Source organism: Pseudophryne corroboree, chromosome 2 (assembly GCF_028390025.1).
Source record: "Pseudophryne corroboree isolate aPseCor3 chromosome 2, aPseCor3.hap2, whole genome shotgun sequence".
Lineage (NCBI taxonomy): Eukaryota > Metazoa > Chordata > Amphibia > Anura > Myobatrachidae > Pseudophryne > Pseudophryne corroboree.
The window spans coordinates 106,741,009-107,029,366 of NC_086445.1; the positions used below are offsets into that span (position 1 = coordinate 106,741,009).

A 288,358-nucleotide genomic window follows, 5' to 3' on the forward strand; every position below is an offset into this window, starting at 1 on the left:
ACGGAGGTTGCGGGGTCTGGGGAGCCGTCATGTCGTCCACCGGGGTACGTAAAATCGGGGAGTCAGAAACAGCTAGAGCGGTGGCCGGACCCGTTACAGGTGTGGTCAGGAACTGATGTAGATCTGACGAATGACGGGACGCAGATTTTGGGGTCTCGTCTGGCTTGGTCTTGGCCTTCTTTTTCTTCGTGCCTCTCACCATGAGATCGGTTTACAAAGAAAGGCGATGTGGTGTCACTCTTACATATCCCAGGTATTATATAAATGCGCAAACCGTCGCCGTGCAGTAGCCCCCCACGTGGCTTTAAGAATACATCAGGCCAGGAGCAGCATTACCCAAACGACCACCGGGGGTCAGCACATAATGACATATGGAACTGCGGTCTGTGTCTGCAGTAAACTTCAGAGTATAGGTGCAGTATGCAGGGAATCACTGGAGAGTACCTGGAATCTGTAGGTCTGTAGAAGGAGCCCCTCCTGAGGTGAGATGTCCAGAAATCCCAAGGTAAACCCCTATTCACAAGGGGAGTGCAGCTCTGTTTCTCTCAGCCTGTTTCTTTGCAGTGTGGGCGTGCAGCCCTTATCAAAAATGGCGCCCCCGCCCTCACTTGCAGGGCCTTGATTACTGGGAGTCCTGGGGCTAGCCAAGCGGGTCTAATCATTGGTGGGAGCGGTAGAGCAGTGATCCCGCCACAGCCGCGGCTCTCTAATGAGGGGAAGAGGTGGGTGCAGCATGCGGCGCCTCCGGCAGCAGCGCATCGCGGACGCGCCCGTCACTAGCAGCGGGTCCCCGCTCCGAGCAGCGCCGCCGCAAAGGAGCTCACTGAGCAGTCCAGCCAGGCGGGGAGACGAGCGGGTAAGCAACAGCGGAGGCCTACGATCACCGCAGCGCCCGTCGGCGCCGAGCGCCTCACTTCCGGTCCGGGTGGGAAATCGAGACCCTGGCTTCAGGTGTACGGGTGGGCCGCAACCCGCACGGGAGCAGGAGGCCCCCGCCTGCTCCGCAGACCACACCACCCTGCACAGGGACGCTATATGGGCCAACAAAAAGTAAGTTGCCACCAATAATGACCCCAAACTGGCTGGATAAACGGGTGTCAGGCAGGAGCTCCAGGACACCACAGCCTTTCGGTTCAGCTGCCAAGCCACGCCCCCCGTGCTCTTTTTACATTCCGGCAGACAGCGTCCCCTTTTTACACATTACGGCAGGCAGATTCCCCCTTTTTACACATTACGGCTGACAGCGTCCCCCTTTTTACACATTACGGCAGACAGCATCCCCCTTTTAGAAAGAAAGAAAGAAAGAAAGAAAGAAAGAAAGAAAGAAAGAAAGAAAGAAAGAAAGAAAGAAAGAAAGAAAGAAAGAAAGAAAATTATACTTACTGTCTCCGCTGGCTCAGGCTCCTCGGTGCAGCTTCTGGCAGAGATCCCGATTCCCGGGCAGGAGAGAAGGAGGAGGAGGGAGGTGGAGCCGCAGCAGCGCTGTTATTGGTGGAGGCGCTGCTGCTGCTGTCCCAGTCCTTCACCATAGGCTGTTCTCCACCGCTGTGAATGCTGGGATGCGCTTCACAGGGTTAGAAGATAGCCTATGGTGAAGCAGAGGGACAGCAGCAGCAGTGCCTCAACCAATAACACAGCGCTGCTGTGGCTCCCTCCTCCACCTCCCTCCTCCTCCTTCCCCCCGTAGCAGCTGCGCTCCTCTCCTCTCCTGTGTGCTGCGGGCGGCGGTTGCCCGCAGCACACAGCGGCATGTAATGAGTCAGTTTGACTCATTACATGCTTTGGGCCCTGGACAGTGGCGGGCCCCAGTGCAACGCACTGGTTGCACTGGCGGTGGTTCCGCCTCTGCCCGGGATATTGCCGGGTTGAGCCAGCTCGACCCGGGTCAAGGTGCAGTCTAAAAGCACCACTTTTGAATATCCTGGGTTGAGTAACCCTGCATTTGAACCCGGTATAAAAGCAGTGTTATACACGGGTTGGACCCGGGTCAATGTGCACTCTAAAGTGTCCAACCCAGGTTATTCAACCCTGTATTCATGTAAACGTGCTGATTGGCTGTTCTTTGTGTGCTTTGATGATGTCAGCAGCCTGAGCCCTGCTACACAGGAGAGAACAGAGAGCATTAAGAATTAGAGCTACTAAGAATTAGGGGTGAGGCGGAGATTGCTAGGCAGCTTACTGCATACCTCCTAACTTATTAAAAGTACAAAGAGGGACCTAGGGGCGCGCCACGCGCATGAAAAAGGGGTGTGACCTATATGAAAGGGGCATGGCCTAGTGGCAGAGCTGCGATTACGAGTCACGTCCCCTTGTACCGTCACTGAGGGGGCATGCCCAGCACTCTCTGATCTGCTGGCATGCCCCCTCTGCCACCTGTGAATAGATGCCGTGTATTCACCACTGCTCTGCTAAGCAATGCAGCAGTGACAGGAGCCTCCCACCAGCCCCCCCACCCCCCCCCACCGCGGAACACTGCAGCCCGTGGGTGGGACAGCGGGACAGTCCCAAAGAAACGGGACTGTCCCGTGAAAAATGGGACAGTTGGGAGGTATGTTACTGGAACAGTTAAAGATGCAATCGTGTATACAAAACATAGCTCAGTCAGCCATGATTCCTACAATTAGGGAGGCCAATCCCGGCCTGTTTTTTCAATCACGGGATTCGGTATTGAAAAATGCTCAATCCCGGGATTGAACTGTGCTATAATCTACAGCCCCATATCAAATTCAGAAAAAAAAAAACCATACTCACTACAGTAAGTAAATGGGTCCCCAAGGTTGAGAGGCAGGCAGCAGCAGCGGCACAGTGACAGCACTGCAGCAGAACCGTTCACCACACACCATTCACTGTTCACCAGCTTTGTATTGATGGTGAGTGGACTCAATGGCGGGCAGGCGCGCTGAAGTGCAGACGCGGCGGGCATGGCTGGGGCTGCACAGCGTGACCTTGCTGACGTCACACAGCAAGGCAGCCGGGTCGGGCAGCATCTGAGGCTGAGCCAAGCGCTAGAGCTCAGCGGCGCTGCCCGGCCAAAAAACAATAATGCGCATGCGCACCTTAATCCCGTGAATCCCGGGATTGGAGCCTCCAATCCTGGGATTCAAATCCCGGCATTTTTGGCCTCCCTACCTACAATGCTGTGAGCTGTACCAACCCTCTCCTTTTGTCTCCTTCTGACACCTCATCTTTCTGAGCCAAGAAAAAATAAGAATTTACTTACCGATAATTCTATTTCTCGGAGTCCGTAGTGGATGCTGGGGTTCCTGAAAGGACCATGGGGAATAGCGGCTCCGCAGGAGACAGGGCACAAAAGTAAAGCTTTTACAGGTCAGGTGGTGTGTACTGGCTCCTCCCCCTATGACCCTCCTCCAGACTCCAGTTAGGTACTGTGCCCGGACGAGCGTACACAATAAGGGAGGATTTTGAATCCCGGGTAAGACTCATACCAGCCACACCAATCACACCGTACAACTTGTGATCTAAACCCAGTTAACAGTATGATAACAGAGGAGCCTCTGAAAGATGGCTTCCTAAACAATAACCCGAATTAGTTAACAATAACTATGTACAAGTATTGCAGATAATCCGCACTTGGGATGGGCGCCCAGCATCCACTACGGACTCCGAGAAATAGAATTATCGGTAAGTAAATTCTTATTTTCTCTATCGTCCTAAGTGGATGCTGGGGTTCCTGAAAGGACCATGGGGATTATACCAAAGCTCCCAAACGGGCGGGAGAGTGCGGATGACTCTGCAGCACCGAATGAGAGAACTCCAGGTCCTCCTTTGCCAGGGTATCAAATTTGTAAAAATTTACAAACGTGTTCTCCCCTGACCACGTAGCTGCTCGGCAGAGTTGTAATGCCGAGACCCCTCGGGCAGCCGCCCAAGATGAGCCCACCTTCCTTGCGGAATGGGCCTTAACAGATTTAGGCTGTGGCAGGCCTGCCACAGAATGTACAAGTTGAATTTTGTTACAAATCCAACGAGCAATCGACTGCTTAGAAGCAGGTGCACCCAACTTGTTGGGTGCATACAGTATAAACAGCGAGTCAGATTTTCTGACTCCAGCCGTCCTTTAAATGTATATTTTTAAGGCTCTGACAACGTCCAACAACTTGGAGTCCTTCAAGTCGTCTGTAGCCGCAGGCACTACAATAGGCTGGTTCAGGTGAAACGCTGATACCACCTTAGGGAGAAAATGCGGACGCGTCCGCAGCTCTGCCCTATGTCGAATGGAAAATTAAATAAGGGCTTTTATAAGACAAAGCCGCCAGTTCAGATACTCTCCCGGCCGAAGCCAGGGCCAGTAACATAGTCACTTTCCATGTGAGATATTTCAAATCCACATTCTTTAGTGGATCAAACCAATTGGATTTGAGGAAATCTAAAACTACATTTAGATCCCACGGTGCCACCTTAGGCACCACAGGAGGCTGTATATGCAGTACTCCTTTGATAAAAATCTGGACCTCAGGGACTGAGGCCAATTCTTTTTGGAAGAATATTGATAGGGCCGAAATTTGAACCTTAATAGATCCCAATTTGAGACCCATAGACAATCCTGATTGCAGGAAATGTAGGAAAACGACGCAGTTGAAATTCCTCCATCGGAGCACTCCGCTGCTCGCACCACGCAACATATTTTCGCCAAATACGGCGATAATGCTTCGCGGTGACTTCCTTCCTTGCCTTTATCAAGGTAGGAATGACTTCTTCTGGAATGCCTTTTCCTTTTAGGATCTGGCATTCAAACGCCATGCCGTCAAACGCAGCCGCGGTAAGTCTTGAAAAAGACAAGGACCCTGCTGAAGCAGGTCCCTTCTCAGAAGTAGAGGCCACGGATCGTCCGTGACCATCTCTTGAAGTTCCGGGTACCAAGTCCTTCTTGGCCAATCCGGAGCCACTAGTCTTACTCCTCTTTGCCGTATAATCCTCAATACCTTTGGTATGAGAGGCAGAGGAGGAAACACATATACCGACTGGTACACCCAAGGTGTTACCAGCGCGTCCACAGCTATTGCCTGCGGATCTCTTGACCTGGCGCAATACCTGTCCAGTGTTTTGTTGAGGCGAGACGCCATCATGTCCACCATTGGTTTTACCCAACGGTTTAATAGCATGTGGAAAACTTCTGGATGAAGTCCCCACTCTCCCGGGTGAAGGTCGTGTCTGCTGAGGAAGTCTGCTTCCCAGTTGTCCACGCCCGGGATGAATACTGCTGACAGTGCTATCACGTGATTCTCCGCCCAGCGAAGGATCCTGGCAGCTTCTGCCATTGCCCTCCTGCTTCTTGTGCCGCCCTGTCTGTTTACATGGGCGACTGCCGTGATGTTGTCCGACTGGATCAACACCGGTCTTCCTTGAAGCAGAGGTTCCGCCTGGCTTAGAGCATTGTAGATTGCTCTTAGTTCCAGAATGCTTATGTGAAGAGACTTTTTCAGGCTCGACCACACTCCCTGGAAATTTCTTCCCTGTGTGACTGCTCCCCAGCCTCTCAGGCTGGCATCCGTGGTCACCAGGATCCAATCCTGCATGCCGAATCTGCGGCCCTCCAATAGATGAGCCTCCTGCAACCACCACAGAAGGGATACCCTTGTCCTCGGCGACAGGGTTATCCGCAGGTGCATCTGAAGATGCGACCCTGACCATTTGTCCAACAGATCCCTTTGCATGGAATCTGCCGAAAGGGATTGCTTCGTAAGAAGCTACCATTTTTTCCCAGGACTCTTGTGCATTGATGTACAGACACCTTTCCTGGTTTTAGGAGGTTCCTGACCAGGTCAGATAACTCCTTGGCTTTTTCTTCGGGAAGAAAAACCTTTTTCTGAACTGTGTCCCGAATCATCCCCAGGAACAGCAGACGAGTTGTCGGCATTAATTGGGATTTTGGAATATTCAGAATCCATCCGTGCTGCTTTAGCACCTCTTGAGATAGTGCTAAACCCATCTCTAGCTGTTCTCTGGACCTTGCCCTTATTAGGAGATCGTCCAAGTATGGGATAATTAATACGCCTTTTCTTCGAAGAAGAAATATTATCTCGGCCATTACCTTTGTAAAGACCCGAGGTGCCGTGGACAAACCAAACGGCAGCGTCTGAAACTGATAGTGACAGTTTTGTACAACGAACCTGAGGTACCCCTGGTGTGAGGGGTAATTGGAACGTGGAGATACGCATCCTTGATGTCCAAGGATACCATAAAGTCCCCTTCTTCCAGGTTCGCTATCACTGCTCTGAGTGACTCCATCTTGAACTTGAACTTCTTTATGTACAGGTTCAAGGACTTCAGATTTAGAATAGGCCTTACCGAGCCATCCGGCTTCGGTACCACAAATAGAGTGGAATAATACCCCTTCCCTTGTTGTAGAAGAGGTACCTTGACTATCACCTGCTGAGAATACAGCTTGTGAATGGCTTCCAAAACCGTCTCCCTTTCTGAGGGGGACGTTGGTAAAGCAGACTTCAGGAAACGGCGAGGTGGCTCTGTCTCTAATTTCAACCTGTACCCCTGAGATATTATCTGCAGGATCCAGGGATTTACCTGCGAGTGAGCCCACTGCGCGCTGTAATTCTTGAGACGACCGCCTACCGCCCCCGAGTCCGCTTGCGAAGCCCCAGCGTCATGCTGAGGCTTTTGTAGAAGCCGGGGAGGGCTTCTGTTCCTGGGAAGGAGCTGCCTGTTGCTGTCTCTTCCCTCGTCCTCTGCCTCGTGGCAGATATGAATAGCCCTTTGCTCTCTTATTTTTAAAGGAACGAAAGGGCTGCGGTTGAAAGGTCGGTGCCTTTTTCTGTTGGGGAGTGACTTGAGGTAGAAAGGTGGATTTCCCGGCCGTAGCCGTGGCCACCAAATCCGATAGACCGACCTCAAATAACTCCTCTACGCATCGCCTGTCCACTGTCGTGTCCATAAAGCTCTTCTGGCCGAAATGGACATAGCACTTACCCGTGATGCCAGTGTGCAGATATCTCTCTGTGCATCACGCATATAAAGAAATGCATCCTTTATTTGTTCTAACGACAGTAAAATATTGTCCCTGTCCAGGGTATCAATATTTTCGATCAGGGACTCTGACCAAACTACCCCAGCACTGCACATCCAGGCAGTCGCAATAGCTGGTCGTAGTATAACACCTGCATGTGTGTATATACCTTTTTGGATATTTTCCATCCTCCTATCTGATGGATCTTTAAGTGCGTCCGTCTCAGGAGAGGGTAACGCCACTTGTTTTGATAAGCGTGTTAGCGCTTTGTCCACCCTAGGAGGTGTTTCCCAGCGCTCCCTAACCTCTGGCGGGAAAGGGTATAAAGCCAATAACTTCTTTGAAATTAGCAGTTTTTTATCGGGGCACCCCACGCTTCATCACACACGTCATTTAATTCTTCTGATTCGGTAAAAACTACTGGTAGTTTTTTCACACCCCACATAATACCCTGTTTAGTGGTACCTGTAGTATCAGCTAAATGTAACATCTCCTTTATTGCCAAAATCATATAACGTGTGGCCCTACTGGAAAATACGGTTGATTCGTCACCTTCACCACCGGAATCAGTGCCTGTGTCTGGGTCTGTGTCGACCGACTGAGGCAAGGGGCGTTTTACAGCCCCTGACGGTGTTTGAGGCGCCTGGACAGGCACTAATTGAGTGTCCGGCCGCCTCATGTCGGCAAACGACTGCTTAAGCGAGTTGACGCTATCCCGTAATTCCACAAATAAAGGCATCCATTCTGGTGTCGACCCCCTAGGAGGTGACATCCTCATATTTGGCAATTGCTCCGCCTCCACACCAATAACGTCCTCATACATGTCGACACACACGTACCGACACACAGCAGACACACAGGGAATGCTCTATACGAAGACAGGACCCACTAGCCCTTTGGGGAGACAGAGGGAGAGTCTGCCAGCACACACCAAAAAGCGCTATATATGACAGGGATAGCCTTATGATTAAGTGCTCCCTTATAGCTGCTTTTATATTAATATATTGCCATTTATTCTGCCCCCCCTCTCTGTTATACCCTGTTTCTGTAGTGCAGTGCAGGGGAGAGACCTGGGAGCCTTCCTGACCAGCGGAGCTGTGACAGAAAATGGCGCCGTGTGCTGAGGAGAGAGGCCCCGCCCCTTTTTCGGCGGGCTCGTCTCCCGCTATTTAGTACATTTAGGCAGGGGTAAATATCTCCATATAGCCTCTGGGGCTATATGTGAGGTATTTTTAGCCCTTTTAAAGGTTTTCATTTGCCTCCCAGGGCGCCCCCCCCCAGCGCCCTGCACCCTCAGTGACTGCCGTGTGAAGTGTGCTGAGAGGAAAATGGCGCACAGCTGCAGTGCTGTGCGCTACCTTAAGAAGACTGCAGGAGTCTTCAGCCGCCGATTCTGGACCTCTTCTTGCTTCAGCATCTGTGAGGGGGCCGGCGGCGTGGCTCCGGTGACCATCCAGGCTGTACCTGTGATCGTCCCTCTGGAGCTTCATGTCCAGTAGCCAAGAAGCCAATCCATCCTGCACGCAGGTGAGTTCACTTCTTCTCCCCTCTGTCCCTCGTTGCAGTGATCCTGTTGCCAGCAGGAATCACTGTAAAATAAAAAACCTAAGCTAAACTCTCTAAGCAGCTCTTTATGAGAGCCACCTAGAATTGCACCCTTCTCGGCCGGGCACAAAAATCTAACTGGAGTCTGGAGGAGGGTCATAGGGGGAGGAGCCAGTACACACCACCTGACCTGTAAAAGCTTTACTTTTGTGCCCTGTCTCCTGCGGAGCCGCTATTCCCCATGGTCCTTTCAGGAACCCCAGCATCCACTTAGGACGATAGAGAAATAAGATTTTACTCACCGGTAAATCTATTTCTCGTAGTCCGTAGTGGATGCTGGGAACTCCGTAAGGACCATGGGGAATAGACGGGCTCCGCAGGAGACTGGGCACTCTAAAAGAAAGATTAGGTACTATCTGGTGTGCACTGGCTCCTCCCACTATGACCCTCCTCCAGACCTCAGTTAGGATACTGTGCCCGAAAGAGCTGACACAATAAGGAAGGATTTTGAATCCCGGGTAAGACTCATACCAGCCACACCAATCACACCGTATAACTCGTGATACTACACCCAGTTAACAGTATGAAATATAACTGAGCCTCTCAACAGATGGCTCAACAATAACCCTTAGTTAGGCAATAACTACATACAAGTATTGCAGACAATCCGCACTTGGGATGGGCGCCCAGCATCCACTACGGACTACGAGAAATAGATTTACCGGTGAGTAAAATCTTATTTTCTCTGACGTCCTAGTGGATGCTGGGAACTCCGTAAGGACCATGGGGATTATACCAAAGCTCCCAAACGGGCGGGAGAGTGCGGATGACTCTGCAGCACCGAATGAGAGAACTCAAGGTCCTCCTCAGCCAGGGTATCAATTTTGTAGAATTTAGCAAACGTGTTTGCCCCTGACCAAGTTGCAGCTCGGCAAAATTGTAAAGCCGAGACCCCTCGGGCAGCCGCCCAAGATGAGCCCACTTTCCTCGTGGAATGGGCTTTTACTGATTTAGGATGCGGCAATCCAGCCGCAGAATGCTTCAGCTGAATTGTGCTACAAATTCAGCGAGCAATAGTCTGCTTAGAAGCAGGAGCACCTATTTTGTTGGGTGCCTACAGGATAAAAAGCGAGTCAGTTTTCCTGACTCCAGCCGTCCTGGAAATATAAATTTTTAAGGCCCTGACTACGTCCAGTAACTTGGAATCTTCCAAGTCCCTAGTAGCCGCAGGCACTACAATAGGTTGGTTCAAGTGAAAAGCTGATACCACCTTAGGGAGAAACTGGGGACGAGTCCTCAATTCTGCCCTATCCATATGGAAAATCAGATAAGGGATTTTACATGACAAAGCCGCCATTTCTGACACACGCCTGGCCGAAGCCAAGGCCAATAACATGACCACTTTCCACGTGAGATATTTCAAATCCACAGTTTTAAGTGGCTCAAACCAATGTGATTTTAAGAAACTCAACACCACGTTGAGATCCCAAGGTGCCACAGGAGGCACAAAAGGGGGCTGAATATGTAGCACTCCCTTTACAAATGTCTGAACTCCAGGCAGTGAAGCCAGTTCTTTCTGGAAGAAAATCGACAGAGCCGAAATCTGGACCTTAATGGAACCCAATTTTAGGCCCATAGTCACCCCTGACTGTAGGAAGTGCAGAAAACGACCCAGCTGAAATTCCTCTGTTGGGGCCTTCTTGGCCTCACACCACGCAACATATTTTCGCCAAATACGGTGATAATGGTTTGTGGTTACTTCTTTCCTGGCTTTTATCAGCGTAGGAATGACTTCTTCCGGAATGCCCTTTTCCTTTAGGATCCGGAATTCAACCGCCATGCCGTCAAACGCAGCCACGGTAAGTCTTGGAACAGACAGGGCCCCTGCTGCAGCAGATCCTGTCTGAGCGGTAGAGGCCATGGGTCCTCTGATATCATTTCTTGAAGTTCTGGGTACCAAGCTCTTCTTGGCCCATCCGGAACCACGAGTATCGTTCTTACTCCTCGTTTTATTATTCTCAGTACCTTTGGTATGAGAGGCAGAGGAGGGAATACATAAACCGACTGGTACACCCACGGTGTCACTAGAGCGTCCACAGCTATTGCCTGAGGGTCCCTTGACCTGGCGCAATATCTAGTTTTTTGTTTAGGCGGGACGCCATCATGTCCACCTGTGGCCTTTCCCAACGGTTTACCAACAGTTGGAAGACTTCTGGATGAAGTCCCCACTCTCCCGGGTGTAGGTCGTGTCTGCTGAGGAAGTCTGCTTCCCAGTTGTCCACTCCCGGAATGAACACTGCTGACAGTGCTAAGACATGATTTTCCGCCCATCGGAGAATCCTTGTGGCTTCTGCCATCGCCATCCTGCTTCTTGTGCCGCCCTGTCGGTTTACATGGGCGACTGCCGTGATGTTGTCTGATTGGATCAGTACCGGCTGGTTTTGAAGCAGAGGCCTTGCCAGACTTAGGGCATTGTAAATGGCCCTCAGTTCCAGAATATTTATGTGTAGGGACGACTCCTGACTTGACCAAAGTCCTTGGAAATTTCTTCCCTGTGTGACTGCCCCCCAGCCTCGAAGGCTGGCATCCGTGGTTACCAGGATCCAGTCCTGTATGCCGAATCTGCGGCCCTCTTGAAGATGAGCACTCTGCAGCCACCACAGTAGAGATACCCTGGTCCTTGGAGACAGGGTTATCAGCCGATGCATCTGAAGATGCGATCCCGACCACTTGTCCAAGAGGTCCCACTGAAAGGTTCTTGCATGGAACCTGCCGAATGGAATTTTGCTTCGTAAGAAGCTACCATTTTTCCCAGGACTCGTGTGCAGTGATGCACTGATACCTGATTTGGTTTCAGGAGGTCTCTGACTAGAGATGACAGCTCCTTGGCTTTCTCCTGCGGGAGAAACACTTTTTTCTGTTCTGTGTCCAGAACCATCCCCAGGAACAGTAGGCGTGTGGTAGGAACCAGCTGTGACTTTGGAATGTATAGAATCCATCCGTGCTGTTGTAGCACTTCCCGAGATAGTGCTACTCCGACCAACAACTGCTCCTTGGACCTCGCCTTTATAAGGAGATCGTCCAAGTACGGGATAATTCAAACTCCCTTTTTTCGAAGGAGTATCATAATTTCTGCCATTACCTTGGTAAAGACCCTCTGTGCCGTGGACAGTCCAAACGGCAGTGTTTGGAATTGGTAATGGCAATCCTGTACCACAAATCTGAGGTACTCCTGGTGAGGATGGTAAATGGGGACATGTAGGTAAGCATCCTTGATGTCCAGGCTTGCAATAACCGCCCTGAGCGATTCCATCTTGAACTTGAATTTTTTTATGTATGTGTTCAAGGATTTCAAATTTAAAATGGGTCTCACCGAACTGTCCGGTTTCGGTACCACAAACAGTGTGGAATAGTAACCCCGTCCTTGTTGAAGTAGGGGCACCTTGACTATCACCTGCTGGGAATACAGCTTGTGAATTGCCTCTAGCACAGCCTTCCTGCCTGAGGGAGTTGTCGGCAAGGCAGATTTGAGGAAACGGCGGCGGGGAGACGCCTCGAATTCCAGCTTGTACCCCTGAGATACTACTTGAAGGATCCAGGGATCCACCTGTGAGCGAGCCCACTGATCGCTGAAATTTTTGAGGCGGCCCCCCACCGTACCTGGCTACGCCTGTGGAGCCCCCGCGTCATGCGGTGGACTCAGAGGAAGCGGGGGAAGAATTTTGATTCTGGGAACTGGCTGACTGGTGCAGCTTTTTCCCTCTTCCCTCATCTCTGTGCAAAAAGGAAGTGCCTTTGACCCGCTTGCTTTTCTGAAGCCGAAAGGACTGTACCTGATAATACAGTGCTTTCTTAGGCTGTGAGGAAACCTGAGGTAAAATTTTTTCTTCCCAGCTGTTGCTGTGGATACGAGGTCCCAGAGACCATCCCCAAACAATTCCTCACACTTATAAGGCTCTATGTGCCTTTTAAAGTCAGCATCATCTGTCCAGTGTCGGGTCTCTAATACCCTCCTGACAGAATGGACATTGCATTAATTCTGGATGCCAGCCGGCAAAATATCCCTCTGTGCATCCCTCATATATAAGACGACGTCTTATGTTCGCAAAATAGTATCCCTGTTTGACAGGGTTACAGACCACGCTGCAGCAGCACTATCTGCAGGTCACAGTCTAGTACCTGAGTGTGTAAATACAGACTTCAGGATAGCCTCCTGCTTTTTATCAGCAGGTACCTTCAAAGTGGCCGTATCCTAAGACGGCAGTGCCACCTTTTTTGACAAACGTGTGAGCGCCTTATCCACCCTAGGGGGATATCTCCCAGCGTAACTTATCCTCTGGCGGGAAAGGGTACGCCATCAGTAACTTTTTAGAAATTACCAGTTTCTTATCGGGGGAACCCACGCTTTTTCACACTTCATTCACTCATTTGATGGGGGAACAAAACACTGCCTGCTTTTTCTCCCCAAACATAAAACCCTTTTTTAGTGGTACTTGGGTTAATGTCAGAAATGTGTAACACATTTTTTATTGCCGGGATCATGTAACGGATGTTCCTAGTGGATTGTGTATATGTCTCAACCTCGTCGACACTGGAGTCAGACTCCGTGTCGACATCTGTGTCTGCCATCTGAGGGAGCGGGCGTTTTTGAGCCCCTGATGGCCTTTGAGACGCCTGGGCAGGCGCGGGCTGAGAAGCCGGCTGTCCCATAGCTGTTACGTCATCCACCCTTTTATGTAAGGAGTTGACACTGTCGGTTAATACCTTTCACCTAACCATCCACTCTGGTGTCGGCCCCACAGGGGGCGACATCACATTTATCGGCATCTGCTCCGTCACCATATAAGCCTCCTCATTAAACATGTCGACACAGCCGTACCGACACACCGCACACACACACACAGGGAATGCTCTGACTGAGGACAGGACCCCACACAGCCCTTTGGGGAGACAGAGAGAGAGTATGCCAGCACACACCATAGCGCTATATAATTTTGGGATTAACACTATATTGAGTGAATTTTTCCCAATAGCTGCTTGTATATACAATATTGCGCCTAAATTTTGTGCCCCCCCTCTCTTTTTAACCCTTTGAGCCTGAAAACTACAGGGGAGAGCCTGGGGAGCTGTCTTCCAGCTGCACTGTGAAGAGAAAATGGTGCTGAGGGAGAAGCCCCGCCCCTTGTTCAACTGACCTTCTCCCGCTTTTTCTGGAATACTGGCAGGGGTAATTTTACATCTATATAGCCTCTAGGACTATATATGATGTAGATTTGCCAGCCAAGGTGTCATATATTGCCCTCAGGGCGCCCCCCCCCCCCCAGCGCCCTGCACCCTCAGTGACCGGAGTGTGAAGTGTGCATGAGGAGCAATGGCGCACAGCTGCAGTGCTGTGCGCTACCTTGGTGAAGACTGATGTCTTCTGCCGCCGATTTTCCGGACCTCTTCTTGCTTCTGGCTCTGTAAGGGGGACGGCGGCGCGGCTCCGGGAACGAACACCAAGGCCAGTTCCATGCGGTCGATCCCTCTGGAGCTAATGGTGTCCAGTAGCCTAAGAAGCCCAAGCTAGCTGCAAGCAGGTAGGTTCGCTTCTTCTCCCCTTAGTCCCTCGATGCAGTGAGCCTGTTGCCAGCAGGTCTCACTGTAAAATAAAAAACCTAAAGTAAACTTTCTTTCTAGGAGCTCAGGAGAGCCCCTAGTGTGCATCCAGCTCGGCCGGGCACAGAAATCTAACTGAGGTCTGGAGGAGGGTCATAGTGGGAGGAGCCAGTGCACACCAGATAGTACCTAATCTTTCTTTTAGAGTGCCCAGTCTCCTGCGGAGCCCGTCTATTCCCCATGGTCCTTACGGAGTTCCCAGCATCCACTAGGACGTCAGAGAAAGTCAATTTAAAATAACATCCATGGTGTTTTAATTGCTGGCCCGGATTGAGTTAAAAGGAGCCAACCCTGCAATAACCCGGGTTGAAAGTGTAGTGTGAAAGGGTCTGACCCGTGTCCGACCTGGGTCGGACCCGGATTCAAAATACCGGGTTGGACCCGGGTTTGCGGTGTGAAAGGGGTATAACATTGTATGCCTAGGTATGTGCTGATATGAAACATTCCCTTTAACTCTTGTTTGGGGTATTCAGAGTTTAATGAATTATTCCTGTAGTTTAGCTGGTCAATCAAAACTTGGGATCAGTGCTATCATATGGTCCCTACTGGTCTGCACATGTGCACTGATGTTGCTTGCTAACTGGTAAATGCATTAGAAGTTGTTGCATTCCACAGGAGGAGCTAGCTGCATATATACAGTTTTGCGTTCCACATGAGATGCACAGTTTGGGAGCACCAGTGCCACGTTTTACACATGGTACCCTGAGGATACCGGCAGAGAGGTACATCTCTGCCTGACCGATTACAGTACGTGACTTAAGTATTGAACAGTGTAATGTTTTTTGTTTTTTTGTTGCGCTTTGACCTTTGGAACCTTGTGTTAATATTGTTGCTATAGGAAGTGATACCACTACCAGGCAGGCCTCGTGATCCAAATTAAACTACTGTACATGTAGTTTGCCGCCTTTTAGCACATTATTCTGTTGGTAAACATACTTGCCTACGCTCCCTCATTCTAGAGACTCCCTGAAATAGAAGCAATCTCCCTGACTCCCTGAATAGTCCAGCAATCTCCCTGATTGCACCTTACTCCCATTATTCAGCTGTTACATCCTTGGGGGGGAATAAATCACAGATACATACATTCAAATGGGAACATCAGCGCCATTTCCCTGCATTGGTTATAAGACACAATGGGCCTAATTCAGACCTGATCGCTGCTGTGCGCTTTTGCACAGCAGCCAATCAGGTCTGAACTGCGCATGCGCGGGCGTCACAGGCAGAGGCGGTCGCTGGGTGGGAGGGGGCAGTCCGGCGATGTTTGGCCGCCATTTTAGGGGCGCAGTTCGGGCATCACAGGCATGCCCGGACCGTGGGGGGGCAGCCGTGGCGGCTGTGTAATGTCACACGCAGCCGCTGCAACCCGGACAGCGACGAGTATCTCCCTGCCAGTGTGCAGGAGCTGCGCTGGCTGGGAGCTACTCTTCAAGTACAAAAGCATCACCGCTGTGCGATATTTTTGTATTTGTGCGATGGGGTAGGACCAGACATGTGGGGCAGACTAGCCCTGTGCTGGGCGTCCCCCCGCATGTCAGGGAAGCTGATCATAGATGTGCTAAATTTGATCCCTATGGCTACAAGCATTTTAAATATAGTTTCTCGTGGCCATTTACAGTATATGGAACCTCTTGTAAAGCACAATACACCAACAAATTCTGCAAAATATAAGAGTCTTTTCTTCAACAATAGATCTCACTAACTTTGGGGCTCATTTACATTTGGGTGTAAGTCATTTTTATGACCCGCCTCTCAGATGTAGCTGTACACGTCCGCACTGATAGGTGTTACTGTCACATCTCCCTGAAATGCTTTTTCAAACGTAGGCAAGTATGAATTATAATTTCCAGTTTATAGAACCCAGACCCCCCAACATGACCCGCCCCACTAGGTACAAAATGCTGTTTCTGGACTTCCCTCTTAATTTATTATTGCCATTACCTATGAAGAAACAGCTTTCTTATCATTTAACTAGTTCAACACAGGTGATGGAAATCATAAATTAAGAGGGAAGTCCAGAAAGAGAGCATTTTGTGCCTAGTGGGGCGGGTCATGTTGGAGGGTCTGTAGAACCTGGGTGCTGGGTGATAGGGTCACATTATTATAATGTAAAAGTTATTTACAGTATGTCGCCACCATATATAACACACTGAGCCCTCAACCAGCAGCCGCCTCCTGTCACTCTGTAAGGGTAGCTGCTAATACATGAGTATCACCATAACAATATAATACTACTGATAATAATAGTAATATATTTTTTAATACTAATAATAATAATACTACTAGTGATAGTAATGATAATAATAACAGCAGCAGCAGCAGCAGCAATATCATGGGTTTACACTGGTGGCATGAGGGGAGATCCCCCATAATAAGAGTATAACAGCTGCCCCCCTCAGAGAGGGCACGATGATGAAGATGATGATAATGATGGGGTGCCGGCCGGGCGGCGGCCATGTTGTGGCGACCTCCGTCCACACCCTCCTCCCACCGTGGCGACCCTGAGGGCCGCCTCTCCCCCTCCTCCTCCTCCTCTTCCATCATCTCCCCCCGGTCCCTCCCCCTTCTCCTCCCCAGAGAGACTGCGCGGCCTCAGCCCACACAGCGCCGCCGCCGACATACTCCAGAGCCGCCGCCGCCGCTGCTGCTGCTGGAGTAACGGAGCCTGCGGGAGGGAGGAGGAGAAGGCGTAAGAGGTGCAGCGCCCGTGCCGAGGCCTCCTGCAGGTACCGGGGCAGCCGGCTGCGGGATAGGGGGGGAGAGTGGGCCGCGCTGTGGAAAGAGAGTGGAAGTGGAAAAGTCCCGAGTGGGAAGTTTGACTTGTTGTTGCCTTGTGTATAAGATGTCTCCGGGGCTGCATACACCGATCCCGGGGGCCCCCTCTGCCCACTCCTGGGCTGTGTGTGGGGTGGGGGTGAAACGGGTGTGCAGCAGGGTGTGTGTGTGTCAGCATAGAGGCCTGTCTGTGCCAGGGGAGGAGGTGACCCTTATGGGGTGTCCCTGGGGCGCTGCTACCTGTCACCCTCCTGCACTGTGGCCTGGAGTTCTAGTCTGGATGTTAGTGAAAGTTGCAGGAAGGTTCCATCTGGGCCACACAGCAGGTGATGGGGCCGGGGCACATGCACTGTGAGGGACCTGTTGCATATGGTGCCTGCCTGCTGGATGAGAGTGTACAGACTATAGCCAGTGATACAGGGGTTACCTGACACTGTATGTCACCTCCTTAATGGCATGTCAACATGTTTACTGTGTCGATGTGCCATTTGCTGACAGTGTCATAATGTCGGCATGTCGACAGCTAACCCTAATGCCAACATGTCATGTTGACGTTTTTCAGCTGTCATCGTGTTAGATGCTGACTTATTGACCACGCTGACATCCTAACATTTTGACATTCCGGTGTCGACGTTATAAGTGTTGACTTTGTGAAGGCATATTGTTTGTTGCTTACAATGTGGTTGGCCGAAAACCTTTAAGACAGTTTATGCTGTTAGCTACCTGAAATAGTTGTCTGCTGCGCCAGGAGCGTTTTATCACCTCTACACGGGTGCAGTGTCGGTATGTTTGTGTAAGCTTAGTCTGGCCACAGACGTAGGTTTGTTTATGGCTCTATGGAGCACACTTCAGCATCTGTTTGCTTTCCATCCGTAATGTTATGATAAGACCTATGCATGTGTTACTGTAATACTCCGCCACGGGGGAATACCTACATAGTTACTCTATACTATTCATACATGGTCCGGTCATTATTTCCAGATAATGTACAAAAGATACGTCTGTCCAGTTGCCCAGTCTGCAATCTGTTAGCCAAAAAAACAAACAGGTAAACCTGGTAATTCTGTCTTGTGTCCTGTCATAGTATTGAAGAAAGTATTAGTGTACTGATACTTTGAGGTGTATAATAAGTAACAGTAACTAGACACAAGAAGGGTTGAGATGAAAGTGTATTAAAGATGTATGTTAAAGAATAACTTATTTTTGTTAACCGATCGGCCCCTGGAGCACCAGCTTTTTCTTACTCTTGAAGAGATATATTAACTGTTCCGATTATATATATATATACAGCTATATTGTTTTGTCCCATCTAACCATCAATAAAATACATTTTTCGAAGTATCTGACATTTGTAGATGGTAATAGCTGGAAAGGAAACTAGGCAATTCTTCAATGAGGTGTGAGAGTACACCGGGTAATGCTTTATATTGGTCTAGATTTTATTTTCCCTTACTGCACATTTATTTCTTCCTGAAAAAGAGAAAAGAGCAAATGTTTAGGTCATTTCAACCATATAAATAGCCCAAAACTTGGATTTGTTTTGACCTTTGCCTAAAAAAGCTACATATGCACTTTCATTAAAATTCAATATTGAAGATGCAAGCTTAATGCATGTTAAGATAAATATCCTAGTGCCGAATAGGACAGTACATATTTGCATTTTTATTTGAATTTATTTTTTTTATAATGCTTTGTTTCTTGGTGCAGCTGATGTTTGTCCGCTCAGCTTATAACGTGCGTCTATCCCAGTGGGGGGAGTGTAAACTTCCTGTTAAACAGATGTATATTTTAAACAACTTCTGATTAAACTAATATGTTAACACATCTAGAGTCTTGTATAAAAGTAATGTGGATAACAAATGTATTGACTTTTTTTGTTTAACTTGAGATAAACACCAGTTTATACTTTGCTTTATAGACTGCAGTTTAATGTCTGAGTGGCAATGTTTCATAGCTCTGTGGTATCCCCAACCACTCTTAGTGTTTTTTCTCTATCGTCCTAAGTGGATGCTGGGGTTCCTGAAAGGACCATGGGGAATAGCGGCTCCGCAGGAGACAGGGCACAAAAAAGTAAAGCTTTACTAGGTCAGGTGGTGTGCACTGGCTCCTCCCCCCATGACCCTCCTCCAGACTCCAGTTAGATTTTGTGCCCGAACGAGAAGGGTGCAATCTAGGTGGCTCTCCTAAAGAGCTGCTTAGAGAAAGTTTAGTTTAGGTTTTTTTCTTTACAGTGAGTCCTGCTGGCAACAGGATCACTGCAACGTGGGACTTAGGGGGAAAGTAGTAAACTCACCTGCATGCAGAGTGGATTTGCTGCTTGGCTACTGGACACCATTAGCTCCAGAGGGATCGAACACAGGCCCAGCCGTGGAGTCCGGTCCCGGAGCCGCGCCGCCGACCCCCTTGCAGATGCTGAAGCGTGAAGAGGTCCGGAAACCGGCGGCTGAAGACTCCTCAGTCTTCATAAGGTAGCGCACAGCACTGCAGCTGTGCGCCATTTTCCTCTCAGCACACTTCACTGGGCAGTCACTGAGGGTGCAGAGCGCTGGGGGGGGGCGCTCTGAGAGGCAAATATAAACCTTATACAAGGCTAAAAATACCTCACATATAGCCCATAGGGGCTATATGGAGATATTTAACCCCTGCCTGACTGGAAAAATAGCGGGAGAAGAACCCGCCGAAAAAGGGGCGGGGCCTATCTCCTCAGCACACGGCGCCATTTTCTGTCACAGCTCCGCTGGTCAGAACGGCTCCCAGGTCTCTCCCCTGCACTGCACTACAGAAACAGGGTAAAACAGAGAGGGGGGGCACATTAATGGCTATATATATATATATATTAAAGCAGCTATAAGGGAGCACTTAATATAAGGATATCCCTTGTATATATAGCGCTTTGTGGTGTGTGCTGGCAGACTCTCCCTCTGTCTCCCCAAAAGGGCTAGTGGGTCCTGTCTTCATTAGAGCATTCCCTGTGAGTTTGCGGTGTGTGTCGGTACGTGGTGTCGACATGTATGAGGACGATATTGGTGTGGAGGCGGAGCAATTGCCAAATATGCAGATGTCACCCCCCAGGGGGTCGACACCAGAATGGATGCCTTTATTTGTGGAATTACGTGATGGTTTATCTTCCCTTAAACAGTCAGTTGAGGACATGAGGCGGCCGGACAATCAATTAATGCCTGTCCAGGCGCCTCAAACACCGTCAGGGGCTGTAAAACGCCCTTTGCCTCAGTCGGTCGACACAGACCCAGACACGGGCACTGATTCCAGTGACGACGGTAGAAATTCAAACGTATTTTCCAGTAGGGCCACACGTTATATGATTTTGGCAATGAAGGAGACGTTACATTTAGCTGATACTACAGATACCGTAAAACAGGGTATTATGTATGGTGTGAAAAAACTACAAACAGTTTTTCCTGAATCAGAAGAATTAAATGACGTGTGTGATGAAGCGTGGGTTGCTCCTGATAAAAAGTTGATAATTTCAAAAAAGTTATTGGCATTATACCCTTTCCCGCCAGAGGTTAGGGCGCGCTGGGAAACACCCCCTAAGGTGGACAAGGCGCTCACACGCTTATCCAAACAAGTGGCGTTACCCTCTCCTGAGACGGCCGCACTTAAGGATCCATCAGATAGAAAGATGGAAGTTATTCAAAAGAATATATACACACATGCAGGTGTTATACTACGACCAGCTATAGCAACTGCCTGGATGTGCAGTGCTGGAGTAGTTTGGTCAGAATCCCTGATTGAAAATATTGATACCCTAGATAGGGACAATGTTTTACTGTCGTTAGAACAAATAAAGGATGCATTTATCTATATGCGTGATGCACAGAGGGATATTTGCACACTGGCATCTCGGGTGAGTGCTATGTCCATTTCAGCCAGAAGAGCCTTATGGACACGACAGTGGACAGGCGATGCGGATTCAAAACGTCACATGGAGGTTTTGCCGTATAAAGGGGAGGAGTTATTTGGAGTTGGTCTATCAGACTTGGTGGCCACGGCTACTGCCGGGAAATCCACGTTTTTACCTCAAGTCACTCCCCAACAGAGAAAGGCACCGACCTTTCAACCGCAGCCTTTTCGCTCCTACAAAAATAAGAGAGCGAAGGGCTTGTCGTACCTGCCACGAGGCAGAGGAAGAGGGAAGAGACACCAACAGGCAGCTCCTTCCCAGGAACAGAAGCCCTCCCCGGCTCCTGCAAAAACCTCAGCATGACGCTGGGGCCTCTCAAGCGGACTCGGGGACAGTGGGGGGCCGTCTCAAAAATTACAGCGCGCAGTGGGCTCACTCGCAGGTAGACCCCTGGATCCTGCAGATAATATCTCAGGGGTACAGGTTGGAATTAGAGACGGATCCTCCTCATCGTTTCCTGAAGTCTGCCTTACCAACCGTCTCTTCCGAAAGGGAGAGGGTGTTGGAAGCCATTCACAAGCTGTACGCTCAGCAGGTGATAGTCAAAGTACCCCTATTACAACAAGGAAAGGGGTATTATTCCACTCTATTTGTGGTACCGAAGCCGGATGGCTCGGTAAGGCCTATTCTAAATCTGAAGTCCTTGAACCTCTACATAAAAAAGTTCAAGTTCAAGATGGAGTCACTCAGAGCAGTGATAGCGAACCTGGAAGAAGGGGACTTTATGGTATCCTTGGACATCAAGGATGCGTATCTACACGTTCCGATTTACCCCGCACACCAGGGGTACCTCAAGTTCATTGTTCAAAACTGTCACTATCAGTTTCAGACGCTGCCGTTCGGATTGTCCACGGCGCCTCGGGTCTTTACCAAGGTAATGGCCGAGATGATGATTCTTCTTCGAAGAAAAGGCGTATTAGTTATCCCATACTTGGACGATCTCCTAATAAGGGCAAGGTCCAGAGAACAGCTGGAGACAGCTTTAGCACTATCTCAAGAGGTGCTAAGACAACACGGGTGGATTCTGAATATTCCAAAATCCCATTTAATCCCGACAACTCGTCTGCTGTTCCTAGGAATGATTCTGGACACGGTTCAGAAAAAGGTTTTCCTTCCAGAGGAAAAAGCCAAGGAGTTATCCGATCTGGTCAGGAACCTCCTAAAACCAGGAAAAGTGTCAGTACATCAATGCACAAGAGTCCTGGGAAAAATGGTGGCTTCTTACGAAGCAATTCCATTCGGCAGATTCCATGCAAGAATATTCCAAAGGGATCTGTTGGACAAATGGTCAGGGTCGCATCTGCAGATGCACCTGCGAATAACCCTGTCACCAAAGACAAGGGTGTCACTTCTGTGGTGGTTGCAGAAGGCTCACCTATTAGAAGGCCGCAGATTCGGCATTCAGGATTGGATCCTGGTGACCACGGACGCCAGCCTGAGAGGCTGGGGAGCAGTCACACAAGGAAGAAACTTCCAGGGAGTATGGACGAGTCTGGAAAAGTCTCTTCACATAAACATTCTGGAACTAAGAGCAATCTACAATGCTCTAAGCCAGGCGGAACTTCTCCTGCAAGGAAAGCCGGTGTTGATTCAGTCGGACAACATCACGGCGGTCGCCCATGTAAACAGGCAGGGCGGCACAAGAAGCAGGAGTGCAATGGCAGAAGCTGCCAAGATTCTTCGCTGGGCGGAGAATCACGTGATAGCACTGTCAGCAGTGTTCATCCCGGGCGTGGACAACTGGGAAGCAGACTTCCTCAGCAGACACGATCTTCATCCGGGAGAGTGGGGTCTACATCCAGAAGTCTTCAACATGTTAATAGACCGTTGGGAAAGACCAATTGTAGACATGATGGCGTCTCGCCTCAACAAGAAACTGGACAAATATTGCGCCAGGTCAAGAGATCCACAGGCAATAGCTGTGGACGCACTGGTAACTCCTTGGGTGTACCAGTCAGTGTATGTGTTTCCTCCTCTGCCGCTCATACCAAAGGTATTGAAGATCATACGGCAAAGAAGAGTAAGAACAATACTAGTGGTTCCGGATTGGCCGAGAAGGACTTGGTATCCGGAACTTCAAGAGATGCTCACGGACGAACCGTGGCCTCTACCTCTGAGAAGGGACCTGCTACAGCAGGGTCCCTGTCTTTTTCAAGACTTACCGCGGCTGCGTTTGACGGCATGGCGGTTGAACGCCAGATCCTAAAAGGGAAAGGCATTCCAGAAGAAGTCATTCCTACCTTGATTAAGGCACGGAAGGAAGTCACCGTGAAACATTATCACCGCATTTGGCGAAAATATGTAGCGTGGTGCGAGGATCGGAGGGTTCCGACGGAGGAATTCCAACTGGGTCGTTTCCTACATTTCCTGCAATCAGGATTATCTATGGGTCTCAAATTGGGATCCATTAAGGTTCAAATTTCGGCCCTGTCAATATTCTTCCAAAAAGAATTGGCCTCTGTCCCTGAGGTCCAGACTTTTGTCAAGGGAGTACTGCATATACAGCCTCCTGTGGTGCCTCCGGTGGCACCGTGGGATCTAAATGTAGTTTTAGATTTCCTCAAATCCCATTGGTTTGAACCATTGAAAAAGGTGGATTTGAAATATCTCACATTGAAAGTGACTATGTTACTAGCCCTGGCCTCTGCCAGGAGAGTATCTGAATTGGCGGCTTTATCTTATAAAAGTCCTTATCTAATCTTCCATTCGGATAGGGCAGAACTGCGGACTCGTCCGCATTTTCTCCCTAAAGTGGTATCAGCATTTCATCTGAACCAACCTATTGTGGTGCCTGCGGCCACTAGCGACTTGGAGGACTCCAAGTTGTTGGACGTTGTCAGAGCCTTAAAAAATATACATTGCAAGGACGGCTGGAGTCAGAAAATCTGACTCGCTGTTTATATTGTATGCACCCAACAAGTTGGGCGCACCTGCTTCTAAGCAGTCGATTGCTCGTTGGATTTGTAACACAATTCAACTTGCACATTCTGTGGCAGGCCTGCCACAGCCTAAAACTGTAAAAGCCCACTCCACAAGGAAGGTGGGCTCATCTTGGGCGGCTGCCCGAGGGGTCTCGGCATTACAACTCTGCCGAGCAGCTACGTGGTCGGGGGAGAACACGTTTGTAAAATTTTACAAATTTGATACCCTGGCAAAGGAGGACCTGGAGTTCTCTCATTCGGTGCTGCAGAGTCATCCGCACTCTCCCGCCCGTTTGGGAGCTTTGGTATAATCCCCATGGTCCTTTCAGGAACCCCAGCATCCACTTAGGACGATAGAGAAAATAAGAATTTACTTACCGATAATTCTATTTCTCGGAGTCCGTAGTGGATGCTGGGCGCCCATCCCAAGTGCGGATTATCTGCAATACTTGTACATAGTTATTGTTAACTAATTCGGGTTATTGTTAAGGAGCCATCTTTAAGAGGCCCTTTCTGTTGTCATACTGTTAACTGGGTTTAGATCACAAGTTGTACGGTGTGATTGGTGTGGCTGGTATGAGTCTTACCCGGGATTCAAAATGCCTCCCTTATTGTGTATGCTCGTCCGGGCACAGTACCTGGCTGGAGTCTGGAGGAGGGTCATGGGGGGAGGAGCCAGTGCACACCACCTGACCTAGTAAAGCTTTACTTTTTTGTGCCCTGTCTCCTGCGGAGCCGCTATTCCCCATGGTCCTTTCAGGAACCCCAGCATCCACTACGGACTCCGAGAAATAGAATTATCGGTAAGTAAATTCTTATTTTTTTTTTTTTTTGTGTGTCTGCTTTTTCACTGAGGACATTGGGGGGTTGATTCAGTTCAGTGGGGAGTGCTGCTTTGCATCATCCCCATACCGGGCCTCTATGGGGTGCAATGTGCCATACCAGAAGGACACATTGGTGTCATTTCAATTTGCCAACAGTTGAATAGCGCCGAGAATTAGCTCCCGTCGCTATTCAATTCTGCTCATGTTAAGTTGGAGAATGCCCGTTCTCCCAGACTTAACAGGTTGATTTGTCGGGAGAACTGGCATTCTCCAACTTAACTGCCCGGCGCGATGCTGATTCCCGACAGAACCAGCCTCTCTCCGGCCGTGCGCCAGCAGACTTGTCTAATTTCTGCTCGCAACCCCCGGGGGTGAGAGAAGAATTCCTGACAATTAACTGTCACCTGGCGCTATATTGAATAGCTATTCAACTGTCTGCAAATTGAATTGACCCCTATGTGTGCGTAAATATTATTTATATAGCAATGACTCCCTGCCACGATGGAGCTTAATCTAAATGGCCTACTACATGGTCTGAGGTCCAGTGTTGTCAGCATCCAGTTAACCTGACAGAGATCCAAACAGGGGTCCTCATTCAGTAGTGATCGCTTATGCGATCACCTGCGCAGTTTCCCGATGATTATTGGGATAGCAAATGCAGCAAGCAGTTGTTTAACACCTTCTACTGCATTTGCATTTTTTAGTGATCACATTTGCAAGTCTGACTGCTGAACGAGGGCCAGGCTCTCCAAACCAGGACTGGGCTCCCGTACTTCCATATATGAGCCATGACTCCACAGACGCATAGAAGATGGGGTCTTCATTTGCCCTTCCCTCAGTAATACACAATCGCATCACCAGAGTTTGCTGGTGTGTGACCGGTCTACACGCGATACCGTGGTTCAATTCACTATTAAAAATGACACTGCAGGTTCAAAGGGAGTAAAACACATGCAGGCCATAGTATACGGTGGGTTGCTTTATCTGAATTTGTGCAGCTGTCAGTGTTGCTCACGTGTGTGCTCCTACGGCCTGTAAAGACAGATAGGAGCGCTTTTTTTTTTCTCTCATCTGCTGTGTCCTTGATTTCTCAGCAGAACATTAAAGGGAAAATATGCCAAATTACAGAGGATTTATTTTTTTGCAGCTATTCATAGAAATGTTAAACAATATCTTTCTACACAGAGGACTTCGTATCTGTATGTTTCCATTATGATGAGTGGTGGCTGCTTTGTCACTTGTTTGGTTGCGATTAAACAACTCATCACATATTATTAGCACAAGCAATCTTCCCTCAAAGTTCGGTCTTCTCGCCAGTAGCAGAGTAATCTAGAGGTTGCGGATGAAAAACTTATTAACCATTTCCTGACCACCCAACTACGCTCGACTTCCTTTAGACTGCATTGTTGTACAGCCGGACATAGAGGAACATCCTGCAAAGATGGGAGGGGTGATTCTGCTCTCCGCCAGCCATAATACCTGACAAAAATAAATAAGCGATTACATTCTTGTTTAATATGATCTGATCGTTTTGAACAACGAGCAAAAAAAACCAAAAAAAACAAAACCTTGATCTTTCAAACAGCTTGTCTGACACTTCTAAAAGGAAATTAATTGAAGTATATAAAGTACGTGCTTAGCGCTTTCACTAAATGTCGTTCACGGGACCGTAAAAGCAAAGATCTTCACGTGTTTTCTCGCTGGAAGATTGTAAATAGTTCTACTGTTCATCCAACACAAGTCGTGTTAGCAATAAATCAAGCTGACTGCTCCTGTACTGACTTTATCCACCTGCTAAGGGGGTCTCTGTGAGGGTCTGTTACCAGTAGATTTCAGCTGCCTATCATTAAATCAACTTCAGGTATCCACGTGAAACTTCAGCAAAATAGTGAAAAGCATGAGGTAAAAATGTATTCCGGGATCCTGATAGGACTGTATGTTAAAAGCATCTCAGGGTTTGTGTAAAGTTAATGCAGCGACTTGAAAAGCCATTAAGCTCCAAGGGGAATGCAGCAAGACGGAGTATTGATAAAACATGCATCCTGTTCACTGTAATTATCGACCCATTCTCCCCTGATACCACGTGGAGAACAATCGGACCAAAATATTGCAAACACGTCTGCGGTGTAAGGATATACCCTCGCTACTTGTCAACTGTCAAAGACCCTTAGTTTATGCTGCTCTGCCACTGAATACTCTGGCAATAAAAATTGCAAAAAGAGTGGTGGGGGGGGGGGGGGGGGGAGCATCACAGAATTTTTTTATTTTTTTTTGTCTGCTTGTGAAACTTTTTTTTTTTTTTTTTGCACACACATAGTAAGTATGGAAAATCCATCCGGATGCCCAGAAATTCCAATCTTTTTCATTCAGGAATGTCCATCTCTTATGATCTCCAGTCCTCAGTTTCCGGTTGAATTATCCTGATTCGGATGACTAAATATAAAATGTTTATTTCCTACGTAAGCATATAGATCTGTAACTACAGTCTTGACTTTACAGCGTCCTGTTCATTTTGTGGATTTGAATTGAATCACGCTGTCACCGACTTTATTAAAGATATGTCAATATTTTATGTGACAACACTTGAGCGATGCGGCGGTTTATGGCTGGTTGATGCCAGGCCACGCATTACAGCAGATACTGCTACATGGCAGTCTCTGGGGAAGCGTCTCTGTAACTCAGTCTGTTCTTAAAAACTGTTTATTACTTCTTCTGAATGTCTAAATTTAGATCTTTCCTTTATAAAGCGCCCACTGCAAGCTTCTTTCCACTTATTCTGTAGGGTTTGTACTACAAGCGTTGAATTCGTTTGGGTGATGGCCAGTGTATACACAGTATTTCCTTTCCTCACTGTTATGTCTCCTCTCCAATAACTTTCATGCCTCAATGTTTCATTGACATTTATATTGCTTATAGTGCTTTCATATAAATACATTTTTACTGTCTTGGGTTTAATGCAAGGGTGTCATCATTGTCATTTATAAGGCGCCACAAAACTGCAGCGCCAGAGGGTTGGTAAAACGGCTAACACGGGCGTGATACACTCTCGTATCTCTCCCTTTTTACTTGGTAAGAATTTGACCAATTTGGAAGATTTAAAAAAGGAAACTCTGCGAATGTGTCCACATTAGTCTCATGTTTAAGTATAATCCCTATTCTGGCATGTGGTCAAGGTATGCGGTAGGACTCTGCGGTATGGTAGTAAGGGACCTGTGTATAACTAGAGAGGAAGTGGGGCTACGGTATATTAGGGCTATTTACAGTTGCAGCTATATTGAACTGGCTGTGAAACTGGAGGTCACGGCCTCTCCCATGTACAGGAAAAGTTTTGAGAACAGCCATGAAGGCTTTAATGTGCAGCTTTCGTTTCCCAGACGTGTGACTTCATTCTTATCAAATACAAGAAGTCACTGAAGTTACTGTAGCAGCACTTGGCCTGTGGAGATTACACATTTTATTTTTGTAGCCAGTTGAAGTTTTTTTTTTATTATTTTCTCTAGATTTGTACCCTCTCCCTCCCTCTTCCTCCCATTCTGGCAGAACTCGTCCAGCTGAGAGAGATTCTGACTGAGGTCTTCTTGCAGCCACATGTTTCAGATCTCCCAAAAGAGTTGCTGTAATATTGAAGTCTGGTGATGGTGAACCCCAAATCAAAACCTTACGATATTTATCCTGTACGTACTTAATGGCTGATTTTAAGGCATGTTTTGGAACATTGTCTTGCTGAAGCATCCAACCTCACGAGTATCAAATTTTTCACTGACTCAGGGGGTCAATTCAGTTGTTACGCTTGCCCAAATTCCCGTCTAAAGTGATGGAAGATTGTGGGGCACAATTAATTTATTTTTTGGAAGCTGATCGCGCCCAGACAGACCGGGTTTGGCCGCATAAAATGGCTAAACCCGACCAAAGTGCTGATCAGGATGCGGAAAAGGGCTGTTTGGGCGCCCAAACAGGTCACTATTCACATATTTCACCTCGCCACCTCCAGGGGTTGCAAGCTGAACCATGCTGGAGTGCAGCAACCTTGGGGGGACAACAATTGAATTCCCACAGGACGTGCTAGTGATTGTTGATACCTAATTGAATCCAATGCTCCTGCCATCTACCCAGTATTTCCCATGTCTAACTGTGTCACATCAACCCCTGTGCTTAATGGTTGGCAAGGTGTTTATCCTTTCATATGCTTCACTGGTTTATATTTTGTTTATATCCAGACCTTTACTCCAGTGTTGGCAAAACATTTCTGCAGATCCATTCCCAACCTTTTGCATTACTTCAACAGTTCCCCTTAATTCCCGTTTCCTATTGATGCTTTTTTGCAGTAAACATTACAGGGTGTGGTGCTTGTATTACTCTCTCCTCCTTTGCAATGTCAATTACATTTCTTTTCAAGTCTGCAGTCAGCTGTTTGAGCAGCCACAGCATCCCCGGAAGTTGTTTGACGGATCATGGCATTCATTTAACACTGGAATTGCCTTAAGCTTTTATGCATTCAGGCAGTGGTTGCAAACTGTGTGCCAGGGTGCCGCGGGACACTTGCAGGGGTGCCTCAGGTTGGTGATCCAGGACCAATTCAAACTATTTTTCTCATACGTCCTAGAGTATGCTGGGGTCACCATTAGAACCATGGGGTATAGACGGGATCCGCAGGAGACATGGGCACTTTAAGACTTTCAAAGGGTGTGAACTGGCTCCTCCCTCTATGCCCCTCCTCCAGACTCCAGTTTTAGAATTGTGCCCAGTGAGACTGGACGCACTACAGGGGAGCTCTACTGAGTTTCTCTGAAAAATACTTTTGTTAGGTTTTTTATTTTCAGGGAGGCTGCTGGCAACAGTCTCCCTGCTTCGTGGGACTTAGGGGAGAGAAGTATGACCAACTTCCAGTGAGTTCAATGGCTCTGCTTCTGGCTGACAGGACACCATTAGCTCCTGAGGGTGCCGGGTACGCCTAGATGCTCACTCCCACAGCCTGCCGTCACCCCCTTACAGAGCCAGAAGTCAGAAGACAGGTCAGTAGCAGAAGAAAAGAAGACTTCTTCAGTGATGGTATTCTGAGGTACCGCGCAGCGAACGGAATGCTGCGCGCCATGCTCCCACACACACAGCACTGCGGGGGGAAGGGGGGGTGCGCGCCCTGGGCAGCAAAAATCCTCAATTTCCACTGGCAAGAGGGGACATTAGTGCCAAGGCACTGTCCTAACCCCCGCCAGTATAATTATTTAGTAAAATAAGCGGGACAGAAGCGCGCCATTAAGGGGGCGGAGCTTCTTCCTCACAGCTCACTCCCAGCTCGGCGCCATTTCCTCTCCACAGGGCTGCAGAGACGCTGGTCCTTCCTCACACTGCTGACAAGTATCAGGGTGCAAAACGGGGGGGGGGCACAGTATAACTTGGTGCAATATACTTGATATTTAAAGCACTACATTTTTTAGTGTTTTCAGACCCGTTAATTGGCGCTGGGTTGTGAGCTGGCAAATCCCCTCTGTGTCTCTCTGACAGACTTTACTGTGGGTCTGTCCCCAATGCCCGGTGTGTCTGTGGGTGGTTGGTACACGTGTGTTGACATGTCTGAGGCTGAGTGCTCTTCCCAGGAGGAGGCTGTATTAGGGACACAAACGGCTGTGGGGGTGACCCTGTCTGCACCGCCGACTCCTGATTGGGGGAATGTGTTGAACGCTTTGAATGCTAATGTGGCTCTTATTAGTAAGAGATTAGATAAGTCTGAGTCTCAGACCCAGGCATAGAAGAAATCTGTGGAGGATGTGTTATTACAAGTCCAGGACCCCTCGGGGTCACAAAAACGTACTTTTGCCCAGTTGGCAGACACTGGTACCGACACGGACACTGATTCCAGTGTCGACTATAGTGATTCCAAATTGGATCCAAAATTGGCAAAGAGCATTCAGTACATGATTGTGGCGGTTAAAGATGTATTACATATCACTGAGGACCCTGCTGTTCCTGATAAAAGGGTCTGTATGTATAAGGAAAAGAAACCTGAGATAACGTTTACTCCCTCTCATGAACTGAACACTATGGGGTCGATTCAATTCGGCAACTTAAGAATAGAGCCGGGAATTATTTCCCGACGCTATTCAATTCAGCTGCTAGTGACCCGCAATTGTCGGGAATTCTTCTCTCATCCCCGGGGGATGAGAGAAGAAACCCGACAAAAGTGCTGCCTCACGGCCGGCGCGAGGCTGATTCTGTCGGGAATCAGCCTCGCGCCGGGGAGTTAAGTCGGAGAATGCCCGTTCTCCCGTCAATTCAACCTGTTTAGTCGGCGAGAACGGGACATCGCCGACTTAACTGGAGCTGAATTGAATAGCGTCGGGAGCTAATTCCCGGCGCTATTCTTAAATTGCCGAATTGAATCGACCACTCTGTTTGAAAAAGTCTCGGAAAGCCCTGACAGAAAGTTTCAGATTCCCAAAAGGATTCCGGTGACTTATCCGTTTCCCTCTGAGGATAGGGAAAAGTGGGAGTCACCCCCCATTGTAGACAAGGCCCTATCACGTTTGTCTAAAAAGGTGGCTCTCCCGTCACCTGGCACGGCAGCCCTTAAGGACCCTGTGGATCGTAAGCAAGAAACTACGTTGAAATCCATTTATGTGACCACAGGTACGCTACTCAGACCTGTCATTGCATCTGCGAGGGTGAGTAGTGCTATCGAAAAGTGGGCAGATAACTTGTCATCTGATATAGATACCCTAGATAGGGATAGCATCCTCTTGACGCTGGGTTATATCAAGGACACTGCAGCGTACCTAAAGGAAACTGCGAGAGATATTGGCATTTTGGGATCAAAAGTCAATGCCATGGCAGTCTCAGCTAGGCGAGCATTGTGGATTCACCAATGGAATGCTGATGCTGACTACAAGAAAAATATGGAATCTCTACCATCTAAAGGTGGTGCCTTTTTGGTGACTGCCTCGCTGATTTGGTATCTACGGCTACTGCGGGTAAGTCATCCTTTTTGCCTTATGTGCCTCCACAACAAAAGCACACACACCACTATCAAATGCAGTCCTTTCGACCCCATAAATACAGGAAAGGGCGAGGTTCTTCCTCCCTTGCTACTAGAGGTAGGGGAAGAGGTAAAAGATCACCAGCCTTGTCGGCTTCCCAGGAGCAGAAGTCCTCCCCGGCTTCTGCCAAATCCACTGCATGACGCTGGGGCTCCTCTGCGGGAGTCCGCACTGGTGGGGGCACGTCTCAAACTCTTCAGTCAGTTCTGGTTTTATTCGGACCTGGACCCATGGGTTTTACAAATAGTATCCCAAGGGTACAAACTGGAGTTTCAAGACGTTCCCCCTCGCCAATTTTTCACATCGGCCTTACCAGCTTCTCTTCCGGACAGGGAGTTAGTATGCGACGCAATACAAAAGTTGTGTCAAAATCAGGTCATTGTCATGGTTACCCCGTCACAACAGGGAGACGGCTTTTATTCAAGCCTGTTCGTGGTCCCGAAGCCGGACGGGTCGGTCACACCGATCCTAAACCTGAAATCCCTCAATTTCTACCTAAAAATGTTTTACATTCAAGATGGAGTCTCTCCGAGCAGTGATCTCCAGTCTAGAGGAAGGGGATTTTATGGTGTCAGTGGACATAAAGGATGCCTATTTACATGTTCCCATTTATCCTCTGCATCAGGCTTACCTGAGGTTTGCAGTTCAGGATTGTCATTACCAATTTCAGACATTGCCATTTGGTCTATCCACGGCTCCGAGGGTTTTCACCAAAGTGATGGCGGAAATGATGGTTCTCCTTAGCAAGCAGGGAGTCACGATTATCCCGTATTTGGACGATCTCCTGATAAAGGCGAGATCCAGGGACCAGTTGGGCAAAACATTGCACTCTCCCTGACAGTTCTTCAACAACATGGTTGGCTCCTAAACTTGCCAAAATCACAGTTGATTCCGACGACGCGGTTGTCGTTTTTGGGAATGATACTGGACACAGATCTACAGAGTTTTTCTTCCAGTGGAAAAGTCTCTGGAACTTCAGCGTCTGATCAAACAAATTCTGAAACCAGCAAGAGTGTCAATCCATCAATGCACTCGGTTGCTGGGGAAGATGGTTGCGGCCTACGAGGCCATTGAGTTTGTCAGATTCCATGCCAGAGTGTTTCAGTGGGACCTATTGCACAAGTGGTCCGGATCCCACCTGCACATGCACCGAAGGATAATCCTGTCTTCCAAGACCAGAATCTTACTCCTGTGGTGGCTGCACAGCTCTCACCTCCTAGAGGGGCGCAGGTTCGGGATCCAGGACTGGATCCTAGTAACCACGGATGCAAGTCTCCGAGGCTGGGGAGCAGTCACACGGGGAAAACTTCCAAGGAAGATGGTCGAGCCAGGAAACTTGTCTCCACATAAACGTTCTGGAGTTAAGGGCCATTTACAACGGCCTTCTACAATCTGAACATCTTCTTCGCAATCTGCCCGTACTGATCCAGTCAGACAATGTAACAGCAGTAGTGTACATAAACCGCCAGGGCGGAACAAAAAGCAGAGCGGCAATGGCAGAAGCCACAAAGGTTCTCCGCTGGGCGGAAAAGCATGCAAGCACTCTGTCAGTGATCTTCATTCCAGGAGTGGACAGCTGGGAAGCAGACTTCCTCAGCTGACACCATCTCCATCCAGGAGAGTGGGGCCTCCATCAAGAGGTCTTCACAGAAGTGACAAGTCATTGGGAAATTCCTCAAATAGACATGATTGCATCTCGTCTCAACAAGAAGCTTCAGAGATATTGTTCCAGGTAAAGGGACCCTCAAGCAATAGCAGTGGATGCACTGGTGACACCATGGGTGTTTCAGTCGGTGTATGTATTCCCTCCACTTCCTCTCATTCCAAAAGTTCTAAAGATTATAAGAAGAACAAAGATTCAAGCGATCCTCATTGTCCCAGACTGGCCAAGGAGGGCTTGGTATTCAGATCTTCAGGAATTACTCATAGGAGATCCCTGACCTCTTCCTCTACGCGAGGACCTGTTACAGCAGGGGCCGTGCGTGTATCAAGACTTACCGCGGCTACGTTTGACGGCATGGCGGTTGAACACCGGATCCTAGCCCGAAAGGGTATTCCCAGTGAAGTCATTCACACACTTCTTCAGGCTAGAAAAGGAGTAACGTCTAAACATTGCCACCGTATTTGGAGAAAATATGTTTCTTGGTGTGAATCCAAGAAGGCTCCTACGGAAGAATTTCAGCTAGGACGTTTTCTCCATTTTCTACAAACAGGTGTTGATGCGGGCCTAAAGTTAGGCTCAATTAAGGTACAGATTTCAGCTTTATCGGTTTTCTTTCAAAAACAATTGGCCTCCCTTCCAGAAGTTCAGACTTTCGTGAAAGGTGTGTTCCACATCCAACCTCCATTTGTGTCCCCAGTGGCACCATGGGATCTTAACGTGGTGTTGCAGTTCCTTCAATCACATTGGTTTGAACCTTTACAGAAGGTGGGGTTGAAATTTCTCACTTGGAAAGTGGTCATTCTGTTGGCCTTGGCATCCGCAAGGCGGGTGTCTGAGTTAGCGGCCTTGTCTCACAAGAGTCCTTATTTGATCTTCCATGAAGATAGAGCAGAGTTGAGGACTCGTCAGCAATTTCTGCCGAAGTTGGTTTCATCTTTCCACATGAACCAACCTATTGTGGTGGCAGTGGCTACTGACGCCTTAATTGAGTCAAAGTCTCTGGATGTGGTCAGAGTTTTGAAAATTTATGTCGCCAGAACGGCTCAGGTTAGGAAAACGGAGGCTTTGTTTGTCCTGTATGCTCCCAACAAGATTGGGTGTCCGGCTTCCAAGGAGACCATTGCACGCTGGATTTGTAATACGATTCAGCATGCTCATTCCATGGCTGGATTGCCGTTACCGAAATTGGTGAAGGCCCATTCTACTAGAAAGGTGGGCTCGTCCTGGGCGGCTGCCTGGGGGTCTCGGCATTGCAACTTTGCCGAGCAGCTTCTTGGTCGGGTTCAAACACTTTTGCAAAGTTTTACAAGTCTGATACCCTGGCTGATGTTGACCTCAAGTTTGGTCAATCGGTGCTGCAGAGTCATCCGCATTCTCCCGCCTGTTTTAGAGCTTTGGTATAACCCCATGGTTCTAATGGTGACCCCAGCATCCTCTAGGACGTATGAGAAAATATGATTTTAATACCTACCGGTAAATCCTTTTCTCTTAGTCCGTAGAGGATGCTGGGCACCCGTCCCAGTGCGTACTGTATCTGCAGTTATTAGTTGTGGTTACACACATGTTGTGTTACGTTTATAGTCAGCCTGTTGCTGAAATTGTTCATGCCGTTGGCTTGTGTTCTGTTGAATGCCACGTTGTGCGGCATGCTTGAGGTGTGAGCTGGTATGAATCTCACCTTAGTTTAACAATAAATCCTTTCCTCGAAATGTCCGTCTCCCTGGGCACAGTTCCTATAACGGGAGTCTGGAGGAGGGGCATAGAGGGAGGAGCCAGTTCACACCCTTTGAAAGTCTTAAAGTGCCCATGTCTACTACGGATCCCGTCTATACCCCATGGTTCTAATGGTGACCCCAGCATCCTCTACGGACTAAGAGAAAAGGATTTACCGGTAGGTATTAAAATCCCATTATTGTCAATTTAATAGTCAAAATTAGAGCTTGTGGCTGCCAATCATAAAATATGTGGACAAACAGATGCAAATTTTGTCCCTCACCATATAATTGAACTTAAGGATGACATATAAAAACTATTTTACTTAATTTAATATTTTTTCTGCAGCAGGGTATACTGGTATTCCACAGGGAATAACATCGGGGTGTAGAGTTGGATCTTGATCGGAGGCACCAACAGGCTAAAGTTTTGACTGTTCCCAGGATGCACTGCACCGCTTCCTCTATAGCCCCGCCTCCAGGCACTGGAGCTCAGTTTGTATGTTGGTGCCTGCAGAGCAGGTCACTAACAGGGGGGCTGCGATAAGCAGCCCTGACAAAAGCTTTTTAAGAAGACTTCAAGGGCCGCAGTACTTTCTATGTCATTCTGACATGCTGTGCTGCGGCTCCATCACCTCCCCCAGCAGCGCTGCATACTGCCGCGGCCTGGTTCCCGGGTACTTGTAGCGGAGGTGCACATAACTTCAGGCACACACTGCTGACGCTCTCCTGGATTGCGTGGCTGCACATCAGGGAGGAGGCAAGAGGGTCCCCCATGTGGGACCCGCCGGTAAATCGTGGTCCAGTCGCAGTCCCAGGAGACGGACCACGCCGCTGGCGTGTACACTGTACTGCACAGGTACTCCACTATATCCACCAGGGCAGGGAGCACAGGTCGGATTTACTAAAATCCGTTTAATATAGGCTCCATAGTACCCGATGGTGATGCCCAGTATAGGGGATAAGGCGCTGACCTGTAGCCCCTCCCCCAGCTCCGGGCGCCATGTACTGCTGGTGTTCCCGTCCTGGAGCTGCATTTCTCTCTCCCTCACTCCCTGACAGAGATTTTGGCGCCATCTTCACTACTAGCGGGGCTGATCTCTGGGACTGCAGGGCTCTGTCTCCTCTGTAAAGCCGCCTGTCTCATCAGCGCTCTGCATTTATAGGCACTTAAGTATTCTACATGTCATTTTAGACAGTGTTAGTTAAGAACAAGTGTACTGCTATCTGAATATTTAGTACGAGTATTCTGTGATATACATCCAGTATCTACTGTGCAATGTTATATCTATACTCGTACATATTTATATGTAGTTTTACTAGTCCAGCGCAGTTGTATTGTTTATATGTAATAACTTCTGCATTGTACATGTGACTGTGTGCCTGTAGCTGTTGTGTGGGATTCCATTCTCCTATATCGCATATTGCTATCACTATTTTCTGTACCCTGAGGGGCTAAGTGCGTCAGGGTCCCATGTGTGTTTGTCACCTCATACCGCTAAATTCTCTGTTTTATGTCCTGTGGTTACTGTCACATAACATAGGGGGTTAATTGCAGGTATTGTGTTTGTTTGGCTATATTGTACTGTTACGCCCTGTGGCTACGTTCCTTATGTCTGCCACACAGGGCGGGAAATCCGTGGACGCTTCTGCATCCTGCAGTACTGGCACCACCGATTTACCTGAGGGGGAAGTTTTAGCTGCTGGTTCAGGCGCGGAGTGCCATACACCCAGTCAACCTGCAGCACCTGTGTCCAATCGGGACCCACCTTGGGCAGCGTTCTCAAGTCTGTTGACTACACTTGTGAAACGTCTTACGCTCCCTGTGGGAGCTACTGTGCCATTGCAGCCACATATTGTCCCTGTAGTTAATCCGCCATGGGCGGATACTCTGTCTACCCAATTATGACAATTAAATCAATCTTTGGTTGACAAAAGTCTACCCCTCGCTCCTCTGGGACCAAGAGATCATCTAAACGGGCCATTTCTTCCTCACAATCCACTAATATTTCGGATAATTCTTCCGATGTGGATTGGGAATATACTGATCCGTCAGACACTGATACAGATGCTTCTGAGGAAGAATCTATAACCCAGGATGATGTTCCTGACCTAGTGGAGGCTATTAAGCTAATTCTTCAAATAGATGATGACATTGAGCCTAAGAAACCTGATAAGTTCAAACGTCAGAAGGTTGCTAAAGTAGTCTTACCACATTCTGACCATTTAATTGATATACGTCAGGAATCCTGGTCGTCTCCAGGAAATAAATTTCCCCTGTCTATAAAGATGCTAGCTCGTTATCCTATCCCTGCGGAGTTGAGTAACAAGTAGGAAACTCCACCTCCGGTGGACTCTCATGTCGCCCGTCTTGTGGTGTCATCTACTCTGCCTGTCACCACTGTCACCTCACTGAAGGAAACGACGGATAAGCGTGTGGAGGGATGCCTAAAGTCTATTTACTCCCTTACTGGCGCTGTACATAGACCCACTATGGCATCCTCCTGGGCTGCAAAAGGTATTGAAGCATAGGTTCAGGCAATTGAGGATGAGCTGCCTCAGGTTTTTTCTGACACTGCGAGACAATATCTTGTCTTATATTACCACAGCCTCCCACTATATTCAGGAGGCGGCCTCTGATGCAGGTGTAATGGCAGCCAAGGCATCTACTACGTCTACCCTGGCTCATCGAATTATGTGGTTGAGGTCCTGGAAGGTGGACCTGGACTCCAAAAAGACCTTGGAGGTGCTCCCTTTTAAGCTAGACATCCTATTTGTGGAGGATCTGAACAAGATTGTAACTGACTTGGCTACTGCCATGACTGCGTGTCTCCCAAATACTAATCCTTCTGTTTCGACGGTCTTTCTTTCCTTTCGACCTCCAGGAAAAGCAAAGGGTCAGTCGTATCCGCGACAGGCTCGTGCTTCCAAAACCACCAAGCCTAAATCTAAACAATCCTGGGCCGCCCGTCAGCCTGCGTCCAAGCAAGACAAGCCTGCTGCATGATAGGGCGGGCCTCCCCCTGAGGGACCCCAGGGTGGGAGGCCGACTTCTGCAGTTCGGCCAGGCCTGGTTAAAAACCACTTCGGACGCCTGGGTGCGGGAAGTAGTCTCTCACGGGTACGTAATCTCTTTCAAGAGACGTCCACCTCACCAGTTTTGCACAACGGTTATCCTTGCGGATCCGTTAAAGGCGCAAGCTCTACACTTGATTGTACAATCTCTCCTTGATACAGGAGTGGTAGTGCCGGTACCTCTGTCTCAGAGAGGAAGGGGATACTATTAGACCCTTTTTCCAGTTCCGAAGCCAAATGGGTCCTTCCGGCCTATACTCGCCCTCAAATCATTGAACAAGTTTGTGAGAGTATCTAAATTCCGTATGGAAACTCTGCGCTCTATAGTGCTGGCCATGGAACCCGAAGACTATATGGTGCTTACCTGCACATACCTATTGCCATGTCGCATCCGCAATATCTGCAGTTTGCTATTGGCAACCTACATTATCAATTTAAGGCCCTGCCTTTTGGATTGGCCACGGCCCCTCGGATCTTCACCAAGGTCATGGCCGTGATGACGGCTCTTCGCCGCCATCAGGGAACCAGGATCCTGGGGTATCTGGATGACTTACTGGTCCTGGCGAACTCCCAAGAGGTTTTCCTCAGTCATCTGGAACTGACGGTCCAATTCCTACAAGCCCACGGGTGGCTCATCAACTGGAAAAAGTCCTCGCTGTTCCTTGCTCGAAGCATGGTGCACCTGGGGGCACTACAGGACACACACAACCAACGATTGTCTTGGTCTCCAGAGAAAGTCCTGAAACTTCAGGACAGGATCAGATATTTTCCTCTCTCACCCAATAGTGTCGATACACTCAGCGATACAAGTACTAGGCCTCATGGTGTCTGCTTTCGACATGGTAGAGTACGCTCAATTTCATTCCCGCCCTCTGCAGAGGTTAATCCTTTCCAAGTGGGACAGCCTCATCGGATCAGGTCTCAAATGATCTCCTTGACTCCGGAGGTTCGTCTGTCACTGAGCTGGTGGCTACAGGACCAACATTTGAGCAGGGGCTGTTCCTTCTGGATCTCCAACTGTGTCCTACTGACAAAGGATGCTAGTCTGCGGGGTTGGGGCGCGGGATTGCTGCAACACTCTCTCCAGGGTCGGTGGACCAGGGAGAAATCTCTCCTCCCGCTAAACATTCTGGAATTGCGGGCAGTGTTCAATGTGTTGACACTGGCCCTGCCTCTAGTACAGAACAGGCCTGTTCAAGTACAATCAGACAATGCCACCACGGTGGCATACATAAATCATCAAGGTCGGCTCTCAAAGCCGCATGGCAATGCTGGAAGTATCAAAGATCCTCCGTTGGGCGGAACGCCATCTGCCAGCAATATCTGCAGTGTTCATTCCCGAAGTCCTCAACTCGAAAGCGGATTTCCTCAGTCGTCAGGACGTTCATGCCGGAGAGTGGAGTCTTCATCTGGAAGTCTTTCAACTCCTAGTGGACAATTGGGGCCTACCAGATGTAGACCAGATGGCATCTCGACACAGCCACAAGGTTCCGGTCTTCGGATCAAGGACAAGGGATCCTCAAGCAGCGTTCGTGGACGCTCTAGCAATTCTATGGAACTTTCGTACTGCGGAAGTTCAAGCAAGAAAGAGGAATACTACTTCTAATCACTCCAGCATGGCCCAGACGTTATTGGTTCTCAGACCTGCAGGGTCTCTTGATAGAGCGTCCTCTTCTACTTCCTCAACGCCCAGACCACCTCGTTTAGGGCCCTTGTGTCTACCCGGACCTGGCCAGACTGGCTTTGACTGCGTGGCTCTTGAAGCTTCACTCCTGAGGGCCAAGGGATTCTCTGAGGCGGTTGTTCAAACTATGTTGAAGGCCCATAAACCGGCTTCTGCACGGATTTATCTTAGGGTCTGGAATTCTTACTTCACCTGGTGTGCTGGTAAGAATTATGATGCATATACTTTTAAAACTTCCAGACTTTTGGCTTTTCTGCAACAGGGCCTGGACTTAGGCCTTCGTCTGGCCTCCCTCAAGGTTCATATTTCTGCCTTGTCGGTGTGGTTTCAGAGGAAAATTGCGTCTCTCCCTGACGTTCATACTTTCACTCAGGGTGTTTTACGGATTAAGCCTCCCCATGTCCGTCCTGTGGCTCCATGGGATGCTCTACAAGAGTCTCCATTTGAACCACCTTAAATGCCTTATGCTTAAGGTCATTTCTCTGTTGGCTATTGCCTCTGCTAGGAGGGTGTCGGACTTGGGCGCTTTGTCCTGTCCGCCCTTCCTGACTTTTCATCGTGACCGGGCAGTTCTTAGAACTCGTCCCGGTTATCTTCCTAAGGTGGTGTCATCTTTCCATCTTAACCAAGAGATTGTGGTTCTGGCTTTTATCTCTTCTGGTTTGTCCTCCAAAGAGTGGTCTTTGGTTGTGGTATGGGCTCTATCGGGAGGTCAGATACCCTTTTCATACTTTTTGGTTTTCACAAACGTGGCTGGCCTGCGAATAAGCAGACCTTGGCCAGATGGATTAGAAAGGTGATTGCACAAGCATATGCACAGGCTGGTCTTCTAGCTCCTGCTGTTATCAAAGCCCATTCTACTCTGTCTGTTGGACCTTCTTGGGCTGCCCGCCAAGGCGCATCCGCTGAACAATTGTGCAAGGCGGCAACGTGGTCCTCAGTGAACACGTTCATTAGGTTCTATTCCTTTGATTCTTCCGCCTCCCAGGATGCTTCCTTTGGATGTCGGGTTCTTGTACCCGCTACAGTGCGTCCCCTCCCATGAGGAACTGCTTTAGGACATCCCCGATGTTATTCCCAGAAAAAGAGATTTATGGTAGACTTATCATGGTTAAATCTCTTTCTGCGAGGTACACTGGATTCCACAGGGCGCCCACCCTGATGCACTTAGCTTTTGTGTTTGTATGGCATTAGCCTCTAGTACCTTCTCCTGTCGTGAGAATGTGGTTCTATGTGACGAACATCTGCCGTCTCTTTTACCTGCTACTGCATTGGACTGGTTAACGAAACAGAGTTCCAGTGCCTGGAGGCGTTGCAATGCATCCTGGGAACTGTGAAAGCTTTAGCCTGTTGGTGCCTTGGATCAAGATCCAACTCTACACCCCGATGTTATTCCCTGTGGAATCCAGTGTACCGGTCAGAAAGATTTAACCATGGCAAGTCTACCATAAATCTCTTATTCTAAATATGGCAATAAGAAACTTTTGGCCTTGGGGTGCCATGATAAAAGGGCGCCATGATTCAAAAACGTTTGGGAAACACTGGCTTAAGGCCTAATGGGTCACTCAAGTTATGAGTACTTGCAGAAATAAAACAAATTGTGCCACAACTTTGTCCCTTTTTTTTATTTTTGTCAATCTGTTTATATTCAGCAAAATTTTTATTTTTTTCTGCATTTGTGAATATTTTTACTTTTAATCAGCAGAAGTTGTTTTTTAGTTACTATTTTTAAGCTGGTGTTTCAGTGAAACATGCAATTTGAACAGGGAAGTCCAACTATTTTACATGCTTATTCACATATGATTGATGTATGAATGTACAGGAACGGGGTCCGTTGTGCTTGAGACTTGGGCTATTGCCATCGTTTGGAACACTATTTCTACCGATACAAAAAAAAAAAAAAAGGAGGAACTTTTGCACCTGGACAAACCTAGTTGCAGGAGTTCAAATACAATTATTTGTTTTACATGCAGGGTAACTACTGGCAACGTTTGCATGTATCCTTCAAATGCTGGACAGCTTTATTTTTACACTGCAGTGTAGTGTTCATCATTCTAGGACATGAACCCACACATTTTATACCTGCCCACCTGCAGTGCAACATGGTTTTGCAAGCTGTACTTTTTTTCTTTCATTTCTTTTCTCCCTACTCCTAAACCACCCCTTACATTATCTCATCTTCCCCACGGGTGTGGATCATCAAATCGACAGTGTCTAGGTCGACAGGGTTGGAAGGTCGACATGTGCTAGGTCGACAGGTCAGAAGGTCGACATGAGTTTTTTTTTTTTTTTTTTTGTGTGTCGTTTTCTTCGTAGAGTGACCGGGAACCCCAATTAGTGCACAGTGTCCCCTCGCATGGCTCGCTTCGCTCGCCATGCATCAGGCAAGGTGCCTCGCTCCGCTACTGCTTCACTCGGCACAGATTACCGTTCCTATCGTAGTCCACGTGGATCGTTAAGTATGAAAAAGTTAAAAAAAGAGGGGGGGAGGTGAAAAACTACTGTTGACCTTTTGACCTGTCGACCTAGCACATGTCGACCTTCCATCCCTGTCGATCTTCCAACCCTGTCGACCTAGTGACTGTCGACCTACAGTGGTCGACCTAAACATTGTCGACCTAGACAGTGTCGATCTTCAGACCGGATCCCCTTACCCACCTATCCTCTCACATTCCTCATTAAGTTGCTCAGCAGAGACTCCAAAGTAACTGTAGCAGAAACGTGTGGTTATCATGTTTGTTATGACAAGCTTGTCAAAAGTCATCAGTGGATTTCTAATTTCCATGTTTTCTGAATGGCTTTGCAGGTAGTGGAATCCTGCCAGGTAGACTGTGTTTACACTATGATGTGCACAGCTATTACTGGGTATGGAAATGACTTTCCTTTCCAGTGTTGTAATAGTCAAACTTACAATCTCTGCAAGGTATTATTGTAGTGTCTGTGACCCACACAACAGCCTGACTTGAAATAGCGCTATAATGTCCACATATATAATACCAGCTGTGACTTGAAAACCCCATGGCATCAGGCAGTGAGGGCTGGCCTTTTTTTGTGAGGGCTTTTCAATGGATATCTCCCAAAATATTTACACTACAAAGTGTATACAGGTTGAGTATCCCTTATCCAAAATGCTTGGGACCAGAGGTATTTTGGATATGGGATTTTTCCGTATTTTGGAATAATTGCATACCATAATGAGATATCATGGTGATGGGACCTAAATCTAAGCACAGAATGCATTTATGTTACATATACACCTTATACACACAGCCTGAAGGTAATTTTAGCCAATATTTTTTATAACTTTGTGCATTAAACAAAGTGTGTCTACATTCACACAATTCATTTATGTTTCATATACACCTTATACACACAGCCTGAAGGTCATTTAATACAATATTTTTAATAACTTTGTGTATTAAACAAAGTTTGTGTACATTGAGCCATCAAAAAACAAAGGTGTCACTATCTCACTCTCAGTCAAAAAAGTCCGTATTTCGGAATATTCCGTATTTCGGAATATTTGGATATGGGATACTCAACCTGTATAACCAAAATAAAATACTCAGGGGCTATAATCACAAAAAAAGACTCTCTGGTTTGAATAAAGTGGAAGTTAGGCTTAATTCAAGGGTGATTGCAAAACATTCACCTCTAATGTGCACTGCAGGGAATACAGATGTAACATGTGCAGAGAGTTGATCACTTGATCCTTCCATAGCTTCTCCGATGGAAGTCTTCTAACGACTCTTACTTCCTAATGCTAGTCAGATTTGGGTGTATTCTCTGGCCTCCAGCAGTGTCAAACTACATCAAGGCCATCCGTGGACCTTACTAAACCATCCAAACAGTAATAGTGACGGGCCGTGTAGATGATAAAATCACTGCACCGTCTCCTGTAAACTCGTATACATAAAAAAAAAAAAAAAAAACCTGTCCCAGTTTGCAGAACGCTGTATGTCATGTGTCGACCATGTCAGTGTCGACCTAATGACTGTTGACCATAACATGGTCGACCATCCAAACGGATACCATTAGTCTGTCCCCTCCTGTTCTTTTAAATATCTTAGTTAGACTCTATAACAGTAAGCATAGTAAAGCTAATGCAACTTACAAAATGTGCCTTCACTCGGGAAGGAAGTGTGGCTAACATCTGAGGTAATATAGGACAATTTCCTGCCAAATATGTTCCAGGGTTCCCAAACTATTGTTATAGGATGGCTTTTTATAGCGCTTCCCAATGTATGAACTTACTGTACTCTTTTTCCAGAAATGTAGGTAAGGAAATGGTTTGTTTAGACGGCTAATGTATCGCTCACCCACTGTTATGTTTGGTTACTTTAATATGTCACAGAGGCAAAGAGAATTCATAAACTTGTTCCATAAAAAAGGGCAAACCCATCAGATGTTGTATGTGGACTGCACAGTCCATGCAGAAGAGAAAAGGGAATACTTTGGGCACTGAGGGGAATTACTGTATACTGCCAGTACACCGTAACTACTGACAAGCTACCATATGTGCAGAGAGTGCAGCTGCTAATGGGACCCAGAGCTGAGAGGGGCCACCTTCCCTACAGGGTTAAATGTGTTACAGATGTTAGCCAGGGCCATTGTGGCTGCGCCTAGTCGCACCCGCATGCGTATATTCACATTCGCTAACCATGGGCATTGCATTGACGGGTTGCGGGTACGAATAGGCGCAGCTAGTCGTTGCCACGTACATACGCATCACAGCAGCAACAGGACTGGCTACATCTGTTACATAATGTGAACTGGGGTACTGTGATGTGGCATATTAACTGGGGACACTATGTCATAATGTGTTGCATAAGGCGTACTGGCAGACCTACAGTGTGACATATGGGCGGTATCCAATTAGCCCTGATGCAATCTCGGCCATTAAAAAATGGCCACATATTGGGCCTAATTCTGAGTTGATCGCAGCAGCAAATTTGTTAGCAGTTGAGCAAAACCATGTGCACTGCAGGGGGGGCAGATATAACATGTGCAGAGAGAGTTAGATTTGGGTGGGGTGTGTTCAAACTGAAATCTAAATTGCAGTGTAAAAATAAAGCAGCCAGTATTTACCCTGCACAGAAACAAAGTAACCCACCCAAATCTAACTCTCTCTGCACATGTTATATCTGCCCCTCCTGCAGTGCACATGATTTTGCCCACTTGCTAACAAACTTGCTGCTGCGATCAACTCCAAATTACCCCCATTGCAATTTATGACTGCTGTATCAAATTAAGAGGCCATCTTTAACGGACGCAATTGGACCCGCGATCACATAATAAAACATGGGGTTAGGGATAAGTCCTGGATGCCATATGTTATTGTAGCGCTGACGGCTGCTTATCGGGGATTATGCTTTGCGTGCCTAAGGAAAAAGGATTTTGGCATCAGGGCTAATAGGACAGCCCCTGGCGATGCTATTAGCAGCGGTAAAGTGCCGCTACTAATAGGATATCCCCCATAATGTGAACTAGGGCACTACTACGGTTCAGAAAACGCTAGGGCACTACTGTGTTAATAACCGCTGCAGAGAGGTCTCTCTAGAAGCATTGGGATAGGGCCCCTTCAGAATGTGGCTATGAGGCCCACAAAGTACTGACTGCCCCTGACTTCTGATTTGTTCTTTAACCAACACAGATATAGAGCAAAATTTGGCACTTAAATATTTCTCCAAAGGGCCCTACACACTGGCCGAATTTTTGAAAGATATGAACGATCTCGTTCATAAATGAAAGAGAACTCGTTCATATCTTTCAGTGTGGAGACTCCAGCGATGAACGATGCGCGGCCCCGCGCTCGTTCATCGCTGGTCTCCCGTCGGCTGTGCATGCAGGCCAATATGGATGATCTCGTCCATATTTGCCTGCACTTCAATGCAGCCGCGTGACGGGGGAGTGAAGAAACTTCACTCCCCCCGTCACTGCCCCCCCGCCGACGGGTCGCTCGTCTGCCGTATCCGCCGTCGGGCAGCTCGGCGGCGGGTCGGCCAGTGAGTAGGGCCCTCAAGTTTGCTAAGGGCCCTTAATCAGACTTGCAGGAGATTAAATCTTACAGGTGTGATGGTAATATACAATTGGTAATATCCCTCTTTCAAAAGCGTTGGCAGTGTGCAATCAGAAAATCTTAATTACGCTTCTGTTTAAACTGGCCCCTTTTCTATATAGTGGCAACATGTCCATCCTGAAATTAGGGCACTAAAAATAGATTTTCTCTGACGTCCTAGTGGATGCTGGGACTCCGTAAGGACCATGGGGAATAGCGGCTCCGCAGGAGACAGGGCACAAGAATAAAAGCTTTAGGATCAGGTGGTGTGCACTGGCTCCTCCCCCTATGACCCTCCTCCAAGCCTCAGTTAGATTTTTGTGCCCGAACGAGAAGGGTGCAGGCTAGGTGGCTCTCCTGAGCTGCTTAGAATAAAAGTTTAATTTAGGTTTTTTTTATTTTCGGTGAGTCCTGCTGGCAACAGGCTCACTGCATCGTGGGACTAAGGGGAGAAGAAGCGAACTCACCTGCGTGCAGAGTGGATTGGGCTTCTTAGGCTACTGGACATTAGCTCCAGAGGGACGATCACAGGTACAGCCTGGATGGGACACCGGAGCCGCGCCGCCGTCCCCCTTACAGAGCCAGAAGAGACGAAGAGGTCCGGTGAAATCGGCGGCAGAAGACAATCCTGTCTTCAGACTAAGGTAGCGCACAGCACCGCAGCTGTGCGCCATTGCTCTCAGCACACTTCACACTCCGGTCACTGAGGGTGCAGGGCGCTTGGGGGGGAGCGCCCTGAGACGCAATATAAATGATAATACCTTAGGTGGCAAAAGAATACATCACATATAGCTCCTGGGCTATATGGATGTATTTTAACCCCTGCCATTTTTACACAAAAAAGCGGGAGATAAGGACGTCGTGAAGGGGCGGAGCCTATCTCCTCAGCACACAAGCGCCATTTTTTCCTCACCGTTCCGCTGGAAGGACGGCTCCCTGACTCTCCCCTGCAATCCTGCTTCAGAATCAGGGTAAAAAAGAGAAGGGGGGGCACTATTGGCAGCAAATGACAATATAAACAGCAGCTATAAGGGAATAACACTTATATAAGGTTATCCCTGTATATATATATATATATATATATATATATGTATGTATGTATGTATGTATGTATGTATGTATGTATATATATATATATATATATATAGCGCTGGGTGTGTGCTGGCAGACTCTCCCTCTGTCTCTCCAAAGGGCTCGTGGGGTCCTGTCCTCTATCAGAGCATTCCCGGTGTGTGTGCTGTGTCGGTACGTGTGTGTCGACATGTATGAGGAGGAAAATGATGTGGAGGCGGAGCAATTGCCTGCGTTAGTGATGTCACCCCCTAGGGAGTCGACACCTGACTGGATGATCAATTAGTGCCTGTCCAGGCGTCTCAGACACCGTCAGGGGCCCTAAAACGCCCGTTACCTCAGTGGGTCGACACAGACCCAGACACAGATACGGAGTCTAGTGTCGACGGTGATGAGTCGAACGTAATGTCCAGTAGGGCCACACGTTACATGATCACGGCAATGAAGGAAGCATTGCACATTTCTGACACTACAAATACCACTAAGAAGGGTATTATGTGGGGGGTGAAAAAACTACCAATAGTTTTTCCTGAGTCAGATGAATTGAATGAGGTATGTGATAAAGCGTGGGTTTCTCCCGACAAAAAACTGCTAATTTCTAATAAATTATTGGCACTATATCCTTTCCCATCAGAGGTTAGGACACGTTGGGAAACACCCCCTAGGGTAGATAAGGCGCTCACACGTTTATCTAAACAAGTAGCGTTACCGTCTCCTGATACGGCCACCCTCAAAGAACCAGCTGATAGAAGGCTGGAAAATATCCTAAAAAGTATATACACACATACTGGTGTTATACTGCGACCAGCAATCGCTTCAGCCTGGATGTGCAGTGCTGGAGTCGCGTGGTCGGATTCCCTGACTGAAAATATTGATACCCTGATAGGGACAATATATTGTTAACTATAGAGCATTTGAAGGATGCATTACTATATATGCGTGATGCACAGAGGGATATTTGCACCCTGGCATCAAGAGTAAGTGCTATGTCCATCTCTGCCAGAAGAACGTTATGGACGCGTCAGTGGTCAGGGGATGCGGATTCCAAACGACATATGGAAGTATTGCCGTATAAAGGGGAGGAGTTATTTGGGGCTGGTCTTTCGGACCTGGTGGCCACGGCAACGGCTGGAAAGTCCACCTTCTTACCCCAGGTCACTTCACATCAACAGAAAAAGACACCGTCTTTTCAAACTCAGTCCTTTCGTTCCCATAAATACAAGCGAGCAAAAGGCCATTCCTTTCTGCCCCGGGGCAGAGGAAGGGGAAAAAGACTGCACCATGCAGCCGCTTCCCAGGATCAGAAGCCTTCCCCTGCTTCTGCCAAGTCTTCAGCATGACGCTGGGGCTTTACAAGCAGACTCAGGCTTGGTGGGGGCCCGTCTCAAGAATTTCAACGCGCAGTGGGCTCACTCGCAAGTGGATCCCTGGATTCTACAGGTAGTATCGCAGGGGTACAAACTGGAATTCGAGGCGTTTCCCCCTCGCCGGTTCCTGAAGTCTGCTCTGCCAAAGTCTCCCTCCGACAGGGAGGCAGTTCTGGAAGCCATTCACAAGCTGTATTCCCAGCAGGTGATAATCAAGGTACCCCTCCTACAACAAGGAAAGGGGTATTATTCCACGCTGTTTGTGGTACCGAAGCCGGACGGCTCGGTGAGACCAATTTTAAATCTGAAATCCTTGAACACTTACATAAAAAGGTTCAAATTCAAGATGGAATCACTCAGAGCGGTGATAGCGAACCTGGAAGAAGGGGACTATATGGTGTCTCTGGACATCAAAGATGCTTATCTCCACGTCCCAATCTACCCTTCTCACCAAGGGTATCTCAGGTTTGTAGTACAAGACTGTCATTATCAGTTTCAGACGCTGCCATTTGGGTTGTCCACGGCACCTCGGGTCTTTACCAAGGTAATGGCCGAAATGATGATTCTTCTTCGAAGAAAAGGCGTATTAATTATCCCTTACTTGGACGATCTCCTGATAAGGGCAAGGTCCAGGGAACAGTTAGAAGTCGGAGTAGCACTATCTCAGATAGTGTTACGTCAGCACGGGTGGATCCTAAATATTCCAAAATCGCAGCTGATTCCAACGACACGTCTTCTGTTCCTAGGAATGATTCTGGACACAGTCCAGAAGAAGGTTTTTCTCCCGGAGGAGAAGGCCAAGGAGTTATCCGAGCTAGTCAGGAACCTCCTAAAACCAGCCCAGGTGTCAGTGCATCAGTGCACGAGGGTCCTGGGAAAAAGGGTGGCTTCTTACGAAGCAATTCCATTCGGAAGATTCCATGCAAGAACGTTTCAGTGGGATCTACTGGACAAATGGTCCGGTTCGCATCTTCAGATGCAGCAGCGGATAACCCTGTCACCAAAGACAAGGGTGTCTCTCCTGTGGTGGTTGCAGAGTGCTCATCTTCTAGAGGGCCGCAGATTCGGCATTCAGGATTGGATCCTGGTGACCACGGATGCAAGCCTGAGAGGCTGGGGTGCAGTCACACAGGGAAAAAACTTCCAGGGCTTGTGGTCAAGCATGGAAACATCTCTTCATATAAACATTCTGGAACTACGGGCCATTTACAATGCCCTAAGTCAAGCGAAACCCCTGCTTCAGGGTCAGGCGGTATTGATCCAATCGGACAACATCACGTCAGTCGCCCACGTAAACAGACAGGGCGGCACGAGAAGCAGGAGGGCAATGGCAGAGGCTGCAAGGATTCTTCGCTGGGCGGAAAATCATGTGATAGCTCGGTCAGCAGTGTTCATTCCGGGAGTGGACAACTGGGAAGCAGACTTCCTCAGCAGACACGACCTTCACCCGGGAGAGTGGGGACTTCACCCAGAAGTCTTCCACCTGATTGTAAACCGTTGGGAAAAACCAAAGGTGGACATGATGGCGTCACGTCTAAACAAAAAATTAGACAGATATTGCGCCAGGTCAAGGGACCCTCAGGCAATAGCGGTGGACGCTCTGGTGACACCGTGGGTGTACCAGTCAGTGTATGTGTTCCCTCCTCTGCCTCTCATACCAAAAGTACTGAGAATCATAAGAAGGAGAGGAGTAAGAACGATACTCGTGGTTCCGGATTGGCCAAGAAGGACTTGGTACCCGGAACTTCAGGAGATGCTCACGGAAGACCCGTGGCCTCTACCTCTAAGAAAGGACCTGCTCCAGCAGGGGCCTTGTCTGTTCCAAGACTTACCGCGGCTGCGTTTGACGGCATGGCGGTTGAACGCCGGATCCTGAAGGAAAAAGGCATTCCAGATGAAGTCATCCCTACCCTGGTCAAAGCCAGGAAGGATGTAACCGCAAAACATTATCACCGCATTTGGCGAAAATATGTTGCGTGGTGTGAGGCCAAGAAGGCCCCTACAGAGGAATTTCAACTGGGTCGTTTCCTCCATTTCCTGCAAACAGGACTGTCTATGGGCCTAAAATTAGGGTCCATTAAGGTTCAAATTTCGGCCCTGTCGATTTTCTTCCAGAAAGAACTGGCTTCAGTACCTGAAGTTCAGACATTTGTAAAAGGGGTACTGCATATACAACCTCCTTTTGTGCCTCCAGTGGCACCTTGGGATCTCAATGTTGTTTTGAGGTTCCTTAAGTCACATTGGTTTGAACCACTCACCACTGTGGACTTAAAATATCTCACATGGAAGGTGACGATGCTGTTAGCCCTGGCTTCAGCCAGGCGTGTGTCAGAATTGGCGGCTTTATCATATAAAAGCCCTTACTTAATTTTTCATTCTGACAGGGCAGAATTGAGGACTCGTCCTCAATTTCTCCCTAAGGTGGTTTCTGCTTTTCACATGAACCAACCTATTGTGGTGCCTGCGGCTACTAGGGACTTGGAGGACTCCAAGTTACTTGACGTTGTCAGGGCCCTGAAAATATGTTTCCAGGACGGCTGGAGTCAGAAAGTCTGACTCGCTGTTTATCCTGTATGCACCCAACAAGCTGGGTGCTCCTGCTTCTAAGCAGACTATTGCTCGTTGGATTTGTAGTACAATTCAGCTTGCACATTCTGTGGCAGGCCTGCCACAGCCTAAATCTGTAAAAGCCCATTCCACAAGGAAAGTGGGCTCATCTTGGGCGGCTGCCCGAGGGGTCTCGGCTTTACAACTTTGCCGAGCAGCTACTTGGTCAGGGGCAAACACGTTTGCTAAATTCTACAAATTTGATACCCTGGCTGAGGAGGACCTGGAGTTCTCTCATTCGGTGCTGCAGAGTCATCCGCACTTTCCCGCCCGTTTGGGAGCTTTGGTATAATCCCCATGGTCCTTACGGAGTCCCAGCATCCACTAGGACGTCGGAGAAAATAAGATTTTACTTACCGATAAATCTATTTCTCATAGTCCGTAGTGGATGCTGGGCGCCCATCCCAAGTGCGGATTGTCTGCAATACTTGTACATAGTTCTTGTTAACAAAATCGGGTTATTGTTGTTGTGAGCCATCTTTTCAGAGGCTCCTTCGTTGTTATCATACTGTTAACTGGGTTCAGATCACGAGTTGTACGGTGTGATTGGTGTGGCTGGTATGAGTCTTACCCGGGATTCAATATCCTTCCTTATTATGTACGCTCGTCCGGGCACAGTATCCTAACTGAGGCTTGGAGGAGGGTCATAGGGGGAGGAGCCAGTGCACACCACCTGATCCTAAAGCTTTTATTCTTGTGCCCTGTCTCCTGCGGAGCCGCTATTCCCCATGGTCCTTACGGAGTCCCAGCATCCACTACGGACTATGAGAAATAGATTTATCGGTAAGTAAAATCTTATTTAAAGTAATAAAAACAGTAGAGGCCTTCTGTGCAGCATAAATAAATCAATGAAAGGTCTATCGTTATTTTTTTTACTAAGTTGCAAAACCATGTTTTGTCTTTGGGCAAATGGAGGTCACAGGAATGAGTGGGGGTGCTGCTAGGTAAGTAGTACGGGGGCAGCTTCAATTATTGGTCTCCTCGCCTGCCACTAGATTACATCCAACGGAGCAATTTAATTGTTGTTCCGTTCAGGCGTGCATGCAGTCGGGGAGACACATTTCAGCTTGCAGCCTCTTGAGCTGTGAGCTGAAATGTGCGTATACTCTGTGGTTAGAGCACCCTAACCCGTATGTTAAACCCGGTACTAATGGGTGTGCATACAGGGGCAACAATTGAATAGCTCCTGTGGGTGCCCAATACGTTTTCGCGCCCACAAAACAATTGAATCGGCCCCAATGTGTCTAGTTCCGGTGCATTTGGACGTGACATGCACCATAAGCAATGGCTACCCACTTACAGTCGCCCGCCGACACAAACCATTGAATATTGATACATCAATTTAGATGTGAGATCGGGCATGAAAAAAACTATTGAATTCCCCCCTAAGAATATTAAGTGAAAAAGCATGGCAAACGTTCCAGCACTTGTCACAACAGTGTTAATAATGTACGTCAAGTGGAGAGATCGCCAATTGGTTAACCTGAAGCCAGTGGATGTGTCAGCAGTCCACTATATCATACACAATATACAGATGTGTGAGGGAAATATGCAAAAACAAGACTTATAAAATTCTGTTGTACGGGTCTGGAATTTTAGATTTTATTTATTAGGCTGCAATCCTGCACCTTGTAGAGAAATCCCTTCCCCGATCCATTCAGAAAAAGTGCTAGTCGCCGTATGCATAAAACATGGAGATTTGCGTAATGATTTGGCAGGCATAGGCAGCTGTACATGTTTGGCACCAATTAGTAAAATGTGGCATTGCTAATTGTCATCTATGTAATTAAGTACACAACACTGTGACGGTTTCCTTGGAAGGAATGACATCTTAGCAATTATAATTAGTCAGTTAAAGTGGTTTAAACAAGGTAAGCCAGCCTTCAGAATGGCTGGATGTCTGTTCAGTAACAGTGTCTGTATAACTCATTGGTTTGATACTTTCATATACAAATGACAGGAAACAATGGGGCAGATTTATTAAGCCTGGTAAAGTGGAAGGTGATAATGCACAGCTCCTAACTGTCATTTTTCAAACCCAGCCTGTAACATGAATGTTAGGAGCTGATTGGCTGGTGCGTTATTACCTTCCACTATATCACTTCACCAGGCTTAATAAATCTGCCCCGCAGTCCCTTATTACAACCAAATTACCACCCCAGAAGTGACAAGTATGAACCTGCAGGGCACAAACACACTGACCTTGTTATACCCCTCTTCCACCTACTGAGCACGGGTCGCAGCCGGGAGCCTGACACGGGTGCTACCCGGCTGCGGCCCGTGCTCAGCCCCCTTTCCCACTGCTCTCACCAACCCGGCATATCGCCGGGTTGGTGACGCTGCTAGTGAGGCGGCAGGGGTGGCGCTAGGTGGCACTGGAAGATCACATGATCTCCCAGCGCCGCCCTTCCATACAGTGTAAACGGGAGTGGCTTCAGTTTACACTACAACCCTACCCGGATCATTCCCTTGTCCTACCCAGTAAGTTACCCAGGTAGGATTCACGGGTCACTTGATCCGGGTTTTTGCGGGGGTACCCTTTTCCATTAGCAAAAAACACGGGTAAATGCACGCCCTTGTGCATTTACCTGTGTTGATTGAGCGGGATCAGTACTAAATGCCGCCGGCCAGAATCCCGGCGGCCGGAATCCCGACCACACAAACCCGACGGGTGGCGAGCGGACCGCAGCCCCTTGCGGGCTCGCTTCGCTCGCCACGCTTCGGGCACGGTGCCTCGCTACGCTCGTCACACTATTATATTCTCCCTCTATGGGTGCCGTGGACACCCACAGAGGGAGAATATGTGGGGATTCCGGCGTCGGTATTTCGACCGCCGGGATTCCGTCCGGCGGCATCTTGACCGCATCCCGTTTGAGCTAGTGGAAAAGAGGTATTAGTCTTCTCCACCGTTAAAGGGTTGCAGTAATGATTCCGCCCAGCGGGATCCCGGCGGTCACCATGCCGAACTTCCGCTCACTCTAAATGCCGCCAGCCGCGATGCCGACCTACAGGTGCTATTCCCACTCATTCTGCAGGCGGGATCCCGGTGTCTGTATTCTGAACGTTGAGATCCCGCCCGCCGGTCTCCCCTACCCAACCCCCTTTAATAACATAAGCACAGAGTGCTGTTTTACTGATCCATGGTGCAGCGCTAGTCTCAGGTGACGAGGACTGCTGGTGGATGCACAGATCCCTGTGGTGGGAGTGACCACAGTACACATGCACAGCAGGTATAATACCTCGCAGAGATGGGGTTCCTGCAAGTGCAAGCCCATGTCATGCGCTGCTCCTTCTTACGTCTTTGCATGAGTTCCATGGGTTTCATTCCATGTATTTATTAAATGGTTCTTTGCACGTTTTACTAGGTTACATTCGGTAGAATTGTTGTTCACCACCAAAGCAGCTATTGGCAACAAGCATTTCAGAGAGGCTAATCTTTAGAAAGCCTGCTCTTCACCATTCATCTCAGTTGAAGCTACCTATTCCTCTGACTATAAAGAAGACTTTTCCATTGCATCTGGGTATTACTGTGGCTTTTGGTTAGCACACAGTAGCTATGTACCCAGTGTTTCTGCTGCAGGGTACACTGGGCTCCACAAGTCTGGACAATGGGGTGTAGAGTAGGATCTTGATCCGAGGCACCAACAGACTCAAAGCTTTGACTGTTCCCAGAATGCACAGCGCTGCCTCCTATATCACCCCGCCTCCCAGCACAGGAGCTCAGTTTTGTCAGTTGGTGCTGCAGTAAGCAGGCACTTAACAGAGGGGCTGCTCCAAGCAGCCCTGAGAAAAGCTTTTTTTTTATGAGGTAAAAAGTGAAGACTTCAGGGCAGCAGCGGTGGTAAATGTCTTGTGACATTCTCTGCTGCTGCTGCAGCTCTTCCCAGCGGCGCTGTACACTCCCGAGCCCTGGTTGCCGGGTACCTACAGCGGAGGTTCCGGTTTATTTCACGTTAGGCACACACGGCTGGGGCTCTCCAGGATCGCGTGGCCGCGCTTCGGGAGGTGGCAAGTGGGTCCCGTTCGCGGGACCCGGTCTTTATCGCGATCCGGCACGGTCAGTGGAAGGCGGGCTGCGCGCGCTTGTGGTGGACACTGTGGATACAGGCGATGCCACTAGATCACCAGGGCATGGGCGCAGGTCAGGTTTTCTCTCAAAACCGATTTTAATTTCGCCCACAGTACCCGGTGGTTTTGCCAGCAAGGGGGATAAGGCTTAGACCTGAAGCCCCTCCCCCAGCCCCTGGGCGCCATTTCCAGCAAGTGTTCCCGCCCTGGAGCTGCATCTCTGTCTTTTTTTCTCACTCCCTGTCAGTGTCTGCGGCGCCATTACTCCTCAGTTAACTGTTCCTGGGACTGCTTGGGCAAATCCTCCTATGTAAAGCCGCCTGGTTGTCAGCGCTGTGCCTTTACATGACACTTAAGTATTCTACCTGCCTTTTTAGTCAGTGCTAGTTAAGAAAGAGTGCATTTAGTCAGGGGTTTATAGTACAATTACCCTGTGATATACATCCAGTTATTACTGTGTACTGTTATATTTATTGACTATATAGCTGTGTAAGCTAGTCCAGTGCAGTATTATTGTTAGTAATAACCTCTGCATTGTACAAACTGTGACTATTTGTGTGTGCATTTGATAGCTGAGTGGTGTCCATCTCGTGTCTCGGAAACCGGCTTCTGCTTGTATTTACCATAGAGTCTGGCATTCATAGTTTGTTTAGTGCGCATCTAACAATTATGACGCTTCCAAGTTTAGTACAGCCAAACTGGTGGCTTTTCTGCAGCAGGGCCTAGATTTAGTCCTGCGTCTGGCTTCCCTCAAGGTTCATATTTCTGCCTTATCGGTGTGGTTTCAGAGAAAAATTGCGACTTTACCTGATGATCATACTTTCACTCAGGGTGTGTTGCGTATCCAACCTCCCTATGTCCCGCCTGTGGCTCCTCGGGACTTGTCGGTGGTTTTGGAGGCGTTGCAGGAGCCTCCATTCAAGCCTCTTGGTTCAACTGACCTTAAGTGGCTTTCCCTTAAGGTGGTGGTCTTGCTGGCTATTGCCTCTGCTAGAAGGGTGTCGGATCTGGGTGCCTTGTCTTGTAGTACCCCATATCTGAATTTTCACCGTGACCGGGCAGTTCTTAGGACTCGTCCCGGATATTTACCTAAGGTGGTTTCTTCGTTCCACCTTAATCAGGAGATTGTGGTTCCAGCCTTTGTCTCTCCTGATTTGTCTCCCAAAGAGCGGTCTTTGGATGTGGTACGGGCTCTCCGTATCTATGTGAAGAGAACTGCTTCTATTCGAAAATCTGATTCTCTCTTTGTTTTGTTTGGATTTCACAAGCGTGGCTGGCCTGCTCACAAGCAGACCCTGGCCAGATGGATTAGAATGGTGATTGCACATGCTTATGTGCAGGCTGGTCTGTCAGCTCCTGCTCACATTACGGCCCATTCTACTCGGTCTGTTGGACCTTCTTGGGCGGCCCAACGTGGTGCGACTCTTGAACAATTGTGCAAGGCGGCTACGTGGGCCTCTGGGAACACGTTCATAAGGTTCTATGCCTTTGATACTGCCGCTTCCCAGGATGCTTCCTTTGGACGCCGGGTTCTTGTGCCAGCTACAGTGCGTCCCCTCCCATAAGGAACTGCTTTAGGACATCCCCATTGTCCAGACTTATGGAGCCCAGTGTACCCCACAGCAGAAAACGAGTTTTATGGTAAGAACTTACCTTTGTTAAAACTCTTTCTGTGAGGTATACTGGGCTCCACAAGGCGCCCACCCTGACGCACTTATCTTCTTTGGGTTCATTTGGCATTAGTCGCTGACACTTCTCTTGTCGTGAGAGTGTGGTGTATGTGGCTACTAACCATTGTCGTCTCTTTTCCTGCTACTGCATTGGGCTGGTTAACTAAAACTGAGCTCCTGTGCTGGGAGGCGGGGTGATAGAGGAGGCGGCGCTATGCATTCTGGGAACAGTCAAAGCTTTGAGTCTGTTGGTGCCTCGGATCAAGATCCTACTCTACACCCCATTGTCCAGACTTGTGGAGCCCAGTGTACCTCGCAGAAAGAGTTTTAACAAAGGTAAGTTCTTACCATAAAACTCGTTTTTTTGGTTGGCACTGTGCTTACTGCTGGGCACAGATCCTGGACAGTTGTTACCCACATTTGGTAGAAGTTTTGGCCGCAGAGCCTGCAGGACTGTATCCTACAGCTGGTTATCCAGTAGATGTTGGGGTGATTCTTTGAACTACTGTCATTTCTCACTATCTTCACACTTGCTATATTTGTGATAAGAGGCTACATGGGAGCCCTGCCACCCATGTGGCTTCATCCCTAACATTTATGAACGTTTATGTACATTCTGTTAAAATAAATGCAAGTTGCTCAAAATCCTTATAGCTGTAAAAAAAAAAAAAGTGCATATGAAAGGGGCAGCTCAGTCGTGCAGAGCGGACTCCCGCGGTACTCTCATATCCCCTGTCCCCTCCCCTTAATATTTAGAGATTTGAAATCTGAACAAAATAAGCCTTGGTCCAGGCCCTACCAGCGCCACTTTTGGATGAAACCTTGCCCACTTTAATGAAAACCCCAGTGTGCAGTTGTGTTTATGTAGCCATATGTGGGACAAATGAGATGTACTCATCTGCCGTTGTGTATTTACATATTAACGAGCGGTCAACCACTTGCAAGGTTTATCTGCCAACAGGATGTTTCTGATTCTAATCAGTGGCGGGAACATTAGATCACAGATAAAAATGTCCAATGGAAATCGCACAATGCAGGACGAGAAAGTCTAAAGCTGCGTACACACTAGACGACATTTAAAATTTTACGATAACACATTGTTATGACAAATTGGTTTTATTGTCCATTGTGTCCGCACTATATCGCTAGTGATGCGAGCTAGCGACGTCCTCTATCGTCTGTACATGAAGCTCAATGTAGAAAATGTCGCTAACGACTAGGTGAAAATCGTCCAGTGTGTTCGCTACCAACGACAAATGATATCTTCAATTTGGCTGATACCCGACAATTTTGTAGTGTCGGACGATTCGCGTATATTGTTTAGTCGTTTGTAAAATCGCTCAGTGTGTACGCACTATATCATTTGTCCTGGAGTTCCAGGGTGTTTAAGGGAAATCGTGAGCGACATTGTATCGTTTGTATGTTGTCTTGTGTACCCAGCTTAAGTTGTTGTCCATAGAACTCTATTCTGCAGGAGAAAACTAGATAAAGCTATTCCTTGTCCCGTGCCCCACCTCCTAAACTGTGTGTATATAGATAGATAGAGATATATATAAGTGGGGGTCTCAAGGGGAGGAAGATGGCATTTTCTATTAGGTGACAACATATTGAATTCCCTTTTACCTCTGTTTGTGTGGTTGGTCCTGAATCCATAAGCTGCTTTCACAAAGAACTCTCATGATACTTGCCGATTCCTGTACATAAATACATGAATAGATTAACGATTGTCCATTGCATTCATTTGTGAAATATATTTCTGCTGCGGGGTACACTGGGCTCCACAAGGATAGACATTGGGGTAGACTAGGATCTTGATCCGAGGCACCAACAGGCTCAAAGCTTTGACTGTTCCCAGAATGCACAGCGCCGCCTCCTCTATAACCCCGCCACCCTGCACAGGAGCTCAGTTTTGTAGTTGGTGCTGCAGTAAGCAGGCACATAACAGATGGGCTGCTCCAGGCAACCCTAAGAAGAGCTTTTTTTGAAGAAAAAAGTGAAGACTTCAAGGGCAGCAGCGGTGGTAAATGTCAGAAGACATTCACTGCTGCAGCTCCAGCTCTCCCCAGCGGCGCTGTACACTCCCGAGCCCTGGTTGCCGGGTAACTACAGCAAGAGGCTCCGGTTTTCTTCACGTCAGGCACACACGACGGGGGCTCTCAGGGATCGCATGGTCGCGCTTCGGGAGGTGGTAAGTGGGTCCCACTTGCGGGACCCGGTCTTTATCGCGATCCGGCGCGGTCAGTGGGAGGCGGGCCGCGCGCGCTGGTGGTGGACACTGTGGCAGTACAGGCGATCCCACTTGATCACCAGGGTATTGGGTGCAGGTCAGGTTTTCTCTCTAAACCATTTTCAGTAGCCCACAGTACCCGGTGGTTTTGCCAGCAGGGGGACAAGGCTTGGACCTGAATCCCCAGCCCCAGGGCGCCATTTCCCGCAAATGTTCCCTCCCTGGAGCTGCATATCTGTCTCTCCCTCACTCCCTGTCAGTGTCTGCGGCGCCATTATACCTCAGCTTCACTGTTCCTGGGACTGCTTGGGCAAATCCTCCTATGTAAAGCCGCCTGGTTGTCAGCGCTGTGACTTTACATGACACTTAAGTATGCTACCTGCCTTTTTAGACAGTGATAAGAAAGAGTGCATTTAGTCAGGGTTTTCTAGTACAATTACCCTGTGATATACATCCAGTTCTTACTGTGCAGTGTTATATCTATTGACTATATAGCTATATATATAAGCTAGTCCAGTGCAGTATTATTGTTAGTAATAACCTCTGCATTGTACAAACTGTGACTATCTGTGTGTGCGTTAGATAGCTGAGTGGTGTCCATTTCGTGTCTTTCACTCAACCTGCTATCCCTATATTCTATAACCTGAGGGGGCTTGGTGCATCAGGTTTCTATATTGATAACGGATTTTCACAAATACGTATTTTTCTCTGTGATTTTAGTCACCATATCTCCTTTATCTCTGCTAGTGCTGACTACACTGCGCAGGGGTTGGGTAAGAGGTATTGTGCTGCTGACAATTATACTGTGTTACCTGATACTGCAAGTTATATCATGTCTGCTTCTGAGGGTAACGGTTCTGGGGCTGAACACACTGCCGGTGTTGCTGAAGCCACAGATCCCTATGAGGAGAATATAGCAGCTGTGGGCTCTTTTTCTGGGGGCTCCTTGCCCCCCAGTGGGACTGTGGCAACGGAGGTACATAATAACCCACCGTGGGTCGCTTTTTCCACGCTTCTATATACGCTAGTTAATAAGCTAACACCCCCTATGGGACCCCCTATGCCGGTACAACCGTATGTGGTCCCTGCAGCTAACCTGCCGTGGGCAGACGATTTATCTGCCCAATTGAAGAAGTTGAACCAGTCCCTGACTACTAAAAAGTCTGACCATCGCTCGCCTAAGTCCAAGGGGTCCTCTAAGCGAGCGCTTGTCTCCTCACAATCCACTGCTGTCACTGACACCTCGTCTGATGAAGACGGCACTTACACTGACCCCACAGGTTCTGACTCAGATACGGCTGATGGGGAGGGTAGTTCACATGTGGATGTTCCTGATCTTTTGGAGGCTATTAAGTTAATTCTACAGATTACGGATGATCCCGAGTCATCCGTCCCTCCTAAGAAACCAGATAGGTTCAAGCGTCAGAAGGTGGTTAAACAAGTTTTACCTCACTCTGGCCACCTAGTGGATATACGTCAGGAACCCTGGGAAAACCCGGGTGCGAAGTTTGTGCCTCAAAAGAAGATGCTGGCTCGCTATCTCCTCGCACCAGAGCTGTCTAAGAATTGGGAAACGCCTCCTCCAGTAGACTCACATGTGGCTAGGATGGTGGTTTCCTCAGCTCTACCTGTCACTACCGTCACGTCTCTAAAGGAGCCTACGGATAAACGTGTGGAGGGTTGTCTGAAAGTGATTTACACCCTCACGGGTGCTGCACAAAGGCCCACTATTGCAGCTACATGGGCGGCAGAGGCTATTGAAGCATGGGCCTTGGAGTTAGAAGCTGAAATCTCTTCTGACCATGCTAGACAATGCTTGTCATATATTGTCACAGCTTCTCACTATATTAAAGAGGCGGCTTCTGATGCCGGTATCCTAGCAGCCAAGGCCTCTACTACGTCAGTCCTGGCTCGCCGGATATTGTGGCTGAGATCCTGGTCTGTGGATCTGGACTCTAGAAAAACCCTGGAGGTACTCCCTTTCAAGGGAGATATTCTGTTTGGGGAGGACTTAAATAAGATAGTGGCTGACTTGGCTACTGCCAAAACTGCCTGTCTGCCAAGTACCGCTCCTTCTGTGTCGAAGGCTTTAGGTACTTCCTTTCGCCCCTTTCGTCCTTCAGGTAAAGCAAAAGTTCAGGCGTACAACAAGCAGGCCCGCACTTCCAAACCTGGTAAGCCAAAGCCCAAAAGAGCCTGGGCGGCCCGTCAGCCAGCTTCCAAGGCCGATAAGCCTGCCGCACGACGGGGCAGGCCTCCCCCTGGGGGATCCCAGGGTGGGGGGCCGGCTTCTAGGGTATACCCAGGAATGGTTGAAGACCACTTCAGATGCCTGGGTACGGGAAGTCGTCACTCGAGGTTACGCCATAGCCTTCAAAAACCGACCCCCTCATCGATTTTGCCAGACAGACGTCCCGTTGGACCAGACAAAGGCAAACACTCTGCATTCGGTGGTACAGACCCTCCTGGATACAGGAGTCGTAGTACAGGTGCCTCTTGCGCATAGGGGCCGGGGGTACTATTCTCCGCTGTTTCTAGTCCCGAAACCGAATGGGTCCTCCCGGCCCATTATCAACCTCAAGGCATTGAACAGGTTTGTGAAGGTTTCCAAGTTCCGTATGGAAACCCTTCGCTCTATATAGTTCTGGGCTTGGAACCTGGGGACTACATGGTCTCCCTGGACATACAGGATGCTTACCTGCATATTCCTATAGCAGCGTCACATCAGCAATACCTGAGGTTTGGTATTGGCAACCTCCATTACCAGTTTCGGGCGTTACCTTTTGGTTTAACAACGGCTCCGCGAGTCTTCACCAAAGTTATGGTGGTGATGACGGTGGTACTTCGCCGTCAAGGGGTCAGGATACTGCCGTATCTGGACGACTTGTTAATCCTGGCAAATTCCCCAGAACTTCTCCTACGTCATCTAGATATGACGGTCCGGTTTCTACAAGCCCACGGGTGGCTCATCAACTGGAAGAAATCCTCCCTGATCCCTGCTCAGAGCATGGTGCATCTGGGAGCGCTATTGGACACTCACAACCAGAGGTTGTTCTTGTATCAGGAGAAAGTCCTGAAGCTCCAGGACAGAATTCGTTGCTTCCTTTCTCGTCCGCAAGTGTCAATACATTCGGCAATGCAGGTACTGGGCCTCATGGTATCAGCATTCGACATGGTGGAGTATTCTCAATTCCATTCTCGCCCCCTCCAGAGGCTGATTCTAGCCAAGTGGGACGGCCTACCTCACCGGATCAGGTCTCAAATGATCTCATTGACTCCGCAGGTCCGTCTGTTGCTGCTCTGGTTGCTCCAGGACCAACAATTGTGCAGAGACCGTCCCTTCTGGATATCCAACTGTGTCCTGTTGACAACAGATGCCAGTCTAAGAGGTTGGGGCGCGGTGCTGGAGCAACACTCCCTTCAGGGTCGGAGGACCAAGGAGGAGTCCCTCCTCTCGATCAACATTCTGGAATTGCGGGCGGTCTTCAATGCATTGAACCTAGCCCAGCATTTAATTCAGAACCATCCTGTCCAAGTACAGTCAGACAACGCCACCACAGTGGCTTACATAAATCATCAAGGCGGCACTCGAAGCCGTTTGGCAATGAACGAAGTCTCACGGAGTCTACATTGGGCGGAACGCCATCTACCGGCCATATCGGCAATCTTCATTCCGGGAGTCCTGAATTGGGAAGCGGACTTTCTCAGTCGTCAGGACGTACATGCCGGCGATTGGGGCCTCCATCCAGAAGTGTTTCAACTCCTAGTGGAAAAGTGTGGTCTTCCAGACGTAGATCTGATGGTGTCTCGACACAATCACAAGGTTCCAGTCTTCGGAGCAAGGACAAGGGATCCTCCAGCAGCATTTGTGGATGCGCTGGCGGTGCCGTGGAGGTTTCGGCTGCCGTACGTGTTCCCTCCGGTGTCACTCCTGCCCAGATTAATTCAGAAGTTCAAGCAAGAGAAAGGAATTCTGCTTCTCATAGCTCCAGAGTGGCCCAGACGGCACTGGTTCTCAGACCTGCAAGGCCTATCGTCAGAGCGTCCAATTCTACTTCCACAACGCCCAGTCTTCCTCGTTCAGGGCCCCTGTGTCTACCAGGACCTAGCCCGGCTGTCTTTGACGGCGTGGCTCTTGAAGCTTCCGTCTTAAGGGCTAAAGGGTTTTCTGAGGCGGTCATTCAAACTATGTTGCGGGCCCGGAAACCGGCTTCTGCTCGGATTTACTCTAGGGTCTGGCATTCTTACTTTGTTTGGTGCGCATCTAACGATTATGACGCTTCCAAGTTTAGTACAATCAAGTTGTTGGCTTTTCTTCAGCATTGCCTGGATTTAGGCCTGCGTCTGGCCTCCCTCAAGGTTCATATTTCTGCCTTGTCGGTGTGGTTTCAGAGAAAAATTGCGACCTTACCTGATGTGCATACCTTTACTCAGGGTGTGTTGCGCATCCAACCTCCGTATGTCCCGCCTGTGGCTCCTTGGGACTTGTCGGTGGTTTTGGAGGCGTTACAAGAGTCTCTGTTTGAACCTCTTGGTTCAGCTGATCTCAAGTGGCTTTCCCTTAAGGTGGTGTTTCTGCTGGCTATTGCTTCAGCTAGAAGAGTGTCTGATTTGGGAGCCTTGTCCTGTAGTTCCCCATATCTGATATTTCACTGTGACCAGGCGGTTCTGAGGACTCGTCCCGGATATTTACCTAAGGTGGTTTCCTCATTCCACCTTAACCAGGAGATTGTAGTTCCGACATTCGTTTCTCCTGAACTGTCTCCCAAAGAGCGGTCTTTGGATGTGGTACGGGCTCTCCGTATCTATGTGAAGAGAACTGCTTCCATTAGGAAATCTGATTCTCTCTTTGTACTGTTTGGATTTCACAAACGGGGCTAGCCTGCTCACAAGCAGACTTTGGCCAGATGGATTAGAATGGTGATTGCACATGCTTATGTGAGGGCTGGTCGGTCGGCTCCTGCTCACATTACAGCCCATTCTACTTGGTCTGTTGGACCTTCTTGGGTGGCCCGCCGTGGTGCGACCCTTGAACAATTGTGCAAGGCGGCTACGTGGTCATCAGTGAACACGTTAATAAGGTTCTTTGCCTTCGATACTGCCGCTTCCCAGGATGCTTCCTTTGGACGCCGGGTTCTTGTGCCCGCTACAGTGCGTCCCCTCCCATAAGGAACTGCTTTAGGACATCCCCAATGTCTATCCTTGTGGAGCCCAGTGTACCCCGCAGCAGAAAACGAGATTTATGGTAAGAACTTGCCTTTGTTAAAACTCCTTCTGCGAGGTACACTGGGCTCCACAAGGCGCCCACCCTGACGCACTTAGCTTCTTTGGGTTGGTATGGCATTAGCCGCTGACACTTCTCCTGTCGTGAGAGTGTGGTGTATGTGGCTACTAACCATTGTCGTCTCTTTTCCTGCTACTGCATTGGGCTGGTTAACTAAAAACTGAGCTCCTGTGCAGGGAGGCGGGGTTTTAGAGGAGGCGGCGCTGTGCATTCTAGGAACAGTCAAAGCTTTGAGCCTGTTGGTGCCTCGGATCAAGATCCTACTCTACCCCAATGTCTATCCTTGTGGAGCCCAGTGTGCCTCGCAGAAAAAGATTTAACAAAGGTAAGTTCTGACCATAAATCTCGTTTTTTCACTTGGCTTGGAATCTGCTATTCACCAGCTCACCCACCATCTTTGGCATGTTGTACATAACATGTGTAACACACATGTACATAAGCCCAAGTTTAAGGCGTTCACAGTGAAAATAAACACAAGCTAGACTTTCTCACAGTGAATTCCAGCGCTTCATTGTCTGTCTGCCCGGTGTGGTTTGGTTCTGATTAAATGTACATTAAAATAAGCATATGCTTGCAATTTAAGAGGCATTTTGTATAATCCTGTACTTTTAATTACTAGCCTATTAACGGGTGTTTTATGACATTTTTAAGTTTCTTTATATGTATACGCTGGATACTGTTCTATATAGCATGACGTGACTGGCGCTTTTGAAGTCTGTTTCTAGACCAAGGGAAGGCAATGGGTGGCACGCCAACTGCTGTGGAACTATACTTCCCAGCATGCCCTGCCACAGTTTTAGCATGCCTTAACAGCAAAACTGTGGCAGAGCATGCTGGTATGTTTAGTCCCACCGCAAATTGTAGAGGTTTAGTCATGACCATTTAAATCAATAGGGCAAAATCAGAATTTAAGAGCTAGTTCCATGCCAATGGTTTTTGGTTTGCCTACGGGATCCATCCACATGTTCTGGGGCACTTCTAGCGAGACGCTGCCAGCAGAGTATGGGAGCTGTGTGATGTCCGGGTTAGTGTTCTCTTCCCGGGTGCAGAAATGACCTGATCCGTCATGTATTACTTTGCGCACTGCTGCTTATATTCATTTTAATGACCTGGGAAAGTATGCAAATATGACATGTATTAGCTGTTTGGGGTTTGTGGTCTTTATTAGAATGCTTGTTTTGCATTCCATTGATTTAAAAGTATATGTATTTTTTTTCTGCAGGAGAGGACAATCAGTTGCTGGCTTAGTAAAGAGAAAACACAGACAAGATGCCGAAGCCGGTGAGTTCAATTAAAATATTTTATTTGTGTATTCTAAACACTTTTAGCAAAATGCAATATTTTATTAGGTTTTTGGATGACCATGTCCCTCACCTAAGTACAGTCTGCTACTATGATATGATCTTAGGTGGATTAATATTGTTATCTCCTTCTTGGGAGTATTGCTTGTTATCTACATTTTAACACTTAATTGCTAAGGATGAATAGAAATTGTCTTCCTCAAAACCCTATGATTGCTGAAGTTATGCATGTGGGTGGTGTCCTGACGGAGAAATAATCCCTTGTGCTTTGGTGTCAGGGTTAAAGGATTAACTTAACTATATAGGGCTCCAAAGCTTTGGAGAAGTAACATTTGGACGCTGAGACAACTTTAATAAAAAATAACTGAAATCTGATTTAAACTTCTAAATTATCTCTTTAATGACATACAGATGTGTCCTCCTTCTTTTTTTTTTTTTTTTTAAATGTGACTTACTCGCAACACAATGCGACTAGGATGTACGAGGAGGCTGCTAATTAATTTGATATGACACCTGTATATATCTGTGTCACGGAGTCTCTAAATCTGTATACGTAGTTCTACAATGTAGCTGGTACAGCTTTTTTCCAATTCAAGTTCTGTTGTGCTCCGTATACAGTCTCAGTCACACACAAGTGTCGTACAGTCGCTTTGTGCGTCCAAGTGCGTTGCGAATAAGATGCGTTTTCTTGGGGGGGGGGGGGGAAGACTCCTGATGCTCACTTATGCCAAGCATCTCTTAATATACGACGTGTGAGGCTAAATGTATGAGGACACTTCTGGATTGTGAACATTTTAGGAATTGTGGAATTTCTAACATGCCATATTCCCCTGTAGTCTTCCTCTTCAAATGCTCTTTGAAAATATATCTCTGTTTAGAGTTTACCCAACCTGTACTGCTCACACCATCAGTACTCCACTAATGCACCCTCTGACCTACCCCTACTCCCACCTATACTACCCACATTAATACATCCTCACACCTACCCTGCTCACCAGTGACGTGCTGTTGGGTGCTGCAGCTGTGCCAGAACAAGGTATTTAGGAGAAATCAGACTTGCTCTGGGGGTGCGAGGAAAAAAGACTATAGTTTCTTAAACCTAAATAAAAACTATTATTTAAAAAAAACAAAAAAAAAACTATAGGAATCACCGTGGCTCGTTTTCTCACCTTTAATTGTAGAGTAAAATCCCTTCACGACTGCAGGAGAAACCTGCACAACTGAATATACCCCACAGGCCCCATAGAGAGATCCATCCTTGCTGCAGTTTTTTGTTTCTTTTAATTTTCCAATAGAAGATTAGAAGCTGTGTGTATTAGATGAATATTCCATGGATCCTTATATAACTTTATATACTTCTGCAAAAGGCATTGATTCTTTATAATGATGGATTGGCAATAAAGTTATTTAATAACCAGTTCTGTAGTAGTTTGAGAAGGTATATTTTAGATTAATATAATTATAACTGATTTGTGTCTCTTATGTAGCCTATATAGCAGGGCTGGCCAAACCAGTCCTCGAGATCTACCAACAGTTCACATTTTCCAGACCACCTAGCTGGTGCACAGGTGTAGTCCTTACTAATTAAGATGTGCTGCATTCATTCCTAACTGACAATTCTACAGATCTCCAGGAGGCCTGGAAAACATGAACTCTTGGTAGATCTCGAGGACCGGTTTGGCCAGCCCTGCTATATAGTTTCCATAGACCTAAACCTCACAGTGTAACATGTCCGATTGTGATTTCTTTACACAGGATGTAAAATCAAACTATTGAAACTCTCTATCACACAAACTCGAAGAAGCAACAAACTTTTTTTGTTTTTTATACGTTTTTATTGTAGCATGATGTAGTGACAAATAAATGTGTTGTACATGATACGCAAGCCAATGTACTATGATCATCATCATATAGCCCAGGCAGGTCCATGTATTTGCTCAGTGGTGGAAAGCTGAAAACATGGTCACAAGGTCAGAGGCAGACAGCTTAGACTTTACTTGTCGTTAGCACCGGTTGGGTAAACTTACCAGGACTATGACAGCCTAAGGCAGGGAACCTCTAATAATCACATGCCACCGGGATTGGTTAAGGGGACTTGCTTGGCATCATCAATGGGGAAATGCAATGGTTGCAGGTCTTGGGAAACCTACTTTCTGTAGCATCCATAAGGGATGTTGGGGGACATGATTAGTACGATGGGGTATAGATGGTTCTAAAGAAGCCAGTGCACTTTAAATTTCTTCAACTGGGTGTGCTGGCTCCTCCCCTCTATGCCCCCTCCCACAGGCAGTTTAGAGAATCAGGAGAGGATGCACATCTCTGAGCTCCAGAGTTTTTCTTCAATTTCTTTTAAACTTTTACTTATTCCGGCATGCTGTTTGGGCAACAGCATACCTGCACCGTGGGAGTATAGGGGGGAGACGGTCACCGGCCTCATGAGGTGCAGAGCCGCTTTCCCCGCTGCAGGACCACCGTCCTGAGGGGCTGTTTGTTCAGTGGTGCACTGCGCCTTGGCTGTCGCAGCCGCAGCTTGCCGCACACCCCTAACAGAGCATGAAGGTGAGCGTCGCGGTGAGTACATACCGGGGGCCCCCCGGTTCATTGTGCGGCAGATGCGTGGGTGAGGCGTACGGGTCCCTCCTGGGGGGGGACCCGCGGGTGCCCCTGCGTGAGACTGGTGGGAGGTGTGTTGTATCAAACATTTATGTGAGGCTACACAGCCTGTGCAGACATAGCCAGTATAAAAATCTTGTTACTAGCTCCGGCGCCATAGCGGGGGGGTGGAGCTACATCAGAGCAGGCTCAGCTGCATTTTGGCGCCTGCCTCTGCCTAAGCAGCAGCCACATACAGCTCCTCAAAAGTCACAGGAACTCTGGTACCGGGTGTAGAGGGGGAGAGCCGCTATTAGTGCACAGTTTACATTCCTGGGGAATTATCTGTACTGCAGTATCACTGTTTTATAGTACTACATAAAACGCTGACAGTCTCACAGGGGCTGTACAGCGTTGGGTGCGCTGGTGTCCTCTCTTCTGTGTCTACTCTCACATGCATTAGGACAGGCTTGTTTTGTATTCAGTCTGTGTTGTATGTGTATTGTTCTGTATTTCATTATGGTGAAACAGAAGTCATGCATTGTATGTAATGCCAGATTCTCCCCTAGTTCATTGGGCTCCATTTCATGTGAGCAGTGTAGTCAGTCATCACAAAATGCTGATAACAACATGGGGGAGAGTCCAGAGCCATCCTGGCTGGGGGATATAAAAACTATGATGTAGGATAGGTCATCTCAGCTCACTGCCAATGCCAATAAAACACAAGAACTGCAACAACCAGTAGCTAAGCCTAACTGCCAAGGCTGATGCTTCCCATCACACGCTGCCTACTACAGGTGCATGAAAACGTGCTTTACCTGCAATCCTATCCGATTCTGATGATGTACAGGTAGATGGGGATGATGGGGACCCCATTAGTGGGGATTCCACCCCTACACAGGGTATAGAACCCCTCATATTGGCTATATAACGGATGTGTTAAAGCTCCCCCTGGAGGATGCTACTAATCAGTAGTCATTTTTCTCTATCGTCCTAGTGGATGCTGGGGTTCCTGAAAGGACCATGGGGAATAGCGGCTCCGCAGGAGACAGGGCACAAAAAGTAAAGCTTTTCCAGATCAGGTGGTGTGCACTGGCTCCTCCCCCTATGACCCTCCTCCAGACTCCAGTTAGATTTTTGTGCCCGGCCGAGAAGGGTGCAATTCTAGGTGGCTCTCATAAAGAGCTGCTTAGAGAAAGTTTAGCTTAGGTTTTTTATTTTACAGTGATTCCTGCTGGCAACAGGATCACTGCAACGAGGGACAGAGGGGAGAAGAAGTGAACTCACCTGCGTGCAGGATGGATTGGCTTCTTGGCTACTGGACATCAGCTCCAGAGGGACGATCACAGGTACAGCCTGGATGGTCACCGGAGCCGCGCCGCCGGCCCCCTTGCAGATGCTGAAGTAAGAAGAGGTCCAGAATCGGCGGCTGAAGACTCCTGCAGTCTTCTAAAGGTAGCGCACAGCACTGCAGCTGTGCGCCATTTTCCTCTCAGCACACTTCACACGCAGTCACTGAGGGTGTAGGGCGCTGGGGGGGGGCGCCCTGGGAGGCAAATGTAAACCTATATAAAGGCTAAAAATACCTCACATATAGCCCCCAGAGGCTATATGGAGATATTTAACCCCTGCCTGTATTCACAAAATAGCGGGAGACGAGCCCGCCGAAAAAGGGGCGGGGCCTATCTCCTCAGCACACGGCGCCATTTCCTCTCACAGCTCCGCTGGTCAGGACGGCTCCCAGGTCTCTCCCCTGCACTGCACTACAGAAACAGGGTAAAACAGAGAGGGGGGGCAAATTTAATGGCAATATCTTGATATATATAAAGCAGCTATAAGGGAGCACTTATTATAAGGCTATCCCTGTCATATATAGCGCTTTTTGGTGTGTGCTGGCAGACTCTCCCTCTGTCTCCCCAAAGGGCTAGTGGGTCCTGTCTTCGTTTAGAGCATTCCCTGTGTGTCTGCTGTGTGTCGGTACGTGTGTGTCGACATGTATGAGGACGATATTGGTGTGGAGGCGGAGCAATTGCCAAATATGGGGATGTCACCTCCTAGGGGGTCGACACCAGAATGGATGCCTTTATTTATGGAATTACGGGATAGTGTCAACACGCTAAAGCAGTCGTTTGACGACATGAGGCGGCCGGACAATCAATTAGTGCCTGTCCAGGCGCCTCAAACACCGTCAGGGGCTGTAAAACGCCCTTTGCCTCAGTCGGTCGACACAGACCCAGACACAGGCACTGATTCCAGTGGTGACGAATCAACCGTATTTTCCAGTAGGGCCACACGTTATATGATTTTGGCAATGAAGGAGGCGTTACATTTAGCTGATACTACAGGTACCACTAAACAGGGTATTATGTGGGGTGTGAAAAAACTACCTATAGTTTTTCCTGAATCAGAAGAATTAAATGACGTGTGTGATGAAGCGTGGGTTGCCCCTGATAAAAAGCTGATAATTTCAAAGAAATTATTGGCATTATACCCTTTCCCGCCAGAGGTTAGGGAGCGCTGGGAAACACCTCCTAGGGTGGACAAGGCGCTAACACGCTTATCAAAACAAGTGGCGTTACCTTCTCCTGAGACGGCCGCACTTAAAGATCCATCAGATAGGAGGATGGAAAATATCCAAAAAAGTATATACACACATGCAGGTGTTATACTACGACCAGCTATAGCGACTGCCTGGATGTGCAGTGCTGGGGTAGTTTGGTCAGAGTCCCTGATTGAAAATATTGATACCCTGGACAGGGACAATATTTTACTGTCGTTAGAACAAATAAAGGATGCATTTCTTTATATGCGTGATGCACAGAGGGATATCTGCACACTGGCATCACGGGTAAGTGCTATGTCCATTTCGGCCAGAAGAGCTTTATGGACGCGACAGTGGACAGGCGATGCGGATTCAAAACGGCATATGGAAGTTTTGCCGTATAAAGGGGAGGAGTTATTTGGAGTCGGTCTATCAGATTTGGTGGCCACGGCTACAGCCGGGAAATCCACCTTTCTACCTCAAGTCACTCCCCAACAGAAAAAGGCACCGACTTTTCAACCGCAGCCCTTTCGTTCCTTTAAAAATAAGAGAGCAAAGGGCTATTCATATCTGCCACGAGGCAGAGGTCGAGGGAAGAAACAGCAACAGGCAGCTCCTTCCCAGGAACAGAAGCCCTCCCCGGCTTCTACAAAAGCCTCAGCATGACGCTGGGGGTTCTCAAGCGGACTCGGGGACGGTGGGAGGTCGTCTCAAAAATTACAGCGCGCAGTGGGCTCACTCGCAGGTAGATCCCTGGATCCTGCAGATAATATCTCAGGGGTACAGGTTGGAATTAGAGACAGATCCACCTCGCCGTTTCCTGAAGTCTGCTTTACCAACGTCCCCTTCCGAAAGGGAGACGGTTTTGGAAGCCATTCACAAGCTGTACTCTCAGCAGGTGATAGTCAAGGTACCTCTTCTACAACAAGGGAAGGGGTATTATTCCACTCTATTTGTGGTACCGAAGCCGGATGGCTCGGTATGGCCTATTCTAAATCTGAAGTCCTTGAACCTGTACATAAAGAAGTTCAAGTTCAAGATGGAGTCACTCAGAGCAGTGATAGCGAACCTGGAAGAAGGGGACTTTATGGTATCCTTGGACATCAGGGATGCGTATCTCCACGTTCCAATTTACCCCTCACACCAGGGGTACCTCAGGTTCGTTGTACAAAACTGTCACTATCAGTTTCAGACGCTGCCGTTTGGTTTGTCCACGGCACCTCGGGTCTTTACAAAGGTAATGGCCGAGATGATGATTCTTCTTCGAAGAAAAGGCGTATTAATTATCCCATACTTGGACGATCTCCTAATAAGGGCAAGGTCCAGAGAACAGCTAGAGATGGGATTAGCAATATCTCAAGAGGTGCTAAAGCAGCACGGATGGATTCTGAATATTCCAAAATCCAAATTAATGCCGACAACTCGTCTGCTGTTCCTAGGGATGATTCTGGACACGGTTCAGAAAAAGGTTTTTCTTCCCGAGGAAAAAGCCAAGGAGTTATCCGACCTGGTCAGGAATCTCCTAAAACCAGGAAAGGTGTCTGTACATCAATGCACGCATCTTCAGATGCACCTGCGGATAACCCTGTCTCCAAGGACAAGGGTATCTCTTCTGTGGTGGTTGCAGAGGGCTCATCTATTGGAGGGCCGCAGATTCGGCATACAGGATTGGATCCTGGTGACCACGGACGCCAGCCTGAGAGGCTGGGGAGCAGTCACACAAGGAAGAAACTTCCAGGGAGTGTGGTCGAGCCTGGAAAAGTCTCTTCACATAAACATTCTGGAACTAAGAGCAATCTACAATGCTCTAAGCCAGGCGGAACCTCTGCTTCAAGGAAGACCGGTGTTGATCCAGTCGGACAACATCACGGCAGTCGCCCATGTAAACAGACAGGGCGGCACAAGAAGCAGGAGTGCAATGGCAGAAGCTGCCAGGATCCTTCGCTGGGCGGAGAATCACGTGATAGCACTGTCAGCAGTGTTCATCCCGGGAGTGGACAACTGGGAAGCAGACTTCCTCAGCAGACACGATCTTCACCCGGGAGAGTGGGGACTTCATCCAGAAGTTTTCCACATGCTAATAAACCGTTGGGAAAGACCAATGGTGGACATGATGGCGTCTCGCCTCAACAAAAAACTGGACAGGTATTGCGCCAGGTCAAGAGATCCGCAGGCAATAGCTGTGGACGCGCTGGTAACACCTTGGGTGTACCAGTCGGTGTATGTGTTTCCTCCTCTGCCTCTCATACCAAAGGTATTGAGAATCATACGGCAAAGCGGAGTAAGAACGATACTAGTGGCTCCGGATTGGCCAAGAAGGTCTTGGTACCCGGAACTTCAAGAGATGGTCACGGACGATCCGTGGCCTCTACCTCTAAGACAGGACCTGCTTCAGCAGGGACCGTGTCTATTCCAAGACTTACCGCGGCTGCGTTTGACGGCATGGCGGTTGAACGCCAGATCCTAAAAGGAAAAGGCATTCCAGAAGAAGTCATTCCTACCTTGATTAAGGCAAGAAAGGAAGTCACCGCGAAGCATTATCACCGCATTTGGCGGAAATATGTTGCGTGGTGCGAGGATCGGAGTGCTCCGACGGAGGAATTTCAACTGGGTCGTTTCCTACATTTCCTGCAATCAGGATTGTCTATGGGTCTCAAATTGGGATCTATTAAGGTTCAAATTTCGGCCCTGTCAATATTCTTCCAAAAAGAATTGGCCTCAGTTCCTGAGGTCCAGACTTTTGTCAAAGGAGTACTGCATATACAGCCTCCTGTGGTGCCTCCGGTGGCACCGTGGGATCTAAATGTAGTTTTAGATTTCCTCAAATCCCATTGGTTTGAACCACTAAAAAATGTGGATTTGAAATATCTCACATGGAAAGTGACTATGTTACTGGCCCTGGCGTCCGCCAGGAGAGTATCTGAACTGGCGGCTTTATCTTATAAAAGCCCTTATTTAATTTTCCATTCGGATAGGGCAGAGCTGCGGACGCGTCCGCATTTTCTCCCTAAGGTGGTATCAGCGTTTCACCTGAACCAGCCTATTGTAGTGCCTGCGGCTACAAGCGACTTGGAGGACTCCAAGTTGTTGGACGTTGTCAGAGCTTTAAAAAAATACATTTCAAGGACGGCTGGAATCAGAAAATCTGACTCGCTGTTTATACTGTATGCACCCAACAAGTTGGGTGCGCCTGCTTCTAAGCAGTCGATTGCTCGTTGGATTTGTAACACAATTCAACTTGCACATTCTGTGGCAGGCCTGCCACAGCCTAAATCTGTTAAGGCCCATTCCACAAGGAAGGTGGGCTCATCTTGGGCGGCTGCCCGAGGGGTCTCGGCATTACAACTCTGCCGAGCAGCTACGTGGTCAGGGGAGAACACGTTTGTAAAATTCTACAAATTTGATACCCTGGCAAAGGAGGACCTGGAGTTCTCTCATTCGGTGCTGCAGAGTCATCCGCACTCTCCCGCCCGTTTGGGAGCTTTGGTATAATCCCCATGGTCCTTTCAGGAACCCCAGCATCCACTAGGACGATAGAGAAAATAAGAATTTACTTACCGATAATTCTATTTCTCGGAGTCCGTAGTGGATGCTGGGCGCCCATCCCAAGTGCGGATTATCTGCAATACTTGTACATAGTTATTATTAACTAATTCGGGTTATTGTTTAGGGAGCCATCTTTCAGAGGCTCTTCTGTTATCATACTGTTAACTGGGTTTAGATCACAAGTTGTACGGTGTGATTGGTGTGGCTGGTATGAGTCTTACCCGGGATTCAAAATCCTCCCTTATTGTGTACGCTCGTCCGGGCACAGTACCTAACTGGAGTCTGGAGGAGGGTCATAGGGGGAGGAGCCAGTGCACACCACCTGATCTGGAAAAGCTTTACTTTTTGTGCCCTGTCTCCTGCGGAGCCGCTATTCCCCATGGTCCTTTCAGGAACCCCAGCATCCACTACGGACTCCGAGAAATAGAATTATCGGTAAGTAAATTCTTATTTTCCTCCCACAAGACAAACTGACAGTCACTTTTCCTGATTCCAAAGAATTGGATGATCTATTTAAATTAGCCTGGAAAAATCTAGATAAAAAATATCAGGCATCCAAACTATTTTTAAATACCTTCCCATTTGCCCCTGAAGGCAGGAAATTCTGGGAAGAATCTCCAGCTGCAGACGTCTCAGTCTCTCGCCTTTCTAAAAAGGCGGTGCTCCAGGTTCTTTTACTGTAAAGGACCCAGGGGATAGGAAAATAGAGACCACACTAAAATCTATCTACACTGCTGCAGGTGTAGCTCAAAGGCCGGTCATTGCTGGTTGCTGGATTACACATGCCATTCATACATGGGCTACTTAGATTCAGGAGGGTCTTTCAGGTGATATGACCTTACTTACTACTGTAACTTTCCTAAAACACATTCAGGACACGGCAAGAGTCCTCTGTGACTCCCTTAAGGAGATTTGCAATATAAATACTAGAACCACTGCTATGGCTGTGTCTGCACGCAGAGTCATATGGTTGCGTCAATGGATTGCAGATGCTGATTCCAAACGTAATGTGGAATCTCTTCCCTTCACAGGTGAATGGCTCTTCGGAAGGGAATTGGACCCATGGATCTCAAAGGCTACTGCTGGGAAATCCACGTTTCTCCCTTCAGGGTCTCTGCCTGCTAGGCGTACCTCTCCGGGACCGTCTACTCAGTCCTTTCGGCCCTCCAGATTTCGATCTAGGGCCAGGGGTGCTTCCAATGCAGCTAGAGGCTCCAGAGGTAAGCCTAAGAAACCAGCTGTTGCCGGCTCTCAGGAACAGAGCACCAGTTCAGCTTCCACAAAACTTCGGCATGACGGTGCCCACCCACCTCGAGGGGATCTCATTGTGGAATCTCTGTTACGTCATTACAGCCACATCTGGGACGGTTCCTGTCAAGATGCCTGGGTAAGGGACCTTTCTCTAACGTCCTAGTGGATGCTGGGAACTCCGTAAGGACCATGGGGAATAGCGGGCTCCGAAGGAGGCTGGGCACTCTAGAAAGATCTTAGACTACCTGGTGTGCACTGGCTCCTCCCACTATGACCCTCCTCCAAGCCTCAGTTAGATTTCGTGCCCGGCCGAGGTTGGATGCACACTAGGGGCTCTCCTGAGCTCTTAGAAAGTTATAGTCTTAGAATTTGTTCTTTTCAGTGAGACCTGCTGGCAACAGGCTCACTGCAGCGAGGGACTAAGGGGAGAAGAAGCGAACTCGCCTGCTTGCAGCCGGATTGGGCTTCTTAGGCTACTGGACACCATTAGCTCCAGAGGGATCGACCGCAGGCCCAGCCTTGATGTTCGGTCCCGGAGCCGCGCCGCCGTCCCCCTTACAGAGCCAGAAGCAAGAAGATGGTCCGGAAAATCGGCGGCATGAAGACTCAGTCTTCACCAAGGTAGCGCACAGCACTGCAGCTGTGCGCCATTGCTCCTCTCACACACTTCATACTCCGGTCACTGAGGGTGCAGGGCGCTGGGGGGGGGCGCCCTGAGGCAGCAATAAAAACACCTTGGCTGGCAAAAATACCTCAATATATAGCCCCAGGGGCTATATATGAGGTAAATACCCCTGCCAGAAGTCCATAAAAAACGGGAGAATAGGCCGCGAAAAAGGGGCGGAGCCTATCTCCTCAGCACACTGGCGCCATTTTCCCTCACAGCTCCGTTGGAGGGAAGCTCCCTGGCTCTCCCCTGCAGTCTACAAGGGTTAAAAAAAGAGAGAGGGGGCACTAAATTTAGGCGCAGTATACTTTATATATATATATATATATATATATAGATATATATATATATAGATATATAGATATATATAGATATAAAGCTATAGGGGACATAACTCAGTTAGTCCCTGCAGTATATAGCGCTCTGGTGTGTGCTGGCATACTCTCACTCTGTCCCCCCAAAGGGCTTTTGTGGGTCCTGTCCTCGTTTAGAGCATTCCCTGTGTGTCTGCGGTGTGTCGGTACGGCTGTGTCGACATGTTGAATGAGGAGGCTTATATGGTGACGGAACAGAGGCCGATATATGTGATGTCGCCCCCTGTGGGGCCGACACCAGAGTGGATAGAGAGGTAAAAGGTATTAACCGACAGTGTCAACTCCTTACATAAAAGGGTGGATGACGTAACAGCTGTGGGACAGCCGGCTTCGCAGCCCGCGCCTGCCCAGGCGTCTCAAAGGCCATCAGGGGCTCAAAAACGCCCGCTCTCTCAGATGGCAGACACAGATGTCGACACGGAGTCTGACTCCAGTGTCGACAAGGTGGAGACATATACACAATCCAATCCGTGACTTGATCCCGGCAATAAAAAATGTGTTATACATTTCTGACTTTAACCTCTATAAATGGGTTTTAGGTTTGGGGAGAAAAAACAGGCAGTGTTTTGTTCCCCCATCAGATGAATAAATGAAGTGTGTGAAAAGCGTGGGTTCCCCCGTTAAGAAACTGGTAATTTATAAAAAGTTACTGATGGCGTACCCTTTCCCGCCAGGAGGATAAGTTACGCTGGGAGATATCCCCTAGGGTGGATAAGGCGCTCACACGTTTGTCAAAAAAGGTGGCGCTGCCGTCTTAGGATACGGCCACTTTAATAGGTACCTGTTGATAAAAAAAAAACAGGAGGCTATCCTGAAGTCTGTATTTACACACTCAGGTACTAGACTGAGACCTGCAGATAGTGCTGCTGCAGCGTGGTTGATGACCCTGTCAAACAGGGATAATAGTTGGCAAACATAAAAACATATTAAAGACGTTGTCTTATATATGGGGGATGCACAGAGGGATATTTTGCCGGCTGGCATCCAAAATAAATGTAATGTCCATTCTGTCAGGAGGGTATTAGAGACCTGTCACTGGACAGGTGATGCTGACTTAAAAAGCGCATAGAGAGCCTTATAAGAGTGAGGAATTATTTGGGGATGGTCTCTGGGACCTCGTATCCACAGCAACTGCTGGGAAGAAATAATTTTACCTCAGGTTTCCTCACAGAAAAAGGTACAGTCCTTTCGGCTTCAGAAAAGCAAGCGGGTCAAATGGCGCTTCCTTTCTGTACAGAGACAAGGGTAGAGGGAAAAAGCTGCACCAGTCAGCCTGTTCCCAGAATCAAGATTCTTCCCCCGCCTCCTGTGAGTACACACCATGACGCGGGTGCTCCACAGGTGTAGCCAGGTACGGTGGGGGGCCGCCTCAAAAATTTCAGCAATTAGTGGGCTCGCTCACAGGTGGATCCCTGTTTCTTCCAAGTAGTATTTCAGGGGTACAAGCTGGAATTAGAGATGTCTCCCCCCAGCCGTTTCCTAAAATATGCCTTGCTGACAACTCCCTCAAGCAGGGAGGCTGTGCTAGAGGCAATTAATAAGCGGTATTCCCAGCAGGTAATACTCAAGGTGCCCCTACTTCAACAAGGACGGGGTTACTATTCCACACGGGTTGGGGTACCGAAACCGCATGGTTCGGTGTGACCCATTTTATATTTAAAATCCTTGAACATAAAAAAATTCAAGTTCAAGATGGAATCGCTCAGGGCGGTTATTGCAAGCCTGGACGAGGGGGATTACATGGTATCCCGGGACATCAAGGATGCTTACCTGCATGTCCCCATTTACCATCCTCGCCAGGAGTACCTCAGGTTTGTGGTACAGGATTACCATTACCAAGTCCAGACACTGCCGTTTGGACTGTACATGGCACCGAGGGTGTTTTATCAAGGTAATGGCCGAAATGATGATACTCCTTCAAAAAAAGGGAGTTGTAATTATCCCGTAATTGGACAATCTCGTTATAAGGGCGAGGTCCAAGGAGCAGTTGGTAGTCGGGGTAGCACTATTTTGGAAAGTGCTACAACAGCATAGGTGGATTCTAAACAGTCCAAAGTCACAGCTGGTTCCTATGACACGTCTACTGTTCCTGGGGATGGTTCTGGACATAAACCAGAAATAGTGTTTCTCCCGGAGGAGAAAGCCAAGGAGTTGTCATCTCTAGTCAGAGACCTCCTGAAACCAAAATAGGTAGCGGTGCATCATTGCACGCGAGTCCTGGGAAAAATGGTAGCTTCTTACGAAGCAATCCCATTAGGCAGGTTCCATACAAGAACTTTTCAGAGGGACCTGTTGGACAAGTGGTCCGGATCGCATCTTCCGATGCATAGGCTGATAACCCTGTCTCCAAGGACCAGGGTATCTCTACTGTGGTGGCTGCAGAGTGCCCATCTTCAAGAGGGCCGCAGGTTCGGCATACAGGACTAGGTCCTAGTGACCATGGATTCCAGCCTTTGAGGCTGGGGGGCAGTCACATAGGGAAGAAACTTCCAGGGACTTTGGTCAAGTCAGGTTATTTCCCTACACATAAATATTCTGGATCTGAGGGCCATTTACAATGCCCTGAGGCCAGCAAGGGCTCTGCTTCAAAACCAGCCGGTACTGATCCAATCAGACAACATCACGGCAGTCGCCCATGTAATCAACAGGGCGGCACAAAAAGCAGGATGGCGATGGCAGAAGCCACAAGGATTCTCCGATAGGCGGAAAATCATGTGTTAGCACTGTCAGCAGTGTTCATTTCCGGAGTGGACAACTGGGAAGCAGATCTTCTCAACAGACACGACCTCCACCCGGGAGAATGGGGACTTCCTCCAGAAGTCTTCCAATAGGATTGTACACCATTGGGAAAGGCCACAGGTGGACATGATGGCGTCCCGCCTTAACAAAAAGCTATAAAAGATATTGCTCCAGGTCAAGGGACCCTCAGGCGATAGCTATGGACGCTCTGGTAACACCGTGGGTGTACCAGTCGGTTTAGGTGTTCTCCCCTCTGCCTCTCATACCAAAGGTACTGAGAATAATAAGAAGGCGAGGAGTAAGAACGATACTCGTGGATGGCCAAGAAGAGCTTGGTACCCAGAACTTCAAGAATTTATATCAGAGGACCAATGGCCTCTGCCACTCAGTCAGGACCTGCGGCAGCAGGGGCCCTGTCTGTTCCAAGACTTACCGCGGCTGCGTTTGACGGCATGGCGGTTGAACGCCGGATCCTGAAGGAAAAGGGTATTCCGGAGGAAGTAATTCCTACGCTTACTAAAGCCAGGAAAGAGGTTACAGCAACTCATTATCACCGCATATGGCGAAAATATGTTGCATGGTGTGAGGCCGAAAGGGCCCCAACAGAGGAATTTCAACTAGGTCGATTTCTGCATTTCCTGCAAGCAGGAGTGACTATGGGCCTTAAATTGGGTTCCATTAAGGTACAGATCTCGGCTCTGTCGATTTTCTTTCAAAAAAGAACTAGCTTCAGTACCTGAAGTTCAGACATTTATAAAAGGAGTGCTGCATAGTCAGCCCCCGTTTGTGCCTCCTGTGGCACCTTGGGATCTCAACGTGGTGTTGAGTTTTCTTAAAATCACTTTGGTTTGAACCACTAAAAACCGTGGATCTGAAATATCTCACATGGAAGGTGGTTATGTTATTTGCCTTGGCTTCTGCCAGGCGAGTATCAGAATTGGCGGCTTTGTCTTGTAAAAGCCCTTATTTGATTTTCCATATGGATAGGGCAGAATTGAGGACTCGTCCCCAGTTTCTCCCTAAGGTGGTGTCAGCGTTTCACCTGAACCAGCCTATTGTGGTGCCTGCGGCTACTAAGGATTTGGAGGACTCCAAGTTGCTAGACGTTGTCAGGGCCCTGAAAATATGTTTCCAGGACGGCTGGAGTCAGAAAATCTGACTCGCTGTTTATCCTATATGCACCCAACAAGCTGGGTGCTCCTGCTTCTAAGCAGACTATTGCTCGTTGGATTTGTAGTACAATTCAGCTTGCACATACTGTGGCAGGCCTGCCACAGCCAAAATCTGTCAATGCCCATTCCACAAGGAAGGTGGGCTCATCTTGGGCGGCTGCCCGAGGGGTCTCGGCTTTACAACTTTGCCGAGCAGCTACTTGGTCAGGGGCAAACACGTTTGCAAAATTCTACAAATTTGATACCCTGGCTGAGGAGGACCTGGAGTTCTCTCATTCGGTGCTGCAGAGTCATCCGCACTCTCCCGCCCGTTTGGGAGCTTTGGTATAATCCCCATGGTCCTTACGGAGTTCCCAGCATCCACTAGGACGTTAGAGAAAATAAGAATTTACTCACCGGTAATTCTATTTCTCGTAGTCCGTAGTGGATGCTGGGCGCCCATCCCAAGTGCGGTTTATCTGCATTACTTGTACATAGTTATTGTTAACTAAATCGGGTTATTGTTGAGCCATCTGTTGAGAGGCTCTATTGTTTCATACTGTTAACTGTGTTTCATATCACGAGTTGTACGGTGTGATTGGTGTGGCTGGTATGAGTCTTACCCGGGATTTAATATCCTTCCTTATTGTGTACGCTCGTCCGGGCACAGTACCTAACTGAGGCTTGGAGGAGGGTCATAGTGGGAGGAGCCAGTGCACACCAGGTAGTTTAAGATCTTTCTAGAGTGCCCAGCCTCCTTCGGAGCCCGCTATTCCCCATGGTCCTTACGGAGTTCCCAGCATCCACTACGGACTACGAGAAATAGAATTACCGGTGAGTAAATTCTTATTTTATCTCTCAGGGTTACAAGCTGGAGTTCGACGGTGCTCCTCCCCAATGATTTTTCAAATCAGGCTTGCCAGTTTTGGAAAATATGCGTGTTACGCTACTACTGGCCATTGACAAGTTGGTCCAGTCCCATGTCATTGTTCCAGTGCCCCTGCTACAGCAAGGACAAGGTTACTACTAGAGTCTGTGGTGCCAAAACCAGACGGGTCTGTGAGACCCATTTTGAATCTGAAGTCCTTGACTCCTTACCTGAAGGTTTTCAAATTCAAGATGGAATCTTTGAGAGCGGTGATCGCGGGCCTGGAACAACAGGAATTCCTCGTGTCCCTGGATATCAAGGACGTCTACCTACATATCCTGATTTGGCCTCCTCATCATGCCTATCTACGGTTCGCCTTACTGAACGATCACTACCAGTTTCAGGTGTTGCCCTTCGGCCTGTCTACCGATCCGAGGGTGTTCACAAAGGTAATGGCGGAAATTATGTTGCAGCTCATAGTCCATGTGGTCAACATTGTCCCTTACCTAGACCATCTCCTGATAAAAGCAAGTTCCAGGGAGCTTCTACTGCTCCATATAGATCGCACTATCCAACTTCTGTTTCACCACGGGTGGATACTCAATTTACAGAAGTCTCAACTGGAACCGTCTCAAAGGCTCCTGTTTCTGGGTATGATACTGTAGCTCAGAGAGTGTTCCATCCGGAGGACAAGGTGAGAACACTTCAAGAGATGGTTCGCATGTTTCTCTGACCTGCTCGAGTTTCCATTCATATTTGCATAAAATTGTTGGAAAAAATGGTGGCCTCGTACGAGGCGATTATAGATAGGCAGATTCCATGCCAGACCTTTCCAATTGGACATCCTGAACAAGTGGTCCGGTTCACATCTTCAGATGCACCGAATGATTCGGCTGTCACCCCAGGCCAGGATTTCACTCCCGTGGTGGTTAGTCTTCCAACATGCTGGAAGGTCGACGTTTCGGGATACAGGATTGGATCCTCCTCATGACGGATGTGAGCCTGAGAGGATGGGGAGCTGTCACCAAGGGGGCGCAGTTCCATGGCAGGTGGTCTGCCCAAGAAGCCCTTCTTCTGATCAACATTCTGGAACTTCGGGATATCTACAATGCTCTGTTTCAGGCCTCCCCTCTACTCAGGGATCAGGTGATCCAGGTTTAGTCGGACAACGCCACGGTTGTGGCATACATCAACCGACAAGGAGGGACAAAAAGCAGGGCCTGCATGCGAGAAGTGTCAAAAATACTTCTTTGGGTATAAAGAAATGCAAGAGCACTGTCCGAAATTTTCATCCCAGGAGTGGACAACTGGGAAGCGGACTTCCTGAGTCGCCACGACCTCCTCCCGGGGGAGTGGGGATTGCATCCTCAGGTGTTTAAACAGATTGTCGACAGGTGGGGATACCCGCAGATCGACATGATGGCATCTCGCCTCCACAAGAAGCTTCGCTGCTACTGTTCGTGAACCAGAGACACTCAGGCGAGTGCGGTGGACGCACTGACGTTGCCTTGGCCTTATCGGCTGGTCTACCTATTTCCTTCGATTACGTTGATCCCAGGGGTGTTCCAGCGGATCAGACATCACAGAGTACAAGCAATCCTGATTGCGCCGGATTGGCCCCGAAGGGCGTGGTACACCACTCTTCTGGACATGTCCGTAGAAGACCCTTGGCCTCTGCCACTAAGAAAGGATCTATGGTGCAAGCCAGAAAACCTGTGACGTCAAAACACTATCATCATATCTGGAGGAGATATGTCTCTTGGTGCGAGGAGCGCACATATCCGCCTGCGGAGATTAACTTTGGACTTTTCCTACAAGCTGATGTGGATAAATGCTTACATCTGGGTTCCGTTAAGGTCCAGATTTCAGCTCTCTCAATTTTCTTTCAGAAGAAATTGGCTGTGTTGCCAGAAGTTCAGACCTTCTTACAAGGGGTACTCCACATGCAACCTCCCTTTGTGCCACCTAGGGCACTCTGGGCTTTGGATGTAGTTTTGCAATTTCTACAGTCCTCCTGGTTTGAGCGTCTGATGACGTTAGTAGACAAGTACCTCACATGAAAGACAGTGATGTAAATTGGCCCTGGCTTCTGCTAGACTCGTCTCAGAATTGGGGGCCCTATCGTGTAAAAGTCCATACTTGGTCTTTTACGAGTACAGAGCGGAGCTCCGGACTAGACAGCAGTTCCTGCCGAAGGTTGTCTCCGCATTTCACCTGAATTCACCTATTGTGGTTCCGTCCTGTTCTGACGCTTCAGCTCCTCCGGAGTCTTTGGATGTTGTGCGTGCTTTGAAGATCTATGTCAGGCACACTGCTCGGGTCAGGAAGACGGATTCCTTGTTTGTGCTTTATGATGCTCAGAAAAAAGGTTGTCCTGCTTCAAAGCAGACCATTGCTCGTTGGATTAGGCTTACTATCCAACAGGCCTATGTGTCGGCAGCCTTACCTTTTCCTCAATCTCTGAAGGCTCACTCTACAAGGTCAGTAGGCTTCTCCTGGTCGGCTGCCCGTGGAGTCTCGGCCTTGCAACTATGCCGAGCGGCTACCTGGTCTGGGAAGAACACTTTTGTGAAATTCTACAAATTTGGTACACTGACCAAAGAGGATACCCAGTTTGGGCAGGCGGTGCTACAGCAGTCTCCGCACGTTCTGGAAGCTTTGGGACATCCCCATCGTACAAATTCTGTCACCAATATTCCTTATGGATGCTAGAGAAAATAGGTTTTTAAATACCTACCGGTAAATCCTTTTCTCGTTGTCCATAAGGGATATTGGGCGTCCATCTCTGTGCGGTGACTTTCTGCAGGTTCTCTGTTATGGGTTTCCTGTTCAGCTGTTGCTGTGTTTTCTGTTGCCAGCCGTTGCTGGCCAGGTTATGTTATGGTGTGCTGGTGTGTAAATCTTACCACACTTCTTGCTATCATGTTTCCTTCTCTCAAGTATGTTCTTTCTATTTCGGGCACTGTTTTACCTATAACTGCCTGTGGGAGGGGGCATTGAGGGGAGGAGCCAGCACACCCAGATGAAGAAATTAAAGTGCACTTGCTCGTTTGGACCCGTCTATACCCCATCGTTCTAATTCTGTCCCCAATATTCCTTATGGACCACGACAAATGGATTTACCGGTAGGTATTTAAAATTCATATTTTAGCCATATCTACTTTGGCGTATCACGTGCTGTTTTCCATCCATCCTTGCGTGGTATGGTGTTCTATTAGGCTTCATTCTGTAGACATGTCCAAACCACTTTAAACGCTGTCTTTTAATATAGGATTATTTGTGGGTTGGTCTTGACAGTTTAAGGATGTTTTAATTTCTCTAATGGCGTGTTAGTTTTCTTTTTCTTGGATATTCAGAAGCACCTTAGTTGGAAACATTCCAGCCTTGTTAGGTTACTTTTAAGAACTGTCCTTGATTCTGATCCATCCTACATAATAAAAGGGTGGCTCTGCTCCTCACCTCTATGGGGGTAATTCAAGTGTATTGCCCGCCAGCAGCCACTAGATTGTGTCCGACAGAGCAATACAAGTGTTGCTCTGTAATTTTGACGGGCTGGTAATTAGTAAAGTAATATTATTATAACCGATGTGTTGAATACCTACATTTTTGTGCCAATGGTCATGTCCTGGTGGTTCTGGAGGCCTTTTTTCAGAGATGCAAGGCAGCTGTAGCATAACCTATACAACTTTAGATGACGCTTGTAGCAGCTATTTGTTGGCCATTGATGGTTGAACCCAGGTATTTAAAGACATCCACTTGTTCAGTGACATTTCCATCTAGGTTTAGCAGCACAGGCGTGGTTTCAGTAAAAATTTACTTGTGTTTTTTCCACATTTATTTGTAAGCCAAGCTTTGCTGTAATTGTGCGGAGCACTCTGCATGGTTTTGACTAGGGAGACAATATCCATATAAACTATAAGTGTGCCTTTGACAGTGTGGAGCGAGAATCTATTTGGTGTGCCTGCAAGGAGGAGCATATCCCACATAACACCCTCAATGCTTCACGCCCTATACAACAGTGGATCAACGTTCAATGTGTAGGCAAATGTCCCAAACATTCACAATATCAACTGGCATTAAGCAAGCTCTTTAGCATAGCTTTTGACTGGATTGTCAGAAAAACATTACTTAATGAAGTGGCCGCCGTTACTTGCAAACATACAGCCCTCACAGATAAAGTCAACAAAAGCAGCTGTTTCTTTGATTTGTAGGTGTGATTCAAGTAATAGCGAAAATGTGGTCGCCGTATCCTCGACTGGGTCTAAATCTAGCTTGCTCTCTGCAGTTGCTATCTTGAGTGTATAATTTATAATATTTTGCTGAATGTTGCTAGCTAACCTTATGCCTCTGTAGTCGTTACAGTTTGTAGGGTCACCTTCTTTGTAAATGGGAATTAATATGGCATCTTTGAAATTTGGCACATAGGAGTCTTTCCATGCAAAAATTATTGGCAGGTGTGGAAACAATGCTGCAAAGTAAAGGGCCGATACACTACAACGATATGTGTGAGGCTGAAGTCGGATGTAATTTCCCTTGAACTCCCCCGGGACCTTCCCGGCAGTGATTCCATACGATTTGGTACTTTTGTGCTATTTTTGCATAAGATATATTGCATGCGATTGATGAAGCCGCTATACATCGCATGCAATATATCGTACGGCATACAATTGTACCATGAGATTTATCTGATGGGCTGGATAGAGGGCTACGGGGGCTGGGAGTGTCCTGAGAATGCCAGTTAAACTTCCCTGTGATACATCGCATGCGATATATCACATGCACAAAAAACACACTTTTTTCATCCAATTCCATCCAGTTCTGATATATCATTAGTGCAGCACCAACGACCTAGGGGATCCTAACCGACAGCCACGGGGCAGCGTATCAGATTGGATACGATTGAGATCGATGGTTATTTGAGATCGATGGTAGAACACCGATGGTGACTGGAGATCGAAGGCGGAGCACCGATGGGGACTGGAGACAGGACACTGCTGGATGCTGGAAGCCGGTGTTAGACACTGCCAGTCGCAGGGAGCAATGTTAGAACACTGCAGAGTCAGGCTGCACCGCTGGATGTTAAATTGGTGCGGGTCTCTAGTGGAGTTGAAGACAGGAGCTGGAATACCTGAAGAGAGCAAACAACCACAAAGCAGGGAGACCTGTATCACTGGGATTGACAACTGAAGCACTGACATCTTTTCAGCCCAGGAACAGGATCTTTATACCTGCTGGGAAGCAGGGATTGGCTGGCTGATTAAGCAGAGTCTAGAGTCAGCTGCTGGATAATTAGGCAGAGACCTGAGTGCAGCTGATAGGCTGAAAAATAACATGTGATGAAAACAAACATGGCTGCGCCCATGTTTGAATTTGGAGGGAAAGACTGTAAATGGCATGTGAGTTTTAACCATGAAGCTGCCAGAATCACAATGAAGAGACTTGAGACAATGGGATGCAGCGTGCTGCACACAGACAGTGCAGATGGAATCCATGCTTGGAACGCTGGGACAGTCTCAGGAGGCATTTGGAAGGTAAATACTGATAAGGAATTACCCGGATCGTGACAGGCAGTCTTCATTCCGGGAGTAAACAACTGGGAAGCAGACTTTCTCAGGCACGACCTGCACCCGGGGGAGTGGGGCCTTCACCCGGAGGTGTTCTGGTGGTTGACACGTCGATGGGGATATCCACAGATCGACATGATGGCCTCTCGACTCAACAAGAAGCTCAAGCGGTATTGTTCCAGGTCAAGAGATCCACAAGCAGTGGTGGTTGACACTCTGACAACTCCGTGGGTCTACCAGCTGGTGTACGTGTCCTCCACTTCCTCTGATCCCAAGAATTCTAAAGAGAATAAAAAGGGAAAAGGTTCAAGCAATACTCATTGCTCCGGACTGTCCACGAAGGGCCTGGTACGCGGATCTTCTCAAGATGCTGATCGAAGATCCGTGGCCTCTACCTCTTCACGAGTATCTTCTGCAACAGGGCCCGTTCGTCTATCAAGACTTACCGCGGCTACGTTTAACTGCATGGAAGTTGAACGGCTGATTCTAGCCAGGAGAGGGATTCCTGACAAGGTCATCCCGACTATGATCCAAGCAAGGAAGGGGGTAACGTCTAAACATTACCTCCATATATGGAAGAAGTATGTCTCTTGGTGTGAAAGCAGACAATATTCTGTGGTGGAATTTCATCTGGGACGTTTCCTGCTTTTTCTGCAGATGGGAGTGGATGTGGGCCTGTCTCTAGGCTCCGTTAAAGTCCAGATTTCGGCCTTGTCTATTTACTTTCAGAAACAATTGGCTTCTCTCCCTGAGGTCCAGACGTTCTAAAAGGGTGTTTTGTACATCCAACCTCCCTTTGTGCCTCCCACGGCACCTTGGGATCTCAGTTTGGTTCTGCACTTCCTCCAATCGGACTGGTTTGAACCGTTACAGGAGGTGGATGTAAAGTACCTTACGTGGAAGACAGTCACACTGCTGGCCTTGGCTTCAGCCAGACGTGTGTTAGAGCTGGGGGCATTGTCTTAGAAGAGCCCCTACTTAATTTTCCATGAGGACAGAGCTGAACTCGTCAGCAATGTCTTCCTAAGGTGGTGTCCGCATTTCACATCAACCAACCTATTGTGGTTCCGGTTGTTACGTACACCTCTGCTACTTCAAAGTCTTTGGATGTTGTGTGGGCTTTGAAGGTGTATGTAAAGAGGACAGCTCGTCACAGGAAATTGTACTCGCTGTTCGTTCTTTATGATCCCAATAAAGTTGGGTGTCCTGCTTCAAAGCAGTCAATTACACGCTGGATCAGGCTTACTATCCAGCATGCTTATTCCATGGCAGGATTGCCGGTTTTGAAATCTGTACAGGCCCACTCTACTAGGTCAGTGGGTTCTTCCTGGGCGGCTACCCGGGGTGTCTCGGCTTTGCAGCTTTGCCGAGCAGCTACTTGGTCAGGTTCGAACACGTTTGCAGAGTTTTTTACAAGTTCGATACTTTGGCCTCTGAGGACCTTCAGTTTGGTCAACCAGTTCTGCAGGAACCTCAGCACTCTCCCACCCAGTTTGGGAGCTTTGGTACTTCCCCTTGGTACTAAATGGATTCCCAGTATCCTCTAGGACGTAAGAGAAAATAGGATTTTAATTACCTACCGGTAAATCCTTTTCTCATCCTTTTACCTACCGGTAAATCCTTTTCTAAATAAGACCTGTGAGTAGATGATGCTCTGTACCGTGGGGCTTGACAATTTTTTTTTTTTTGTGTGCAAATTTAGGAGCCTGCTTAAAAGTTTCGGAGCCACCAAATAGAGCATCACTCGTGCCCCATGTGTCATAAGAGCCTGATCACATACATGATATTGAGAATATCAACATGACATTTCTCTGACGTCCTAGTGGATGCTGGGAACTCCGTAAGGACCATGGGGAATAGCGGCTCCGCAGGAGACTGGGCACAAAAGTAAAGCTTTAGGACAGGCCTGGCCAACCTGTGGCTCTCCAGCTGTTGTAAAACTACAAGTCCCATCATGCTTTGCTACAGTTTTGCTATTAGGGAAGGCTAAAACTGTGGCAGGGCATGCTGGGATGTGTAGTTTCACAACATCTGGAGAGCCACAGGTTGGCCAGGCCTGCTTTAGGACTACCTGGTGTGCACTGGCTCCTCCCCCCATGACCCTCCTCCAAGCCTCAGTTAGATTTTTGTGCCCGGCCGAGAAGGGTGCATTCTAGGAGGCTCTCCTGAGTTTCTTAGAAAAAGTTTAGTTTTAGGTTTTTTATTTTCAGTGAGACCTGCTGGCAACAGGCTCACTGCATCGAGGGACTAAGGGGAGAAGAAGCGAACCTGCCTGCTTGCAGCCAGCTTGGGCTTCTTGGCTACTGGACACCATTAGCTCCAGAGGGACCGAACACAGGCCCAGCCTCGGAGTCCGGTCCCAGAGCCGCGCCGCCGGCCCCCTTACAGAGCCAGAAGCAAGAAGAGGTCCGGAAAATCGGCGGCAGAAGACATCAGTCTTCACCAAGGTAGCGCACAGCACTGCAGCTGTGCGCCATTGCTCCTCAGGCACACTTCACACTCCGGTCACTGAGGGTGCAGGGCGCTGGGGGGGGGGGGCGCCCTGAGCAGCAATAAAAACACCTTGGCTGGCGAAAATACATCACATATAACCCCCAGGGCTATATGGATGTATTTTAACCCCTGCCAGAATCCATAAAAATGCGGGAGAAAAGTCCGCAAAAAGGGGGCGGAGCCTATCTCCTCAGCACACTGGCGCCATTTTTCCTCACAGCTCCGTTGGAGGGAAGCTCCCTGGCTCTCCCCTGCAGTTACTACACTACAGAAAGGGTTAAAAAAGAGAGGGGGGCACTAATTAGGCGCAGTATTAATAAAACAGCAGCTATAAGGGGAAAAACACTTCTATAAGGTTATCCCTGTATATATATAGCGCTCTGGTGTGTGCTGGCATACTCTCCCTCTGTCTCCCCAAAGGGCTAGTGGGGTCCTGTCCTCTATCAGAGCATTCCCTGTGTGTGTGCTGTGTGTCGGTACGATTGTGTCGACATGTATGAGGAGGAAAATGATGTGGAGGCGGAGCAATTGCCTGTAATGGAGTTGTCACCCCCTAGGGAGTCGACACCTGAGTGGCTGAGCTTATGGAAGGAATTACGTGACAAAAATGTTGACATGAGACAGCCGGCTACTCAGCTTGTGCCTGTCCAGGCGTCTCAAAAGCCATCAGGGGCTCAAAAACGCCCGTTACCTCAGATGGCAGATACAGACGCCGACACGGATACTGACTCCAGTGTCGACGATGAAGAGACGAATGTGACTTCCAGTAGGGCCACACGTTACATGTTTGAGGCTATGAAAAAATGTTTTACATATTTCTGATAATACAAGTACCACTAAAAAGGGTATTATGTTTGGTGAGAAAAAACTGCCTGTAGTTTTTCCTGCATCTGAGGAATTAAATGAAGTGTGTGATGAAGCGTGGGTTTTCCCCGATAAAAAACTGATAATTCCTAAAAGGTTATTGGCATCATACCCCTTCCCGCCAGAGGATAGGGCACGTTGGGAAACACCCCCTAGGGTGGATAAAGCGCTCACACGTTTGTCTAAACAGGTGGCACTACCGTCTCCTGATACGGCCGCCCTTAAGGAACCTGCTGACAGAAAGCAGGAGAATATCCTAAAATGTATATACACTCACACGGGTGTTATACTGCGACCAGCAGTCGCCTCAGCCTGAATGTGCAGTGCTGGGGTGGCGGGGTCGGATTCCCTGACTGAAAATATTGATACCCTAGATAGGGACAGTATATTACTGACTATAGAGCATTTAAAAGATGCATTTCTATATATGCGTAATGCACAGAGGGATATTTGCCGACTGGCATCAAGAGTAAGTGCGTTGTCCCTTTCTGCCAGAAGAGGGTTATGGACGAGGCAGTGGTCAGGTGATGCTGACTCCAAAAGGCATAGGAAGTATTGCCTTATAAAGGGGAGGAGTTATTTGGGGTAGGTATATCGGACCTGGTGGCCACGGCAACTGCTGGGAAATCCACATTTTTATCCCAGGTAGCCTCTCAACATAAGAAGACGCCGTATTATCAGGCGCAGTCCTTTCGGCCCCATAAGGGCAAGCGGGCAAAAGGCTCCTCATTTCTGCCCCGTGGCAGAGGGAGAGGAAAAAGGCTGCAGCAAACAGCCAGTTCCCAGGAACAGAAGCCCTCTCCCGTTTCTGCCAAGTCCTCAGCATGACGCTGGGGCTTCACTAGCGGACCCAGGCACGGTGGGGGCCCGTCTCAGGAATTTCAGCGTGCAGTGGGCTCACTCACAGGTGGACCCCTGGATCCTTCAGGTGGTATCTCAGGGGTACAAATTGGAATTCGAGACGTCTCCCCCTCGCTGTTTCCTAAAGTCTGCTTTACCGACGTCTCCCTCCGACAGGGAGGCGGTATTGGAAGCCATTCACAAGCTGTATTCCCAGCAGGTGATAATCAAGGTACCCCTCCTGCAACAGGGAAAGGGGTATTATTCCACGCTGTTTGTGGTACCGAAGCCGGACGGCTCGGTGAGACCTATTTTAAATCTGAAATCCTTGAACACTTACATACAAAGGTTCAAATTCAAGATGGAGTCACTCAGAGCGGTGATTGCGAACCTGGAAGAAGGGGATTATATGGTGTCTTTGGACATCAAGGATGCTTACCTCCATGTCCCAATTTACCCTTCTCACCAAGGGTACCTCAGGTTTGTGGTACAGAACTGTCACTATCAGTTTCAGACGCTGCCGTTTGGTTTGTCCACGGCACCCCGGGTCTTTACCAAGGTAATGGCCGAAATGATGATACTCCTTCGAAGGAAGGGAGTTTTATTTATCCCTTACTTGGACGATCTCCTGATAAGGGCAAGATCCAGGGAACAGTTGGTAGTCGGGGTAGCACTATCTCAAGTAGTGTTGCGGCAGCACGGTTGGATTCTCAATATTCCAAAGTCGCAGCTGATCCCGACGACACGTCTTCTATTCCTAGGAATGATCCTGGACACAGTCCAGAAAAAGGTGTTTCTCCCGGAGGAGAAAGCCAGGGAGTTATCCGAACTAGTCAGAAACCTCCTAAAACCAGGCCAAGTGTCAGTGCATCTATGCACAAGGGGTCCTGGGAAAAATGGTGGCTTCCTACGAAGCAATTCCATTCGGCAGATTCCACGCAAGAACTTTCCAGTGGGACCTGCTAGACAAATGGTCCGGATCGCATCTTCAGATGCATCAGCGGATAACCCTGTCACCAAGGACAAGGGTGTCTCTCCTGTGGTGGTTGCAGAGTGCTCATCTTCTAGAGGGCCGCAGATTCGGCATTCAGGACTGGGTCCTGGTGACCACGGATGCCAGCCTGCGAGGCTGGGGAGCAGTCACACAGGGAAGGAATTTCCAGGGCTTGTGTCAAGCCTGGAGACATCACTTCACATAAGTATCCTGGAGCTAAGGGCCATTTACAATGCTCTAAGCCTAGCAAGACCTCTGCTTCAAGGTCAGCCGGTGCTGATCCAGTCAGACAACATCACGGCAGTCGCCCATGTAAACAGACAGGGCGGCACAAGAAGCAGGAGGGCAATGGCAGAAGCTGCAAGGATTCTTCGCTGGGCGGAAAATCATGTGATAGCACTGTCAGCAGTGTTGATTCCGGGAGTGGACAACTGGGAAGCAGACTTCCTCAGCAGGAACGACCTCCACCCGGGAGAGTGGGGACTTCACCCAGAAGTCTTCCACATGATTGTGAACCGTTGGGAAAAACCAAAGGTGGACATGATGGCGTCCCGCCTCAACAAAAAACTGGACAGGTATTGCGCCAGGTCAAGGGACCCTCAGGCAATAGCTGTGGACGCTCTGGTAACACCGTGGGTGTACCAGTCAGTGTATGTGTTCCCTCCTCTGCCTCTCATACCCAAGGTACTGAGAATTATAAGACGGAGAGGAGTAAGAACTATACTCGTGGCTCCGGATTGGCCAAGAAGGACTTGGTACCCGGAACTTCAAGAGATGCTCACAGAGGACCCGTGGCCTCTACCTCTAAAAAGGGACCTGCTCCAGCAAGGACCCTGTCTGTTCCAAGACTTACCGCGGCTGCGTTGACGGCATGGCGGTTGAACGCCGGATCCTGAAGGAAAAAGGCATTCCGGATGAAGTCATCCCTACCCTGATCAAAGCCAGGAAGGATGTAACCGCAAAACATTATCACCGCATTTGGCGTAAATATGTTGCGTGGTGCGAGGCCAGGAAGGCCCCTACAGAGGAATTTCAACTGGGTCGATTCCTGCATTTCCTGCAAACAGGAGTGTCTATGGGCCTAAAATTAGGATCCATTAAGGTTCAGATTTCGACCCTGTCGATTTTCTTCCAGAAAGAACTGGCTTCAGTTCCTGAAGTTCAGACGTTTGTCAAGGGGGTGCTGCATATACAGCCTCCTTTTGTGCCTCCAGTGGCACCTTGGGATCTCAATGTAGTTTTGGGGTTCCTAAAATCACATTGGTTTGAACCGCTTAAATCTGTGGATTTGAAATATCTCACATGGAGAGTGGTCATGCTGTTGGCCTTGGCTTCGGCCAGGCGCGTGTCAGAATTGGCGATTTTATCTTATAAAAGCCTTACCTGATTTTTCATACGGACAGGGTAGAATTGAGGACTCGTCCTCACTTTCTCCCTAAGGTGGTTTCAGCGTTTCACCTGAACCAGCCTATTGTGGTACCTGCGGCTACTAGGGACTTGGAGGACTCCAAGTTGCTGGACGTTGTCAGGGCCCTGAAAATATGTTTCCAGGACGGCTGGAGTCAGAAAATCTGACTCGCTGTTTATCCTGTATGCACCCAACAAGCTGGGTGCTCCTGCTTCTAAGCAGACTATTGCTCGTTGGATTTGTAGTACAATTGAGCTTGCACATTCTGTGGCAGGCCTGCCCACAGCCAAAATCTGTAAATGCCCACTCCACAAGGAAGGTGGGCTCATCTTGGGCGGCTGCCCGAGAGGTCTCGGCTTTACAACTTGCCGAGCAGCTACTTGGTCAGGGGCAAACACGTTTGCTAAATTCTACAAATTTGATACCCTGGCTGAGGAGGACCTGGAGTTCTCTCATTCGGTGCTGCAGAGTCATCCGCACTCTCCCGCCCGTTTGGGAGCTTTGGTATAATCCCCATGGTCCTTACAGAGTTCCCAGCATCCACTAGGACGTCAGAGAAAATAAGAATTTACTTACCGATAATTCTATTTCTCGTAGTCCGTAGTGGATGCTGGGCGCCAATCCCAAGTGCGGATTGTCTGCAATACTTGTACATAGTTATTGTTAACTAAATCGGGTTATTGTTGTTGTGAGCCATCTTTCCAGAGGCTCCTCTGTTATCATGCTGTTAACTGGGTTCAGATCACAGGTTGTACGGTGTGATTGGTGTGGCTGGTATGAGTCTTACCCGGGATTCATAAATCCTTCCTTATTGTGTACGCTCGTCCGGGCACAGTATCCTAACTGAGGCTTGGAGGAGGGTCATGGGGGGAGGAGCCAGTGCACACCAGGTAGTCCTAAAGCTTTACTTTTGTGCCCAGTCTCCTGCGGAGCCGCTATTCCCCATGGTCCTTACGGAGTTCCCAGCATCCACTGCGGACTACGAGAAATAGAATTATCGGTAAGTAAATTCTTATTTTTACGTTATCGATGTCGACATTCTGAATGTCGACTGTTTCAATGAACAGGTAAATACATACAGTATAATACTGTGGACACCAGATAATGGGATCTGCACTTTTATATGAAATATAAATATGAAATGAATAAATTATATTATAAAATTATATGAAATTAAAAGTTTTATACGTATTTTGCTTGTCATTGACGCCCCCAAAAAATATATACCGTATATACTCGAGTATGTCGACCCGAATATAAGCCGAGGCACCTAATTTTACCACAAAAAACTGGGAAAAATTACTGACTCTAGTATAAGCCTAGGGTGGGAAATGCACGGTGCCAGGGGTTTTCATGCTCACGGTGTCATGCTCGTTGCCAGGGATTTCATGCTGTAGGTGTTATGCTTGTTGCCAGGGGGTAATGTTTGTTTCTAGGGTTGTGCCCCCAGTGCCACATATACCCCCAGTGACAGATATCTCCCCACAGTGCCAGATAAAAACATGCCCCCGTTGCTTTGCCCCCAGTAGTTATGCCCCTTCTTTGCCCCCAGTAGTTGTGCCCCCTCTTTCATTGCCCCCAGTAGTTATGCCCTCTCTTTCATTGCCCCCAGTAGTTATGCCCTCTCTTTCATTGCCCATAGTAGTTATGACCCCTCTTTCTTTGCCCCAGTAGTTGTGGTGCCCCCTTTCTTTGCCCCCAGTAGTTGTTGTGCCCCCTTTCTTTGCCCCCTGTTACTGTGCCCCCGTTGCAGCTTACAAACACACACTAAAACAATACTTACCACTGCCCCGCTCCTGCTTCCCGACCGCTTCTTCTGCTGCTCCGCTCCGTCTGTCCACCCGCTCCGTCTGGCCGCCGCTCCATCTGGCCGCCGCTCCATCTGTCCACCTGCTCCGTCTGGTCGCCGCTCCGTCTGGCCGCCCGCGCCGGCGCCCGCTTCCCGGCACCCGATCATCTCTATGGGAGAGACGTCATGACGTCTCTCCCATAGCAACGCCGCACAGACACTAGAGGTCAATAATGACCTCTAGTGTCTGTCCCTGGAGCCGGCTGCAGCGGACGCCCACACAGCCCACGGCGTCTGCTGCAGCCGTTGACTCGAGTATAAGCCGAGGGGGGCTTTTTCAGCATAGAAAAATGTGCTGAAAAAGTCGGCTTATACTCTAGTATATACGGTAATAATTGAAAAAAAAAAAACCTTATCCTCTAGTGCTTTAAGTCTCTTGGATTCACTAATTTTTAATGTTTCTTTTTTGTTTTTTTGTGTCCTCTGAGCTGCTATTGTGCATTGTAGGGCTGTTGTAAGTTGGCTGAATATACACACACATAAGCGCAAAGCAATTACTAATGTACTCACTATACCCTGTGTGGATCATAGTGTGCACCCCGCACACCCCGTGTTATTCCTATTTGAAGCTATGCAAGTCTAGCCTGTGGTATTAGGGGTGTCCTTTAATCTTCAGCTTCATCGGTGGCCAACCTGACTATAGTCCCCTGTGCCGTTGGGTCTAAATAAAGATAAGGATCTTTTTCTTTTACATCCTCTGATATTGCAGTTCATGTTCTGATTCTCCCAGGAGACTTTATATTTAATGTAACTTTTATAAACATGCTGAGGCTATTGCTCTAAATTCCCAATATTCTGCTGACATGAACGCCTGCTGGGGACTCGCACATTTACAGCCTGTGCATGTCAATAGTAACAACAAACAAATGACAACTACCTCAGAATGAGGTAACCATATTTGCAAGTTTCAAGCACCTATTCAAAGCACAGACTGCTTTTACTGTACTGGGAAACGCAATGTGTGAGTGGGAGAGGTTTTAACTTGTGCAGTGATGCCTTCAGAACCTCATTTTAGGATCTAGATTTACTAGGAAAAAAGTGTGTGTGTGTATATGTATATGTATATGTATATATATATATATATATATATATATATATATAGTCTTTTTGAAAAAGAGGGCACTCACCAATAGTTTCTTAAAAGAAGGTCAGAAGGTCATTTATTGATACATTCGTTCGTATGTGTGTGTGTGTATGTATATATTTTATATGTATATATTTTATATATATATATTTTATATATATATATATATATATATATATATATATATATATATATATATATATATATATAATATAGAATTCAGAGGCACTCCGGTACTTGTGATATAAAACGTGTATTTAAAACATCACAATACACAAATAGATCCGACGTTTCGGGGCCCGTAGCCCCTTTGTTCACCTTGAAAAAGGGGCTACGGGCCCCGAAACGTCGGATCTATTTGTGTATTGTGATGTTTTAAATACACGTTTTATATCACAAGTCCCGGAGTGCCGCTGAATTCTTCTTGCATACCTATCTTCCACCACGGAGGGCACCCGGGCCATATAGTATTCATTCCATATATATCGTGTATATACTCAAGTATAAGTCGACCCGAATATAAGCCGAGGCACCTAATTCTACCACAAAACCCTGGGAAAACGTATCGACTCGAGTATAAGCCTAGGGTGGGAAATGCAGCTCTAGCCGTACACAGCCCTCATACTGCCAGATATGGCCCCCACGGTGCCAGGTATGGCCCCCACGGTGCCACATATGCCCCCCAAGTGCGAAATATGCTCCCCCAGTGCCAGGTACAACTTACCCTCCCCGCTTCCCCGCTGTCTTGTGAAGGAGGGACATGGAGGGCACAGCGTGCGCCTCTCCTGTGTCTCTCCGGCGGCAGCGGCGGGTCTGTTAAATGAAGTGCTGGTTGGTGAGCCAATCAGAGCTCACGAACGGGTACTTCATTTAATAGACCCGCCGCTGCTGCCAGAGACGCAGGAGGGACACAGGAGAGGCGCACGCTGTGCCCTCCGTGTCCCTTCTTCCCAGGCACTGACTCGAGTATAAGCCGAGGGGGCTTTTTCAGCATAAAAAAAAGTGCTGAAAAGTCGGCTTATACTCGAGTATATGCGGTATATATTATACTGTGTATGTATGTGTGTGTGTAGATATGTGTGTGTATATATGTGTATATATGTGTGTGTATATATATATATATATATATATATATATATATATATATATGTATATATATATATATATATATGTATGTGTATATATATATATATGTATGTGTATATATATATATATATATATATATATATATATATATATATATAATATAATTTCGCGTTGCCCTTCTATTCTGTCCCTTCCCTCAGAAACGGTCGCCCATTGTATTGTAACATGTTGGATTTAGGGCCCGATTCAGAGCTGTGCGAAAATCCAGCTACTGCGTATGCACCGCAATGCGCAGGTGCGTGCCAGACAGCATCAAGAGTGTCTGAGAAAAACGCAGGCGTTCCCAAGCGTTTTCAGGGCGGGTGTGTGACGTCAACTCCGGCCCCGATCAGCCTGATTTCTTCGCACTGGAGGAGTAAGTATTGAGCTACGCACACACTGCACAGAATGGGAAAAACATTCGATGGTGAGTGTGGGGGGAATTTTCGCACAGCGTACACATGCAGTCGCACACTTGCACGGGGTGAATTTTCACTCCCCCCTGGGTGGCGACTGTCTGATTGCAGTGTAATTTGCAGCACTGCGATCAGGTCTGAATTAGGCCCTTAGTTTCCAGTCTCTAGCTATCTGCATCATTGCAAATGTGGTGTTGCAATCTTTCATTGGGGTTGCTCAATGCCTTAATAGGGGAACATAACAAGTGGGTCTCTACGGAGATCACAGTGCCCTGAAGCAATCCTATGAAATCGGCAACTTTGTACCAGAAGTTCGAGATTTGGCTGCAGTCTCACCAAACACCCTTGAATATACCAATGCCTCCACATTGTCTGCAACACAGATTAGATGCCAGAGGGAATATGTTTTGTAGGGACTAAATATTGTCTCGTATAGACCGTGAAACTAATTTCTAGTAGAGCTACATTGATAGAAGACTCCTGATCCAAAGTGGTAACAAAATCCAGTTCCCAGGCCTTTCCAAAGGTTTCCAGCGGCATGTCTACAGGGTGTGGATAGCATGATAAAGAATGGGAAATGGGTCCCTGACTAGCCACTGAATATACACAGTATCTTTTTCAAAGGTGGAGATGGGGCAAAGAGATCAATTCTTTTTTTCTGAAACCTGTGCCCCATCCTTTCACAGTAAACCTAAGGTTGTATTAAGCATGCATATAGACTAGAACTTGAAAACATAACCCATTGGTTTTTTTTTGTTTGTTTTTTAGTAATTTAGATATAATGTGCCAGTTTCATTGCTGAAATTTTAATGCCACTACGTCATTTAAATTCTTACACCGATCAGGGCACGTGTCCAAATGTTCACATAACTTTGATGTTTTATTAGCTCCAATTCTGGCTGCCTTATGGAGGCTTTTGTCTGTTACAATTATGATGAGAATTTAAAAATGTCATCACTATAATTACATTAATTTTAGTGGCTGATAAAAAGGCCAGAGTCCAAAAAAAAACACAAAAAAACAACCACCGATAAAATTGTGTGTTTTTTAAGTAATGTAAAACCACTGAATGCGCACATTGACCTAATTACAGTGTTCACATCCAGATGTGCCTTTATCTCCACTGCAGATCTTCTTTCCTTTCCTTTTTCTGAGAGATATAAGAATGTGACTTTGTGGCATTCCTGACTATTTCAGAACAATGAAGTGTTTTGGTAAAAGAGGGTTTTCAGCAGTACTGTGTTCCACATACAAGTCAATTACTGCACTGTGAAGCCTTTTAGTAGAGTCTTTATTAGCAATCACATAGGACAGAGCTTGACAAACTTTCTAAAATCTAGTTGCCAGGATGAAAGTGTAGGGGTAAGTCCTCAGCCCCCCCCCCCCCCCCCCCCCCCGAAAACGCAAATAAAAAAGATAGACAAAAACAAAAGTAAAATACGCACTGTAAACCAGCTCCCCCCCCCCCCCCACACATTACTGAGCACTAACCCCCAGAGATGCCCCAGATCCACAAGAATACAATGAAAAAATCCCAGATTCACATAAACTACATTAAAAAACCCAGACCCATATCAAATACGTTGAAAAGATATGTTGCACTGTACTCTGCACGTTGGGGCAATTGGAATAAATGTTACACTGGATGATGCACGTTTGGGCAATTAGATTAAATGTTGCACTGTACTATGCACCTTTGGGCAATTGGAATATGTTGCACTGTACTATGCACCTTTGGGCAATTGGAATAAATGTTACACTGGACAATGCACGTTTGGGCAATTAGAATAAATGTTGCACTGTACTGTGCACGTTTGGGCAATTGGAATAAATGTTGCACTGGATGATGCACGTTTGGGCAATTAGAATAAATGTTGCACTGTACTGTGCACGTTTGGGCAATTGGAATAAATGTTGCACTGTACTGTGCACGTTTGGGCAATTGGAATGTTGCACGTTACTGTGCACGTTTGGGCAATTGGAATAAATGTTACACTGGATGATGCACGTTTGGGCAATGAGAATAAATGTTGCACTGTACTGTGCACGTTTGGGCATGTTTGGGCAATTAGAATAAATGTTGCACTGTACTGTGCACGTTTGGGCAATTGGAATAAATGTTGCACGTTTGGGCAATTGGAATAAATGTTGCACTGGATGATGCACGTTTGGGCAATTAGAATAAATGTTGCACTGTACTGTGCACGTTTGGGCAATTGGAATAAATGTTGCACTGTACTGTGCACGTTTGGGCAATTGGAATAAATGTTGCACTGTACTGTGCACGTTTGGGCAATTGGAATGTTGCACGTTTGGGCAATTGGAATAAATGTTACACTGGATGATGAACGTTTGGGCAATTAGAATAAATGTTGCACTGTACTGTGCACGTTTGGGCAATTGGAATAAATGTTGCACTGGATGATGCACGTTTGGGCAATTGGAATAAATGTTGCACTGGATGATGCACGTTTGGGCAATTAGAATAAATGTTGCACTGTACTGTGCACATTTGGGCAATTGGAATAAATGTTGCACTGGATGATGCACGTTTGGGCAATTAGAATAAATGTTGCACTGGATGATGCACGTTTGGGCAATTAGAATAAATGTTGCACTGTACTGTGCACGTTTGGGCAATTGGAATAAATGTTGCACTGTACTGTGCGCGTTTGGGCAATTAGAATGAATGTTGCATGGTACTGTGCACGTTTGGGCAATTAGAATAAATGTTACACGGTACTGTGCACGTTTGGGCAATTTGAATAAATGTTGCACTGTACTGTGCACGTTTGGGCAATTGGAATAAATGTTGCACTGTACTGTGCACGTTTGGGCAATTGGAATAAATGTTGCACTGTACTGTGCACGTTTCGGCAATTAGAATAAATGTTGCACTGTACTGTGCACGTTTGGGCAATTGGATTAAATGTTGCACTGTACTGTGCACGTTTCGGCAATTAGAATAAATGTTACACTGGACGTTGCACGTTTGGGCAATTGGAATAAATGTTGCACTGTACTCTGCACGTTTGGGCAATTGGAATAAATGTTGCACTGTACTCTGCACGTTTGGGCAATTGGAATAAATGTTGCACTGGACGTTGCACGTTTGGGCAATTAGAATAAATGTTGCACTGTACTCTGCACGTTTGGGCAATTGGAATAAATGTTGCACTGTACTCTGCACGTTTGGGCAATTGGAATAAATGTTGCACTGTACTCTGCACGTTTGGGCAATTGGAATAAATGTTGCACTGTACTCTGCACGTTTGGGCAATTGGAATAAATGTTGCACTGGACGTTGCACGTTTGGGCAATTAGAATAAATGTTGCACTGTACTGTGCACGTTTCGGCAATTAGAATAAATGTTGCACTGTACTGTGCACGTTTGGGCAATTGGATTAAATGTTGCACTGTACTGTGCACGTTTCGGCAATTAGAATAAATGTTACACTGGACGTTGCACGTTTGGGCAATTGGAATAAATGTTGCACTGTACTCTGCACGTTTGGGCAATTGGAATAAATGTTGCACTGTACTCTGCACGTTTGGGCAATTGGAATAAATGTTGCACTGGACGTTGCACGTTTGGGCAATTAGAATAAATGTTGCACTGTACTCTGCACGTTTGGGCAATTGGAATAAATGTTGCACTGTACTCTGCACGTTTGGGCAATTGGAATAAATGTTGCACTGTACTCTGCACGTTTGGGCAATTGGAATAAATGTTGCACTGTACTCTGCACGTTTGGGCAATTGGAATAAATGTTGCACTGGACGTTGCACGTTTGGGCAATTAGAATAAATGTTGCACTGTACTGTGCACGTTTGGGCAATTGGAATAAATGTTGCACTGTACTGTGCACGTTTGGGCAATTGGAATAAATGTTACACTGGACGTTGCACGTTTGGGCAATTAGAATAAATGTTGCACTGTACTGTGCACGTTTCGGCAATTAGAATAAATGTTGCACTGTACTGTGCACGTTTGGGCAATTGGATTAAATGTTGCACTGTACTGTGCACGTTTGGGCAATTAGAATAAATGTTACACTGGACGTTGCACGTTTGGGCAATTGGAATAAATGTTGCACTGTACTCTGCACGTTTGGGCAATTGGAATAAATGTTGCACTGTACTCTGCACGTTTGGGCAATTGGAATAAATGTTGCACTGGACGTTGCACGTTTGGGCAATTAGAATAAATGTTGCACTGTACTGTGCACGTTTGGGCATGTTTGGGCAATTAGAATAAATGTTGCACTGTACTGTGCACGTTTGGGCAATTAGAATAAATGTTACACTGGACGTTGCACGTTTGGGCAATTGGAATAAATGTTGCACTGTACTCTGCACGTTTGGGCAATTAGAATAAATGTTGCACTGTACTCTGCACGTTTGGGCAATTGGAATAAATGTTGCACTGGACGTTGCACGTTTGGGCAATTAGAATAAATGTTGCACTGTACTGTGCACGTTTGGGCATGTTTGGGCAATTAGAATAAATGTTGCACTGTACTGTGCACATTTGGGCAATTGGAATAAATGTTGCACTGTACTCTGCACGTTTGGGCAATTGGAATAAATGTTGCACTGTACTCTGCACGTTTGGGCAATTGGAATAAATGTTGCACTGGACGTTGCACGTTTGGGCAATTAGAATAAATGTTGCACTGTACTGTGCACGTTTGGGCATGTTTGGGCAATTAGAATAAATGTTGCACTGTACTGTGCACATTTGGGCAATTGGAATAAATGTTGCACTGTACTCTGCACGTTTGGGCAATTGGAATAAATGTTACACTGGACGTTGCACGTTTGGGCAATTAGAATAAATGTTGCACTGTACTGTGCACGTTTCGGCAATTAGAATAAATGTTGCACTGTACTGTGCACGTTTGGGCAATTGGATTAAATGTTGCACTGTACTGTGCACGTTTGGGCAATTAGAATAAATGTTACACTGGACGTTGCACGTTTGGGCAATTGGAATAAATGTTGCACTGTACTCTGCACGTTTGGGCAATTGGAATAAATGTTGCACTGTACTCTGCACGTTTGGGCAATTGGAATAAATGTTGCACTGTACTCTGCACGTTTGGGCAATTGGAATAAATGTTGCACTGTACTCTGCACGTTTGGGCAATTGGAATAAATGTTGCACTGGACGTTGCACGTTTGGGCAATTAGAATAAATGTTGCACTGTACTGTGCACGTTTGGGCATGTTTGGGCAATTAGAATAAATGTTGCACTGTACTGTGCACGTTTGGGCATGTTTGGGCAATTAGAATAAATGTTGCACTGTACTGTGCACATTTGGGCAATTGGAATAAATGTTGCACTGTACTGTGCACGTTTGGGCAATTGGAATAAATGTTACACTGGACGTTGCACGTTTGGGCAATTAGAATAAATGTTGCACTGTACTGTGCACGTTTGGGCAGTTAGAATAAATGTTACACTGGACGTTGCACGTTTGGGCAATTAGAATAAATGTTACACTGGACGTTGCTGGTTTGGGCAAATAGAATAAATGTTCTACTGTACTGTGCACGTTTGGGCAATCAGAGTATATGTGTGAGTGCTATTGTAGCCAGTAGGATCATCTCCGTGCTCACAGCAGTGGGTGTGCTTACGTTGTGAGAGTGACCTGTCCGCTCATGTAAGGATTATAATAACAATGTGCGGAGAGATTTGTTTGGGTGGGGAGTGTCCAAACTTACATCTAGATTGCAGTGCAAAAGTAAAGCTGTCCAATATTTGGGGGCTACATGTAAAAGCAGCCTGTATTAACCCTGCAGGCTAAAAATAAATAAAAGTATTTGCACCCCTTGCATTGCAACATAGTTTGTTCCACATTTTTGCTTTGCTCCAAATAACCCCTCTGGGGGTAAGCGTGAAGGAGCAGGTACTGGCATATGAGTAGCGATGTTATACTCGTCTGTGAATCAAATTTACTATTCGATTGAGGTATCCTCATATTTTGGTAAATACAATTTAATAATTTCGTATTCAAATTAAATCAAAATCGGCAAATGCTTCTGTGGGTTAATATTTGTGCCGGCAGTTGTAGAACAGTTGGCATCTTGTGTGGCAATGAGTCAATTCCTTTCTCTGGCCCGTTACCCGTGTTTATTATTTATAAGAGAATCCTGCCAGGGTAATTAGTTCACTACGTCGGGTTACCTGTAACGTTCCTTTCACAGGCAAACTATGATGTGGTTTTATTCACGTTTATTTTATTTTTTTCCAATCTTCTTCCAATGAATCTTGAAGGTATTATGGCCCTCATTCCGAGTTGTTCGCTCGCAAGCTGCTTTTAGCAGCATTGCACACGCTAAGCCGCCGCCTACTGGGAGTGAATCTTAGCTTATCAAAATTGCGAACGAAAGATTGACAGAATTGCGAATAGACACTTCTTAGCAGTTTCTGAGTAGCTCGACACTTACTCAGCAACTGCGATCAGTTCAGTCAGTTTCGTTCCTGGTTTGACGTCACAAACACACCCAGCGTTCGGCCAGACACTCCTCCGTTTCTCCAGCCACTCCCGCGTTTTTCCCAGAAACGGTAGCGTTTTTTCGCACACACCCATAAAACGCCCAGTTTCCGCCCAGAAATACCCACTTCCTGTCAATCACATTACGATCACCAGAACGAAGAAAAAACCTTGTAATGCCGTGAGTAAAATACCTAACTGCATAGCAAATTTACTTGGCGCAGTCGCACTGCGGACATTGCGCATGCGCATTAGCGACTAATCGCTCCGTTGCGAGAAAAATATAACGAACGAACAACTCGGAATGCCCCCTATGTGTTTTAAAGGTACAAACAAAATTGAAAACATTCTCGTATGAAGCCTACATCAAAATATATTTTTGTATTATGAATATATTACTTGAATTAGGGGTAACGATGCTATAGAACATTTTAAGTGCAAATACTGAGCTTTACAACAGTGCTAACATGCACACTGTAAGGTTCTTGAGTCGCACATCCCTCTGTACAGGTTACATAACCTTAGTGTGTGGTTATTTGTGATATAGGTAATCCCAGCGTTCTCCTGAGGATTAATTTCACAGGTGCTCCACCTGGCTCTTTTTACATGCCACTGGGCAGAGCTCTGTGTCTGTCACATCACTGCAATGCTGGTTACTTTCTGCAGATCGGTCTCTCTGGGGGAGTTGCCCCTCGCTGATATTAATGTGAGAGACAGGCAGCCCCCCCCCCCCCCCCCCCCCCGAATCATTAATATCTCTCCCGCCTGTAAGAGGCAGGAAGCAGTTTGGATGGCGGGAGCATTGGCTAGATGGTAGACATTGTGTTTCCCATGTGCATTGCTGCACACAATTCTAGCATTGTCTGCAACAGTCTTTACAAATGATATTAACATTTCTCATTTATTGCAAAGTATTACACTGCCCCATCCAGCTACTGCTTAATGCCACCCAGCTGGCAACATTTTCTGAGGAGAAAGCTGAATCCTTGTAGTGGCTTCTAGATCAACAAGTGGCTGTTACTACAGTTTAACACACTAGTTATATAACAATGTATATGTAATGTATTACCGTACAAATAAAATATCAGTGGTAAATTCTGATATCCTCTGTTCACTATGAGAGCTTGTGTATTGTGAGGAATACTATATCCCTACTGTAAGTTATTGCAGATGTTAGAAGTCAGGGAGTGTATCCAGGTCGCTAAGCTCAAAATACTGATAGACACTGTATAATACAAAAGAGGTGCATACAGTATGTGGCATTTTGACGGCGGTACTGTATATACATTGTTGCATTAGAGTGTCTCTTGTGCTAAGTCTCATACCGGCCTACTATTATTATTTTTCTTGGAGAATGGGGGTGATGTGACCATGTCAGGTTGTGTCATTATTCCCCCAAGCACTTTAGCCCCATTCTTCCCAACTAGCGAAACGCATCAGCAAGGTCCAAGTCCTGCACACTTCTTCACAAGGGGAGTCAGCTGGACCAGGGAAGGTGGTCTACTCTCCTGGGAGTCTAGGAGACCTCCCTGAGAATCAGCAGGAAAGCAGGTCTACTATGCACATATTTGATCTGTGATCGCCTTTCACGCATTCTATTTAGGAGAGCTTAAGGTTGTAGAAATGATTAAAGATGCTTCTCAGCACTTCTTAATAGTTTGTACCATGTTCAAAATGCACTCAAGATAAATATGCTTTCGTTATAAAATGAAAGAAAAAAATAACTTTATTCTGCTATAATACTTGATCCAACTTCCATGGTGTTTTCCTCCCTTTCATGTTGGATGTATTTATATGGCAGAGTGCAGATGGTTTCGCTTTTATCTTCTCTATGGATTGTTGAACCTGTTGCTCATCCTTGTCCTCTTCCTCCATGGAGTCACTGACATTTGAGGGCCCATAGATAATCTGGTTAGATGATGGCTGGCAGATGGCTTCTAGTGATAAGGAATGTTAAACAATTCCATAATGTTTAGCTGCTGACACTAATCCCGCGGCTGAAAGCAACTTTAACAAGCACAGAGTCTGTGGCGTCAAAAGGTTATTCTTCCCTGGACTCGCAGCAGCTATAAATAGTCATTTGTTTAATGGCAGTGATTAGCACCTTTTAAAATAAGCAGATTACCGTGCAGTAGTGCAGGTATTTTTATGGGTTCTAATCTCTTTGTTTTGTATCAACTTTGTCGGAAATTGGCACTTGGATGTTGCTCTTCAGCGCGGCTGTAATATAAATACATGTATAATAAATATATAAACATCTAGGTGGTTAAGGGTTTCCTCCTCTCTAAAACCTTGTGGGATTCTCTACACCAGCAGCTAGGCTGTCGGATACTTACACCAGCTCTGCCCTGTCTTCTTTCAGAGTGTTGAACATGGGATTGGGGTTTTGTCGACAGCATAATGTATAGCGCAGAATGCCGACATGGTAGTAATGTTAATAACTTTACTGCTTCGTCAGCCATCTGCTGTGGATATTATGCTGCCGACCACTAACCTGTTGTCCATCTTTCTACCTCACTTGAAAATAAGTGTCAGGAGTTCCAATTGTATGAACCAGTGGTTCTCAAACTCTGTCCCCAGGTCACGGTCACCTGTGGATCTTTAAAGTGACAGTTGGTGATACACCTGTGCTGGTGGTCTGGAACACGTGAGCTGTTTGTGGTCCTGAGGACTGAGTATGAGAACCACTGGTATGAATCGGTACGGAGTTGCTGTCACACATGTCTGTGTCACTTCCCTTGCTGGTGTATTATGACACAAGCTCCGTTTTCATACCACCTGCTGTGCACAAGTAGTCTGTGCGATTGTACGTGGGCAACCAAAGTTTTGCATTTCTCCCACTTAAATTTCTGACTGGTTACAGACTGGTCAAGCCCAGTAAGTGTTTTAATACTGATTGGCTGGTTCTGGCATGAATGGTTGACCATGTTAAGGTTGACATTCATTAGGTCGACCACTATTGGTCGACATAAACATGGACTAATAGTGGACACATGAAAATTATTGACACAGGACATGTCGACACATGAAAAGGTCTACTTGGGTTTTGTTACTGTTTTTGGTGTAATTTTTTCCGTAACATGACCAGGAACCCTAATTAGTGTACCGCGTCCCCTTGCGTGGCGAGCGAACGGTGGGCAAGGTTACCGCTCCCAATTGTAGTCCACGTCGACATTTTCATGTGTTGACAATATGACCATGTCAGTGTCGACCAATAGTGGTCGACCTAATGACTGTTGACCTCAACATTGTCGACCATCCAAACAGATACCGGGTCTGTTATAGATCCTGCCCCCTCCTGAACCCGTTTTGGTGCACATACCGGACTGTGCTGAACATTAGAGACCCAGGGATCTATGAACTAAGCCTTGGAGAGAGATAAAGTACCAGCCAATCAGCTTCTAACTGCCTTGTTACAGGCTTTGTTTGAAAAATGACAGGTGCTGGTTGGATGTTGCTTTCTCCTCACTTTATCTCTCTCCGAGGCTTTGTACATAGACCCCCGAATGTACAATTGGTGTATTGTTGCATTATATTTAGATGTGTATCTATTGGCAGATGCTGTATTGTGCAACCCTAGTAAAAGCTTAGAAGTACTTTTCCCTGAATGATAACTGTAATCTGAATTCTAAGTGCCCATTTTGTTTCATGTTATTCTCCCCAGTCCTCAGTGGCAGCAGTCTTGTTGCCGGAGCTGTGAGAGAAGTGGCTGCAGGGTGAAGGTTGAATTGTTCTGTAGGACAATTGTCTCTGTTTACTCTGGCAGAAGATACGAGGGCACAGACACAGGTCACCCACTTCCAGCAGTAATGCCCGTTGTCTGTTCCTCAGCATGGCACATACTGAGAAATAGGTCTACCTGCTTCTGGTGTAATTAGCATCTTTCATTAGACACTTCTCAGAAGCCAGCTTTCTTAGTCCAGAAGGCAGCTATAGGAGTTCATGGTATCACATATTCACATTTATTTTTATTTTAGCCCTTTGTTTTGCATTGTTCATCTCTCCCAGTATTGCGTGCTGCTGCTGTATAACCCCAGAGCAGAGAAATCGTCGCCTTGTTTCCTAATGCCATGTGACAGGTGATACTATCACATCAGTCACATCCTGTTAGCGGCAAAGTCCTAGCTGGAACGTGAGGGACGCCAGTTCATGGTGAACCTGAGGGCATTAATGTCTGGTTCCTGTCTGTGCCTATGGCTAATCATTAGACCAGCGAATACAGTTACATCTGAGTAAATGATACATGTGTAATGTCTTCAAACAGGGAGATATTTTATGGCTAACTCCCAAATGTATTTATTTTTTCATATGAAGATAAATGTACGGGTGACTACCATGGACGCAGAGCTGGAGTTCGCCATCCAGCCGAATACGACCGGTAAACAGCTCTTTGACCAGGTAAGTTGGATAGTTTGTGTTATTTTCTGTGTACTGGAGAAAGATCAGCGCAGTCGGAGCAAGTCACCCAGGACCATTGTACTCCTTAATCAAGCAAGAGATCTGATCTCAAACCTTTATCATTTCAACTAGTCCAAAAGCTCTTTATCCCCTGACTGTATTCTCCTACAGTAAGTTAAAAGGTATTACTACCCAAAGAGCATTGTGACTACTATTAATGTGTAGTATGGTAAAAAAAATATACTTTCCTCCTGTGCTTGTCTTGGCTACAGGGAGCCTGCCATATTAATGATGGGTCACTCTTCATGACCACCCCCTATGTCACCCTAGGGCCCTATTGAGAGTGCGGGTGAGGTGGGGGGTTAGATATTCAGCTACAAAATAATTATGGAGGCTTAAGTTCCCATATTCATGAAATTGAATTGTTTTGAACAAGACATTAACATAATTAAGAGCATAATGTTGGATAAGTTTCCTATCTTGTTACTGATGCTACATACATTAGTGGTTTTTCTATATTGTGTTAATGCTGGCTTTTATTTTTATTTTATGTTATTTTTTTCCCTTTTTTCTGCTGTTTAGGTGGTAAAAACAGTTGGCCTACGCGAGGTATGGTTTTTTGGGCTGCAGTACGTGGACAGTAAGGGTTACTCTACGTGGCTGAAGCTGAATAAAAAGGTTGGTCACTTATTTGTCTAAGCTTTGATCAGTAATGCCCCTTGAAATAAAAAATAAATATATAATGAAGTGTATCACATTTTTCTGCTGCCGTACAACAGGAACCCACAACCATGCAACAGGATAATCCAGAGTAGGGGAATTCAGAATGCCAGTTATAACCCATTAATTCCAGCGTGTCAGTCTGTCACAACAGAGAACATACCTGGACTGGTTGTCAGTCACCATATGACCTCCGATAGATAGTTTAGGGCACAGGTTCTCAAACTCGGTCCTCAGGACCCCACATGGTGCATGTTTTGCAGGTCTCCTCACAGAATCACAAGTGAAATACTTAGCTTCACCTGTGGTCCTTTTAAAATGTGTCAGTGAGTAATTAATACACCTGTGCACTTGCTGGGTAACCTGCAAAACACGTACTGTGTGGGGTCCTGAGGACCGAGTTTGAGAACCCCTGGTTTAGGGCATGGGCGTATCTATGGAGACTGGACATCCAAACCTCTAACGATGGAAAAGGTACTGAAGGTTGTGAAGAAGACCAGGGCCGGCAACAGAAATCCTGGGGCCTGATAGTTATATATCTGAGGCCCACTGAGAGATAAATAGATAGATAAGTAAGAGAACTAGGAGATTCATCGCGCCCTACGGGCGCTCTTCACACCGTTGTGAGGGGCTATGCCACCTTAACCCTTGCATGCTCTTGTGACGTGCAATAGTTGTATTATATGGAATATTACCTCGGGCGTGCGATGGTTAAGGGGTTGTAGCCCCTTGCAACGGTATGAACATCGCACGCATGGCCTGATGAATCACCCTAGTAGGTGCTGTGGTTGGGGGAGTGGCGGGTGTGGGGGAGACACGTATGGGGGAGGGAGGCCACGAGTGGGGGTGGTGTGGGTGGGGGAGTGGCTGGTGCGGTGGTGGGGAAGGGGCAGGTGCCGCGGGGAAGAGGGTGCCGCGGGTGGGGGAGGGGCAGGTGCAGGGGTGCTGCGGGTGGGGGAGTCCGGAGCCACCGTGGGTGGTGGAGGGGGTGTATACGGGTGCCGCGGATGGGACCCGGAGGTACCTAGAATGGGGTAGGGGCGGGTAATACTTCTCCTGCTGGAAGCAGCTAGGCTGCTGTCCTCCCTTTGGCAGTGGCTCTCCCGGAGACTAGCACAGCAGCCAATCACTATTGTTAGCGCCGGTGTCCCAACGCACCACATTACAGGGAAGAAGATGCTCTCAATAAACTATAGCTCCCAGCAGCCCATAGCGATACCTATATTAGAGAGTAGGTGTGGTACTCAGCGCTACACCATGTATGCGTAGTCGGGCAGAGTCTTAGTCCAAAGAAGTCGGTAACCTCAAACTCTGGACAGTCAATCAACACTCCCTTTTTAAAGGGTGGCAGCCGTAATCCAGATGACCGAAGTTCAATAGGTCTTGTTTGTTAGATCTAGGGAAAAGGTGAAAACAGCGCCTACTAGTGTAGTATATAAGGATCTCAAAAACGTGAACTTTCACCCGTTTGTAACACCCTTGAAATAAGCAAGTACCGTCTCAAGTGGACATATCCACTTTACATGACGCACACAATTCAGGTGATGTTCCCAGTCTGGATGGATTTCACAATCAGTATTGGAACCTCATGAACTTTCCAGTTCTCGGTCTCTCTAGCCGCGATCCCTTCTGCAGATGACAGGGATATTACACCTGGTACCTGTCAGCTGCAGAAGGGATCGTGGCTAGAGAGACCGAGAACTGGAAAGTTCATGAGGTTCCAATACTGATTGTGAAATCCATCCAGACTGGGAACATCACCTGAATGGGTGGTCTTCTGTTTGCCGGCGGCCGAGCTCCCGACAACCAGTATACCGGCGCTGGAATCCCGACCGCAGGCATACCGACATCTTTTCTCCCTCTTGGGGGTTCACGAACCCCCTGGAGGGAGAATAGATAGCGTGGCGCGCCACCGTGCCTGCAGAGCAGCGAGCCCGCAAGGGGCTCATTTGCGCCCGCCCAGCTGTCGGTATGCCGGCGGTTGGGATTCCGGCGCCGGTATGCTGGTCGCCGGGAGCTTGGCTGCTGGCATACCCTACCACACCCATATAAATATGTATCTCTCTCCTTCCTCCACCACACACACCACAGTCTGTGGCTCCCTCTCTCCTTCCTCCTGCACACCCCACAGGCGATACGGTCGTTAGGTCGACATGCTGTAGGTCGACGTGGTCTATATGTCAACATGAAAAAAGGTCGACTAGTTTTTCACAATTTTTTTTGTAATTTTTCCTATTTTTCCATACTTTATGATCCACGTGGACTACAATTGGGGAACCTATCACATGTCGACCTATAGACCATGTCAACCTAGCAACCCTGTCAACCTACTGCATGTCGACCAATAGTGGTCAACCTAATGACTGTCGACCTAAGTGTGGTCGACCCAACGACCCATACTCCCCCACAGTCTGTGTCTCAGCAATGACTCCATGCTGCATTCCCAGCTCTCCCACCCCATCCCAAAGCCCTGTTTCCCCTCCCCAATCCACTATTGCCCCGTAGAGAGACTCGCCTATGCTGCACTCCCCAGTATCCAGACCCAAACACTGCACAGCAGGTACCATGCAGCCCTCACACCCCACCAGAAGAGGCCAGCGCAGGGCATGGGAATCCTGGCCAGCGAAGTTGCTGCCATGTCCTGTAACTGCCTGCAACTGAACTGGACCTGGAAAAGAGGGCGCACACTCTCGCCGCACAGTCACTGTGTGTGAGAGGCTCCAGTCACTCTGAGCCTGCGCCCAACCCGCCTACAGCTCGCTGCACTATTTGGACAAGACAGCTTCCATCCCTGCCGGGCACTAAGCAGGGTCTCCTTGGGGCCCCTATGATCCTTGGGGCCCGGTACATGTGTCCCCTTTGACACACCCATCCCCCATGCCCCCCCCCCCCTTCCTGTCACTGGCCCTGAAGAAGACGCACAACCCTGCAAACGTTGTTGGCACCCAAACATCTGAGCAGTAGAATTGCAGAGATCACAGATGTTAGGATGTATCCTATGGGAAAAACTTAGTGTCGTCAAGTTTCTTGGGTCAGTTGTAGAATTTTCCCCTTCCTTCCCTGCTCTGGTCATCCAGTGAAGTCTTTCTGGGTAGCTCTCTGCTCATCATAAGGAAAGTAAATGCAGTGCAGGTAGGTCGGACTGTTTAGAATTGAATTTGTATTAATTCAACAAATTCCTGTACGGTGTGTTTTCAGGGGTCGTATGTGGCTCTTATGTGTTATCATTTGAGTCCTGTATACAGCTGTAACTGTATATTGGGAAATGGCAGAGCAGCATAGGACTGGAAGCCAAGCGTAGCACAGGGTCGGCGGCCTGGGGGCCAAGAGTAGCACAGTGTCGGCGGCCTGGGGGCCAAGCGTAGCACAGGGTCGGCGGCCTGGGGGCCGATTGTAGCACAGGGTCGGCGGCCTGGGGGCCGATTGTAGCACAGGGTCGGCGGCCTGGGGGCCGATTGTAGCACAGGGTCGGCGGCCTGGGGGCCGATTGTAGCACAGGGTCGGCGGCCTGGGGGCCGATTGTAGCACAGGGTCGGCGGCCTGGGGGCCAAGTGTAGCACATGGTCGGCGGCCTGGGAGCCAAGTGTAGCACAGGGTCGGCGGCCTGGGGGCCTAGTGTAACACAGGGTCGGCGGCCTGGGGGCCAAGTGTAGCACAGGGTCGGCGGCCTGGGGGCCAAGTGTAGCACAGGGTCGGCGGCCTGGGGGCCAAGTGTAGCACAGGGTCGGCGGCCTGGGGGCCAAGTGTAGCACAGGGTCGGCGGCCTGGGGGCCAAGTGTAGCACAGGGTCGGCGGCCTGGGGGCCAAGTGTAGCACAGGGTCGGCGGCTTGGGGGCCAAGTGTAGCACAGGGCTGTTGGCCTGGGTGCTAAGCGCAGCATGGGGTCGGCGACCTGGGGGCCAAGCATAGCACGGGGTCAGAGGCCCGGGAGCCAAGAGTAGTAGAGGTCCGGGACCAAGCGTAGTGCTGTCCTTGTTACCTCAAAACTATGATCATCTTCTTGCAAATGTTTCCTTAAATTTCAGGACTTAAAATACAATAGGCAGTGCTATACTTCGAGGGGAAGTGTCTAAAAATGAAAAGTGGTGATGTTGCCCATAGAAACCAAATTCTGTCTAGTATTTTCTAGGATGCAATAGAGAAATAGCTAGAACCTGATTGGTTGCTTTGGGCAACACCATTTTCTCTGACGTCCTTGTGGATGCTGGGACTCCGTCAGGACCATGGGGAATAGCGGCTCCGCAGGAGACTGGGCACAAAAGTAAAAGCTTTAGGACTACCTGGTGTGCACTGGCTCCTCCCCCTATGACCCTCCTCCAAGCCTCAGTTAGATTTTTGTGCCCGAATGAGAAGGGTGCATACTAGGTGGCTCTCCTGAGCTGCTTAGAGTAAAAGTTTAAATTAGGTTTTTTATTTTCAGTGAGTCCTGCTGGCAACAGGCTCACTGCACCGAGGGACTAAGGGGAGAAGAAGCGAACTCACCTGCGTGCAGAGTGGATTGGGCTTCTTAGGCTACTGAACATTAGCTCCAGAGGGACCGATCACAGGCCCAGCCATGGATGGGTCCCAGAGCCGCGCCGCCGGCCCCCTTACAGTGCCAGAAGACAGAAGAGTCCGGGAAATCGGCGGCAGAAGACGTCCTGTCTTCAATAAGGTAGCGCACAGCACCGCAGCTGTGCGCCATTGCTCTCAGCACACTTCACACTCCGGTCACTGAGGGTGCAGGGCGCTGGGGGGGGGGCGCCCTGAGACGCAATAAAAACACCTTAGATGGCAAAAAATACATCACATATAGCTCCTGGGCTATATGGATGCATTTAACCCCTGCCAGTTTTCCTTAAAAAAGCGGGAGAAAGGCCGCCGAGAAGGGGGCGGAGCCTATCTCCTCAGCACACAAGCTCCATTTTCCCTCACAGCTCCGCTGGAAGGACGTCTCCCTGACTCTCCCCTGCAGTCCTGCACTACAGAAACAGGGTAAAACAAGAGAGGGGGGGCACTAATTTGGCAGATTAATCAATACAGCAGCTATATAAGGGAAATACACTTATATAAGGTTATCCCTGTATATATATATATATAGCGCTCTGGTGTGTGCTGGCAAACTCTCCCTCTGTCTCCCCAAAGGGCTAGTGGGGTCCTGTCCTCTATCAGAGCATTCCCTGTGTGTGTGCTGTGTGTCGGTACGTTTGTGTCGACATGTATGAGGAGGAAAATGGTATGGAGGCGGAGCAATTGCCTGTAATAGTGATGTCACCCCCTAGGGAGTCGACACCTGACTGGATGGTCTTATGGAAGGAATTACGTGATAGCGTCAGCACTTTACAAAAGACTGTTGACGACATGAGACAGCCGGCAAATCAGTTAGTACCTGTCCAGGCGTCTCAAACACCGTCAGGGGCTCTAAAGCGCCCGTTACCTCAGATGGTCGACACAGACCCAGACACTGACTCCAGTGTCGACGGTGAGGAAACAAACGTGATTTCCAGTAGGGCCACACGTTACATGATCACGGCAATGAAGGAGGTTTTGAACATTTCTGATACTACAAGTACCACAAAAAAGGATATTATGTGGGGTGTGAAAAAACTACCCGTAGTTTTCTCTAACGTCCTAAGTGGATGCTGGGGACTCCGTAAGGACCATGGGAATAGCGGCTCCGCAGGAGACTGGGCACATCTAAAGAAAGCTTTAGGACTATCTGGTGTGCACTGGCTCCTCCCCCTATGACCCTCCTCCAAGCCTCAGTTAGATTTCTGTGCCCGACGAGAAGGGTGCACACTAGGGGCTCTCCTGAGCTTCTTAGTGAAAGTTTTAGTTTAGGTTTGTTATTTTCAGTGAGACCTGCTGGCAACAGGCTCACTGCATCGAGGGACTAAGGGGAGAAGAAGCGAACTCACCTGCGTGCAGAGTGGATTGGGCTTCTTGGCTACTGGACATTAGCTCCAGAGGGACGATCACAGGCCCAGCCTGGATGGGTCCCGGAGCCGCGCCGCCGGCCCCCTTACAGAGCCAGAAGAGCGAAGAGGTCCGGAAAAATCGGCGGCAGAAGACGTTCCTGTCTTCAATAAGGTAGCGCAAAGCACTGCAGCTGTGCGCCATTGCTCTCAGCACACTTCATACTCCGGTCACTGAGGGTGCAGGGCGCTGGGGGGGGCGCCCTGAGACGCAATAAAACATGATAAAAATACCTTACATGGCAAAAAATACATCACATATAGCTCCTGGGCTATATGGATGCATTTAACCCCTGCCAGAATATACAAAAAAACGGGAGATAAGGCCGCCGAAAAGGGGGCGGAGCCTATCTCCTCAGCACACTGGCGCCATTTTCCCTCACAGCTCAGTTGGAGGGAAGCTCCCTGGCTCTTCCCTGCAGTCACTACACTACAGAAAGGGTTAAAAAAAGAGAGGGGGGCACTAATTAGGCGCAGTATTAAAACATACAGCAGCTATAAGGGGAAAAACACTTATATAAGGTTATCCCTGTGTATATATATATAGCGCTCTGGTGTGTGCTGGCATACTCTCCCTCTGTCTCCCCAAAGGGCTAGTGGGGTCCTGTCCTCTATCAGAGCATTCCCTGTGTGTGTGTGCTGTGTGTCGGTACGTTTGTGTCGACATGTATGAGGAGAAAAATGATGTGGAGACGGAGCAGAGTGTCTGTAACAGTGATGTCACCACCTAGGGGGTCGACACCTGAGTGGATGTACTGTTGAAAATTACGTGACAGTGTCAGCTCTGTATAAAAAAACAGTGGTTGACATGAGACAGCCGGCTACTCAGCTTGTGCCTGTCCAGACGTCTCATAGGCCGTCAGGGGCTCTAAAGCGCCCGTTACCTCAGATGGCAGATACAGACGCCGACACGAATACTGACTCCTGTGTCGACGGTGAAGAGACAACCGTGATTTCCAGTAGGGCCACACGTTACATGATTGAGACAAAGGAAAATGTTTTATACATTTCTGATAATACGAGTACCACCAAAAAGGGGTATTATGTTCGGTGAGGGAAACACTACCTGTAGTTTTCCTGAATCTGAGAAATAAAATGAGGTGTGTGATGATGCGTGGGTTTCCCCCCGATAACAATTGATAATTTCTTAAAAAGTATTGGCTGTATACCCTTTCCCGCCAGAGGTTAGGGTGCGTTGGGAAACACCCCCTAGGGGGGATAAGGTGCTCACACGCTTGTAAGAACAAGGGCTCTACCCTCTCATGAGATGGCCGCCCTTAAGGATCCTGCTGATAGAAAGCAGGAGGGTATCCAAAAATGTATTCACACACATACTGGTGTTATACTGCGACCAGCAATCGCCTCAGCCTGGAGGTGCAGTGCTGGGTTGGCGTGGTCGGATTCCCTGACTGGAAATATTGATATCCTAGATAAGGATAGTATATTATTGCCTATAGAGCATTTAAAAGATGCATTTCTATATATGCATGATGCACAGCGGAATATTTGCCGACTGGCATCAAGTATAAGTGCGTTGTCCAATTCTACCAGTAAAATGGTCAGGTGATGCGGATTCCAAACGGCATTTGGAAGTATTGCCTTTGAAAAGGGACATTTGGGGTCGGTCTTTTAGACCTGGTGGCCACGGCAACAACTGGGAAATCCACGTTTGTACCCCAGGTCGCCTCTCAAAATAAGACGCCATATTATCAGGCGCAGTCCTTTGTTGGCAAGCGGACAAAAGGTTCCTCTTTTCTGCTCGTGACAGAGGGAGAGGAAAAAGGCTGAAGAGATTACCCAGTTCCCAGGAACAGAAATCCTTTCCCGCCTCTGCAAAGCCCTCAGTATGACGCTAGGGCCTTACAAGCTCAGGCACGGTGGGGGCCCGTTCTCAATGAATTTCAGTGCGCAGTGGGCTCACTCGCAAGTAGACCCCTGGATCCTTCAGGTAATATCTCAAGGGTACATATTGAAATTCGAGACGTCTCCCCCTCGCCGTTTCCAAAAGTCGGCTTTACCGACGTCTCCCTCTGACAGGGAGGCAGTTTTGGAAGCCATTCACAAGCTGTATTCCCAGCAGGTGATAATCAAGGTACCCCTCCTGCAACAGGGAACGGGGTATTATTCCACACTATTGTGGTACCGAAGCCAGACGGCTCGGTGAGACCGATTCTAAATCTAAAATCTTTGAACACTTACATACAGAGGTTCAAATTCAAGATTGAGTCACTCAGAGCAGTGATTGCGAACCTGGAAGAAGGGGACTACATGATGTCTCGGGACATCAAGGATGCTTACCTTCATGTCAAAATTTACCCTTCTCACCAAGAGTACCTCAGGTTATGGTACAGAACTGTCACTATCAGTTCAGACGCTGCCGTAGGGATGGTCCACGGCACCCCGGGTCTTTACCAAGGTAATGGCCGAAATGATATCCCTTCGAAGGAAGGGAATTTTAGTTATCCCTTACTTGGACGATTCCCTGATAAGGGTAAGATCCAGGGAACAGTTGGAAGTCGGTGTAGCACTATCTCAGGTAGTGTTGCGGCAGCACGATTGGATTCTCAATATTCCAAAATCGCAGCTGGTTCCGACGACTTGTCTTCTGTTTCCTAGGGATGTTCCTGGACACAGTCCAGAAAAAAGGTGTTTCTCCCGGAAGAGAAAGCCAGGGAGTTATCCGAGCTAGTCAGGAACCTCCTAAAACCGAACCAAGTCTCAGTGCATCAATGCACAAGGGTTCTGGGTAAAAATGGTGGCTTCCTACGAAGCAATCCCATTCGTTAGATTCCACGCAAGAACTTTCCAGTGGAACCTACTGGACAAATGGTCCGGGTCGCATTTTCAGATGCATCAGCGGATAACCCTGTCACCAAGGACAAGGGTATCCATCATGTGGTGGTTGCAGAGTGCTCATCTTCTAGAGGGCCGCAGATTCGGCATTCAGGACTGGGTCCTGGTGACCACGGATGCCAGCCTGCGAGGCTGGGGAGCAGTCACACAGGGAAGGAATATCCAGGGCTTAGGGTCAAGCCTGGATACATCACTTCACATAAATATCCTGAAGCTAAGGGCCAATTACAATGCTCTAAGCTTAGCAAGACCTCTGCTTCAAGGTCAGCCGGTGTTGATCCAGTCGGACAACATCACGGCAGTCACCCACGTAAACAGACAGGGTGGCACAAGAAGCAGGAGGGCAATGGCAGAAGCTGCAAGGATTCTTCGCTGGGCGGAAAATCATGTGATAGCACTGTCAGCAGTATTCATTCCGGGAGTGGACAACTGGGAAGCAGACTTCCTCAGCACGACCTCCACCCGGGAGAGTGGGGACTTCACCCAGAAGTCTTCCACATGATTAAAAACTCGACAGGTATTGCGCCAGGGACACTCAGGCAATAAGCTGTAGACGCTCTGGTAACACCGTGGGTGTACCAGTCAGGGTATGTGTTCCCTCCTCTGCCTCTCATACCCAAGGTACTGAGATTGATAAGATGGAGAGGAGTAAGCACTATATTCGTGGTTCCGGATTGGCCAAGAAGGACTTGGTAACCGGAACTTCAAGAGATGCTCACGGAGGATCCGTGGCCAATACCTCTAAGAAGGGACCTGCTCCAGCAAGGACCCTGTCTGTTCCAAGACTTACCGCGGCTGCGTTTGACGGCATGGCGGTTGAACGCCGGATCCTGAAGGAAAAAAGGCATTCCGGATGAAGTCATCCCTATCCTGATCAAAGCCAGGAAGGATGTAACCGCAAAAACATTATCACCGCAATTGGCGAAAATATGTTGCGTGGTGCGAGGCCAATAAGGCCCGACGGAGGAAATTCAACTGGGTCGATTCCTACATTTCCTGCAAACAGGAGTGTCTATGGGCCTGAAATTGGGGTCCATTAAGGTTCAAATTTCGGCCCTGTCAATTTTCTTCCAAAAAGAACTAGCTTCAGTCCCTGAAGTTCAGACGTTTGTAAAAGGGGTACTGCATATACAGCCTCCTTTTGTGCCTCCAGTGGCACTTTGGGATCTCAATGTAGTTTTGGGTTCCAAAAGTCACATTGGTTTGAACCACTTAAATCTGTGGAGTTAAAATATCTCACATGAAAAGTGGTCATGCTGTTGGCCCTGGCCTGGGCCAGGCGCGTGTCAGAATTGGCGGCTTTATCCTGAAAAAGCCCTTATCTGATTTTCCATTCGGACAGGGCGGAATTGAGGACTCGTCCTCAGTTTCTCCCCAAGGTGGTTTCAGCGTTTCACCTGAACCAACCTATTGGTGGTGCCTGCGGCTACTAGGGACTTGGAGGCCTCCAAGTTGCTAGACGTTGTCAGTGCCCTGAAAATATGTTTCCAGGACGACTGGAGTCAGGAAATCTGACTCGCTGTTTATCCTGTATGCACCCAACAAGCTGGGTGCTCCTGCTTCTAAGCAGACTATTGCTCGTTGGATTTGTAGTACAATTCAGCTTGCACATTCTGTGGCAGGCCTGCCACAGCCAAAAATCTGTAAATGCCCACTCCACAAGGAAGGTGGGCTCATCTTGGGCGGCTGCCCGAGGGGTCTCGGCTTTACAACTTTGCCGAGCAGCTACTTGGTCAGGAGCAAATACGTTTGTAAAATTCTACAAAATTGATATCCTGGCTGAGGAGGACCTGGAGTTCTCTCATTTGGTGCTGCAGAGTCATCCGCACTCTCCCGCCCGTTTGGGAGCTTTGGTATAATCCCCATGGTCCTTACGGAGTCCCCAGCATCCACTTAGGACGTTAGAGAAAATAAGAATTTACTTACCGATAATTCTATTTCTCATAGTCCGTAGTGGATGCTGGGCGCCCATCCCAAGTGCGGATTGTCTGCAATACTTGTACATAGTTATTGTTACAAAAATCGGGTTATTATTGTTGTGAGCCATCTTTCAGAGGCTCCTCTGTTATCATGCTGTTAACTGGGTTCAGATCACAGGTTATACGGTGTGATTGGTGTGGCTGGTATGAGTCTTACCCGGGATTCAAAATCCTTCCTTATTGTGTACGCTCGTCTGGGCACAGTATCCTAACTGAGGCTTGGAGGAGGGTCATAGGGGGAGGAGCCAGTGCACAGCAGATAGCCCTAAAGCTTTCTTTAGATGTGCCCAGTCTCCTGCGGAGCCGCTATTCCCATGGTCCTTACGGAGTCCCCAGCATCCACTACGGACTATGAGAAATAGAATTATCGGTAAGTAAATTCTTATTTTTCCTGAATCAGATGAATTAAATGAGGTGTGTGATGAAGCGTGGGTTTCCCCCGATAAAAAACTGCTAATTTCGAAAAAATTATTGGCATTATACCCTTTCCCGCCAGAGGTTAGGGCGCGTTGGGAAACACCCCCTAGGGTAGATAAGGCGCTCACACGCTTATCAAAACAAGTGGCGTTACCGTCTCCTGATACGGCCGCCCTCAAGGATCCAGCTGATAGGAAGCTGGAAAATATCCTAAAAAGTATATACACACATACTGGTGTTATACTGCGACCAGCAAACGCCTCAGCCTGGATGTGCAGTGCTGGGGTGGCTTGGTCGGATTCCCTGACTGAAAATATTGATACCCTGGACAGGGACAGTATATTATTGACTATAGAGCATTTAAAGGATGCATTTCTATATATGCGAGATGCACAGAGGGATATTTGCACTCTGGCATCAAGAGTAAGTGCGCTGTCCATTTCTGCCAGAAGAGGGTTATGGACGCGACAGTGGTCAGGTGATGCGGATTCCAAACGGCATATGGAAGTATTGCCGTATAAAGGGGAGGAGTTATTTGGGGTCGGTCTATCGGACCTGGTGGCCACGGCAACGGCTGGGAAATCCACCTTTTTACCCCAGGTCACCTCTCAGCAGAAAAAGACACCGTCTTTTCAGGCTCAGTCCTTTCGTCCCCATAAGGGCAAGCGGGCAAAAGGCCACTCATTTCTGCCCCGGGGCAGAGGAAGGGGAAAAAGACTGCAGCAGGCAGCCTCTTCCCAGGAACAGAAGCCCTCCCCCGCTTCTGCCAAGTCCTCAGCATGACGCTGGGGCCTTACAAGCGGACTCAGGTACGGTGGGGGGCCATCTCAAGAATTTCAGCGCGCAGTGGGCTCACTCGCAAGTGGACCCCTGGATCCTGCAGGTAGTATCTCAGGGGTACAAATTGGAATTCGAGACGTCTCCCCCTCGCCGGTTCCTGAAGTCTGCTTTACCAACGTCTCCCTCTGACAGGGAGGCGGTATTGGAAGCCATTCACAAGCTGTATTCCCAGCAGGTGATAATCAAGGTACCCCTCCTACAACAGGGAAAGGGGTATTATTCCACGCTGTTTGTGGTACCGAAGCCGGACGGCTCGGTGAGACCTATTTTAAATCTGAAATCCTTGAACACTTACATACAAAGGTTCAAATTCAAGATGGAGTCACTCAGAGCAGTGATAGCGAACCTGGAAGAAGGGGACTATATGGTGTCTCTGGACATCAAGGATGCTTACCTCCATGTCCCAATTTACCCTTCTCACCAAGGGTACCTCAGGTTTGTGGTACAGGACTGTCATTATCAGTTTCAGACGCTGCCGTTTGGATTGTCCACGGCACCCCGGGTCTTTACCAAGGTAATGGCCGAAATGATGATTCTTCTTCGAAGAAAAGGCGTCTTAATTATCCCTTACTTGGACGATCTCCTGATAATGGCAAGGTCCAGGGAACAGTTAGAGGTCGGAGTAGCACTATCTCAAGTAGTGCTACGACAGCACGGGTGGATTCTAAATATTCCAAAATCGCAGCTGATTCCAGCGACACGTCTGCTGTTCCTAGGGATGATTCTGGACACAGTCCAGAAAAAGGTGTTTCTCCCGGAGGAGAAAGCCAGGGAGTTATCCGAGCTAGTCAGGAACCTCCTAAAACCAGGCCAAGTGTCAGTGCATCAATGCACAAGGGTCCTGGGAAAAATGGTGGCTTCTTACGAAGCGATTCCATTCGGCAGATTCCACGCAAGAACTTTTCAGTGGGATCTGCTGGACAAATGGTCCGGATCGCATCTTCAGATGCATCAGCGGATAACCCTGTCTCCGAGGACAAGGGTGTCTCTCCTGTGGTGGTTGCAGAGTGCTCATCTTCTAGAGGGCCGCAGATTCGGCATTCAGGACAGGCATTCAGCCTGAGAGGCTGGGGAGCAGTCACACAGGGAAGAAATTTCCAGGGCTTGTGGTCAAGCATGGAAACGTCATTTCACATAAATATCCTGGAACTAAGGGCCATTTACAATGCCCTAAGTCAAGCAAGGCCTCTGCTTCAGGGTCAGCCGGTGTTGATCCAGTCGGACAACATCACGGCAGTCGCCCACGTAAACAGACAGGGCGGCACAAGAAGCAGGAGAGCGATGGCAGAAGCTGCAAGGATTCTTCGCTGGGCGGAAAATCATGTGATAGCACTGTCAGCAGTGTTCATTCCCGGAGTGGACAACTGGGAAGCAGATTTTCTCAGCAGACACGATCTCCACCCGGGAGAGTGGGGACTTCATCCAGAAGTCTTCCAAGTGATTGTAAACCGTTGGGGAAAACCAAAGGTGGACATGATGGCGTCCCGCCTCAACAAAAAACTATACAGGTATTGCGCCAGGTCAAGGGACCCTCAGGCAATAGCGGTGGACGCTCTGGTAACACCGTGGGTGTACCAGTCAGTGTATGTGTTCCCTCCTCTGCCTCTCATACCAAAGGTACTGGGGATTATAAGACGGAGAGGAGTAAGAGCTATACTCGTGGCTCCGGATTGGCCAAGAAGGACTTGGTACCCGGAACTTCAAGAGATGCTCACGGAGGATCCGTGGCCTCTACCTCTAAGAAGGGACCTGCTTCAGCAAGGACCCTGTCTGTTCCAAGACTTACCGCGGCTGCGTTTGACGGCATGGCGGTTGAACGCCGGATCCTGAAGGAAAAAGGCATTCCAGATGAAGTCATCCCTACCTTGATCAAAGCCAGGAAGGATGTAACTGCACAACATTATCACCGTATTTGGAGGAAATATGTTGCGTGGTGCGAGGCCAGGAAGGCCCCGACAGAGGAATTTCAACTAGGTCGTTTCCTGCATTTCCTGCAAACTGGACTGTCCATGGGCCTAAAATTAGGATCCATTAAGGTTCAAATTTCGGCCTTGTCGATTTTCTTCCAGAAAGAATTGGCTTCAGTTCCTGAAGTCCAGACTTTTGTAAAGGGGGTACTGCATATACAGCCTCCCTTTGTGCCTCCAGTGGCACCCTGGGATCTCAATGTGGTTTTGGGATTCCTAAAATCACATTGGTTCGAACCACTTGCCACAGTGGATTTAAAATATCTCACATGGAAAGTAGTAATGCTGTTGGCCCTGGCTTCAGCCAGGCGCGTATTAGAATTGGCGGCTTTATCCTATAAAAGCCCTTACCTGATATTTCATTCGGATAGGGCGGAATTGAGGACTCGCCCTCAATTTCTCCCTAAGGTGGCTTCAGCGTTTCACCTAAACCAACCTATTGTGGTGCCTGCGGCTACTGGGGACTTGGAGGATTCCAAGTTACTGGATGTAGTCAGGGCCCTGAAAATATGTTTCCAGGACGGCTGGAGTCAGGAAATCTGACTCGCTGTTTATATTGTATGCACCCAACAAGCTGGGTGCTCCTGCTTCTAAGCAGACTATTGCTCGTTGGATTTGTAGTACAATTCAGCTTGCACATTCTGTGGCAGGCCTGCCACAGCCAAAATCTGTCAATGCCCATTCCACAAGGAAGGTGGGCTCATCTTGGGCGGCTGCCCGAGGGGTCTCGGCTTTACAACTTTGCCGAGCAGCTACGTGGTCAGGGGAAAACACGTTTGTAAAATTCTACAAATTTGATACCCTGGCTGAGGAGGACCTGGAGTTCTCTCATTCGGTGCTGCAGAGTCATCCGCACTCTCCCGCCCGTTTGGGAGCTTTGGTATAATCCCCATGGTCCTGACGGAGTCCCAACATCCACAAGGACGTCAGAGAAAATAAGAATTTACTTACCGATAATTCTATTTCTCGTAGTCCGTAGTGGATGCTGGGCGCCCATCCCAAGTGCGGATTGTCTGCAATACTTGTACATAGTTATTGTTGCCAAAAATCCGGGTTTTGTTGTAGTGAGCCATCTGTTCTGGAGGCTCCTCATGTTATCATACTGTTAACTGGGTTTAGATCACAAGTTATATGGTGTGATTGGTGTGGCTGGTATGAGTCTTACCCGGGATTCAAAATCCTTCCTTATTGTGTACGCTCGTCCGGGCACAGTATCCTAACTGAGGCTTGGAGGAGGGTCATAGGGGGAGGAGCCAGTGCACACCAGGTAGTCCTAAAGCTTTTACTTTTGTGCCCAGTCACCTGCGGAGCCGCTATTCCCCATGGTCCTGACGGAGTCCCAGCATCCACTACGGACTACGAGAAATAGAATTATCGGTAAGTAAATTCTTATTTTTTTTCATTTTTAGAAGCTTTAGTAAATCTACCCCTCAGACTGCATTAAATCTTTGCTGCATGATCCTGCACTTTGTATCTTGTCCTGCAAAGTTAGTACCGAACCCTGTAAGTATTTCAGAATCGCTACATTATAATGCTATAATTAATGTATCTAGGTTTGGCACAATCATGTTAATAGGAGTTAATGTTTATAATTCTTTTCAGGTGACTCAGCAAGATGTCCGGAAGGAAAATCCTTTACAGTTCAAATTTAGAGCAAAGTTTTTCCCAGAGGATGTATCAGAAGAATTAATTCAGGACATAACCCAGAGACTGTTCTTTTTGCAAGTTAAAGAAGCGATATTAAATGATGAAATCTACTGTCCTCCCGAGACTGCGGTCCTACTGGCTTCCTATGCTGTACAAGCCAAATATGGGGATTACAGCAAGGACGTCCACAAACCAGGTTACCTGGCCAATGACCGCCTGCTCCCTCAGCGGTAAGTGAGTCGGGATAACAGATATCCTAGACCATTCTTCTAATGAATGGAGTGGCCTGGAATGTGTTCTTGTTATGGAGTATTGATTCTCATGTTCTCAGAGAATGGAAATGAAATGGAATCTGTAAATACATGTCCTCCTTTAGAGAAATAAACGGTTTGGACTTATTTTTCTCCGAGGCTGCACACAATAGCTTGAGGTAACTAGCACAGATTTGACAGCGCAATTTGTGAACCAGTTTACCGTCCATAAATGTGTCAGACGCTGTCCTTTTTGTCCTGTATCTGTTGGGTATTTAATTCTGCTGTGGAAGCTGTAATGTGCTGAGTGATGGCACTGGGGTAGTCGCTATTAAATACACTCTGTTATTAGGGATTGTTCAGGTTTTGTTTTCAGTATGTTTACTAATATGCTGGCAAGGAACCTAATTTGTCTGCGTTTGGTAATGCACCTGGGACTTGGCTCCATGGGGCTAATTCAGACCTGATCGCTGCTGTGCGTTTTTCGATGGCTGTCTTAGCCCTGCGATCGCCTCTGCCTGATTGACAGGCAGAGGCGGGAGGGGGCGGGCCGTCAGCGTTTGGCCGCCGTTTAGGGGGGCGCGGTCCGGGCAACGCAGGCGGGCCCGGACCATTGGGGGGGCAGGCCGCGGCGGCTGTGTGACATCACACGCAGCCGCGGTGACCCGAGCAGCGCCTAGTAGCTCCCAGGATGCAGGAGCTGCGCCGGTAGGGAGCTACTCTTCCAGTACAAAAGCATTGCCACTGTGCGATACTTTAGTACTTGTGTGTGTCTGGGGGAGGCTCGGGCCTGACATGCGGGGCGGACTAGCCCTGTGCTGGGCGACCCCCCGCATGTCTGAAGACTGATCGTAGATGTGCTAAATTTAGCACATCTACGATCAGGTCTGAATTAGGCCCCATGATCAATCACAGTACTGGAAAATAGGCTTCGTTTAGATAGAAGGGTGACTAATAAGGCTACAGTATGCAGCGCTGATCATGCTTCTTGTATAGCTATGCTATAAACCAGTGGTTCTCAAACTGTGTGCCATGGCACCCTGGGGGTGCCTCGGGACACTTGCAGGGGTGCCCTGGGTTGGTGGTCCAGGACCAATTCAAATTATTTATGGTCAATGTAATAGGCAAAACCAGTGCTGGTGGCTGTCAACCTAAAATATGTGGACAAACAGAAGCAAATCCTGTCCCTCACCACACAAGTGACCCTAAGGATGACCTACAGTATAAACACAATTTACTTAATGTAATATTTCTTTCTAAATTTCTCAACAAGAAACTTTTGGTCTAGGGGGTGCCCTTAAAAAAAAAAAAACTCTGATTCTCTAGGGCGCCATGTTTCAAAAAAGTTTGGGAACCACTGCTGTAATCATTGATGGCCTGGAACTCAGGGGCAGATGTATTAACCTGGAGAAGGCATAAGGAAGTGATAAACCAGTGATATGTGCAAGGTGATAAAGGCACCAGCCAATCAGCTCCATTATGTAAATTAACAGTTAGGATCTGATTGGCTGGTACCTTTATCACCTTGCACATATCACTGGTTTATCACTTCCTTATGCCTTCTCCATGTTAATACATCTGCCCCTCAGGGACTGGAATGTATACCAAGTGCTGCCATGGTTATTGTGCCCAGTGTTCAGAACACGTGCTTTATGCTAAATGCTTCTTCTGTTCAGCAGGGAGGGCTCCATGAACATGTTTAATATTTGTCTACTTATATGGATTCCTATTGTTTCTTTCTCCTGTCTCTGTAAACTTTTACTTACTTTAAAATGCTGCAATTCCAGTGTGACGCTACGAGCAAATGATCCCCAGGGGCTCCACTGGATGCATGTTTTCTTTGTAGTAGTACACTATATAAATTGGTTTCGAGTGACACTGATGGTTTTCCCTCTTGGACTATTGGAATCTGGAAACCAGTAGTGTGCAACTGTGTGATGTGACTGGTGAATAGGTATAGCATATTCTATACATTCTCCATTCCCCAGTATGTAATTCTGTTGGATACAAAGGTGGGAATTCAATTGTGTGCAAACCACCACTGCCACAGCGTTTAAACGGCAGCATCGGTAGCCCAACTTAAAATCTTTACCCGGCGAATTCGCACCCCTCTTCGTTTAAAGCTGCTCGCCACCCTATGGGGTAACAAACACTTTTGAGTGAGATCCCACTACCATAAAGTGTGGCAGGAGCAACTCTAATTCAGTCAAAAAAAAAATTCTAACTCCCCCCCCCCCCCCCCCAAAGTAAGATTGGGAGACCATACAGCGAATATTTCTTATTTACATCCGTCCCTGCTCCATTGGAGAATACAGATTTCCTAACACCCACATGGCTCCAATTTTAGTTGACTCTGTGTTTTTGGAGTGTGGAAGCAAACCCAAGCACCGAAAGGAACCCCGTACGATCAGGGGAAACACCATACAAACTCATAGAAACCTAGAATTTAACGGCAGATAAGAACCACTTGGCCCATCTAGTATGCCAGTTTTTTATTCTTTTGGAATTTTTTATAAATTTGCAAAAATAACTTTTTCACGTTGTCGTTATGGGGTATTGTGTATAGAATTTTGAGGGGAAAAAATTAATTTATTCCTTTTTGGAATAAGGCTGTAACATAACAAAATGTGGAAAAAGTGAAGCGCTGTGAATACTTTCCAGATGCACTGTTAATTTTGGGGGGAAATCACAGGAGACATGACCTAAAAAATATACTAGGGCCCGGATGTAATTACGCCTGAGTTCACTTTCAAGCTTGGTTTTGCCTTAAAAGTGATTGCCTCTTTAAAAAAAAAAAAAAAAGTTCTGCCGCCACCCACGCGACCATCGAACTTAGGGCATCATTACATCCAGCCCCATATTTATGTTTTCAGGTGAAAAAGCAAGGCCAAAATTTTGCATAAATTTTTTTTTCTTGGGGCGGATCCAGTGTTTGATGCTACGAAATATTTTATTTTTGTAAGTTTGCCTTTTTCTTTCTCTCTTGTGTTTAAAAAAAAAACAACTAATCACAGATGATACCAATCAGACACCTCTTGGCAAAGGTAAACTGCAGTATCAATACATTTGTGGCCTTTTGTTGACTTGCACTGAGGCAAAGCAATCACTGTATTAATCTATGCAAAGATCATATTGTTTTACACACAATGTCAGCTTAGCCCTGTACTTGAACTTTGCTAACATTTGGCCTCCAGTTATATTTTGGTTTATAGATTGGTTACTCATTGTTACTTATATTTTTTTTTTTCAGTGTTCTGGAACAACATAAACTGACAAAAGAACAATGGGAAGAAAGGATACAAACCTGGCACGAAGAGCATAGGAGCATGTTGCGGTACGGACGTCTACACTACACCTAGAAGACTGATTAATGAATAGTTTTATATTTTTGTATACATTAAACCTTTCCCTAACCACTTACCATTATGCTAAATAGCTGTAGAAGGCTAACCCATACCTAACCTAACTCTGAGGGGTCAGTTTGATGGCGTGAGAGATGGACATGTGCAGTGCGCAACTGCGCGCATCTTCTGTACATACGGTAGCCTATCATTGCGTGGTATCCTGCGCACGTCTGTGGAGGTGCAAGGTAAAAGGCACAATATATGTGGTGCATTTCTCTATAGAGTATGTGTGCGCAGTCAGAAAACCTACTTTGGTCTGCAGGGCTGTAACCTTCAGTAAAGATGACGGCAGATCAGCCCCATCTAGTCTGCCACTTTTTTTTAACCATATTGTCACCTAAAACCCTTTTTGATCCTTATTTCTTTGTAATGATATTCTTATGTTTATCTCATGCATGCTTAAATTGCTCTACTGTATTAGTCTCTACCTCCTCTGCTGGGAGGTTATTCCACTTCTCCACTACCCTTTCTGTGAAGTAATTGTTCCTCAGATTTCCCCTGAAATTGTCTCCCTCCAGTGTCTGTGCATGTCTTCGTGTTCTGTTACTTCTCTTCCTTTGAAGTATATCCCCCTCCTGTACCATGTTAAAAATCTTGATCTATATCTTTCCAGGTAAATCTGTGTAGGCACTGGAGCAATGTGTACACAGTCTGAATGTCTGTCGCTCCAGTGTGTTCCCAGCTTAAGTTTTGTGATGTAGGCCATGCACCAATAAAATTGCCCTTCTTTGTACGCTCTGTAATATATTCATATCCTTCTGGAGATATGGCCTCCAGTAGTGAACACCGTTCTCTAGACATAGTGACTCCTAGATCCCTCTTCTCCTGAGTAGTACCCATTATAGTGCCGTTAATACTATATTTATACTTTGGATTTTTGAGACCCAAGTGCACGATTTAACATTTGTTAGCATTAAACTGTAGTTGCCATGCTCTTGACCATTCCTCTAGTCTACCTAGATCTTCAATCATTTCTTTTAATCCCTCCTGGTGTGTAGACAATAATTATAAAAAGGGAGCGCAATATTCAAACATTTATTATAAAAAATAATAAAAATCACAATAGATTCTCAACATGTATCAAAAAATAAAAACAGTAACACACTTATTAATGGCTTAGACCGTCTAAAAGTTATTAATGTCCAGTTCCCAGTGCTAAAGTCACTGGATCAATGATTTTTATATGTGGTTACACTGTATATATTAGCTTTGTTCCCACTCTTTATAATGTACACATCAGTAGAATGTTACACCTCCAATAAGGTTGCTGTTATTAGGGGGATATTTACTAAGCAGTGATAAGTGCGGAGAAGTGAGCCAGTGGAGAAGTTGCCCATGGCAACCAATCAGCACTGGAGTAACATCTATAGTTTGCATACTATAAAATTATACAGAGCTGCTGATTGGTTGATGGGGCAACTTCTCCACTGTCCACTGTGAAAACACAGTTCAGTTTTTGAGCACCGTGGAGGGAAAAGACAGTCTATTTAGAACAGTTCTGACAGCAAGATTCAGGTGGGTATTAGACTGTGTGTCTCATATTTGCCATATAATTAGTGCTCGATTCTCACCCTTTTGTAGTATATGGATTAGCGCTATGCTCCACCTCCAATGTAGCTGACGCAATTGATCATATATAACACAGTTCAATTTTCAAGTGCTGTATACATTGTAGCCGTCTGCTTTGTCAAGCAGTCTCAGTAGCGAGACCGAGGTAATGGTAATCAGTGTATCTCTTTGTTACCTTGGTTATAACCAAACAAAACAAGTGATGTGTAGGACGGGAGGAACTGGCCCATAGCATCTCAGGAGCCCTGGCTAGACAAGTAGGCTGTGCGGACTGGTGTAAGGTGTCCTACAATACAGTCAGTATCTTGGTCAGCTAAGATATTAAGAGACAAAGATGTGTGGCTTCAGTGTCCAGTAAGCCGGTAGGTGATTGTGCGAGAACCTGTGTAGGGTTTCTGAACGCCACGTCAGTACAAATGTCTTATCCTTATTGTGACGTGTGTCTGTCTGCAGGGAAGACTCCATGATGGAATACCTGAAGATTGCCCAAGATCTTGAGATGTATGGTGTCAATTATTTTGAGATAAAGAATAAAAAAGGAACAGAGCTTTGGCTGGGAGTTGATGCATTAGGTCTTAATATTTATGAACATGATGACAAGTAAGTGACAACTTCTTGCTTTCCATATTAAATTTCTCCTCATCCTTGATTTTTGCATTGAAGCGCAGTGCTGATTATGCTATTACTGTCTTTTATTGTAGGAGATAATTACGTGAGCATGGTAATGGGATGTCCGCCGGTCACATTACCTCCCCCTACATCCCGCCCGCTGAGAATGCTGACCAGCAGGGACTATTCCCATTTGTGGGTGTCCACGACACCCATAGAGTGGGAATAGAACCCGTTGCGCAGCGAGCCCGCAAGGGGCTTTCTCTAACGTCCTAAGTGGATGCTGGGGACTCCGTAGGGACCATGGGGATTAGCGGCTCCGCAGGAGACTGGGCACAACTAAAGAAAGCTTTAGGACTACCTGGTGTGCACTGGCTACTCCTACCAAGACCCACCTCCAGACCTCAGTTAGATTTCTGTGCCCGGCTGAGCTGGATGCACACTAGGGGCTCTCCTGAGCTCCTAGAAGAAAGTATAGTTTAGGTTTTTTATTTTCAGTGAGACCTGCTGGCAACAGGCTCACTGCAACGAGGGACTAAGGGGAGAAGAAGCGAACCTACCTAACAGGTGGTAGTTTGGGCTTCTTAGGCTACTGGACACCATTAGCTCCAGAGGGATCGACCGCAGGACCCGACCTTGGTGTTCGTTCCCGGAGCCGCGCCGCCGCCCCCCCCCCCCCCTACAGAGCCAGAAGCAAGAAAAGGTCCGGAAAATCGGCGGCAGAAGACTTCGGTCTTCACCAAGGTAGCGCACAGCACTGCAGCTGTGCGCCATTGCTCCTCATGTACACCTCACACTCCGGTCACTGAGGGGTGCAGGGCGCTGAGGGGGGGGGCGCCCTGAGGGCAATATATGACACCTTGGCTGGCAAATCTACATCATATATAGTCCTAGAGGCTATATAGATGTAAAATTACCCCTGCCTGTATTCCAGAAAAAGCGGGAGAAAGTCTGCCGAAAAAGGGGCGGGGCCATCTCCCTCGGCACACTGGCGCCATTTTTTCTTCACAGTGCAGCTGGAAGACAGCTCCCCAGGCTCTCCCCTGTAGTTTTCAGGCTCAAAGGGTTAAAAAGAGAGGGGGGGCACTAAATTTAGGCGCAATATATGTATACAAGCAGCTATTGGGGGAAAAATCACTCAGTTATAGTGTTAATCCCTGCATTATATAGCGCTCTGGTGTGTGCTGGCATACTCTCTCTCTGTCCCCCCAAAGGACTTTGTGGGGTCCTGTCCTCAGTCAGAGCATTCCCTGTGTGTGTGTGTGCGGTGTGTCGGTACGGCTGTGTCGACATGTTGGATGAGGAAGGTTACGTGGAGGCGGAGCAGAGGCCGATAAATGGGATGTCGCCCCCTGTGGGGCCGACACCAGAGTGGATGGATAGGTGGAAGGTATTAACCGACAATGTCAACTCCTTACATAAAAGGCTGGATGACGTAGCAGCTGTGGGACAGCCGGCTTCTCAGCCCGCGCCTGCCCAGGCGTCTCAAAGGCCATCAGGGGCTCAAAAAAACGCCTGTTACCTCAGATGGCAGACACAGATGTAGACACGGAGTCTGACTCCAGTGTCGACGAGGTTGCGACATATACACAATCCACTAGGAACATCCGTTACATGATCTCGGCAATGAAAAATGTGTTACGCATTTCTGACATGAACCCAAGTACCACATAAAAGGGGTTTTATTTTTGGGGAGAAAAAGCAGCCAGTGTTTTGTTCCCCCATCAGATGAATGAATGAAGTGTGTAAAGAAGCGTGGGTTCCCCCGATAAGAAACTGGTAATTTCTAAAAAGTTACTGCTGGCGTACCCTTTCCCGCCAGAGGATAGGTCACGTTGGGAGATATCCCCTAGGGTGGATAAGGCGCTCACACGTTTGTCAAAAAAGGTGGCACTGCCGTCTTAGGATACGGCCACCTTGAAGGAGCCTGCTGATAAAAAGCAGGAGGCTATCCTGAAGTCTGTATATACACACACTCAGGTTCTATACTGAGACCTGCAATTGCCTCAGCAAAATAGTGCTGCTGCAGCGTGGTCTGATACCCTGTCAGATGATATTAATACCCTAGACAGGGATAATATTTTGCTAACATAGAGCATTTTAAAGACGTCATCTTATATAGGAAGGATGCACAGAGGGATATTTACCGGCTGGCATCCAGAATTAATGCAATGTCCATTCTGCCCGGAGGGTATTAGAAACCCGGCAGTGGACAGGTGATGCTGCCTTTAAAAGGCACATGGAGATTCTGCCTTATAAGGGTGAGGAATTGGTTGGGGATGGTCTCTGGGACCTCGTATCCACAGCAACAGCTGGGAAGAAAAATGTTTACCTCAGGTTTCCTCACAAAAGCCTAAGAAAGCACCGTATTTTCAGGTACAGTCCTTTCGGCTTCAGAAAAGCAAGCGGGTCAAAGGCGCTTCCTTTCTGCACAGAGACAAGGGAAGAAGGAAAAAGCTGCTCCAGGCAGCCAGTTCCCAGGATCAAAAATCTTCCCTCGCTTCCTCTTGAGTCCACCGCATGACGCTGGGGCTCCACAGGTGGAGACAGGTGCGGTGGGGGCGCGTCTCGGGAACTTCAGGGACCAGTGGGCTTGCCCACAGGTGGATCCCTAGGTTCTGCAAGTAGTATCACAGGGATACAGGCTGGAGTTCGAGGCGACTCACCCTCGCCGTTACCTCACATCAGCCTTGCCTGCTGCCCTCGGAGAAAGGTAGTACTGGCGGCAATTCACAAGCTGTACTTCCAGCAGGTGAAATCAAGGTACCCCTCCTTCAACAAGGCCGGGTTTACTATTCCAAAATGTTGTGGTACCGAAACCAGACGGTTCGGTGAGACCCAGTCAAAAATTGAAATCCTTGAACACTTATATACGAAGGTTCAAGTTCAAAATGGAATCGCTCAGGGCGATTATTGCAAGCCTGGAGAATTTCAGGGTATCACTGGACATCAAGGATGCTTACCTGCATGTCCCTATTTACCCTCTTCACCAGGTGTACCTCAAAATTGTGGTACAGGATTGTCATTACCAATTCCAGACGTTGCCGTTGGTCTGTCCCCGGCACCGAGGGTATTTGCCAAGGTAATGGCCGAAGTACTTATCCCGTACTTGGACGATCTCCTTATAAAGGCGAGGTCCAGGGAGCAGTTGTTCGTCGGAGTAGCACTATCTCGGAAAGTGCTACAACAGCACGGCTGGATTCTGAATATTCCAAAGTCGCAGCTGGTTCCTATGACGCGTCTACTGTTCCTGGGTATGGTTCTGGACACAGAACAGGATAAAAAGACTTTCTCCCGGAGGAGAAGTCCAAGGAGTTGGCGTCTCTAGACGGAGACCTCCTAATACAAATACAGGTGTCGGTGCATCAATGCACGCGAGCCTTGGGAAAGATGGTAGCTTCTTACGAAGAAATTCCATTCGCCAGGTCCCATGCAAGGATCTTCCAGTGGGATCTGTTGGACAAGAGGTCCGGGTCACATCTTCAGATGCATCGGCGGATAACCCTGTCTCCAAGGGTCAGGGTGTCGCTGTGGTGGTGACTGCAGAGTGCTCATCTTCTAGGGGGCCGCAGATTCGGCATACAGGACTGGGTCCTGGTGACCACGGATGCCAGCCTTCAAGGCTGGGGGGCAGTCACACAGGGAAGAAACTTCCAAGGCCTATGGAAAAGTCAGGAGACTTCCCTACACATAAATGTCTGGAACTATGGGCCATTTACAATGCCCTAGACCCCTGCTTCAACACCGGCCGGTGCTGATCCAGTCAGACAACATCACGGCGGTCGCTCAGGGAAACCGACAGGGCGGCACAAGAAGCAGGATGGCGATGGCAGAAGCCACAAGGATTCTCCGATGGGCGTAAAATCATGTGTTAGCACTGTCAGCAGTGTTCATTCCCGGAGTGGACAATTGAGAAGCAGACTTTCTCAGCAGACACGACCTCCACCCGGGAGAGTGGGCACTTCAGCCAGAAGTCTTCCAAATGATTGTACACCGTTGGGAAAGGCCACAGGTGGACATGATGGCGTCCCGCCTCAACAAAAAGCTACAAAGATATTGCGCCAGGTCAAGGGACCCTTAGGCGATAGCTGTGGACGCTCTGGTAACACCGTGGGTGTACCAGTCGGTGTATGTGTTCCCTTCTCTGCCTCTCATACCCAGGGTAATGAGAATAATAAGAAGGAGAGGAGTAAGAACTATACTCATTGTTCCGGGTTGGCCAAGAAGAGCTTGGTACCCAGAACTCCAAGAAATGATCTCAGAGGACCCATGGCCTCTGCCGCTCAAACAGGACCTGCTGCAGCAGGGGGCCTGTCTGTTCCAAGACGTACCGCGGCTGCGTTTGACGGCATGGCGGTTGAACGCCGGATCCTGAAGGAAAAGGGCATTCCGGAGGAAGTTATCCCTACGCTATTTAAAGCTAGGAAAGAAGTGAACGCAAACCATTACCACCGCATATGGCGGAAATATGTTGCGTGCTGTGAGGCCAGTAAGGCCCCAAAAGGAGGAATTTCAGCTAGGTCGATTTCTGCACTTCCTACAAGTCAGAGGTGACTATAAGCCTAAAATTGGGTTCCATTAAGGTCCAGATTTCGGCTCTATCGATTTTCTTCCAAAATAGAACTGGCTTCACTGCCTGAAGTTCAGACTTTTGTTAAGGGAGTGCTGCATAGTCAACCCCCGTTTGTGCCTCCAGTGGCACCGTGGGATCTCAACGTAGTGTTGGATTTCCTGAAGTCGCATTGAGTTGAGCCACTTAAATCCGTGGAGCTACAATACCTCACGTGGAAAGTGGTCATGCTGTGGGCCTTGGCGTCGGCCAGGCGTGTATCAGAATTGGCGGCTTTGTCATGCAAAAGCCCTTATCTGTATTTTATATGGATAAGGCGGAATTGAGGACTCATTCCCAATTCCTTCCTAAGGTGGTATCAGTTTTTCATGTGAACCAACCGATTGTGGTGCCTGCGGCTACTTGGGACTTGGAGGATTCCAAGTTTCTGGACGTAGTCAGGGCCCTGAAAAATATATGTTTCCAGGACGGCTGGAGTCAGAAAGACTGACTCGCTATTTATCCTGTATGCACCCAACAAGCTGGGTGCTCCTGCTTCTAAGCAGACTATTGCTCGCTGGATCTGTAGCACCATTCAACTTGCACATTCTGCGGCTGGACTGCCGCACCCTAAATCTGTAAAAGCCCATTCCACGAGGAAAGTGGGCTCTCCTTGGGCGGCTGCCCGAGGGGTCTCGGCTTTACAAATTTGCCGAGCTGTTACTTGGTCGGGGTCAAACACTCTTGCAAGAGTCTACAAGTTTGATACCCTGGCTGAGGAGGACCTAGAGTTTGCTCATTCGGTGCTGCAGAGTCATCCGCACTCTCCCGCCCGTTTGGGAGCTTTGGTATAATCCCCATGGTCCTTACGGAGTCCCCAGCATCCACTTAGGACGTTAGAGAAAATAAGATTTTACTCACCGGTAAATCTATTTCTCGTAGTCCGTAGTGGATGCTGGGCGCCCATCCCAAGTGCGGATTGTCTGCAATACTTGTATATAGTTATTGCCTAACTAAAGGGTTATTGTTGAGCCATCTGTTGAGAGGCTCAGTTGTTATCATACTGTTAACTGGGTATAGTATCACGAGTTATACGGTGTGATTGGTGTGGCTGGTATGAGTCTTACCCGGGATTCAAAATCCTTCCTTATTGTGTCAGCTCTTCCGGGCACAGTATCCTAACTGAGGTCTGGAGGAGGGTCTTGGTGGGAGGAGCCAGTGCACATCAGGTAGTCCTAAAGCTTTCTTTAGTTGTGTCCAGTCTCCTGCGGAGCCGCTAATCCCCATGGTCCTTACGGAGTCCCCAGCATCCACTACGGACTACGAGAAATAGATTTACCGGTGAGTAAAATCTTATTTTCTACGCTCGCCCCCGTCTTTCTGTAGCCGGGACCCCCGAACACCGGCATCCCGATACACACCCCATAGGAATGTGTCTGTTCATTATACTGCCACCAATCCTTGCAGTCCTATGTCTCCTTTTCTATGCTGCCACTTAGTCAGTCCAAGACTATGCCACCCTCTTTATACCACCGCCAACTCAGTTCTGTACTATACCACCTTTTCTGTGCTGCCACCACGTCGCATCATTTCTATGCCACCCTCCCTACACCGCCACCCAGTCAGTCCAGTGCTATGCCATCTCCTTATACCACAACCCCCTGTCAGTACTATGCCACACATTTGAAATCATGTTCGCTCAGCCTACTGGGTAATAGTGTGTGATATACCGACCAGAGTGGATTTAGCCGCATAGTAAGAGGACAGTATAAACTCTGCAAAAGCAGCCATGTTCCAAACATGCTCCAACCTGTCAAATATGCAAGGAGATAGCATCTGATAAATGTATTTCATGACTATATCAAGCTATTCTGACAAGGAAAGGTAAACCTGCTCAACAGACCCTTATGTTATTGTGCTGCGTGTATTACAGATTTATATTTGCTTCTTACATCTGGGGAGTCACCGGCCTCTTGAAGTGCAGAACCGCTTTCCCGCTGCAGGACCACCGTCCTGAGGCACTGTTTGTTCAGCGGGGCATGGCGCCTTGGCTGTCGCAGCATGACGCACACCCCTAACGCTGCCTGAAGGTGATCATTGTTGGTGAGCACATACCGGGGACCCCGCTAGGGGGTTCCCACGGTTCACTGTGCGGTAAAAGCGCGGGTGAGGCGTACCGGTCCCTCCTTGGGGGACCCGCTTTGACCCCTGCGTGAGACTGGCTTTTTACATGGTACCAAGCATTTATGTGAGGTTACTAACATTTAGAAGACCTGGCCAGTATAAAAAATACACAGTACATCTGGCACCATAGCGGTAGGCGGAGCTACATCAGAGCAGGCTCAGCTGCATTTTGGCGCCTTCCTCTGCGTAAGCATCAGCCTCACACAGCTCCTCCATAACGGTCACACGCTGGATCACTGGTACAGGGTGTAGAGGGGGAGAGGCGCTATTTATCCCTCTGAGGGATTTTTCATTAGACAGACTCACTGTTTACATGTTTGTATAAAACGCTGACAGCCTCACTGAGGCTGTACAGCGTTGGGTGCGCTGGTGTCCTCTTTCCTGTGTCTCCTCTCACATGCAATAGGGCAGGCTTGTATTGTGTTTCTGGCTGTGTTGTATGTGTATTGTACCTGTTTTTCTTTTCACAATGGTAAAACAGAAGTTATGCAGTGTGTGTAATGCTGGATTTTCCCCTAGCACATCTGATTCAATATCATGTGAGCAATGTAGTCAGTCATCACAAAATTCTGATAACAATGTGGGGGAGAGTCCAGAGCCCTCCTGGCTGGGGGCTATCAAAACTATGATGTCTGATATGTCATCTCAACTCACTGCAAATGCCAATAAAACTCAGGAACTGCAACAAGCAGTGGCAAGTCTAGCTGCAAAACATCCCCCCTGTCAACTACAGGTGCACAAAAACGTGCTTTACCTGCAATCCTATCAGATACTGATGATATAGAGGATGATGTGGACCCAATAAGCGGGGACTCCACCCCTTCACAGGGTATTGAACCCCTTATATTGGCTATACAGGATGTGTTAAATCTCCCCCTGGAGGATGCTACTAATCAGCAGTCATTTTTCCTCCCACAAGACAAGCTAACTGTCACCTTCCCTGATTCTAAAGAATTGGATGATTTATTTAAATTAGCCTGGAAAAATCCAGATAAATATCAGGTGTCCAAAAGGTTTTTAAATACCTTTTCTCTGACGTCCTAGTGGATGCTGGGAACTCCGTAAGGACCATGGGGAATAGCGGCTCCGCAGGAGACTGGGCACAACTAAAGAAAGCTTTAGGACTACCTGGTGTGCACTGGCTCCTCCCACTATGACCCTCCTCCAGACCTTAGTTAGAATCTTGTGCCCGGCTGAGCTGGATGCACACTAGGGGCTCTCCTGAGCTCCTAGAAAGAAAGTATATTTTAGGTTTTTTATTTTACAGTGAGATCTGCTGGCAACAGACTCACTGCAGCGAGGGACTAAGGGGAGAAGAAGCGAACCTACCTGACTGGAGATAGTTTGGGCTTCTTAGGCTACTGGACACCATTAGCTCCAGAGGGATCGAACACAGGACCCGACCTCGATCGCTCGGTCCCGGAGCCGCGCCGCCGTCCCCCTTACAGAGCCAGAAGCAAGAAGTGGTCCGGAAAATCGGCGGCAGAAGACCTCGGTCTTCAACAAGGTAGCGCACAGCACTGCAGCTGTGCGCCATTGCTCCTCATGCACACCTCACACTCTGGTCACTGATGGGTGCAGGGCGCTGGGGGGGGGGGCGCCCTGAGCAGCAATAAAAACACCTTGGCTGGCAAATCATCACAATATATAGTCCCAGGGCTATATATGTGATAAATTACCCCTGCCAGAATTCCTAAAAAAAGCGGGAGAAAAGTCAGCCGAAAAAGGGGCGGGGCTAACTCCCTCAGCACACTGGCGCCATTTTTTCTTCACAGTGCAGCTGGAAGACAGCTCCCCAGGCTCTCCCCTGTAGTTTTCAGGCTCAAAGGGTTAAAAAGAGAGGGGGGCACCAAATTTAGGCGCAATAATTGTGTATACAAGCAGCTATTGGAAAAATCACTCAGTTATAGTGTTAATCCCTGCATTATATAGCGCTCTGGTGTGTGCTGGCATACTCTCTCTCTGTCTCCCCAAAGGACTTTGTGGGGTCCTGTCCTCAGTCAGAGCATTCCCTGTGTGTGTGCGGTGTGTCGGTACGGCTGTGTCGACATGTTTGAGGATACGTGGAGGCGGAGCAGAGGCCGATAAATGTGATGTCGCCCCCTGTGGGGCCGACACCAGTGTGGATGGATAAGTGGAAGGTTAACCGACAGTGTCAACTCCTTATGTAAAGGGCTGGATGACGTAACAGCTATGGGACAGCCGGCTTCTCAGCCCGCGCCTGCCCAGGCGTCTCAAAGGCCATCAGGGGCTCAAAAACGCCCGCTACCTCAGATGGCAGATACAGATGTCGACACGGAGTCTGACTCCAGTGTCCACGAGGTTGAGACATATACACAATCCACTAGGAACATCCGTTGCACTCGGAAATGAAAGATGTGTTACACATTTCTGACATTAACCCAAATACCACAAAAAAAAAAAAGGGGTTTTATGTTTGGGGAGAAAAAGCAGCCAGTGTTTCTCTATCGTCCTAAGTGGATGCTGGGGTTCCTGAAAGGACCATGGGGAATAGCGGCTCCGCAGGAGACAGGGCACAAAAGTAAAGCTTTTACAGGTCAGGTGGTGTGTACTGGCTCCTCCCCCTATGACCCTCCTCCAGACTCCAGTTAGATTTTTGTGCCCGGCCGAGAAGGGTGCAATTCTAGGTGGCTCTCATAAAGAGCTGCTTAGAGAGTTTAGCTTAGGTTTTTTATTTTACAGTGATTCCTGCTGGCAACAGGATCACTGCAACGAGGGACAGAGGGGAGAAGAAGTGAACTCACCTGCGTGCAGGATGGATTGGCTTCTTGGCTACTGGACATGAAGCTCCAGAGGGACGATCACAGGTACAGCCTGGATGGTCACCGGAGCCACGCCGCCGGCCCCCTCACAGATGCTGAAGCAAGAAGAGGTCCAGAATCGGCGGCTGAAGACTCCTGCAGTCTTCTTAAGGTAGCGCACAGCACTGCAGCTGTGCGCCATTTTCCTCTCAGCACACTTCACACGGCAGTCACTGAGGGTGCAGGGCGCTGGGGGGGGGCGCCCTGGGAGGCAAATGAAAACCTTTAAAAAGGCTAAAAATACCTCACATATAGCCCCAGAGGCTATATGGAGATATTTACCCCTGCCTAAATGTACTAAATAGCGGGAGACGAGCCCGCCGAAAAAGGGGCGGGGCCTATCTCCTCAGCACACGGCGCCATTTTCTGTCACAGCTCCGCTGGTCAGGACGGCTCCCAGGTCTCTCCCCTGCACTGCACTACAGAAACAGGGTATAACAGAGAGGGGGGGCAAAATAAATGGCAATATATTAATATAAAAGCAGCTATAAGGGAGCACTTAATCATAAGGCTATCCCTGTCATATATAGCGCTTTTTGGTGTGTGCTGGCAGACTCTCCCTCTGTCTCCCCAAAGGGCTAGTGGGTCCTGTCTTCGTATAGAGCATTCCCTGTGTGTCTGCTGTGTGTCGGTACGTGTGTGTCGACATGTATGAGGACGTTATTGGTGTGGAGGCGGAGCAATTGCCAAATATGAGGATGTCACCTCCTAGGGGGTCGACACCAGAATGGATGCCTTTATTTGTGGAATTACGGGATAGCGTCAACTCGCTTAAGCAGTCGTTTGCCGACATGAGGCGGCCGGACACTCAATTAGTGCCTGTCCAGGCGCCTCAAACACCGTCAGGGGCTGTAAAACGCCCCTTGCCTCAGTCGGTCGACACAGACCCAGACACAGGCACTGATTCCGGTGGTGAAGGTGACGAATCAACCGTATTTTCCAGTAGGGCCACACGTTATATGATTTTGGCAATAAAGGAGATGTTACATTTAGCTGATACTACAGGTACCACTAAACAGGGTATTATGTGGGGTGTGAAAAAACTACCAGTAGTTTTTACCGAATCAGAAGAATTAAATGACGTGTGTGATGAAGCGTGGGGTGCCCCGATAAAAAACTGCTAATTTCAAAGAAGTTATTGGCTTTATACCCTTTCCCGCCAGAGGTTAGGGAGCGCTGGGAAACACCTCCTAGGGTGGACAAAGCGCTAACACGCTTATCAAAACAAGTGGCGTTACCCTCTCCTGAGACGGCCGCACTTAAAGATCCATCAGATAGGAGGATGGAAAATATCCAAAAAGGTATATACACACATGCAGGTGTTATACTACGACCAGCTATTGCGACTGCCTGGATGTGCAGTGCTGGGGTAGTTTGGTCAGAGTCCCTGATCGAAAATATTGATACCCTGGACAGGGACAATATTTTACTGTCGTTAGAACAAATAAAGGATGCATTTCTTTATATGCGTGATGCACAGAGAGATATCTGCACACTGGCATCACGGGTAAGTGCTATGTCCATTTCGGCCAGAAGAGCTTTATGGACACGACAGTGGACAGGCGATGCGTAGAGGAGTTATTTGGGGTCGGTCTATCGGATTTGGTGGCCACGGCTACGGCCGGGAAATCCACCTTTCTACCTCAAGTCACTCCCCAACAGAAAAAGGCACCGACCTTTCAACCGCAGCCCTTTCGTTCCTTTAAAAATAAGAGAGCAAAGGGCTATTCATATCTGCCACGAGGCAGAGGACGAGGGAAGAGACAGCAACAGGCAGCTCCTTCCCAGGAACAGAAGCCCTCCCCGGCTTCTACAAAAGCCTCAGCATGACGCTGGGGCTTCGCAAGCGGACTCGGGGGCGATAGGCGGTCGTCTCAAGAATTACAGCGCGCAGTGGGCTCACTCGCAGGTAAATCCCTGGATCCTGCAGATAATATCTCAGGGGTACAGGTTGAAATTAGAGACAGAGCCACCTCGCCGTTTCCTGAAGTCTGCTTTACCAACGTCCCCCTCAGAAAGGGAGACGGTTTTGGAAGACATTCACAAGCTGTATTCTCAGCAGGTGATAGTCAAGGTACCTCTTCTACAACAAGGGAAGGGGTATTATTCCACTCTTTTTGTGGTACCGAAGCCGGATGGCTCGGTAAGGCCTATTCTAAATCTGAAGTCCTTGAACCTGTACATAAAGAAGTTCAAGTTCAAGATGGAGTCACTCAGAGCAGTGATAGCGAACCTGGAAGAAGGGGACTTTATGGTATCCTTGGACATCAAGGATGCGTATCTCCACGTTCCAATTACCCCTCACACCAGGGGTACCTCAGGTTCGTTGTACAAAACTGTCACTATCAGTTTCAGACGCTGCCGTTTGGTTTGTCCACGGCACCTCGGGTCTTTACAAAGGTAATGGCCGAGATAATATTTCTTCTTCGAAGAAAAGGCGTATTAATTATCCCATACTTGGACGATCTCCTAATAAGGGCAAGGGTCCAGAGAACAGCTAGAGATGGGTTTAGCACTATCTCAAGAGGTGCTAAAGCAGCACGGATGGATTCTGAATATTCCAAAATCCCAATTAATGCCGACAACTCGTCTGCTGTTCCTGGGGATGATTCTGGACACAGTTCAGAAAAAGGTTTTTCTTCCCGAAGAAAAAGCCAAGGAGTTATCTGACCTGGTCAGGAACCTCCTAAAACCAGGAAAGGTGTCTGTACATCAATGCACAAGAGTCCTGGGAAAAAATGGTAGCTTCTTACGAAGCAATCCCTTTCGGCAGATTCCATGCAAAGGGATCTGTTGGACAAATGGTCAGGGTCGCATCTTCAGATGCACCTGCGGATAACCCTGTCGCCGAGGACAAGGGTATCCCGTCTGTGGTGGTTGCAGGAGGCTCATCTATTGGAGGGCCGCAGATTCGGCATGCAGGATTGGATCCTGGTGACCACGGATGCCAGCCTGAGAGGCTGGGGAGCAGTCACACAGGGAAGAAAATTCCAGGGAGTGTGGTCGAGCCTGAAAAAGTCTCTTCACATAAGCATTCTGGAACTAAGAGCAATCTACAATGCTCTAAGCCAGGCGGAACCTCTGCTTCAAGGAAGACCGGTGTTGATCCAGTCGGACAACATCACGGCAATCGCCCATGTAAACAGACAGGGCGGCACAAGAAGCAGGAGGGCAATGGCAGAAGCTGCCAGGATCCTTCGCTGGGCGGAGAATCACGTGATAGCACTGTCAGCAGTATTCATCCCGGGCGTGGACAACTGGGAAGCAGAATTCCTCAGCAGACACGACCTTCACCCGGGAGAGTGGGGACTTCATCCAGAAGTTTTCCACATGCTATTAAACCGTTGGGTAAAACCAATGGTGGACATGATGGCGTCTCGCCTCAACAAAACACTGGACAGGTATTGCGCCAGGTCAAGAGATCCGCAGGCAATAGCTGTGGACGCGCTGGTAACACCTTGGGTGTACCAGTCGGTATATGTTTTTCCTCCTCTGCCTCTCATACCAAAGGTATTGAGGATTATACGGCAAAGAGGAGTAAGACTAGTGGCTCCGGATTGGCCAAGAAGGACTTGGTACCCGGAACTTCAAGAGATGGTCACGGACGATCCGTGGCCTCTACTTCTGAGAAGGGACCTGCTTCAGCAGGGTCCTTGTCTTTTTCAAGACTTACCGCGGCTGCGTTTGACGGCATGGCGTTTGAATGCCAGATCCTAAAAGGAAAAGGCATTCCAGAAGAAGTCATTCCTACCTTGATAAAGGCAAGGAAGGAAGTCACCGCGAAGCATTATCGCCGTATTTGGCGAAAATATGTTGCGTGGTGCGAGCAGCGGAGTGCTCCGATGGAGGAATTTCAACTGGGTCGTTTTCCTACATTTCCTGCAATCAGGATTGTCTGTGGGTCTCAAATTGGGATCTATTAAGGTTCAAATTTCGGCCCTATCAATATTCTTCCAAAAAGAATTGGCCTCAGTCCCTGAGGTCCAGATTTTTATCAAAGGAGTACTGCATATACAGCCTCCTGTGGTGCCTAAGGTGGCACCGTGGGATCTAAATGTAGTTTTAGATTTCCTCAAATCCAATTGGTTTGAACCACTAAAGAATGTGGATTTGAAATATCTCACATGGAAAGTGACTATGTTACTGGCCCTGGCTTCGGCCGGGAGAGTATCTGAACTGGCGGCTTTGTTTTATAAAAGCCCTTATTTAATTTTCCATTCGACATAGGGCAGAGCTGCGGACGCGTCCGCATTTTCTCCCTAAGGTGGTATCAGCGTTTCACCTGAACCAGCCTATTGTAGTGCCTGCGGCTACAGACGACTTGAAGGACTCCAAGTTGTTGGACGTTGTCAGAGCCTTAAAAATATACATTTAAAGGACGGCTGGAGTCAGAAAATCTGACTCGCTGTTTATACTGTATGCACCCAACAAGTTGGGTGCACCTGCTTCTAAGCAGTCGATTGCTCGTTGGATTTGTAACAAAATTCAACTTGTACATTCTGTGGCAGGCCTGCCACAGCCTAAATCTGTTAAGGCCCATTCCGCAAGGAAGGTGGGCTCATCTTGGGCGGCTGCCCGAGGGGTCTCGGCATTACAACTCTGCCGAGCAGCTACGTGGTCAGGGGAGAACACGTTTGTAAATTTTTACAAATTTGATACCCTGGCAAAGGAGGACCTGGAGTTCTCTCATTCGGTGCTGCAGAGTCATCCGCACTCTCCCGCCCGTTTGGGAGCTTTGGTATAATCCCCATGGTCCTTTCAGGAACCCCAGCATCCACTTAGGACGATAGAGAAAATAAGAATTTACTTACCGATAATTCTATTTCTCGGAGTCCGTAGTGGATGCTGGGCGCCCATCCCAAGTGCGGATTATCTGCAATACTTGTACATAGTTATTGTTAACTAATTCGGGTTATTGTTTAGGAAGCCATCTTTCAGAGGCTCCTCTGTTATCATACTGTTAACTGGGTTTAGATCACAAGTTGTACGGTGTGATTGGTGTGGCTGGTATGAGTCTTACCCGGGATTCAAAATCCTCCCTTATTGTGTACGCTCGTCCGGGCACAGTACCTAACTGGAGTCTGGAGGAGGGTCATAGGGGGAGGAGCCAGTACACACCACCTGACCTGTAAAAGCTTTACTTTTGTGCCCTGTCTCCTGCGGAGCCGCTATTCCCCATGGTCCTTTCAGGAACCCCAGCATCCACTACGGACTCCGAGAAATAGAATTATCGGTAAGTAAATTCTTATTTTTGTTCCTCCATCAGACGAGTGAATGAAGCGTGGGTTCCCCCGATAAGAAACTGGTAATTTCTAAAAAAGTTACTGATGGCGTACCCTTTCCCGCCAGAGGATAGGTCACGTTGGGAGATATCCCCTAGGGTGGATAAGGCGCTCACACGTTTGTCAAAAAAGGTGGCACTGCCGTCTTAGGATACGGCCACTTTGAAGGAGCCTGCTGTTAAAAAGCAGAAGGCTATCCTGAAGTCTGTATATACACACTCCGGTACTATACTGAGACCTGCAATGCCTCAGCATGGATAGTGCTGCTGCAGCGTGGTCTGATACCCTGTCAGATAATATTGATACCCTATACAGGGATACTATTTTGCTAACCATAGAGCATATTAAAGACGTCGTCTTATATATGAGGGATGCACAGAGGGATATTTGCCGGCTGGCATCCAAAAGTTAATGCAATGTCCATTCTGCCAGGAGGGTATTAGGGACCCGGCAGTGGACAGGTGATGCTGACTTTAAAAGGCACATGGAGATTCTGCCTTATGAGGGTGAGGAATTGTTTGGGGATGGTCTCTGGCACCTCGTATCCACAGCAACAGCTGGGAAGAATTTTTTTTACCTCAGGTTCCTCACAGCCTAAGAAAGCACCGTATTATCAGGTACAGTCCTTTCGGCTTCAGAAAAGCGAGCGGGTCAAAGGCGCTTCCTTTCTGCACAGAGACAAGGGAAGAGGGAAAAAGATGCACCAGACAGCCAGTTCCCAGGATCAAAAATCTTCCCCCGCTTCATCTGAGTCCACCGCATGACGCTGGGGCTCCACAGGTGGAGCCAGGTGCGGTGGGGGCGCGGCGGTGGGGGCGCGTCTCGGGAACTTCAGCGACCAGTGGGCTCGCTCACAAGTGGATCCCTGGGTTCTGCAAGTAGTATCACAGGGATACAAGCTGGAGTTCGAGGCGACTCCCCCTCGCCGTTACCTCAAATCAGCCTTGCCTGCTGCCCTCGAGGAGAGGTAGTACTGGCGGCAATTCACAAGCTGTACTTCCAGCAGGTGATAATCAAGGTACCCCTCCTTCAACAAGGCCGGGGTTACTATTCCACAATGTTTGTGGTACCGAAACCAGGCGGTTCGGTGACACCCATTCTAAAATTGAAATCCTTGAACACTTATATACGAAGGTTTAAGTTCAAAATGGAATCGCTCAGGGCGGTTATTACAAGCCTGGACGAAGGGGATTACATGGTATCACTGGACATCAAGGATACTTACCTGCATGTCCCCATTTACCCTCCTCCCCAGGAGTACCTCAAAATTGTGGTACAGGATTGTCATTACCAATTCCAGACGTTGCCGTTGGTCTGTCCCCGGCACCGAGGGTATTTGCCAAGGTAATGGCCGAAGTACTTATCCCGTACTTGGACGATCTCCTTATAAAGGCGAGGTCCAGGGAGCAGTTGTTCGTTGGAGTAGCACTATCTCGGGAAGTGCTACAACAGCACGGCTGGATTCTGAATATTCCAAAGTCGCAGCTGGTTCCTACGACGCGTCTACTGTTCCTGGGTATGGTTCTGGACACAGAACAAGAAAAAAGGTTTTCTCCCGGTGGAGAAGGCCAAGGAGTTGTCATCTCTTGTCGGAGACCTCCTAATACAAATACAGGTGTCGGTGCATCAATGCACGCGAGTCCTGGGAAAGATGGTAGCTTCTTATGAAGAAATTCCATTCGGCAGGTTCCAGGCAAGGATCTTCCAGTGGGATCTGTTGGACAAGAGGTCCGGGTTGCATCTTCAGATGCATCGGCTGATAACCCTGTCTCCAAGGGCCTGGGTGTCGCTGTTGTGGTGGCTGCAGAGTGCTCATCTTCTAGAGGGCCGCAGATTCGGCATACAGGACTGGGTCCTGGTGACCACGGATGCCAGCCTTCGAGGCTGGGGGGCAGTCAGACAGGGAAGAAACTTCCAAGGACTATGGTCAAGTCAGGAGACTTCCCTACACATAAATATTCTGGGACTAAGGGCCATTCACAATGCCCTGAGTCAGGCTAGACCCCTGCTTCAACACCAGCCGGTGCTAATCCAGTCAGACAACATCACGGCGGTCGCCCATGTAAACCAGCAGGGCGGCACAAGAAGCAGGATGGTGATGGCAGAAGCCACAAGGATTTTCCGATGGGCGAAAAATCATGTGTTAGCACTGTTAGCAGTGTTCATTCCCGGAGTGGACAACTGGGAAGCAGACTTTCTCAGCAGGCACGACCTCCACTCGGGAAAGTGGGGACTTCATCCAGAAGTCTTCAAAATGATTGTACACCGTTGAGAAAGGCCACAGGTGATGTGATGGCGTCACGCCTCAACAAAAAGCTAAAAAGATATTGCGCCAGGTCAAAGGACCCTCAGGCGATAGCTGTGGACACTCTGGTAACACCGTGGGTGTACCAGTCGGTGTATGTGTTCCTTCCTTTGCCTCTCATACCCAAGGTATTGAGAATACTAAGAAGGAGAAGAGTAAGAACTATACTCGTGGTTCCGGATTGGCCAAGAAGAGCCTGGTACCCAGAACTTCAAGAAATGATCTCAGAGGGCACATGGCCTCTGCCGCTCAGACAGGACCTGCTGCAGCAGGGGCCCTGCCTGTTCCAAGACTTACCACGGCTGTGTTTGACGGCATGGCGGTTGAACACCGGATCCTAAAGGAAAAAGGCATTCCGGAGGAAGTAATTCCTACGCTGATTAAGGCTAGGAAAGATGTGATCGCAAAATATTATCACCGCATATGGCAAAAATATGTTTTATGTTGCTTGGTGTGAGGCCAGGAAGGCCCCAACGGAGGAATTTCATCTGGGTCGATTTCTGCACTTCCTACAGTCAGGAGTGACTACGGGCCTAAAATTGGGTTACGTTAAGGTCCAGATTTCGGCTCTGTACATTTTCTTCCAAAAAGAACTGGCTTCACTGCCTGAAGTTCAGACTTTTGTTAAGGGAGTGCTGCATATTCAGCCCCCGTTTGTGCCTCTAGTGGCACCGTGGGATCTCAACGTGGTGTTGGATTTCCTGAAGTCGCATTGGGTTGAGCCACTTAAATCCGTAGAGCTAAAATACCTCACGTGGAAAGTGGTCATGCGGTTGGCCTTGGCGTCGGCCAGGCGTGTATCAGAATTGGCGGTTTTGTCATGCAAAAGCCCTTATCTGATTTTCATATGGATAGGGCGGAATTGAGGACTCGTTCCCAATTCCTTCCTACGGTGGTATCAGCTTTTCATGTGAACCAACCTATTGTGGTGCCTGCGGCTACGTGGGACTTGGAGGACTCCAAGTTACTGGACGTAGTCAGGGCCCTGAAAATATGTTTCCAGGACGGCTGGAGTCCGGAAAACTGACTCGCTACTTATCCTGTATGCACCCAACAAGCTGGGTGCTCCTGCTTCTAAGCAGACTATTGCTCGCTGGATCTGTAGCACGATTCAACTTGCACATTCTGCGGCTGGACTGCCGCACCCTAAATCTGTGAAAGCCCATTCCACGAGGAAAGTGGGCTCTTCTTGGGCGGCTGCCCGAGGGGTCTCGGCTTTACAACTTTGCCGAGCTGTTACTTGTTCGGGTTCAAACAATTTTGAAAAAGTCTGTAAGTTTGATACCCTGGCTGAGGAGGACCTTGAGTTTGCTCATTCGGTGCTGCAGAGTCATCCGCACTCTCCCGCCCGTTTGGGAGCTTTGGTATAATCCCCATGGTCCTTACGGAGTTCCCAGCATCCACTAGGACGTCAGAGAAAATAAGATTTTACTCACCGTTAAATCTATTTCTCGTAGTCCGTAGTGGATGCTGGGCGCCCATCCCAAGTGCGGATTGTCTGCAATACTTATAGTTATTGCCTAACTAAAGGGTTATTGTTATGAGCCATCTGTTAGTGAGGCTTGGTTATATTTCATACTGTTAACTGGGTATAATATCACGAGTTATACGGTGTGATTGGTGTGGCTGGTATGAGTCTTACCCGGGATTCAAAATCCTTCCTTATTGTGTCAGCTCTTCCGGGCACAGTATCCTAACTGAGGTCTGGAGGAGGGTCATAGTGGGAGGAGCCAGTGCACACCAGGTAGTCCTAAAGCTTTCTTTAGTTGTGCCCAGTCTCCTGCGGAGCCGCTATTCCCCATGGTCCTTACGGAGTTCCCAGCATCCACTACGGACTACGAGAAATAGATTTACCGGTGAGTAAAATCTTATTTTAATTTACCACTGAAGGCGGGAAATCCTGGGAAGAATCTCCAGCAGTAGACGTCTCAGTCTCTCGCCTTTCTAAAAAGGCGGTGCTCCCTGCTTCGGGCTCTTTCACAGTAAAGGACCCAGGGGATAGAAAAATAGAGACCACTGTAAAATCTTATCTACACTACTGCAGGTGTAGCTCAAAGGCCGGCCATTGCTGGTTGCTGGATGACGCATGCCATTCATACATGGGCTACTCCAATTCAGGAGGGCCTTTCAGGGGATATGACCTTGGTTACTACTGTAATTTATCGTAAAACACATTCAGGACATGGCAAGAGTCCTCTGTGACTCCCTTAAAGAGATTGGCAATATTAATGCTAGAACCACTGCTATGGCTGTGTCTGCACGCAGATTGCAGACGCCGACTCCAAACGTAATGTGGAATCTCTTCCCTTCACAGGTGGATGGTTTTTTTCGGAGATGAATTGGACGCATGGATCTCCAAAGCTACTGCTGGGAAATCCACGTTTCTCCCTTCAGGGGCTCCGCCTGCTTAGACGTACCTACCCAGGACAGTCTACTCAGTCCTTTCGGTCCTCCAGATTTCGATCTGGAGCCCCAGGGTGCCTCCAATGCAGCTAGAGGCTCCAGAGGTAAGCCTAAGAAACCAGCCGTTGCCGGCTCTCGGGACCAGAGCACCAGTTCAGCTTCCGCTAAGACTTCAGCATGACGGTGCCCACCCATACCGAGGGGATCTCGCGGTGTGAGCTTGATTACATTACTATAGCCACATCTGGGACGGTTCCTGCCAAGATGCCTGGTTAAGGGACCTTACCTCTCAGGGTTACAAGCTAGAGTTCGACGGTGCTCCTCTCCAACGATTTTTCAAATCAGGCTTGCCAGTTTTGGAAAATATGCGTGTTACGCTACTACTGGCCATCGACAAGTTGGTCCAGTCCCAGGTCATTGTTCCAGTGCCCCTGCTACAGCAAGGACAAGGTTACTTCTCCAGTCTGTTTGTGGTGCCAAAACCAGACTGGTCTGTGAGATCCATTTTGAATCTGAAGTCCTTGAACCTGAAGGTTTTCAAATTCAAGATGGAATCTTTGAGAGTGGTGATCGCGGACCTGAAGCAACAGGAATTCCTCGTGTCCCTGGATATCAAGAACGCCTACCTGCATATCCTGATTTGGCCTCCTCATCAGGCTTATCTACGATTCGCCCTACTGAACAATCACTACCAGTTTCAGGCGTTGCCCTTCGGCCTGTCTACAGCTCCAACGGTGTTAACAAAGGTGATCACGGAAATTATGTTGCAGCTCAGAGTCCAGGGGGTCAACATTGTCCCTTACCTGGACGATCTCCTCCTAAAAGGAAGTTCCAGTGAGCTTCTATTGCTTCATTAAGATCGCACTATCCAACTTCTTTCTCACCACAGGTGGATCCTCAATCTACAGAAGTCTCAACTGGAACCGTCTCAACGGCTCCTGTTTCTGGGTATGATACTGGTTACTGTAGCTCAAAGAGTGTTTCTCACAGAAGACAAGGTGAGATCACTTAAAGAGATGGTTCGCATGGTTCTCCGTCGTGCTCGAATTTCCATTCATCTTTGCATGAAGTTGTTCGTAAAAATGGTGGCCTTGTACGAGGCGATTACAGTTCGGCAGGTTCCATGCCAGACCTTTCCAATTGGACATCCTGAACAAGTGGTCCGGTTCGCATGTCCAGATGCACCGAATGATTCAGCTGTCACCCTAGGTCAGGATTCACTCCTGTAGTGGTTGCAGTCTTCCAACCTGCTGGAAGGCCGAAGTTTCGGGATTCAGGATTTGACCCTCCTCATGACTGATGCGAGTCTACGAGGATGGTTGAGCAGTCACCAAGGGGGCGCAGTTCCAGGGCAGGTGGTCTGCCCAAGAGGCCCTACTCCCGATCAACATTCCGGAACTACGGGCTATCTACAATGCTCTTCTTCAGGCCTCCTCTCTACTCAGGGATCGGGCGATCCAGGTTCAGTCGGACAACGCCACGGCAGTGGCGTACATCAATCGACAAGGAGGGACAAAAGCAAGGCCTGCATGCGAGAAGTGTCAAAAATACTTCTCTGGGTGGAAAGAAATGCAAGAGCACTGTCCGTAATTTTCATTCCGGGAGTGGACAACTGGGAAGCGGACTTCTTGAGTCGCCACGACCTCCACCCGGGGGAGTGGGGATTACATTACCTGCAGATCGACATGATGGTGTCTCGCCTCAACAAGAAGCTTCGTTGCTACTGCTTGCAAAACAGGGACCCTCAGGCAAGTGCAGTGGATGCACTGACGTCACCTTGGCCTTACCGGCTTGGTACCTACAGTATTCCCTCCGATCCCGTTGATCCCAAGGATGCTCCAATGGATCAGACATCACAGAGTCCAAGCAATCCTGATTGCGCCAGATTGGCCCCGAAGGGCGTGGTACGCAACGCTTCTGGATATGTCCATAGAAGACCCTTGGTCTCTGCCACTAAGCGAGGATCTTCTTCAGCAAGGACCGTTCGTCTACCCGGACTTATGGCGGCTTCGTTTGACGGCATGGAAGTTGAGCAGAATATCCTAGCTCTCAAAGGGTTTTCCAAAAAGGTCATTGCCACTTTGGTGCAAGCCAGAAAACCTGTCACGTCACAATGTTATCCTCATATCTGGAGGAGATAGGTCTCTTGGTGCAAGGAACGCACGTATCCACCTGTGGAGTTTCACTTGGGACAATACCTGCAGGCTGGTGTGGATGAATGGCTTACGTCTGGGTTCCGTTAAGGTCCAGATTTCAGCTCTTTCAATTTTCTTTCAGAAGAAATTGGCTATGTTGCCGGAAGTTCAGACCACCTTACAAGGGGTGCTCCACATACAACTTCCCTTTGTGCCGCCTACGGCACCCTGGGCTTTGGATGTAGTGTTGCAATTTCAATTTCCTCCTGGTTTGAGCCTCTGATGACAGTAGAAGACATGTACCTCACGTGGAAGACAGTGATGTTTTTGGTCCTGGCTTCTGCTAGACGCGTTTCAGAATTGGGGGCCTGATCATGTAAAAATCCCTACTTGGTCTTTTACGAGGACAAAGCGGAGCTCCGGACTAGACAGCAGCTCCTGCCGAAGGTTGTCTCTGCATTCCATCTGAATCAACCTATTGTGGTTCCGTCCTGTTCTGACGCTTCAGCTCCTCCGGAGTCCATGGATGTGGTGCGCGCTTTGAAGATATATGTCAAACGCACTGCTCGGGTCAGGAAGACAGATTCCTTTTTCGTGCTCTATGATGCGCAGAAAAGGGTTGTCCTGCTTCAAAGCAGTCCATTGCTCGTTGGATTAGGCTTACTATCCAACAGGCCTATGTGTCGGCAGCCTTACCTGTTCCTAAGTCTCTGAAGGCACACTCTACAAGATCAGTGGGCTCTTCCTGGGCGGCTGCCCGTGGAGTCTCGGCCTTACAACTATGCCGAGCTGCTACCTGGTCTGGGAAAAACACTTTTTTGTGAAATTCTACAAATTAGATACCCTGGCCAAAGAGGATACCCAGTTTAGGCAGGCGGTGCTGCAGCAGTCTCCTCACGTTGCTGCCTGTTCTGGAAGCTTTGGGACATCCCCATCGTACTAATTCTGTCCCCAATATAGGATTTTAAATAGCTACCGTTAAATCCTTTTCTCGTAGTCCATAAGGGATATTGGGCGCCCGCCTCTGTGCGGTTACAGGTTCTCTGTTCTGTGTTACCTGTTCAGCTGTTACTGTTGACAGATGTTGCTGGCCTGGTTATGTCTTGCTGTGCTGGTGTATAATTCTCACCACCTTTATTGTTGTGTTCCTTCTCTGAAGTATGTCCTTCTCCTTCGGGCACTGTTTTACCTATAACTGACCTGTAGGAGGAGGCATAGAGGGGAGGAGCCAGAACACCCAGTTGAAGAAATTTAAAGTGCACCGCCTCCTTTGACCCCGTCTAGACCCCATCGTACTAATTCTGTCCCCAATATTCCTTTTGGACTACGAGATAAGGATTTACCGGTAGGTATTTAAAATCCAAATTATTATTATTATTATTATTATTATTTTACTATTTTTTGGGGGGCTATTGCTTTGATTCCTCACTGTTCTCTGTATTGGGTACATAGACCAGTTTTATCCTATTGAGAGGCAAAACCGCCCCTTTCCCACCAACCAAAACAAAAATAGCACAACACAACTGCCTGATGGCATAAAGTGATGACCGCATAGTGTAGAAGTGAGCCAGGAAGACCGCGCGGTGTACTTGGTAAAAGTTGCAGGCGGGACCGTGTGCAAGTCTGTGGCCCCTTTCAGCTGGTTTATGACTAGTAACATCGTGACCTGATGCTAATGTAATCACCGGGTGATTACACATTAAGCTATGGGAAGTTTTCTCCCCATACAAATAGGTTTTCTGCTGAAATTAAAATATTTAAATGATATGTTTTGCTGAATTTGGTCTTTAATTTGAGGCAATTGTGGGTTTCTAAATGAAATGCCTCTTGTGTATATGCTGTGGCATATTTATAATTCTCTGTAAGGCTTATTGTGAGAACATGTTCCTCTGTGCAATTTTCCTGGCTTTCAGCACCCTGCTATTTTACCCACAGCCACAGAAATGTAATGTCATCGGGCTGTAAACATCTCCTTTTCTTTCTTCCCCTCAGGTTGACACCTAAAATTGGATTTCCTTGGAGTGAAATCAGAAACATCTCATTTAACGACAAAAAGTTTGTTATAAAACCAATCGACAAAAAAGCCCCGGTAAGAGCTTTTTCTAGGGAACTTTGTTATTGCTAAAATTTACTTAACACACTCCTGTGTTGAGGTGATTAAACGCGCCGTGTCATTCTGTCAGGACGTTCTGTCCCTAATGTTCCCACTTATAGCTGCTGAGGTGCTCCGTGCCTAAACAATTTCGGCAAATTTAATGTTTCACCTCGTGTTTGGAATATAGAATGAATGTAGAGCAGAGGCAGGAAAAAAATAAAATCTTGGGGTAAAGCTACTAAGGGGGGTATTCAATTCGCTCCAGTAGTCTCTGAGCTATTGAATCGCCCCACTGCCTATTACATTGCGGCCAATTTTTAAGGCATTTTCATCAATGCCTTTTCACTTTTTTTTGGGAGGGGGGGGATGAAAAGGCATTGGCAAAAAATGCCTCAAAATCGGCAAAAAAACAACCCTTGTTTTCAACGGTGCAGGTGAGAAAACGTTGATTCGCCAATCTGCATGTTTTTTGCTCCTGCTGAATTTTAGCAAAAATTCCAGTTATTCCACCTAGGCAAAAAAAAATGGACCTAATTGAATACCCCCTATGACTTCTAAAGAAGAAAAAAGTGGAGATGTAGCCACCAATCAAATTCTAGTTATTTTCTAGAATCAACATAAAAGATATCTGATTGGTTGGTGGGAACTGCACTTTTTAGAAGTTTTAGAAAATCTGCCCCGTTATGTCCTGTTTTAAACTGATCATTTCAATCGTTTTTACCTACGCCCTTCTCTCTTTGGAGGAGATTTATCAAGGACAAGGGGAGGTGTTGCCCATAGCAACCTATCAGATTATAGCTATCATTTTCTAGAATGCTCTAAATGGGAATTAGAAGCTGGTTGCTATAGGCATCACCACTTGACCTCTTTAGAAGTTTTGGAAATCTCTTCATTTTTCTCAGTGGGCATAATGAAAGGAAAACGCCTAACAAGGTATAGGTCCCTTATATTTCACCGATGACACGCAGACCTCGAAGTCATTGTTTTTGATAGCTTGACCTGCAGTGGGCAAACTACAGCCAGTCCTCTTACTAGGAAGTAGTGCACTATATCTTTGTGTTGTCACTGGGAATATACAGCCTGCTTACTATGAAGTGGTGCACTATATCTTTGTGTTGTCACTGGGAATATACAGCCAGTCCCTTTACTAGGAAGTGGTGCACTATATCTTTGTGTTGTCACTGGGAATATACAGCCAGCTTACTAGGAAGTGGTGCACTATAGGGGTAATTCCAAGTTGATCGCAGCAGGAAATTTTTTAGCAGGTGGGCAAAACCATGTGCACTGCAGAGGGGCAGATATAACATTTGCAGAGAGAGTTAGATTTGGGTGGGTTATTTTGTTCCTGTGCAGGGTAAATACTGGCTGCTTTATTTTTACACTGCAATTTAGATTGCAGATTTAACTCACCACACCCAAATCTATCTCTCTGCACATGTTATATCTGCCCCCCTGCAGTGCACATGGTTTTGCCCATCTGCTAAAAAATTTCCTGCTGCGATCAACTTGGAATTACCCCCTATATCTTTGTGTTGTCACTGGGAATATACAGCTAGCTTACTAGGAAGTGGTGCACTATATCTTTGTGTTGTCACTTGGAATATACAGCTAGCTTACTAGGAAGTGGTGCACTATATCTTTGTGTTGTCACTGGGAATATACAGCCAGTCCCTTTACTAGGAAGTGGTGCACTATATCTTTGTGTTGTCACTGGGAATATACAGCCAGCTTACTAGGAAATGGTGCACTATATCTTTGTGGTGTCACTGAGAATATACAGCTAGCTTACTAGGAAGTGGTGCACTATATCTTTGTGTTGTCACTGGGAATATACAGCCAGTCCCTTTACTAGGAAGTGGTGCACTATATCTTTGTGTTGTCACTGGGAATATACAGCCAGTCCCTTTACTAGGAAGTGGTGCACTATATCTTTGTGTTGTCACTGGGAATATACAGCCAGCTTACTAGGAAGTGGTGCACTATATCTTTGTGTTGTCACTGGGAATATACAGCCAGCTTACTAGGAAGTGGTGCACTATATCTTTGTGTTGTCACTGGGAATATACAGCCAGTCCCTTTACTAGGAAGTGGTGCACTATATCTTTGTGTTGTCACTGGGAATATACAGCCAGCTTACTAGGAAATGGTGCACTATATCTTTGTGGTGTCACTGGGAATATACAGCTAGCTTACTAGGAAGTGGTGCACTATATCTTTGTGTTGTCACTGGGAATATACAGCCAGCTTACTAGGAAATGGTGCACTATATCTTTGTGTTGTCACTGGGAATATACAGCTAGCTTACTAGGAAGTGGTGCACTATATCTTTGTGTTGTCACTGGGAATATACAGCCAGCTTACTAGGAAATGGTGCACTATATCTTTGTGTTGTCACTGGGAATATACAGCTAGCTTACTAGGAAGTGGTGCACTATATCTTTGTGTTGTCACTTGGAATATACAGCTAGCTTACTATGAAGTGGTGCACTATATCTTTGTGTTGTCACTGGGAATGTACAGCCAGTCCCTTTGCTAGGAAGTGGTGCACTATATCTTTGTGTTGTCACTGGGAATATACAGCTAGCTTACTAGGAAGTGGTGCACTATAGCTTTGTGTTGTCACTGGGAACATACAGCTAGCTTACTAGGAAGTGGTGCACTATATCTTTGTGTTGTCACTGGGAATATACAGCCAGCTTACTATAAAGTGGTGCACTATATCTTTGTGTTGTCACTGGGAATATACAGCCAGCTTACTAGGAAGTGGTGCACTGTATCTTTGTGTTGTCACTGGGAATATACAGCCAGCTTACTAGGAAGTGGTGCACTGTATCTTTGTGTTGTCACTGGGAATATACAGCCAGCTTACTAGGAAGTGGTGCACTATATCTTTGTGTTGTCACTGGGAATATACAGCCAGCTTACTAGGAAGTGGTGCACTATATCTTTGTGTTGTCACTGGGAATATACAGCCAGCTTACTAGGAAGTGGTGCACTATATCTTTGTGTTGTCACTGGGAATATACAGCCAGCTTACTAGGAAGTGGTGCACTATATCTTTGTGTTGTCACTTGGAATATACAGCTAGCTTACTAGGAAGTGGTGCAATGTATCTTTGTGTTGTCACTGGGAATATACAGCTAGCTTACTAGGAAGTGGTGCACTATATCTTTGTGTTGTCACTGGGAATATACAGCCAGCTTACTAGGAAGTGGTGCACTATATCTTTGTGTTGTCACTGGGAATATACAGCCAGCTTACTAGGAAGTGGTGCACTATATCTTTGTGTTGTCACTGGGAATATACAGCCAGCTTACTAGGAAGTGGTGCACTATATCTTTGTGTTGTCACTGGGAATATACAGCCAGCTTACTAGGAAGTGGTGCACTATATCTTTGTGTTGTCACTGGGAATATACAGCCAGCTTACTAGGAAGTGGTGCACTATATCTTTGTGTTGTCACTGGGAATATACAGCCAGCTAACTAGGAAGTGGTGCACTATATCTTTGTGTTGTCACTGGGAATATACAGCCAGCTTACTATGAAGTGGTGCACTATATCTTTGTGTTGTCACTGGGAATATACAGCCAGCTTACTATGAAGTGGTGCACTATAACTTTGTCACTGGTTCCTAATGTGTTGCTAGACATTCAGTGCCTTTCTTATATACTAAGCCCACACAATGGCTTGGATACAATATACATGCCGACGAGATGCCGCCTATCAGGATCCCAACAGCGGCATCCCTCCAGCCATAATACCGTCAGCGAGTCTCCTCGCCACTGGTTCTATTCTCCCACTGGTGGTGGCGTGGACTCACCACCCGACTGGAAATACCTGGGGGGGGAGAGGGGTGGTAGGTTTTCTATCCACCGGCATTGTACCAGCTGGAAGGATTTTGGCATCTGGATCCTGAATCCACACAGAATGGCTGACTACTTTTTGTGCAGTTGGGAGCACTCTGAATTTGTTTGCTTTTCAGTCAAAGGGTGTCAGGTTTCCATGTGTCTATTGGCTTTATTTTTAAGTGTGTGTGTGTGTATATATGTGTGTGTGTGTGTGTGTGTGTGTGTGTGTGTGTGTGTGTGTGTATATGTATGTATGTATATATATATATATCTATATCTATTATTAAATTGTATAATCCGTGGTGTTTGGGTGAAATTGTGCATCACACAAAATACTCTGCCAAATAAAAAAAAAATATGGACTTTTAATTGCAACTAAAAGTATGGTATAATTGATTACATTAGTGTTGCCCCTTTATACAATACAGCCAATTAAACCCTAGATCTATCTATGTTCTGTATTGATTTCAAATAAATGCACCTGTCCCAGACATCGGGTAGTAGGACAGCACATTTATAACCACCCATCATTTTAGTACCATTAAGCCTTAATTGATCGTTTAAGGCTCATTGGTATTGTTTGCTATCTGTAACTGAATAAATAATCTGGACCTTACATAGATGGACCTAGCTGATGAATCTACAGAAACGTAGGCGTGCAGCTTAGAACTGTTCCACATCTGGGGTTGCTGTCCCCTGGCATAGAGCAATGCAAGGGAATTGCAGTGTCTATATCTGCATAGCTGGTTGAGACGTGACTAATCTGACTCTCCTCTATCATTTCCGCTGTTTTTTTTTGTTTTACCTTATTCTCTTCTTAGAAAAAAACAAAGTGTTTCCTTTATTTCTCTGACGTCCTAGTGGATGCTGGGGACTCCGTAAGGACCATGGGGAATAGACGGCTCCGCAGGAGACTGGGCACATCTAAAGAAAGATTTAGGACTATCTGGTGTGCACTGGCTCCTCCCCCTATGACCCTCCTCCAAGCCTCAGTTAGATTTCTGTGCCCGGCTGAGCTGGATGCACACTAGGGGCTCTCCTGAGCTCCTAGAAGAAAGTATAGTTTAGGTTTTTTATTTTCAATGAGACCTGCTGGCAACAGGCTCACTGCAACGAGGGACTAAGGGGAGAAGAAGCAAACCTACCTAAGTGGTGGTAGCTTGGGCTTCTTAGGCTACTGGACACCATTAGCTCCAGAGGGATCGAACACAGGACCCGACCTCGTCGTCCGTTCCCGGAGCCGCGCCGCCGTCCCCCTTACAGAGCCAGAAACAAGAAGGTGGTCCGGAAAATCGGCGGCTGAAGACTTCTGTCTTCTCCAAGGTAGCGCACAGCACTGCAGCTGTGCGCCATTGCTCCTCATGCACACCACACACTGCGGTCACTGATGGGTGCAGGGCGCTGGGGGGGGGCGCCCTGAGCAGCAATATTTACACCTTGGCTGGCAAACTAACACCATATATAGCCCCAGAGGCTATATAGGTGTATATTAACCCCTGCCAGAAACGATAAAATAGCGGGAGAAAGCCCGCCGATAAAGGGGCGGAGCCAACTCCCTCAGCACACTGGCGCCATTATTCCCTCACAGCTTCGCTGGAAGGAAGCTCCCTGGCTCTCCCCTGCAGTCCTGCACTACAGAAAGGGTAAAAAAGAGAGGGGGGGGCACAATTTAGGCGCAGTATATATAATATTATAGGCAGCTATAGGGGAAAACACTCTGTATAGTGATATCCCTGTGTTATATAGCGCCCTGGTGTGTGCTGGCATACTCTCCCTCTGTCTCCCCAAAGGGCTTTGTGGGGTCCTGTCCTCTGTAAGAGCATTCCCTGTGTGTCTGCTGTGTGTCGGTACTGCTGTGTCGACATGTATGATGAGGATAATGATGTGGAGGCGGAGCAAATGCCTGTGAATGTGATGTCACCCCCTGCGGGGTCGACACCAGTGTGGATGGACTTATGGAAGGAATTACGTGACAGTGTCAGCTCCTTACATAAAAGGTTTGACGACATAGGACAGCCGGCTACTCAGCTTGTGCCTGTCCAAGCGTCTCAAATGTCATCAGGGGCTATAAAACGCCCGCTACCTCAGATGACAGATACAGATGTCGACACGGATACCGACTCCAGTGTCGACGATGATGAGACGAGTGTACCCTCCAATAGATCCACCCGTTATATGATTGAGGCTATGAAAAATGTATTACACATTTCTGATGATACCCCAGGTACCACAAAAAAGGGTATTATGTTTGGTGAGAAAAAACTACCAGTAGTTTCTCTATCGTCCTAGTGGATGCTGGGGTTCCTGAAAGGACCATGGGGAATAGCGGCTCCGCAGGAGACAGGGCACAAAAGTAAAGCTTTCCGATCAGGTGGTGTGCACTGGCTCCTCCCCCTATGACCCTCCTCCAAGCCAGTTAGATTTTTGTGCCCGGCCGAGAAGGGTGCAATCTAGGTGGCTCTCCTAAAGAGCTGCTTAGAAAAGTTTAGCTTAGGTTTTTTATTTTACAGTGAGTCCTGCTGGCAACAGGATCACTGCAACGAGGGACTTAGGGGAGAAGAAGTGAACTCACCTGCGTGCAGGATGGATTGGCTTCTTGGCTACTGGACATCAGCTCCAGAGGGACGATCACAGGTACAGCCTGGATGGTCACCGGAGCCTTGCCGCCGGCCCCCTTGCAGATGCTGAAATAAGAAGAGGTCCAGAATCGGCGGCAGAAGACTCCTCAGTCTTCTAAAGGTAGCGCACAGCACTGCAGCTGTGCGCCATTTTCCTCTCAGCACACTTCACACGGCAGTCACTGAGGGTGCAGGGCGCTGGGAGGGGGGCGCCCTGGGAGGCAAATGAAAACCTATTTTGGCTAAAAATACCTCACATATAGCCTCCGGAGGCTATATGGAGATATTTAACCCCTGCCAGAATCCGTTAAGAGCGGGAGACGAGGCCGCCGAAAAAGGGGCGGGGCCTATCTCCTCAGCACACAGCGCCATTTTCCCTCACAGAAAGGCTGGAGGGAAGGCTCCCAGGCTCTCCCCTGCACTGCACTACAGAAACAGGGTTAAAACAGAGAGGGGGGGCACAAATTTGGCGTTAGAAATATATAAAAAAGATGCTATAAGGGAAAACACTTATATAAGGTTGTCCCTATATAATTATAGCGTTTTTGGTGTGTGCTGGCAAACTCTCCCTCTGTCTCTCCAAAGGGCTAGTGGGTCCTGTCCTCTATCAGAGCATTCCCTGTGTGTGTGCTGTGTGTCGGTACGTGTGTGTCGACATGTAGGAGGACGATGTTGGTGAGGAGGCGGAGCAATTGCCTGTAATGGTGATGTCACTCTCTAGGGAGTCGACACCGGAATGGATGGCTTATTTAGGGAATTACGTGATAATGTCAACACGCTGCAAGGTCGGTTGACGACATGAGACGGCCGACAAACAATTAGTACCGGTCCAGACGTCTCAAAAACACCGTCAGGGGTTTTAAAACGCCCGTTTACTTTAGTCGGTCGACACAGACACAGACAGGGACACTGAATCCAGTGTCGACGGTGAATAAACAAACGTATTCCTTATTAGGGCCACACGTTAAAGGCAATGAAGGAGGTGTTACATATTTCTGATACTACAAGTACCACAAAAGAGGGTATTATGTGGGATGTGAAAAAACTACCATAGTTTTTCCTGAATCAGATAAATAAAGTGTGTGATGATGCGTGGGTTCCCCCCGATAGAAAATTATGGGCGGTATACCCTTTCCCGCCAGAAGTTAGGGCGCGTTGGGAAACACCCCTTAGGGTGGATAAGGCGCTCACACGCTTATCAAAACAAGTGGCGGTACCGTCTATAGATAGGGCCGTCCTCAAGGACCAGCTGACAGGAGGCTGGAAAATATCATAAAAAGTATATACACACATACTGGTGTTATACTGCGACCAGCGATCGCCTCAGCCTGGATGTGCAGAGCTGGGGTGGCTTGGTCGGATTCCCTGACTAAAAATATTGATACCCTTGACAGGGACAGTATTTTATTGACTATAGAGCATTTAAAGGATGCATTTCTATATATGCGAGATGCACAGAGGGATATTTGCACTCTGGCATCAAGAGTAAATGCGATGTCCATAACTGCCAGAAGATGTTATGGACACGACAGTGGTCAGGTGATGCAGATTCCAAACGGCACAAAGGTGTATTGCCGTATAAAGGAAGAGGAGTTATTTGGGGTCGGTCCATCGGACCTGGTGGCCACGGCAACTGCTGGAAAATCCACCGTTTTTACCCTAAGTCACATCTCTGCAGAAAAAGACACCGTCTTTTCAGCCTCAGTCCTTTCGTCCCTATAAGATCATATCTGCCCAGGGATAGAGGAAAGGGAAGAAGACTGCAGCAGGCAGCCCATTCCCAGGAACAGAAGCGTTCCACCGCTTCTGACAAGTTCTCAGCATGGCGCTGAGACCGTACAGGACCCCTGGATCCTACAAGTAGTATCCCAGGGGTACAGATTGGAATGTCGAGACGTTTCCCCTTCGCAGGCTCCTGAAGTCTGCTTTACCAAGGTCTCCCTCCGACAAGGAGGCAGTATGGGAAAAAATTCACAAGCTGTATTCCCAGCAGGTGATAATTAAATTACCCCTCCTACTACAAGAAAAGGGGTATTATTCCACACTATATTGTGGTACTGAAGCCAGAAGGCTAGGTGAGACTTATTCTAAATCTAAAAAATTTTTGAACACTTACAAAGGTTCAAATCAAGATGGAGTCACTCAGAGCAGTGATAACGAACAGGAAGAAGGGGACTATATAGTGTCCCGGGACATCAGGGATGCTTACCTCTATGTCCCAAATTTGCCCTTCTCACTAAGGGTACCTCAGGTTCGTGGTGCAGAACTGTCACTATCAGTTTCAGACGCTGCCGTTTGGATTGTCCACGGCACCCCGGGTCTTTACTAAGGTAATGGCCGAAATGATGATTCTTCTTCGAAGAAAAGGCGTCTTAATTATCCCTTACTTGGACGATCTCCTGATAAGGGCATAGTCCAGGGAACAGTTGGAGGTAGGAGTAGCACTATCTCGGATACTGCTACAACAGCACGGGTGGATTCTAAATATTCCAAAATCGCAGCTGATCCCGACGACACGTCTGCTGTGCCTAGGGATGATTCTGGACACAGTCCAGAAAAAGGTGTTTCTCCCGAAAGAGAAAGCCAGGGAGTTATCCGAGCTAGTCAGGAACCTCCTAAAAACAGTGCATCATTGCACAAGGGTCCTGGTAGAAAATGGTGGCTTCCTACGAAGCAATTCCATTCGGCAGATTTCACGCAAGAACTTTTCAGTGGGATCTGCTGGACAAATGGTCCGGATCGCATCTTCAGATGCATCAGCGGATAACCCTATATCCAAGGACAAGGGTGTCTCTCCTGTGGTGGTTATAGAGTGCTCATCTTCTAGAGGGCCGCAGATTCGGCATTCAGGATTGGATGCTGGTGACCACGGAGCCCAGCCCGAGAGGCTGGGGAGCAGTCACACAAGGAAAAAATTTCCAGGGAGTGTGATCAAGTCTGGAGACTTTTCTCCACATAAATATACTGGAGCTAAGGGTAAATTTATAATGCTCTAAGCTTAGCAAGACCTCTGCTTCAAGGTCAGCCGGTATTGATCCAGTGGGAAAAACATCACGGCAGTCGCCCACGTAAACAGACAGGGCGACACAAGAAGCAGGAGGGCAATGGCAAAAACTGCAAGGACTTTTCGCTGGGCGGAAAATCATGTGATAGCACTGTCAGCAGTGTTTCATCCCGGGAATGGAAACTGGGAAGCAGACTTCCTCAGCAGGCACGACCTCCACCTGGGAGAGTGGAAACTTCATCGGGAAGTTTTTTCCACATGATTGTAAACCGTTGGGAAATACCAAAGGTGGACATGATGGCGTCCCGTCTGAACAAAAAACGGGACAGGTATTGCGCCAGGTCAAGAGACCCTCAGGCAATAGCTGTGGACGTTCTGGTAACACCGTGGGTGTACCAGTCGGTGTATGTGTTCCCTCCTCTGCTTCTCATACCTATGGTGCTGAGAATTATAAGACGTAGAGGAGTAAGAACTATACTCATGGCTCCGGATTGGCCAAGAAGGACTTGGTACCCGGAACTTCAAGAGATGTTTACAGAGGTCTTATGGCCTCTGCCGCTAAGAAGGGACTTGCTTCAGCAAGTACCATGTCTGTTCCAAGACTTACCGCAGCTGCGTTGGTTGGCATGGCGGTGGAACGCCGGATCCTAAGGGAAAAAGGCATTCCGGAAGAGGTCATTCCTACCCTGGTCAAAGCCAGAAAGGAGGTGACCGCACAACATTATCACCACATGTGGCGAAAATATGTTGCGTGGTGTGAGGCCAGGAAGGCCCCACAAAGAAATTTCAACTCGGTCGATTCCTGCATTTCCTGCAAACAGGAGTGTCTATGGGCCTCAAATTGGGGTCCATTAAGGTTCAAATTTCGGCCCTGTCAATTTTCTTCCAGAAAGAATTGGCTTCAGTTCCTGAAGTCCAGAACTTTGTCAAGGGAGTATTGCATATACAACCCTCTTTTGTGCCTCCAGTGGCACTGTGGGATCTCAACGTAGTTCTGGGATTCTTCAAATCACATTGGTTTAAAACCAGTCAAATCTGTGGATTTGAAGCATCTCACATGAAAAGTGACCATGTTCTTGGCCCTGGCCTGGACCAGGCGAGTGTCAAATTGGTGGTTTTTTTCTCAAAAAAGCCCATATTTGTTTGTCCATTCGGACAGGGCAGAGCTGCGGACTCGTCCCCAGTTCTCTCCCTAAGGTGGTGTCAGTGTTTCACCTGAACCAGCTTATTGTGGTGCCTTGCACCTACTAGGGACTTGGAGGACTCCAAGTTGCTAGATGTTGTCAGGGCCCTGAAAATATAGGTTCCAGGACGGCTGGAGTCAGGAAAACTGACTTGCTGTTATCCTGTATGCACCCAACAAACTGGGTGCTCTTGCTTTTAAGCAGACTATTGCTAGTTGGATGTGTAATACAATTCAGCTTGCACATTCTGTGGCAGGCCTGCCACAGCCAAAATATGTAAATGCCCATTCCACAAGGAAGGTGGGCTCATCTTGGGCGGCTGCCCGAGGGGTCTCGGCTTTACAACTTTGCCGAGCGGTTATTTAGTCAGGGGCAAACACGTTTGTAAAATCCTACAAATTTGATACCCTGGCTAAGGAGGACCTGGAGTTCTCTCATTCGGTGCTGCAGAGTCATCCGCACTCTCCCGCCCGTTTGGGAGCTTTGGTATAATCCCCATGGTCCTTTCAGGAACCCCAGCATCCACTAGGACGATAGAGAAAATAAGAATTTACTTACCGATAATTCTATTTCTCGGAGTCCGTAGTGGATGCTGGGCGCCCATCCCAAGTGCGGATTATCTGCAATACTTGTACATAGTTACAAAAATCGGGTTATTATTGTTGTGAGCCATCTTTTCAGAGGCTCCGCTGTTATCATACTGTTAACTGGGTTTAGATCACAAGTTGTACGGTGTGATTGGTGTGGCTGGTATGAGTCTTACCCGGGATTCAAAATTCCTCCCTTATTGTGTACGCTCGTCCGGGCACAGTACCTAACTGGCTTGGAGGAGGGTCATAGGGGGAGGAGCCAGTGCACACCACCTGATCGGAAAGCTTTACTTTTGTGCCCTGTCTCCTGCGGAGCCGCTATTCCCCATGGTCCTTTCAGGAACCCCAGCATCCACTACGGACTCCGAGAAATAGAATTATCGGTAAGTAAATTCTTATTTTTTCCTGCATCTGACGAATTAAATGAGGTGTGTGAGGAAGCGTGGACTTCCCCAGATAAGAAATTGATCATTTCTAAACGGTTAATGGCTGCGTACCCTTTCCCGCCAGAGGATAGGTCACGCTGGGAAACACCCCCTAGGGTAGATAAAGCGCTGACACGCTTATCAAAGAAGGTGGCACTACCGTCTCCGGATACGGCCGCCCTAAAAGAACCTGCTGATAGAAAGCTGGAAAGTACCCTAAAAGCTATATACACACACACTGGCATTATATTGAGACCCGCTATTGCATCAGCTTGGATGTGCAGTGCTGCTGCTGCGTGGTCCGACTCCCTGTCGGAAAAATAAGAATTTACTTACCGATAATTCTATTTCTCGGAGTCCGTAGTGGATGCTGGGGTTCCTGAAAGGACCATGGGGAATAGCGGCTCCGCAGGAGACAGGGCACAAAAAAGTAAAGCTTTTACCAGATCAGGTGGTGTGCACTGGCTCCTCCCCCTATGACCCTCCTCCAGACTCCAGTTAGGTACTGTGCCCGGACGAGCGTACACAATAAGGGAGGCAATTTGAATCCCGGGTAAGACTCATACCAGCCACACCAATCACACCGTACAACTTGTGATCTAAACCCAGTTAACAGTATGATAACAGAAAGAGCCTCTTAAAGATGGCTCCTTAACAATATAACCCGAATTTGTTAACAATAACTATGTACAGTATTGCAGATAATCCGCACTTGGGATGGGCGCCCAGCATCCACTACGGACTCCGAGAAATAGAATTATCGGTAAGTAAATTCTTATTTTCTCTATCGTCCTAAGTGGATGCTGGGGTTCCTGAAAGGACCATGGGGATTATACCAAAGCTCCCAAACGGGCGGGAGAGTGCGGATGACTCTGCAGCACCGAATGAGAGAATTCCAAGTCCTCTTTTGCCAGGGTATCAAATTTGTAGAATTTTACAAACGTGTTTTCCCCCGACCACGTAGCTGCTCGGCAGAATTGTAATGCCGAGACCCCTCGGGCAGCCGCCCAAGATGAGCCCACCTTCCTTGTGGAATGGGCCTTAACAGATTTAGGCTGTGGCAGGCCTGCCACAGAATGAGCAAGTTGAATTGTGTTACAAATCCAACGAGCAATCGTCTGCTTATAAGCAGGGGCACCCAACTTGTTGGGTGCATATAGTATCAACAGCGAGTCAGATTTTCGGACTTCAGCCGTCCTTGAAATGTATATTTTTAAGGCTCTGACAACGTCCAACAACTTGGAGTCCTCCAAGTCGCCAGTGGCCGCAGGCACCACAATAGGTTGGTTCAGGTGAAACGCTGATACCACCTTAGGGAGAAAATGCGGACGAGTCCTCAGTTCTGCCCTATCCGAATGGAAGATTAGATAAGGGCTTTTATAAGATAAAGCCGCCAATTCAGATACTCTCCTGGCGGAAGCCAGGGCCAGTAACATAGTCACTTTCCATGTGAGATATTTAAAATCCACCTTTTTCAATGGTTCAAACCAATGGGATTTGAGGAAATCTAAAACTACATTTAGATCCCACGGTGCCACCGGAGGCAACACAGGAGGCTGTATATGCAGTACTCCTTTAACAAAAGTCTGTACCTCAGGAACTGAGGCCAATTCTTTTTGGAAGAATATTGACAGGGCCGAAATTTGAACCTTAATAGATCTCAATTTGAGACCCATAGACAATCCTGATTGTAGGAAATGTAGGAAACGACCCAGTTGAAATTCCTCCGTCGGAACACTCCGATCCTCGCACCACGCGACATATTTTCGCCAAATGCGGTGATAATGTTTCGCGGTGACTTCCTTCCTTGCCTTAATCAAGGTAGGAATGACTTCTTCTGGAATGCCTTTCCCTTTTAGGATCTGGCGTTCAACCGCCATGCCGTCAAACGCAGCCGCGGTAAGTCTTGAAAAAGACAGGGACCCTGTTGTAGCAGGTCCCTTCTCAGAAGTAGAGGGCACGGGTCGTCCGTGACCAACTCTTGAAGTTCCGGGTACCAAGTCCTTCTTGGCCAATCCGGAGCCACTAGTATTGTTCTTACTCCTCTTCACCGTATAATCTTCAATACCTTTGGTATGAGAGGCAGAGGAGGAAACACATATACTGATTTGTACACCCAAGGTGTTACCAATGCGTCCACAGCTATTGCCTGTGGATCTCTTGACCTGGCGCAATACTTGTCCAGTTTCTTGTTGAGGCGAGACGCCATCATGTCTACCATTGGTCTTTCCCAACAGTTTATTAGCATGTGGAAGACTTCTGGATGAAGACCCCACTCTCCCGGGTGAATATCGTGTCTGCTGAGGAAGTCTGCTTCCCAGTTGTCCACGCCCGGGAAGAACACTGCTGACAGTGCTATTACGTGATTCTCCGCCCAGCGAAGAATCTTGGCAGCTTCTGCCATTGCACTCCTGCTTCTTGTGCCGCCCTGTCTGTTTACATGGGCGACCGCCGTGATGTTGTCCGACTGAATCAACACCGGTTTTCCTTGCAGGAGTGGTTCCGCCTGGCTTAGAGCATTTTAGATTGCTCTTAGTACCAGAATGTTTATGTGAAGAGACTTTTCCAGGTTCGTCCATACCCCCTGGAAGTTTCTTCCTTGTGTGACTGCTCCCCAGCCTCTCAGGCTGGCGTCCGTGGTCACCAGGATCAAATCCTGTATGCCGAATCTGCGGCCCTCCAATAGATGAGCCTTTTGCAACCACCACAGAAGATATACCCTTGTCCTTGGCGACAGGGTTATTCGCAGGTGCATCTGAGGATGCGACCCTGACCATTTGTCCAACAGATCCCTTTGGAAAATTCTTGCATGGAATCTGTCGAATGGAATTGCTTCGTAAAAAGCCACCATTTTTCCCAGGACTCTTGTGCATTGATGTACAGACACCTTTCCTGGTTTTAGGAGGTTCCTGACAGGTCGGATAACTCCTTGGCTTTTTCCTCGGGAAGAAAAACCTTTTTCTGAACCGTGTCCAGAATCATCCCTAGGAACAGCAGACGTATCGTCGGAAAACAGCTGCGATTCTTGGAATATTTAGAATCCAGTCGTGCCGTCGAAGAACTACTTTAGATAGTGCTCTTCCGACCTCCAACTGTTCTCTGGAACTTGCCCTTTTTAGGTCGTGCAAGTAAGGGATAATTTAGATGCCTTTTTTCTTTGAAGAAACATCTTTTCGGCCATTACCTTGGTAAAAAGGCCCGGGGTGCCGTGGATAATTCAAACGGCATCGTCTGAAACTGATATTGACAGTTCTGTACCACGAACCAGAGGTACCCTTGATGAGAAGGACAAAATTTGGACATGGAGGTAATCCTTGATGTCCAGGGACACCATATAGTCCCCTTTTTTCCGGTTCGCTATCACTGCTCTGAGTGACTTTATCTCGATTTGAACCTTTTATGTAAGTGTTCAAAACATTTTAGATTTAGACTATGTGTCACCAAGCCGTCTGGCTTCAGTACCACCATATAGTGTGGAAAAATAATACCCTTTTCCTTGTCGTAGGAGGGGTACTTTGATTATCACCTGCTGGATATACAGCTTGTGAATTGTTTCCAATGCTGCCTCCCTGTCGGAGGGAGCCGTTGGTAAAGCAGACTTCAGGAACCTGCGAGGAGAAGATGTCTCGACTCTCCAATCTTTACCCCTGGGATAATACTCGTACGATCTAGGGGTCAACTTGCGAGTGATCCCACTGCGCCCTGAGACTCTTGAGACTACCCCCCCACCTTGAGTCCGCTTGCACGGCCCCAGCGTCATGCTGAGGACTTGGCAGACGCGGTGGAGGGCTTCTTTTCCTGGGAAAGGGCTGCCTGCTGCAGTCTACTTCCCTTACCTCTATGTCTGGGCAGATATGACTGGCCTTTTGCCTGCATGCCCTCATGGGAAAGGAAAGATTGAGGCTGAAAAGACGGTGTCTTTTTTAGCTGAGATGTAACTTGGGGTAAAAAAGGTTGGATTTCCCAGCTGTTGCTGTGGTCCCCAGGTCCGATGGACCGACCCCCAAATAACTCCTTCCCTTTATACAGCAATACTTCCATCTGCCGTATGGGATCTGTATCACCTGACCACTGTCGTGTCCCTGACATCTTCTGGGAGATATGGACAACGCACTTATCTTGATGCCAGAGAGCAAATATCCCTCTGTGCATCTCACATACATATATATAGAATGCATCCTATTAAATGCTCTACATGAATAAAATATTTTCAGTCAGGGAATCCGACCAAGCCAACCCAGCACTGCATCTCCAGGCTGATGGCGATCGCTGGTCGCAGTATAACCACCGTATGTGTGTATATACTTTTTAGGATATTTTTCCAGCTTCCTATCAGCTGGCTCCTTGAGGGCGGCCGTATCTGGAGACGGTAACGCCACTTGATAAGCGTGTGAGCGCCTTATCACCCTAAGGGGTGTTTCCCAACGTACCCTAATTTCTGGCGGGAAAGGGTATAACGCCAATATTTGCTATCGGGGTAACCCTACGCATCCTCACACACTTCATTTTATTTTATCTGATTCAGGAAAAACTACAGGTAGTTTTTTCACTCCCACATAATACCCTTTCTTGTGGTACTTGTAGTATCAGAAACACGTAACACCTCCTTCATTGCCCTTAACGTGTGGCCCTAATGAGAAATACGTTTGTTTATTCACCGTCGACACTGTATTCAGTGTCCGTGTCTGTGTCTGTGTCGACCGACTGAGGTAAATGGGCGTTTTTTAAAAAACCCCTGACGGTGTTTCTGAGACGCCTGGACCGGTCCTAATAGATTGTCGGCCGTCTCATGTCGTCAACCGACCTTGCAGCGTGTTGACATTCTCACGTAATTCTCTAAATAAGCCATCCATTCCGGTGTCGACTCCCTAGAGAGTGACATCACCATTACAGGCAATTTCTCCGCCTCCTCACCAACATCGTCCTCATACATGTCGACACACACGTACCGACACACAGCACACACACCGGGAATGCTCTGACAGAGGACAGGACCCACTAGCCCTTTGGGGAGACAGAGGGAGAGTCTGCCAGCACACACCAAAAACGCTATAATTATATAGGGACAACCTTATATAAGTGTTTCTCCCTTATAGCATCTTTTATATATATACAATATCGCCAAAATCAGTGCCCCCCCTCTCTGTTTTAACCCTGTTTCTGTAGTGCAGTGCAGGGGAGAGCCTGGGAGCCTTCTCTCCAGCTTTTCTGTGAGAGAAAATGGCGCTGTGTGCTGAGGAGATAGGCCCCGCCCCTTTTTCGGCGGGCTCGTCTCCCGCTATTTTTGAAGTTAGGCAGGGGTTAAATATCTCCATATAGCCTCTGTGGGCTATATGTGAGGTATTTTTTGCCTCTAATAAGGTTTTTATTTGCCTCTCAGAGCGCCCCCCCCAGCGCTCTGCACCCTCAGTGACTGTTGTGTGAAGTGTGCTGAGAGGAAAATGGCGCACAGCTGCAGTGCTGTGCGCTACCTTTATGAAGACTCAGGAGTCTTCAGCCGCCGATTTTGGACCTCTTCTCTCTTCAGCGTCTGCAAGGGGGCCGGCGGCGCGGCTCCGGTGACCATCCAGGCTGTACCTGTGATCGTCCCTCTGGAGCTAGTGTCCAGTAGCCAAGCAGCAAATCCACTCTGCACGCAGGTGAGTTCACTACTTCTCCCCTAAGTCCCTCGTTGCAGTGATCCTGTTGCCAGCAGGACTCACTGTAAAGTAAAAAACCTAAGCTAAACTTTCTCTAAGCAGCTCTTTAGGAGAGCCACCTAGATTGCACCCTTCTCGTTCGGGCACAAAATCTAACTGGAGTCTGGAGGAGGGTCATAGGGGGAGGAGCCAGTGCACACCACCTGATCTGGTAAAAGCTTTACTTTTTTGTGCCCTGTCTCCTGCGGAGCCGCTATTCCCCATGGTCCTTTCAGGAACCCCAGCATCCACTTAGGACGATAGAGAAACATTGATACCATGGATAGGGACAATATTTTGCTAACGATTGACCATATAAAAGACGCGGTCTTATACATGCGTGATGCACAGAGGGATATTTGCCGGCTGGCATCAAAAATAAGCGCTATGTCCATTGCCGCCAGACGGGGGTTATGGACTAGGCAATGGTCAGGTGATGCCGACTCCAAGCGGCACATGGAAGTTTTACCCTATAAAGGGGTGGAACTTTTTGGGGAAGGTCTTTCAGACCTCGTTTCCACAGCTACTGCTGGGAAATCGACTTTTTTGCCACAGGCTACCCCACAGCAAAAGAAAGCACCGTATTATCAGGTACAGTCCTTTCGGCCCCAGAAAAATAAGCGGGCTAGAGGCTCATCCTTTCTGCCGAGGGGCAGAGGAAGGGGGAAAAAGCTGCAGCACACAGCTAGTTCCCAGGAGCAGAAGTCCTCCCCTGCGTCCGGTAAGTCCACAGCATGACGCTGGGGCTGCTCAGGCGGAATCTGGAACGGTGGGGGCACGTCTCAGGTTTTTCAGCACACAGTGGGCTCTCTCACAAGTGGATCCCTGGGTCCTTCAAGTAGTATCTCAGGGGTACAGGCTGGAATTCGAGACGTCTCCCCCCCGCCGTTTCCTAAAATCTGCCTTGCCGGCAACTCCCTCTGCCAGGGAGGCAGTGTTGGTGGCTATTCAAAAACTGTATTCACAGAAAGTGATCGTCAAGGTACCCCTCCTTCAGCAAGGAAAGGGTTACTACTCCACAATGTTTGTGGTACCGAAACCGGACGGTTCGGTGAGACCCATCTTAAATTTAAAAGCCTTGAACACTTATATCAAAAGGTTCAAGTTCAAGATGGAATCGCTCAGGGCGGTTATTGCGAGCCTGGAGGAGGGGGATTACATGGTATCCCTGGACATCAAGGATGCGTACCTGCATGTCCCCATTTACCCTCCGCACCAGGAGTACCTCAGATTTGTGGTACAGGACTGTCACTATCAGTTCCAGACGCTGCCGTTTGGGTTATCCACGGCACCGAGGGTCTTTACCAAGGTAATGGCCGAAATGATGATACTCCTTCGCAAGAAGGGAGTTTTAATTATCCCGTACTTGGACGATCTCCTGATAAAGGCGAGGTCCAAAGAACAGTTGATAGTGGGGGTGGCACTTTCTCAGGAAGTGCTACAACAGCACGGCTGGATTCTAAACATTCCAAAGTCACAGCTGGTCCCGACGACACGTCTTCTGTTCCTGGGAATGATTCTGGACACAGACCAGTAAAGAGTGTTTCTTCCACTGGAAAAAGCCGAGGAATTGTATTCTCTGGTCAGAGACATCCTAAAACCAGGAAAAGTGTCGGTACATCAATGCACACGAGTCCTGGGAAAAATGGTAGCTTCGTACGAAGCAATTCCATTCGGAAGGTTCCACGCAAGGACGTTCCAGTGGGACCTGTTGGACAAATGGTCCGGGTCCCATCTCCAGATGCAACAGCGGATAACCCTATCGGCCAGAACCAAGGTGTCGCTGCTGTGGTGGCTGCAGAGGGCTCATCTACTAGAGGGCCGCAGATTCGGAATACAGGACTGGGTCCTGGTGACCACGGATGCCAGCCTTCGGGGCTGGGGGGCAGTCACAAAGGGAAGAAATTTCCAAGGACTGTGGTCAAATCAAGAGATTTCTCTTCACATAAATATCCTGGAGCTAAGGGCCATTTACAATGCCCTAAGCCAGGCAAGACCCCTGCTTCAAAACCAGCCGGTACTGATCCAGTCAGACAACATCACGGCGGTCGCCCATGTAAACAGACAGGGCGGCACGAGAAGCAGGATGGCGATGGCAGAAGCCACAAGGATTCTCAGATGGGCAGAGAATCATGTGTTAGCACTGACGGCAGTGTTCATTCCGGGAGTGGACAACTGGGAAGCAGACTTCCTCAGCAGGCACGACCTCCACCCGGGAGAATGGGGACTTCATCCAGAAGTCTTCCAAATACTGGTCAACCGGTGGGAAAAACCACAGGTAGACATGATGGCGTCCCGCCTCAACAAGAAGTTGAAAAGATATTGCGCCCGGTCAAGAGACCCTCAGGCGATAGCGGTGGACGCTCTAGTGACACCATGGGTGTACCAGTCGGTTTATGTGTTTCCTCCTCTACCTCTCATACCCAAGGTACTGAGAATAATAAGAAGGCGAGGAGTGAAAACCATACTTGTGGTTCCGGATTGGCCAAGAAGAGCTTGGTACCCGGAACTTCAAGAGATGCTTACAGAGGACCCTTGGCCTCTGCCGCTCAGACAAGACCTGCTGCAGCAGGGACCCTGTCTGTTCCAAGACTTACCGCGGCTGCGTTTGACGGCATGGCGGTTGAACACCGGATCCTGAAGGAAAAGGGTATTCCGGAGGAAGTCATCCCTACCCTGATCAAAGCCAGGAAGGATGTCACCGCAAGACATTATCACCGCATTTGGCGAAAATATGTTGCTTGGTGTGAGGCCATGAAGGCCCCGACGGAGGAATTTCAACTGGGTCGATTCCTACACTTCCTGCAAGCAGGGGTGACGTTGGTCCTCAAATTGGGGTCCATAAAGGTCCAGATTTCGGCTCTGTCGATTTTCTTCCAAAAAGAACTGGCTTCACTGCCCGAAGTTCAGACTTTTGTCAAAGGAGTTCTGCATATTCAGCCTCCTTTTGTGCCCCCAGTGGCACCTTGGGATCTCAATGTGGTTTTGGCATTCCTGAAATCACATTGGTTCGAACCACTTAAGACTGTGGATTTAAAATATCTCACGTGGAAAGTGGTCATGCTGTTGGCCTTGGCGTCGGCCAGGCGGGTTTCAGAATTGGCGGCTTTGTCTTGTAAAAGCCCTTATCTGATTTTCCATATGGATAGGGCAGAATTGAGGACTCGTCCTCAGTTTCTCCCAAAGTTGGTCTCAGCTTTTCACTTGAACCAACCTATTGTGGTGCCTGCGGCTACTAGGGACTTGGAGGATTCCAAGTTGCTGGACGTAGTCAGGGCCCTAAAAATGTATATTTCCAGGACGGCTGGAGTCAGAAAGACTGACTCGCTGTTTATCCTGTATGCACCCACCAAGCTGGGTGCTCCTGCTTCTAAGCAGTCTATTGCGCGCTGGATTTGTAGCACTATTCAGCTGGCGCATTCTGCGGTAGGCTTACCGCAGCCTAAATCTGTAAAAGCCCATTCCACTCGGAAGGTGGGCTCATCTTGGGCGGCTGCCCGAGGGGTCTCGGCTTTACAACTTTGCCGAGCAGCTACTTGGTCGGGGGCAAACACGTTTGCAAAATTCTACAAATTTGATACCCTGGCTGAGGAGGACCTGGAATTCTCTCATTCGGTGCTGCAGAGTCATCCGCACTCTCCCGCCCGTTTGGGAGCTTTGGTATAATCCCCATGGTCCTTACGGAGTCCCCAGCATCCACTAGGACGTCGGAGAAAATAAGAATTTACTCACCGGTAATTCTATTTCTCGTAGACCATAGTGGATGCTGGGCGCCCATCCCTAGTGCGGATTGTCTGCAATACCTGTACATAGTTATTGTTACAAAAATCGGGTTTTGTTGTGAGCCATCTCTTCAGAGGCTCCAGTTGTTATCATACTGTTAACCGGGGTTCCTATCACGTGTTATATGGTGTGATTGGTGTGGCTGGTATGAGTCTTACCCGGGATTCAAAAATCCTTCCTTATTGTGTCGGCTCTTCCGGGCACAGTTCCTAACTGAGGCTTGGAGGAGGGTCATAGGGGGAGGAGCCAGTGCACACCAGATAGTCCTAAATCTTTCTTTAGATGTGCCCAGTCTCCTGCGGAGCCGTCTATTCCCCATGGTCCTTACGGAGTCCCCAGCATCCACTACGGACTACGAGAAATAGAATTACCGGTGAGTAAATTCTTATTTTTATTTGGCCTTTAGTTGCTTATCAGTCGTAAGAATGCTTCCCGTAAACCATTTCGGTTCCATGATCTAAAAAACAGACAGCCAAATACTTGCCCCCAAACCTCTTAGTTTGCTTCACCAGTGTCTGCTAGACATGGAGGGGCACCGATCTAATTATGCAATCCAGGATCTATTTTTTGTAAACAAATGATTCCATTTAATGTCTCTGTGATTGAATAATGGAAAGGACATTAAAAAAAAAAATTGAAATTGTTTGTTTGCATTATTTTTCTCCTTAGGACTTTGTATTTTATGCGCCCCGTTTAAGAATTAATAAACGTATCTTGGCCCTGTGCATGGGCAACCATGAGCTGTACATGAGGAGAAGGAAACCAGACACAATTGAGGTGCAACAAATGAAAGCTCAGGCCAGGGAAGAGAAGCACCAGAAGCAGCTGGAGAGGTATAGTCTTGGTCCTATGTCTATTTCTATGACACTACTCCTGAAAGCTTGGGCTGTTCTAAACTACCTTCTTTTGTCAACTCATGTCAGCAGTCTAAGCATCATGGAGACATTTTGCGTTGGCAAACTGATATTATTGTTACTAGCATAACGATCCACTAGTGACATCACACAGGGGCGGCTAAGTATTAATTACCCTGGTTCGCTCTTATTGGAGGGGCTGGCCCGAGTCAGTTGCTAAGGGGAACAGCTAAAATGGCTGCCTTCTTTTGTGTGTAGGTGATGAGAACTGGGTGGTATGAAGACATGACTGATACAGACACATGGGGCTGAAATTCAATTGGCGTGATAAAAACAGCAAAAAGGGCCTATTCAATTGTCCGCAAAAACCTATTCACGTAATTTAACCGTTAATTTCTCTCACGTCCTAGTGGATGCTGGGGACTCCGTAAGGACCATGGGGAATAGACGGGCTCCGCAGGAGACATGGGCACTTTAAGAAAGAATTTAGATTCTGGTGTGCTCTGGCTCCTCCCTCTATGTCCCTCCTCCAGACCTCAGTTTGAATCTGTGCCCGGACAAGCTGGGTGCTTTTCAGTGAGCTCTCCTGAGCTTGCTGTAAGAAAGTATTTTGTTAGGTTTTTTATTTTCAGGGAGCTCTGCTGGCAACAGACTCCCTGCATCGTGGGACTGAGGGGAGAGAAGCAGCCCTACTCTCTGCAGATAGGTCCTGCTTCTTAGGCTACTGGACACCATTAGCTCCAGAGGGATCGTACACAGGATCTCACCCTCGTCGTCCGATCCCAGAGCCGCGCCGCCGTCCCCCTCGCAGAGCCAGAAGACAGAAGCCGGGTGAGCATAAGAAGCAAGAAGACTTCGAAATCGGCGGCAGAAGACTCCAGTCTTCACTGAGGTAATGCACAGCACTGCAGCTGTGCGCCATTGCTCCCACCCACATACTCCGGTCACTGTAAGGGTGCAGGGCGCAGGGGGGGGCGCCCTGGGCAGCAATTAGGACCTCTTTGGCAAAAGTTTTGCATATATACAGTTGGGCACTGTATATATGTATGAGCCCCCGCCAAAAATTGTACATTGAAGCGGGACAGAAGCCCGCCGCTGAGGGGGCGGGGCTTCTTCCTCAGCACTCACCAGCGCCATTTTTTTTCCACAGCTCCGCTGAGAGGAAGCTCCCCAGGCTCTCCCCTGCAGACACACGGTAGAAGAGGGTAAAAAGAGAGGGGGGGCACATAATTAGGCGCAAAAATCAATATAACAGCGGCTACTGGGTTAACATTAAGTTACTGTGTTATTCCTGGGTTATATAGCGCTGGGGTGTGTGCTGGCATACTCTCTCTCTGTCTCTCCAAAGGGCCTTGTGGGGGAACTGTATTCAAAAAGAGCATTCTCTGTGTGTGTGGTGTGTCGGTACGCTTGTGTCGACATGTTTGACGAGGAAGGCTATGTGGAAACAGAGCGGGAGCAAATGGATGTGGTGTCTCCGCCGACGGCGCCGACACCTGATTGGATGGATATGTGGAAGGTTTTAAATGATAATGTTAATTCCTTGCATAAAAGGTTGGATAAACTGAAGCCTTAGGACAGTCAGGGTCTCAGCCCGTGCCTGATCCTATGTCGCAGAGGCCGGCAGGGTCTCGGAAGCGCCCACTATCCCAAATTGTTAACACAGATACCGACATGGATTCTGACTCCAGTGTCGATTACGATGATGCAAAGTTACAGCCTAAATTGGCTAAATCCATCCATTATATGATTATAGCAATTAAGGATGTGTTGCACATCACAGAGGAAATCCCAGTCCCTGACAAGAGGGTTCATATGTATGGGGAAAAAAGGCAGGTGGTGACTTTTCCCCCTTCACACGAGCTAAATGAGTTATGTGAAAAGGCTTGGGAATCTCCAGATAAAAAAACTGCAGATTTCCAAAAGGATGCTTATGGCGTATCCTTTCCCACCAACGGACAGGTTACACTGGGAATCCTCCCCTAGGGTGGACAAAGCTTTAACACGCTTATCCAAGAGGGTAGCCCTGCCGTCACAGGATACGGCTACCCTAAAAGATGCTGCGGATAGAAAGCAAGAGGGTACCCTGAACTCCATTTATACACATTCAGGTACCTTACTGAGGCCAGCGATCGCGTCGGCCTGGGTGTGTAGTGCTGTAGCAGCATGGACGGACACCCTGTCTGAGGAACTTGATACCTTAGACAAGGATACTATATTAATGACCCTGGGGCATATAAAAGACGCTGTCCTATATATGAGAGACGCTCAAAGAGACATTAGTCTACTGGGCTCTAGAATAAATGCTATGTCGATTTCTGCCAGAAGGGTGCTGTGGACTCGGCAATGGACAGGTGATGCCGACTCAAAAAGGCACATGGAGGTTTTACCTTACAAGGGTGAGGAATTGTTTGGGGAGGGTCTCTCGGACCTGGTCTCCACAGCTACTGCTGGAAAGTCAATTTCTCTATCGTCCTAGTGGATGCTGGGGTTCCTGAAAGGACCATGGGGAATAGCGGCTCCGCAGGAGACAGGGCACAAAAAGTAAAGCTTTAGGATCAGGTGGTGTGCACTGGCTCCTCCCCCTATGACCCTCCTCCAAGCCTCAGTTAGATTTTTGTGCCCGGCCGAGAAGGGTGCAATCTAGGTGGCTCTCTTAAAGAGCTGCTTAGAAAAGTTTAGCTTAGGTTTTTTATTTTACAGTGAGTCCTGCTGGCAACAGGATCACTGCAACGAGGGACTTAGGGGAGAAGAAGTGAACTCACCTGCGTGCAGGATGGATTGGCTTCTTTGGCTACTGGACATTAGCTCCAGAGGGACGATCACAGGTACAGCCTGGATGGTCACCGGAGCCTCGCCGCCGGCCCCCTTGCAGATGCTGAAAAGAGAAGAAGGTCCAGAATCGGCGGCAGAAGACTCCTCAGTCTTCTTAAGGTAGCGCACAGCACTGCAGCTGTGCGCCATTGCTCTCAGCACACTTCACACGGCAGTCACTGAGGGTGCAGGGCGCTGGGAGGGGGGCGCCCTGGGAGGCAATGTAAACCTATTTTTTGGCAAAAAAATACCTCACATATAGCCTCCGGGGGCTATATGGAGATATTTAACCCCTGCCAGAATCCGTTGAAGAGCGGGAGACGAGCCCGCCGAAAAAGGGGCGGGGCCTATCTCCTCAGCACACAGCGCCATTTTCCCTCACAGAAAGGCTGGAGGGAAGGCTCCCAGGCTCTCCCCTGCACTGCACTACAGAAACAGGGTTAAAACAGAGAGGGGGGGCACTAATTTGGCGTTAGAAATATATAAAAAGATGCTATAAGGGAAAACACTTATATAAGGTTGTCCCTATATAATTATAGCGTTTTTTGGTGTGTGCTGGCAAACTCTCCCTCTGTCTCTCCAAAGGGCTAGTGGGTCCTGTCCTCTATCAGAGCATTCCCTGTGTGTGTGCTGTGTGTGTCGACATGTATGAGGACGATGTTGGTGAGGAGGCGGAGCAATTGCCTGTAATGGTGATGTCACTCTCTAGGGAGTCGACACCGGAATGGATGGCTTATTTAGGGAATTACGTGATAATGTCAACACGCTGCAAGGTCGGTTGACGACATGAGACGGCCGACAAACAATTAGTACCGGTCCAGACGTCTCAAAAACACCGTCAGGGGTTTTAAAACGCCCGTTTACCTTAGTCGGTCGACACAGACACGGACACTGAATCCAGTGTCGACGGTAAATAAACAAACGTATTCCTTATTAGGGCCACACGTTAAGGGCAATGAAGGAGGTGTTACATATTTCTGATACTACAAGTACCACAAAAGAGGGTATTATGTGGGATGTGAAAAAACTACCTGTAGTTTTTCCTGAATCAGATAAATTAAATGAAGTGTGTGATGATGCGTGGGTTCCCCCCGATAGAAAATTATTGGCGGTATACCCTTTCCCGCCAGAAGTTAGGGCGCGTTGGGAAACACCCCTTAGGGTGGATAAGGCGCTCACACGCTTATCAAAACAAGTGGCGGTACCGTCTATAGATAGGGCCGTCCTCAAGGAGCCAGCTGACAGGAGGCTGGAAAATATCATATAAAAGTATATACACACATACTGGTGTTATACTGCGACCAGCGATCGCCTCAGCCTGGATGTGCAGAGCTGGGGTGGCTTGGTCGGATTCCCTGACTAAAAATATTGATACCCTTGACAGGGACAGTATTTTATTGACTATAGAGCATTTAAAGGATGCATTTCTATATATGCGAGATGCACAGAGGGATATTTGCACTCTGGCATCAAGAGTAAGTGCGATGTCCATATCTGCCAGAAGATGTTTATGGACACGACAGTGGTCAGGTGATGCAGATTCCAAACGGCACAAAGGTGTATTGCCGTATAAAGGAAGAGGAGTTATTTGGGGTCGGTCCATCGGACCTGGTGGCCACGGCAACTGCTGGAAAATCCACCGTTTTTACCCTAAGTCACATCTCTGCAGAAAAAGACACCGTCTTTTCAGCCTCAGTCCTTTCGTCCCTATAAGAGTCATATTTGCCCAGGGATAGAGGAAAGGGAAGAAGACTGCAGCAGGCAGCCCATTCCCAGGAACAGAAGCCTTCCACCGCTTCTGCCAAGCTCTCAGCATGACGCTGGGGCCGTACAGGACCCCTGGATCCTACAAGTAGTATCCCAGGGGTACAGATTGGAATGTCGAAACGTTTCCCCCTCGCAGGCTCCTGAAGTCTGCTTTACCAAGGTATCCCTCCGACAAGGAGGCAGTATGGGAAAAAATTCACAAGCTGTATTCCCAGCAGGTGATAATCAAATTACCCCTCCTACAACAAGGAAAGGGGTATTATTCCACACTATATTGTGGTACTGAAGCCAGATGGCTAGGTGAGACCTATTCTAAATCTAAAAAAATTTGAACACTTACAAAGGTTCAAATCAAGATGGAGTCACTCAGAGCAGTGATAACGAACCAGGAAGAAGGGGACTATATAGTGTCCCGGGACATCAGGGATGCTTACCTCCATGTCCCAAATTTGCCCTTCTCACTAAGGGTACCTCAGGTTCGTGGTATAGAACTGTCACTGTCAGTTTCAGACGCTGCCGTTTGGATTGTCCACGGCACCCCGGGTCTTTACCAAGGTAATGGCCGAAATGATGATTCTTCTTCGAAGAAAAGGCGTCTTAATTACCCCTTACTTGGACGATCTCCTGATAAGGGCAAAGTCCAGGGAACAGTTGGAGGTCGGAGTAGCACTATCTCGGATACTGCTACAACAGCACGGATGGATTCTAAATATTCCAAAATCGCAGCTGATCCTGACGACACGTCTGCTGTGCCTAGGGATGATTCTGGACACAGTCCAGAAAAAGGTGTTTCTCCCGGAAGAGAAAGCCAGGGAGTTATCCGAGCTAGTCAAGAACCTCCTAAAACCAGGAAAAGTGTCAGTGCATCATTGCACAAGGGTCCTGGTAAAAATGGTGGCTTCCTACGAAGCAATTCCATTCGGCAGATTTCTTGCAAGAACTTTTCAGTGGGATCTGCTGGACAAATGGTCCGGATCGCATCTTCAGATGCATCAGCGGATAACCCTATATCCAAGGACAAGGGTGTCTCTCCTGTGGTGGTTACAGAGTGCTCATCTTCTAGAGGGCCGCAGATTCGGCATTCAGGATTGGATGCTGGTGACCACGGAGGCCAGCCCGAGAGGCTGGGGAGCAGTCACACAAGGAAAAAATTTCCAGGGAGTGTGATCAAGTCTGGAGACTTTTCTCCACATAAATATACTGGAGCTAAGGGTAAATTTATAATGCTCTAAGCTTAGCAAGACCTCTGCTTCAAGGTCAGCCGGTATTGATCCAGTGGGAAAAACATCACGGCAGTCGCCCACGTAAACAGACAGGGCGGCACAAGAAGCAGGAGGGCAATGGCAAAAACCGCAAGGACTTTTCGCTGGGCGGAAAATCATGTGATAGCACTGTCAGCAGTGTTTCATTCCGGGAGTGGAAACTGGGAAGCAGACTTCCTCAGCAGGCACGACCTCCACCCGGGAGAGTGGAAACTTCATCGGGAAGTTTTTCCACATGATTGTGAACCGTTGGGAAATACCAAAGGTAGACATGATGGCGTCCCGTCTGAACAAAAAACGGGACAGGTATTGCGCCAGGTCAAGAGACCCTCAGGCAATAGCTGTGGACGTTCTGGTAACACCGTGGGTGTACCAGTCGGTGTATGTGTTCCCTCCTCTGCTTCTCATACCTAAGGTACTGAGAATTATAAGACGTAGAGGAGTAAGAACTATACTCATGGCTCCGGATTGGCCAAGAAGGACTTGGTACCCGGAACTTCAAGAGATGCTCACAGAGGACTTATGGCCTCTGCCGCTAAGAAGGGACTTGCTTCAGCAAGTACCATGTCTGTTCCAAGACTTACCGCAGCTGCGTTTGACGGCATGGCGGTGGAACGCCGGATCCTAAGGGAAAAAGGCATTCCGGAAGAGGTCATTCCTACCCTGGTCAAAGCCAGGAAGGAGGTGACCGCACAACATTATCACCACATGTGGCGAAAATATGTTGCGTGGTGTGAGGCCAGGAAGGCCCCACGAAGAAATTTCAACTCGGTCGATTCCTGCATTTCCTGCAAACAGGAGTGTCTATGGGCCTCAAATTGGGGCCCATTAAGGTTCCAATTTCGGCCCTGTCGATTTTCTTCCAGAAAGAATTGGCTTCAGTTCCTGAAGTCCAGAAGTTTGTCAAGGGAGTATTGCATATACAACCCCCTTTTGTGCCTCCAGTGGCACTGTGGGATCTCAACGTAGTTCTGGGATTCCTCAAATCACATTGGTTTAAAACCAGTCAAATCTGTGGATTTGAAGCATATCACATGAAAAGTGACCATGCTCTTGGCCCTGGCCTGGGCCAGGCGAGTGTCAAATTGGTGGGTTTTTTCTCAAAAAAGCCCATATCTGTTTGTCCATTCGGACAGGGCAGAGCTGCGGACTCGTCCCCAGTTCTCTCCCTAAGGTGGTGTCAGTGTTTCACCTGAACCAGCTTATTGTGGTGCCTTGCGCCTACTAGGGACTTGGAGGACTCCAAGTTGCTAGATGTTGTCAGGGCCCTGAAAGTATAGGTTCCAGGACAGCTGGAGTCGGGAAAACTGACTTGCTGTTATCCTGTATGCACCCAACAAACTGGGTGCTCTTGCTTCTAAGCAGACTATTGCTAGTTGGATGTGTAATACAATTCAGCTTGCACATTCTGTGGCAGGCCTGCCACAGCCAAAATATGTAAATGCCCATTCCACAAGGAAGGTGGGCTCATCTTGGGCGGCTGCCCGAGGGGTCTCGGCTTTACAACTTTGCCGAGCGGCTATTTAGTCAGGGGCAAACACGTTTGTAAAATCCTACAAATTTGATACCCTGGCTAAGGAGGACCTGGAGTTCTCTCATTCGGTGCTGCAGAGTCATCCGCACTCTCCCGCCCGTTTGGGAGCTTTGGTATAATCCCCATGGTCCTTTCAGGAACCCCAGCATCCACTAGGACGATAGAGAAAATAAGAATTTACTTACCGATAATTCTATTTCTCGGAGTCCGTAGTGGATGCTGGGCGCCCATCCCAAGTGCGGATTATCTGCATTACTTGTACATAGTTACAAAAATCGGGTTATTATTGTTGTGAGCCATCTTTTCAGAGGCTCCGCTGTTATCATACTGTTAACTGGGTTCAGATCACAGGTTGTACAGTGTGATTGGTGTGGCTGGTATGAGTCTTACCCGGGATTCAAAATCCTTCCTTATTGTGTACGCTCGTCCGGGCACAGTATCCTAACTGAGGCTTGGAGGAGGGTCATAGGGGGAGGAGCCAGTGCACACCACCTGATCCTAAAGCTTTACTTTTTGTGCCCTGTCTCCTGCGGAGCCGCTATTCCCCATGGTCCTTTCAGGAACCCCTCATCCACTACGGACTCCGAGAAATAGAATTATCGGTAAGTAAATTCTTATTTTTTTTGCCATATGTTTCCTCACAACCTAAGAAAGCACCGTATTACCAAATGCAGTCCTTTCGATCACAAAAAGGCAAGAAAGTCCGAGGTGCGTCCTTTCTTGCCAGAGGCAGGGGCAGAGGAAGGAAGCTGCACAACGCAGCTAGTTCCCAGGAACAGAAGTCCTCCCCGGCTTCCACTAAATCCACCGCATGACGCTGGGGCTCCACAGGCGGAGCTAGGCCCGGTGGGGGCGCGTCTCCGAAATTTCAGCCACGAGTGGGTTCACTCCCAGTTGGATCCCTGGGCAATAGAGATTGTGTCTCAGGGATACAAGCTGGAATTCGAAGAGATGCCCCCTCACCGATACCTCAAATCGGCCCTGCCAGCTTCCCCCTTAGAGAGGGAAATAGTGTTAACTGCAATTCACAAATTGTATCTTCAACAGGTGGTGGTCAAGGTTCCCCTCCTTCAACAAGGAAAGGGTTATTATTCGACCATGTTTGTGGTACCGAAACCGGACGGTTCGGTCAGACCCATATTAAATTTAAAATCCCTGAACATATACCTGAAAAGGTTCAAGTTCAAGATGGAATCGCTCAGAGCGGTCATCGCAAGCCTGGAAGGGGGGATTTTATGGTGTCTCTGGACATAAAGGATGCATACCTTCATGCAGACCCGCCCACAATTTCTGCCGAAAGTGGTTTCATCCTTTCATGTAAACCAACCTATTGTGGTGCCTGTGGCTACTACTGACTTGGAGGATTCCGAGTTACTTGATGTGGTCAGGGCTTTGAAGCATGCTTGCCTACCTGACCCTCTCCATGAGGGAGAAAATGCTCTGTTCCTGGACTTTCCTGGTAATGTATGATTGCCATCACCTGTGGTGAGCTAGTTAATTGATAAGAAAGGTGTTTCACCACAGGTGATGGCAATCATACATTACCAGGAAAGTCCAGGAACAGAACATTTTCTCCCTCATGGAGAGGGTCAGGTAGGCAAGTATGCTTTGAAGGTTTATGTAGCCAGACTGGCTAGGGTCAGGAAAACAGAATCTTTGTTTATCCTGTATGCTTCCAACAAGCTTGGGGCGCCTGCTTCAAAGCAAACTATTGCTCGCTGGATCTGTAACACGATTCAGCAGGCTCATTCTGCGGCTGGAGTGCCGCTGCCTAAATCGGTTAAGGCCCATTCCACAAGGAAGGTGGGCTCTTCTTGGGCGGCTGCCCGAGGGGTCTCGGCATTACAGCTTTGCCGAGCGGCTACTTGGTCAGGTTCAAACACTTTTGCAAAGTTCTACAAGTTAGATACCCTGGCTGAGGAGGACCTTGTATTTGCTCAATCGGTGCTGCAGTCATCCGCACTCTCCCGCCCGTTTGGGAGCTTTGGTATAATCCCCATGGTCCTTACGGAGTCCCCAGCATCCACTAGGACGTGAGAGAAAATAAGATTTTACTTACCGGTAAATCTATTTCTCGTAGTCCGTAGTGGATGCTGGGCGCCCGTCCCAAGTGCGGACTTCTTCTGCAATGCTTGTATATAGTTATTGCTTAAATAAGGGTTATGTTATAGTTGCATCAGGGTTGATCTGATGCTCTGTTGTTGTTCATACTGTTAACTGGGTAAGTTTATCACAAGTTATACGGTGTGATTGGTGTGGCTGGTATGTATCTTGCCCTGGATTACCAAAATCCTTTCCTTGTACTGTCAGCTCTTCCGGGCACAGTTTCTCTAACTGAGGTCTGGAGGAGGGACATAGAGGGAGGAGCCATAGCACACCAGAATCCAAATTCTTTCTTAAAGTGCCCATGTCTCCTGCGGAGCCCGTCTATTCCCCATGGTCCTTACGGAGTCCCTAGCATCCACTACGGACTACGAGAAATAGATTTACCGGTAAGTAAAATCTTATTTTCAATTCACCACCTCTGAGCAGGTGTTAAACTTGGGGAAAATCCTTATTTTAAGTTAAAATGTCGGGATTTGGTTCAGAACCCCTGGGACTCCCCCTCCCTGAATTACTAATTGGGCACTTAGAAGTTTTCCATTATTTTTAATTAGCCAATAAAGACATGTCATTTTTGGGGCAAAAAAGTACAAATTTATGGAAATTAGGGTACAAGGTATGTGACAGGTATATTGGGGTGCTTTATGAGTGGGACAAGTGTTTTTAGATTTGCAGGAGGGAGTAGTTGGTCTGTTAACGTTTGTTTTATTTATTTAGTCCCCTAAAATGACCCAAACATATTTATACCCATTTCTGTGCACCCCAAATTTAATTTTAGCACTTATTTTGCTGCAAAAACATTGCTTTCTATAATTTTTTCACATTTAAAAAAAAGAATGCATATAACAGTAATTTGACCCAATATAAGTGCACCAAATACTTTTATCATGACCAACAATAAACATTTATACTGTTATCCTATGTTAGTTTAGCTTTTTTGGGGGTACAGACAGATTTCCCCATTTTTTTCTCTTCACTGCTGGCATGAATTTTCGTGGTAAACCCACTTTTGCAATTGAATAAGCGAATCGCAGGAGCGCGCATACCCGCATAAAAGCCTCAAACGGCTATCGCAGTAAATGACAGCATTTCCGCCGCTAATTGAATTAGTCTATGGGGTCTATTTACTAAGCCTTGGATGGAGATAAAGTGGACAGAGATAAAGTACCAACCAATCAACTCCTAACTGTCATGTTAAATGTTGTTTTAAAAATGATAATAGCAAAATGTGTGTAGTTCGCATCGCTGTGCGAATGAGACGCACAAGCAAACTGCTGATTATAATTATATGTGGCATGCCTGTGTTCTGTATGCGGCTGTATCTGCATAAGAATTGCTATGTTTCAGTGTTTTCCTGGAAAATGCTGAAAGCCACAGTTGCACAGAAATATAGGCATGCCGCATATCATTTAACTCAGCGGAGTCTGCTTGTGCGTCTCATTCCCATGCGATGCAGAATAAGATGCGTTTTTGTAAAAAAAAAAAAACACCCAACAATTAGCTGAGCTGCCCGGGAGTTGCCGGCTCACTCATGCCAGGCATATCGCAGTGCATGGCATATTGAGGCTAGATGTATGGGGACACATCTGTAATTTGTTTTTCTAGGGTCTTGTTTTTATTTCCTTTTTTTTGTGTGTGTAATTACATTTCTTGTTTTGCGTTTACCGATTTAGAATACAGGTTGAGTATCCCATATCCATATATTCCGAAATACGGAATATTCCGAAATACGGACTTTTTTGAGTGAGAGTGAGATAGTGAAACCTTTGTTTTTTGATGGCTCAATGTACACAAACTTTGTTTAATACACAAAGTTATTAATAATATTGTATTAAATGACCTTCAGGCTGTGTATATAAGGTGTATATGAAACATAAATTAATTGTGTGAATGTAGACACACTTTGTTTAATGCACAAAGTTATAAAAAATATTGGCTAAAATTACCTTCAGGCTGTTTGTATAAGGTGTATATGATACATAAATGCATTCTGTGCTTAGATTTAGGTCCCATCACCATGATATCTCACTATGGTATGCAATTATTCCAAAATACGGAAAAATCCCATATCCAAAATACCTCTGGTCCCAAGCATTTTGGATAAGGGAGACTCGACCTGTATAATGGTTGTGCCTCCTTAATCTGTTTGGTGAATAGCTGAAATTGGAATTTCTGTAAACCATCTCATTATTCTAACATTTGCCCCCCATCAAAGTTGATCCACTGAAACGCCTTTGAATAGACATTGGCTAAACCAATCCTGCTACAGCCTATGGCTTAATCTGTGCATATATCCAGCAGTAGAACTTGGCACTGTCACTTTTAGAATCCACACTCATTCTTCAAATATAATGTCCGGCCAGGGCCACCTCTCTGTAGGAGGGGGGTGGATTTGTGACCAGAGGATTTTCTGAATTAGGGCAGGGGTGGAGTTACAGGTCAGGTTAGCAGCTGATAATATGAAAAGACCTTTAAGATCTTCCTCTTCTAAAGAATGAAGAGCGTAGTATAAATTGTCTTAATTATTTCCCAGCTTCTTTCTTACATGTGCTGGTTGAAACTCTTAAATCCGGTGCCGCTAAATGCCATTATAACAGCAATTACTAGCACTGCGTAGACAGTGTCAATAGGTGAGCAGATTAGACTAGATTATATTATACAGATTTGCAGCGGCTGCTTCCAGATATCTGCACATGGTATGTATTCAGGAATTCAGCTCTTTCTCTGCAGCATATATGTTGTTCCCATGTCAGCGTCTACATTTATCTGAGTAGCTGCTCTGCATACACATGTATAACGTAACTAGCATTATATCCATGCTGTCCGGGTAGTGTAGTATATAGTGTTGTGTTTTATAAAGGGAATGAGCAAGAGATAGCAGTGTAACTGCAGTTGTAAAGAATTGCCTTGTATTTAAGAATAATGATGTGTATTTACTAGTATGCGATTATTACCTCTAGGATTACAGAAGTAGTAGATTTGCTATATTCTGCCACGTATTGTATATATTTCACCAAATCCTGACTATTATACTAAGCAGCTTAAAGACTGTATTTGCGGTATGCCTCTCCTGTGCTGTCACTATTACTTCTGTGATGTGGCTTTTCTTATGTATGAGCCACTCTCATTGTGTGCGGCTGTTACTGCTGTGTGTGTGATCTGCTGCAGCAGCGTCTACACAGTGGGTGGGTGTGTTGGGTTTGATAGGGTCAGTTTCAGCATGTTCCATTTGGGCTCTATATAAAGAGTTGTTTCTGTAGGTAATGGTACTTTTCATATGGCTATGTGGTGATAAAAACATAGTTTTTTTAAGTAATTAAAAAATAGTGCGCTTTTCTGATGTGCGAAGGTATCCTGGTTCGCACATCTCGTTAGCACTTCACTTTATATATAGCTATATTGCGCATGTGTGCAGTGAAAATAAGGCATGTGCAGTGTGACGTCACATGAGGCCGCTGCGACGGGAGAGATAGCCACACTGCACAGGCAGGGGGCTTCCCTTGTTCTGCGGATTCTGCGATGCAATTGAATTGCAATCACATCGCTGGGTGGCTTTGCCCTGTGCTGCGAGTGCTAGCAGTTGCAGTTTTGCTAAATTAGCAAAATTGCAACTGAAGCTGAATAAGGTCCCTGGATCACGGGCGGGTAAGTACAGCAAACACCATCCTGAGATGGTGTTATGTTTCCATCTAAAACTGCTCTGCTTGCCGCAGTGTATTAAATTGCTTTCCGGTCACTTTCCCCATACTTATTCACGGGGAAGGCTACTTAGACGAAAACTGGGAGACAGCAGAGGGAATCTTAGATTTCCCTTTAATATCCCACTACATGAATAGCTTGAAGTCATGAGAAAGCCTTCCATCACTGGTACATGGGCTTTTACAGCTTTCTACATACAGTGGAATATGTCTGTAGAGCCGTGGTTTTCCACTCCTTCCAACAGGCCATGTTTTCAAGTGGAACCAGATGGAATAATTAATGAGCCAGCAAAATATTTGTCACCTTTGCATAATAAAATAAATCCAGAAAACATGACCTGTTGGGGTTACTTTAGAACTGTAGTTGACAACCCCTGCTGTATAGTATAGCCTCCAGAATCACTGCTGCTAATTGTGCATATAGGATTTTTCTCTAACATCCATAAGGGATATTGTGGGAAACTAGTACGATGTGGTATAGACGGGGTCCAAAAGAGCCGGTACACTTTAAATTTGTTCAACTGGGTGTGCTGGCTCCTCCCCTCTATGCCCCTCCTACAGGCAGTTTAGAAAAAAAAAAAGTGCCCTCAGGAGAGGATGCACATCTCTGCAGCTCCAGAGTTTTCTTTCAATTTTTTTTAAAACTTTTATTATTTTCGGTATGCTGTCTGGGCAACAGCATACCTGCCACATGGGAGTTATGGGGGGTGTGGGGGGGGGGGGGGCAGTCACCTTCTTTACGAGGTGCAGGACCACTGTCCTGAGAGGTTGTTGTTCAGCAGGGCACTGCGCCTTGGCTGTCGCAGCCGCAGCACGCCGTACACCCCTAACACTGCCTGAAGGTGACATCGGTGGTGAGTACAAACCGGGGGGCCCCACTAGAGCGGTCACCTGGTTCAAAGTGCCGCAGACCATGGGCGCGGCGTACGGGACCCTCCTGGGGGGGTCCCGCTAAGATCCCCAGTGTAGAACTGGCACAAAAGGGCTTGACTAGCACTTCTGTGATGATTTAAGCTATAAAGGAGACTTTGCCAGTATAAATATTCATTATAGCTCCGACGCCATTAGAGGGTGCGGAGCTAACTCAGAGCGGGACCTGAGGCGTTTTTGGCGCCTTCCTTTGCTTACAGCAGCCATCTACAGCACACACAGCGCTCATAAGACACGCTGGATAACTGGTACAGGGTGTAGCAAAGGGGGAGAGCCGCCTGTGTACACTATCCTGATCCTCTGTAGGACTTCAATTGCCAAAGATGCAGGGTTAATGACATGTCCTTCATTGTGTCTTTATTCCTCACTATGTGCTGGACGCTGACATTGAGGGGCAGCACCTGGTGGCAGCTTATCTGACCAGCAGCAGCTACTGCTCCTTTTACGTTTAGGTGTTTTGGGTGTTTTCTAAATGCGCAATGACTGCGTATGCACAGACAATACGATGCCCCTGCATTGCGTTGTCCCGTGATGGGTCACTCTAATAGCCGCCCTGAATGTTTCCAGTAGCACATTCCTCAGGTACTGCGGAGCTTGCTCAGGCCAGTGAGCACACAGCAGTTTCATCTGTGAGCGTTTGCTCCTACTCACCTGTCTGCTGTCCTTCTGCCTCCCTCTCGCTCACTCCACTTCTTTTCTTGTCTTAGAGCACAGCTAGAAAATGAAAAGAAGAAAAGAGAAATAGCAGAAAAGGAAAAAGAAAAAATAGAACGTGAAAAGGACGTGCTGATTGAACGCCTCCGACAGATCGAAGAACAGACACTAAAAGCACAAAAAGGTATTTTACAGTCCTTAGTCTCTCTTATTAGCAATATATCTTTTTTTGTTACATCCCACTTTTGGGGCAATATTGTGCCTTGGGGTGTAGAAGACACTGTGCCTGGGAGTAGGCACTCCTCATGTAAACTGGCATCTACTGTGTGTGGGTGCAGTATATTACGGTCTATTAAGGGTCATCGAGTTTTAATGTACAGCTTAGGATACAGAAAGACTGATTATCCAGCAAAACACTGAGGGGTCTGTTCATGAAGCAGTGAAAAGTGTGGAGCAGTGAGCCAGTGGAAAAGTTGCCCATGGCAACCAATCAGTGTTGAGGTAACATTTATAAAGTGCATTCTATAAAATTATACATAGCAGCTTATTGGTTGCCATGGGCAACTTCTCTAGTGGCTCACTTCTCCTCACTTTTCACTGCTTCCTTTATAGACCCGAGTCTTATGGCAAGTAGTATTTGCATTAAAACCTCAGTAAAGTGCACTTTTCTTCATCACTTTAGAATCCCCCGTATTTCTCCTCGGGGTACCCAGCAGATATTGTTATCTAATATCCAGGATTCTTTCTTACTACATGTCTCAAGCTATTTAGATGGCATTAGCCAATGTAGTCTATTGGCTACAAAATTGCAAATTGGTGCAGAGAGGGTTCCTTCCTGTACCTCTCTGACAGTGACCTCTAGTGTGATGCACGTTGCCACATCCGGAACCCAGAAGTGAGGCCTGTGCCAGGACAGCCCTGTATTACAGAGCTATCTCAGCAAGATTTAGATGCAGCAATTCAACTGTACAGCTGGCAGGTACGCAATGATATATCTTAATGTCCACATAGTAAATGCGATCATTGCCTTGCACCCAGCATGTGGACGAGCAAACAGTGTCTGTTGCTGAAGAGGTCTAGAAGAGAAGTGGGGGATCATTGGTGACTTGGATATTACTAAGGGCAGGAGAAGAGGGCCCTGTCTGTGAGATCTGATGTACTGTACTAAGGAGACTTATACACTCTCACTGAGCTCAGAGAGATTCTCACATGTTAAGTAAAACTCGATGCAAGATCCTTTTGTTACACAAGTGTCCATCGTAACTTCTTTTAGCTGGGTTTATAGGTACTGATTTCTGATTGTTAGAAGCGCTAGCACTTTATTCTCCATTCTATAGTAAACATTTTCTATCCCTGTTATTTCATATTGGTATTACAGTTCTTTAAAAAGGGTTGGGTTCGTGTGACCAGGGGTTGGGAGACCGCCGGTCACCATACCGATGGCGGGATCCCAGCTTTTAGATGGCCTGTGGGGGGAGGGGGGGGGTCAGCGCAACCTGCGCTCGCCACGGGTTCTAGTCCCACTCTATGGGTGTTGTGGCTACCCACGAGTGGGAATAGTCCCTGTTGGTCAGCATGCCAACCGTTTGGCTATTCACCGTTCGGGATCCTGGCATTGGTATAGTGACCAGCCGGAACTGCATTCCCACGTGTTTTTAAGGTGTGAATGGGCAGTTATGTAAAGGCAGGGTTACACAAGTAACCAAGCTGCGTCAACACACACCACACACGCACCCGGATTCAGTTGTATTTGCGGTTAACAAAGTGCAGATAGGCAGTAACCTACACCAGCCCACCACATTTGTTTAATAGTGTAACAGAGCAATCCAAGCTGAAAACTGATTTTACCAGTGATACCTTTGTTTATATTCATTGTGTATATTATATATACCAGAGGTATCATATACCTCAGGTTAACATCTGTTAGTATATGTTTTGGTCTATATTACTATTTATATTGTTTGTATTTTCTTGTGTGAAATAAACAGTGTTTTTAATTATTACATGGTTGCATCATTGGGATAGAGCGCCTACCTGGTATTTCTCACAACCCAAGCTGTTCCTTTAATACTACTTTCTCTATCGTCCTAGTGGATGCTGGGGTTCCTGAAAGGACCATGGGGAATAGCGGCTCCGCAGGAGACAGGGCACAAAAAGTAAAGCTTTAGGATCAGGTGGTGTGCACTGGCTCCTCACCCCATGACCCTCCTCCAAGCCTCAGTTAGATTTTTGTGCCCGGCCGAGAAGGGTGCAATCTAGGTGGCTCTCCTAAAGAGCTGCTTAGAAAAGTTTAGCTTAGGTTTTTTATTTTACAGTGAGTCCTGCTGGCAACAGGATCACTGCAACGAGGGACTTAGGGGAGAAGAAGTGAACTCACCTGCGTGCAGGATGGATTGGCTTCTTTGGCTACTGGACATTAGCTCCAGAGGGACGATCACAGGTACAGCCTGGATGGTCACCGGAGCCTCGCCGCCGGCCCCCTTGCAGATGCTGAAACAAGAAGAAGGTCCAGAATCGGCGGCATGAAGACTCCTCAGTCTTCTTAAGGTAGCGCACAGCACTGCAGCTGTGCGCCATTTCCTCTCAGCACACTTCACACGGCAGTCACTGAGGGTGCAGGGCGCTGGGAGGGGGGCGCCCTGGGAGGCAATGAAAACCTATTTTTGGCTAAAAATACCTCACATATAGCCTCCGGGGGCTATATGGAGATATTTAACCCCTGCCAGAATCCGTTAAGAGCGGGAGACGAGGCCGCCGAAAAAGGGGCGGGGCCTATCTCCTCAGCACACAGCGCCATTTTCCCTCACAGAAAGGCTGGAGGGAAGGCTCCCAGGCTCTCCCCTGCACTGCACTACAGAAACAGGGTTAAAACAGAGAGGGGGGGCACTAATTTGGCGTTAGAAATATATAAAAAAGATGCTATAAGGGAAAACACTTATATAAGGTTGTCCCTATATAATTATAGCGTTTTTGGTGTGTGCTGGCAAACTCTCCCTCTGTCTCTCCAAAGGGCTAGTAGGTCCTGTCCTCTATCAGAGCATTCCCTGTGTGTGTGCTGTGTGTCGGTACGTGTGTGTCGACATGTATGAGGACGATGTTGGTGAGGAGGCGGAGCAATTGCCTGTAATGGTGATGTCACTCTCTAGGGAGTCGACACCGGAATGGATGGCTTATTTAGGGAATTACGTGATAATGTCAACACGCGCCAAGGTCGGTTGACGACATGAGACGGCCGACAAACAATTAGTACCGGTCCAGACGTCTCAAAAACACCGTCAGGGGTTGTAAAACGCCCGTTTACTTTAGTCGGTCGACACAGACACAGACACTGAATCCAGTGTCGACGGTGAATAAACAAACGTATTCCTTATTAGGGCCACACGTTAAGGGCAATGAAGGAGGTGTTACATATTTCTGATACTACAAGTACCACGAAAGAGGGTATTATGTGGGATGTGAAAAAACTACCGTAGTTTTTCCTGAATCAGATAAATTAAATGAAGTGTGTGATGATGCGTGGGTTCCCCCCGATAGAAAATATGGGCGGTATACCCTTTCCCGCCAGAAGTTAGGGCGCGTTGGGAAACACCCCTTAGGGTGGATAAGGCGCTCACACGCTTATCAGAACAAGTGGCGGTACCGTCTATAGATAGGGCCGTCCTCAAGGAGCCAGCTGACAGGAGGCTGGAAAAATATCATAAAAAGTATATACACACATACTGGTGTTATACTGCGACCAGCGATTGCCTCAGCCTGGATGTGCAGAGCTGGGGTGGCTTGGTCGGATTCCCTGACTAAAAATATTGATACCCTTGACAGGGACAGTATTTTATTGACTATAGAGCATTTAAAGGATGCATTTCTATATATGCGAGATGCACAGAGGGATATTTGCACTCTGGCATCAAGAGTAAGTGCGATGTCCATATCTGCCAGAAGATGTTTATGGACACGACAGTGGTCAGGTGATGCAGATTCCAAACGGCACAAAGGTGTATTGCCGTATAAAGGAAGAGGAGTTATTTGGGGTCGGTCCATCGGACCTGGTGGCCACGGCAACTGCTGGAAAATCCACCGTTTTTACCCTAAGTCACATCTCTGCAGAAAAAGACACCGTCTTTTCAGCCTCAGTCCTTTCGTCCCTATAAGAGTCATATCTGCCCAGGGATAGAGGAAAGGGAAGAAGACTGCAGCAGGCAGCCCATTCCCAGGAACAGAAGCGTTCCACCGCTTCTGACAAGCTCTCAGCATGACGCTGAGACCGTACAGGACCCCTGGATCCTACAAGTAGTATCCCAGGGGTACAGATTGGAATGTCGAGACGTTTCCCCTGCGCAGGCTCCTGAAGTCTGCTTTACCAAGGTCTCCCTCCGACAAGGAGGCAGTATGGGAAACAATTCACGAGCTGTATTCCCAGCAGGTGATAATTAAATTACCCCTCCTACAACAAGAAAAGGGGTATTATTCCACACTATATTGTGGTACTGAAGCCAGAAGGCTAGGTGAGACCTATTCTAAATCTAAAAAAATGTGAACACTTACAAAGGTTCAAATCAAGATGGAGTCACTCAGAGCAGTGATAACGAACCGGGAAGAAGGGGACTATCTGGTGTCCCGAGACATCAGGGATGCTTACCTCCATGTCCCAAATTTGCCCTTCTCACTAAGGGTACCTCAGGTTCGTGGTACAGAACTGTCACTATCAGTTTCAGACGCTGCCGTTTGGATTGTCCACGGCACCCCGGGTCTTTACCAAGGTAATGGCCGAAATGATGGTTCTTCTTCGAAGAAAAGGCGTCTTAATTATCCCTTACTTGGACGATCTCCTGATAAGGGCAAAGTCCAGGGAACAGTTGGAGGTCGGAGTAGCACTATCTCGGATACTGTTACAACAGCAGGGGTGGATTCTAAATATTCCAAAATCGCAGCTGATCCCGACAACAAGTCTCCTGTGCTTAGGGATGATTCTGGACACAGTCCAGAAAAAGGTGTTTCTCCCGGAAGAGAAAGCCAGGGAGTTATCCGAGCTAGTCAGGAACCTCCTAAAATCAGTGCATCATTGCACAAGGGCCATGGTAAAAAAATGGTGACTTCCTTCGAAGCAATTCCAGTCGGCAGATTTCATGCAAGAACTTTTCAGTGGGATCTGCTGGACAAATGGTCCGGATCGCATCTTCAGATGCATCAGCGGATAACCCTATATCCAAGGACAAGGGTGTCTCTCCTGTGGTGATTACAGAGTGCTCATCTTCTAGAGGGCCGCAGATTCGGCATTCAGTTTTGGATGTTGGTGACCACGGAGGCCAGCCCGAGAGGCTGGGGAGCAGTCACACAAGGAAAAAATTTCCAGGGAGTGTGATCAAGTCTGGAGACTTTTCTCCACATAAATATAGCTAAGGGTAAATTTATAATGCTCTAAGCTTAGCAAGACCTCTGCTTCAAGGTCAGCCGGTATTGATCCAGTGGGATAAAACATCACGGCAGTCGCCCACGTAAATAGACAGGGCGGCACAAGAAGCAGGAGGGCAGTGGCAAAAACTGCAAGGACTTTTCGCTGGGCGGAAAATCATGTGATAGCACTGTCAGCAGTGTTTCATTCCGGGAATGGAAACTGGGAAGCAGACTTCCTCAGTAGGCACGACCTCCACCCGGCAGAGTGGGAACTTCATGGGGAAGTTTTCCACATAATTGTAAACCGTTGGGAATTACCAAAGGTGGACATGATGGCGTCCCGTCTGAACAAAAAACGGGACAGGTATTGCGCCAGGTTAAGAGACCCTCAGGCAATAGCTGTGGACGTTCTGGTAACACCGTGGGTGTACCAGTCGGTGTATGTGTTCCATCCTCTGCTTTTCATACCTAAGGTACTGAGAATTATAAGACGTAGAGGAGTAAGAACTATACTCATGGCTCCGGATTGGCCAAGAAGGACTTGGTACCCGGAACTTCAAGAGATGCTCACAGAGGACTTATGGCCTCTGCCGCTAAGAAGGGACTTGTTTCAGCAAGTACCATGTCTGTTCCAAGACTTACCGCAGCTGCGTTTGACGGCATGGCGGTGGAACGCCGGATCCTAAGGGAAAAGGCATTCAGGAAGAGGTCATTCCTACCCTGGTCAAAGCCAGAAAGGAGGTGACCGCACAACATTATCACCACATGTGGCGAAAATATGTTGCGTGGTGTGAGGCCAGGAAGGCCCCACGAAGAAATTTCAACTCGGTCGATTCCTGCATTTCCTGCAAACAGGAGTGTCTATGGGCCTCAAATTGGGGTCCATTAAGGTTCAAATTTCGGCCCTGTCGATTTTTCTTCCAGAAAGAATTGGCTTCAGTTCCTGAAGTCCAGAAGTTTGTCAAGGGAGTATTGCATATACAACCCCCTTTTGTGCCTCCAGTGGCACTGTGGGATCTCAACGTAGTTCTGGGATTCCTCAAAACACATTGGTTTAAAACCAGTCAAATCTGTGGATTTGAAGCATCTCACATGAAAAGTGAACATGCTCTTGGACCTGGCCTGGACCAGGCGAGTGTCAAATTGGTGGTTTTTTTTTTTTTTCTCAAAAAAGCCCATATCTGTTTGTCCATTCGGACAGGGCAGAGCTGCGGACTCGTCCCCAGTTCTCTCCCTAAGGTGGTGTCAGTGTTTCACCTGAACCAGCTTATTGTGGTGCCTTGCACCTACTAGGGACTTGGAGGACTCCAAGTTGCTAGATGTGGTCAGGGCCCTGAAAATATAGGTTCCAGGACGGCTGGAGTCAGGAAAACTGACTTGCTGTTATCCTGTATGCACCCAACAAACTGGGTGCTCTTGCTTTTAAGCAGACTTTTGCTAGTTGGATGTGTAATACAATTCAGCTTGCACATTCTGTGGCAGGCCTGCCACAGCCAAAATATGTAAATGCCCATTCCACAAGGAAGGTGGGCTCATCTTGGGCGGCTGCCCGAGGGGTCTCGGCTTTACAACTTTGCCGAGCGGCTATTTAGTCAGGGGCAAACACGTTTGTAAAATCCTACAAATTTGATACCCTGGCTAAGGAGGACCTGGAGTTCTCTCATTCGGTGCTGCAGAGTCATCCGCACTCTCCCGCCCGTTTGGGAGCTTTGGTATAATCCCCATGGTCCTTTCAGGAACCCCAGCATCCACTAGGACGATAGAGAAAATAAGAATTTACTTACCGATAATTCTATTTCTCGGAGTCCGTAGTGGATGCTGGGCGCCCATCCCAAGTGCGGATTATCTGCATTACTTGTACATAGTTACAAAAATCGGGTTATTATTGTTGTGAGCCATCTTTTCAGAGGCTCCGCTGTTATCATACTGTTAACTGGGTTCAGATCACAGGTTGTACAGTGTGATTGGTGTGGCTGGTATGAGTCTTACCCGGGATTCATAAATCCTTCCTTATTGTGTACGCTCGTCCGGGCACAGTATCCTAACTGAGGCTTGGAGGAGGGTCATGGGGGGAGGAGCCAGTGCACACCACCTGATCCTAAAGCTTTACTTTTTGTGCCCTGTCTCCTGCGGAGCCGCTATTCCCCATGGTCCTTTCAGGAACCCCAGCATCCACTACGGACTCCGAGAAATAGAATTATCGGTAAGTAAATTCTTATTTTTTGGTGCTGATTTAGTAAATATTGCCGTTTTTTTCCCATCAAAATAAGCTTCCTTGACCGTAGTTAGTCATGTTCAGTGGTGAGATTTAATTAACCACAAGATCCTATTGTAACCCTGTGCAGCTGGACGCACTACCTGTTACTGTAGATCACAGGTTCTCAAACTCGGTCCTCAGGACCCCACACAGTGCATGTTTTGCAGGTCTCCTCACAGAATCACAAGTGAAATAATTAGCTCCACCTGTGAACCTTTTAAAATGTGTCAGTGAGTAATTAATACACCTGTGCACCTGCCGGGTTACCTGCAAAACATGCACTGTGTGGAGTCCTGAGGACCGAGTTTGAGAACCACTGCTGTAGATAAATGATTGCTTATTTTTATTCCTGTGTTGTGTCATCACACCACTAATTGTATTGGGCCTTAAAAGTTCCATTTAGGTGCTGCACAAGTCGTGGGGATGGTGTCTTGGAGTTTTGTATTTGGAACAAAGTTTATTTTCAACTACTGTAGATAAATATGGATGTTGATATCCCGCAGACAATATTTACATCTCCGGTGACGTTCTTACCTAAAACTGGCCACACACGTGCACAGATCTTGTGCTTTCCGAGCGGACACTTGGACAGTGTCTACATTGAATGAAAGTGTCTATGTATACTGTATCTGACATTCCATTCTATACTGATGTCAGAGGTGTACTGAGATGTGAAAATCGTCCGGTGAAGTCCATGTCTCATTTCTGGTTTTTGTTTGTTTTGTTTTTTTAATGATGAATAGAACTAGAAGAACAAACTCGAAAAGCTTTAGAGTTGGATCAAGAAAGAAAAAGAGCAAAAGAAGAGGCAGAACGCCTGGAGAAGGAGCGTCGGTCTGCGGAAGAAGCCAAGGCCGCGCTGGCCAAGCAAGCTGCAGACCAGATGAAAAACCAAGAACAGCTGGTAAGGGAAGACACTGGGGATTTAGTGAGCAATGATTAAAGGGCAATTCCTTCCCCTTGAGCTTCCCATACTTTAGCGGCTTTGTTGGGTACTCTGTGTGTTGGGGAAGCAGATAATTCTATGCAAAACTAGTCTTCAGTGGTGGCATTTTCTCCCAAGCAGATCTTTCCTTGTTAGTCAGCATTTGCCCCTCGAGTTGTTCTCTGTCTGTTAGTCAGAGCAAGTTCCTGAGAATCAAGTTTTGAGCACAGCTAGATACCGTTCATGGCGGCTTCCTTGATACCCCGTAGACCGCTCCCAGCGCACTAAATTGGTCACGAGCACTAGCCATATGATTTAGCAGAAAATAATAAGATGAGTTATCAACTAGGGATGGCCATTGGTAGTTATCATCGATGATCACCCGTGACTGTGGCAACTTAGGAACCATTTAAGGTTTGCACCAATCAATGACCGTCCTTTCTGTGGGGAATGTCGGCAACAGGCCATTCAGGGAAGGGGGTGCGGCTGAGCTCTATGCCCCTGATACCAAGGAAGAAATAGAGATTCTGCCTGACAGCCATCAATGGTGGAGAACCATCCTATTGTAGACCTTTGTTTGGAGACCTCTTCTTACTACACTAATGGGCCGCGATGAAGCTGGAAGAAATATAAATGCTCCAGTAGGTCTCTGCTGAATTCCTGGGTATGGTCTATTTGGCCATCCACATGTTTGGCCGCATTGAATGATGGTCCTACCGCTGGTCTGTGTTTGTGGCTGTCGTTTACTAACAAATATCAATAAATCAAGGTTATTGTTTCAGGCTGCAGTAACAGCAGCAATTTAGAACTTGGGGCTTTAATACATCTTACTCAATTACATTACAGACATGTCTAGAATTCCAGTTTTGTTTTTAAAGTTTAATAACTTCAAAGCATCTGTCAGTAAATCTGTACAATCAGACTTTCCTATGAGTTTGTGATTGAGCCATTCCTGAATTACGGAGTAAAACCCTGGTTTATTAGACGCAGTATAACCTATTTTAAGGACCGCAGACCGAATACATGTGACCGCTGCTATTGCATGATACCTGGGATTGTATAGACATGGATCTAGGACTTGCCTTTTTCTTACATTGTATTATTCATATTTTATGGAATATTGGGATGTAAGCGGTGCTTTGAAAGCCTGTTTTCATCAACATATGGAATGGTAAGCTAACGTGTAGTAGTTGTACACATCCAGGGTAGCCTATTGTACTAGTACGTTGTCTCAAAAAGTGTCTTCTTTATGTAGTGCAGCAAAGGACTATGGGTACTCCCCCCACCACCCTGTTACTGATCTGTAATGTTCCACTCTAGGCAGCTGAACTCGCAGAATTTACTGCCAAGATCGCGTTACTTGAAGAGGCGAAGAAGAAAAAGGAAGAAGAGGCTACAGAGTGGCAGCAAAAAGTAATTTCTTCTTCTGGATTTGTTTGTATACCTTTCATTTATTTAATTGCTTTGCTTGCACAATATCCAGCAGATCAGTGCCCAGAGATGCCGTCATACTATGAAATTCTGGCAGAGCCGGAGTTAACGTTTCCCAAATTTTATACAAGCCAAAGAGAAGAAATTATTACTCTTGTTTATGTTTGTAGAAATGTGCTGCAGCACTAACCCTGCAAATAGAGATTAGTATAAAACTACTTTTATATATATATATATATATATATATATATATATATATATATATATATATATATATATATAAGTTGAGTATCCCTTATCCAAAATGCTTGGGACCAGAGGTATTTTGGATATGGGATTTTTCCGTATTTTGGAATAATTGCATACCATAATGAGATATCGTGGTAATGGGACCTAAATCTAAGCACAGAATGCATTTATGTTTCATATACACCTTATACACACAGCCTGAAGGTCATTTAATACAATATTTTTTTATAACTTTGTGCATTAAACAAAGTGTGTACATTCACACAATTCATTTATGTTTCATATACACCTTATACACACAGCCTGAAGGTCATTTAATACAATATTTTTAATAACTTTGTGTATTAAACAAAGTTTGTGTACATTGAGCCATCAAAAAACAAAGGTTTCACTATCTCACTCTCACTCAAAAAAGTCCGTATTTCGGAATATTCCGTATTTCGGAATATTTGGATATGGGATACTCAACCTGTGTGTGTGTGTGTGTGTGTGTGTGTATGTGTGTATATATATATATATATATATATATCTACTGCATAAACCCTACAGATCATTAAAATAACCAGGTGCAGATGTGTCCACCTTCCTCTAGCCTCCCTGCACGTTAAACAGTCCTCCTAGCCACGCCATCACTCTGAATCACTGAACGTCTTTACATCTGACTTTTCCATTAAAATGCATCTAATTCGCAAAACGATGCAAATAGGATGCACGAGCAGCTTATGCTGATTTAAAATGATATGTAGTATGCCTGTATTCTGTGTTTAACAGCGACTGTATCTGCACAAGAAATGGTACGTTACAGTGTTTTCCTAGAAAACACTGTCTGCTTGTGCGTCCTATTCTCATAGTGATGCGAATAAGATGCAGTTTCTGCAAAAAAAGATGCCCGACGCTAACAGAGTTGCACGGGGCCTCTCGGCTCCCTCACGCTAGGAATCTCCCGCTACGTGGCATATTGAGGCAAGATTTATGAGGACACGTCTGTATACCATGATGATTTCTATAAAGTTTCACTTTAATGCTGTCATAATGTCCAGAAATAGCTAATTATCCTCCCCTCCCCCCCCAGGGAGGGAATGGAAACCAAACAAAGCACTTTACTACGTACTTAGGTCATTGACGTGACTGTATGCTGTTATCTCAGACTGCTCTCACAGTCACTGCATGCTCTGCTATACACTTCCAGCAGGAGGCAGTGTTCGCCATCTGGTCACTGTGGAAATTCCTGTGCATCATTATTTTGAGCGGTGTTGTGGTGTCCCTAAGAAGTTTGGAGCAGTATCCATGTCCGTTTCCTGGTTTGCCCAGGGGTGCTACATGTGGCAAGAAGTGTATAGATGTACATTTTTGCTTTTTAAAATTGTACTGCGAACATACATAATGCTTGAAGTTGAGTACTAAAAAGATCAGTGTTATGATGTGTCCATGTTGTGGCTGAATTTCTGACTTATTTATAAAGATCAGATTAGTAGCAATGTAACCTGTGCGTGGCTACAGAATGTGATGGCCACTCTCCCCCAGCCTGCAGAACTGTCGCATGCTGCATTCTCAGATATTACAGGCTGCCGGGTGTCAGAGCTTTTCCCATTAGCTTCATCCTGTTCCAACAGTAGTTCTAGTGGGCTGTAATCCTATCATTCAGAACACTTGTGTAACATCCAAATGTTGTTATAAATCATTTCTCTTTTTTAATCCAAAATATTTTCCGATCTATTGGTTTGTCGGGAAGCGGTTAAAATATCATAAGTTGGGATCCCGTCACAATGCCGAGGCCAGAATCCCGACCACCGGTGAAATGCCACCGCCGCAATCCCAGCAACACAGGCTATTCTCCCTCTATGGGTGTCCACGACACCCATAGAGGAAGAATAAAACCTGTGGTGAGCGCAGCAAACCACCGTGCCCGCAGCGTGTCAAGCGCAGGGAGCCCGCAAGAGATCATGACAGCCGGGATCCCGTCTACCGACATCTCATACTGATCCCGGTTTGTCTCTCTAGCCGTCCCTTTTAAAGGGGGACAAGTGGAGGTTTTGCCACTAACATCCAGATTCTAGCTTTCATTTATCTAGTACAGGCTAAGTGATTGGTTGCTATGGGCAGCCACCCGCACTTGTCCATTGGTTGCTATGGGCAGCCACCCGCACTTGTCCATTGGTTGCTATGGGCAGCCACCCGCACTTGTCCATTGGTTGCTATGGGCAGCCACCCGCACTTGTCCATTGGTTGCTATGGGCAGCCACCTGCACTTGTCCATTGGTTGCTATGGGCAGCCACCCGCACTTGTCCATTGGTTGCTATGGGCAGCCAACCGCACTTGTCCATTGGTTGCTATGGGCAGCCACCCGCACTTGTCCTCTTTTGAAGGTTTGATAAATATTCCCTGTAAGAATCCTATAACTATATCATAGAGCAGTGGGGGGTTCTTGCTGCTGGTTGGAATCACAGCACAGTGCTAACGTGCTCATCCGGAAGTCTATGCATGCTGGCTTCTAGCAATCCTAGAAAGCAGGGTGGTTTTCAGAGCGAAGACCTATATGCTCTACAATGTTTCTCAAGCAGTGTGTGTGATGTGCATGTCGTTACTTTAGTTTTGTATAATGGATGAATGCCACAATCCAATACACACACATAACGTGGCAGATGCATAGTGGGATGCAGTTGTGCTTAGAGTACACAGAGATAAATGTGGATATTTGTGGCCGCTCCTCCACTATCCATATGATTATGAAAGTAAACCTCATCCCCATGGGTGCGCATCTGCATCAGCCCTATACCTGGAAATCCCCCTTTCCCACAGCTTGGCCATTGGTCACTACATCCAGTATAAGGGGCGGAATGTAGCTGCTGCACATCCCCAGTGGCAGCAGATTTTCCTACCAAGTCTACTCTGTGTGTGTGTGTGTTTGTGTGTGTGTGTGTGTGTGTGTGTGTGTGTGTATCTGAGTGATCAATCATCGCACGAGAGAGAGAACCTGGTAAGTGGCTTACCATGATCATTGGGACACCCTGTACTGTATTACATAAACTGCAATATCTTTGGCCCAGACTATAGCTTGTTACATGATAATGATGCATCCTTCATGTGCTGGCAACAATCGCTGATCTAAAATCAAGCATTTGGAAACCCCTCTTCCAGAAATCCTGCTTTTGCCACTGATGTGTTACTCTGCATAGGCCACAGTGGATGCAAGGAGCATCTGAGAGTGCACCTGTTATTTACAGTACATACGATTAGTCTGCCATACTGTAGGCTGGATCTGTGTTCTAGAGAATGCAGTGTCTCATTTCAGTAGGAGGCTGCTGTGCCTCCCACCTCAGCAATGTCACTGGCTACTTGTGAATTGATAGGCTTCATTCTAGTGGGGACTGATCCTGCCCTCAGGGATGGCTGCTTCTACTGTGTAGGGGACCTTACTTTGCTAAATGAGTGTATAGTGAGTGCTCTGTAACGAGTGAGCTTATTGGCTAACTTCTGAAAACTGGTGATGACCAGACCTGTAGTAGACAATGGAGCTGTGAGGGAGGACACCAACCCTTTGTGAGCTGCCCAGGTCCTCTTTCTGCAGATGCCACCGGCTTTATACATAGATCCTTGTGCTTCCTATAGAAATCAGAGCGTTTATGCAATTTAATAAATGAGCCTTTGTAGGAGCAATTGAAGAGTTGTATTGCCTCAGTAGATGCTCAATCTGCAGTATGATGCACGTCACCTCAAACACTAATTTACTTCTCATAACCCCATTATTGTGGCAGGATAATGATGCCTTGCTACTGACAGTGTCACAGAGACTCTGAGGTTCTGACCGTACAGTGATTTACAGTCCAAGTGCTATGACTCAGAACTGGAAATACTCTCATCACCTCAATGTGTCATTTTCAGTCAGCCCTCTCCATCAGTATGATTCGGCAGCACAAAAGAGCATTTTCCTCCCAGCTTTATACAGCATGGTTTAGACACTCGTTAGCAGAAAGAGGGTTATTAAAGTACAAGGTAAAACTTTTCAGGAAGAGAGCAGAGTAACCCTGACCCTTTCAAGATGAATTGGACACCCTAGTTACTTTACGATGGTAACGATATACCATATATAAGGGATGTGCTGAGTTTTATCTTTGGTTATTGTGAAGGAAATATCTGGTGCCGTCCCTTTTATCGTTTACAGGTGCATGCTGTGGAGTTGGGTACAGCGGGGACCACATTTTATCAAAGGTTATCCATGTGTATACTGGGACCATGCTGAACGTTCTCTGCCAGAGAGCTGCCGGGGCCTGAGCACAGCGTTTTGTAATTAGGCCACACCCATAGAAAATGATTGCTGCGGTTGCTCTTTATCATGCCTGCTACCCTGGGCTATCACGATGGTACAATAAAACATTTGCACAAGGTGTACCGCCGTGCAGTTTTCCATCCATTAAAAAAAAAAAAAGTGTGCGTGCAATGAAGGAGGAACTCTATTGCAGTACTTCTATACATTACTTTTCTTTATCCTTCTACTTTATATGAATGTTTTTTTAATCATGTACCGTTGTAGTTACACATCTGCTCTCTACTCTCTACAGTATGAGACTGATGATGTAAATAGTGTGATGAGGATCGACCACTTTGTGGTACGCACTAGCTTCTTTTAAGCAGATACCAGCCCACCCATGTATTACTTCAGAGGAGCTGATGTGGGGATGAGGTTATCTGTGATAGGTTACCAAGCCAGTTGCACTGATAGTTTGTACAGATGAGACCTGTAATTGCTTATGGACTAAACCTGGTTGAGTCGGTTTAATAATCAGATGATTGGTGTGTCTTCAGTTCATATGTAGAACTAGACATTCCCACACACAGCCTCCTGGACTCGGTCAGCAGAGCTGGACTGAGAGAGAAATACTGGTCGTGATGGGTGTTTGGGGACTGCCACTACCCGGTAAAGACTGCAAATCTAAATAGCAAACATTGTACAAGGTTAAGTTTGAAGGCAATTTATTTGATTGATAATGTAAGGCAGTGGTTCAATTCCTTTTGATGGACACAAAGTCCATCCGTATTGGTCAGATGAAGGCACTTCGCGACCAGTAACTTTGCTAACTTGTATAGGTTGTCTACCGTATCTGGCTATAATGTGCGCGTCTGGACTTCATGGTGATCTCTGTCGCCACATTGCCAGGAATTGTGGGGTCTATTTACTAAGCCTTGGACGGAGATCAAGTGGACGGAGGTAAAGTCCCAGTCAATCAGCTCTTAACTACCGTGTTACAGGCTGGATTTGGTATTTTATCTCCAGCCACTTTATCTCCGTCCAAGACCTCTTAATCTCCCACTAAGGTTGTAAAATGCAGCCATCAATCGCGCTGTGGAGGCAGGCGATCAGTTCACAAGGAGTTGGTGACCCTGATGAAGCACAGAGTGTCACAGCGGAGGCAGTCCCATTAGTAGACCGTGACAGTATTGATGGTTATGTAGTCTCTTAATGCACATAGGAGAGGAGTATATTTACTAAGTCTTGGATGGAGGTAAAGTCCCAACCAACTGTCACTTTTCATACCCAGCCTGTGACATGGCAGTTAGGAGCTTATTGTTAGACTTTGGGGTCTATTCATCAAGCAGTGAAAAGTGTGGAGAAGTGAGCCAGTGGAGAAGTTGCCCATTGCAACCAATCAGGTGCTCTGTATAATTTTATAGTATGTAAATTATAAATGTTACGTCAATGTTGATTGGTTGCCATGGGCAACTTCTCCACTGGTTCACTCCTTCACACTTTTCACTGCTTCATGAATAGACCCCTATATCTTCGTCCCCCTTATCTCCATCCAAAGCTTAGTAAATAGACCTCCTAAGTCACAATGTGTCACGGCTGAAGTCACAATGGTGGATCCTGCTCTCAGTGGATTCAAATGCTGCTTCATGCTACATAATTATAACAGTACTCTTAATATGTTCAGTGTCAAACCACGTGTAGGCATTGTATAGTTATCCTGTACATGTTTTCCAAAGTTGTTATTAAATCATGTTTTTATTGATCCGTTCCACAGTTCAGTTTCTAGAACGGTCAGGCGCTGCATAGCCGAGATGCTGCAACTTGTAGTTCCACATCAGCTTGTTGCCTACCTTTTCTTTCTGTACTTTAATTTTACTTCAATTTACACGTTAATACAAGCACATTTAATTATCAGGTAAATGTGTGAATTTATGGACGAGTGCTATATGAATAATGTTGTGTTGTCTGATGTCTCGGTAGCAGGTTATCAGTCTTGTCTCTTACAAGTTACTATGTTACACATATCTGTAATGTGCCATCCACTTCTGTTGCTCAGGCATACTCTGTACAAGAAGATCTGGAGAAAACCAAAGAAGAGCTAAAAACAGTGATGTCCGCTCCTCCGCCTCCCCCACCGCCGCTTCCTCCACCTCCCGCTGCTCATACAGAGAACGAGCATGAACACGACGAGCAGGATGAGAACAGTGCCGAGGCCAGCGCCGAACTGCTGTCCGAGGGAGTCATGAACCATCGGAGCGAGGAGGAGAGACTGACAGAAACACAAAAGAACGAGCGAGTAAAGCAACAGCTTCAGGTAAATCGTACACATTTAAGTAGACTTTTATCTACTTACCTGAGAGTTATTTTGCTTTTCTCCTGTGATTACTTACCTGAGATTTCCTCTTACTGTTTAACTGAAAATTCAGTGTTTACTACAGATGTGATCTCATACGTTGTTGCTGCAGTCACGCCAAACAGGCCCTCTTGGTGAGCCTGGTACTGTGAGACTCTGCTAGTGGCCGGCATCTTTTTACCCGAAAATGCTTAATGTGATGCAACTAGCACGCGCCGGGAGACTGCGCTGAATCCTTTTTTATATGATCGTTATATATCTGTGTTTGACTGAGTCCCTGAATCTGTATACGAAGTGCTATGATGCAGCGCCCTTGGCTTTTTTTTCAAGCCAAGTTCCGTAGTGCTTGGTATTCTCAGATTAATCCGTACAGTCTTCTGGAGCGTCCTAGTAGCATCACACTGCAGCTATGACGCGACAAAAGACATCTGGCGCTAGCCGAGTGGCGCTGGACTTGGCTTCTCATGTCACATGGCGAAGTGGGGCTTGTATGAGGAAACATCTGTTCGTCCGAGGTTTCCATGTCTTATTTGACCGTTTACATTTTCTTTTGCTTTGACGGATTTCTCTGTAGGTCCTTCTTTCCCTCTTTGACCAATTACCTGAGATTTCCTTTGCTCTCGGACTTGCTAGCCTTAGGTATCATGAACACTTTGACTACTTACCCGAGTGTTTGTTTTCATGGCTGACTACTTCAGATTACTCTCCCTCTTTGCTTATATCTGTTGACCAGGAAATTAACAAATGGACTTGGCGAAGTCCCCCAGTAAGTTGTGTTTTGTTTAGAAGTCTTTGTATTTTATAGGTCTAGGACTCAAAGCAGTAGTGGTATTAGAATTGGTGTTACCTCAGGTCACCTTTTTTTTGTATTAATACTCCTACTCTGCGGCGCTCTACACAATAAGAAAGGTGTTAACAGACAGAAAAAGCAGGTAAGAGGGCCCTGCTAGCAAGCTTCGTGTGATACGTGAGGATAAAATCAGATTGCAAGGGTAGAAGTGCTTCATGGTGATTAAGGGGGACATTTACTAAGCAGTGATAAGAGCGGAGAAGTGAGCCAGTGGAGAAGTTGCTCCATCAACCAATCAGCAGCTCTGTATAATTTTATAGTTTGCAAATTATAGATGTTACTTCAGTGCTGATTGGTTGTCATGGGCAACTTCTCCACTGGCTCACATCTCTGCTCTTATCACTGCTTAGCAAATGTCCCCCATAGTCTCTTCCTTGCCTGAAGAGTTGAGTTTTTCAGAGGCTGCTTGAAGGTCTGGCAGGTAGTAAAAAGTCTTGTACGAGGGAAGGAATTCGTTATAGTGGATGCTGCCTGGAACAAAAAATACTGAAGCAGTAATGAGTTTAGGTAAGAAGTATAGATCCCTCGCAGAATGGCAGGTTAGGAAACAAGAACATCTACTGGTAACCATTGTAGAGTCTGACAGTGGAGCAGGAGCAGGCAGTTTTGAAGGATGATCAGTTCAGCTTCTGCACACAGAATAGATTATAGGGGTGAAAGTCTGGTATGGGGAGGAGCAGTAAGGAGGGAATTCAGTAGTCAATGTGAGAGAATAGTGCATGGGTAGAGTATTTGCAGTGTCTCGTGTGAATATCATGCATGAGACACTGCAAATAATTTAATATGTTTTACAGGTATGCAAGTGTTGTATAGCAAATTAAAATGCAACGATACAGTGGCCGCAGCTTTTTTTCCATGCCAAGTTCCTTTGGGCTACATATATCAACTCAGTCGCACAGATGTACAAGTGTTGCATATCATAGTAATTAGCACAATCTCCCAGTACATTTTAGCCGCATTGAGTTATAACAGAGATGTACTTTTGGCATAAATACGCCCGGCGCTAGCAGAATTGCACGGGACCTGTCAGCTTACTGCCGCTAGGCATCTCCCGCTGTGTGGCGTATTGAGGCTGGATGTATGAGGACACAACTTTCAACCTCTTACATTTTTTTGACTGGGCTTCATGCAGATATAATTTCCAGTAGGTAAAACTGTCCTTTTTAAGGAGAAAACACCACAAGTGGGAGACCTCAGCAGGAGTTTCACGTGTACAACTAAAGAAAAAAAAAAGCAAAGTAGAAAGTATTTTGAGTGTTAGTTGCTAACATACAGTGAAAGCAGCTGTCTTTATAACCCACCCTACTGATCCCCCGGAATCAAATCACCTCCCTGAGATGGATCATTTGCAGCATTGTCCCATATTTGAGTGTGGTCTGTCATGGCAGGCATTGGTGCTACTTTGGTACCAATAGTTTTGATCCAGGTGAATTCTGAAGAACATTGAATCGCACCAGAGAAAGCCTGCTTCCACTATATGTACGCTGCTGGAATTGTTTGTACGTGTAATAACACTTTATTCATCTTTTTAGCGGGCGTGTGTATAATGTTTCATTGGCTTTTCAGGCTCTGAGTTCTGAACTGGCCCAAGCAAGAGACGAAACCAAGAAAACCCAGAACGACGTTCTTCACGCAGAGAATGTGAAAGCCGGGCGCGACAAGTACAAGACACTCCGTCAGATAAGACAAGGAAACACGAAACAGCGCATTGATGAGTTTGAGTCAATGTGAGGGAGCACTGGCTGCTGCTGCACATGCTACACACAGCTATATCACCAACATAGAGAGTAGGCCTTTGAAAAATCGACGATGGAGCGAGCCCTCCCTTGCCAAAGCACTTGTACCAGTCTGACTGTGGAGGATAGGATTGAATAAGACGATTCGAATGGCTTTCGTCTCCAGTGTCACGTCTGAGTTTTGTCCATAACAATACCATATCAATGTTGTTAATTTTGTCACAGTTATAATTTCCTGACAAGTAGTCGTTAGCTAACAAAGCCTTTTGCAAGTTACATTTTGAAAGGCCATTTGAATTTTGAGTCTAGAACTGACATAACTGTTTAGTATGTGAATGTTATTATATTTTTTTCTTGGACAATTTGGGAATATTTATCATTTTACGTCCCATCATAACCTTTGTCGCCTTTTAGCTTAGAATGGTCCAGTCCATGTAGATAATATTGAATGGTTCCCTTATATTCAGGGATGGATAAGCTATGTCCTTACGATTGGTTCGGTATGCCGAGAATAACCAGGCGTTAAATCAAGATCACCAAACAAAATGCCCATTAGTTTTAGGGAGTGGACGTTATACTACTACCTCACACAGACGATGACTGGTCCTTGTAATACCAACCACACGTTTTATTCACTAAGCTTTAATCCTAGTTTGCGTTGTTTTGTACTTTTTAATTTTCTTTAACTCTTTATTTTATTGCTTCTCACTGCTAAGCTGTCTACATTCGTTTGTCAGTAGTAACATTATTTTATAGGGGATGGATAACCGCATAAATACTAATGCTTAGGCTCAGTCGGCACTATATGCCGTCCATTATGAGTATAAAGCGCCTTCTCTCTCATGTTCCGCCCTCCTAAGCAAGTCTCCTCCCCGTGGCTGTCCTGAAGAAGGTATTGTGTCTTAGGCGGCTCATAAACTGCATCCGCTCGCATGCTCTGATGGCAGCGGGTTGCTTAGTCTCCGCTTTCTTTCTTTTGGATTCTTTAAGGGAATTTATTCCATTTGATAAATAGAATGAAGTTAGTAGAGAGAGCGTGTTCTCATTTCGAAAATTCACAATGGTGTTATGGGCTATGTTTATCAATATTTAAATAATGCAGGTTTAAGGGACATGACACAGCTACGTAACATTTCCTCCCAAAGCCCTTTCTCGTACACTCGGTTTCCGTTACTATGAGTGAGTATTTCTCCTGGCAAGTGTACTTGTAGCCCTGCAATAGCTGGGTTTCTGGTGGACTGAGTGGTTCCAGATAGCTTAGCCATGTAATGATGTAATGCTGCTTACGATGATGGACACTATGTTCCTGTTTTTGGGAAATGGTGCCGCCTTTAAGAGGCAGGAGGGTCATCTACAGCTGCCGTTCTCTAAATAGTTTAGTTTCAAGCAGGAAAGATTCTTGTAGGAAAGGTACTTTTCCTGCCAAAGTCCCAACTCCTTAGTGCTAGTTGAGAAATTGATTGACTAGACATAGAAGAGTGCGGAAATGTCAGTTGGAGGTAGATGCTTGGCCAAAAAGTCCACCGGCCCCAGCACTGTTTCAACAAGGGCAAAGGACTGGTTCCATACAGTTATCTCCTTACTTGAACCAAGGTTTGGCAGTCATTGACACTCCTGTTCTTATGTCCCATGATGTTCCAGCCAGCACAGAGTTTTATATATGCTATATGGGCATAGCACAGGCCTTCGAAACACTTCTACAATATGTCGGAGTTGGGCGTTTGTTTGCAGTGCATGCAGAAATTGGGTTGTGTTTTGAGCCGTGTGCTTAAGGATTTCCAACTTTTTTTTTTCTTTCTATATGACCATAGATGATAATGTTTTTCAAATATCTATATTAAACTATATATTTTGTATGCTCCTGGCTGTACTATCGATACAGCAGGCAGTCATCCATTACCAGCTGGGAATCAGTGTTGGGTTGACGGTAGCTTGTTGCAGCTATTAAGTGTTTAGTTAATGATGAGGAAGCCTCCTATGATCCCTGCCAATACAAGGTATAGGAGAATAGAATAATGTACAGCGAGTCTGTTAATGCACTTGGAGGAAGTATTGATTTAAGTGAATGGCCCCCAGACGGTCATGTTATAAAGAGAAATTTACCTGGTATTTAATATTGGTTTTGCAGATGTATCCTTATCATGAATCTGTCTGAGGACCAATGGTCCTACTACCCTGCCAGACCAGCAAGTAATATATTGCAGTTACACGTGGTATTGAAACGGTTTTATAGGCCATGGCGTTAGAGTGGCATTACAGCTTTCTTTAGATTTGTTTGCTGAAGAGAGAATTTAGCACTTGTATATCAGATGCAGTCACTCTAATACTCGTTATTCGTATTTCCGTGCGGGATGTTTAGTCAGGAACCATGGAAGGCCAAGGAAGCGTCATTTCTCTAGGGTACATTTAGGACTATTACCTTTTTGGAGCATTTTATTTGTTGTACATTAAAGCTGCAGTTACAACTATTTTCAACCAAGTTGTTTAACAATAAAGATATAATGGACATTTGTTTGGTCTCTTGTGTTTCATTTATATGAAGTCTTCATGAGTGCTGCTATACCGTATATACAATTATATTATCCTAGCGATGTAAATAATCTACAGTACCTGGAAGGTATAAATATTCTGGGATAGTACCTAACCACACCCAGTTGTATTGGTTTATGGAATATGGTTATGGTGTCACACTGGTCCCTGCAGAATTGTAGTTACTTTTTTATTTTTCTGAGGGAGAAGAATATGTCAAGTAGGTCAAGCCGTCTTGTGGGCCAAGTCCCATGTATCAGGAGGTTTCTACTCCAATCCTCAAGTTTCCCCAACAGGTCATGTTTTCAGGTTTTCCGTCTGTGGAAAAGATGGTATTACGGACCAAGCAAAGTAGATGAACTCATTTGTGCATGATAAATTAATCCTGAAAACATGACCTGTTGGGGGTACTTGATTATTATCGTTGAAACTCCTGCTACAATATGTAGCATTTCCATATATTTAGGCAAAATTCTTTATCTCGCCTATACAGTATTGACACCCCCCAATCGCCATCCTCTTCCTCCAAACCCTCCTATCCTCCATTGGGCTTCACGAACACAGCTCTGCCCTTGTCCCCTGCATTTACAGAATCATTAACCATTAGACAAATGTGAAGTCATTTATTTGTTTGAGTATAAATCCAAGATAGTTAGAAACCCTTGCCCACTGGTGTCTATAAAGCAGGTTACATGAGCCTAATGCAGTATATCCTGTATACTTAGCTGCTGGAAAGGACACTGCACATCATGCTTCTCGTATATTATTGCTAGTTTACATTCTCAGCTGTCCTACATTCTAGTGTCGGAGCACCTATTTTCTTATCGATTTTGCAGCAGCTGACATACAGTATACACAGAGCAGCTCATGAGAAAGTGGCAACTATTACTGTACATAGAATTAGGATCTATGCAATTATCAGACTGCAGCTGTCTGATATGTAACACACCTGAACTTTCCGGATCTGAGTAGAACAGAGTCCTGGCGCGGATCAATTTTGCTGATCCTAGTGAACCAAGTCCTGAGTTAGGTTTTCCTTCGAGTTCTGAACTTGTATTTAAAAACCGAATCTCAGGTGTTGGACAGCATGTAAGTGCCCCCCTCATGATTTCAGGTACCATATTACTCAGGAGAGTATATGATGAGGTGTGCAAAATTCACTGGAAATGACTGGAAATTAATGTTACTGATGTTATTAATATCGTAGGAACAAAAACAGGTGCAAATTACATGATTTTAGCTGGTTTTTATAGATTTAAAGAAAAAAAAATCGAAAAACAAAACATTGGCGTGTGGTTTGCAAAACATGGGGGCTATGCGCACATCTCTGTAAGTAACCTTAGTTCTTCCTTCTAATATCTGCATTAAACTGACTCATACTGACCATCACTATATGTTGGTGCTCTTATAAATATTACTTTACACCTTGTGCTCCTAATTTAGAGGTACCTCACTATTGTTTCTTTTTGTAAACTATAGGGTCTGTTATAGAAACACCACGGTAGCACCTTTCAATATATGTGGTGAATCTATGTTTCATGATTTTATAAAGCCAAAGAATATTGTTAGCAAGTATCTATAATCAAATGCAATGTATACTGGTCCCATCTGACTAATGTGCCTATTGGAGTCTATTGTGTAAATACAATACAGAGATCATCCTAGTGACTGATCTACAATACTGACAGCATCTTAATAAACAATACACCATAGAGAACTCTACATAATATAGAAAGCATTCCTATGACCATCGCACAATACATAGTTTTGTAATCACAGTGCTTCTCAGTGACCAGGTTTCAATGTCAAGTAACCGCCCTGCAGGGTCTGAGCCCACTATCTCCGCTGAAACGGCACTGTGCTCCTGAGGGGATAGATCGTTCCCCGCCACAGGGGATCGCTCACCCCAGCAGCATGCCACCACCCCTTTACAGAGCTGAAGATCAGTGGTGAGTGGGTCACCGACCCCCCTAGCAAGCAGGGGGCTGGTGAGAAGATAGCGGCATCAGGGTGGGGTGCTCCGGAGGCTCAGCGGTACATAGTGTGGCGCTGTGTGGGGCGCCCTGAGCCAGCGCCTACACTGGTCACACAGCCTGTCGGGGTCCCAGGATCTCAGCCAGCATAAATCCTCAGGCCAGTATAATCCTAGGAAGAGCGGGAAGATGGCGCCATTTTGGGGGCGGAGCTTCTCAGAGCGAACCCAGCAGCGTTCAGCGCCATTTTCCTTCCTGCACAGAGCTGTCCAGGAAGAGCAAGTCCTTCCAAAACAACTCAAGCTATCTCTCACTGTACCAGGGGGTATTAGAAGGGGGGGGGAGGCTGCAAAACGACTGTGTAACCTATTAAGGTGCACAGTCAGCGCTGATAGGGGGTCTCCCTTTATATGAATAGCGCTGTGTGTAGGTTGGCTCCAATCTCTGTGTCTCTTGCCATTTTTGGGGGTGAAACTCTGTCTATCCTCGTGTGTGTGTGTGTGTGTGTGTATGTAGAGTGTCTGTGGTCTCCATTAAGCAATGTCCAGGGACTCTGTGTTATATGCTGCAGAGGATATGTCCTCTCAGGATGATCCCATTCCATGTAATCAGGATTGCACTGGTTTAGCACAGATTCCAGCAAGGGAGCCTGAGTGGTTATCCTCTATCAAATATATGATTTCTCAGATTTCAAATAGGGTTGCACAAAATGAATCTGCAACTCAGGCTTTACAGAACTCTATGGCAGTCTGGCCCAGTTCTGGAACCTGAGGGCTTCCCGCTGTATATTCACATAAACGTGCTTTTGCGCAGATCATGCAGGGTGATACGGATACTGATTCTGACACTGCAGATGGTGACGGGGATGTGTTGCGGGGGACAGCATCTCTTGCTAAAGGGGTGCAGTTGATGATAGAGGCTATTAGAGATGTGTTGAATATTGCTGATACAACACCCGAGCAGGTTGAGGAGGCTTACTTCACTGAAAATAAGAAAGCCTCGCTAACCTTCCCTGCGTCAAAGGAATTAAATGCTATTTCTCTGACGTCCTAGTGGGTGCTGGGAACTCCGTAAGGACCATGGGGAATAGCGGCTCCGCAGGAGACAGGGCACATCTAAAGAAAGCTTTAGGATCACCTGGTGTGCACTGGCTCCTCCCCCTATGACCCTCCTCCAAGCCTCCGTTAGATTTTCTGTGCCCGACGAGAAGGGTGCACACTAGGGGCTCTCCTGAGCTCTTTGTGAAAGTTTTAGTTTAGGTTTATTATTTTCAGTGAGACCTGCTGGCAACAGGCTCACTGCATCGAGGGACTAAGGGGAGAAGAAGCGAACTCACCTGCGTGTAGAGTGGATTGGGCTTCTTAGGCTACTGGACATTAGCTCCAGAGGGACGATCACAGGTTCAGCCTGGATGGGTCACCGGAGCCGCGCCGCCGGCCCCCTTACAGAGCCAGAAGAGCGAAGAGGTCCGGAAAAATCGGCGGCAGAAGACTTTCCTGTCTTCAGATAAAGGTAGGCGCACAGCACCGCAGCTGTGCGCCATTGCTCTCAGCACACTTCACACTCCGGTCACTGAGGGTGCAGGGCGCTGGGGGGGCAGCGCCCTGAGACGCAATAAATCGATAGAAAACCTTTTATGGCTAAAATAAATGCATCACATATAACTCCTGGGCTACATGGATGCATTTAACCCCTGCCAAAACATACAAGTAAACGGATGATAAGGACGCCGAGAAAGGGGCGGAGCCTATCTCCTCAGCACACTGGCGCCATTTTCCCTCACAGCTCAGTTGGAGGGAAGCTCCCTGGCTCTCCCCTGCAGTCACTACACTACAGAAAGGGGTTAAAAAAGAGAGGGGGGCACAAATTAGGCGCAGTATAAACAATACAGCAGCTATAAAGGGAAAAACACTTATATAAGGTTATCCCTGTATATATATAGCGCTCTGGTGTGTGCTGGCAAACTCTCCCTCTGTCTCCCCAAAGGGCTAGTGGGGTCCTGTCCTCTATCAGAGCATTCCCTGTGTGTGTGCTGTGTGTCGGTACGTTTGTGTCGACATGTATGAGGAGAAAAATGATGAGGAGACGGAGTAGAGTGTCTGTAATAGTGTTGTCACCCCCTGGGGGGTCGACACCTGAGTGGATGTACTGTTGAAATTGCGTGACAGTGTCAGCTTTGTATAAAAGACAGTGGTTGACATGAGACAGCCGGCTACTCAGCTTGTGCATGTCCAGACGTCTCATACAGGGGCTCTAAAGCGCCCGTTACCTCAGATCAGATACAGACGCCGACACGGATACTGACTCCTGTGTCGACGGTGAAGAGACAACCGTGATTTCCAATAGGGCCACACATTGCATGATTGAGGCAATGGAAAAAGTTTACACTCTTCTGATAATATAAATACCACCAAAAAAAAAAAAGGGGGTATTATGTTTGGTGAGGAAAAACTTCCTGTAGTTTTCCTGAATCTGAGAAATAAAATGAGGTGTGTGATGATGCGTGGGTTTCCCCCCGATAACAATTGATAATTTCTAAAAAGTTATTGGCAGTATACCTTTTCCCGCCAGAGGTTAGGGTGCGTTGGGAAACACCCCCTAGGGGGGATAAGGCGCTCACACGCTTGTAAGAACAAGGGCTCTACCCTCTCTGGAGATGGCCGCCCTTAGGGATCCTGCTGATAGAAAGCAGGAGGGTATCCTAAAATGTATTTACACACATACTGGTGTTATACTGCGACCAGCAATCGCCTCAGCCTGGATGTGCAGTGCTGGGTTGGCGTGGTCGGATTCCCTGACTGGAAATTTGATATCCTAGATAAGGACAGTATATTATTGCCTATAGAGCAATTAAAAGATGCATTTCTATATATGCATGATGCACAGCGGAATATTTGCCGACTGGCATCAAGTATAAGTGCGTTGTCCAATTATACCAGTAAAGTGGTCAGGTGATGCGGATTCCAAACGGCATTTGGAAGTATTGCCTTAAAAAAGGTAGCCTCTCAAAATAAGACGCCGTATTATCAGGCGCAGTCCTGGTTGGCAAGCGGACAAAAGGGTTCCTCTTTTCTGCTCGTGACAGAGGGAGAGGAAAATGGCTGCAGAGATCAGCCAGTTCCCAGGAACAGAAACCCTTTTCCGCCTCTGCCAAGCTCTCAGTATGACGCTAGGGCTTTACAAGTTCAGGCACGGTGGGGGCCCGTTCTCAATGAATTTCAGTGCGCAGTGGGCTCACTCGCAAGTAGACCCCTGGATCCTTCAGGTAATATTTCAGGGGTACAAATTGGAATTCGAGACGTATTCCCCTCGCCGTTTCCAAAAGTCTGTTTTACCGACGTCTCCCGCTGACAGGGAGGCAGTTTTGGAAGCCATTCACAAGCTGTATTCCCAGCAGGTGATAATTAAGGTACCCCTCCTGCAACAGGGAACGGGGTATTATTCCACACTATTGTGGTACCGAAGCCAGACGGCTCGGTGAGACCGATTTTAAAATCTAAAATCTTTGAACACTTACATACAGAGGTTCAAATTCAAAATTGAGTCACTCAGAGCAGTGATTACAAACCTGGAAGAAGGGGACTACATGATGTCTCGGGACATCAAGGATGCTTACCTTCATGTCAAAATTTACCCTTCTCACCAAGGGTATCTCAGGTTATGGTACAGAACTGTCACTATCAGTTCAGACGCTGCCGTAGGGATGGTCCACGGCACCCCGGGTCTTTACTGAAGTAATGACCGTAATGATGATATTCCTTCGAAGGAAGGGAATTTTAGTTATCCTTTACTTGGACGATTCCCTGATAAGGGTGAGATCCAGGGAACAGTTGGAGATCGGTGTAGCACTACCTCAGGTAGTGTTGCGGCAGCACGATTGGATTCTCAATATTCCAAAATCGCAGCTGGTTCCGACGACTTGTCTTCTGTTCCTAGGGATGATCCTGGACACAGTCCAGAAAGAAGGTATTTCTCCCGGAGGAGAAAGCCAGGGAGTTATCCGAGCTAGTCAGGAACCTCCTAAAACCGAACCAAGTCTCAGTGCATCAATGCACAAGGGTTCTGGGTAAAAATGGTGGCTTCCTACGAAGCAATCCCATTCGGCAGATTCCACGCAAGACTTTCCAGTGGAACCTACTGGACAAATGGTCCGGGTCGCATCTTCAGATGCTTCAGCGGATAACCCTGTCACCAGGGACAAGGGTATCCCTCCTGTGGTGGTTGCAGAGTGCTCATCTTCTAGAGGGCCGCAGATTCGGCATGCGGGACTGGGTCCTGGTGGCCACGGATGCCAGCCTGCGAGGCTGGGGAGCAGTCACACAGGGAAGGAATATCCAGGGCTTATGGTCAAGCCTGGAGACATCACTTCACATAAATGTCCTGAAGCTAAGGGCCATTTACAATGCTCTAAGCTTAGCAAGACCTCTGCTTCAAGGTCAGCCGGTGTTGATCCAGTCGGACAACATTACAGCAGTCACCCACGTAAACAGACAGGGTGCCACAAGAAGCAGGAGGGCAATGGCAGAAGCTGCAAGGATTCTTCGCGGGGCGAAAAACCATGTGATAGCACTGTCAGCAGTTTTCATTCCGGGAGTGGACAACTGGGAAGCAGTTTTCCTCAGCACGACCTCCACCCGGGAGAGTAAGGACTTCACCCAGAAGTCTTCCACATGATTATAAACCGTTGGGAAAAACTCGACAGGTATTGCGCCACGTCAAGGGACCCTCAGGCAATAGCTGTAGATGCTCTGGTAACACCGTGGGTGTACCAATCAGTGTATGGGTTCCCTCCTCTGCCTCTCATACCCAAGGTACTGAGATTGATAAGATGGAGAGGAGTAAGCACTATATTAGTGGCTCCGGATTGGCCAAGAAGGAATTGGTAACCGGAACTTCAAGAGATGCTCACGGAGGATCCGTAGCCTCTACCTCTAAGAAGGGACCTGCTCCAGCAAGGACCTTGTCTGTTCCAAGACTTACCGCGGCTGCGTTGACGGCATGGCGGTTGAACGCCGGATCCTGAAGGAAAAAGGCATTCCGGATGAAGTCATCCCTATCCTGATCAAAGCCAGGAAGGATGTAACCGCAAAACATTATCACCGCATTTGGCGAAAATATGTTGCGTGGTGCGAGGCCAGTAAGGCTCGACGGAGGAAATTCAACTGGGTCGATTCCTACATTTCCTGCAAACAGGAGTATCTATGGGCCTGAAATTGGGGTCCATTAAGGTTCAAATTTCGGCTCTGTCAATTTTCTTCCAAAAAAGAACTAGCTTCAGTCCCTGAAGTTCAGACATTTGTTAAAGGGGTACTGCATATACAGCCTCCTTTTGTGCCTTTAGTGGCACTTTTGGGATCTCCAGGTGGTTTTTGGGTTCAAAAAGTCACATTGGTTTGACACACTTAAATCTGTGGAGTTAAAATATCTCACAGAAAAAGTGGTCATGCTGTTGGCTCTGGCCTGGGCCAGGCGCGTGTCAGAACTGGTGGCTTTATCCTGTAAAAGCCCTTATCTGATTTTCCATTCGGACAGGGCGGAATTGAGGACTCGTCCTCAGTTTCTCCCTAAGGTGGTTTCAGCGTCTCACCTGAACCAAACCTATTGTGGTGCCTGCGGCTACTAGGGACTTGGAGGACTCCAAGTTGCTAGACGTTGTCAGGACCCGGAAAATATATGTTTCCAGGACGGCTGGAGTCAGGAAATCTGACTCTCTGTTTATCCTCTATGCACCCAACTAGCTGGGTGCTCCTGCTTCTAAGCAGACTATTGCTCGTTGGATTTGTAGTACAATTCAGCTTGCACATTCTGTGGCAGGCCTGCCACAGCCAAAAATCTGTAAATGCCCACTCCACAAGGAAGGTGGGCTCATCTTGGGCAGCTGCCCGAGGGGTCTCGGCTTTACAACTTTGCCGAGCAGTTACTTGGTCAGGAGCAAATACGTTTGTAAAATTCTACAAATTTGATACCCTGGCTGAGGAGGACCGGGAGTTCTCTCATTGGGGCTGCAGAGTCATCCGCACTCTCCCGCCCGTTTGGGAGCTTTGGTATAATCCCCATGGTCCTTACGGAGTTCCCAGCATCCACTAGGACGTCAGAGAAAATAAGAATTTACTTACCGATAATTCTATTTCTCGTAGTCCGTAGTGGATGCTGGGCGCCCATCCCAAGTGCGGATTGTCTGCAATACTGGTACATAATTATTGTTACCAAAAAATTCGGGTTATTGTTGTAGTGAGCCATCTTTTCGAGAGGCTTCTCTGTTATCATGCTGTTAACTGGGTTCAGATCACAAGTTGTACAGTGTGATTGGTGTGGCTGGTATGAGTCTTACCCGGGATTCAAAATCCTTCCTTATTGTGTACGCTCGTCCGGGCACAGTATCCTAACTGAGGCTTGGAGGAGGGTCATAGGGGGAGGAGCCAGTGCACACCAGGTGATCCTAAAGCTTTCTTTAGATGTGCCCTGTCTCCTGCGGAGCCGCTATTCCCCATGGTCCTTACGGAGTTCCCAGCATCCACTACGGACTACGAGAAATAGAATTATCGGTAAGTAAATTCTTATTTTTTTTGAAAAGGCTTGGGAAAACCCAGATAAAAAAATCAAGATACCTAAAAGGGTTCTGGTGGCATTTCCTTTCCCGTTAGAGGATAGGAAAAAATGGGAAAACAGGCAATTGTTTACGCATCAGTATCCAGACTCTCAAAAAAGGTGGTTTTACCTGTTCCAGGATCTACTGCCTTGAAAGAGCCGGCTGATCGTAAAATTGATAATACGCTCAAATCCATGTACATGGCTTCTGGGGCAATACTACGTCCCACTATTGCCAGTGCTTGGATTGCCAAAGCTATAGTAAAGTGGTCAGGCACGTTACTTGAAGTCTTGGATACTATGGAGAAATGAGATGTTGAATTGTTTTTACGTAACATTCAGGATTCGGCAGGATTTCTGGTAGAATCCATGAAAGACCTGTGTTCCATGGCTGCGGGAATTTCTTCCATGTCTATCAGCTCATCGAGGACTGGGTTGCGCCAGTGGTCTGCTGACGCGGAATCCAGGAGAAATGTGGAGACCCTACCCTACACAGATCAGGCTCTCTTTGGGGAAGCGTTAGATGTGTGGATCGCTACAGCTGGTAAGTCACCTTTTCTTCCCTCAGCTACACCTGCTCCGAAGAAACCCTTTTCTTCAGCTGCATCACAGCCCTTTCGGTCTACCAAGCCCAGAAAGGCCAAGCCGTCCAACACCTTCTTTCGGCGAGGTCGGCCCAAGTCCAAGAAACCTGCGGCTGCAGGTTCCCAGGAACAGAAAACTGCTTCAGGTACACCAAAGTCCTCCGCATGCCGGTGGACTGCATGCCCCGGAGGTGGGGCCGGTGGGAGCTACACTCAGGCATTTCAGTCACGTCTGAGTGTCATCCGGCCTGGACCCCTGGGTGCAAGATATTATGTCTCAGGGGTACAGGCTGGAATTTCAAAATCTCCCTCCTCACCGATTTTTCAAATCGGGCTTGCCAGCTCTGCTGGCAGACAGGACTGTCCTGCAAGAAGCCGTCCAGAAGTTGGTGGAGGCACAGATCATTGCGCCCGTCCCACCTCATGCAAAACAAAGGTTACTATTTGAACCTTTTCGTGGTACCGAAACCAGATGGTTCGGTCAGGCCCATTCTGAACTTAAAATCATTAAACCCCTTTCTGAGGAAGTTCAAAATGGAGTCTCTAAGGGCAGTGATATCCGGTCTGGATGAGGGGGAATTCCTGATATCCCTGGATATCAAGGATGCGTACCTCCACATTCCGATTTGGCCGCCGCATCAGGCTTATCTCCGATTCACACTGTTGGACTGTCACTATCCGTTCCAGGCCCTGCCATTTGGCCTCTCCACAGCACCAAGGGTATTCACCAAGGTGATGGCGGAAATGATGGTTCTCCTCCGCAGACAGGGGGTGAACATAATTCCATATCTTTACGATCTGCTGATAAAGGCATCGTCCAAGGAGAAGCTGTTACAGTCCATTCGTCTCACGACCCACCTGCTCATGGAACAGGAGCCTCCGCGCTCTCCCTCCCGTTCTGGGAGCTTTGGTACATCCCCATGGTACTAATGTGGACCCCAGCATACTCTAGGACATAAGAGAAAATAGGATTTTGGTTACCTACCGGTAAATCCTTTTCTCGTAGTCCGTAGAGTATGCTGGGCACCCGCCCAGCGCTTAGTTTTCCTGCTATCGTTATTGGTTCAGTATAACTTTGTTTTAGTTGAGTGCTGCATTGTTAATTGGTAAGTAATGTTTCAGCGGTTGCTGAGTTTCAAGCTAGTTAGCTTGATGTGCCTTGTATGTGTGAGCTGGTATGACTCTCGCCACTATCTGTGTAATCCTTCTCTTGAAGATGTCTGTCTCCTCGGGCACAGTTTCTAGACTGAGTCTGGTAGGAGGGTCATAGAAGGAGGAGCCAGCCCACACTCTCAAACTCTTAAAGTGCCAATGGCTCCTGGTGGACCCATCTATACCCCGTGGTACTAATGTGGACCCCAGCATCCTCTCTGGACTACGAGAAAAGGATTTACCGGTAGGTAACCAAAATACTATTTTCGTTATATCGGCCAATATATCATGAGGCGGCCAGCAGGTGTGTACACCGACATATCGTGTTGGCTGCACAACACAGCCGATGACCAATATATCTGAACATATATCAGCGCTTCTGGCTGTGTGTATGAGCGGTCTGCCGACTGCCCTTACGCTTGCTGCAGAGACTGATGCCCCAGCTGGGCAGGCAGATTCAAATGCCCACCCAACTGTGATGCCAGGACAACACATCAAGCAGCCAATCGGTAAGTGTATATACTAACCTGGGTTGGCATGAAGGCAGGTCTGCCGTCAAGTCGGTCCCGTGTGTAATGCATTTCCCAAACTCTTGGTGACAAATGGCCCATATGAAAAAGAAAAATACCTCTCCTGTAGTCTCACGCTGTTACTGAAACATTTCAAAACAATTTCTGTTGTACCAGGACACACTCTTCCCTTTCCAACAACCCCCACCCCCATCCCTCAGTAGATATCTTCCTGCATTCTGATTGGTGGATAATTCCAGTAATACACAAATCAATCAGCGAGGGCATCCCGACACTCAGCACCATCAACCAATGAGCTTCCAGGCATATTTCTAATGACAATGTTCGCATACCCAGTAATAGTGCGGCTGCTCAGTTTATAGCCGCAGCTGCCCGCAATGAGGCAGGTAGAGAGAGAATACTCACCTGTCATTCATATTATAGACAGGAGCATCCTCTGCCAGCCTCTCAGCCGCAGCAACCTGGCCCTGAATTGTATTGGCACATTGTGGTAGATGCTGCCTTGTCCGAAGTCCTATCCAGCCATGGTCAGTATATTAGGTGTATGATTTGAGGAAGAGGTTAGATATATTGATAACTACCGAGAGCCAAAGGTAATATACATCCATCTCTATAAGAGCATTCTGTTCTGTTCTCGCTAAATGCTCTGGGAAACAGAAAAGAGAAAAGTGTTCCGTTGCTTCCATAATGGCTTGTTTATTGACTTACATTTATATAAAAAATAATCTTACAAAAATGACGTTCTCGTGTAACATTGCCCTCCCCAAACTACACCATCAGGTGTTCGGTCACCACCCCAATGTCTGTTAGACAATCAATTCTCCTGTTGTCCAAGTGCCTACATTGGTTAGCTGCAGTATAATGGTATTTACTCAGCATTAGCCACATCACATAAAATGTGAACAGAAGAAATTATTCGTATTGTGAACGGGGGCAAGCATTACTATTGTTTTGAAAGGAAGTAATGAGTATTAGTATTTTTAGAGTAGTTGCCAGGAAGAAGAGGCATGAGGTGGGATAATGTGTGCTTAGAAAGTGCAGTTCTGTCTCTACTGGTTCTACTATGTTTGTGAATTTATGATAGTACTAGGTGATTCATCGCGCCCTATGGGTGCTCTTCACACCGTCATAAAGGGCTACACCCCCTTAACCCTTGCACGCCCTTGTGGCATGCAATATTTGTATTATATGGAGTATTACCTCCAATCATAATTGTGTGAGTGGTTAAATATTGCATGGACAGGGAGGGGGAGGGGGGTGCCGCGGATGGGGCCTGGAGGAGCGGGTAATGCTTTTCCTCCTGGAAGCAGCTAAGCTGCTGTCCTCCCTTTGGCAGTGGCTCTCCCGAAGACTCGCACAGCAGCCAGTCACTATTGTTAGCGCTGGAGTCCCAACGCGCCGCATTACAGGGAAGAAGATGCACTCAATAAACTACAGCTCCCAGCAGCCCTAAGGGCCGGAATGCTTTGGCGCTAAGGGCTGCTGGGAGCTGTAGTTTATTTAGTGCATCTACTTCCCTGTAATGCAGCGCGTTGGGACACTGGTGCTAACAATAGTGATTGGCTGGCAGAACTGAGTGACTGGCTGAATCAATGTAAAAGGTGAGAGTGCTGTGCAGTGTCAGTGACACTGCACACCCACTGCACTGCAGAGCACTGTCACCTTTTACATTGATTCAGCGTCCTGACATTACTCTACGCGATATCACCCACTCTATCCGTTACATTAGCCTTCTCAGGGCTTCCAAGCTGGCAGCCCAGGTGCTGTGTTGCGGAGTCAGGGCCTCTGGGGATCTGGGCGCGGCTGTGGTGGGGAGGCACTTCTGTGACATCACGCGCAGAGTAGTCTCCGGGCTCAGAGAGTATGTGGCGCAGGGAGGGCTATGAAAACCTTCCGCTGTGCCACTTTCATACACATCTATGCCGGTGGCCGCAGCAGCTTTTGTTCCACCTGCGCTGCGGCTAGGGAGTGGGGATTGTTGATGCTGGAGGGGGCAGGCGGACTGGCAGCAGGACATAGGGCGTTGCAGTAAAAGGATTTTTCTGCAGCGGGGTACACTGGTATTCCACAGGGAATAACATCGGGGGTGTAGAGTTGGATCTTGATCCGAGGCACCAACAGGCTAAAGCTTTGACTGTTCCCAGGATGCACTGCACCGACTCCTCTATAGCCCTGCCTCCAGGCACTGGAGCTCAGTTTGTAAGTTGGTAAATGTTCATAACCGTCTAGCACCATCAGATTTTTAAAGTAATTAAAATCCTATTTCTCTTACGTCCTAGAGGATGCTGGGGACTCCGGAGCCGCGCCACCATCCTCCTCACAGAGCCGGAAGATAGAAGCCGGGTGAGTATAAGAAGATAGAAGACTTCAGAGGCGGCAGAAGACTTCAGATCTTCACTGAGGTAATGCTGCGCGCCATTGCTCCCACACAAAACACACGGCAGGCACTGTAAGGGTGCAGGGCGCAGGGGGGGGGGGGCGTCCTGGGCAGCAATTTACACCTCTGGGACTGGTAAAATGAGATATATTGGCTCTGTGGGCTGTATATGGGTATCCCCCGCCAGTTTTTGAACAGATTCGAGCGGGACCGAAGCCCGCCGCTGAGGGGGCGGAGCTTGATCCTCAGCACTCACCAGCGCCATTTTTCTCCACAGCACACGCCGAGAAGCTGGCTCCCCGGACTCTCCCCTGCTGAAGGGGGGGGCACATAATTTGGCGCAATCAAGATATATATATATATATATATATATATATATATATAAAAAGGCGCTATCTGGGAGTTTTGGTTTCCAAAGTTATTAGCGCTGGGTGTGTGCTGTCTCTCCTAAGGGCCTTGTGGGGGAACTGTCTCCAGATTAGAGATTCCCTGTGTGTGGGGTGTCGGTACGCGTGTGTCGGCATGTCTGAAGCGGAAGGCTCTTTTAGGGAGGAGGTGGAGCAAATGAGTGTGGTGTCTCCGTCGGCAACACCGACACCTGACTGGGTGGATATGTGGAATGTTTTAAATGCAAATGTGAATTTATTACACAAGAGGTTGGACAAAGCAGGGGTGTAGTATGGCTGACCGGCGGTCTCCTGACCGCTGGTCAGCTTACCGACACCGGGATCCCGGCAGCATACCGACGCCGGGATCCCGGTGGGGAGGGGCGAGTGCAGCAAGCCCCTTGCGGGCTCGGTGGCGACCTGCGGTCGCCACGGGTTCTATTCCCACTCTATGGGTGTCGTGGACACCCACGAGTGGAAATAGTCCCTGTTGGTCGGCATGCCGACCATCGGGAAAGTGAGCCGTCGGGCTTGTGGAGGAGGTCATGTGACTGTCGGTCAGCTGACCGGCGGTCACATGAATACCACCCACAAAGCAGAGTCCAGGGAATGTACTTTTCCTATGTCGCAGGGGCCTTCTGGGTCTCAAAAGCGCCCACTATCCCAGGTTGTAGACACGGATACCGACACGGATTCTGACTCCAGTGTCGACTATGATTATGCGAAGTTACAGCCAAAATTGGCTAAAAGTATTCATTATATGATTATTGCAATAAAAGAGGTGTTGCATATCACAGATGACCCCTCTGTCCCTGACACGAGGGTGCGCATGTATAAGGAAAAGAAACCTGAGGTAACCTTTCCCCCTTCTCATGAACTGAACGAGTTATTTAAAAAGGCTTGGGAATCTCCGGACAAAAAACTGCAGATTCCCAAAAGGATTCTTATGGCGTATCCTTTCCCGGCTAAAGACAGGATACGGTGGGAATCCTCCCCAAGGGTGGACAAAGCGTTGACACTCTTATCCAAAATGGTAGCGCTGCCATCTCAAGATACCGCAACCCTCAAGGATCCTGCTGATCGCAGGCAGGAGACTACCTTGAAGTCTATTTACACACATACTGGTACATTACTCAGACCGGCGATAGGTTGGTAGCGCTGTAGCAGCGTGGACAGATACCTTATCTGCTGATATAGATACGCTGGATAAGGAAACCATTTTATTGACCCTGGGTCATATTAAGGATGCTGTCCTATATATGAGAGATGCTCAGAGAGACGTTGGCCTACTGGGCTCCAGAGCCAACGCTATGGCGATTTCTGCTAGACGAGCCCTATGGACCCGACAATGGACGGGTGATGCCGACTCGAAGAGGCATATGGAGGTTTTGCCTTACAAGGGTGAGGAATTGTTTGGGGAAGGTCTCATGGACCTGGTTTCCACAGCTACTACAGGTAAATCAACTTTTCTGCCTTATGTTTCCTCACAACCTAAGAAAACGCCACATTATCAGATGTAGTCCTTTCGATCGCATAAAACCAAGAGAGTACGGGGATCGTCCTTTCTTGCCAGAGGTAAGGGCAGAGGGAAAAAGCTACCTACCACAGCTAGTTCCCAGGAGCAGAAGTCCTCCCCGGCCTCTACAAAATCCACCGCATGACGCTGGCGCTCCGCTGAGGGAGTCCGCCCCAGTGGGGGCACGTCTTCGACTTTTCAGCCACGTCTGGGTTCACTCACAGGTAGATCCCTGGGCAATAGAAATTGTTTCCCAGGGTTACAAGCTGGAATTCGAAGAGGTCCTCCTCGCCGGTTTTTCAAATCGGCCCTACCGGCTTCTTCCCCAGAGAGGGAGATAGTTTTAAATGCAATTCAAAAATTGTGTCTTCAACAAGTGGTGGTCAAGGTTCCCCTGCTTCAGCAGGGGATGGGGTATTACTCAACCCTGTTTGTGGTCCCGAAACCGGACAGTTCGGTCAGAACCATTTTAAATTTAAAATCCTTTAAACCTATACTTAAAAAGGTTCAAGTTCAAGATGAAATCGCTCAGGGCGGTCATAGCCAGCCTGGAAGGGGGGGGGGATTATATGGTGTCCCTGGACATAAAGGATGCATACCTTCATGTCCCCATATATCTGCCTCATCAGGCGTTCCTGAGATTTGCTGTACAGGATTGTCATTACCAATTTCAGACGTTGCCGTTTGGGCTTTCCACGGCCCCGAGGATTTTTACCAAGGTAATGGGGGAAATGATGGTGCTCCTGCGCAATCAGGGTGTCACAATTATCCCGTACTTGGACGATCTCCTAATAAAAGCGAGATCAAGAGATCAGTTGCTGAACAGCGTATCGCTTTCCCTGAGGGTGTTGCAGCAGCACATTTGGTTCCGATGACCCGTTTGCCTTTCTTAGGCATGATTCTGGATACAGACCAGAAAAGGGTTTATCTCCCGATGGAAAAGGCCCAAGAACTCATGAGTTTGGTCAGGGACCTCTTGAAACCACAAAGGGTGTCGGTGCATCACTGCACTTGAGTTCTGGGAAAGATGGTGGCGTCTTACGAGGCCATTCCGTTCGGTAGGTTCCATGCGAGGACTTTTCAGTGGGACCTTCTGGACAAGTGGTCCAGGTCACATCTACAGATTCATCAGATGATCAGCCTGTCCCCCAGGGTCCTGGTATCTCCCCTGTGGTGGCTGCAAAGTGCTCACCTTCTAGAGGGTCGCAGGTTCGGCATTCAGGACTGGGTTCTGATAACCACGGACGCGAGCCTCCGAGGTTGGGGAGCAGTCACACAGGGAAGAAATTTCCAAGGTCTCTGGTCAAGCCAGGAGGCTTGTCTTCACATCAACATACTGGAATTAAGGACCATATACAACGGCCTTCGTCAACCGGAGACTTTGCTTCGCGACCTACCGGTTCTGATTCAGTCGGACAACATCACCACAGTGGCTCATGTAAACCGCCAAGGCAGAACAAAGAGCAGAGTGGCAATGGCAGAAGCCACCAGGATTTTTCGCTGGGCGGAAAATCATGTAAGCGCTCTGAAAGCAGTCTTCATTTCGGGAGTGGACAACTGGGAAGCAGACTTCCTCAGCAGACACGATCTGCATCCAGGAGAGTGGGGACTTCATCAGGAAGTCTTCACAGAGATTGCAAGTCAGTGGGGACTGCCTCAGATAGACATGATGGCGTCTCGCCTCAACAAAAAGCTACCAAGGTATTGCGCCAGGTCAAGGGACCCTCAGGCGGTAGCAGTGGACGCCCTGGTGACACCGTGGGTGTTCCAGTTGGTCTATGTGTTTCCTCCTCTTCCTCTCATCTCCAAGATATTGAGAATCATAAGACGAAGAGGAGTACAGACAGTTCTCATTGTTCCAGATTGGCCTCGAAGGGCCTGATATCCGGATCTGCAGGAAATGCTCACAGAAGATCCGTGGCCTCTTCCTCTCAGAGAGGACCTGTTACAACAGGGGCCCTGTCTGTTCCAAGACTTACCGCGGCTGCGTTTGACGGCATGGCGGTTGAACGCCGGATCCTAGCGGAAAAGGGCATTCCGGATGAGGTCATTCCTACTCTGATAAAGGCTAGGAAGGACGTGACAGCAAAACATTATCACCGTATTTGGAGGAAGTATGTCTCTTGGTGTGAGTCCACGAATGCTCTTCCGGAAGAATTCCAGCTGGGCCGTTTCCTTCACTTCCTACAGACGGGAGTGAATTTGGGCCTAAAATTAGGCTCCATTAAGGTTCAGATTTCGGCCCTATCCTTTTTCTTTCAGAAGGAATTGGCTTCTCTTCCGGAAGTGCAGACGTTTGTGAAGGGAGTGCTGCATATACAGCCTCCTTTTGTACCTCCAGTGGCACCCTGGGACCTTAACGTGGTGTTGCGGTTCCTTAAGTCTCACTGGTTTGAGTCTCTTAAAATGGTGGAATTAAAGTATCTCACTTGGAAAGTGGTTATGTTGTTGGCCTTGGCATCGGCAAGGCGAGTGTCGGAATTGGCGGCTTTATCTCACAAAAGCCCCTATCTGGTTTTCCATGTGGATACAGCAGAGTTGCGGACTCGTCCTCAATTTTTGCCCAAGGTGGTTTTATCTTTTCATATGAACCAACCTATTGTGGTGCCTGTGGCTACGCGGGACTTGGAGGATTCCGAGTTCCTTGATGTGGTCAGGGCATTGAAAATTTATGTGGCCAGAACGGCTCGGGTGAGGAAAACAGAGGCATTGTTTGTCCTGTATGCAGCCAACAAGGTTGGCGCTCCTGCTTCTAAGCAGACTATTGCTCGCTGGATCTGTAACACGATTCAGCAGGCTCATTCTACGGCTGGATTGCTGTTACCAAATTCGGTAAAGGCCCATTCCACTAGGAAGGTGGGCTCTTCTTGGGCGGCTGCCCGAGGTGTCTCGGCATTACAGCTTTGCCGAGCAGCGACTTGGTCGGGTTCAAATACCTTTGCAAAGTTCTACAAGTTTGATACCCTGGCTGATGAGGACCTCATGTTTGCTCAATCGGTGCTGCAGAGTCATCCACACTCTCCCGCCCGTTTTGTAGCTTTGGTATAATCCCCATGGTCCTTACGGAGTCCCCAGCATCCTCTAGGACGTAAGAGAAAATAAGATTTTAAACCTACCGGTAAATCTTTTTCTCCTAGTCCGTAGAGGATGCTGGGCGCCCGTCCCAGTGCAGACTACATTCTGCAAGACTTGTATATAGTTTCTGCTTACATAAGGGCTATGTTACAGTTTTGATCAGTCTCGGGCTGATGTAGTTTTATTTCATACTGTTGACTGGTTCGTATATCCATGTTATACAGTGTGGATGGTGTGGTCTGGTATGAATCTTGCCCTTAGATTAACGAAAATCCTTTCCTCGTACTGTCAGTCTCCTCTGGGCACAGTTTCTATAACTGAGGTCTGGAGGAGGGGCATAGAGGGAGGAGCCAGTGCACCCCCATATCTAAAGTTTTTTAGTGCCCATGTCTCCTGCGGAGCCCGTCTATTCCCCATGGTCTTTACGGAGTCCCCAGCATCCTCTACGGACTAGTAGAAAAGATTTACCGGTAGGTTTAAAATCTTATTTTTCTCTTACATCCTTGGGGATACTGGGAATCCATTTAGTACCATGGGGAAGTACCAAAGCTCCCAAACCGAGTGTGAGAGTGCTGAGGTTCCTGCAGAACTGATTGACCAAACTATTGAACTTGTAAAACTTTGCAAACGTGTTCGAACCTGACCAAGTAGCTGCTCGACAGAGCTGTAAAACCAAGACACCCCAGGCAGCCACCCACCCAAGAAGAACCCACCGACCTAGTAGAGTGGGCCTGTACAGATTTTGGAACCGGCAATCCTGCCGTGGTATAAGCATGCTGGATAGTGAGCCTGATCCAGCATGCAATAGACTGCTTTGAAGCAGGACACCCAATTTTATTGGGATCATAAAGAACGAACAATGAGTCGGATTTCCTGTGACGAGCTGTTCTCTTTACAACAACATCCAAAGACTTTGAAGTAGCAGAGGTGTCCATAACAGCCGGAACCGCAACAGGTTGGTTGATGTGAAACGCGGACACCACCTTAGGAAGACATTGCTGACGAGTTCAGCTCTATCCTCATAAACAATTAGGTAGGGACTCTTGTGAGACAACGCCACTAGCTCCGACACATGTCTTGCTGAAGTCAAGGCCAACAGTGTGACGGTCTTCCACGTAAGGTACTTTACGTCAATCTCCTGTAACTTTTCAAACCAATCCGATTGGAGGAACTGCAGCACCAAATTGAGATCCCAAGGTGCTGTGGGAGGCACAAAGGGAGACTGGATGTGCAGAACATCCTTCAAGAACGTCTGGACCTTAGGGAGAGAAGCCAATTGTTTCTGAGACGTCCCAGATGAAATTCCACTGCAGAATATTGTCTGCTCTCACACCAAGAGATATACTTCTTCCATATACGGTGGTAATGTTTAGACGTTACCTCCTTCCTGGCTTGGATCATAGTCGAGATGACCTTGTCAGGAATCCCTCTCCTGGCTAAAATCAGCAGTTTGACTTCCATGCTGTTAAACGTAGCTGCGGTAAGTCTTGATAGACGAACGGGCCCTGTTACAGAAGATCCTGGCGAAGAGGTAGAGGCCACGGATCTTCAATCAGCATCTTGATAAGATCCGCATACCAGGCCCTTCGAGGCCAGTCCGGAGCAATGAGGATTGCTTGAACCTTTTCCCTTTTTATTCTCTTTAGAATTCTTGGGATCAGAGGAAGTGAAGGAAACACGTACACCAGCTGGTAGACCCACGGAGTTGTCAGAGCATCAACCACCACTGCTTGTGGGTCTCTCGACCTGGAACAATACAGCTTGAGCTTCTTGTTGAGTTGAGAGGCCATCATGTCGATCTGTGAATATCCCCACCGACGTGTCAACCACCGGAACACCTCCGGGTGGAGGCCCCGCTCCACCGGGTGCAGGTCATGCCTACTGAGGAAGTCTGATTCCCAGTTGTCTACTCCCAGAATGAAGACCGCTGACAATGCCACGGCATGTTTTTCCCCCAGAGGAGAACTCTTGACACCTCTGACATTGCTGCTCTGCTTTTAATTCCGCCCTGTCAGTGTATACGTTACCGCCGTCACATTGTCCGACTGGACTTGAATTGCCAGACTCCGAAGTAGAGATGAGGCCTGCAGAAGAGCGTTGTAGATCGCCCTGAGTTCCAAGATGTTTATTGGAAGGACGACTTCCCGACTTGACCATCTTCCTTGAAACTGCACCCCCTGCGTGACTGCTCCCCAACCTCTGAGGCTTGCGTCTGTGGTTAGCATAATCTAATTCTGAATCCCGAACCTCCGACCCTCTATGAGGAGAGAAGTCTGTAGCCACCACAGAAGGGAGATCCTGGCTCTTGGCGACAGACAGATCCTCTGGTGCATGTGAAGTTGCGATCCGGACCATTTGTCCAACAGATCCAGCTGGAAGGGGCCTCACATGAAACCTTCTGTACTGAAGCGCCTCATTAGAGGCCAACATTTTCCCCAGAAGGAGAATGCACAGATGCACCGAGATCCGGGTTGGCTTCAGGACCGCTCAAACCATCGACTGGATTACCATAGCCTTTTCCAAGGGAAGAAACACTCTCTGAGACTCTGTGTCCAGTATCATTCCCAGGAAAGGAAGCCTCTGCGTCAGTTCCAGGTGAGATTTTGGTAAGTTCAGAATCCACCCATGATCCAGGAGTAGTCTGGTTGAGAGGCCAATGCTGTCCAACAACCACTCCCTGGACGGTGCCTTTATCAGAAGATCGTCCAGGTATGGAATTATGTTCACTCCGTTTGCGGAGTAGAAACATCATCTCTGCCATCACTTTGGTGAACACTCTCGGTGCCGTGGAGAGACCAAATGGCAGGGCCTGGAACTGGTAGTGACAATCTTGCAATGCAAACCCTAGATAAGCCTGATGATGCGGCCAGATCAGATGTGAAGGTACGCATCCTTGATATCAAGAGACACTAGGAATTCCCCCTCCTCCAGATCTGAGATCACCGCTCTCAGAGACTCCATCTTGAATTTGAACATTCGTAAGTACGAGTTCAATGACTTGAGGTTCAAAATCGGTCTTAACGAACCGTCCGGTTTCGGTACTACAAACAAGTTGAAATAATATTCCTTGTTTTGCAGAGGAGCTGGAACTGGAACAATGACTTGAGTCTGTACCCGTTTTTGAATGGCGTCCTGTAAAGTTATACTTGCTACTTGTGAAACTGGTAAGCCTGATTTGAAGAATCTGTGAGGAGGGAACTCCTGAAACTCCAGTCTGTAGCACTGGGAAATAAGATCTATGACCCAGGGATCCTGGCACGAACTTGTCCAGATGTGACCGAAAAGTTTTAGTCGGGCTCCCACCCGCCAGTCTTCCAGGCATCGTGGCTCACAGTCATGCTGAAGGCTTCGAGGAAGCGGAGCTTGAGCTCTGTTCCTGAGAACCATAAGTTGCTGGCTTGCATGGTTTACCTCTAGCGCCTCTGGTGGCTGTAGAAGAACCTCTGGTTTTGCCCTTAAACTTGTCAGTCCGAAAGGACTGTAAATTTGAACCTGAGTAAGCTTTTCTGGCTGGGGGAGCTGCAGAAGGAAGATACGTAGACTTACCTGCAGTAGCTTTTGAGATCCATTTGTCTAGTTCATCTCCAAATAAGGCCTCTCCTGTGAAGGGTATGCCTTCCACGCCTTTCCTGGAGTCCGCAGTCCCCTGGTGTAGCCATAAGCCCCTGCGTGTTGACACTGCCATAGCAGTGGTGCATGCATTAAGCAAGCCTATTTCTTTTATGGCTTCCACCATAAAGTTTGCAGAGTCCTGTATATGTTGCAGGAGTAAAATAATCTCCCCTTGAAGCAAGGTATCTAACCCCTCAATGAGGTTACCCAACCATTTGGCAATGGCCTTAGTAATCCACCCACATGCTATTGTGGGTCTCTGGGCCACCCCAGCAGCTGTATACAAGGATTTGAGTGTGGTCTCAATTCTACGATCAGCCATGTCTTTCAGGGAGGCTGCACTCGGGTCAGGCAATGCAATTTTTTGTGACAGCCTGGATACTGATGCATCCACTATCGGTGGATTTTCCCATTTTTTCCTATCCTCAGGAGAAAAAGGAAAAGATGATAGCAACCTTTCAGGGGTTTGAAATTTCCTATCAGGATTAACCCATGATTCTTCAAACAGGCTAGTTAGTTCCTTTGACACCGGAAAAGTGGCTGAGGATTTCTTTTTTTTATATTAAAATAAGATTCCTCCCTCTCCACTGTCACCTTATCAGGGATATGCAGAACCTCTCTGATAGCCTCTATGAGAGCCTCTATTCCCTGTGACAGAGTAGCCTCCCCCACCTCTGCATCCACCTCCCCCCCTCCATGTCTGACCCTTCATCATCAGAGTCAGACTGCAGGATATGGGCAAGAGTACGTTTTTGCAGACAAATGGCAGGGGACTGAGACGCTGGTTTGGGTACTGAGTCTCTTTTCATAAACTCAGTCATCGATTGTCTTAAGTATTGCGTCTCTTTCTCATTGCGGGACAATTTAGTAGAAATATTGGAAAATATTCCCTTAATGGAGTCCAGCCAAGCTGGCTGTGCCCCGCTAGCCTGGGAAGGTACACTACACTGAGTACACAGTAGTGAATCCCCTGGAGAAGAGGAACACTGTGCCTTACATGAAATACACTATTTGCCTGACATACTGTGACAGTGACAGCACACACACACAGGAAAAGGTTAAATGCATAATTAACCCACAAAGAGCCCTTCCAGGGAGACACAGAGATACTATGGAGCCAGCACACGGCGCCCTTACCGCTAAAGCCAAGCTTAGCCGGGTCGCAGACTAAGTACCTAGATTAGGGACTCAGTACACTAATAATCGCTCCCCCCCTGCTGTGACCCCCTGGTACCGCTGAGGTAATCTGGAGTCTCTCCGGAGGAGCTGCACGTCCCGGTCAGTCAGCGTCTGTGTCCGCTGGAGAGGGAAAGTGGAGCTGGTGAGCTGCTGGATCAGCTCATAGTGAAGCCCCGCCCCTTCAATGGCACACGGTCTTCCTGCTTTTTTATGCTGGCTGAGGTAATTTTGTGCCTAAAATGGAGTCAGCCCCCCTTTTAAGTCTGTAATGACAGTCTGGGTACTGTGTACACATATAGTGTACTGAGACTCAGTTCGCCTCCTCATAAGCTGTGCGTCTGCACTGTGTACTGAGTCTGGAGACCCATCCGCCCCATGTAGAAGCCGTGCGTCTTCGTACCCTCATGCCGCCATAATAGCTGGCAACCCGCTAACCGGGACGCCGGCTTAGTACTCTCCACTCTTCTTTCTAATGGCTCTTTTATTGGTGGCAGCATGCTACGGGAATGTACGCTCGCCGTGGTGGGGCTTGCGAATAGTTCCCTCGGGAGTTATTGTCCTGTAAGCGGGGAACGGGACCATTAACCCTTCAAGAGGTTGGGTCGTTCCCCCCCCCCCCCCCAAGTCCCACGAAGCAGGTAGGCTGGTGCCATCCAGTCCTGCCTGAAAATAACAAAAAGCTAAAATAAATTAAGAAAACTCTTCAGGAGCTTTCAGAGACGTGACCGGCTCTTCCGGGCACATTTTCTAAACTGAGTCTGGTAGGAGGGCATAGAGGGAGGAGCCAGCGCGCACTATCAAATTCTTAAAGTGCCCAAAGCTTCTAGTGGACCCGTCTATTCCCTATGGTACTAAATGGATTCCCAGTATCCCCAGGGACGTAAGAGGAAGTTACACTAAACTACTACCTCTTTGTGTAAAATAGCATTCTTCTTAGTCCCATTATCTGTATGTTGTTGCTGCTGCTGTCATTTTTCATTAAACCTCTGCAATTCTGTATCAGCAATGAAAATATACCTGATTTCATTTAACTGCAGCCTTGGATATCAGTCAGAACATGAGGTAAGTCCTGGGCTATAAATTCTTTGTGGGAAAGAGTACAGCTTGTTGTTTCTCAGCCAAAGTAGCTTAAAAGCACTAGCTAATATGAGCATGATCCATTTAAACTATAGTTGCCAAATATTGAGACACGCAACCACATAAATATATTGTGGTGAATACTGTTTCTCAAAACTATTGACCTTGCCTACAAATGTCCAAATGAAAAAAATTGTGCACCTCAAAGCTAATTTGCAAATAACAGCATCAAAAAAACTTTTTCATGTCCTTTTCTTATATTGTTTCTGATTGCAAGGCAAGAATACTGGATGTAACATTTTCACTTATGCAAAATTTCATGCAGATAGATATGAGGACGATGTGCTTCATGCACCAAAATTAGGCATATAGTGTCCATTCCTCTCGGTCTCTAAACATAAATGTGGTGCTATTGCATGGTTGTTGCATGACAATAATATATAATGTCTTAAGACATGTGCATTAATTAATTAAAATAATCCAAGACTAGAAGATTGATGGAATAACTTTGTTATACTCTAGGCAGCTGCTTTTTAACATCAGGGGCTGGATGTAATGAAGTTCGAGTTGGCCGGAGGTGCGGGTTCCTGGCCGAACTTGAGGTATTTTTTTAAAGCGGCAATCAAGTACAAGTCAAAACCATGCCTTGCAAATGATTGCTGCTTTAAAAATAAGTCTGAGTTTCGGCCGAGAACCCGCACCTCCGGCCAACTATATACTGCATTATTAGGGTTTTCATATGATATACCGATATCTGACCGCAAATAACTGATTTAATTTAGAGTGTATTCACTCAGTCAAAACATGGTATTTTCACTTGAATACATAATATTAGATACATGGAACAGCAATGGGCCACAGATGTGCACCAAACTATGCTACAAGTTCTTTTGCAAACCACGATATCAGGTTGGGTCCTTATGTGGAAAATCTAGTATATTATGACTGTTACGCTGATGATTTCATTTTTATTTGGAAAGTGAATTCTATTATTATTTTCGTCACTTATTTAGAATCCAACACTTATAAGCCGATTTATGAACACATCCGTACATGTCCCCTTCTCTGCCGGGGAATTGATGATAAACTTAATAAAAACAGGCAACTAAAATAAAACAACTATGCTATAAAAGTCAACATTACAAACCATAGTTAGATAGCATTCTCTACTGTTAATTTAGGAGACTGAGGCGTAACTGATCACCAGACAAGGGTTTTTCAGAATTGTATATTCCCTTTTTAGAAATGAGTTTTCCCTCGGATTTATTGATTAAAGCCTTGGATAAAGCTAGTTACCTTGATCGGTAAAAAAATGATTGCAAAAATTTCAGTCATAAATCATTATTAATTATATTTTTCTTAGATAAACCAAAGGTGTTTGAGACCAACCTGTCTTAGAAATTGGTAGTTTTAATTGTAATAAGCCTGTCATATGTAAATTTAAGACTTTCTCTTATGGAAAACCTTCCAAATTAAGAAGTTTCTCAGTTATAAAACCAGTTATGACGGGTTGCATTTATGTGACCGGCGGTCAGGAGACAGCCGCTCACAATACCGACGCCGAGATCCCGACGTCTGAAATCCGACTGCCGACCAACAGGGACTATTCCGACGGTCACACATAACCAACCCGTTATAACATATAGATTAGATCTAGATTATAGAGCATTGGAGACAGAGCGATAAATTGGGCCTAGATAAAGTACCAGCCAATCCGCTCCTACCTGCCAAATTTACAGATCCTAACTGTTAATTTACATATTGGAGCTGATTGGCTGGTGCCTTTATCACCTTGCACATATCACTGGTTTATCACTTCTTTATGCCTTCTCCAGGTTAATACATCTGCCCCTGTGTTTGAAAAATGACAGGAGCTGGTTGGTTGAGTAAATTTATATACTTCCCATAGAATAGCATATGAGGGTTCCATCACTACTGCAACTTGCCTATAATTACCCATGAATCGGATCAGTCAACTGTGCTTTCTAGGAACAGTTTTCACGTACAGTTGTTTTCACTCGGAGACTGCATATATATTTAATCTGTATAAGTATTTATGCAAACCACATTAAATAATAGTACACACTTTAGAACTGTATATTTGAAATTGGTCCCCTACCAATAATGACCTTTATACTCATTATGGGTACATGTTAACAATGGCTGTGGGGATTCAGTTTTTTATTAGGATTACATATGCTGATTGAATTTTAGGCTTGATTTATATGCAATATTCCTTTTCATTTAACCTGTCACTAAGTATCTGCTTGTTAAATTTGAAATTGATTGAATATTGTCATAGGCAACATTTTTTAAATTCCAATCAGTTATATTAATTGCTTTTATTGATTTTTAATACATATGACTGCAAGATTAATGCAGACCCTTTATATTCTATTAAAATGAGGTTGAATTAAAATAAATAAAATAAAATCACACAGTTAAATAAGCAAAAGTGTCTACGGGACATTATCCCCAGTAAATTGTGGTAACATTTTTTATTTTTTCAAATTACAGATTTAAAAACTCAATTACACAATATTAAGACAAGGGCATCGACATAATCTGAAAACATAACAATTACAGATGGTTTAATTTACATTTATTGCAATGAATTTATTGTAAGCTTGTAAACGGGATTTTATTCTTCGTCTTGATGTAATCCTGCCTTAATTACAGTATAAAGCAAATATTCCGCTGCTGCAGAAATGGATAAGACCTCAACCGTGATTGTGCTTGATTGCACAATCTAAGATATAAAATGCAGACGTGATTGATAGTCTAGCTCGCTGTGAGGTTTGTACATACAGTAGATGACACAATGAGGAAGTCTGCTAGTTCTATCTTCACGCCAAATTATACAGTACACAGTAACAAGGTCAAACTTGATGATGGATTTTTATATTTGGTAGTATAATCTTCTTTAATCAATAAAAAAAGGATTAACAATCCAGGAATCCTTAATACCCGGTAGCATTATACCAATGTGTTTACAATGTGGTGTAAAAATAAAGTTAGCAATCGATTTCCTTCAATATTTGGGGAAAAATAAATTGCTTTGCTCCTCAAACTGATGCCTGTGGGAATGCAGTACTTATAGGAGGTCATTCCGAGTTGATCGCTAGCTGCCAATGTTCACAGTGCAGCGATCAGGCTAAAAATCGGCATTTCTGCGTATGCACCGCAATGCACAGGCGCGTCGTACGTGTACAATGAGCATTGTGGATTTGCACAGAATGTAACGAACATTCCAGTCGCGCGGCCAAACGCAGGAAAATTGACAGGAAGGGGGCGTTTCTGGGTGGCAAATGACCGTTTTCAGGGAGTGCTTAGAAAAACGCAGGCGTGGCTGGGCGTTCGCTAGGCGGGTGTGTGACGTCAAAAGCCGTCCCTCCGTCGTTAGAATCAACGCACACGAAGAGTAACTACAGGGCTGGTCTTGTTTTGCACAAAACTATTTTGCAGGCGCTCTGCTGCACAGGCGTTCGCACTTCTGCAAAGCGAAAATACACTCCCCCGTGGGCGGCGACAATGCGTTTGCACGGCTGCTAAAAACTGCTAGCGAGCGATCAACTCGGAATGACCCCCATAATCCTTGACTACAGAGGCAATGTTGCAGTTGCTGTCTATATAATTTGGTCATACATTAGATATCTCCTTGGAAACTATGGCAGATGGATGATATATTCCCCAACAGTCCAAATGTTTTTTTTGGTGGACATAAGGTGTGAGGTTGTGCCATAATGGGGGTGTGGTGACAGTAAGTGGGAGGGTGGCTTGGCAGAATGGGGCACAAAGCTTGATATTTTGCAGGCATAGCATGCTATACAATAAGAAAATAGAAACATTTGTTTGATCTTTTGAATAAACACCCAGATATTATAGTAACAAGTTTTAATAATTAATTTTGAATAGTCCTATAACAGATCTACTTGTCATCTGGGAGAGAGAGAGGCATTGGTATTATTTAATAAACTGGAACAGGAAGACATATATGGTAACCACAGCAACCAGTCACGTGTTGTTATATCCTGTTATGCTAGCTATACAAGGCTGTTCAATGCAGGTATCTGGTGGCTGATAGAATATTATGACTCTCAGCACCATTATTACAGTAAATGAATTCCAATTGGCCTGAATGTGACATTAAAATTGTGTTCTATTAACTATACTAAATGGTGTACTTTTTCTTTTTTTTTTACTACAAATGCTAATGATCATCTGCACAGAAATATATAGAAAAATACAAGATATATATGGTTTTGACTTATCAAGTACAGTTATTCTGCCAAAACTCATATTACACTACAGAAACTACATGCAAAACATCTCAGTCAAAAGAAAACATAATCAGATCGTTTTTAGCCAACTTGCAACCTTTGGGATTGCCCCACATATTGGAGGCAGACATTTTGAGGACTGGGTCAATATGGATGAGCATGCAGTCTGTTACTTAACTAGGAGCAAGAGACATAACTAAGACACTAATTAATATTCATGAGGTGACACTATTGGTTTCACCTACAACACGGCTGCCCATATTGTATGACAGCAACACAGAAGCTCTGCATTCTGGGAGTCTGGTATCTATACAAAGAATGTTCCAGAAGGAAAAGGGGTTGATGAGGTAAATTGTATGCAGAGCCAGTGTCTCATTGTGTACCTGCAATGTCTAATGTTGCGGCCACAGCAGATGAACATCTCAATAGGACGCCCATCAGCCATAGCATTAACATATAGATGCAGTAGCGCCGGTATCTGATTCACCCACTGAATGACTACACCAAGTTCTCATAAAGCATGCAATTTGTGATGCGATTAGGGCTGTACTATGGAAAACATACAATATTTGGAAAACTAAAAGGCAAATGTTTCCATACCAGCCAGAATCTATTCCCTGTGTTTCTTTAAAATACATTCATTCACTTGTGTAAACTCTTGATTTATTCATTTATTTCACTGGCACAGAAAGAATACATGCAAATTCTGTAATTAATGCTCTGTAAAAACCGTGTAGAAAATAAATTTACAGTCTTGGTACTCCAGCTTTTGTTGGACTTCAACTCCCATCAGGTTGGTGAGTCATTATCCAGCAATGAATAAAGGACCAGAACTGGCCGTATACAAGAACACATCCTGAACACAGTTCAGATTACTAGTTAAAGTGCATTTTTCACAAGGTGGAGGAAGCCATTTCATGGACTGCAACAGTACGCATGAGAAAGCAGCCTATCAGATCGCTAGGAATTAGTGACATCACTGGTTTCCAGCACACTCATAGGCTATATTCTCAAGAATGGCTGTTCGGCCTTTAAAATGACCACCTTCACTCTGTGAGGACAACAGATGCACCTTAATTCATATAAACGCAATGCCGATCAGAAGCTTTTTCTGAATACGCAAACCCTACTTGCAGCAACACACAGTGTTACACAAATAGTTTAATGCTAGCAAATCCAAAGGCATTTCATTGTCATTTTCAGGCTTTATTTCATCTTCATCTTGTTTAAACCATTGGCATTATTTTGGACTGGAATATCTGATAGACTAAATATATCACCTTATATTTTAAACACCCAAATTCAGTCACAGCCGTAAAGGCTAGCAATACAAATCTGGATGTTCTTAAGAGGCAGCCTGATCATTAGAGTGTCCTCTACTTACCATCCATTAGAACTTAAGAGGAAATGACGTACTACTACCTAAAGATTTCCTACAGATTCTGAATGCTAGATGAAATACTGCCTAAAGCCTTTGCATCAATCGAATGTATAAAAAATAAAATAAAAAAATTCACTTAAAATGATACAATTTGTATCAACTTGGAGGCTATTTTCTGGTTAATACTATTACACTTATGTACACCAAGCTAGATTTCTACAATTGATCAAAAACAAAAATAATCTCTATTTCATCTACACAAGCGGTAAGGTGAAGCCTTATGTGCAATACAAACCAACACTGCAAGACAATAGGGGTCATTCCGAGTTGATCACTAGCTGCCGTTGTTGGCAGCGCATCGATCAGGCTAAAAATCTGCATTTCTGCGTATGTACCGCAATGCGCATGCACGACGTACGGGTACGAAGGCTTTTGTGGTTTTGCACATGCTCTAGCGACATTTTCATTCGCACTGGCGGCCGCAAGAACATTGACAGGAAAGGGGCGTTTCTGGGTGTCAACTGACCGTTTTCAGGGAGTGCTTAGAAAAACGCAGGCGTGCCAGGGAAAACGCAGGCATGGCTGGGCGGGTGTGTGACGTCAAAAGACAACCTTCCAACGTTAGAATAAACGCACACGAAGAGTAAGTTGAGGGCTGGTCTTGTTTTGCACAAAATGATTTTGCAGGCGCTCTGCTGCACAGGCGTTCGCACTTCTGCTAAGCGAAAATACACTCCCCGGTGGGCGGCGACATTGCGTTTGCACGGCTGCTAAAAACTGCTATCGAGCGATCAACTCGGAATAACCATCAATAAGTAGTACCAAGAATTATCCTTAATTTAAAATGAAAAAGAGAAAGGATGTATGTTAATAACCAAAACTGCCTATGAAACTGCACATGAGTGTAAAGCATATCAAGGGACTCGGGGTTAGACACAGCGATGCAGCACAAAGATGCGATTTTGTGCTGAATGACAAGATATTAAAATAAGATTCAAGAGTGGAGCTAAAGCGGTTTTGGAACTGTTCCAGCTTTACCAGGTGAGAGCACAAGCTCTTTTTGTTTGAAAATTGACCTAGGCCATGTACCTTGGAGTAGGGCAGAACAAACAATGATGTCGGCAGGCACTGCAATCCAGCTCCGCCCAGTCCTCAGCCGGCACACAGGAAGAGGTAAATGGCTGAGTTGGGGGTGTGGCTCTGTGTGGTGCATGCCTATGGCTCAGATTGTGTCGGTAATCTGCACATATTCACAATAAAGCTCTCCATTCACTACCCTGCACTGTTCGTGACGCCAATCACCCGACAGGGATATGGGAGGAGGATGGTTGCCAGATAGATGTATTGAGGCACTACACACTTTTCCATTCACAGCCTAAATTTGGCTGAACAACAGTTGGGTGGATCAGACAGATTTGAAAACCAAAGCAAACAATCCAGACGGTGTTTTCAGCTGTTAAATTGGCAGGTTGGAAGAATTATCGTGCAGTGTATGGCCATCTATAGACACCTTTGCACCTACTGGGAAATGCATGCTCCCTTTCTATTGATTACATAAATGTGTTGTTGATCTCATTGCAAAGTGTTGGGAGAGTACAATCAGTCTGTCCAGGACGTTTATTACTACCGTCTCTAATATATGAAATATAATATTTTGACTTTCATTGTGGCTTCAATTATCAGAATAGAGTTAAATTAGCACAAGTCAATTTAGATTTGGCGCTCTTATAAAAAAAAAATTATTATTTACTGGGAATATATAAATCTATTGTTATTATTACTATTATTAAAAACTATTATTCTTTTACATTACTACTACTATTACTGAACTGCTGACAATTCCCACTTTCACCAGCAATTGAATACGCTATCATCGGAAAAGCTTTTTAGTTTTTTTTGGCTCCATTAGGTAGAGAACCTACAGTACATCAATATTCTTTTCTTCGTCTAAAAACGGGGACTTGTACCTACTTATTTAAGGTTTTATAAAATACATGGAGCAATCTTATATTCTATTGTTACCCTGATACAATTTCCTATCACCTTAGTGTATTGTCAAATCATTTTGCCTAAATTGAACACTTTGGATGTAGCATTAATCTCCGCTGACATGAAAAGAGGCAATTTAATGCTGACTACACAACTAAACTAGGCAGATGTTACAGTGCATGGTCTTAAGTCTTAACAAACAACCGCTTTCTAGGTGTAAGCAGTCATCTTTCAACTACATTAACACACCAAAGTAATGTGTGTAGTCAAACTGAACATTCATCATGTGACTTAGGCAGGATCAGCCTATGGGTCAGATGTATCAAGCCTTGGAGACAGATAAAGTGGAGGGAGGTGTTACCCAACGCAAGCAATCATCTGTTATTTATCTAGCACAAGACTTGAGACATCTCCTCTCATGTGTGGCCAGCTAAAAATAATCTGTATATTTAGATTTGACAAATCTATCTGCATTATCTTTTGGGGTAAAGAGGGGGGGGGGGGGATTAAATATTTATATTCAATGAGATTTTACTTGCACGGCCATAAATTACAAATGAGCAGAGCTATTAGTGGACAGGCTATTGTTAAATTACACATTCCTGAACATCACTCAGTATTTAAATCTGTGTAGAATTATCAAAACATTCCTAAACAAATCTTTGATGGCCTAGCTATATATTTCTACTCCGTGTAATAATTTTTTTTTAATTTTTTTTTGCCTAAGTATAACGGTGTAAAAAAATGTTTTTTTATTCCTTAATAAAGTTGTTGTTCTGCTGTGCTTTCTTATGAAAATATATATTTTTTATTGTCTCTGTCCTCTTCTGGCAGAATGATTTCCTTCTTTTTTTTTACTGTGCAGGACTGGATCCATTGAAGGAAAAAAATATAGGTAAAAATATACATGTAAAAAGTAATTGCTCTAATTGTATTATACGTATAAAAGGGATGTTCAATTGCTAAGTTAAAACGTCCACAAGTTTTACTGATTAACGTTAAGAAAATGTAGCAGAAAAATATTGATATGCCATTCCAGACTACAAGGAAGAAAAATAAGTTCATGCAATATTTCCATTCATCCTCCTTTATAGATTATCCCTTACATATAGTGATATAATGTTTTGACTTATTGTTCCATTTATACTGTTCTTTATAACTGTCAGGGAACATGGGTATATCAAAGTCAGTAAGCAACTAAGAGGTTGTGGTATAGAAAGTGTAACTAAGTTTTTGAAAAAAGTAGCATTACAGATAAATGATTAAAGCCGGTCACACACTGAGTTACCACCTCTAGTTAGCAATCAGCACTATATCGCTGATTGCTAATTAGGGGAGATCGCCAGTGCATACACACTGAACGATATTGATGAACATTATCGTTCAGTGACGTCATCAACCACCAGGGCCGTCTTAACAGCAGTGTAGGCCCCTGGGCAAGCAATGCACTGGGGCCCCTACCCATCCTCCAGCGGTAATGATGGGGGGGGTTGCTATCAGCAGCAGTTTTTATGTCCCGCGTGTGATATGGGTGTTCTATCTTCAGTTCAGCATGTAGGACCCGGAGCAGTAATTTCTGCTAATTACTCCTTTACTGCACAGATGGTGGGAGATGGGGTTGGAGGGAGAACACTAAACTGTAGAAAGGGGCATTGGGCTGAATGACGGGGCCCCGCTGCATGACTTCCAGGGTGGTAGGGTGGTTTAATATGTAGGGGAGGGGTGGATAGTGGAGTGGGCTTAATATTCATCATTTTCTGGTGAGAGGGCAGCTTGCTTGGCTGCAGATATCTCCAGTTCCTGGAAATAGATTTCTAAGCTTTCAATAGTGTGTCCCACCTTTCAGGAGGTACTGGGGACTTGGGGATCAGAGTTCAGGAGCCAGAGCAATCCACCAACAAATATATAAAACTACATACCAGGCGTGTGAAGCTGGAGTAGAGACCAGCTGCTGGAAGGCTGATATCTCTGGTTCTGGGCATAGTAGAGACAAGCTACCAGTTTCCGCACAAAGTGAAGAGTCCCAGATTTTGGAGTATACCCTCAGAAAAACTCTAAGTCAGACAGAACCCAATATATCTGGCTGGGAAGAGCAATTAATAGGCTCAGATTAGGACCACTGCTTTGAAGTCGAATATCTCCGGTTCCCCAGGGCCGATTTTCAAAACTCTAGTACCCCTGGAAAAAGAGGACCCTCAACTATCAGCCTAGGGCCCTTATACTCATGGAGCCCTTGGGCAATTGCCCATTGAGCCCATATGAATAGACGGCCATGTCCCTCGCTCTCCCTGAACATGCAGTTCAACTATATAGTTATCATTGAGCTGCATGTTCGGTAGATCATGGATGAACGAAAATGACCTGTGGGTGTGGAGCATTGTTCATCATTCATCCATACACACTGGACGATATGAACGATAGATCTTGCAAAAAAGATTGTCATCGTTCATGTCGTCCTGTGTTGTCACCCAGTGTGTACGGGGGTTAGGTGAGTCTGGATCTTCGTGTGTGTGTGTATTTTGTGTGTGTCTGATTTTAGTCCTTGTGATCTTGGATTGAGAAAAATTTGTCTTGTGTTAACTTAAACCGACAGACAGCAATGCAAAAACATAAAAAAACACAAAAAGCTCACTCACTCAAAACAGTCTGTTATAGTAAATCCATACGAATCAGTAAATATGCAATTGCTACAGTACATCGTTTAAATAAATAAAAAAAAAGTAAATGAACAAAAACCACAATAAAAGTGCTGTACTGTGTCAATAATCAATATATTGTTACCCATGTTAGTTGGTAGTACAAAACGAAACAAAATCATAAAAAAATAAATAGTAAAAAAATAAAATATCAGTGCTGTTTGGTCTTTGTTTTATAAAAAAAATAATAATAATAATAATAATTATATAACACAAAAAATCTACAGTGTTACAATAATTAATTTAGTTAATAAGCTACATGTACAGGTAAAAGCACTAATTAAAGAATCAGTCCCTTTCTTAACTCAAATTGGTAAATGCTAGTAATTCTTTTCTGAGGACATTCATAGTTAAAATAATAAAAAAATACTTTCTAGAGTTAACCAGCGGGAATGCAAAAGACAAAAAAATATGGCAGGTTATTTTCCAAGAGCTAACCGATAGTGTAAGAGCAATTAATGGTTATACTGACGTCTATGGAATCAGTCGATTCTTGTTACTAGTGATAATTATGATGAAACGCGTCACATCACTATCATCTGCATTAACAGTTGTACTCTCTGAGATAAGCTCCTTAGATGTAAAAAGGACTGGTGCTTTAAGCTTGCTCATTCTGAAATGAGCATAGGAATAAAAAGTGCTTGTCTGAAAACCCCTGATGCACCAAACTATCAAAATATAAATAATAAATAAAATGCTTATAAAAAGTAATGCTTGGCTCAAGCCATTTTTACAAAGGCTGCAGGTAATGCAATTCATCAAGGCAATTCCAAAAACAGAAAACAACCTCTGCTTTTAGTAATAGTGTTATATACAACCCTGCGGTGTATCCGAGCCCTCACACCTCAATACAAATCTTGAGCACTGCTAGGACTCGAGCATAGTGGCTTGGTAAGTAACATACATGAACTACTATATAACCCCCTTGCTTGGAAGGAGATTGCAAATGCTATTGTAGCAAACCTCCTTCAGCATTAGCTGAACAAAACAAATTAACGTCACACCCCAATAGGTGTATAGTTGTTGTTGTGTTTTTTTTTTTAATTATCTTCAATATCCACACTGGGATTTCTCCACCAAAATGGCTGCTGCCAGCTGTTGAGCGTCAGTCACATGTGGATTTCTTTTCATGACAATTCGCACCAGTTCTGCTGGAAAGATGTTACACAAGTTCACAAAGATCTTTTCTCTCGTATTTGAAAATCTCGGGGACTCTTGGGGAACACCACAGTATGGTACCCGCCAAAATGGGTCTTGGTTCTTTGGCGGGCTCTGGAAAGCAAACTTCTCATAGCATGGTTGTGAAGGGTTACTCACCATAGAGCAATTTGGACGATAGCCATAAGTATCGACACCATAGTTAAGTTGGTCCCAGCTTCTGGGGCTTTCTTGGCTTAAATAAGTTTTGTGTTGCCGCTGTGGGGGGCTTTCGTACAAGCGTGAATCAGAGATGCTCTCCATTCTTGTAGAAACCAAATGCCTACCCATGATTCCATTCTTTGACACTGGGGAATTCTGGGAAACATGATACTCATTCGGACAACTTGAGCGAGCTGCAATGACGGGGTGCTGCAGGGGCATGGGCATATAAGGTGGTGGAGGCTTGTGGTGATGTTTTACCTCTTGTTCGTGCCCATAACTTTGGACTCTTGTCAAGGAATCATGGTAACCTTGCATGAACGCTTGCGAACCTGAATGGCTGTGCGGATGAATATGCTGACATTTTAGATTGTCATCCAGCTGTGAGTCAGGGGAGCTGACATAGGAGCGGTCGGTATATCCAGCATATGAATCCCCACTGCTGCCACAGCTCAAACTACCTTCACTACTGCAGTCAGATGCCACAGAACTTATCCTGTACTCTGTATCCAGAGAGAAACGCCGTTCTGGACTCCGGGTTCCAGAGATGCCAAGGTTTGAATAAGCATTCATCATTGAATAATACCCCATATCCACTGGGGATTCACATTTGGGATACGGATAAAGCCCGGGTGGTATTTGGTCCTGAGATGGTAAATGCACATTGTTAAGCATTCCCTTTCTAGACGGAGTAGTACTTTGGGGTTTCACATTTGATAGACTAACTAAAGATGGTACAGACCTAGTTTCCAATTTGTTTTTGGTGGGGAGTTTCTCCTCTAAGTCAAACGCCTGAGTTCTAATACTAGGGTCTGATTGCCTCTTTGGAGTCGAGCGCTTCCCATCGGAGTTGGTGTCAATCTTGGTGTTTGAAGGAACACTGTTGCTCTTGACCAACCCAATTTCACCAGCAGTTTTGGCAATGTTGCTACGAGACATGGCACGAAGTTCATCCGCCACTGACCTCTGTGGCTGATTGCCCCTTTCGGGGTGGTAATACTTGCACTTATGCCCATAGGTGCATTTCTTTCCTATGGGGAATTAGAAAACATTGATAAATAACACACTTGACAGTTATTTGTCTGCAGACTGAAAATATGGACCACTAGCATGGCAATGATCTAAAACGGTTATTTTGGGCACTTAGCTCTTAATGCTGTCATCCTAGTCATAGATATTGATGATGATGTAGATATTCTTTCATACAAATCATGTTAGAACTGGATTAAATAGATGATATGATTATCCATTATTGAGAAGTCCCGTGAGTGCCACCCACTTATTGATCTCTATTTGTGGATTGCTACCTGGGGGAGCACCTGGGCCATATGATTGTAATTGGTAGTGCCGACCAAAAAGGACTAAATATATATATATATATATATATATATATTGTTCTAGTGGTAAATCAGTTGCGCCTTCAGTGTTCGTGAATAATACGTTGCAAATCCTTAAGTGATAGTTAAAATATGCGTACCAGACATACGTGGAACAGTTGCCTTATTTAGGGTGTCTTTGCATCTGGATGTTCCTTACTCGTACTGACTCTCCGTTCCCATCCGTCCAGATGTTGGTGTGGAGTTTGTACGTATATGCAAGACAGTGTATCAATATACTGCTCTTAGAAAGTGACTTGGTGCTACTTTTGTGCAAAATTTGCAATAAAGTGAATATGTGCAGAAGAAGTGCTGTAAGTGTTTGTTTAAAAATATATAAAAATGAATATATTACTGGCAGTGTGCTGATTCCCTTTTTTCCTTAGGTAATGTGCTTAAATACCATTTACTAAGGGTGCAACACCACATAGTTCAGTAATTCAGAGGAGATCTAGAGAGGAGGTATATTGATATGAGGCACTTACATCTAAAGTTGCAATAAATTAAACGATGCTGCCGTCATTCCGTCATCAGACTTAAATACCTTAAAAAAAAGTCCCATGCGGGAAGGAAAAGCCTCTGATAGTGTAGTATTATTTAAAAAAACATTTTAATAATACATGAAGCGACAAAAAACATATAGATGGACTCGTACAATTTAGAAATACATATAAGCTTATCTGTTATTTCCTCAGATAGGAGCGGAGTGCCGGTAGGTGCCCAACGCGTTTCGTCCCTTAGTTCATCTCTGGGACTTCCTCAGGGGTCAATGGTGGTCTGCTCTGCATCCCCACACCTTTTATTGAATAATAAGTGGGTCAAATTGCCACACGGAATCGTGCTCGTCAGCCGCGCGTGTAGCGCTACTGCGCATGTGCGGGATTTCAAATCTCGCGAGACTGTTGCCGCCGTGTGTCAGGACTACAAGTGAGAACTACAGATTTCCATTGCGCATGCGCGTCCGTGGCTGGCGCGCATGCGCACACGGGGTTCCGCCGCGATATTGCAATACTCTGTCTCTGAGTTCTGAGAGATAGAGATAGATGCGCCTGTGTGCAGCTGCGCATACCTGCGTGCTGGAATCCTACTAGTAGTTATTTAGATATTTGCATGTGTCAGTTTTGAAGGTGAATACAGGTGTTAGGTATTGCAGGTCACATCACCATAAAGTGTATTTAAGAGGGATATGGCATGCTACATTTACTCATGCAACTTAAAGGAGTAGAGTATACAGCATAAATCACTATTGTTATCTGAACACAATAAGTGTTTGCATAATCATAAGATTTGTTAGATATCATAATTACAAGTATCATATGGTTTTCCTGGTTGTCACCAAGGGAAGCACCAGGGCTCCAACATTGGGGTCCATACATGACAGCTACATGTAATGGATATTGGAGCACCGTGTGCATTAGTCACAAACAAAAGGAATTTTCGCAATACTGGCAATAATGAAAAAGGCACATATATAAATATACAGAAATATATGAAAATATAAAAATATCTAAATATAAATATAGCGAAAGGCATAAAAAATACATATATTGCAAGAACGCTTGTTAAAACGGATTCTTGGAATTGTGCTTATTCTAAAATGTTGAAAGGTACAAACAATGTGTATAAAATATGTAAAAATATATATAAAATATGTGAAGTACGGACCTCTAGGAGGTTAGCGCATGAGGAAGAAGGAGATTTTACAGTTCATGTGGGGGAGTAATTTACAGAAAAGGGGTGAGTTCATAGTGTTCATTGAGACCATCTGGCATCATTGTCCCAAGTGTTTGGATCCAGAACATCTCTCTCTGTGCCAGTCTCTTATCTCTATCTCCGCCCCTCTGTCCTACTTTAATATGTTCAATGGCTTTGAATGTAATTTGATCCGGATTGGAGTTGTGAGTTTTGTTGAAATGTTTTGGAACTGAATGATTGTCCATTCTATTTTTAATTGCTCTCACGTGCTCCTGAATTCTCAGGCGAAGTGTTCTTTTTGTTTTGCCTATGTACTTTAGGCCACACGTGCATTCCAGACAGTACACTACATAATTCGTGGAGCAGTTTATGAGATCCTTGATGTTGTATGTTTTGGACAAGTTGGAAGTGCTGAATTTCTTTCCATCCTTGTGTGCATATTTGCAAATGCAACAATGGTTGCATTTAAAAAATCCGGTCGATTTAAGCCATGGGCCAGTGGGTTCCGTCACTGTTGGTTTTAGTAGGCTGGGTGCTAGAATATCTTTCAAATTTCTAGCTTTCCTATAGATGGTTCTCGGTCTTTCCGGTAGTATGGGATTAAGAACCTTATCCATTTGGAGGATGTGCCAGTGTCTTTTTAGTGCCCCCTCGATCTTTTTCTCTCCAGCATTAAATGTGGTGATGAAGTTCAGTTGGTGAGCGCCTTCTTCTTTGGGTTTGTATCTAAGTAGATCTTCTCTCTGTGTGGTATTCGTTTTTTCTTTCGCTTTACTAATTGTTTTCAGAGGATAACCTCTGTCCAAAAACCTGTGTGAGTAGGTGTCAAGTTGGGTTTGGAAATCTTCATCCCTTGTGCAGTTTCTCTTCAGTCTGCAGAATTGTGAGAAGGGAATATTGGTTTTCCACTTCTCTAGATGGCCACTATTGAAGTGCAGGTAACTATTTTTGTCCACTGCTTTAATGTAGTTCTTGGTTATTATTTGCGTGCCTTCCAATGTGAGTATTAGGTCCAAATATTCTATTTCTACCTTATGTGCTTTGTATGTGAAGGTTAGATTGAAGTTGTTTGCAGAAATCGTTTTGAAAAAATCAGTGAAGGATTCTTCGCTCCCTTTCCAGATCAGCAGAATGTCATCTATGTACCTGCGGTATATAACGATGTTTGAATGATACTCATTACACTTGTATATCTGGTCTTTCTCCCAGCACCCCATGTGTAGATTGGCGAAACTGGGAGCAAAAACCGTACCCATTGCGGTCCCGCAGGTCTGTAGGTAAAATCCGTTAAGAAACTTAAAATAATTATGAGTGAGGATGAACTTTATTAAAAGACAAATAAAATCCTTGTGGCCTTCTTCCAGATTCGTATCATGCTGCAGGAATTCCCTGCATGACTCAATCCCTTTTGTGTGTTCTATTGATGTGTAGAGAGATTGAACATCTATGGTTACCCATAGAAAATCATCTTCCCATCTTACATCCTTCAGATCATTCAGTATCGCTGTGGTATCCTTTACATACGACTCCAAGTTTGTGACATATTTGTGTAGGAATATTTCTACATACTCCGAGATGTTGGCTGTGACAGAGTCGATTCCAGCAACTATGGGACGGCCTGGAGGTTTGGTGAGACATTTGTGTATCTTGGGAAGAAAATAGAATATCGGAATGATAGGATTATTTGTCATCATGTATTGGAATTCATCTTTGTTTATGAATCCTGCTCTCAGGCCTTCTACTAAAATAGTTCTCAAATCTGACACGAAGGATTCCGTGGGATCCTTATCCAGTTTCTTGTAGGAATTCTCATCTCCCAGAAGTCGGTATGCCTCTTCCTCATAGTCCTTCCTATTCATTATCACCAGGCCGCCCCCCTTGTCTGCAGGTTTTAGGACGATAGTGGGATCATTCTTTATTGTCTTAAGTGCGTTTTTCTCGAAATTAGTGAGGTTCTCCTTGACCTTCAGTTGGTTTCCATCCTCACACAGGTCTTTTTTGACAAGTTCATAGAACAGATCTATCTGGCTGCTTTTTGATTCCAAGGGATAAAATTTTGAGCTTGTTTTCAGACCCGATTTGTTAATGATTTCCTCATAATTCTTTATCATGCCTGTTTCTTTTTTGAGAAAGTGTCTCTTTAAGGTCAATTTGCGAACAAATTTGTTTAGGTCCAGAAATAACTGGAACTTGTTTGGTTTGGCGGTAGGTGCAAAAGAGAATCCTTTTCCTAAGAGTGTCATTTCTGGGTCTGTTAATTTTTTATCCGAGATGTTAAAGATGCCTTTTTCTTTTTCTTTTTCTCCTGTGTCTATAGTTGTTGCCGATTTCTTTTCCTTACGTTGAGAGCATCCTGCTCTTCTTCCTCTTCTTCTTCCCTTGCGGACCTTTTTAGGGGGGAAGCTGTGTGAATACTTTCTTTGATGGAGTTCCTCTTGTATCGGTCCCTCCATGCAGGCGTGGCTGGTGATAAAAAATCACTCTCGCTTTCGGAGTTCAATCTGTTCAGTGCTGTGTAACGATTTCTTGTTGTTGTTGATCCATTCCTAGGTGTATTCATTCCTCTTGTTGGTAGTCTTCGTGGCTTAAAAGGGACGGTTGACCATCCCTCTTCTCGTCTGTTATTTCGATAATTTTGTTCATACGTTCTATTCCTAGTTCCATTGGTATTCTTACTCCTGTTCCATTGCTTGATCCTGTCGTTGCAATAGTCCTGTTTATCCCTCTGGAATTTTTTCTCCTTCCTTTGGATCACTTCTTTTTCCACTCTTTCTATCTTTTTAATCAGAACCGTTTCATTAATCCTATAGTTTTCGTCGTTTTTCAAAGGTTCCATGGCTCTTTCCTTCATATCTAGTTCCAGTTCTATGTTTACGAGTTCTTTCTTCTTTTCTGAAATGATGAGCTGTATCAGCTTTATTGAGCAGTCATGAAGGATCTTGTCCCAATTTGAAGAGAATTCAACATTGTTGAGACCGAAGGTGGGTGTTTTGGTCAATCTTAGACCCCTTGGTATCCTGTCGACCTTCACGTTTTGCTCTAGGCCGGCAATATCCCACCACACCTTTGTTTCCTTTATAAGTAATTTTTCCAGATCCCAAAAGTTCTTATCTAGATCGTTTGTGCTGTGTACTGCATTATCAACTGGTTCTTCATTGAATATTCGCTGACACATCAAATTCCTAGTATTTCCTAGGTTAGTTCTCATGGAACTCATTTTTGTGTGAATGTGGGAGCTGCTATTAGCCAATGGGATTCGAGGTAAATTGTGTACAAAAAGGTGCAAATAGCGCTACAACCTGAATATTCTATAACCAGATATCCCTGAGATGGGAGATCTTAAATTACACGTGAATTGGTGCAAAGGTTAGCAAATTAATAAATTAGTTAAAAAACACTCCCAAGACAAATGGTGTCGCAACCAGATTTCAAAATGTCCAATTCCCAAGGGAACTTGGTTTTCAAAATTGTTCTAGTGGTAAATCAGTTGCGCCTTCAGTGTTCGTGAATAATACGTTGCAAATCCTTAAGTGATAGTTAAAATATGCGTACCAGACATACGTGGAACAGTTGCCTTATTTAGGGTGTCTTTGCATCTGGATGTTCCTTACTCGTACTGACTCTCCGTTCCCATCCGTCCAGATGTTGGTGTGGAGTTTGTACGTATATGCAAGACAGTGTATCAATATACTGCTCTTAGAAAGTGACTTGGTGCTACTTTTGTGCAAAATTTGCAATAAAGTGAATATGTGCAGAAGAAGTGCTGTAAGTGTTTGTTTAAAAATATATAAAAATGAATAAAAATGAATATATTACTGGCAGTGTGCTGATTCCCTTTTTTCCTTAGGTAATGTGCTTAAATACCATTTACTAAGGGTGCAACACCACATAGTTCAGTAATTCAGAGGAGATCTAGAGAGGAGGTATATTGATATGAGGCACTTACATCTAAAGTTGCAATAAATTAAACGATGCTGCCGTCATTCCGTCATCAGACTTAAATACCTTAAAAAAAAGTCCCATGCGGGAAGGAAAAGCCTCTGATAGTGTAGTATTATTTAAAAAAACATTTTAATAATACATGAAGCGACAAAAAACATATAGATGGACTCGTACAATTTAGAAATACATATAAGCTTATCTGTTATTTCCTCAGATAGGAGCGGAGTGCCGGTAGGTGCCCAACGCGTTTCGTCCCTTAGTTCATCTCTGGGACTTCCTCAGGGGTCAATGGTGGTCTGCTCTGCATCCCCACACCTTTTATTGAATAATAAGTGGGTCAAATTGCCACACGGAATCGCGCTCGTCAGCCGCGCGTGTAGCGCTACTGCGCATGTGCAGGATTTCAAATCTCGCGAGACTGTTGCCGCCGTGTGTCAGGACTACAAGTGAGAACTACAGATTTCCATTGCGCATGCGCGTCCGTGGCTGGCGCGCATGCGCACACGGCCTAGAGCAATACGTGAAGGTCGACAGGATACAGGATACCAAGGGGTCTAAGATTGACCAAAACACCCACCTTCGGTCTCAACAATGTTGAATTCTCTTCAAATTGGGACAAGATCCTTCATGACTGCTCAATAAAGCTGATACAGCTCATCATTTCAGAAAAGAAGAAAGAACTCGTAAACATAGAACTGGAACTAGATATGAAGGAAAGAGCCATGGAACCTTTGAAAAACGACGAAAACTATAGGATTAATGAAACGGTTCTGATTAAAAAGATAGAAAGAGTGGAAAAAGAAGTGATCCAAAGGAAGGAGAAAAAATTCCAGAGGGATAAACAGGACTATTGCAACGACAGGATCAAGCAATGGAACAGGAGTAAGAATACCAATGGAACTAGGAATAGAACGTATGAACAAAATTATCGAAATAACAGACGAGAAGAGGGATGGTCAACCGTCCCTTTTAAGCCACGAAGACTACCAACAAGAGGAATGAATACACCTAGGAATGGATCAACAACAACAAGAAATCGTTACACAGCACTGAACAGATTGAACTCCGAAAGCGAGAGTGATTTTTTATCACCAGCCACGCCTGCATGGAGGGACCGATACAAGAGGAACTCCATCAAAGAAAGTATTCACACAGCTTCCCCCCTAAAAAGGTCCGCAAGGGAAGAAGAAGAGGAAGAAGAGCAGGATGCTCTCAACGTAAGGAAAAGAAATCGGCAACAACTATAGACACAGGAGAAAAAGAAAAAGAAAAAGGCATCTTTAACATCTCGGATAAAAAATTAACAGACCCAGAAATGACACTCTTAGGAAAAGGATTCTCTTTTGCACCTACCGCCAAACCAAACAAGTTCCAGTTATTTCTGGACCTAAACAAATTTGTTCGCAAATTGACCTTAAAGAGACACTTTCTCAAAAAAGAAACAGGCATGATAAAGAATTATGAGGAAATCATTAACAAATCGGGTCTGAAAACAAGCTCAAAATTTTATCCCTTGGAATCAAAAAGCAGCCAGATAGATCTGTTCTATGAACTTGTCAAAAAAGACCTGTGTGAGGATGGAAACCAACTGAAGGTCAAGGAGAACCTCACTAATTTCGAGAAAAACGCACTTAAGACAATAAAGAATGATCCCACTATCGTCCTAAAACCTGCAGACAAGGGGGGCGGCCTGGTGATAATGAATAGGAAGGACTATGAGGAAGAGGCATACCGACTTCTGGGAGATGAGAATTCCTATAAGAAACTGGATAAGGATCCCACGGAATCCTTCGTGTCAGATTTGAGAACTATTTTAGTAGAAGGCCTGAGAGCAGGATTCATAAACAAAGATGAATTCCAATACATGATGACAAATAATCCTATCATTCCGATATTCTATTTTCTTCCCAAGATACACAAATGTCTCACCAAACCTCCAGGCCGTCCCATTGTTGCTGGAATCGACTCTGTCACAGCCAACATCTCGGAGTATGTAGAAATATTCCTACACAAATATGTCACAAACTTGGAGTCGTATGTAAAGGATACCACAGCGATACTGAATGATCTGAAGGATGTAAGATGGGAAGATGATTTTCTATGGGTAACCATAGATGTTCAATCTCTCTACACATCAATAGAACACACAAAAGGGATTGAGTCATGCAGGGAATTCCTGCAGCATGATACGAATCTGGAAGAAGGCCACAAGGATTTTATTTGTCTTTTAATAAAGTTCATCCTCACTCATAATTATTTTAAGTTTCTTAACGGATTTTACCTACAGACCTGCGGGACCGCAATGGGTACGGTTTTTGCTCCCAGTTTCGCCAATCTACACATGGGGTGCTGGGAGAAAGACCAGATATACAAGTGTAATGAGTATCATTCAAACATCGTTATATACCGCAGGTACATAGATGACATTCTGCTGATCTGGAAAGGGAGCGAAGAATCCTTCACTGATTTTTTCAAAACGATTTCTGCAAACAACTTCAATCTAACCTTCACATACAAAGCACATAAGGTAGAAATAGAATATTTGGACCTAATACTCACATTGGAAGGCACGCAAATAATAACCAAGAACTACATTAAAGCAGTGGACAAAAATAGTTACCTGCACTTCAATAGTGGCCATCTAGAGAAGTGGAAAACCAATATTCCCTTCTCACAATTCTGCAGACTGAAGAGAAACTGCACAAGGGATGAAGATTTCCAAACCCAACTTGACACCTACTCACACAGGTTTTTGGACAGAGGTTATCCTCTGAAAACAATTAGTAAAGCGAAAGAAAAAACGAATACCACACAGAGAGAAGATCTACTTAGATACAAACCCAAAGAAGAAGGCGCTCACCAACTGAACTTCATCACCACATTTAATGCTGGAGAGAAAAAGATCGAGGGGGCACTAAAAAGACACTGGCACATCCTCCAAATGGATAAGGTTCTTAATCCCATACTACCGGAAAGACCGAGAACCATCTATAGGAAAGCTAGAAATTTGAAAGATATTCTAGCACCCAGCCTACTAAAACCAACAGTGACGGAACCCACTGGCCCATGGCTTAAATCGACCGGATTTTTTAAATGCAACCATTGTTGCATTTGCAAATATGCACACAAGGATGGAAAGAAATTCAGCACTTCCAACTTGTCCAAAACATACAACATCAAGGATCTCATAAACTGCTCCACGAATTATGTAGTGTACTGTCTGGAATGCACGTGTGGCCTAAAGTACATAGGCAAAACAAAAAGAACACTTCGCCTGAGAATTCAGGAGCACGTGAGAGCAATTAAAAATAGAATGGACAATCATTCAGTTCCAAAAAATTTCAACAAAACTCACAACTCCAATCCGGATCAAATTACATTCAAAGCCATTGAACATATTAAAGTAGGACAGAGGGGCGGAGATAGAGATAAGAGACTGGCACAGAGAGAGATGTTCTGGATCCAAACACTTGGGACAATGATGCCAGATGGTCTCAATGAACACTATGAACTCACCCCTTTTCTGTAAATTACTCCCCCACATGAACTGTAAAATCTCCTTCTTCCTCATGCGCTAACCTCCTAGAGGTCCGTACTTCACATATTTTATATATATTTTTACATATTTTATACACATTGTTTGTACCTTTCAACATTTTAGAATAAGCACAATTCCAAGAATCCGTTTTAACAAGCGTTCTTGCAATATATGTATTTTTTATGCCTTTCGCTATATTTATATTTAGATATTTTTATATTTTCATATATTTCTGTATATTTATATATGTGCCTTTTTCATTATTGCCAGTATTGCGAAAATTCCTTTTGTTTGTGACTAATGCACACGGTGCTCCAATATCCATTACATGTAGCTGTCATGTATGGACCCCAATGTTGGAGCCCTGGTGCTTCCCTTGGTGACAACCAGGAAAACCATATGATACTTGTAATTATGATATCTAACAAATCTTATGATTATGCAAACACTTATTGTGTTCAGATAACAATAGTGATTTATGCTGTATACTCTACTCCTTTAAGTTGCATGAGTAAATGTAGCATGCCATATCCCTCTTAAATACACTTTATGGTGATGTGACCTGCAATACCTAACACCTGTATTCACCTTCAAAACTGACACATGCAAATATCTAAATAACTACTAGTAGGATTCCAGCACGCAGGTATGCGCAGCTGCACACAGGCGCATCTATCTCTATCTCTCAGAACTCAGAGACAGAGTATTGCAATATCGCGGCGGAACCCCGTGTGCGCATGCGCGCCAGCCACGGACGCGCATGCGCAATGGAAATCTGTAGTTCTCACTTGTAGTCCTGACACACGGCGGCAACAGTCTCGCGAGATTTGAAATCCCGCACATGCGCAGTAGCGCTACACGCGCGGCTGACGAGCGCGATTCCGTGTGGCAATTTGACCCACTTATTATTCAATAAAAGGTGTGGGGATGCAGAGCAGACCACCATTGACCCCTGAGGAAGTCCCAGAGATGAACTAAGGGACGAAACGCGTTGGGCACCTACCGGCACTCCGCTCCTATCTGAGGAAATAACAGATAAGCTTATATGTATTTCTAAATTGTACGAGTCCATCTATATGTTTTTTGTCGCTTCATGTATTATTAAAATGTTTTTTTAAATAATACTACACTATCAGAGGCTTTTCCTTCCCGCATGGGACTTTTTTTTAAGGTATTTAAGTCTGATGACGGAATGACGGCAGCATCGTTTAATTTATTGCAACTTTAGATGTAAGTGCCTCATATCAATATACCTCCTCTCTAGATCTCCTCTGAATTACTGAACTATGTGGTGTTGCACCCTTAGTAAATGGTATTTAAGCACATTACCTAAGGAAAAAAGGGAATCGGCACACTGCCAGTAATATATTCATTTTTATTCATTTTTATATATTTTTAAACAAACACTTACAGCACTTCTTCTGCACATATTCACTTTATTGCAAATTTTGCACAAAAGTAGCACCAAGTCACTTTCTAAGAGCAGTATATTGATACACTGTCTTGCATATACGTACAAACTCCACACCAACATCTGGACGGATGGGAACGGAGAGTCAGTACGAGTAAGGAACATCCAGATGCAAAGACACCCTAAATAAGGCAACTGTTCCACGTATGTCTGGTACGCATATTTTAACTATCACTTAAGGATTTGCAACGTATTATTCACGAACACTGAAGGCGCAACTGATTTACCACTAGAACAATTTTGAAAACTAAGTTCCCTTGGGAATTGGACATTTTGAAATCTGGTTGCGACACCATTTGTCTTGGGAGTGTTTTTTAACTAATTTATTAATTTGCTAACCTTTGCACCAATTCACGTGTAATTTAAGATCTCCCATCTCAGGGATATCTGGTTATAGAATATTCAGGTTGTAGCGCTATTTGCACCTTTTTGTACACAATATATATATATATGTATATATACACAAACATAAAACCCAGCACTCACCATAGCAAGCTCACTTATCCTCAACACAACAATAAATAAATGATGGGGGTTTAGTTGGTGAATTGGCCAATGCACAGAAGCCTGAAAACCGATCGCCAAGGTACCCCACCTTCATGCAGGTCCTTCATGGCATCTGTTTCACACATAATATAACTGCAAATATGCCTACTTGGTGTAATGTGTACCTGCCAAATACCTTATGGCTTTTAAAGGTACACTAGTCACCTGACACTGGCTGATAAATTACTAAGGAACAGCTGACACAGGATAAGGATAATAGAGTCTACATAGTGGTGCATGAGAAAGCAAGTGGTCACAGTTAATAAGAATTAACTATAGATTAACCCCGCTTCTGGGGTGGCGAGTTCCGAGGTTATGTGCACCCCACCCTATGAGTGGTGAGTGAACTTGTGTGCCCCGCTTCTGGGGTGGCGAGTGCTGTGGTTTTATATTTGTGTGTATGTATGTATGTATGTATGTATGTATGTCAGTCAGCCAAAGAACCTATGTAAGTCATGAGCGTCCCGGTTACAAGGGATAGTATGGCAAGCCTATACTGTGTGTATATGTATATATATATATATATATATATATACACTGCTCAAAAAAATAAAGGGAACACTAAAATAACACATCCTAGATCTGAATGAATGAAATATTCTTATTAAATACTTTGTTCTTTACATAGTTGAATGTGCTGACAACAAAATCACACAAAAATTATCAATGGAAATCAAATTTATTAACCCATGGAGGTCTAGATTTGGAGTCACACTCAAAATTAAAGTGGAAAAACACACTACAGGCTGATCCAACTTTGATGTAATGTCCTTAAAACAAGTCAAAATGAGGCTCAGTAGTGTGTGTGGCCTCCACGTGCCTGTATGACCTCCCTACAATGCCTGGGCATGCTCCTGATGAGGTGGCGGATGGTCTCCTGAGGGATCTCCTCCCAGACCTGGACTAAAGCATTCGCCAACTCCTGGACAGTCTGTGGTGCAACAGTCTGTTGGTGGATGCAGCGAGACATGATGTCCCAGATGTGCTCAATTGGATTCAGGTCTTAGGAACGGGCGGGCCAGTCCATAGCATCAATGCCTTGGTCTTGCAGGAACTGTTGACACACTCCAGCCACATGAGGTCTAGCATTGTCTTGCATTAGGAGGAACCCAGGGCCAACCGCACCAGCATATGGTCTCACAAGGTGTCTGAGGATTTCATCTCGGTACCTAATGGCAGTCAGGCTACCTCTGGCGAGCACATGGAGGGCTGTGCGGCCCCCCAAAGAAATGCCACCCCACACCATTACTGACCCACTGCCAAACCGGTCATGCTGGAGGATGTTGCAGGCAGCAGAACGTTCTCCTTGGCGTCTCCAGACTCTGTCACATGTGCTCAGTGAGAACCTGCTTTCATCTGTGAAGAGCACAGGGCTCCAGTGGCGAATTTGCCAATCTTGGTATTCTCTGGCAAATGCCAAACGTCCTGCACGGTGTTGGGCTGTAAGCATAACCCCCACCTATGGACGTCGGGCGCTCATACCACCCTCATGGAGTCTGTTTCTGATCGTTTCAGTAGACACATGCACATTTGTGGCTTGCTGAGAGGTCATTTTGCAGGGCTCTGGCAGTGCTCCTCCTGTTCCTCCTTGCACAAAGGCGGAGGTAGCGGTCCTGCTGCTGGGTTGTTGCCCTCCTATGGCCTCCTCCACATCTCCTGATGTACTGGCCTGTCTCCTGGTAGCACCTCCATGCTCTGGACACTACGCTGACAGACACAGCAAACCTTCTTGCCACAGCTCGCATTGATGTGCCATCCTGGATGAGCTGCACTAACTGAGCCACTTGTGTGGGTTGTAGACTCCGTCTCATGCTACCACTAGAGTGAAAGCACCGCCAGCTTTCAAAAGTGACCAAAACATCAGCCAGAAAGCATAGGAGCTGAGAAGTGGTCTGTGGTCACCACCTGCAGAACAACTCCTTTATTGGGGGTGTCTTGCTAATTGCCTATAATTTCCACCTGTTGTCTATTCCATTTGCACAACAGCATGTGAAATTGATTGTCAATCAGTGTTGCTTCCTAAGTGGACAGTTTGATTTCACAGAAGTGTGATTGATTTGGAGTTACATTGTGTTGTTTAAGTGTTCCCTTTATTTTTTTGAGCAGAGTGTGTATATGTATATATATAAAATAAGATTTTACTCACCGGTAAATCTATTTTTCGTAGTCTGTAGTGGATGCTGGGGACTCCGTAAGGACCATGGGGAATAGCGGCTCCGCAGGAGACTGGGCACAACTAAAGAAAGCTTTAGGACTACCTGGTGTGCACTGGCTCCTCCCACTATGACCCTCCTCCAGACCTCAGTTAGGATACTGTGCCCAGAAGAGCTGACACAATAAGGAAGGATTTTGAATCCCGGGTAAGACTCATACCAGCCACACCAATCACACCGTATAACTCGTGATACAATACCCAGTTAACAGTATGATAACAACTGAGCCTCTCAACAGATGGCTCAACAATAACCCTTTAGTTAGGCAATAACTATATACAAGTATTGCAGACAATCCGCACTTGGGATGGGCGCCCAGCATCCACTACGGACTACGAGAAATAGATTTACCGGTGAGTAAAATCTTATTTTCTCTAACATCCTAAGTGGATGCTGGGGACTCCGTAAGGACCATGGGGATTATACCAAAGCTCCCAAACGGGCGGGAGAGTGCGGATGACTCTGCAGCACCAAATGAGCAAACTCTAGGTCCTCCTCAGCCAGGGTAACAAACTTGTAGACTCTTGCAAAAGTGTTTGAACCCGACCAAGTAACAGCTCGGCAAATTTGTAAAGCCGAGACCCCTCGGGCAGCCGCCCAAGAAGAGCCCACTTTCCTCGTGGAATGGGCTTTTACAGATTTAGGGTGCGGCAGTCCAGCCGCAGAATGTGCAAGTTGAATCGTGCTACAGATCCAGCGAGCAATAGTCTGCTTAGAAGCAGGAGCACCCAGCTTGTTGGGTGCATACAGGATAAATAGCGAGTCAGTTTTCCTGACTCCAGCCGTCCTGGAAACATATACTTTTCAGGGCCCTGACTACGTCCAGAAACTTGGAATCCTCCAAGTCCGAAGTAGCCACAGGCACCACAATTGGTTGGTTCACATGAAAAACTGATACCACCTTAGGAAGGAATTGGGAACGAGTCCTCAATTCCGCCTTATCCATATAAAATACAGATAAGGGCTTTTGCATGACAAAGCCGCCAATTCTGATACACGCCTGGCCGACGCCCAGGCCCATAGCATGACCACTTTCCACGTGAGGTATTGTAGCTCCACGGATTTAAGTGGCTCAACTCAATGCGACTTCAGGAAATCCAACACTACGTTGAGATCCCACGGTGCCACTGGAGGCACAAACGGGGGCTGACTATGCAGCACTCCCTTAACAAAAGTCTGAACTTCAGGCAGTGAAGCCAGTTCTATTTTGGAAGAAAATCGATAGAGCCGAAATCTGGACCTTAATGGAACCCAATTTTAGGCCCATAGTCACCTCTGACTTGTAGGAAGTGCAGAAATCGACCTAGCTGAAATTCCTTCTTTGGGGCCTTACTGGCCTCACAGCACGCAATATATTTCCACCATATGCGGTGATAATGGTTCGCGTTCACTTCTTTCCTAGCTTTAAATAGCGTAGGGATAACTTCCTCCGGAATGCCCTTTTCCTTCAGGATCCGGCGTTCAACCGCCATGCCGTCAAACGCAGCCGCGGTACGTCTTGGAACAGACAGGCCCCCTGCTGCAGCAGGTCCTGTCTGAGCGGCAGAGGCCATGGGTCCTCTGAGATCATTTCTTGGAGTTCTGGGTACCAAGCTCTTCTTGGCCAACCCGGAACAATGAGTATAGTTCTTACTCCTCTCCTTCTTATTATTCTCATTACCCTGGGTATGAGAGGCAGAGAAGGGAACACATACACAGACTGGTACACCCACGGTGTTACCAGAGCGTCCACAGCTATCGCCTGAGGGTCCCTTGACCTGGCGCAATATCTTTGTAGCTTTTTGTTGAGGCGGGACGCCATCATGTCCACCTGTGGCCTTTCCCAACGGTGTACAATCATTTGGAAGACTTCTGGATGAAGTCCCCACTCTCCCGGGTGGAGGTCGTGTCTGCTGAGAAAGTCTGCTTCTCAGTTGTCCACTCCGGGAATGAACACTGCTGACAGTGCTAACACATGATTTTCCGCCCATCGGAGAATCCTTGTGGCTTCTGCCATCGCCATCCTGCTTCTTGTGCCGCCCTGTCGGTTTACATGAGCGACCGCCGTGATGTTGTCTGACTGGATCAGCACCGGCCGGTGTTGAAGCAGGGGTCTAGCCTGACTTAGGGCATTGTAAATGGCCCATAGTTCCAGAACATTTATGTGTAGGGAAGTCTCCTGACTTTTCCATAGGCCTTGGAAGTTTCTTCCCTGTGTGACTGCCCCCCAGCCTTGAAGGCTGGCATCTGTGGTCACCAGGACCCAGTCCTGTATGCCGAATCTGTGGCCCCCTAGAAGATGAGCCCTCTGCAGTCACCACCACAGCGACACCCTGGCCCTTGGAGACAGGGTTATCCGCCGATGCATCTGAAGATGCGACCCGGACCACTTGTCCAACAGATCCCACTGGAAGATCCTTGCATGGGACCTGGCGAATGGAATTTCTTCGTAAGAAGCTACCATCTTTCCCAAGGCTCGCGTGCATTGATGCACCGACACCTGTATTTGTATTAGGAGGTCTCTGTCTAGAGACGCCAACTCCTTGGACTTCTCCTCCGGGAGAAACCCTTTTTATCCTGTTCTGTGTCCAGAACCATACCCAGGAACAGTAGACGCGTCGAAGGAACCAGCTGCGACTTTGGAATATTCAGAATACAGCCGTGCTGTTGTAGCACTTCCCGAGATAGTGCTACTCCGACGAACAACTGCTCCCTGGACCTCGCCTTTATAAGTAGATCGTCCAAGTACGGGATAAGTACTTCGGCCATTACCTTGGTAAATACCCTCGGTGCCGGGGACACCAACGGCAACGTCTGGAATTGGTAATGACAATCCTGTACCACAATTTTGAGGTACACCTGGTGAAGAGGGTAAATAGGGACATGCAGGTAAGCATCCTTGATGTCCAGTGATACCATGAAATTCTCCAGGCTTGCAATAATCGCCCTGAGCGATTCCATTTTGAACTTGAACCTTCGTATATAAGTGTTCAAGGATTTCAATTTTAGAATGGGTCTCACTGAACCGTCTGGTTTTGGTACCACAAACATTTTGGAATAGTAACCCCGGCCTTGTTGAAGGAGGGTTACCTTGATTTCACCTGCTGGAAGTACAGCTTGTGAATTGCCGCCAGTACTACCTCCCTTTCTCCGAGGGCAGCAGGCAAGGCTGATGTGAGGTAACGGCGAGGGGGAGTCACCTCGAACTCCAGCTTGTATCCCTGTGATACTACTTGCAGAACCTAGGGATCCACCTGTGGGCAAGCCCACTGGTCCCTGAAGTTCCCGAGACGCGCCCCCACTGCACCTGTCTCCACCTGTGGAGCCCCAGCGTCATGCGGTGGACTCAGCGGAAGCGGGGGAAGATTTTTGATCTTGGGAATTGGCTGTCTGGTGCAGCTTTTTCCTTCTTCCCTTGTCTCTGTGCAGAAAGGAAGCGCCTTTGACCTGCTTGCTTTTCTGAAGCCGAAAGGACTGTACCTGAAAATACGGTGCTTTCTTAGGCTGTGAGGAAACCTGAGGTAAAAAATTTTCTTCCCAGCTGTTGCTGTGGATATTAGGTCCCAGAGACCATCCCCAAACAATTCCTCACCCTTATAAGGCAGAATCTCCATGTGCCTTTTAGGCAGCATCACCTGTCCACTGCCGGGTCTCTAATACCCTCCTGGCAGAATGGACATTGCATTAATTCTGGATGCCAGCCGGCAAATATCCCTCTGTGCATCCTTCATATAAGACGACGTCTTTAATATGCTCTATGTTAGCAAAATATTATCCCTGTCTAGGGTATTAATATTATCTGACAGGGTATCAGACCACGCTGCAGCAGCACTATTTATGCTGAGGCAATTTTAGGTCTCAGTATAGTACCCGAGTGTGTATATACAGACTTCAGGATAGCCTCCTGCTTTTTATCAGCAGGCTCCTTCAAGGTGGCCGTATCCTAAGACGGCAGTGCCACCTTTTTTGACAAACGTGTGAGCGCCTTATCCACCCTAGGGGATATCTCCCAACGTGACCTATGCTCTGGCGGGAAAGGGTACGCCATCAGTAACTTATTAGAAATCACGTTTCTTATCGGGGGAACCCACGCTTCTTTACACACTTCATTCACTCATCTGATGGGGGAACAAAACACTGGCTGCTTTTTCTCCCCAAAAATAAAACCCCTTTTATGTGGTACTTGGGTTCATGTCAGAAATGCGTAACATTTATCATTGCCGAGATCATGCAACGGATGTTCCTAGTGGATTGTGTATATATATCTCAACCTCGTCGACACTGGAGTCAGACTCCGTGTCGACATCTGTGTCTGCCATCTGAGGTAACGGGCGTTTTTTGAGCCCCTGATGGCCTTTGAGACGCCTGGGCAGGCGCGGGCTGAGAAGCCGGCTGTCCCACAGCTGTTTCGTCATCCAGCCTTTTATGTAAGGAGTTGACATTGTCGGTTAATACCTTCCACCTATCCATCCACTCTGGTGTCGGCCCCACAGGGGGCGACATCCCATTTATCGGCCTCTGCTCCGCCTCCACGTAACCTTCCTCATCCAACATGTCAACACAGCCGTACCGACACACCGCACACACACAGGGAATGCTCTGACTGAGGACAGGACCCCACAAAGTCCTTTGGGGAGACAGAGAGAGAGTATGTCAGCACACACCAGAGCGCTATATAATGCAGGGATTAACACTATAACTGAGTGATTTTCCCCCCAATAGCTGCTTGTATACATATATTGCGCCTAAATTTAGTGCCCCCCCTCTCTTTTTAACCCTTTGAGCCTGAAAACTACAGGGGAGAGCCTGGGGAGCTATCTTCCAGCTGCACTGTGAAGATAAAATGGCGCCAGTGTGCTGAGGGAGATAGCCCCGCCCCTTTTTCGGCTGACTTCTCCCGCTTTTTCTGGAATACTGGCAGGGGTATTTTTACATCTATATAGCCTCTAGGACTATATATGATGTAGATTTGCCAGCCAAGGTGTCTTAAATTGCCCTCAGGGCGCCCCCCTCCCCAGCGCCCTGCACCCATCAGTGACCGGAGTGTGAGGTGTACATGAGGAGCAATGGCGCACAGCTGCAGTGCTGTGCGCTACCTTGGTGAAGACCGAAGTCTTCTGCCGCCGATTTTCCAGACCTCTTCACTCTTCTGGCTCTGTAAGGGGGACGGCGGCGCGGCTCCGGGAACGAACACCAAGGTCGGGTCCTGCGGTCGATCCCTCTGGAGCTAATGGTGTCCAGTAGCCTAAGAAGCCCAAACTACCACCTGTTAGGTAGGTTCGCTTCTTCTCCCCTTAGTCCCTCGCTGCAGTGAGTCTGTTGCCAGCAGATCTCACTGTAAAATAAAAAACCTAAATATACTTTCTTTCTAGGAGCTCAGGAGAGCCCCTAGTGTGCATCCAGCTCAGCCGGGCACAAGATTCTAACTGAGGTCTGGAGGAGGGTCATAGTGGGAGGAGCCAGTGCACACCAGGTAGTCCTAAAGCTTTCTTTAGTTGTGCCCAGTCTCCTGCGGAGCCGCTATTCCCCATGGTCCTTACGGAGTCCCCAGCATCCACTTAGGACGTTAGAGAAATATATTTATACATACACACACACACACAGAGAGTGCAACATTTCTCCTAATCCTTTACACCTAAATGTGGAAGGTAAGGGGAAACGAGTGGGTGAGTGAAGATTCCTTTACAGAAAGAACAGTTCATTTGGTTGTGGTTCTTTGGCTTTGTATATAAAAAGAGACATAAATACACACGTGTGTTTTAATCTACATTTTTGTTGTAATAGGACAAAGGCTCTGCGGGTTAGCAGGTTTTATTCATTTCGGTCATGCACAGCCTTACTCCAGAATACGATCGCTATTGGACACTATTGTTCAGTCCATGTGTGTCCGAGAGTGCAGTTGGTTCCATCCATGCCAAAGGAAAATAATTGTCTTGCCATTTAACCCTTTCTCTCTTAAACGTCTGAGGCACAGTGAGCTTTTCATGTCAATGGATTGTATCAGTTACAGCGGGAAAGGCATTTTATTTACTAGTCTATGCCAGAACTTCCCCCTGGAAGCTATTTTGTGGAAAAGAACTGTTTCAACCGTGTTGTCCAGTGAAATGCTACATTTATTTGGCAATATGACATCGGTAGAGATATACACGTAGAGCCTGATAAAGAGTCAATTTGCGCCACAGGAAAAAATGTGACCTGCATAAAATGTGTAGCTTGTGTACAACTTTTGTCCTTGTTTTAAATGAAGCCTTTTACTTGGACAAAGTGAGTCAGAGGTGCTCACGTCTGAGTCCAATACAGTAGGGACATGGTAACCTAGAGAAAATAGTACATGGACCACCGTCTGCTACACCAGAGGTTCTCAAATGCGGTCCTCAAGGCACCCCAGGTTTCAAGTGTATCCATGCTTGGCCACAGGAGACTTAATTAGCATCTCAGTCAATTTGATTTATCAATCTGTGCTGAGCCATGGATATACCTAAAACCTGGATCGTTGGGGTGAATTGAGGACCGCATTTGAGAACCTCTGTGCTACACACTTGATATTACTTCTGTAGCTCTATGGACTTGGTGTTTCCAACTAAGGTAATTTCAAGTGAATGACCAGGAAAAGTTTGAAAAGACATACCCACCGGAGCATGCCATTTCCCAAAATGGCCAGAAGAGATGTGTGCAAGCTTACAGAGATGGAGAAATCCTACAGATTCAAACAGGAGGTGTGCACTGAGTGTGTCCCCAAATAACCCCCCTCAGCTAGTGTAGGACCATATCTTGCCTCAACATTGACAAATGGGAACAGCTCAAGTTCACACAGTAGTGTGATAGTTCCTAACAAGCATGGAACTGTACTGCTGCGGTCACTGACATGGAAGCTCCACAGGTCCGGTAGCTGGGGACTGTTGTCTAAGATATAACTTTTAGATGGAGTCAGCATTTAGGGGTAATGGAGATAAATGTGGTGAACATCTTCATTTCCTAAAGTAAAATGGCTGCAGATAGGTATGTGAGCAGCAGGACCTACTGTAGCTGCACTGTCTACTTAACATTCTCACTCCGCAGGGTGCAACTATGGTCCAACCATTAACCACAGAGCACCATGAAATGTGGTTGCACAGAGCAGACCACCAGCGATCTGACATGGTTTGGATCTAATAAGCTAAAGATGGTAGTAAAGCTTTAAAAGTATTCATTTTGAAAAGACTGCCTTAATATAACCTACGCCCCCACCCCTCTGCAGTTATCAGGTTGTCCTTCACCTTACCCAAAGTTTGAATGCCGTTTGTCCTGCAGCTCATATTGCAGGACTTTATAGACTGTGCTGTGGCATCAATGATCCTATTACAAGGAGTTCCTGTGGTGGGGTGGGGTGTGGGCATGGAAACCCAACTTTTGTACGGGGGTGAAAGCAGGTTATATCAAGGTAGGGTCATCAAAAAGTAGACCACTCCTTTGAGGCACTTTCCCAGCTGTAACTTGACAGATATTATAAAGGTAGAGAAAAGGTGGAATGCCCGTAGCCCTCTTCTTTCTACTACTGATCTATGAGCTTGTCATATCCAGTATTACAAAGAGCCTGCAGCAACTTACCATAAGGACATGGCTGCTTCTTGCATTCAGGGACAACAGGCTTCTTTCTCAAAAAGTTATCCAGGCTTGGTCCATGGCGGCCTAGTGGGTCATCAGGAGGCATAAACCTACAGGAAGAGGCACCTTTATTACTTTATTCTTTATATACATGCACTGAAAATATTTTGTTTTTATTCACCCTAGGGCTTCCCAGGAATATTGCTGTAATAGTTCAGTAAGCATTCCAAACCAAACGTCAGGAGAAAAAGGTACCTTTCATAACGTAGCAATAACAATGTACTATGGAGGTGATTCAGACCCGATCGCTGCTGTGCGTTTTCACACAGTGGGCAATAAGCAAGAGACTGTGCATGCGTATGCACCGCAATGCGCACGTGCATGCACCGCAATGCGCACGTGCGTCAGCCAACAACAACGGGCATTGCTGGTTAGCGACAGGATGGTGCGAAAATTTCATTTGCACGGGCTTTCGCAAGGTGATTGACAGGAAGAGGCCGTGTGTGGGTGGTAACTGGACATTTACTGTGAGCGTCCGGAAAAAAAGCAGGTGTTCCCAAGCGTTTTCAGGGAGGGAGTCTGACGTCAGCTCCGGCCCCGATCAGCCCGTTCTCAGCGCACTGTAGGAGTAAGTCCTGTGCTGCGCACAGACTGCACACACTGGATGTTTGCAGCTCAGAGCACACATGCGATTGCACACTTGCAGTGCAAATTTACACACCACCCCCTTGGGCTATCTGAACGCAGGACAACAAAGTTAGCAGCCCAGTGATCAGGTCTGAATCACCCCCTATATTGTGTGCGGGTTTTTTGAAACTAAACCACTATCTTCAGATCCAATTAGCAATGCATTTAATAAGTGAAATGCTCATGCACTTACAGCCTTACTATATCTACCAATACACCTCCACATGTGATGGACAAATTCTCTCAGATTCAGTAGACCAGTGTTTGGGTTGAACAACTGAAACACATGAGGCCCAGTATTTCCTGCCAACCAATGACCATACATACAGATTGATGAAATTATTGACCAACGGGATTTTTTTTTCTATGCAAACAAAAATGTTGTCCAAATGGATTTACGGGTTATTCTGCTTTGGGAACACAGACATTTTGGGCGAGAGTAGCTTGTGGTGGTTTCACCAGCTTGTGTGTCCTCATGCATCACCAGCTTGTGTGTCCTCATGCATCACCAGCTTGTGTGTCCTCGTGCCTCAATGTGGTGACTAATTCCTAGTAAATGAATAAGCCGCACTTGGGGCAGTTTTGTGCCTCAGTGATGTCACTGGGTCCTAGAGAACTGTTTAATCACACATATCTGCCATATTCTTTGTATACGTGACAGATGGGTTAGAGTTAGGGTTGCTGTTAAGGTTAGGATTAGCGTTAGGGCAGTGGTTCCCAAAGTCGCTTCTCATAGCACCGTAACAATCCAGATTTTAAAGATATCCATACTTGTTGCACAAGTGACTTAACTAGTACTGCATTCATTTTGATGAAACCACCTGTACGCAACCATGGAAATACTTACAACCTGCACTGTTAGGGTGCCTTGAGGACCTAGTTTGAGAACCACTGCGTTAAGGTTATGGAGAGAATGACAATAAGACAGTATGTCGACATTCTATCAAAGTCGACATAACATCAATGTCCACATGCTGAATGTTAACATCACATAGATGTTGACATTGTAATGAATGAAGGAAAGTTGACACTGTCAATGTCGGACATATATAGTGAACCTGTGACACACACACGTCTGATAATATCATAAGGCAGTGATTTTCAAACTCGGTCCTCAAGGAGCACTACCAGGTCACGCTGTGTATCACATTTTAAAAATCCACAGGTGACCTGGAAAACATGAACTGTTAGGGCTTATTCAGGGCCTAGTTTGGGAAGCACCAGCATAAGGCATCTAGCATTCTTTTACTTACCTAACATTTGTCTCGGTTTTTGTTGTTTTGCTTCTATCCACTATATATTGTGCAACGGAACAAATACTACTTCTTTATAATTAGAGACAGATCAGGTCACCGTCACACTCATTTTGACTCATAACATCTTGACAGATATATTATTTATCCATTTAGGAACAGAGAAGTTGTATTTTTCTCTTGTGAGATTTTTTATTTTTATTTCTGAACTCAGTGTCGCCATAAAAACGTCATTACTGATTCACACAGGATGATTAATACGGTTACACTGAAGGATACGAATTACAAGGTTTCTTAACTTATTGCTGCACAGTATGAATGGGATATTGCTTCGGAGTGGAGTGTAAATACAAAAGTATATTAAAATGAATTCAATTGGTTTTTTTAATTGGAGATATATATATATATTTTTAGAGCTAAGTAATAAAAGACAGACGTGGATTGAGGGAAATGTCTTATGGCCTGATTCAGAAATGTGCACAAATGCATTCGCAGCTGTGATTGTAAGCTGTGGCAGTGCAAATGTTGCAGCCGCTGGGGAGTTGGCTAGAGACGCCCATAATCTGCGTCTCTGACCCGCTGCTTGCATAGAAAGACACAACCAATGGGCACACATCGGATGAACATCCACCATCGGAGTAACCATGTGGTAAGATACCAGAACCCTTGTAAGGGATCGCAGTCACAAACTGTGACAAGCCCCAGAAATGCTCACTATGAGGGTAGAACTGGCCCATCAGGGCACAGGGGAAATCCCAGGTGGGCCCTCCTCCTCCTCTAGGGATCAGCTTCCAGACTGTGCACTTGAATGAAGCATTAGATACTGCACTGGACTATGGTGTATTAATTACAATGTATTGCCGTTATTAATCTGGTACATTACCATGCATGCACTAGCAGTATTTACTGTATATATATTATATTTAAAAAGGGGTTCCCAGACCATGCACTCTGTTCTGGTTACCCAAGCCTCTGTGGTGCCTGGCCACACCCCCTCTGGTGACTGGACACACTCATAAGCATTAGCCCCCTACCACTGCATTCCGCCGGTGGGCCCCTCGTGCCCCAGACTGACACTAGCTGTGACAAGAGTCACTGATCCCCCATTACCTCCCACAAACTGTCCCTTATGCTTTGCAAATAAATCCTCTCTGCAACTGTTGTCACAAGACCATGGCGGCACATGTATGCTCAATGGCAAAAACTCGCTCCACTACGTATAACATCAACATTGCATCCATCTCTGAAGCAGGCCCTTAGTTTGTATTTTTCACTCTGTGTATGTGTTTCATAAGCCAGTCATTTTTTGCAGGGCTCTAGGAGGTGTATTCATCATTATTTGCCTCTCAGGTGACAAAATAAATTTTTTATTGTGCATGTAAGACACAACTTTTTCATCACTATTTACTAATATTTATTGCCACGGCTTCTGAGTTGTACAAGATTTTCATGGCGAAAGCTATCGAGAGCGATGAAACTTATTACTCTAGAGCAGGGGTGGATCTAGACTTTTCGTTTAGGGGGGCTGGTATATTAATTATTCCTGTCAGAGAGATCAGAAGAGAAGGAGAGAGGTGGGACCAAACTTCGATACATCTCACCTTAAGTGGTTAATTACTGTACGCTACTGCCCATTACCTAATGCCCCATGTTTTCCCAGCCCAGTGCCCTCTACGATGTAATCACACTCCGTCTGATGCACACACCACGACAGCTCTATAATATCACCCTGTAATATTCCTTACACTGTTAAACTCCACAACAGCAGAGAAGCCTCAGTAACTGGAAACAAAACTGATTGGATGGGAGCAGCCGTGTCGGAGACCGTCTCCCCTCCCGCCTCACAGCTACTACTGCTCAGTCACTGACTACCGCCCCATGCCCTGGAATGTCAGCTGCGGGCCGCCCTAACCCGCACTAGCCGCTACTCACCCAGGCCAGAGCAACGGAAGTCATACGCATGACCTGCCTGCACCGGAGCACCGGTACCCAGCTGGTGAGTGATTGCACCGGCCCCGCTAAACCTAGCTCACATGTGTGTGTGTGTGCTACACTCATCCATACATACCGGGCTGCCTGTGCACTGGAGAGTGTGGAGAGCAGCAGAGTGGGAGTGGCTATAATTATGTTAGGGAGGGGGGGGGGGGGGGCGTTCGCCCTGTTCACCCCCCCTGAATCCGGCCCTGCTCTATAGGATCATGTTATAAGCAGTAAATATACAGAAACATGCAATTGGAGGAAACTTCATCAGCCAGTGACCTTGGCGCTAGTGGTATCAGTGCCATTGTTACCTTCTTAATTAGAGCAAAGCAAAAAACAATCCCATGCAGCATTGAATCACTCTGTGTGAACATCGGATATGTCAGTAACCCTCAGAGTGGTCGGGGAATGGACGCTGCAGTGGCTAGTAAATCTTCTTCGGAAGATACAGACCCTGGCCATGGCACAAAACAAAGGCAACACACCTATGTTTTTGAAAACGTTTCCCATGGACGTCCCCTCCCTGCCCCAAATGGCCGCAGACTCTCAATCAGGCTGCAGCTTAAGCAGCATTGGGTCTTGCACATGTGTAGTACAGAAAACATGGGAGATGTACGTAAACCATCAGATTACATACATCTCTGAATCAGTCCCTGCTGGGGCAGATGTACTAAGCCTTGGAAAGTGATAAAGTGGAGAGAGTCTGTAACATGGCAGTTAGGAGCATACTGGCTGGTACTTTATTTCTCTCCACTTTATCACTCTACATGGTATAGTACATCTCCCCCAGAGCCTGTGCTGTTTGTAGCAGTCCTCCCTAGTGGGTAGAATCACTGTAGTGCTGGCTAGACAAGACGTAACGGTCACAGCACAGCATTTTGGCTGCAATGTGGTTTCCACCAGGGATCCGGTCACAAAATTGCCATGCCATTGTTTTGTGTGTCTGCATTTTACTGTGCTGGACAACAGACAGTGGGGGTAATTCTGAGTTGATCGCAGCAGCAAGTTTGTTAGCAGTTGGGCAAAACCATGTGCACTGCAGGTGGGGTAGATGTAACGTGCAGAGAGTTAGATTTGGGTGGGTTATTTTGTTTCTGTGCAGGGTAAATACTGGCTGCTTTATTTTTACACTGCAATTTAGATTTCAGTTTGAATACACCCCACCCAAAACTAACTCTCTCTGCACATGTTATATCTGCCCCACCTCCAGTGCACATGGTTTTGCCCAACTGCTAACAAATTTGCTGCTGCGATCAACTCAGAATTAGGCCCAGTGGTGGAACTACTATGGGTGCGGGGGATGCGGCTGTTATGGACCCCCACAATACCATCCCCTCCCGAGGCATCAAGGCCGGCCCAAGCCAAATTTTTCTGGTAAGCAAATATATATTGTTATGGGCAAGTTCTCCACTTGGCCACTTTTCCACTCTTTAGAAGCCTTGAAACATCTTCCCCCTTGGTCTTGGAAAGGTTACTTACTTGTCATTGACAAATGAATACATGAGCAATCTTTCATCTATGAATTTCTTCCACTCAGGCTTCTCATTTGCCAGATCCCTGTAGTTATCGTTAGATACAATAATGCCATCTGATTCGAACGCCAACTTCACTATGAAGCGATCATCGTAGCAGACCACCCTTCTGCCCTGTACCCGACGGGATGGGGTGAACACCAGAATCTTTTCCTTCTCCAACTTCCGTAGGATTTCTTGGTCTGAAAAAAGGGACATTTCAGTGTAATGCACATAATTTACATTAATTATTATTATTATTATTATTATTATTATGTATTTAATAAATAAGTGATATTGAAAGCCAGTATTGCATTCACTGCTGTACACAACAGCTGACAATACTAGAGCTCGCTTCTTAGGACCTTGTAATGAGATATGGAATACAGTACTTCAGGGAATATAAACTAATGTATAGTTCCTTAGATGGCCTTGATATAGAAAGGTCATGACTAGCAATTCACTAGGGACTTGATGATATGAGTTAGGACTCAGGAGTAAAGCAAAAGAGAGCAAGTATAGTAACTGTGTACCATGCTGCAATGAAAGGGAAACACACACATGTATTGTTTTTGCATGCAAGGTAAATACTGGCTGTTTTTGCATGTAGCCCACAAATGCCGAACCAGATTATTTCAACACTGCAATTTAGATATCAGTTTGGACACACCCCCTGTCACATCTACATCTCTCTGCACATGTTACATCTTTCCCTCCTGCACTGCAACATGGTTTTGCCAAGGTGCTGTTGCTTTCTCATTTATGCTATACTGCCAGCTCAGAATCAGACCCTTATTGTCACCCAAATACAAGAAAAGGAAGATAGTGCTGACCCTGGAAATCCTGGGTTCCAAGATATGTCGGCTCCACTTGCTCAGCATGTGTTAGAGGTACTCATATATCCGTATACTGTAGATGCCACGCAGTGCTGTTTCTAGCGGCGGACGAGATGTGCAACTGCACGGGGCGCCCACCGTGGCACTTTTCTCCTGTCCATACTGCTCTCCTCCTCCCTGACATAGTACTCCGCTCGGGGGGCGGAGTTTTCATGGAATGACGTGTTTGCGTCATGATGTCATGTTGCGACACGTAATTTCTCGAAACTCCACCCCCCAAGTCGAGTAATATGACAGGGAGCAGAGGGGAGCAGGGGTTGCGGGGGCGGTATCGGGCGCAGGTGGGAGCTGTACACATACACACACACGCCACTGGCAACTAGCATTACTGCCCACCCCCTAGCAACTAGCATTACACACCCCTGGCAACTAACATTATCCCTGGCAACTAGCATTACACACCCCTGGCAACTAGCATTACACACCGCTGGCAACTGGCATTACACACCCCTGGCAACTAGCATTACTCCTGGCAACTAGCATTGCACACCCCTGGTAACTAGCATTACCCCTGGCAACTAGTATTACACACCCCTGGCAACTAGCATTACACACCCCTGGCAACAAGCATTACCCCTGGCAACTAGCATTACACACCCCTGGCAACGAGTATTACCCCTAGCAACAAGCATGACACCCATCCCAGAGCATGAAACCCCTGGCAATGAGCATGGATCCCAGAGCATGAAACCCCTGGCAACAAGCAAGACACCCAACCCATGAAACTCCTGGCAATGAATGAGCATGACACCCAGCGCATGAAACCCCTGGCAACGAGCATGACACCCAGCACGTGTCCCTTGGCAACGAGCAGGTAATTTAAAATTAATTAGAAGCTTTACTGCGGGGCATAATGTATCACGGGCACGGCGGTATATAGCATAATATGGTGCAGGGGGCATAATATGGTGTAAGGGGCATTACTGTGTGGGGCTAAATATGGTGGAATTTATTTTTTTCCTGTGCTGGCTGAGGCGTGTTGGTGCAGTGTCAAAAACCGGGGTGTAAACCGGTAGACTTTTCTATGCGAGAACACACCTGTTTACTTTTAGCAAGACTGCGCCCATTTTAGGGAGGCCACGCCCCCTCATCAGGATGTTTTTTTTTTTTATATATATATATGGGGGTGGGGGGTGGCGGCACATTTTTTTATGTCAATGGGGTTGGGGGGCGGGGCGCATTTTTACATCTCGCACTGGGAGCCAAATGGTCTATAAACAGCCCTGATGCCACGATTGTAAAGGCAACCTGGTTATGCCTTGTATATGATTGAGGCTTTAAAATCCAGACATACTCGCACAAAATCCTGCACTACCTGCTTTTCACAGACTCTATAAACTGTGCGGGTATCTGTAATCATAGAAAATATTCCATATATATCCGTGATGTGTTTTTTCTATTGTTAACTATGATTTAATCAAAAGGACATCTTGTCACCCATTTTGTTGGAAGTGAGATGCTGGTACATTTTCAATAAAGTGTCTACTTATTGCACTGTTGTGAGTACAGTATATTATTCACTTTTCCTATTGTGATTTATCATGCAATAAGTTCTTTATAGGCAAAACAAAACTGTTCTTTAAATGTATCCACACAATCCGCAGCTCCTATCCAGCCCTCACTCCACTTTATTGTAGCATTAAGTCTGTATTCTTTGCATTAAATAGAAGACATCCTTCAAGCAGTACACTATTGAACTGGGTGATTGGTGACAAATTAAATCAGAATGTAATATGCGTTGCTATGACACCTCTACTAGCATCTAAAAATTGTGACTTAGGGGAACATTTACTAAGCAGTGATAAGAGTGGAGAAGTTGCCCATGACAACCAATCAGCACTGAAGTAACATCTATAATTTGCAAACTATAGAATGAGACAGAGCTGCTGATTGGTTGATGGGGCAACTTCTCCACTGGCTCACTTCTCCGGTCATATCACTGCTTAGTAAATGTCCCCCTAAACTCGAAAAAATCGGAACTGTCGGAAAGTATATCTGTGCAGCTCTTTAATTTTCACTTCTCGTTTTTCATATTGTAAAATCATGCTGTTGAATGTTTCCAGTAATTGGTCATACAGTTCATAGTTTTTCCCAGTTGTCCTTCTGTGTCTGGTAATTAAATAAGATCCACCAACATAACAACAAATCATTTACACTTTATGAATAGCTGACAATACCATTGATAATACAGGTTGAGTATCCCATATCCAAATATTCCAAAATACAGACTTTTTTGAGTGAGATAGTGAAACCTTTGTTTTCTGATGGCTCAATGTACACAAACTTTGTTTAATACAAAGTTATTAAAAATATTGTATTAAATGACCTTCAGGCTGTGTGTATAATAAGGTGTTTATGAAACATAAATGTATTCTGTGCTTAGATTTAGGTCCCATTACCATGATATCTCATTATGGTATGCAATTATTCCAAAGTACGGAAAAATCCGATATCCAATATACTTCTGGTCCCAAGCATTTTGGATAAGGGATACTCAACCTGTAGTTATGGCTACTGGATATCAGACTCTCTCCTCACCTGTAATGAGGGCATCGGGCCGTGACTGCTCCTTCCTCCAGGCGGGCACAAACACCGTCACATCCTTATGCCCTCTGTCCAGAAACCAGGTCACAGCTAGCTTGATTCCACGGCAAGAAAATACTTCTTTATTACCATGACTAAAACAGACAGAAGACGGCATTAGCGCATCCCAAACATTTTATTGAAATTATTCTTATACATAGAAACATAGAATTGGACGGCAGATAAGAACCTCTTGGCCCATCTAGTCTGCCCCTTTTTCATTGATCCTTTTGGCAACTTTAACCATATTTGTTCCTTAGGTCTCTTACCAACCAGCATGACATTTCCCATAGTTCATATGGAGCTGTGTAGCCCAGAGAGTACATTATACATAGTTACTGAGTCTGAGGCTAAAAAAAAACAAAACACAAAAAAAACCCACACAGGTCCATAGAGTTCAATGTTTCCTAAATTCTACTTGTATAACATTGTGATAACTGGTCTTTCTGCTTCACTACACCTCTCAGCTGTCTGTGCTTTAGGACCCCATCCTCTGACCGTCTTTCCCTGACAATGTCCTCTTTTTCTAGTCTTATAAATACAGGCTTAGACTGGTCCACAGGGGTACAGGGGAAACCACCGGTGGGCCCCACTGCCTGGGGGCTCACCTCCTGCTATTGTGCATTTGAATTATACATTATACATTTGTTACCTTATACTGGACTATGGTTTATTTTCTACAGTGCATTGCTGTTATTAATCTGTTATTAATCTGATACATTATCATGAATGCAGCATCTGAATTGCTGCATATATTTATGAAGGGGCCAGACGTTGCAATCTCTAATAGTTAGTCAAACCAATGAGGTGGCAGGCCACACCCCCTCTGCAGACTGGCCACACCCCTAACATGGGCCCCTACCACTCCAATCCCCCGGTGGACCCTACATGCCCCAGTCCGACACTGTATGAATAGACTTTTAGGAAAAAACTTCACAGCTGGGTCCAAAATGTTTGCATAATATATGTGATGTAACAACATCCACTTTGTATATATGCAAATTCTGGCATTTTGTTGTATTTAACTGGGTTCCATACACAGTTTCTTATATTAATGCGTCCAAATGGTTAATGAAATGCATGTCTCCAAGCACAAATCGAGAGCCTATAATATAATGCTGGTAGTCTGCCTGTGTAGGACATGAGACGTGAGAGATGCGCACACTTACACTGCACTCATTCCCCACTCACTGCTCCAACTCCTAGTAGTGGCGCAAAATGTTACCCACCCTGGGCTAGCTTCCGCCCTTCATCGGTGACAGTGGCTAAAAACTGGGCTCGGACTAGAGCCTCGAGGGCTCATCGATGAGGCAGTGGTGGAGAGACATGGGCAAAGATAGAGGTGAGGGGAAGAAAGACACAGGAAAAGAGGGGGAGAAAGATGGGAAGGGGCAAGAGAAGGGAAAAGAGAACTTAGACATGTTGGACATAACAGCTAGCGCTGCAGCAAATAATGGGTCTGTAATACTAGTGTATTTATAATCTTATTTGTCACTCTCTGCCATACCTCTACAGCTAGCACACACTAATCAGCAAAAAACAAAATAATGAAAAAAGCCCCACAAAACTCTCTGCTCTGCCCTTTACCCAAACCAGACCTTTGTTGGCGCCATAACAACATATTGAATGGGCCCCTGTCCCATTGCTTCATGAGAGACACCTCTCTGCAGCAGTTATGTATGTTATTCCAAATAATAATGCCCTAGTTAATTTTCTGAATCATAGTAGTGCCCTAGCTTAATATTATGCCCCATAGCAGTACCCTAGTTTATTTTATGAACCATCATAGTACCCCATTTTACATGATGTCACATTGTAGGGCTGCCAGTACACATTATGTCACACAGTATCCCCAATTCACATTATGCCACACCGTATCCCCAATTCACATTATGCCACACCGTATCCCCAATTCACATTATGCCACACCGTATACACAATTCACATTATGACATACATTGTCCCCAGTACAATTCAGGCTGGGCAATGGATCAGACCCAATTGCTTATCAGGCAAATCTGGGAAATTGGTATCCAACTATATAACCTGGGTCCAGGCTGCCCTAAGCCACTGAGCCCCATAGCAATGGCACCCCTAAACCCCACTACAGTTGCACCCATGCCATAACCCTCCTCAGTACCTTCCAATGTTTCTGCCACCTGACTGCAACATACTGTAGCCAGGACAGCCATTTTCATACTTCACAACACAGAACCTATCTATTGCGAAACACAGCCCTGAAAAAGGGACATGGTCACGGCATATTAAGGGACGCAGCCACTTAGGGCTTCCCTAGTGTGCCCCCATTAAAACCAACTCCCTATAATTAGAATTAAAGTTCATTAGTAATGGTATTCACTACACTGAGGTACTTCAGGATTCCCTGCGAGTTGGGACAAACATGCTGATAGAGGTACAGTCCCCACAAATAGGGACTGTTCCATTCACATATGGACAGTAGGGCTGAACCAAGATTATGAGAACGCACAGGGCCGTCTTGTTGTAGGCCCTGGGCAAAGCAATACACTGGGGCCCCTACCCATACACTCACGTTAATAATTAAAATAATAACTTAACCCTCCTGCTGTCCAGCGCCGTCTCTCCACATACTTCCATACAGTGGCTGTAAGCACTGTGATTGGTGGATAACTTCAGCCATCCACCAATCAGCATGCTGATAGCCAATCACTGTCTGGCTGCAGTCTGGGAAGCAGATAGAGAATGCCACCTGGCCACTCTGTTATACGCAATCAGAGCAGCTGGGCAGCATTCTCTACATGCCTTCCAAGTTCGCCCCTGCTCATATGCCCCTAGTGGGTAAATGTATTATAGCGGCACGGATCGTGCCGCTATAACACTTCCTGCTTCGCCTCATTACTGAGGCGAAGCAGGAAGGGACATCGAAAGATGTACTAACATCTTGTCTGCTGAAGTGGGGGGGTGAAAGCTGGCCCCCGAGCACACAGCGCTTCAGCTCAGTCCTGACGCGCTGTCTCTCCATACTGGCTGGCTCCTGTGCTCAAGCGAGGGATCCGCTACTCACGTGAAATTCCCTGCGCACTCCGGAGCCAGCACCCGCCACAGCCAGGGACAGCTCTGTCCCTGCTGTGGTCTATGGGCATCACATCAATTTCGACAGCTGCAGATGTCGGAACGGTCAGCATCATACATTGTCCTCAAATATTGGCCTGCTCTCTTTTAGACAGCAGCGCCGATATGGACAGGGGCGCATAGCACTCTCCGCAGTCTTCTTACATGGGGGAGAAGCGGTATAGCGTGCATAACATGCGCTGATACCGCTTTTCCCCCATAACGCCCGTTCTTACATTTACTCCTAGACCGTGGGGCCCTGGGCAGCTGACCAGTGAGCCCATATGTTAAGATGGCCCTGAGAATACCTACTATCAATTTAGTAGAAATGAGTTATGTCTGTGAGGCAAAATACCTCATGCCTCAATTATGTCACTAATTTCTAGAGAAATGCAATATTAGTTCAGCCCACGCCATGTCTAACCTCCACTTGATGTGTATACGTTAATAAGCATATAAAGGGAGCACAGCCCTTCTATAGCCATGGGGCATTTTACAGTAAGATATGAGGGGACCCAAGCAGTGGCGCCGAGAGAGGGGGTGAGAGGGTACTAATTACCAGGCTCAGGTCTGATGAAGGGGCCTAGGTCCCCCCCTTACCTGGCAGCAGCAGCTGCAGCTCTTCTCCTCAGCCCAGTACATGCTGCTGTGTGATGCGCTGCAGTGTGGCCAGGGAGGAGCTTAACCATTTAACTGATGATTTTTTCCCAAAAAACTGCTCGGAAATTGTCAGGTTTTTTAGGAGTGAATTAGATGAAAAGCATGAATTTAACCTTATCCAAAATGATTTTAGTTTAAAAAAAGAAAAAAAAAAGTATTTTTCCCCCCTCTCAGACATTGGAACATCGGTCGGGTAGATTGATAACATCGGGACATCGGTAACATCGCGACCATTGCAACGTTACTTTTAACACCCCAGACAGCTGCCAGGTACACAGTGGGGGGTGGCTTGGGGGAGCTGGTTTACATTTCCCCAGCGGATGCTATTGTCTGCAGCTGCTGGGTGGGGGATCCTGTCAAGCTGACCGATCAGCAATGATCAGCAGCGCGGCAAACACTGGGAGAGGGTGCAGGGAGGCAGAGGGACTTCTGACAGCAGCAGCAGAGGGAAGTTTCCCTTCCCTGCCGCTGCTAACATTGTTTATCTGACTGGTCGCATCCTGTGCGACCAGGTCAGATAAAGCACTTGCTGGTACGGTCGCATCTGATGCGACCATGCCAGGCAAGTGGTTAAAGTACTATTTTTTCTGCATTTTTTTTCTAAGGGTGCATGGCCACCCCTCCTGTGATTAGACCACACCCCCTGAAAAGTACCTGTGACCAGTCAGGCTCTCTTCTGCCCTGGAGCTGAGTGCAGTGAATACGCAGACAGTAACAAAGATAAAAAGATGCTAATATTTCAGCCAACATCTTTGGAAATACAGTGCCGGCACCATTATTCTGAAGAAATCCCCAAAATAATGGCGACTGCCGGTAACGTAAATGCAATGGGTCACTGCCATAGTCACTTTCCGGTTTTCACGGTGAAGACTTGTTTGTGTCATTTCTCCATCGAAACATTAGAGCATTAACATTAAAATGATATTTAAAAATGGATCTGTCACTTCCCTATGTGAAATAATAATGAGGCCACATCTTCAGAGAGACCTATTACGAGTTTGCCAGAAACCTCCTCCCTTTATCTCCATGTAAAACATTCACACAGCCCCGGTCTGCAATCACCTCATGTAATTCAATAGATGAAAAGGAAATTACAAGAGCAATTTCTGTGTAATGATTTCTCGTCTAGAGAGGGATCTCCAGGAGAACATTAGCAATTATACCGATGACTACTCATCACCCACATCTCAACTCAGCGCAGCGCCAAGAGTCGCTGCAATGTGGATCTAACTACGTTTTCCATGCATGGTCTTTCTATAAGGATTTATAACGGAGGACAACGAGCATTTTACGAAACACAATATTAATACATAAACACACAGCGCTTATATAACCAAAAAATCTATTAGCATTAACTGTTTTAATTGATACCAAGTTTCTGCAGCTCCTACTGGTGGTACTGTTCCACCCACTAATTACCAGAAATATAGAAGAACTTATAAAGGAGCGCCGATTTTACGAAACATCACTCTACTCTAAAACAAATCTGATACATGCTCCAGAGACGCTTTACTTTAGTTAAGTAAGAGCAAGCATTCAATAAATGTATATTACCTTGACCACTAGGGGCACTGTTCAGATGCACTCTATGGCAAATATTTTACCTTGGGCAACCAAACTAAATAAGAACTCTGCTCATACTAATAAAGTATATAGACACATAAAAAAAAGGAATTTGTACAAAATTAATTACCATCTTATATTAGCAAATTTAAATGCATCCTGGTAAAGTAGAAATGAATCTGTTAGTGAATAAAAATAACATTTATATAAAAGATATGTCAGATACGAAGGGGGACACTGTACTAAGCAGTAATAAAAGTGGAGAAGTGAGCCAGTGGAGAAGTTGTCCATGGCAACCAATCAGCATTGATGTAAGATTTCTAATTTGCATACTACACAATTGTACGGAGCAGCTGATTGGTGATTGATTTGTGAGAAGCCGACCGTTGACATCACTATGGGAGTGTGGCCTTTTGGGAAGTCCCTCGTTTAGATCCCTCCAGGGCTTGCTCAATGGGTGTGGATCATAGGGTCGACCACACTTAAGTTGACAGTGTTTAGGTCGACCACTATTGGTCGACAGTAAATAGGTTGACATGGTTTCTAGGTTGACATGGTCTCTAGGTCGACATACTGTATACATGGTCGACATGACAGAAGGTCGACATGAGTTTGTTTTATTGTGACGTTTTCTCCGTACAGTGACCGGGAACCCCAATTCCCACTCACCATTTTTTGGGCAAGGTGCCTCGCTCCGCTACCACTGCGCTCGGCACAGGTTGCCGTTCCCAATTGTAGTCCACGTGGATCGTAAAGCATGAAAAAATTCAAAAAATTTGAAAAACTCATGTCGACCTTTTGTCATGTCAACCTAGAACATGTCGACCTAGAGACCATGTCAACCTACTTACTGTTGACAAGTGCCGTTTCTTGCGGCGGGCGAGCCGTGCAACCGCACGGGGCGCCCGCAGCGGCACTTCTTGAGCACTTTGAATCCCCCCTCCCCTCTCCTCCCGAGTGCCCAGCTCGGGGGGCGGGGTTTTGCGGAATGACGCGTTTGCGTCGTAACGTCACGACGTAATCGCGTCATTCCGCGAAACCCCGCCCCCCGAGCTGGGCACTCGGGAGGAGGGAGAGCCAATCCGGCCGGCGCCGCGCAGACGAGGGAGAGGCGGCTGAAGAGCGGGAAGAACCGCTTCAAATGTAAGTCAGCCCCTCTCCCTCCCCCCCCCCCCCCCCCCCACCTGCCGTACTGTGTAAAATGGGGACACCTGTCTGCCGGAATGTGTAAAATGGGGACACTTGCCTGCTGTAATATGTAAAATGGGGACTCTTGCCTGCCGGAATGTGTAAAATGGGGACGCAGTCTGCCGTAATGTGTAAAATGGGGACTCTTGCCTTGCGTAATGTGTAAAATGGGGACACCTGTCTGCCGTAATGTGTAAAATGGGGACTCTTGCCTGCCGTAATGTGTAAAATGGGGACTCTTGCCTGCCGTAATGTGTAAAATGGGGGCACGTGCCTGCCGCAATGTGTAAAATGGGGACACTTGCCTGCCGTACTGTGTAAAATGGGGGCACGTGCCTGCTGTAATGTGTAAAATGAGGGCACTTGCCTGCCGTACTGTGTAAAATGGGGGCACGTGCCTGCTGTAATGTGTAAAATGGGGACACTTGCCTGTTGTACTGTGTAAAATGAGGGTACGTGCCTGCCGCAATGTGTAAAATGGGGACACTTTCCTGCCGCAATGTGTAAAATGGGGGCACGTGCCTGCCGCAATGTGTAAAATGGGGACACTTGCCTACCGTGCTGTGTAAAATGGGGTCGCGTGCCTGCTGTAATGTGTAAAACGAGGACTTTTTTTTTTTACTCTGTGGTGGCCGTGATGATGAGATGAGGCCACGCCCATCTTTACAAAGCCACGCCCATTTTGACGAGGCCACGCCCCTTGTCGGGGGACGTGCGAAATGGGGGGGAATTTTTTTCTTATGTGAATGGGAGCGGGGGGGGGGGGCGCATTTTTAAATCTCGCACTGGGAGCCAAATTGGCTAGAAACGGCCTTGCTATCGACCAAGACCAACAGTGATCAGTGATTGACATAGACATTGTTGACCTAAGTGTGGTTGACCTAGAGACCGCATACCTTGCTCAACATCCCCCGGAGGGACTGGGCTACCCCTAGACACTCTGGCTGCACTGCCGGCTCCTCCTTCCCAGTGACAGGAGCTGAGTGCTGCAAGGTAATGTCACACGGCAGCATCGGACTACCGGGCACTACAGAGGAGTTGGCACTGTGGTGTCACCCTTTGGAAGGGTAAAAACCGGTTGTGGTCATCACCCCCCCCCCCCCCCCCCCCCCCCAATTGTGATGCCTCTGCTTCTATTCCAATGATACTCCTCAGGGTCCGCATGTGCAACCCAGTAACTTTCAACGCACATTACCCGTAATCTCGGCAATAAATTAAAGCAATATATTTAATAAAATTAAGAGATACATATCATTATTGAAACACCAGCAGGCATGTTAAATACATGTCGCAAACTGTAACAAACAAATCTGGCAATATAACTGCCTGTGCACCACTGCAATGCTGCCTCATAGCTTTAGAGTCTAGGGTTAGATTTCCACCAAGGCGCTATCTGTGTGAAGTTTGTATGTTCTCTCAAGTTGCTCTGGTTTCCTC

The 288,358-nt window shown here is 46.8% G+C and overlaps 2 protein-coding genes across 4 annotated transcripts in view; one reads left to right on the forward strand and one right to left on the reverse strand.

Moving 5' to 3' along the window:
- The first annotated feature begins 16,722 nt into the window (after positions 1-16,722).
- RDX (radixin) lies at positions 16,723-213,394 on the forward strand. 2 transcript variants are annotated; one of them, XM_063951590.1, is made up of 14 exons: positions 16,723-16,908; positions 65,367-65,425; positions 108,629-108,712; positions 109,295-109,390; positions 125,045-125,319; positions 128,591-128,674; positions 130,767-130,913; positions 154,595-154,691; positions 176,498-176,661; positions 191,498-191,628; positions 199,836-199,996; positions 201,338-201,430; positions 208,001-208,258; positions 210,714-213,394. In XM_063951590.1, exons 2-14 carry the CDS (start codon positions 65,414-65,416, stop codon positions 210,876-210,878), a joined length of 1,767 nt encoding a protein of 588 aa, XP_063807660.1. In that variant the 5' UTR covers positions 16,723-16,908; positions 65,367-65,413; the 3' UTR covers positions 210,879-213,394. The 2 variants fall into 2 exon arrangements, with proteins under 2 accessions (XP_063807660.1, XP_063807661.1); XM_063951591.1 differs by having other exon boundaries at positions 16,723-16,871.
- Positions 213,395-248,066: 34,672 nt separating this feature from the next.
- ZC3H12C (zinc finger CCCH-type containing 12C) overlaps positions 248,067-288,358 on the reverse strand; it is a 297,586-nt gene continuing 257,294 nt past the window's right edge. For both annotated transcript variants that reach the window (XM_063957019.1, XM_063957018.1), the window contains exons 3-6: positions 280,376-280,515; positions 276,910-277,144; positions 271,514-271,620; positions 248,067-250,197 (exon numbers count right to left, since the gene is read on the reverse strand). In XM_063957019.1, coding sequence (XP_063813089.1) covers positions 248,858-250,197; positions 271,514-271,620; positions 276,910-277,144; positions 280,376-280,515 — 1,822 coding nt within the window. In that variant the 3' untranslated portion in view covers positions 248,067-248,857. The remainder of the gene's footprint in view (positions 250,198-271,513; positions 271,621-276,909; positions 277,145-280,375; positions 280,516-288,358) is intronic.

Coding starts and splice junctions, on each gene's coding strand:
- RDX (XM_063951590.1), top strand. Junction 108,713..109,294: donor GTAAACAGCTCTTTGACCAG/GTAAGTTGGATA, acceptor TCTGCTGTTTAG/GTGGTAAAAACAGTTGGCCT. Junction 191,629..199,835: donor GACACTAAAAGCACAAAAAG/GTATTTTACAGT, acceptor AATGATGAATAG/AACTAGAAGAACAAACTCGA.